Source organism: Mesoplodon densirostris, chromosome 3 (genome assembly GCF_025265405.1).
Source record: "Mesoplodon densirostris isolate mMesDen1 chromosome 3, mMesDen1 primary haplotype, whole genome shotgun sequence".
NCBI classification, from domain to species: Eukaryota; Metazoa; Chordata; class Mammalia; order Artiodactyla; family Ziphiidae; genus Mesoplodon; species Mesoplodon densirostris.
Genome location: NC_082663.1, coordinates 36,986,903 through 37,275,260, shown reverse-complemented (window position 1 = coordinate 37,275,260; position 288,358 = coordinate 36,986,903). Strand labels below are relative to the sequence as shown.

Here is a 288,358-nt window from a genome sequence, read left to right as displayed (position 1 = left end):
AAAGTAGTTGTTACACTGGTGATGTGTCTAATAACTAATGATATCTTAAAGTTGATGAAAAGCCATATTAAATTCATAAAGATGCAGCAAGTGGTGGTTATCGAAAAACAAGTACGCTGATGTCAAGTAACTAATTTTTTAATGTCCTTCATAAAAACATCCAAGTTACTGCTCAACAATATCATATTTATTTCCACTAATGCAGTACATGATATTCAATTCATTATAATGAATTCTTCAGGAGCAAGAGTGATGCTTTATTAATTGGTATCCATACACTCTAGCACACACCTAGCATATGGTAAGCTCTAAAAAGATCTCTGCTGAATGAATGAGTGAATATAATTATTGTGCATAAATGACATTGGTACCTAAGCTTCCAAGCCATATCTCTAAGGAAGGATTCAACAGAATTGCAAGACTCAGAATCTCACAAAATATTCCTTCAAATTGTTATGAAATTCCCCGCCTGGCATTTAGCCTTGGAGTCAATACTAGGATCAGAGGTCAAGGGAAAAAAAGAGAAATTAGGAAACTTCCCTTTGCTAAGTCCCTGACTTCTGTTGTACAGATCCAGGAACAGGAGAAAGGGCAGTTTGTGTTTTATTTTTATATGTTCTTTTTCCATCAACTTCAATTTAAAAGGAATGGAGAAATGGTCTTATCTAACCAAAAACCTTGAAGAAACTAAACCCCATAATTAATATGATTTGTCTAAATTCATACCATTTCTAAGTGGCAGACCTGGACTCCTGGACCCTGTCTACTGACTCCAAAGCCAGCACTTTCTCCACTATGTCAGTTCTGCCAAAGGAAAGCACCACTTCCTTGTGCCAAGTGTTGCACAGTCCTCCAGCTCAGTAACAGGTTAATTTAAATGTGATGCTCTACACAGAATCTCCATAAAGCTCAAATAAACCCTGGTCTTTATCCTACCCCTAGGTAGAATAACTACTTGTATCCTCAAAGCTAAGAGGGCAGGTTAAGCTATATTTGCTGTCAATTCAACTTAAAAATTCTTTTCCTATTTTAACAATGTACCTACCACTTCTCTTTCTTTAATGTTTTTTTATTGTGGTAAAAGTCACATAATATAAAATACTATTTTAACCATATTTAACTGTACAGTTCAGTGGCACTAAGTACATTCACATTGTTGTGCAACTCTCACCATCATCCATCCCCCGAATTTTTCACCTTCCTAAACTGAAACTCTGTCCCCATCAAACACTAACTTCCCATTCCTCTGCCACTCCCCAGGCCCTGGCATCTACCAATGTACTTTCTGACTCTATGAATTTGACTATTCTAAGTACCTCATATAAGTTGTAGCTACCTCTTCTACCCATGGCTTTTCCTTACAATTTTTCTAGGGCTAGTTGAAATTATCTCTGAAATTTTATATGTTAGAATCCTGAAAAAAAGTTTTACTTTATTTATGTTAGCTTCGTGTGCAATGATATTTACTTTTGCTGGTGTAGCTTTTATTATCATTTTATACTGTTTTAGCCTCATTCTGTAATCTTTCTTAGTCCTCATCTGCATTTTATATTTTATTACTCACACGTTTTCCTTTTCTTTCCCTGGATTATAATATGTGGCTTAGTCACTTTAAAATTTGAAAAACAAAAGTAACGAATATTTTTGGTGGCCATTTCTTTTTGTACTTTCAATTTTGTCCTCCCGAGCCTTCTTCCTTGACTTTATATCTAAGTATTGCATTTCTTTGTCCTGTTTTCTCTGCTTTAATTTGGTAATCATCATCTGAAGTTTTACTTTTCTGGGTCTCACTTGATTCCCAATTACAATCTAACTGAATTATGATGGCTATCACTCCACTAAGTAGTCCCTTATGTCTACATCGCCAATCATTTCCTCTGTGTTACTCAAAAGACAGACATAAATCGTTTCCTTTCTTGTTTGTTCCTTTAAAGTCCATATTGGATAACCAACCAGTTCCCTACCACGTACACAAACTTGGAGTTAAACTGATTTCTTTTAACATCCTGTGGGCCAGTTTATGTCCAAAGAGGTGAACACTTCCATAGCCCCTTATTTATCCTTTACATAAACCCTTTTCTTGTTTTTCCATTTCCTCAGACAGCACTAGACACATTCCTCATATCAGTTTACCCCATGACTAAATTTAATTTTGAGTTGCTTAACAATGATACTACAGTTCTTTAAAGGTCTTCTCACTCTCTCAATTACTCCCAAACTTCATTTAGTTAGAAATTTGTATCTCCAAATTGGGTGAGATAGTCACATCTTGTTATATGGGAATGGGTGGAGAGAGCATGCACACACAGTAAAGTGCAGATGAATCTGAAAAACTGTAAGATTTCTTCAAGTTCAATATACAAGTGGAATTTCTAAACTGCCTGAAAAGAGTTTCTTCTCATAAGTTGCCTCTGGATGGGAATTAGGAGTCCTGAGTTGTAGTCCTGTCTCTACCATTAATTACTACATGACTTTGAGACAGTTTCTTAACTTCCCTGTCCAATCCTGGAAATATGACTCTCTTTGCAATGCCATTAAGGCTAACAATTTACTCAGCAACCATTTTCTCAGGATCTGTGCAAAGTAAACTCAAGTCTGTCTTCAACTACATCATCACAAATTCTGAATAAATTAGATCTGAATGAATTTGAACTATATTTCTTAATTTTGAGACCTAGTGACACAGGACTTGCTTATTTAAACCAATTAAGAAGACCAAAAAAATGGAAAAAGAGATCATGCATGTCTCCAATAGCCAAATGAACAGGAAGAGCAGGGACATGGATGATTCCAAACAGTAGGCAAAGCTAAAACTTAGTTTGGAAGTTTTTTTTTTTAATTTGAATAGACACAGTTGTAGTATTTCAAATAAACTTAAAATAAACCACCTTCTAAAAATGTAACTAGTCTGTTCTTCCTCTAGTCCCCACTTTATATTCAAAACTGGGCTTAAGCATTCTTCATACTGATACAAAGAATTTAGTTCTTGGCACTATGCAAATTTGTTAGTACACTTCTTTCCTAAGGTAAGAAAATAATTGCTTTTGTCTTAATGCTATTATTAATATTTAATAAACATATTATATCAACTCAATACTTAAATATACAAGGTGACAGTACTTGAAAAAGTTCAAAGTATTTGGGCATTATATACTGATAGATAAGTAAGTGTTAAATATGTTTGTTTTTTCTATAGATTGAATTATAAGATCCAAAAACAGAATATGAGTAGCAAAATAAAAATAAAAGAGGCTTTTTTCCAATTTTATTGAGGCATAATCGACAAATAAAATTGTGTGTATTTAAGGTGTACAATGTGCTGATTTTGACATACATATACATTGTGAAGTGATTCCCACAATCAAGTTAATTAACATATCCATCACCTCACATATTTGGGGTAGTCTGTGTGTGTGTGTGTGTGTGTGTGTGTGTGTGTGTGTGTGTGACAACACTTAAGAACCACTCTCTTAGCAAATTTCAAGTGTACAGAACAGTGTTATTAACTATAGTGTTCTTAACTATGCTGTGCATTAGATCCCCAGAACTTATTCATCTTATAAGCTGAAAATTTGTACCCTTTGACCAACATCTCCCCATTTCCTTCACACCCCAGCCCCTGGTAACCAGAATTCTACTCTCTGTTCCTATGGGTTCAACTTTTTTAAAGTTCATATATAAGTGAGATCATGCAGTATTAATTATTCTGCCCTCAACACATCTTTACACACAAATCTAAGTACATCACAAAAATTCTGTTATGTAGTTCTGAAATAGAATGAATTCTGATTGTGAAACATACAATTGAAGTGGTATGGATGGTAGGATAATTTCACATTTTATTATACCTCCAGGGGAACCTAGACAATCTCATATACAAAGGACGGGATCTTACCAAACAGAGGATTTCATTGTGTCAATCATTAGAATCTCACCAATATCAGGCCCTGAATTATATATCAGATTCCAAAGCTGAATTGTATAAGTTTGACTATTTTAAGTTTTCTCTATCCTTTTTTTCCTAAAATTTTATAAAAATTGTAGTCCACTTCATCTGGGCTACAGGAGAAGGCAGGAGAAGGGTTTTAGTCTAGGCTTGAGTCAGAGCTTTAGGGGAGAAAATAGCACGGAAAAGGGATCAAAACAGGATTGGCACCACAGCTCAGAGAAAGAGAACCTTGAGGAGATATGTGTGTGTGTGTGTGTGTGTGTGTGTGCACGCGCATGCATCTCCTTCCTTATGGAAAAAGTAAAATACATTATTAAAGATCCATCTGATATATACAGATTGCCAACAAACACATGAAAGAATGCTCAACATCATTAATCATTAGAGAAATGCAAATCAAAACTACAATGAGATATCATCTCACACCAGTCAGAATGGCCATCATCAAAAAACTTACAAACATAAATGCTGGAGAGGGTCTGGAGAAAAGGGAACCCTCTTGCACTGTTGGTGGGAATGTAAATTGATACAGCCACTATGGAGAACAGTATGGAGGTTCCTTAAAAAACTAAAAATAGAACTATCGTATGACCCAGCAATCCCACTACTGGGCATATACCCTGAGAAAACCATAATTCAAAGAGTCATGTACCACAGTGTTCATTGCAGCTCTATTTACAATAGCCAGGACATGGAAGCAACCTAAGTGTCCATCAACAGATGAATGGATAAAGAAGATGTGGCACATATATACAATGGAATATTACTCAGCCACAAAAGGAAACGAAACTGAGTTATTTGTAGTGAGGTGGATGGACCTAGAGTCTGTCATACAGAGTGAAGTAAGTCAGAGAAAAACAAATACCATATGCTAACATATATGGAATCTAAGAAAAAAAAAAAAAGGTCATGAAGAACCTAGGGGCAAGACGGGAATAAAGACGCAGACCTACTAGAGAATGGACTTGAGGATATAGGGAGGCGGAAGGGTAAGCTGGGACAAAGTGAGAGAGTGGCATGGACATATATACACTACCAAACGTAAAACAGATAGCTAGTGGGAAGCAGCCACATAGCACAAGGAGATCAGCTCAGTGCTTTGTCACCACCTAGAGCGGTGGGATAAGGAGAGTAGAAGGGAGGGAGACACAAGAGGGAAGAGATATGGGGATATATGTATATGTATAACTGATTCACTTTGTTATAAAGCAGAAACTAACACAACATTGTAAAGCAATTATACTCCAATAACGATGTTAAAAAAAATCCATCTGATAGAGTTTACAGATTACATTATGCTTTAGTAAGACTCCTTTGGAATTCCAAATCGGTACATGTATATTGAGAACATTTTGAAGAGCTTTTCTTTTCAAAGGAATACCAATACATTACTAAAAATTCCAAGTTCATTGATTGCAGAAAGGTTCATCTCTTAATATACAGATTACAAGTCTTTTTTTTCCATCTTTTGCTCTGAGAATGAATACATTTTTCTTAGAAAGCAAATGGTAAATGATATAACTATTTTACAGACTATTTTATAACTATTTATTCTTTCAGATTTTCTTCATTTTTAAAATGTGTGCTATTTTGAAACATATGTTTTCACTGACCTAAATTCACTTTTTAGCTACGTTTAGCTAGCATTGTTGGCATAAAAGTTGGTTTTAATTCTCCTTAGTCTTTAAGGCATCAGGTAATTCCTTCATTTTTTATGTTCTCTCTTAAGGCAGATTATTAGAAGATTCAAAGCTAATTTTACCATCACCATGACTCCCAATGTTATGGATTTGTGTTTTCATTTAGCTTCACATTATAACATAAACTCTTCTGGGAGTAAGTTTCAATCTCAGAGAGAACCTAAAATATTGATAAGCTGCTTTACCCATTCAGTACCTAATGACCATTTAATGCACTCAAGAGCCCCATATTAAGAGATTCTTCATCAAATAATACTGTCCCGAAGTCCCTAAATGAATTTCAGGCCTTGACCATTTCAGACTAATTAAATGGAAAGAAAGGAGCTAGCAATCTGGGAAACTGAGCTTGTTAGACAGTCAAATAGACATAAAACAATGTAACTATAAAATTCCAACCATCAGCCTATAGACTCTAGAGATTTCAAAACAATTTGAAGCACACTATTCTGAATCTGCTTTTGTAATAAGAAAATTGAGTTTGGTTGTTTTTTTCTGTTTTGGTTTTTTTTGGGGGGTTTTTTTGGTTCACCGTTCACCTTACCCTATAAATCATGGAAATTTTGTTTTTTAGGGAATGCTATCCACCTAGTTGGTTACCAAAGCAGCATTCAAGAAACAATTACACAATTGGGAATAAGAAATTGGTCCTTTATACCCATCTGACCTTCTCTAAGAGTTTCTGGCAGATAGCCAGTAAGAATTAAGTGGCTAACCCACAATTTCTATCTGCAAATTTCTGTGTTCATTTAGCTTACTCTTATGTTCTCCCTTGAATAAAATTTTTAAAAAGCATAAAATGCTAAAGAAAAGGAAAATTAAGTCCAAGTCCCTAAAGGCCAAATAGAGTATAAAAATGATTTTTCAGTATATTTAGATATGTCATTTGTTTATTCATTCATTCATGCATTCTTCAAATGTTTACTGAACACCTATTATAATGCCCAAGGTACTATTCTAAGTACTGACAATAAAAGGAAAATAAGGCAATAATGTAATCCCTACCGTAACGGAGCTTATATTCTAGTAGAGGAGGTAGATAACCAAAAGTAAACAAATAAATGAACAAGGTAACTCCAGATAAAACAGTTCTCATTGTTTAACATACCAGTGCAAATAAACATATGCACATAAACATAGAAACACATATAAACATATATAAAGATGAACATGTTCAAAATCTTGACATCTATCATTCTAAACGACTAGGATGGCATTTCCATCAAGCATTTGTAACCAAGGAAATGATGCTGGTTCTCAGAACAAAGATGTTTAGGGGAGGTAACTAAGCAAAACATTTTTTTTAAAGTAAAAATGAGACTTTTTCTTAAAAGCCATTCAGTTCTTTGGATGATGCTTTAAATATATATGCCCATTTATAATACCAATCAATGAGGCAATGGCATAGCCAATGACAGAATTATAACATCTACCTGAAATCCAGCTAAACAGACTCATTTTACTTCACTCCTTCAAAAGCCAGAATAACTGCTGTTGAAAGTTCAACCCTACGCCTTTTCTGTCAAATCATCATTGGCAAAGCACTAGTGCAACTGTCACCTTCTGGGCAATGAAGTGGTGGATATGGGCCAACTTCACCTCTCCTAGTTATTTCTATGATTACCAAGATAGGAAAGCAAGTGCAAAGAGAAGGTCAGAACGAATAGACTGATTATTAACCTTCTCCTTACTTGCTAACAATTAGAGGAACAACCTTAGTGCAACTGAAACTTTTGAGTAAATAACTGGCCAGATGCCATTTTCAAGGACAGTCTTCTATTAGGTAATACATTGGAGCTAGCCCACAAAAGCCAATAGTTAAATTTTCAGGAATTTGGTCACCTGCTGACATCATGTTGGTAGCTTGAATCAGCCACAGTGGGAGTGTTTATACCACAGAAATTGGCAAACACTAAAAATCAGGACTTTTTAGAGTTATCATATGATCTAGCAATCACACTCCTGGGCATATAACCAGAGAAAACTCTAATTCGAAAAGACACATGCACCCCAGTGTTCACAGCAGCATTATTTACAATAGCCAAGACATGGAAGCAACCTAAACATTCATCAACAGATAAATGGATATAGAAGTTGTGAGAGATATATAGATATATATACCCACAATGGAATATTAGTCATATTTGATTGTGTGTGGGTTTTTTTTAATATGGCAACATATGACATTGGCCAAACAGTTGATGTAGGGAAAGATCAGAGAATGTTGCAAAGGTCTCTAATGTACAAAATTTACATAGTTAAAAGCAATAATCCTTGGGCTTCCCTGATGACGCAGTGGTTGAGAGTCCACCTGCCGATGCAGGGGACACGGGTTCGTGCCCCGGTCCGGGAGGATCCCACATGCTGCGGAGCGGCTGGGCCCGTGAGCCATGGCCACTGAGCCTGCACGTCCAGAGTCTGTGCTCCGCAACAGGAGAGGCCACAACAGTGAGAGGCCCATGTACCGAAGGAAAAAAAAAAAAGTAATAATCCCATTATTTAAGAGATCAGTGTTGGGAATTGTTCATTTTGCTTTCAGCAAATCTGTAAGAAGAAAAATAAACCCACAAGGTCTAAAAGGGAGAAAAACAGGTCAAGAAATAAGAAGAGATGACTGAAACCTGGTCCTATTGCCTTAGTACTCAATCCAATAGACAGATTTCCTAAAGAGGAAAATCTTTATTTATAATATTAATAATTGTCACATATCCCCTTGACCCATTACTACCTTAAACTCCTTCTTATCCTATCCTCTCTGTATGCTTGTTTTCCTCAGGTATTATTATTATTAATCATCTGTATATCATCGTAGCAACATTTAACTGTGTTTGAAGTGTATAGTTTAACCTTAAAATCCTTGAATGTTTTGAAAGCAACATTATAAATTACTTCATCTTGATATTTCTATTTTAAAAAATTGGAAACTATGACCCAAAGAAGCAGCTTGCTAATTTAATCTCTCTCTCTCTCTCTCTCTCTCTCTCTCTCTCTCTCTCTCTATATATATATATATATATATATATATATATATATTAAAATAATGCTTGTTATCAAGTCATTTGATATGTGGCCCTATTTAAAAATTACTATTTTTTAAAGTTATTTATTTTATTTATTTATTTTTGGCTGCGTTGGGTCTTCATTGCTGTGTGTGGGCTTTCTCCAGCTGCAGCGAGCAGGGTATACACTTCGTTGCAGTGCGTGGGCTCCTCACTGCGGTGGCTTCTCTTGTTGTGGAACACGGGCTCTAGACGCACGGGCTCAGTAGTTGTGGCTCGTGGGCTCTAGAACACAGGCTCAGTAGTTGTGGCGCACAGGCTTAGTTGCTCTGTGGCATGTGCGATCTTTTACATTAACTATCTGGTATATCAAAGAAATCTTTCAAAAAGAGATGCCTAGAACATCTCCTCAAGAACCTTATTTTAAAATATTAATACTTGTCTCTGGGTGATTTTTCTTCCCTCCACCTACTATTCTATATTTTTTCAAACTTTCCATAACTTCCAAATTAAATGAAAAAATAACCTTTAAAACAACTTACGGGGGAAATAATGTTGCATTGGCATTTATTTCTATGCTCGTTTGTGTGGATACAGAAGAGTGCTGAAGGATTTGAAAATTATAGATTCACTAGTATAATCAAATTTGCAAAGCACTCCACTGAGACAAATAGACAGTTTTCAATCTGTAAACCTAATTTGGTTTCTTTAGAAAGTAAATTAAATGTGCCTTAGTTATCCCTTAGAATATATTTATTTTCCATCTTCAATTCTAAAACATGGTTTTAAGCAATATTTTATTAATTTCTTTCCAACATTCATTTACCTTTAATCATGTGGAGCTTAACTTCAGAAAGAAAATCAAAACTCCACTTTTCTGATGTCCTGATAGGTTATAGCTGTCCCCTGGATAGCTTTTTTTTTTTTTGCGGTACGTGGGCCTCTCACTGTTGTGGCCTCTCCCGTTGCGGAGCACAGGCTTCGGACGCGCAGGCTCAGCGGACATGGCTCACGGGCCCAGCCGCTCCGTGGCATGTGGGATCTTCCCGGACCGGGGCGCGAACCCGTGTCTCCTGCATCGGCAGGCGGACTGTCAACCACTGCGCCACCAGGGAAGCCCCCCTGGATAGCTTTTGACTCCATATACCCCAACACACATAAATGGTATACATTTTATTCAAATTTTCACTCTCTTAAAACTTGAAGAAGATTAATTACTCTTTCACACTGGTGACACTGGGACTTTTCTGCCAGGAAATAAGAATAATCCATGTCCTTTATTTTCATATAAAGAGAATTTTCAACTTGATTATTTAATTTGTGGTCAGTTCAAATCCTGTTTTTTTTTCTTTCACAAAGAAAAATTTAGCAGCAGCCATTGGGAAGTACAATAGCATATCAATTCAAAACACCCATTCTTTTCATTCTTAGATTTATTAATTTTTCTTCCCAGAGGTCTTGAAACTAATAGGAATATTTAACATTCAGCTATAAAGTACCAATTTTAATTCAAAGCTCTGAAAACGTGCAACACATTGTTTACCAGACATTAACAGCTAGTTGAAAATGAACTTTTGCAATGAGTCTACTTTACATTTTCAGCTGCCACCAAAACTGTACACTGAGGGCCTCCCTGGTGGCGCAGTGGTTAAGAGTCCGCCTGCCGATGCAGGGGATACGGGTTCGTGCCCCGGTCTGGGAGGATCCCACATGCCGCGGAGCGGCTGGGCCCGTGAGCCATGGCCGCTGGGCCTGCGCGTCCGGAGCCTGTGCTCCGCAACGGGAGAGGCCACAACAGTGAGAGGCCCGCATACCGCAAAAAGAAAAAAAAAAAAAAAAAAACTGTACACTGAAAGCCAGACTCATTGATGGGCAGCATAGCAGGACTCATTTGACAGTCATCTTTAATTAAGAACTGTTTTCATTGCTAGGATATTTATATGAATATCTTTTGTATGTCATCAATAGACAACCACTAATTAAAGCTGTCCATAATAAAAGGTAATATACTGATAAACAGATAGAGATATAAATTTTCTTTGTCTTAGGCTTAAATCTCTAAATAACTCTTCAAATAAAATGATGTTTTAATTTTTTTCTGCCTACAAAGACTGAACAAGTCCACCTCTGCACTTTTGTATCTCCTAGTGTCTAAGCATCAAATTTCAAACTATTTTATTTAAAGATACATGTTACGGAATACCACTAGCAAGTAATCAAAAGCATTTAGATGTGATATAAGGCCAGTGAAATCAATAGACTTCACTGATAGCTGATAGATAGCTCTGATAGCTATTTATGTAATATGACATTTAAAATATTACTAAAAATTTTACTAATCAAATATTTGGCATATACAGCTAGTTCCCTACCCAAAATCCAAACTTTCCTTCCTCCTTTCCAAGATAGCCCCTATATGAGGGGCTGGAAGGGGAAGATAGCAAGATTCCCAAGTTTTTTTTAAAATACATTACATATCATCCCTTGCAGCTAGAAGTAACTTGTGTCATTTCTGACCAGTGAAAGTTGGCCAGGGTTTCTGGGAAACCTACATTGAGGGTATCTGGGAAAACTTTGCTTCTCTGATATAGATACCACCACTTTTTTATACTTCCTTCTTATTCCTTCCTAGAACATGGATTTCATGACTGAGCAGCCAGTTTGCACCTATGAAGGTAAAGCCAAGAAAATCACAGAGACCTCAGCACTGACTTCCTTGACCTGCTACAAAACCAACCCCACTAACTGCTTATATCTTACCTACTCATTACATAATAAAAATAACTGGTTAAGTTACCATACTTGGCTCTCAAAAACCTAAAGCAAATCTTCACCATTAAAGAATACAAATTTTAAGGACTTCATTTCTCTTTAGTTGATAAGATTATAAAAATAAACACTTTTTTAAACTTTATGGAATTTTCATCAGCTGAAAACTGTTCATTTCCCAAAGGCAATATCTACTTAGCCCAACAAACTATGTGTGGCTTTGTGCATTGGTTAATCAGGTCAAAGAAGTTTCCAAACTACAAATTTCCCCCAAAATTTTGTGCCATGAAAAAGCAGGTCTTCCCAGACAAATATCTAGGCTCTCACTTCATTTTATTACTAGACAATGAAAATTTTGTGTAACCTATCTTCTTTCCCTTTTAGTCAACTGACAGGGAGCCAAATTTTGTACTCAATTTCAGTAAATATCTCAAATCAGGTACCTGAAGAAATTTTTCAACTGCTTCTAAAACTGAGGTCTTGAGCAAGACTGTGCTTCATGTAGCCTTGAACAACCAGAAATTTTACACAAAATATTTCTAGAATAAAGGCCCATCTCTTTCATCAAAATCTCAAGGGAGTTTATGATAACTCTCCCCAAATGTTATAAATCACTGCCGTAAATGGTTTTTAATCTCTTGGTTTTCACTTTTCCTCTCAAACTCTCTTTGTATTCTAGCCACTATTGATGTATAACAAGTTACTCCAAAATTTAGTGACTTAAAACATTTTAATACATCTCACCGTTTCCTCGAGGCGAGAATTCAGGAAGGGCTTGGTTGGGCAGTTCTGGCTCAGGGTCTCTTAAGTGGTTGCAGTGAGACGGTAACTCAAGTGCAAACTTCAGAACTGAGGGCTTACCAGGCATCTCTGTCTCTTCATGAAGTGTCAGGGTCTTGCCCTGTGGTTTTCCACATGGGTTAGTTTGAGCTTCTTCACAGCATGGCGGCCTCAAGGCAGTCAGACTGCTTACCTGGCTGCTGCAGGCTTTGAGAGTAAATACAGTAGTCCTTCCTCATCTGCGGTTTCTGTTGCCCACAGTCAACCACAGTCCGAAAATATTACGTGGAAAATTTCAGAAATAATTCATGGTTATTTTGGGGTTTTTTGCGGTACGCGGGCCTCTCACTGTTGTGGCCTCTCCCCCCGCGGAGCACAGGCTCCGGACGCGCAGGCTCAGCGGCCATGGCTCACGGGCCCAGCCGCTCCGCGGCATGTGGGATCCTCCCAGACAGGGCACGAAGCCGTGTCCCCTGCATCGGCAGGCAGACTCTCAACCACTGCGCCACCAGGGAAGCCTAATTCATAGGTTTTAAATTGCGCGCGGTTGTGAGTAGCTTGATGAAATCTCGCGCTGTCTTGCTTCGTCCAGAGAGACGTGAATCATCCGCTCCGCCCCCTCCCGCCCCCCAGTCAAGGGTATATCGCGCGCCTTGTTTATCTGATCAGCTATCAGGGCATCTCAGTGCCTGTGTTCAAGTAACCCTTATTTTACTTAATAATGACCCCAAAGCACAAAAGTAGTTATGCTGGTAATTCGGATATGCCAAAGAGAAGCAGTAAAGTGCTTCCTTTAAATGAAAAGGTGAAAGTTCTCAACTTAAGGAAAGAAAAAAAAATCATATGCAGAGGTTGCTAAGATCTACGGTAAGAACAAATCTTGTATCCCTGAAATTGTGAAGAAGGAAAAAGAAATTTGTGCTAGTTTTGATGTCACACCTCAAACTGCAGAAGTTACAGCCACAGTGTATAAGTGCTTAGTTAAGATGGAAAAGCTGTTAAATTTGTACAAGATGTTTTCAGAGAGAGAGAGAGACCACATTCACATAACTTTTATTACAGTATACTGTTATCATTATTCTATTTTATCATTTTTTTAATCTTTTACTGTGCCTAATTTATAAATTAAACTTTATCATAAGTATGTATGTAAAGGAAAAAACATAGTATATATATAATTCCGTACTATCCAGTTTCAGCCATTCACTGGTGGGTCTTAGAATCTATCCCCCATGACTCTGCTGGTTGAAGTAGTCACAAAAGCCCACCCAGTTCTAAGATTCTCCCTCTCATTGGGAAGAGTGACAAAGAATCTGTGGACATATTTTGAAGCCATCACAATTTGGATATGTGTGCATTATAAATTATTAATGTTAGGTAACATTAATAACTGGCAACTTTCTCCGTAATTCAGGACCAAATTAAAAATCTCTTTGGATCCCACAGTATGCCAAACAATATGGCTTTTAATGGCTTTTAATAAATATTATCTTTTAATAAATGGCTTTTAATAAATATTGTCTGCAATAGCTGTGACTAATTTTGATTTTTGGTTTATAAATCTCTGTCTATATATATATTTTTTAATATACATATATAATAATTCTATGATTTTCATAAAAATGGAAGTTACTACCCTAATCAAGAATAATCACACCCTGATTTATCTTGTGTATCCATATTTTAACTATAAAATTTGCTCAAAGTTGGATGCTTCTATATCATAACCTAGAGAGTGGCACACTTCTGGCAAATCTTCTAGGTGAATGATTATGCTAATGTAATTTAAAACTTTTTAGTCATGAGTTATTAATTTGTTTATTGATAAAATTTTAAATTTAGCATATGATTAACAGTTCTGACATCCTCAGCCAAATTTCTGAGCTACATTTGAACCCATGAAAAAATTCTATAACCAAGTATTTGGAAAATTCAGTCATTTATTCTTCAGACACTTAACCTCAGCTCACTACGCCCAGCATTTAAATGCATCCTTAGACAAATAACATATCACACAACACAATATATACTATGTATTAAAATATAAAATATTGTAAACCTGACAATGAAAGCCTGTTCAAGAAGACATAAGAATTTGAACCAGGCCTGTGGCCCATACAGCTTACCTGCAACAAAAACCTTCAGTCCTAAAACAAAATCATCTTCTCTAGAACACATTTCAATGTTTCTAACTTTCCTCAATAACCCACTTTTTACTTACTATACATTAATTCATTTAAAACTGTCGTTTAGCATATTTTCATTCTATAATTTATTCCCTAAATCCTTACTGCTATATTCATGGCGATATTCCTTTTTTCCCCTAAAGTTTAATCTCTTTTACTCTTCCAGGAGTTTCCCCACTTTTAATACTCTGAAATGCAGAAATGCAGTAAACCTGTCACTTTCTACTAACCCACATCCACCTCAACTTCACTCACTTCAAGCGTGACCCCCAAAGAGACTGGTCCTAATCTTCCTAGCCCATCTTCATCAATTTGTTTCCTCCCCATGCTCATTCCTTTTAACTGATATAACTGCTCCCTCCTCCTCCCTCCACCATCTCCAGCAACACAGCAGACTCCTAAGGCTCAGAATTGAACACAGAACTATCTGGGACAGTGAGATAACATCTTCTGTCTATTTCCAAAGCACTTTCGGCAAGTTATAAACTAAATTTTCCATGTGCACTTAAATTTCAGTGGAATGGTATGAATCCATAGCCAGGAAAGGACAAAAACAAGAGATTCATCAAGATACAGGTAATGTTCTGGTGCTTACTTTAGTATCCTGAAGGCTAAGAAAACCTACGTCCCCATAGTTGGCATTCCATTAAAACATTCTATCACTAATCATTATCCTACTAATGCTCTGTTGCATGAGTCCAGAAACACCTCCAATAACATATTCCATGTGGCTCTTGGGATATGAATGAAAAAAACAAGGTAATTCTAAACAAGTGCTTTAGAACATGTGCAGGTAAAGAGGAGACAGATCTGTAGGCCCGCTGGACAGGATTATTGCCTTATTTATCTCTGTGTCCACAGCACCCAGGGTAACTCTGGGATCATCATAGCCTTAAATACATATTGGGTGTTGAATTCATTAATTATTAGACAATCATACAACCATATAACAAAAACAGACCTTAAAAGACATCTAAACTAACCTCTTGTTTTACAAAGAAACTGAGATCTAGAGATTTCATCTTGGCAAAGCCTTGGGAACTTGCCCAAAATTTAATAGCTAGTTAGCTGACATTGCAATTAATCACTTTTCTATAACAGTGTGCTTTATTTTACAAATTTTCTAAAAACCTTTTTGTTTTTACAACACTTTAAAGAGGTAATTTACCAAGAAATAAATATTCACACTTTACAACCTAAAAAGTAAGCTCAATTGATGTAACGTATTAATTCAGTTGACCATTTCCTCAGTCTCACACATTTTGTAATGGCTGGTATTAAAGTTGCTTGGTGTCCTCACCACACCCCCAACTCCTTCCCCATACAGTGTCCTGAACCAACTGCTCTGCTTAATCTGGCTTTGTTTATTGAGTCTAATGTTATGCCCTGCTACTTTATGCATTGCTAATTTTGTAATATGTTAAGATTGACGAGGCCACTGCAATATCATGATGGCAACTACAATAGAAATTCATAAACAGAATTTATCTCCAAACCCACTGAACAAAAACCATGTATCTCTGTTTTGTGCAAAGACTCACACTCATTGCTATTGCACAGGGTTCGTTGCAGATAATTCTCTGCCTTGAAAGGAAATAATTTGGGGAGCAAGTAATTCAAATCACTTGAAAAAATGAGATTCCATGGAGACTCAATTCAATGCCTGACCTGAGTCTCTGAGTACCCCTTATCTACTCCCACTAGCCTCTCTGCCATTTGCTCCCAACCCAGCTTGTCTCTCTTCAATGTGTTTCAACAAGAGGTGCATGAGGGTGAAGGAGATGTGGAAATACAGGCCTAGAAAGGGAATTTGAATCCCTTGTCCTTTGCACACTGCTCCTGATTACAGTATCTGCAAGCCACAATACCAACATCTGGGAAATAGAGTTAACAGCATTGAAAGAAGCCTCCAGATGTCATATAGCCCCATCTTTTGTACCCAAGTCAGACGGTCCCTAATGATAACAAACAGTTAAACATCTCCAAGGAAAGAGCTGCAATAACCTCCTTTGGTATCCATCATGCTAACTATGATAAACTGATGGAGTGAGTGTGCTATAGGCCACGTTCTCATGATCCAGATGGCTCTCTCTTATACAGTGGAATTCTCCGTTAGATGTCAACAGAACAAGAGTGTGGATGTCTTTTCAGTCATGTGCAAGAAGATACACAATCTGACTTCTGCACGAATTGTTAAGGGAAATGAGAAGAACAGGGAGGAAGGGCTCTATGGGGAAGAGAGGCTCTGCTTGCTTAAACATTCATTCTTCCATGACATTAATGTTTAAAGACTACAAGGTGCCCTTGCCTTGCTCAGCAAACACCATTAGAAGGCATCTGTGCAAAATGACGACAAAAGTTGAAATTTTAGCATAGATGTTGCAGCTGAGAGATGATAAATCACAACCAAACTCCTCACCTTCTGGCCATTTATTGGTAAAACACCAGATGTAAAATGAATCAGAAGTCTCACTCCTCATAACAATGGATTCTATCTACTTAAAGTTTTGAGGGTTTAGTCAATATATTCTTAATAATAAAGAATAATGACTGGGAGACACAAACTATTGGGTATAAGATAGGCTCAAGGATGTATTGTACAACATGGGGAATATAGCCAATATTTTGTAATAACTGTAAATGGAAAGTAACCTTTAAAACTTGTATGAAAAATAAAAAGGAAAAATAAAAGAAAAATTGTAAACTATTAGAAATCACCAGCCTCAAAGGGATAAAAAAGGGTTGGTAGGAGCTTCGCTGGTGGCACAGTGGTTGAGAGTCCGCCTGCCGATGCCAGAGACACAGGTTCGTGCCCCGGTCCGGGAAGATCCCACATGCCGTGGAGCGGCTGGGCCCGTGAGCCATGACCGCTGAGCCTGCGTGTCTGGAGCCTGTGCTCTGCAATGGGAGAGGCCACAACAGTGAGAGGCCCGCGTACCGCAAAAAAAAAGGGGGGGGGGGTTGGTAATTCCGGGAATAAATGAAGTTTATTTTACATTAAAGAAGAAAAGGAAGAAAGAGAGAGAAAGAGAAGGAGGGAGGAAGGAAGGGAGGGAGGGAGGGGGGAAAGAAGGAGGAAAAGAATAACTGTCTACATTTTAGTCAATATGGCAGTGAGGGAAGCTTCCTCAATGGAAAGTAGATAACCATACTTACAAATCAGGTAAATAGATAAATATATTATTGTTCATATCCTTGACTATGAAAAGAAAAAACAAACATTTATGGAATATCATTTATTTTTAAACTGTGCAATTCTATGAGGCAATTACTATTACCTCTGATTTTACATAAAGGGAAATTGCACAACTGGTAAGCAAGAAAGTGTCCAGATTCAAAATCTGTGTGTTTTGTTTTGGTTTTTGTTTTGGGGTTTTGTTTGTTTGTTTGTTGTTTTTGTTTTGCTGCACCTCATGCCAGCAGTGAGACCACAAAGTCCTAACCACTGGACCGCCAGGGAATTCCCCAGATTCAAATCTGGAGTTTCTGGCTATAAAACTACATTGGGCCACACAAAAAAAGAAAAACATTCTCATCTTCTTATTTCTCCTGCAAACAAGATCAGACTTATTTTCTAGTGAGAAATGATTCTTACAATTTGTGATTACTGGAAACTTACTTTTTTAGATGATTCATTAAAGGAACTAGGGCTTAGATTTACCCTTTGTGATACTGAAGTATGTTATCTACCTAATTCACTATGTTATGCCTATTTTACTGCCTTGATCAGGGCTTTATTCTTAAGAGGATCTCTGCATTCTCACTCACCACCCTACCTCTCTCATGGACTTTGGAAAGACAATCAGCCTGAAAGGAGAAGAAAAAGGAGGGAGAAATTACCCTAGGTAAACTCCTACTGTATGAGAAGCAGGCAGTTAGTAGCACTTAACACTGTATCATATATTATGGTCATTCAAATAAATGTCTTAGATCTCCTATACTTCTATAAGCCTTTATATAAGCAGAAACCATACCTCACTCATTCATAGATTCCCATAGTATGCATAAGTAATCTTTTGAATAAATTTATTTCAGCCAGATACCTCTACAAAGACTGGTTGAATATTGAAGTAAGATTTTTAAGCAAAATATATATTTGTTGAACATAATCAAGCGTCTTATTTGATAATACATCATTATAGAGCTGCTGGAACCCTGGCATACAAAATTAAAAGTACATATTTCTGGAATCAGCTACCTTAAAGCCTTTCCCAGGAAAAGGAAGGCAATAATCAACAGTTGCAGAACGTCAGGTCATTACCGCAGCAACATATTTACTAATGAGGAACCTTGGTCTAAAGAGGTTAAATAATTTGCCTAACATCACATAAGATCATAGCAAACCAGTACTAAAACCCAGGCCTCGCATTTAGTAATGAAATGCCTTTTGTCTCGTGTGACTTGGATCATCCTTCTTCTCATATTTCTGAATGAATAAATAAACTGACAAGTCTCACCAAATATGGAAGGGGACTGGACTAATACCATGCTCTGGGCTTACAATATCAGAGGCAGCCTTTATGGGATATGATTCTTGTTTCCCCAAAAGACATAATTAGACAGATACTATGTAAATGGATATTTGTAGTACATGATAACAAAATTATACTGTATTCCCAAGTTACCTTCATCTGTTTCAATTACCCTCTGAGGTTCACTGGGGCAGTCTCCTTTTTCTTGTTCTGATTTGTTGTGCTCTTGGTTATATTTTTGAAGATGCTATGATGGTAAGCCAAATTTCAGTGAAGTCCCTGGAATAACTCAGAACCCAAGCCTCAAAATTACAAACCCCAAAATGTGTTTTCCCTGCCTGCTGCTTCTTTCTTTCTCCCATTCTGCAGGTTAGTTTACAATACAGGGGATTCATGAATCATGATTTTGGATGGAAAACATGCTATCTCAAGGCATCCTCAGTATTTTGTGGCTGCTGGGGACAGCATGCAACGAACCCTGGGAGAGGGAAAGACTGAGGAAAATGAGGCTCCACTGATATGCTGTGGCTCCATTTATGTCCTAGCTAGAAAAAAGAAGAGAACCACAAAAGCCGTAACTTGCAGGTCTTTGCCAGGGACACTCCTGAAGGTGGCACATTCCACTGTGGTCTTAATCTTGTGACTCTTGACTCAATTCTCTTGAAAGAATGGTACTTCAGAGCACCATTATGAGTGTCCCCGCTCCACTCAGATATTCCATTCTCATCTTTTTTAAACATTTCTTTGTTGCTTTTTTAAAAATATCGGTTCTTCCTTTAGTTCTTCTTCCTCATGATTCTCTCAGGATCATGTTCAGGAAAAAACTAGTTTCATTCCTGCATGAGGTCATAGTCTCTCTTAATTTCAATCCCAGTAACCGATATAAGAAGCTTCAAGAGAAGCAGTGGCTATAAACATAAATTACAGAGCTGACGGAAAGGGGATTTACAGAAAAGAGTTATTAAAGTATGACAAAATGGGGCCACTGACAACCTGGAAAAAATAAGGAAATTTCCCTAAAGATAAATTTGTTCTTGTATATGTCACACCCATTCTAAAGCAAAAATTGCTAATGGTTCACTAAAATCCATGTGCTTCTCTTTTTCCTGGGCACACAACTATACTATATTTCATAGCTTTCCTTGCATTTATGAGGGGCAATATAATGAGTTCTAGGAAATGGAATATGAACAGAAGTGATATGTGCCACTTCCATACCTACCCTATATAAACCTTAAATATGTTCCTCTATGTTCTTTCTGCCACTGGCTGTCAGAGATGGAGATAAAAATGATCTTGCGAGACATGTGTTGAAAATGCCAGAGCCTCCATCAATCTGAGTCCTGAGCAAAGCAGAGCCACCCTGAAACAAACTGCTAGTATTTTGAGTGATTGTATATTTTGCACATATTTGTTATAGGAGCCAGTGTCACCCTAACTAGTACACATTTTTTTTCTAGGGACTATAGTATAGTCAGGGAACAGATATCAAGAGACCTGTATATGACTCCAACTCTGCACTAAATACAATTTTTACCTTAGATGCTTAGCCTCACTTTTTCGTGTCTTCTAATATTTGATAGGGATAAAAACATTAGAGGTTAATCAGAGTCATTGAACCTTAGTGTTAAAAGACCACCTAGCCCAGTTCCATTACTACACAGATGAGGAAACTGCAGTCCAAACAATTAGTCTGTTTGAACCAGTTAGAGGCAAAGTTGGCGTCAGAATCTAGGACTATTATTCCTGGTCCAGTGTTCTTTTTTCTAAAAGCTTAAAGTGGAATGATTCCCAAAAGGAATATTTCAATTAGTAGGGGAAAAGAATTCGCATGTATATTAACTGGTATTCTTTTTGTAGTACTGGCATAAAAAAAGCATCATCCGATCTTGCAAGACTCTATACCTTGATTATATTGTACATATTTTGAATGCACATAATAACTAAAAGGAGAACTTCTACTGCCTAGGGAAAGAAAACACATTACTAATCATTGATTAACATTATTGACTCAAAGGAAGATTTTTTAAAGTTATGTATATTGGACAATAATCACAGCTATATCAAATGGCCAGAGCTTTTTTGCTGTACCACTCCTTGCTAATTAAATTCAAAATACTGGAGAACAAATAGGTGAGTCTTAGGACTATTCACAATCAGCAATCTGTTTTGTTGATGACTTGTTTCCAAAATATAAAACTTTGATAAATGTTTGATACATCTGTGAGTAAACATTTACCCCATAGCACTTCTATGCTTAAACCTTTACATCACCTTCCTTAGCTACAGTAAACTATCCATTAATTGTCCTTTGATATGAAATAACCTGCATTGTAAGCTTTTTTTGCAGAAAGCCCAACACATGCTTAAACCATAAGGCACAAGAGTGTAGTAACTAAAGGCCTGGACATTAGCCAGACTGCATAGGTTTTAATCCCAATTCTAACAATTACCTTGGGCCCTTTATTTTACTTCCCTGTGCCTTATAAGTCAAATATGCTGATGATACCTTGTTTCGTATGGGTGTTAGCAAGAAAAACGGCACACTCCAAAACAGTGTTTGAGGAGAGATTAATGAAGGGACTCTTTGCAGGGGGTCAGAGCACCCCTGAGCTAGCAACAGCAGAGAGACTTTACCACCCCTACGCCTAGTAGGTAGGAGGAAGACACTGTCACCAAAACCCAGAGAGAGAAACTGTTGGAGAAAACCAAATAAACAGGAGCTGTAGTCTTTGAGTAAGGGATGCAACCAACCCACAGTGACCCAAAAGGGAGGAAACTAAAGTAATATGTACCATGACCTCACTTTGCTTCCACCTCCTGATCTCATGCTGGGAACTCTATTGAGCAAACACAACCAGAAACCACAAAGCAAAATGTTCGGTACCAGAGGTCAGCCTCTCAAGGTACACCACAGGGTATGGAAGGATGGAACGTGCTTGAAGGAGTAAATAGAAAATGAGCACACCTCATAGAGTTTCTGTGAAGACTAAAAGTGCTAAAATACATAAAGTACTCACAGTAGTGTCTAGCAGTGTGAAAGCGCTTGCTATTTTAATTCTTTTTGAGTAGAGCGGCTGTATAGCATAATAACCTGAAGCCACTGCCTAGATTCAAATTCCAACGTTGCTGCTTAGTAGGACTCTGACCTTGAGCAAGTTTCTTAATTTCTCTGTCCCTGTTTCTTCTTCTGTAAAATTGAGATAAAAACAAAACCGCTATAGGTTATGTGATAATTAAGTGAATAACACATGTAAAACACTTAGAACAGTGCTCTGTATATATAAGCATGCAAATTTTTTATTTATTTATTTTTATCCTGTTTACTCAAGAACTGTTGGCTTAAACAAGATTTCGGTTAATTCTGGTGCAATAAGACCAAGAAAACAATCCTTTTTCAGCTGAAGTAATTCCCTACTTATCCCAAGGAAATGTGTACAGGGTTTACCAGCATACCTAGTGCTACAATATTCAATAGGCCAACTAAACACATGCTTAGGGCACCGTCAAGGCAAATAAGAGAGGCAAAGGGGTTAAGAGAAGATGATGGATTTATCAGAAAATATAGAATGAAGCCATCTTATCTGCAGCATCCCTCTAAGGTTTACTTTGAATATAATAATACTAAGGGTAGGAGAGATGAAGGAAATAATCTTCCCAATACTTGAGGTCTCTTCAGGTCTTAATCTAGTGCTAGGAAAACACCATTTGCTTTTATCCGTTTGTGGGTGTGTCCATTTTAAAGACGATGCAATCTCTTTTCAGGATGCAGTGAGGAACAAAAGGGAGCCTAGATGGAAAATGGAATCTAATAATCAAGACACTTAATATATAAAAGACATTTTGTTGGGATCTGCCCAATATGTAAACCTTTATCAGAATTACTTTTGTTTTTCACTTAGTAAAGCCTCTAAATAACAGTGACCCTCATATTCAAATGCAACTTCAGAAGCAGCTTCCCCAGAAAAATATCTCAAACACTTTCATCTTTCAGAACAATTCTACACACACAAAAAAAAATTTGAAACACTTTGAACCTGCGACAGCTAAACAAACTAAGCACTTCAAAACCAAACATTTCATGGGGTTTTCTATTGAAAGTGGAAGTGTACACTTTCTACACTGGGCTTTGGCATTCCCAGGTGTCACAGAATTTTATGGTGAGAGTAAGAGAGTACACCTTTTAATAGTGTGAGTATGCCTCTGCTGCCACTCTGATCAATTATGTTCCTGTTTATTGGCTAAGATAGAGGATGGTGAGACCTGCGGAGAAGGGATGAATATCTAGAGGTGGCATATAATTGAAGACTGGACCAGCCAAACCAAGCCCATGCTGCAGGTTACTAACCCAGTTTGCCTGGGCCCTGTCTTCAGCCCAGCCTAACACAGAACCCAGAAGATTCCTATTTCCTCTTTCTTATTCTTTGATACCACCAAGGAAGACTCTCTGACCGACCACTTAAAACTCAACAGCCACATACCATTTCCAAAGGAGGAAAAGAAAACAGTCAGGTCCCCACATCTCCTGGAGTTGAAAATTTTTGAAATACATATTTTTAGTTCTTAAAAAAAAGTTTAGTTCTCAAGAACACTGTTTATAATAAATCATATGTCTCTGTTTTTAAATTGTAATCAACTATATGGTGAAAGTAGCTCTTTTATAAAAACTCTGCAATTAAAACAACCACTTAACACTCCAGCCTAATGCCTGCAGTAAATCAAATGTCTTTGCTGTTTAGATTTCAGCTGAACAGGTCCATATAAAAAAGGAGTTTTAGCACTATTTATAAGAAGAATTGTCTCTCCAAACCCATCCAACAATTTTTTTCATTCTTGAGGTAAAAACTTCAGCAGGAACTTAAGTGGGGTACAGGCAGGCTACCAATGTCTGTTTTGTGCCAGACATTATATAACAAGGTCAAATTTTAAGGTACACACAAATGTACAGCAGCTTAAAAGAAGCGGTTGTTCAAAAACATGTCTGATAAATCATTGCCAAGGAGCTGGGAGGGCTGCAAGGGCATCTGTGTTAAACCACAGCTCTGTCACTTGTATACTGTGTGACCTTGGACATATCACTTAACCCCTCTGCTTCTCAGCTTCCTCTTATATGATCTCTCTACCACTAACTCTGCATCTTTCCAGGTCCTACGCTCTATAGAACAGTCCATGTGGTAGAATATTCCTTTGCATTCTCCCAAAGGCATTTGCCCATGACTCTTTCTACAAATCCATTCTAAGAAGAGTATAATTCCATGGCTATTCTTTTCTGGACAAAGCAGGCTCTTCCTTGTAACTAAATTGTACACTCTCACCAAAGACAGTGGAGGAGAGAGATGAGAGCAGCACAGCTCAGAAGGAAAAGAATCATGTTTTAAGTCAAGAAAACCAGTTTCCAGCCCTGGCTCTGCCACTACCTGGTTTGGGAAGAGACACTCTGTTTCCTCATCTGTAAAAGATGAGGTTAGAATATGATCTATCTGTATGTAAAACCATGTAGTACTGGCACATAAGTAAAAAAATGGACCAAGGGAATACAGGAGACAGCCCCAAAACAGACCCAATTATGTGTGGAAATCTAGTATATGGCAAAGGGAATATCTCAGATGACTAGGACAAAATGGTACTTTTATTAAATTATATTGGGACAACTGGGTAGCCATTTGGAATAAAGATGAACTTAGATCAATTCCTAACAACATATATAAGAACAAACTACAAACCGATCTGGAATCGATATGTAAAAAAGTAAAGCCACGCAAGTGCTTAAAGAAAATATGGATGAATTCCTCTATAACCTATGATTCAAAACCCATATTGTAATACTGTATTATGATTTATAATAAGAAATTTATATTTGGTCTTCAGCCCTGTTTCTGACACAGATCTCCTAAAACACCTGGAATTTCCTAAGTGTTGAGAACCACAGAGGTGTCTTTTGTTATGCTAATAAGGTTACTTTGAGACCTAAAGATGGGAGCTGGTTGCCAGGAGAACCAACCTTGCGATTAAAGGATTAGAACTAAGACGCGGAGATCACCTTCCTCCCCACAGATACACCAGAAATACAGCTACACGTGGAACAACTCCTACAGAACACCTACTGAACGCTGGCAGAAGACCCCAGACCTCCCAAAAGGCAAGAAACTCCCCACATACCTGGGTAGGGCAAAGCAGAGAGATTCCCGCACAGAGGAGCGGTGCCGAGCGGCACTCACCAGCCCGAGAGGCTTGTCTGCTCCCCCGCCGGGGCAGGCGGCGCTGGAGCTGAGGCTCGGGCTTCGGTCAGAGCGCAGGGAGAGGACTGGGGCTGGCGGCGAGAACTCAGCCTGAAGGGGGCTAATGTGCCACAGCTAGCCGGGAGGGAGTCCGGGAAAACTCTGGAGCTGCCGAAGAGGCAGGAGACTTTTTCTTCCCTCTTGGTTTCCTGGTGCGCGAGGAGAGGGGATTAAGAGTGCCGCGTAAAGCAGCTCCAGAGATGGGCGTGAGTCGCGGCTGAAAGCGCGGAGCCCAGAGACGGGCGTGGGACGCTGGGGCTGCTGCTGCCGCCGCCAAGAAGCCTGTGTGTGAGCGCAGGTCACTGTCCACACCGCCCTTCCGGGAGCCTGTGCAGCCTGCCACTGCCGGGGTCCCGGGATCCAGGGGCGGCTTCCCTGGGAGAACGCACGGCGCGCCTCGGGCTGGTGCAACGTCACGCCGACCTCTGCCGCTGCAGGCTCGCCCCGCACTCCGTGCCCCTCCCTCCCGCCCGGCCTGAGTGAGCCAGAGTCCCCGAAGAGGCTGCTCCTTTAACCCTGTCCTGTCTGAGCGAAGAACAGACGCCCTCCGGCGACCTACACGCAGAGGTGGGGCCAAATCCAAAGCTGAGACCCAGGAGCTGTGAGAACAAAGAAGAGAAAGGGAAACCTCTCCCAGCAGCCTCAGAAGCAGCGGATTAAAGCTCCACAATCAACTTCATGTACCCTGCATCTGTGGAATACATGAATAGACAACAAATCATCCCAAATTGAGGAGCCAGGAGTCAGTGCTGTGCCTCTGAGGTGGGAGAGCGAACTTCAGGACACTGGTCCACAAGAGACCTCCCAGCTCCACATAATATCAAACAGCGAAAATCTTCCAGAGATCTCCATCTCAACACCAGCACCCAGCTTCACTCAACGACCAGCAAGCTACAGTGCTGGACACCCTATGCCAAACAACTAGCAAGACAGGAACACAACGCCACCCATTAGCTGAGAGGCTGCCTCAAATCATAAAAAGTCCGCAGACACCCCAAAACACACCACCAGACGTGGACCTGCCCACCAGAAAGACAAGATCCAGCCTCATCCACCAGAACACAGGCAGTAGTCCCCTCCACCAAGAAGCCTACACAACCCACTAAACCAACCTTAGCCACTGGGGACAGACACCAAAAACAACGGGAACTACGAACCTGCAGCCTGCAAAAAGGAGACCCCAAACACAGTAACATAAGCAAAATGAGAAGACAGAAAAACACACAGCAGGAGAAGGAGCAAGATAAAAACCCACCAGACCTAACAAATGAAGAGGTAATAGGCAGTCTATCTGAAAAAGAATTCAGAATAATGATGGTAAAGATGATCCAAAATCTTGGAAATAGAATAGACAAAATGCAAGAAACAGTTAACAAGGACCTAGAAGAACTAAAGACGAATCAAGCATCGATTAAAAACACAATACATGAAATAAAAAATACTCTAGATGGGATCAATAGCAGAATAACTGAGGCAGAAGAACGGATAAGTGAGGTGGAAGATAAAATAGTGGAAATAACTGCTGCACAGCAAAATAAAGAAAAAAGAATGAAAAGAACAGAGGACAGTCTCAGAGACCTCTGGGACAACATTAAACGCACCAACATTCGAATTATAGGGGTTCCAGAAGAAGAAGAGAAAAAGAAAGGGACTGAGAAAATATTTCAAGAGATTATAGTTGAAAACTTCCCTAATATGGGAAAGGAAATAGTTAACCAAGTCCAGGAGGCACAGAGAGTCCCATACAGAATAAATCCAAGGAGAAATACACCAAGACACATATTAATCAAACTGTCAAAAATTAAACACAAAGAAATCATATTAAAAGCAGCAAGGCAAAAACAACAAATAACACACAAGGGAATCCCCATCAGGATAACAGCTGATCTCTCAGCAGAAACTCTACAAGCCAGAAGGGAGTGGCAGGACATACTTAAAGTGATGAAGGAGAAAAACCTGCAACCAAGATTACTCTACCCAGCAAGGATCTCATTCAGATTTGATGGAGAAATTAAAACCTTTACAGACAAGCAAAAGCTGAGAGAGTTCAGCACCACCAAACCAGCTTTACAACAAATGCTAAAGGAACTTCTCTAGGCAAGAAACACAACAGAAGGAAAAGAACTACAATAACGAACCCAAAACAATTAAGAAAATGGGAATAGGAACATACATATCAATAATTACCTTAAATGTAAATGGACTAAATGCTCCCACCAAAAGACACAGACTGGCTGAATGGATACAAAAACAAGACCCATATATATGCTGTCTACAAGAGACCCACTTCAGACCTAGAGACACATACAGACTGAAAGTAAGGGGATGGAAAAAGATATTCCATGCAAATGGAAACCAAAAGAAAGCTGGAGTAGCAATTCTCATATCAGACAAAATAGACTTTAAAATAAAGACTACTAGAAGAGACAAAGAAGGACACTACATAATGATCAAGGGATCAATCCAAGAAGAAGATATAACAATTGTAAATATTTATGCACCAAACATAGGAGCACCTCAATACATAAGAGAAATATTAACAACCATAAAAGGAGAAATCGACAGTAACACAATCATAGTAGGGGACTTTAACACCCCACTTTCACCAATGGACAGGTCATCCAAAATGAAAATAAATAAGGAAACACAAGCTTTAAATGATACATTAAACAAGATGGACTTAATTGATATTTATAGGACATTCCATCCAAAAACAACAGAATACACATTTTTCTCAAGTGCTCATGGAACATTCTCCAGGATAGATCATATCTTGGGTCACAAATCAAGCCTTGGTAAATTTAAGAAAATTGAAATTGTATCAAGTATCTTTTCCGACCACAGTGCTATGAGACTAGACATCAATTACAGGAAAAGAGCTGTAAAACATACAAACACATGGAGGCTAAACAATACACTACTTAATAACGAAGTGATCACTGAAGAAATCAAAGAGGAAATTAAAAAATACCTAGAAACAAATGACAATGGAGACACGACGACCCAAAACCTATGGGATGCAGCAAAAGCAGTTCTAAGAGGGAAGTTTATGGCAATACAATCCCACCTTAAGAAACAGGAAATATCTCGAATAAACAACCTAACCTTGCACCTAAAGCAATTAGAGAAAGAAGAACAAAAACATCCCAAAGTTAGCAGAAGGAAAGAAATCATAAAAATCAGATCAGAAATAAATGAAAAAGAAATGAAGGAAACGATAGCAAAGATCAATAAAACTAAAAGCTGGTTCTTTGAGAAGATAAACAAAATTGATAAACCATTAGCCAGATTCATCAAGAAAAAAAGGGAGAAGACTCAAATCAATAGAATTAGAAATGAAAAAGGAGAAATAACAACTGACACTGCAGAAATACAAAAGATCATGAGAGATTACTATAAGCAACTCTATGCCAATAAAATGGACAACCTGGAAGAAATGGACAAATTCTTAGAAATGCACAACCTGCCAAGACTGAATCAGGAAGAAATAGAAAATATGAACAGACCAATCACAAGCACTGAAATTGAAACTGTGATTAAAAATCTTCCAACAAACAAAAGCCCAGGACCAGATGGCTTCACAGGCGAATTCTATCAAGCATTTAGAGAAGAGCTAACACCTATCCTTCTCAAACTCTTCCAAAATATAGCAGAGGGAGGAACACTCCCAAACTCATTCTACGAGGCCACCATCACCTTGATACCAAAACCAGACAAGGATGTCACAAAGAAAGAAAACTACAGGCCAATATCACTGATGAACATAGATGCAAAAATCCTCACCAAAATACTAGCAAACAGAATTCAACAGCACATTAAAAGGATCATACACCATGATCAAGTGGGGTTTATTCCAGGAATGCAAGGATTCTTCAATATACGCAAATCAATCAATGTGATACACCATATTAACAAACTGAAGGAGAAAAACCATATGATCATCTCAATAGATGCAGAGAAAGCTTTCGACAAAATTCAACACCCATTTATGATAAAAACCCTGCAGAAAGTAGGCATAGAGGGAACTTTCCTCAACATAATAAAGGCCATATATGACAAACCCACAGCCAGCATCGTCCTCAATGGTGAAAAACTGAAACCATTTCCACTAAGATCAGGAACAAGACAAGGTTGCCCACTCTCACCACTCTTATTCAACATAGTTTTGGAAGTTTTAGCCACAGCAATCAGAGAAGAAAAGGAAATAAAAGGAATCCAAATGGGAAAAGAAGAAGTAAAGCTGTCACTGTTTGCAGATGACATGATACTATACATAGAGAATCCTAAAGATGCTACCAGAAAACTACTAGAGCTAATCAATGAATTTGGTAAAGTTGCAGGATACAAAATTAATGCACAGAAATCTCTGGCATTCCTATATACTAATGATGAAAAATATGAAAGTGAAATCAAGGAAACACTCCCATTTACCATTGCAACAAAAAGAATAAAATATCTAGGAATAAACCTACCTAAGGAGACAAAAGACCTGTATGCAGAAAATTATAAGACACTGATGAAAGAAATTAAAGATGATACAAATAGATGGAGAGATGTACCATGTTCTTGGATTGGAAGAATCAACATTGTGAAAATGACTCTACTACCCAAAGCAATCTACAGATTCAATGCAATACCTATCAAACTACCAATGGCATTTTTCACAGAACTAGAACAAAAAATTTCACAATTTGTATGGAAACACAAAAGACCCCGAATAGCCAAAGCAATCTTGAGAACGAAAAACGGAGCTGGAGGAATCAGGCTCCCTGACTTCAGACTATACTACAAAGCTACAGTAATCAAGACAGTGTGGTACTGGCACAAGAACAGAAAGATAGATCAATGGAACAGGATAGAAAGCCCAGAGATAAACCCACGGACATATGGTCACCTTATCTTTGATAAAGGAGGCAGGAATGTACAGTGGAGAAAGGACAGTCTCTTCAATAAGTGGTGCTGGGAAAACTGGACAGGGACATGTAAAAGTATGAGATTAGATCACTCCCTAACACCATACACAAAAATTAGCTCAAAATGGATTAAAGACCTAAATGTAAGGCCAGACACTATCAAACTCCTAGAGGAAAACATAGGCAGAACACTCTATGACATAAATCACAGCAAGATCCTTTTCGACCCACCTCCTAGAGAAATGGAAATAAAGACAAAAATAAACACATGGGACCTAATGAAACTTCAAAGCTTTTGCACAGCAAAGGAAACCATAAACAAGACGAAAAGACAACCCTCAGAATGGGAGAAAATATTTGCAAATGAAGCAACTGACAAAGGATTAATCTCCAAAATTTATAAGCAGCTCATGCAGCTCAATAGCAAAAAAACAAAGAACCCAATCCAAAAATGGGCAGAAGACCTAAATAGACATTTCTCCACAGAAGATATACAGACAGCCAACAAACACATGAAAGGATGCTCAACATCTTTACTCATTAGAGAAATGCAAATCAAAACTACAATGAGATATCATCTCACACCAGTCAGAATGGCCATCATCAAAAAATCTAGAAACAATAAATGCTGGAGAGGGTGTGGAAAAAAGGGAACACTCTTGCACTGCTGGTGGGAATGTGAATTGGTACAGCCACTATGGAGAACGGTATGGAGGTTCCTTAAAAAACTACAAATAGAACTACCATATGACCCAGCAATCCCACTACTGGGCATATACCCTGAGAAAACCATAATTCAAAAAGAGACATGTACCAAAATGTTCATAGCAGCCCTATTTACAATAGCCCAGAGATGGAAACAACCTAAGTGTCCATCATCGGATGAATGGATAAAGAAGATGTGGCACATATATACAATGGAATATTACTCAGCCATAAAAAGAAATGAAATTGAGCTATTTGTAATGAGGTGGATGGACCTAGAGTCTGTCATACACAGTGAAGTAAGTCAGAAAGAGAAAGACAAATACTGTATGATGACACATATATATGGAATTTAAGAAAAAAATGTCATCAAGAACATAGGGGTAAGACAGGAATAAAGACACAGACCTACTAGAGCATGGACTTGAGGATATGGGGAGGGGGAAGGGTAAGCTGTGACAAAGTGAAAGAGCGGCATGGACATATATACACTACCAAACGTAAGGTAGATAGCTAGTGGGAAGCAGCCGCATAGCACAGGGAGATCAGCTTGGTTCTTTGTGACCGCCTGGAGGGGTGGAATAGGGAGGGTGGGAGGGAGACGCAAAAGGGAGGGGATATGGGAACATATGTATATGTATAACTGATTAAATTTGTAAAATAAAAAAATAATAATAACAACAACAACAAAAAAAAAAAAGGATTAGAACTATCAGTCCCACTCCCTAACCTCTGGGGAGGGGAGAGGGCCTGGAGACTGAGATCAATCACCAATGGTCAATCATTTAATTCATCATACCTATGTAATAAAGCCTCCATTTAAAAAAAGGAGGGGGGGAGTGGTGTGCCCCAAGAGCACGGAAGCTCTGCACCCCTTTCCCCATACCTGCTCTATGCTTCTTTTCCATCTGACTGTTCCTGAGTTATATTCTTTTATAATACCCCAGTAATCTAGTAGTAAATGTTTCTCTGAGTTCCTGAACCTCTCTAGTAAATTAATCAAACCCAAGGAGAGGGTCATTAGAACCTCCAATCTATAGCCCGTCAGAAAGCCCAGGAGGCAACGTGGATTAGCAATTGGCATCAGAAGGGGAGGCAGGAATGGGGTGAGGATCTTATAGGACAGAATCCTTAACCTGTGGGGTATGATGTTATCTCCAGGCAGATAGTGTCAGAATTGAGTTGAAATGTAGGGCACCCAGCTGGTGTCAAATAATTACTTGGTGGTGTGGGGAATCATCCCCTGCCACACACACACACACACACACGTGCATAGGAATTGTGTGTCAGAATTATAATATGCAATAAAGGAACAATTAGTAAATTTGAAACTTTTGCATAGCATAACGGAAGACAAAAAACAAATGGCAAATTACAATATAGAATGTAGATAAAGAACTAATTGTTCCTATTTTTTTTTAACTTTTAAAATTTGAGAAACAAATTTAATAGAAAAATGGGCAAATGAACAGAAAATTTAGCAAAAATAGATATAAAAGTCCTTAAGTATATGAAAAGGTGTTCAAGTTCATTATAATGAGACATGCAAGTTAAAACTGCACTGAGATACTATTTTTCTCTCATCAGATTAACACATATTCAAAATATTGACAACTCATTTTGTTGGCCAGGCTGTGAGGGAAAAGAGCTTAGAAGAAGTAAACCCAAGTAGCAATGTGCAGCACAGCTTAGTGCCCCATCTTGTTTTCTAGATTCCATTTCTTACTTAAAGGAAAGAAATGGCACCTAGAGCCCCTAGAAGAAATGACTGATTGCAGGGCTATTGGGGAAATTATAATCTGAGCCTGAAATGTCTTGTCGAGTAAAAAAATAAATGCTTCCAAAAAATGATGAGAACATATCAGGAGGACACAGGAGCCATTTTGAAGGGGCTCCAACTAGTCAAATCTATGATCATTTGAGCATGAAAAGAAATAAAGCTAAATAATAAATTACAACCTTCTGAATAAAATAGGATTCATGAGTCAATACTAATAATAAATGGATAAGTGAATAGGAACGTACAGAGGGTTCTTCCTTACAGTAAAATTCCAACTGACAAATGTGAAGGAAGTGGAGGAGTTTGAAAATCAATATTTGACTGTCATAATTTATTGTATGACAATTGTATGATATAACAAATTGTCGATACTACTATTATGGATACCAGTGAATGTCTACTTATTGTTTTTTTGTTGCTGTTTGTTTGGTTTTTTTCTACTTATTGTTTTACAATCCTTGACAAAGAGTTTTTTTAAAGCATAAATGAATACATTTCTGAGAAGAAAACAGTAGGTTAGGGAACTTGTTAGCGGTTTGGTGTTCAATTCTTTACCATTTCCTCCTTAAGGCTGTCAATCAAAGGCAATAACTGCTATTCAAGGAAATAACGACCAAATGGTAACTGGGTGCTGATTTACAAATTGCTGGGAGAGAGTCCAGTAATCTACAATTCCAGAAACTGTGCTGGGGATTAGAGATATAAAGCTAGCTAGTAATGTAGCTAAGAACTAAAGAGAGAGGGGGGATTAGGAACAAAAGGACTTTTCATTTCTTCCCTGATTTTGGAGGAAGTTGATAGTAAAATTCTAAGAATGGGAAAAATGACCACTCAGATAAGTCATGGAAAATGAAGGGCCACCCAAATGACTTGTGAGAGAGAACTCTCTCGAAATATTGAGAGTGGGACCTCTGAAGAAGAGTCAGACATCGCCAAGGGCTTCAGGATTTCAAGGACTGGAAAATTCCTTGGACCCCCTTAACGACGTGAGTGACCCCATATACTATTTCAAGATAGAATTTCAGTTTTCATATGTAGTCCATAGATTCACTTTTAGGAGTGGTAAACAAGAGGGAAGGACTTTCTTTTAAAGCACTATTTATAGAGCTAAAGCACTGGGCTTTCCTCTTGGGTGGATTTTTCCCAGATGTGCTATGTGGACAGTCAGCCAATAATGTGTGATTTCCCATCCACTAGTCTATTATCACTCCTTGGTCTGAGGATAAAAGTGATTAAGAAAGTTTACAAAGTAGAAGTTCCAGATTGAGTTACATGGAACATTGAAATCCCATGAGCAAATATGGCAAAACCACCAACCATGTAATTATAGGTTCAAAACAACTAAAGAAATCAAGTGATTGAAATTGGACCCCAGAATCTTTAAAAGATCACATCTGGAGATGTCACTTATATTGTGCAGACCATAGCATCATAAAGAAACAAGTCAAATGTGAAATGGAACCCAACATTGAAATTTTGAAAGTACATTCACTTTCTAAGTCAGTGTAAACATCGAGGATATTGTTGAGTCCCTATTTAAGTTCACACTTAAAATAGGCCCAACCCACTAGACTTTTTTGCACTGCTCCAATCTCAGCCAGTCCAGAGAAGACTCCAGGAGAATAGACTTTTGCCTTTTCCTACACTATGGTTTCTTTCAGACAGTGATGCCAATTAGAAGAACAGGTGAGGCAATATGTATAATACCTTCCGTTAATGACATATTACCTACCAAAATTAGGTCAGTCAGCAGGAAAAGCAACAAGTCTGTAGTAGAATTTCCCGATCATGTGGGCTTGGTTTTATATATTTCTGTGAAATCACCTCACTTCTTCCTCCTTTACAACTGTTTTGACTTGATGCAGATTCTTTCCTCGTACCTCCTTTAGGAAGGTTATACAGGCTCACTCTCCTTGGACATAACTAGGTCAGTTCTTCCAATTACTTCTCTATGTTAAAATTTTAACATGGGAGTGGTTTAGAGTCCCATTTAGTTAGGCACATACATAGGCCTTCCTTTGTGGCAATTAAATTAAAGCCAATTTTTTAGTCCATATATTATACTTCTCTGGGTAAATCTTTGTTAGAGCTAGATAGTACTTGCACTATTTCTTGAGATGCCAATTGGTATTGAGCTCTTTCTTGCCATCCTTTACTTTTGTTTTGGTTTCTTGGCAAAGGTCTCTTTTCTTAGATTATCCTTATTCTTATTCACTTGTTTCTAACACACTATGAGACCTGCTTTTATATTTGATCTTATCCTTTTCCATGTCTTTGGTCTGTTAACATTGGGTCCTGCATACACCAGATACTTTGTCCATGTTAGACCAGTTAGAGAAATGAAAGAAGTTTGAAATCAGAAGCAAGTTTCCAGAAGAGATTCAAAAAGGTAGAAATGGGGCTTCCCTGGTGGCGCAGTGGTTGAGAGTCCGCCTGCCGATGCAGGGGACACGGGTTCGTGCCCTGGTCCGGGAGGATCCCACATGCCACGGAGCGGCTAGGCCCATGAGCCATGGCCGCTGAGCCTGCGCGTCTGGAGCCTGTGCTCCGCAATGGGAGAGGCCACAGCAGTGAGAGGCCCACGTACCGCAAAAAAAAAAAAAAAAAAAAAAAGGTAGAAATGGGACACAATGACAAAGCATTGCTGATCAGGACCCTGAATTATATGCCTACGGCTTCACATACTTGATTAGGCCTCAAATAATCCATGATCATCTTTGCTTCCTACCAAGGCAACTGTATTATAAGAAACCCTAAAAATACAAATTCCATCTTGGCTTTCTGGACCAAGAGATCATCATGCAAATAATACTAAAAAAAAAAAAAAAGAAAGAAAAAAGAAATGTAATAGTCGTAAAATTCAGAGCCAAGAGAAAAAACTTCACATTAGTGAGAAACAGTGGAACCACGTGAGGAAAGATATAAAGAAGATACCTTTTAAGAAGCTCAGTATAGCTGCTGAACCATGAAAAATACCACATCCATAAGAAGCACATAGAAGAAAATGAAAGGTACTTCAGAGGCCTCCAGTTTCCAGCCAAGATCAGTAAGATAATACATGAAATAAAATTACTGTGGAATTTCAACTCTTTAACTCTTCAACTGAAATATCTTGTGCTAGAAAGTGAATGATTCTGGAATAGAAAACCTCAGACCTCCAGGTCATGTGTTTGTTCACACCAATGAGCAAGGTATCCTCAGTTCCCTATGAAACCATTTATTCTAAATTGTCAAATCTTTCCCCATAGTTCTTTGAGAAGGTCATCACTAGCCACGTCTTCAAGCATATTTTCCTAAAAATAAAATGATTCCGAATTCATTTTTGGTTAAACATACTGCTTTCTAATAGAGATTGTTTCCAACTTCACCTTATACTCCTAGTCTGCAAGATTTCCTTATCCTTCTAGAAGTTACTATCTACCATTCCAAAGCCTATAGTGAAAAAAATGAACATGAGAAAAGTGAAAAGCATAGACTACATTAGTACCTATGATTCTTCTTAGAATGCCAACTATCAAAACAACTGCTAGCCTTCTTACTACAACTTTATTCCACACAAATCTATCCCTGGGATTCCTTGTTCTTAAACCAGTTTTCTCCACCAAACCTATGCTTCCATACCCAGGCCCTTTTGTGATCCTTCCATCACTCATTATATAACAAACAGTACAAAGATCCATTTTATATTGGCTCATAAACTGAAGAAAATAAAACAAGTTTCTGTTGACCAGGCCAAGTATTACTTTTGAGTAGAACATGGTTTTCTGTGGGGTAAAAGATGTAACTGTCTCTAAAAACCTATTTCTCATCTATCAAACTCTATACCTATATCACAGATCTTTCATTATTATTCAACAAACACACATGGCAGCCAAGCTTACCGAGGTTGCTCAGGATTCAACCCATCTTCCATGCCTCCTTGTTTGAGTTCTACCTTTTCAAGCAGGGTCATGTTCTGCCAACAGGGGACCAAGCAAAAGAAAGCAGGAGTTTAGCTCTGAGGTAATCCAGGAGGAACATCTCTTCTCCTAGGCAAATTTAGGTATCAACACCAGAAGATGAATCTTGGGTCTGGTGTAACAAGTCCAGTCGTCTCCCAGAACCCCCCAACCTTGATTAGGTGCAAGTTTTTCATGGACAAATTGCAGCAACCTTTACATATCCTTTATTCCTCTTTTCCCTTGTACAGAAAAAAAAAAGGAATTACTAAAACAAGAGGTCCCAACAAAGGATTTAGTTAGTCTCACTCCAATAAAAAACTCTTTTTAAACAATAAAAGAGAGATTATCCCTGTCCTGAGATGAATGTGTTATTGTATGAACCCACTTAACTGTTCAGGGTTTGAGAAAATTTCCTTCATCTCCTGGGTCCTGTCTTTTTCCTTATGCCTGGCTAATGCCCCAGCTTAAAATCCTACTCTTGCCTATGCCCAGCTACTGCACCTAAACCTCTGTACTGAACCTTGTCTGGGATCCCTGAATACAAATCTGCATTCCCTGTTCCACCAGGCTGCTGCAGACACAGATTTCTGCATCCTCTAACCATGGACTTGCCTATAACTTCTGCTCAGTTTGAACCTCTGAATGTCCACCCCAAACTGTCTTCTCAAAATCCAAAAAAGTCCAGCTTGGGCTAAACTTTGAGGTTCTAACCTCCAGTTTATCCCTAAAATTCTCATTAATCAACCTTTCCCTCAGCTCTGCTTTCCCTGTCCCTCCTCCTTCCTGACCTAACATTTGTTCATGCTTACCACCAAGTCCAGATACTAACTTAGAAGACATCATGGAACGCTTCAGGAATTTCTTCAATGTAATGAAGAAATGAGAGGCCTAGGCATATTCTCTATCAGTTCCCACGTCAAGCAGAAAAAAGAAAAGGACCTCAACTGATCATTTCAAAAAAGAGTTATAGTTAAAGTGATGTGAGGAGAGAATTGACTGAAAACTATATTTTTTTTTGGCAAACAATTCTACCAGTTTGTAAAGTTAGGTTTTTTTTTTTAATGATTCAAGGAAGGTACCCTAGCCACACGTGTAAGGACTTGCTAGAGTCAGTCAGGTTTTAATTGTTCTGCATCCTAAAGTGTCACTCTTACAAGAAAGAAAAAGTTAATTCTTTGGGGGAATTGACATTATATAACCATCAAATATTTCACCCTCATAGATTTAAGACAGTTTTGAAATCTTGCTACATTCTTCCACAGTTCATTCCAATCTTAACATCAAAGGTGAAATTCCTGAATGTGTAAGACTTAGGTCTTTACATTAAGTTTTAGTAATACCTCTACACAACATCTCTAAATCATTTCTGCCTCAGGGTTCACCACTGGTCATTCACTGTGTGAATAGTGAAATATGCGGTGTTTTTGCAAATGGTACAATATTCCAGTGAAAGACATAATGCCGGGGCCCCTCATTCCATCTGCCTCTGGTTTGTGTCAAGCTGACACTCTGTAGGTCAGTTCACTTATCCTTAATACATTGTTTAAATATTCAGTAAAAGCAATATTCATAGGGTGGTATAAATATCATACCCCCAAATTACAACAGTTTTATTTAAATACTTCCATCTTCTACAGAACTCATGGAGATTTCAATGTTTCCACAACTTGGGATTTAAACAGACCAAAAGAAATATTCTGAGATGGATGATACAAAAACAAAATACAAGAAACATAAGTGCATTTTTTAAAGTCTTTTTTTCAAACATCATTGCTTTGCAACTTTGGGGGGGAATGCTAGTGAACATATGGATCATTCTAATGGTTAAAGATCTATAAAACGCTTCTATTTATAAAACCCTTTCTCCATCTCCACTGAGGAAGTCAGAGTGATGAAAAGTAAAGATGCTGGTGTCAGCAACACCAGACCATATTCATCATTAAGGCAACAAGACTAAGAATCAAACTTCTCCATGTAGAATGAAACTACTGAGACTGTTAGATTGCTATACTCACACAGGTGAGTTAGTCTAACACACGATCAGAAAGTGATATATATCATTAATCACCAGTCTTTCTGATGAAAAGGACTCGCTGTTTTGATTTCCCAGAAGCCTGACTATGCTGGTATTTAAACAGTATGCAGTTCACATTGGGTCTAGGGAATGCTCTGAAAAGGGGGAAAAGAATCTTTATTTTTATCCCAAATAATTGCTAAATAAATGTGTGACTTAGCTCAGAAATTAGAGAATAATTTGACTCTTCTTTTAAATATTTATCAAGAATAACCCCCCAAATCCAGAAAGAATAAAATATTTCCTTAAACATGAGAATTTCTAAAGCCAATACCTGTACTTCTGTTTCAAAAATTGTTATAAGTATTTATCCTTATTCATAAACAAAGTAGATTTCATTTGGAAAGAAATATAAGAAAAATCAAAATAAATGTATATCTCGATATTTCGCTTAGTTTAATTGTTTGTATTACATATATTACTCCCCTCTTATGGTGATTCAAAGAAGAATGCTAAAAGGAATACAAACAAGCCTAGTTGAAACAAAGCATATTAAAATAATTTTTCTTTTGAGAGGAATGCATGGCATATCTAAACAAATAGTTTCAGTAGATGAAGAGCTTCCTGACATGAGAGATGGCAACAGATAGTTGGTAACATAAGGTAACATTAAGTCATAAACCAAAACTTTAGCTGAAAGCTTCAAAGACCCAAAGAATTACTAGTGAATAACATTTAAATCCATTGATATGAGAAGAATTTTAAGTATTTTTCAAATGCAGATGTCTGTAGAATAATGAATTCAGTGAATACTTGACCTTTATTGAGAACTTTTTTAAAGAAAACCCATCTCCTGATGTTGGTTCAACAACAAAATTTATTGGAATTCAATGGTTGTTAAGTGGGGCCCCCTTCCTCTGCTTTTTTGTAATTGTGGGCGATCACTAGACACAACATTTTCCTGACGTGTGAGCCAAAGCCCCAGATGCCTGCCCAGATTCTATCCTTTCCAATTTACTTTGACATCCTCAGTTCCTTTCATAGGAAATGAACATTAACCTCTTGTGCATCTTGCCTCCTTGGTGATGGCCCATCCGAAAAGCTATTGTCAGAAACCAGTCAGTTCCTACCTGACCCAGACACATCATTGAAATTTAATTCTACAGGTGTTTGGCAGATGAACTAAGAGAGAAGCCTCTGCAATTTCTATTTTCATTCTATAATCCCGCTGTCTGGTACTTAAATCATTTTTCCCCTTCTTCTCCTTGAATGTAACTGAATGTTAAAATAGTTAATAAAGTAAGACCACATTGTAATTTCTGCTATTTGCTGAAATCTGCCAAGCTGGTGTATTGTTTTCATCATTTTGTGACCCATTCCACTTTCTGACATGGGCCTTCTCCTCATTTGACATAATGAGCTGTGGCATCATTCACGGAAGGATGAAGAGCTTGCCCAACAGCTAATTCCTTGATCATAGTAGTACCTTGTAAGATTTGGCCAAGGCCTCAGCCTGTAGACTTCAGGAAAGCCAGAAAATTTGGGGGAGGGGGCAAATGTTGCATTTTTGGTTTTTTTATACAAGTTACCTCTGATACAATTTCCTTATGAGCTTGCTGGAAATTCTAGAAGAAAATGGACTATTTGTTCCTCCATGGGAATTTTCAAAGCCACAGGATAATGGTTTCAAAGAAAGTAAGAGGGAATGATGAAATTAAAAACAATGCTATTACCCTTTCAAGAATAAAAATTACCAGCATACTTCAACTGGGTGGTCCAGTTATTACAAATGAATATTTATGTTTTATTTGTTTGTTGGTAGTGTGACTTATTCCAGAAAAGATTTAAAGCAGCTTCAAAAGAAACATAAAATACAGCAAGTTAAAATAATTCTAAAATACATATGGAAAAAAATCAAAGGAAAATTCAGGAGATGGAAAGTGAGAGGGAAAAAGGAATTCAGTAAATAAAATTTATGGTATGGCCTTTGCTCTGCTAAAGGTACATCACAGATTACTATTATTAATTACTAATTAAATAATAAATCCACAAGTAACAAAAGTACTGCTTGTAGAAGGAGAATATAGAATTCAAGAGCTGTAAAAGTTGTACTTGAAATGAAGATTGTAGAGTTCTTTGTAGGACAAACGTCGGTGTCACTAACAGATTACCTCATTTTACTTTGAAAGCAAACATGGCCTATGCCATGACTGACATGCTCTGCTGCAGTTTTAGTCCCCAAGTTCCTAAGTATTAAAGCTAACCTGAAATAGAGCTTTACTGTGAGTTTATATTTATCTGTTAGGGACCATGGCGTGAAATTTTCCACATACAGAAGTATTCATGATTTGCATCCTGAAAGCTGATATCCTAGTATTTCATGGCAATGATAGATGAACTGTGGCACCACCTAATCACCCGTGCAATTTGGATCCAGCTCTCTGTCGACTCAAGAACAGTTTCTTGCACACCTGTGGAAGAAAATTCACCACCAGATTAAGCAGGGGGAAATTACTCCCTTTCCCAAAAGAGCAGTCCTCCATGGTTTTGGATGAATTATTGCCCTGCACTGTGAAGTTGGCACCTAGAAAACCAAATCACTGTTCACAGAATTATTCTATTCAAGAATCCTGTGCATGACAGGTGTTCTGATGTGGCAGGGTCATTTTTCAAAATCACTAGTGACTGTCTGTAGCTTTCCCCCCCAAGAAGCAAAGACTTGAGAACTGCACTGGCTCCTCCTCCATTTCTGCTTTCTCTATTGCCAACTGGACATGTGAAAACTGGACATAAAGAGAAATTCAACTGGTTTTAAATGCCTCTTGAGTCTCTTATGCTACTTTATCCTTCAATGACATCATAGACTTTCCTGTACTGGCCAAAACACTGGCAACATTTTAAGCTAATGTTAAAATTTTCATCGTAAGGTACAGGTGGCTTGTATGAGCCTTTTCCTTGGCACCAGTGTGGTGAGGTGTGGTGAAGCTCCAATGAACATCAACATGCTGAGAAGTGTCCTTGGAAGCATAATGCTTCACTTCACAGTACAGAATTGAGATTTTCAAAACTTCTTCAAGATTGGTTCCAGCCCAAAGTTAAAATATGTCACAGAAGATGGCCAAATTCTCCTTGCTACAAATGAAACACTAGTTATTGGGAGGTTAAGAAGTGTTGAAGCATGCCTCCAGAACCTCCACTTTCATCTCCAGAGGCCTCTTTCATGTATCAGGGGCAGAATAACAACCTACCTATGTGCTCTCTCACTCTTACTCAGATTCACTCATCTATCCCTGTATCCATGGAAGGAGAAATAACCTACATCATCCTACCATCATCAAAACACCAATAATATTAGCAACAGTTCCCCTTTACAGAAGGCCTACTGATATACCTGGCACCATACTAGATGTTTTATTATGTCCTTTCATTTGGCCTTCACAATGGGTTTATGAAATTGCTTTTATTACCCTCGGTTTGCAGAGGAGGAACTCAAAAGTTAGAGAAATGAAGTAATTTGTCCAAGATCACCCAACTAACAAGTGCTAAGATTTTAAAAGTGTGAGGCTAATGAAAATTTCTTTCAACTTCTCAGAGAAATATACCATATAAATTACAAATTATCTGAAAAGTATGAAAATTTTTCCACACTACTTATAGACCAACAATGAAATTATTAGGAAATATAATTAATGAAGCATAGAAGGCCACATGGACAACACAAGATCTGCCTCCAGGCCAGACAAGCTGAATAGCTTGCTGGTACTATGTTTATGAGTCTGTTGCAAGTTGCTATTTGTTAACCTACACAAATTAAATAATGGCCAACTAAGTGTAGTAACCTTCAGGTCTTCCTGGGAAGGTGGGGCCCATGGGGCATAGTCCACAGTCATTCCTTCGTTCATGATCCACCCAGATACTCAAACTAGCGCAAGCTCCCTGAAAACACCCTATTTGTTTCAAGAATCCCAGCAAAACTCTATCCAACTGAGGGCTTAGTAAAATGCCTACAACTAATCCATGGCCTGTGGGTTCATTGGGAGCTAGTTCGGGAGGTCAAAGCTTAACACACAAGGGAAAACAGAACATGTGTGAATGTAGATGAATCTTTCATCCCAAAGCAGTGCTGGAAAACTCATGTAAATATACAAATATTCTGAGCTGTACTGTGAAAGGAGCCATTTGTTTTACTAAAACAAGTTGGTATAGTGCAAGATTTTTCTTGGCAAATAAACAGAACACAATGGAAAAATTTGTAAACAATGAGGTTTTCTGGCAATTTTTAAAAAACTGAATGAACAATCTTTCCAAAAGGTAAAAAACTTCCTTTTCCTCAATCCCCCATGAGATACTACTCACATATTATCACTTTGAGACTCAAAGCAGATGAAGAAATATGGCTCAGTGACCAGCAGAATTTGTTAAAAGGACCTTTTGGTCACTAGTGAGCTAACCTGCCAAATTTCCAACTTGGAACTATATAGGCCAAGCCATCCTAGCCAGAATGAGAAGTCACTCCATGATGGTCACGTACTAGAGTTCAGGAGGTGAAGAAATCACTCCTCTTCCCAGAATTCTTCTTATGTGTAGTCTTCCTCACACTGACAAAGGTTCAAATACAGGAATTGCTTTACTTCCCAAATGTTACTACAGAAACCAAATGTTCTTGCTTAAACACAGGTTTCATTGGGAATGTATTGGCTAAAGTTTAAAAATACAGAGGAGAAAAGTTCTCCAAAGTTAAGGTATATGATGTTGGCTTAAGAAATCTCAGCCTAGTACACACAGGTTGTTAACAGATTGTTAACATTAGTTACTTGGCTGAGGGCAGATAGGACTTTAAGCACTTAAGTAGCATCTATGAACTTTGATGGGGGGAACACTGAAGTAACGATACATCCCAGTGCAAACCAGGTGGAATAAGCCTAGTGTGGGATACAGAAAAGAGGATCTAGAATGGTACCAGAATTATTCTCTTAGCCACAGTAATTAAGGGTTATTACCAGTTCCAGAGGGAGAAGGAATTGGATAGCAAAACCTAATGTGTATCTTTTATGTGTAGTTTTATACAGTTATGTATGGTAAAGTGTACAAAGTTCTCACTTAAAAATGTTTTGGACATAAAGTAATCTAAGAAAAGATTTAATTCACAGTCCTTTGCAGTTTTAAGACACAAATGATGTAAATGTCTTTTCGAGCATGTTAAAGAACGAAATGAGTCAGACGATGACTCCAAAATGGTGTGTGTGTGTTCAACACTTTTGAATGACCAAGTAGAAAAAAAAGATGTATAGTTTGCTATGGACAGACTTACAGACTTCATCCATTTGGTTTGGCACCGCTCAGGAGAGCAGTAGTTCCCAGCTGGTCTCTCTACTTCCACTCTTGCCCTTCTACAGTCCATTCTTCACACAGCAGCAGGTGAACTGTGAAAATAATGAATCATTGCTTTGCTCAGGACCTTCCAAAATCTTCCATTCACACAAAAAATGGAGTCCACAGCCAACCAAGTCCTCCGTGGTCTGGTCCTTGGCCGTCTCCCCAACCTCATCAGCTGACACCCTCCCCACACTCACTCTGCTAACCAAATTTCCTTTCTGTTGTTCCTCAGCTGCACCAAGAACCCTCCAAGTACCCACCTTTGCACCTCCTGTTCAAGATACCTGAAACCTCTTCCTCAGAAGTCCTTCACTTTATTCATCCTCTGCTTAAATATCCTCTTATCAGAGAAGCCTTCCCTAATTATCATATTTTTTTTTTACCATATGCGGGCCTCTCACTGTTGTGGCCTCTCCCATTGCGGAGCACAGGCTCCGGACGCGCAGGCTCAGCGGCCATGGCTCACAGGCCTAGCCGCTCCGCGGCATGTGGGATCTTCCCGGACCGGGGCACAAACCCGTGTCCCCTGAATCGGCAGGCGGACGGACTCTCAACCACTGCGCCACCAGGGAAGCCCTAATTATCATATTTTAAATAGCCTCTTACCTTGCTATTTTTGTCTTTGACTCCCTGATCACTTCCTAACATTATGTCACGTAATTCTTTTTTTTTTTTTTTTTTTTTTTTTGGCTGCGTTGGGTCTTCACTGCTGTGCGGGGGCTTTCCCTAGTTGCAGCGAGACATGGCTACTCTTCGTTGTGGTGCTCAGGCTTCTCATTGTGGTGGCTTCTCTTTTTGCAGAACACGGGCTCTAGGTGCGCAGGCTTCCATAGTTGTGGCATGCGGGCTCCAGTAGTTGTGGCTCATGGGCTCTAGAGTGCAGGCTCAGTAGTTGTGGCACATGGGCTTAGTTGCTCCGCAGCACGTGGGATCTTCCCAGACTAGGGCTGGAACCCGTGTCCCCTGCGTTGGCAGGTGGATTCTTAACCACTGTGCCACCAGGAAAGCCCATGTCATGTAATTCTATAATTATTGCTTTTCCTCCATTAGAATGTAAGCCCCGTGCCTTGTCCTCCACAGTATCCCCAACCCCTAGAACAGTGCATAGCATGTAGTAGGTGCTAAGTAATTTCTGTTGCATAAATGAATGAACAAATCAATGAATCAAAAGAGTTAGAAAGGTAACAGTATGAGATAGATACCATACATGTAGACTTTGAGTCTTTTAGGAGAGTCGTACTTGGAGGAATTTTGCCTGAATTGGCTCCAGCATATGCTTCATCTTGTATTAATACTTTATGTCACTAAATCTTCTCTACAAGCCTAGACAGTTAAAATTTTCTATGAAAGTAGGCAATTACGTATGGCCCTAAGGATTCATTATGTCATTTGTACTATTGCACACAGTTGCCTGTGTTTCCATTTAATTTCATTCTTTGTGATCTCCCCGAGCATGAATGCAGAGTTATTAGTGGAGACCAATGACAACACTGGAGAGAAAAATATCCCTACATGTGAGAGCTGTTCTGTTTCACTTTGGAGAGTTATATGAAAAGGAATAACGGGAAATGTTGAGTTGTATTGTTTCTTATTTTCCTTTGAGTCCAATACAATTCAAAAGACAGACATTCCCATTATCTCCTATTTCAAATATTCATAGTTTGTATATGGATTTGAGTTTCAGTAAAAAGAGCTAGTTAACTAGTATGGGACGAGCATTCTATGAAATGGGAAGTGGTTGAGGATTCTTTTAAGCAGAATATGAGTAGACAGGGTTAGCTCTAACTAGTTTTAATAGAACAGTCTATCTGCTGACTTGTCATGATTTTACTGTTGTTTCTGCTCCCAGGGCTTTCCTTCAGAGGCAGCAAATTTAGCTGATTGCCTCCACCACAAGCTTTGTGGGATCCTATTTCTTATACTGGGCAGACTCAGAGAAATTTCCCAGTGGATGGAAGGAGGTAGGTTTACCAGATGGTGGAGAGACACAGGTCATATGAAAACAATCAGCCTGTGAATCCCTCTGCCATTATTACCACAACAAGTGAAGCAGAGTCATGCCTTTCCTGGCTTGAGCTTTCTCCCTTTGTCCCTACCCCTACCTAAAGGCATCTTTGATGTTGATTTTTTTTTTTTTTTTTTTTTTTTTTTTTTTTTTGCGGTACGCGGGCCTCTCACTGTTGTGGCCTCCCCCGTTGCGGAGCACAGGCTCCGGACGCGCAGGCTCAGCGGCCATGGCTCACGGGCCCAGCCGCTCCGCGGCATATGGGATCCTCCCAGACTGGGGCACGAACCCGTATCCCCTGCATCGGCAGGCGGACTCTCAACCACTTGCGCCACCAGGGAGGCCCTTTGATGTTGATTTTGACTTAACTTCATCTGAAACAAGATGCTGACAAAGACAGTAAAGTGAAGTATGTTCTTTTTGTTTTTAATTTATCAAAGAGTTACATAGCTTACTATTTGTCAGACATTGCTCTAAGCGTTTAAAATGTTATCGGGGGCTTCCCTAGTGGCACAGTGGTTGAGAGTCTGCCTGCTAATGCAGGGGACACGGGTTCGAGCCCTGGTCTGGGAAGATCCCACATGCCGCGGAGCAACTAGACCCGTGAGCCACAACTACTGAGCTTGCACGTCTGGAGCCTGTGCTCCGCAACAAGAGAGGCCACGACAGTGAGAGGCCCGCGCACCGCGATGAAGAGTGGCCCCCGCTTGCCACAACTAGAGAAAGCCCTCGCACAGAAACGAAGACCCAACACAGCCAAAAATAAAAATAAATTAATTAAAAGAAGGCTCAACATTTAAAATTTAAAAAAAATGGAATAGCAACAAAATGGAACGACTATTTCTGTTTTAAAGCGTATCTACCATTTTAGCAAAACCTAGCTTGAGAAAGAAAAATTTTATTTGAAGAAAAGAACAAGTAAAATATTAATGCTTAATGTCCTGGATTTAGGTTACACCACAACTATTTGCCAATGGTAATTGCACTTTCATTGATAATTTAACAACCTGTTCCAGAAAGTGGTTCTCTTTCACAGGAACATCCATTTATAAGCCTTGTAATCTGTGGTTAATTCCTATAGGATTTCATTTACCCCAAGTTGTACAAACAAAATTAGGCTAGGTTTGTGTTGTATATACATTTGATTGTATGTAATTAAGAATATATGAGCTCAGTATATCTATTATCTAATATTATTTTATAGCAAATTTTCAGAATGTTCTGTACTGTGGGGAATTTGTCTCATGCAATATAATATGAGGCAGGAATTGAAAAAGAGATTATGTGCTTTGAGAGAGGAAAATGTTAAGGAGAACTGTTTATAAAATACATAAACTAACAATGATGAGTTGAAGAATACCTTACCACTAGCTTACATTTTATAGCTCCTCTCATCCCACAATCTGAGCTCTCAAACAAGCCCTGTTCCCTTTATTCCAAAAAAGAAAATTAGGTTACAGATTAATCGGTGGATAGTCTAGAGTGTTGTAGCCAATTTGCAGTAGAGTAAGGACTCAGATTTTCCACTGATTTAAAAAATCAGTAGGGAGTATTTCCTACCTTATCAAAACAGCAATGATCCAAAGCATACTTTTAAAGCAGATTAAAAGAAATATCCAAAACCTATTTGAGAAAGTTTATAAAATTCTCTGAAACTCACAAAAGCAGAACAAATGGAAATACCTACCATGTTCTTAAAGAGAACTCTACATCATATAGATGTCATCTCTCCCTACATTTATTTATAAATTAATTAAATCCAAATAAAAATAGCTCTCATAATTTTTTTTCAAAAACTAGACAAGTTGGTTATAAAGTCTGGAAAAAGAGATAAGCAATAACAGTAAGCAAAAGTCTTAAAACAAGAGCAATGCGAAGCGGTGGTCTTACAGACATTTAATATATTTTAAAGTCCCTGTACTTAAAATTGTATGATACTGACAGACCAATGAAGTAGAAAATCTAGAAATAGACCGAAGTACATACAGAAATTTAATACATAATAAACAAAGCATCACAAATAATTGGGGGAAATGAGTTCTTAATAAGTGGTTTGGAGACAACTAAAGAGTCATATGAAAGTCAGCTTTCATACCAAGTAAATTAGGGATCTAAATGTATAAAACCACGAAAGTACTAGACACAAGCATAACCAAATTTCTGAATGATCTGAGAGTAAGAAAAACCTTCCCAACCAGAACTCAAAACCCAGAAGCAATAAGCGCAAAGACTGATATATTTGACTACATTTATACAAATTTAAAAATAAAAATTTTATAAGGCAAAAAATTTCACAAGCTAGGTAAAAACACAAATGACAAAATGGGAAGATTATTTGAAATTTACATCACAGACAAAAGGTTAACACCCTTAATATAAAAGGATTATAGCGGGCTTCCCTGGTGGTGCAGTGGTTGAGAGTCCGCCTGTCGATGCAGGGGACACAGGTTCGTGCCCCGGTCCGGGAAGATCCCACATGCCGCGGAGCGGCTGGGCCCGTGAGCCATGGCCACTGAGCCTGCGCGTCCAGAGCCTGTGCTCTGCAACGGGAGAGGCCACAGCAGTGAGAGGCCCGCGTACCGCAAAAAAAAAAAAAAAAGAAAGAAAGAAATACAACTGTATATGAGAAATGATCAATAGGCACATTTCCAGTAGGGTTTGTCAAACTTGGCACTATTGACATTTTCAGCCAGATAAACTTTTGTTGTGGGAGTGCTGCCTCGTAAATTATAAGATGTTTAACAGCACCTCTGGCATCTATCCATGAGATGCCAGTAGTACCACCCTCCAGTTGTGACAAACTAAAATGTTTCCAGATATTGCCAAATGTCCCCTGGGGGGCAAAATCACCTGCAGTTGAGAAACAATGGTTTACAGAAAATGAAATGCAAATGACCCTTAAACATATGAATATCTGATCAACCTCACCCATAATAAGAGAAATATAAATCAAAACTACAGCATATTCAAGCCCTGGGCCGGGAAGATCCCACATGCCGTGGAGCAACTAAGCCCATGTGCCACAACTACTGAGCCTGTGCTCTAGAGCCTGCGTGCCACAACTACTGAGCCCACATGCCACAACTACTGAAGCCTGCGCGCTTAGAGCCTGTGCTCTGCAACAAGAGAAGCCACCACAATGAGAAGCCTGCACATTGCAACGAAGAGTAGTCCCTGCTCGCTACCACTAAAAAGAAAGCCCGCATGCAGCAACAAAGACCCAAGGCAGCCAAAAATAAATAAATAGATAAATAAATTTATAAAAAAAGAAATAGTTGCTCACTTCAACTGCCAACTTGTACTTTTTTAAGTGTCTGGTTTGGTAATACTCTTATTTCTTGATAAACAGATCCCTTAAAAAAAAAAAAACTACAGCATACCATTTACCACTCATAAGGCTGGATAAAATCTAATAGTTGATCAACATAATCTCTTCCCAAAGATACAGGGGATAACTTCAAACTATATTAAATGGAAAATACAAGGTATTTTCCCGACCAGGGATCAAACCCTGCAGGGGAAGCACAGAGTCCTTTTTTTGTTTGTTTGTTTGTCTGTTTACTTGTTGAATAGTTTTCATTTCATTTCATTTTATTTATTTTTTTAACATCTTTATTGGAGTATAATTGCTTTACAATGGTGTGTTAGTTTCTGCTGTATATCAAAGTGAATCAGCTATATATGTACACATATCCCCATATCCCCTCCCTCTTGCGTCTACCTCCCACCCTCCCTATCCCAGCCCTCTAGGGGGACACAAAGCACCGAGGTGATCTCCCTGTGCTATGCAGCTGATGAAGCACAGAGTATTAACTACTGGACCGCCAGGGAAGGTCCCCAGTTATGCTATTTTAAATGATAAAAAACTTCTGAAAAAAGTACTTCTGAGTCATAGGAAGCACACAAGTTTTGGAGTCAGTCAAAGCTACATTCAAATCCTACTTCCCCATCACTTACCCAGGTGTGTATCCCTGTGCAGGCTGTTTAACTTCTATAAGCCTCACTTTATTTGTCAAGTGGATATGAAAATGCCTATTTAACAAGGCTGTTGTAAGCTTTAAAGAAGATCTTAAACACACACAAACACACACACACACACACACACACATACAAAGTGCTTAGTAAAACAAATAATGAGAACTAAATAAATAGTAGCTATTACAGTTACATAAGATGGACTGATGAAATTTTCTAGCCGTTTAAGATGGAGGCTCTAAAACTATTTTGCTACAAAACTGGAAAAAAGGATTTCAACAAACCATTTTAAAGACTATTTCAGTTGCATAACAAAACATGAACACTTTTTGGATCATTTATCAATGTTGAATACAAGTTTTCACTGATGTGGTGGGAACGGATATCTAACTCTACATTCAAGAGCTAAAATTACATTGCTGAAAATGCCTTGGGTGAAAACAACTGTTGGTCAGTGGAAATTTCAGTTCAGCTTCATACTACCACACATGAACTTCCATCGCTCCATTTATCACATCACTTTGTTTCTCACTGATTCCTGCCCAGTCTGATATGCAGTTCCCATGTCTATGCCCACATTGTGTGCTCATCCATTATCTCACCTCTAAAACACATTTACATTTTTCTTTGTCATGTAAATACAGACTCTCTTCAATGCCCAAGGGATATTGGGTCAGGACCCCTCCCCATGCATACCAAAAATCCAAGGATGCTCAAGTCCCTTATATAAAATGGCATAGTATTTGCATACAACCTTTGCTCATCCTCCCATACACTTTAAATCATATCTGGATTACTTATAATACCTAATACAATGTAAATACTATGTAAATAGTTGCCAGCATGAGGTTCAAGTTTTGCTTTTGGGGACATTCTGGAATTTTTTATCCAAATATTTTCCATCCACAGACCCAGAGATATGGAGGCCCAACTGTACTTGGTTGTCCATTTTTTATAGTATAACTTCATAAATTATTAGGAAGGTCATTTCTAGTGTATGATAATTTGGGTAGGCTAACTCTCACCTATTGCTTTGCAAACACCATTTATGGAACAAACTAATAGTGTAAACATGCCTCAGTCAGTTGCTCATTCTTTGGCATTTGCAAAACACTTTGTATATGTTTGTCTTAATAATAACAATAATAGCTAATATTTATTGAGAACTCCTCATGAGCTAATAACTCTATGAAGTGTCTAAAATGCATTAAATAGCATAATCCTAATAACAACCCAACAAAAAAGGTACTATTGTTATCTCCATTGTATAACATGGAAACTGAGGCTTAGAAAAGTTCAATTAGTTTCTGAAATTCACATAGCAAGTACATGGAGGAATTGGAATAAGAGCTCAGTTAGTCAGATTCTAGAACCCTTCCTATTATTCCTATCATCTATTAGTATTTAGGATTCTATCTTGTAATTACTGTATAAGCTCTTAATTTTATTTATCAAATTATAAAAATACAAGCTCGGGCTTCCCTAGTGGCGCAGTGGTTGGGAGTCCGCCTGCCGATGCAGGGGACATGGGTTCGTGCCCCGGTCCGGGAAGATCCCATATGCCATGGAGCAGCTGGGCCCGTGAGCCATGGCCGGTGAGCCTGCGTGTCCGGAGCCTGTACTCTGCAACGGGAGAGGCCACAACAGTGAGAGGCCCGTGTACCGAAAAAATAAATAAATAAATAAATAAATAAATAAATAAAAATAAATTAAAATACAAGCTCCAAGCCAGTAAAGATCATGTCTCATTCTTCTGTGTGTCCCCAATGCTTTAAACTAGACCCTGGCACATATATAAGCAACCAATCTTTGATGAATGAATAAATCAACTGATATCAAACAAAAATGTAAAAATTTCAGTAAAGTTGTTAGATTTTGCTTTGTTTTGTTTAACCAACTGGAGAATTTAGTATTTCCCATTTACCAACGGACTAACATATTGGCTTTTTTAAACATTCTGATTTATTAATTTAATACAAACCCCCTGAGAACTTTACATGACCAATATTTCAGTAGCCTAGCTTTTTTTTTTTTTTTTTTTGTGGTACGCGGGCCTCTCACTGTTATGGCCTCTCCCGCTGCGGAGCACAGGCTCCGGACGCGCAGGCTTAGTGGCCATGGCTCATGGGCCCAGCCGCTCTGCGGCATGTGGGATCTTCCCGGACCGGGGCACAAACCTGTGTCCCCTGCATTGGCAGGCGGACTCTCAACCACTGCACCACCAGGGAAGCCCATAGCCTAGCATTTTTTACGTACTTCAGCGTCAACTCCCTTGCCCCTCTCATAAGTTCCTAGTTGTACTAAAATCCAACTTTCTGCCTACTCTGTGCATAGCCTGAGAAACTCAATGTGGCTAGAGAAAAGCAAACCACCGTACAATGGGTGTCACTTTACACTTATTTCCAGCTACGTAAAAAGGGCTCTTCTTACTGCCTGGCAATCCTCATTTCCCTGGTCCATTCACTGTCCTACTTGCCCAGAAATCTATTTCACACTTCTCTATTCAAACTGCAAATACCTCCTCTGCCTCCTCCCCCTCAGCTCTGGGCTTTAGTTCCTGTTTTACTGAGAAAATAGAAGCCATCAGAAGAGTAACTTCCATGTGTTCCCCCCACCGCACCTACTACTCTGCATACCCTGCCTCCCTGCCTGTTAGAATTGGTGAACTGCCCATGCTCCTAGCAAGGACCAACTCTTCCATGTTTCCATGGTTCTCGTCTGCTCTCACTTAATCAAGGTCATGGCTTCTGCAGTTGCTTCTACTCACCCTTGCATCACCAGTTTTCCTCTCCGCTGGATCCGCAATCTTATTTCATTCTTTTGAAATACTTCCTTCTCTTGGCTTGAGACGTCACTCCCTCTTGGTTCTTTTTCTACTTCAACAACCACTCTTACTCAGTCTCCTTTGCTGATTGTTCCTTATCTTCCAAAACTTCAAATGTTAGAGTACTAAGACCTCTTCTGTTCTCTATACTCACTCGAAGATGAGTTCAAGTCTATAAATTCCATCTATACCCTTATGACCCTCAACCCCAATTTCTCCCTAAACTCCTGCCTCTTATATACAGCATTTCCATCTACATGATTAAAGGTATCTCAAATTTAATATGTCCAAAACTGAACTTTTGATTTCCGACCCCAAAACTTACTCCTCTCCAAATTGTTTTCATTCCAATAAATGGCAACACCATCTTTCTTCTTGTTCAGATCAAAAACTTTAAAGTCGTCCTTAACTCTTTTCACTCTATCAGCAAATCTTATTGGCACTATCTTAACAATAAGTATAGAATGTGACCACTGTTCACGGCCACTGTTAACATACTAACTGGAATCACCGACATTTTTGTTTGTTTCTTTGTTTTTGCGGTACACGGGCCTCTCACTGTTGTGGCCTTTCCCGTTGTGGAGCACAGGCTCCGGATGCACAGGCTCAGCAGCCATGGTTCACGGGCCTAGCCGCTCCACGGCATGTGGGATCTTCCCAGACCTGGGCACGAACCCATGTCCCCTTCATTGACAGGCGGACTCTCAACCACTGAGCCACCAGGGAAGCCCGGAATCACCGACATTTTACTGAGAGATGACTAGCCTCCCAGCTGGGATCCCTGCTTCTGTCTCGGGTCCTCTTCAGTCTGCTCTCAACAGAATAGCAGAGAGATCTTTTTAAAAATATGTCAGCTCTTCCTATTTCCCTTCCCTTTTCTTTCCTTCCTTATCTTCCCATCCCTAGAAATTGGGTCCTAAAGCCATTAGGAAAAGCAAAGCAAGGTAGGCTCCCCCTAGTTGGGGGAGCTATGGTAGCTCAGAATAGGGTATCATAGCCTTGAGTGCAGTAAGTAGTATCCACATAGGAGGGCTTCCTGTGGTGGGGAGTCAGAGCCTTACTGAGGGGAGGACTGAGGGGAGGAGGGCATCCATAGACAGGGGTGGCCCGGGGTAGGGAATCACGGGCCAAGCAGTGTAAAGAGAGGACCAATGTGGGAGAGCAGTCTTAGCTCAAACAGGTGAGAAGGACATCTATGCAATAGGGTGGTCTGATATGGGGTGTCCAACAGAAAGATGTCCTATGCAAGATGAGGAAGGGGTCCACATAGGTGTGGAGGGGATGGCCAGGATAAGGAATTAGGTTCAAGAGATGGAACAGGGGGAGGAGGACCTTCACAAGGGAAAGTGGCCAGGGAGTATCAGAGCCCAAGTGAGGCAAGGATATCCAAACTACTACTTCTGTCTGGACACTAGAGTGTGTCCATACAGGTGAGTGACCAAGTGAAGAGGTCAAAACCTAAGCAGGATGAAGAGGATGTCCACACACAGAGGTAGCCCAGCAGGGGGAAATAAGGATCTGAACAGAAGAGGGTTCCATACAGGCAGGCAGCTAGTTGTGGGTGTCAAAGCCCAAGCAGGGTGAGGAGAGCATTCACATAAGTGGAGCAGGTGTGTATGACATATTGGAGAACCAGTGTGGTAAAAAGAGCATCCCCTGGGTTGGTGCCCCAGCAGCATTAGGAACCTGGATACCTACATCGGGATTGGTCACGTTAGTAAATATATTTAGGGTAATGTGAGCAAGTTTTCTCATTGTTGAGTTACAAATATGGAAAGAGAGAAAAATAGAACCCCACTAGAATGGGGATGGAATATTGGTGTGGATTTATGGTTTTCAATATACAGAGAAAGAGAAATAAATATAATTATAAATATGTATGTGATTGTGTGTATATACATGCGTGTATGTAGATGGCTGGATTTTTAACAATGAAATCAAGCAACTAACTATTTCCAAGCAACATATCAAAAACAGAAGGGCATAGAAAAGTTGAAAGTAAAATTATCCCAAAAAGGTACACCATGCAAAAACTAAAGAGGAAATCAAGAGCCAAATTTTGAAGAACTTTATGTGACACACTAAAGACTCTGGATTTAACCACCATGATGGGTTAGGTATAAGAGGTACAGTCTAGTTCTTGAACAAGGTACATTCATGGGTGAGAAATTCACTCCCTGTGGCAACTGGATAACTCAAAGAGTGTTGAAGTTGAGATAATAACTGTAAAACTTTAATCAAAGAAGTACAGCTCATTCAACTGTGAAGAGGTTGGAGTATTTCTTTTCTGCCTGAGGGAGGCCCGGTGACTGCTCACAGAGTCTAGCACAAGGCAGCATTATGGTGAATTCTCCAAGCCCAGAATCTTTTTGTTTCTCCAGAGCACTAACCCAACAGTTTCCCAGAGTTCATCAGACTCGGGGAAATTTACTCTGACAACACTTACAGAATCCCGGTTTATAAAATCAACATGCTGATTCATCAATATTTAATGAGGAAAAACACTCATGGGTCAGGCCGACCAGCGTATTCTCTCCGTGTACCTCCATCAGAAGCCGTACCAGAAGATGTTCTAATGAACTTGGAATTTATGTGGTTTTTCTCTTCTCCCTTCCCTTACTCCAGATCCATTTTCCTGCCCTTCTTTGCTTTGCACTATATCCAGAGAGGCTGGCCCCCATGGCCTGTACACACGCCCCTACTCTCCTGGCCAGAGGCTTCTGTTTGGATTCAGCTACTGAAAGGCACCAGCATGAAATTAGAGAGTGGGAAGAGGAAGAGTTGGGATGTTTCTTCCTTGCTCCCTCCTTGCTTGGTTCCATTTATCTGGCAGGAGCCTCATCCCTCAAGATCACAACTGCCACTGGGAATCTCAGCATCTGTGCTCCAGCTCCACTCTCTCTGGGCTCTGAGCCTGGAAACGCCACTTCCTCCTCCAGGTAGGTAATAATTTCCAGTTGTTCTAGTCTCTGTGGACCACCTCAGTATACACTGTCTGATCTCTCAACCTGTTCACACCTCTGTAAGTCTCTTCATTAGAATTATCTGAGCTGAATTGCATTTCCTGTCATTTGAATGAGTGACAGAGCATTTCTGAAACACCAAGCATTCTCATATTCTACTTAGGGTGACCTAGGGTCTCAATTTAAGCAGAACTTAAAGTACTGGGTTTCAGTACTTTCAGTTTTCCAGTCAGGATGAGTTGGTCACCCTAATCCTACCTGACTTCACCATATCTGCTTACCACACCTACATGATTATTTATTTAATGTTTTCTTAAAATGGGTTCATTTTGTTTTCTTATTAGTTTTAAAAGAAACTTTAAATCACTGCCTGAAATAGAAAACTAACATCATTTGCCTTTGATCAATTCAAGAAAATATATTATAGAAATAAAAGTAAATGGAAACTAAGCAATAATATTAAATTTAACTAGAAACTATTACTACCTGTGAAGGGATCTAAGCCTGAGGCCTGCTCTCTCTATACTTAAAAGATTAGTATCAGGCATTAAAGACATACTAGCCCCAAAATTAAACTTTCTGCTTGTTGTATCAGAACATCTGGTAGAAATTTTAAATGGATAACATTCTCACCACACAAGTCTACATTATTTATGAACGTACATACATTACCTACATCATCTTGACTATGCCCAGTAGTATGTGCTCCATCCTTCGGGAGACAATAGTTTAAAGGATGATCAAACACCTAACAAAGTCAGGCTGTACTACTCTGGTGGCCCAATCTCCACAGTAGATATAACCAGCAGACTAACTGGGTGCTACATTGGCCTGACAAGACCTACTTTACCCATCAATGGTTGCTTCTGACTTTATTTCTATGAATATAAGCCCTATTCTAATGGACAAGGCTTTTTCTTTGAATACAGTAATTCTTTTACAGTAAATAGTCAAATCTTTTAAGCCACAGAACAATTTGGTCTCTTTAAGGTAACTTTGTAAGTCTATGTTATAGTATGCATTTATTACACATTTTAACTCAGAACACAATCTTATTTCTTTCCTTTTCATATTTTTAGAAGGTCACTTACTGTTACATTCATGTTCTACCTATAAATACAAAATGCTCTGGCACCTTGTTGGAGTGGGAGTGGTAGGTGTATGAGCTGTGGCCAGCCCTAACGTCATAGAAGAGAGGACATTAGAGCTCAGGCTATCAAGATTAAGATGTTTCTCTAGATGGAGAGTGGAAGCAAAGTTAATCTAGGTAGAAGGAAAAGCATGGGAAATAATAAGTAATTCTACCCATTTCATAGGGTTGTTATGAGGATTAAATTAGATAATATCCTTAGACCAGTGGTTCTCAACTGGTAATTTTGCCCCCCACCCAGGGACATTTAGTAATGTGTCTGGAGATATTTTTATTGTTATGACTAGGGGAGGAGGGGAGGCTGTGACTGGCATCTAGTGGGTAAAGGTCAGGGATGCTGCTTAATATCGTACAATGCACTGGACAGCCCCCCACCACAAAGGCTTTTTTGGACCAAAATATGAAAGGTGCGGAAGTTGAGTATCCCTGACTTAGCCTAATGCCTGGCTTACAGTATGCATTCAGTAAATGTTTCCCAAAAGAGGAGGAGGAGGAAGATCTGGAGGAGGGATGGTGCTGTACAAAGGAGATGAGTTCACTGCAGCTGTTTTCTGTTATGGTGAATGCCAAGCCATCGTGACCTGCTGTCATCAAGTGCATTCCCTAATCTCAGCCACCAGCTGTCTATCTACATGGACAATTGGTCATAGCGTGACTAGATAAGAAGTACAAACTGGTGGGCCCTGGAAGTGCAGTCAAGCACCAGACCACAGTGAAGTTTTATAAAAACAGAGAGAGTAATCAAACCTCCCTTTAACTCTAACACACAGCCACCATCCCCTATCCTGTGAACACGTGTCTCAGGCCTGAGAACAATAAATAGCAAGACCCAGTAACCAAGGTTGGCAGTTCACTTGGTCCACCAGCCTTGAAATAATGAATCATTACAACTCAGATCTGGTGGACCAGACATGTTTTTAAAAGGGACCATAGCACACTATTTAAACAGGTCTTGCATATAAAATCTGGGAGGCTTAAAGACTTCTGATGAAGTTTCAATCCAAAGGATGGTGTGGCAAAGCTAAAAATGGCTGAGGACAAAAACAGAGAATGTCCTGATGAGTATATAGCATCCGTGATAGTGCAGTCTTGTTCAAACTAAGCTTCAGCTAACCACACTTTGGCATAACGAAATACAGAAGTGAGGCTCTGCCAACAGAGCTTGAGCCACAAACCAAAGAGCAACCTGCATGTATACATGATGTGGAAAGAACTGCTTGTCAGATGTTGGTTTTTCTCAGCCACAGCCTCACATGCAGTGGTATCATCTTCAAATTATGAAGGACAATTTGATTCTTTAACTGTCCAGGCATGCGGAGAACTAACGAAGCATAATGCCCTGTGTCGACAAGTTAATGTCTCAGCAGGGAAGACCAATTAGGAAATGTGTCATTTAGGGTGCTGTCTATACCTCCAGAATCAATTCAAACAATGTCTTTGTTTGAACTGACATCTCAGTAAGTGCTGAGGCTCTGGAGTCAGACAGAATTGGGTTTGAATACTAGCACCACTGTTCACTGACTATGTAATCTAGGAAAAGCTATTTAACTTCTCCAAACACCAATTTCATCAACTCTAGAATGAGGATAATAACTACTTAGCAGAGTTGCAGTGAGAATTCAATGTAATACTTCAGGTAGAATTCCTACCACCACACCCAGTACAGAGTAACTCTTTGGTAAACACCAGATGCCTGTGGCCATCATCTTATGTTCATATATCATCTCCTACATTTGAGAGCAAAGGACACAGGTCCTATCAAACATATCACATGTTAATAACTGTGAATTGGGGCACCGGGGTCCATACACACTAAAAATAGAACTGTAAACAAAAACTCTGACTCATGAATTTGTTCATGATTCTTCCTAAAAGTGGACATAGCCTTTCTTCAGTTTTAATATATCTATTCGAATGTTTGTCCTTCCATGGTTTTTCTCACATCTGTATTGCCACTATTTTGACAATATATATATATTTATTTTCAATAATTTCTTCCTCATATATTTGTCTATCTTTGCCATGATATTGGCCAACCACTGTGGCAACCTTCAGATACCTGTCAGCAACAGATGCTCCACTAGGAAAAGTTTGCTATCAGTCACTGCAATTGTTCAGTCTCAGAAACTATAATGAGGAAATAAAACCATCTTTTCCTGAAATTCAGAAGTTAAGCTATCCCGAACACCACACATTAGAATATAAATGCCTCTATTGAACTTTAAGCGACAGTCTGCTCCCTAAATAAGTAATGTGGTAAAATGTAAGTCAGTTTCATAGATAGAGACAGAGGAGGAATAGGTTGGAATACCAGAATGAGAGAAAGGAAGGAAAGGGTGTTAATGTAATTAAATTGGTATTTCCCCGAATTGTTTTGTGACTGGGAACTTATCAGTCTTCATCAGTAAGTGAAAAATGATCAGAAATGTCATGAAAGTTGACATTTTCTGAGGGTTTACTATGTCCCAGGCACTGTTCTAAGTCTTTTACATATATTAAGTCACAGTAATCTTATGAAATGGAAACCATGGCACCCTCGTTTTGCAAGATGAGGAAAAGGAAGGTTAGAGAAGTAAAGTACCAAGATCACACAGCTAGTAAGTGGCAGATCTGGGGTTTAAACTCAAGCAGTATGAATCCAGAGCCTTCCCTTTTAACTTCTACACTTTTAACTTCTAATACCTCTAAATGGAAGTAAAGGAATATTGCCTATCAGACACCATTTAAAATCTAGTCAACATCCCATTTCACAAAATAACATTATGAAATGAAATGATACTGTCATCATATAACAATTTAAATGGTTTTACTTCCAGCCAAAGATTAATGTTCTATTTTAAGGAGAGTAAGGAGAATTTTTTAGTTCCCTAGACTTGGACAATTAGCCCACAGAACATTCAGAATTTGGTGATTTAATGATCTTAATGCACAATTTTTTTTCTCCCTAGAGCTTAACATTTTTACCAGAAGGAAGATGAGATTTTTCTCCGAGTAGTCTAACAACTGTAAAGAGCTGTCTTAAATTTTTCTAATTTTTTATTGCCTTATTCTATTTAATTCACAAGTTTGTGTTTCCTCTTAAATGAATAAGCCATGAACTCAATCTTTTTTCTCATTAGCTCATAAGCACCATCTAGTGAAGAAATAGAATAACTACAGAATGATTCTTCCTGGCGAACAGGATTTAATCTGTACTAATAAAGCCTAAGTCAGCACCATTTTATATCACAGTTCTCAAACAGAAGATTTGTTCAATGCAAACATTACAGCTAAGGTTTAAAATATGTATTTCAAGTTTTCTTATTGTTTTAAATTTTTAGAAATTAGAATTAGCTTGCTTTGTATTTCCAACTCCATTGGCCTTTCTGCTATTGTTGACTATATGTCCTTAGACAGCATTTTAAATGGCACATTTTACAGTACCAATAACCCTGGATGGTTTTTGAAATATGTTTTTCCATATCAGCCTATGTTCTGCTTTTTTCCTCCTTCTTTTCATGTATCACATTATGAGTTCTTAAATACATTCATTATTATATTATTATACATTATTATACATTATTATTTATCAAGGACAATCTCTGCCCTCCATGAGCTCATAGTCCAGTAAGTACAGACTTTAGGGAAAAAAAGTATTGCAGATGTTATGATAGAGTATAATGTAGTGTAGAATCACTACACTATAATTAATCAATTCTAATCAGAAGGGTCAGAAAGAATTGGCCTCCATTTTGCAATTTCCTCAGAAGGCAAGGAACATATCTTATTCTACAGTAGATGCTCTCTTAATCAACCTCCATTTAACCAACTCACCACATTAACCAAAGCTCTCCATTACGTCTATAAAATATATTGACTCATACTCACTGCACAGTGAATGCTTAGGGCTAGAAGGTTTTCTAAACACTCATGAACATCTGTTCCTACCAGCTGAGTTGGATGCTTAACAAGAGGCAGTTGGATTTTGTTCCAAAATATGTTTATGCCAGTTTTAATTGTAGTTACACAATATTAACTACACAGCTTAAATAATTACTACATCAATCAATCAAATATAAGTTTGAAAACTGGTGTCAAATTAGGTAGGAGTTAGACAAGTGTAGACAATTGTGAGGAAACAGAACATTCTGGAAGAATTCTGCGTTCAAATTGGTTTGAAGATGTTTTTAGATTCTTGCCCTAATTTTTTAAAAAACCTGGAAATCTTAGCTGATACTTATGGGTATATTTTATGCAAGAAAGACAATGCTAGGATCTCAAACTTTAAAAGGAAGTAAACATCATAAAAGGATTCATAATCAAGAATAGTATTTTAAAAGTGGCACAGAGGTATAAGAAAGTTGTCAAAGAAGGTAAAATGTAACATGAGCTCAAGATTGTGGAACAATAGAACAATAAACTAGGCTCTTTAAATTATATTTAGATAAAAATGAGAGCATGAGAGGTGAAAGTCTTCGAACCATGGTAGCTGATGCCATAATAACAAGGAGCAGAGGCAAAGTTGATCTCCTCAAATCCTATTTTCCATTCTTCTGTGTAAAGTATATTGAACTTTAGCTGGAAAAGGTAGAAGAGAGACTTTATAAAGAACCTCCTAACTTCTCTACAATGTGCCCAAATGGGACTTGTACATACTATATCCAAGTATAAATTCAGAACGCACCTTGAGATTGATGACTCTGTCGTCAGCCATCTTTGAGGAATCAAGACAAGCAGGAAAAATGCTACAAGACTGATCATGGGCAAATATATTCCTTACCTTCCAGAAATGGTAAGAAGTTGAAATTGAAAATGATGGACTGGAAATATACTAATTGTCCTCAACAACATTCTAGAACAAATTATTAAAATCTCAGACTATAAGCATCTAAAAAGGGAACAGTGTTGAGTATGAATCATGATTAGTTCATAGGAAACAAACCCTACCAAAACTAACCCATTACTGTTTTTGTATGTTTATTAGGTTAGTCAGTTTCCTATTTCTCTGTATTTTTGGAAAACATTTGACAAAGCTTTTAAAGATACCCTTCTGGACAAAAAGTGAAGAAAAGTGAGTTCAATAGATTTATTGTTGTTTGTACTTAAAATGTCCTGGTTAACAAGTCAAAGTCAGCCTTGGAGAAGAGTGTGTAGCATGTGTTGTCCTGTTTTGTCCTAAGCCCTACGGAATAAGGAAAATATTTTTCTTCTCAATGAATTCGATGAGAAAATTGATGCCACACTTGCAGGTGACACAAAGTTAGAATGAACAGCCAATGCTTTGAATGGCAGACTCAAGTTCCTGATCCCCAAGGATAGAAAATAGGCTCAGGGACTTCCCTGGTGGGGCAGTGGTTAATAATCCGCCTGCCAATGCAGGGGACATGGGTTCGAGCCCTGGTCCGGGAAGATCCCACGTGCCATGGAGCAACTGATCCCATGAGCCACAACTACTGAGCCCGAGTGCCACAGCTACTGAAGCCCTCATGCCTAGAGCCCATGCTCTGCGACAAAGAGAAGCCACTGTAATGAGAAGCCCACACACCGCAACAAAGAGTAGTCCCCGCTCGCTGCAACTAGAGAAAGCCCACACACAGCAACAAAGACCCAACGCAGCCAAAAATAAATAATTAATTTTTTAAAAAAAGAAAATAGGCTCAAATAAGTCAAGTTAAAAAAAAAAGAAAGAAAAGAAGTGTAAATGGGAGAGAAATTAATTATCAGCAGCCTGTGTAAGGAAAGAGTTATGGATTTAGTTAAGTTCAATATAATAAAAATAAGTGTCAAAGAGGTAATGTGCTCACAGGCTAAATTAATTACAGTAGTTACAGTAGTAGGACCCTAAAAAAGGAGACATTTTCCATACTGGCTGGTCAATGGTGTCAAATGTTAGAGATGTCCAAGAAAATGAGTTCTGAGGTTTACATTTGGTGATAAGGGCATCATTGTTGACTTTCAAGAGAGTAATTTCTGTTAAATAATTAGGGTAGGAACCAACAACAAAGGTTTTTGAGGCCTAAAAAGAGTATAAGCAAAAGTAAACTACCCACTTGAGAGCCTGATTGGTAAAGGAAAGAAAATAGCATTTAAGTAGAGAAGATAAACTAGTATTGGATTAATGTTAAGTTCTCTTGCTTTAGAGAACTTTGCTAATTTTACACAATTGCGAGCAAAAACCAAAACTATAATTAAAACTAAGAAACAATATTAGTTTCCTTAGATTATTATACAGCTTCAGCTATGCTCTACCTCTAATAATCCATATGGTTTTGTATTTTATTTTAATTTTACATGTATTATATAAATAAGCATATCAGAAAGACTAGTTCTAAGGTAATATAGAGGAACTAGAAAATAGTTTAGCAGAATTATTGGGCTAGTATAAAGAAAGGAGGAGTCTAAATTGTGGATGGAAAGGCAATTTTCTGCAAAAATTTGATCAATTCTACTGTAAAGCATCAACCTCTACAGGAAACATGGACTAGCATGAAATAAAGAAGTTCAAAAGATAAAGGAGAGGGCTTCCCTGGTGGCGCAGTGGTTGAGAGTCCGCCTGCCGATGCAGGGGATGCGGGTTCGTGCCCCGGTCCGGGAAGATCCCACATGTCATGGAGCAGCTGGGCCCGTGAGCCATGGCCGCTGAGCTTGCGCATCCAGAGCCTGTGCTCTGCAATGGGAGAGGCCACAGCAGTGAGAAGCCCACGTACTGCAAAAAAAAAAAAAAAAAAAAAAAAAAGATAAAGGAGAACTCAGATAATAACAAAAAGGAGAGCCAGAAATAGAGGCAGGATAGAGAATCTGCCCAAACCAGACTAGACAACAGCCTTCATAAATTTCCAGTAAAGAAGGAGAAGTAGTTAACACCAGAACCATGATGTGCTTTTGTAGTCGAATTATTTGTAGCCTGTTGTATGGATATGTATGCATAAGTACATAACAAGATCTACAGCTACAGTATTAGAAAGAGACAGAGAGAGAGAGAGAGAGAGAGAGAGAGAGAGAGAGAGAGAAAGAAAGAGAGAAAGAAAGAGAGAAAGAAAGAGGAAGGAAGGAAGGAAGAGAGGGAGGGAGGGAAGAAGGAAGGGACGAAGGAACGAAGAGGGAGGGAGGAAGGAAGAAAGAAAGAAGAAAGAAGAAAGAATCAAGAGCAGCCTGCACTTAAAAACAAGTAGTTCATATTCTAGGAGTGATCCTTCTCATGGCACCATGTCAAAATGACAGATTCTGTACTTCTAAAAGGTGAAGAAATCTTTCGGAAAAATTGACTCTGCCAAACACATGCATGATGTTAAGCGAATGTCAAACTGATACATTAAACTGTACTTCTTTGCTTCTTTGTTTAGAATCCCAAAGAGTTCACAAATTACAAATAGTTCCCAACTTACCAAGAAGTTGTTTTCTAAAAGTTAGTTGGCAAATGGGCTTCCCTGGTGGTGCAGTGGTTAAGAATCTGCCTGCCAATGCAGGGGACACAGGTTCGAGCCCTGATCTGGGAAGATCCCACAGGCCGCGGAGTAACTAAGCCTGTGCACCACAACTACTGAGCCTGCGCTCTAGATCCCGGGAGCCATGACTACTGAGCCCACGTGCCACAACTACTGAAGGCTGCACGCCTAGAGCCTGTGCTCCACAACCAGAGAAACCACCACAATGAGAAGCCTGCGCACCGCAACAAAGAGTAGCTCCTGCTCACTACAACTAGAGAAAGCCCGTGCGGCAACAAAGACCCAACACAGCCAAAAATAAATAAATAAATAAATAAAATTTATAAGAAAAAAAAGTTAGTTGGCAAATCAGTTCTATGACAGCATAGTACTGTGGTTCAGAGTGGAGCCAGACAGCCCAGGTTCAAATCCTGACTCCACCATCTACGTAATTAATTGAACTCTGAGCTTCCATCTGTAAAATGGGATACCTACTGAAAGGATTGTTCTGTTGTGATTAATGAGTTATTACATTGAAAATCTTTAGAATCATGCCGGGCACATAGGGAGTATTCAATGAGTGTTAGCTGTTATTATAATTAGCACAGTTGTAGGAACAGAAACACAGTTAAGTAGTTCCTAGAACAGGAGGCTCATAGGGCTGTGGTTAAGGGAAAGGACAGGAGAGAAATATGTCACCAGGGGTTTGGTAAATTTCTATACCTTCTCATATGTGTAAGAGGAGACTTCTCTCTGGGTTACATGTCCCAAAATGTTTAGCAGAATACATTTAAATTCCAAAGAATATGTTAAGCAAAAAATAAATAAATAAAAATGCTTAATTAAGTTAAAAAATTCAGTGATCAGATGACAATGGGAAATGCTGTATATTATATCCTTTCTTCTTGGAGATTTACAGCACATATTATCAGTCCTGTGATTAAAAAGAGAAAAATACCATTGAATTTTGTTTAATTCAGCATTTCTAAACTTCTATAACCATAGAACCTATTTTTCTCTTACCTGCCATTCCCATCACGTTTTGGGAAATGCTTCTCCTGATCAATTACTTCCCAAATATTCTAAATTGAAGAACAAACAGCAGTTATCCCTAAAGAAATAAAAGTGGAGGCTTTTGACTCACAACCCTCAGAGAATTATAAAAATGCTATTCATAAGTGGAATATTGGTTAAATCATGATTGCTCTTCTTGCTCAACCCATTCAAAGTCAGAATAGCAATGTTAAAATAAAACATAAAGCTCCAATACTTCCTTTTTCTGCTCATATCAGTAAGCCCACTCTAAGCATTTTTTCTGTTCACTTAATTATTAGACTTTAATGAAGATAAATCTGAGAACTGCAAAGTGTATTAAAGCATTACAGTTCTGACTTATTGTGGTGATCATTTCAGTGTATACAAATATAGAATCATTATGTGGTACACCTGAAACTAATGTTATATGGCAATTATATCTCAATAAAAAAAAGCATTATAGTTCTTCCTTCATAAATCCAAAATTGTTTAATTATAAAAGAAAAGGAAGCTTTTAACTATTATTGCATGGAAAAACAGAAATAATTTTTATGGCAGCCCAGTGATGTTTTTACAATGCATGCTAGTACTCATGTCAGCTCTTATTAGTTTTCTTGCCTCTGGGAGTGTTTTTATCCATGGGTTAGAATGTAAATGAAGAGGCATTATAAGGGAGTCCACATTGCTCTAATAAGTCTTAGTTTCAGCATAGTGCTCTTAGCTTTTATTTCCCCTCTTGAAATATCTCATAGAGCTTTTAGAATGCCATGTGCCTGCTTTCTTGCCCACAGTAATAACGAAACACCCAGGCCAGGCACAAAAATTTCTAAAGTACAAAGGTAAGAGAAGATTTAATTGTTCAGAACCTCAGTTCATTCATTCAACAAATATGTATTGAATATGTTCCAGATGTCAGAATATATGCTAAGTATTGATACCACAGTGGGCAAAAATAGACAAGATCTCTATCCCTTTGGAGCTTATAGTTCCAGGAGGTACAAATATAATTACATATTTTAAAAAGTTGAATTAAAATTTCTCTGAAGAGAGATATTTGGTTCTATGCGTACATATAACATGAGAACTGATTTAATTGGGGGTTCTGGGACACTTCCCTAAGAAAGTATCAATGGAGTCAAGAGCTGAAGGAAGAGTCATAGTTAACTGGATGGCAAAATCAGGGGAGAGCCTGGCAGGCAGGAGTAAACATGTGGGCAAGGCCCTCTGGCAAGCAAGGGCCTGGTAGCAGTCGCTTTCCTTTAGCCCTTTCTTGGGAAAGCAAACTAACAAACTAATCCTGGCTCAGTAGTGAATGACAAAGAATAACGTTATGTGTCCAGATAGTTGCATGTTCATCAATGGAGATGTAAATTCTTAGCTTAGTGGGAAAATCATTATTTAAATAATGTTGAAGATTCAAGCACCAGGACAGACTGATAAGGAAGATATTCTGGGGTAAGCAGGGTTTCCAAGTGTCTCCCAACTCATGCTGCTAGAAGAATGACCATCCATGCTTCCACAGGAAAGGGGCAAGTGGAGACAATGGAAAGAAATAAGAAGGAATCCAAGGAAGGGGTAGAAAAAGGAATAGTCAGAACTAAGTTAATGCATAGTTTAAAAAAAAAAAAAAAAAGGAACCAAGTTTGCTATTCATGCTTTGTCATAGCTTGTTTCAGTATTCCACTGCAGTGTAACCAAACACACCCAAACAATAATTTATTATTTCACAGAATTCTGTTTGTTAGATATTCTGGCAAGGTTCAGCTGGTGGTTCTCCTGCTCCATGGATGTAGCTCATGCAACTGCCTTCAGCTGGTAAGTCCAAGACAACCCCAATCCTCCAAGACTCTAAGTTGCCTCTCGTGATTCAGCCCAGCTTCTTTATAGCAAGGCAACAGGCTCCCAGGAGGGAACTTTCCAAAAGGCCAAGCCCCAAGGCACAGGCACTTACCAAGACTTTGTCTGCATGTCACTCGTTAATGCCCCACTGCCCAAAGCAGAGTCAAAGAAGGATTGATCCCCACATGCAAGAATGAGTGCTCTGGCTTTTTTGTTTGTTTTTTTTTTTCTTTGCGGTACGCGGGCCTCTCACTGCTGTGGCCTCTCCCGTTGCGGAGCATAGGCTCCGGACGCGCAGGCTCAGCGGCCATGGCTCATGGGCCCAGCCGCTCCGCGGCATGTGGGATCCTCCCAGACCGGGGAACGAACCCAAGTCCCCTGCGTCGGCAGGCAGACTCCCAACCACTGCGCCACCAGGGAAGCCCCAAGAATGGGTGCTCTTTGAATTCCTAAAAATGTTGTATTTCTCTGTATGGGAGTATATACTACACCAAAGCATCACTAAAAATATTTAGCCTTCTCTTTTTATCAAATGTTCAAACATTCTCCCCACACACCCCCCACTCTCTGCCACAAAGAAGACAGATTTTACAAGTGTTTTAAATCCCCCATGGTAGTAAATGATGTCCTCTGGAAAAAGGAATCATTTATTAGGAGAATCACTAACTGAATCTACCATTCAATCTGTTTGTAAAAGGTGGTGAAATGTGATTCACCTAATTTTTTTTTTTTTTTTTTTTTTTTTTTTTTTTTGCTGTACGCGGGCCTCTCACTGCTGTGGCCTCTCCCGTTGCGGAGCACAGGCTCCGGACACACAGGCCCCGCGGCCATGGCTCGCGGGCCCAGCCGCTCCGCGGCATGTGGGATCCTCCGGGATCGGGGCACGAACCCGTGTCCCCTGCATCGGCAGGCGGACTCTCAACCACTGCGCCACCAGGGAGGCCCAGATTCACCTAATTTTAATATTTGTTAGGAGAAATGGTTGAAGTCATTAAATGAGATGTTTTGATCATCATAACTTCAGTGACTTATGTAAGGAACATACTGTGAAAAATCCTAGGAATGTTATTTTTATTTTACTTTTGCTTGAAAGCAGCATAAGGAAAGCAAAATTGACAAATGGCTATTTGTCAAAAAGCTTATGCATAAGTAGGAACCATAACATTATTGAAACAACCAAGCACCCATAATTTAAGAAAAAAAAAAAAACGTGACTATTTCAACAGTCATGACCCCCAGCCTCCTCCTCACAATAACCTAGAAAATATTAGTCCTCTAGCACGTTTTATTTAAAACATTAATAGCACTTACTAAAAAAAACTATATTGTGATCCACATTGGAAGAGAATTACTACCTTTGAATTTTCTTGATTCAGTTAATTTTTACATGCTTTCTCCTCCATTTAAATATTTACGTGTTCCTTCCCTGTGTGCCTAATCATCTCTCATTTATCTTCCAGAACACTTCTCTGCAAATGCTCACCAGAATTTCCTACTCTTCCCCAAGCAATGATTCTCTTCTATAAGCTACCTCCATAACTTATACTTACACAGAAGAGGCCAAACCAAGTCAATGGTGGAGGGGACAGAATTCAGAACATTTGAAGTGTAAGCAATTTCTCACATCATCTTCTAATCTAGAAAATGTCATTACTGCTACCATTAGCTCTTTTTATGGCTTCTTTTACTTTTTTTTTTTTTTTTTTTGTGGTACGCAGGCCTCTCGCTGTTGTGGCCTCTCCTGTTGCGGAGCACAGGCTCCGGACGTGCAGGCTCAGCGGCCGTGGCTCATGGGCCCAGCCGCTCCGCGGCATGTGGGATCTTCCCGGACTGGGGCACGAACACGTGTCCCCTGCATCAGCAAGCGGACTCCCAACCACTGCACCACCAGGGAAGCCCGTCTTCTTTTACTTTGAATTGCAACTCCTTACTCCACATCCCCTCCAAAAATATCACGCCAATGATTGATTCTTCTCTCCTTTGAATTCCTTACCTCCATATTTGGAATCTACAGTAGTTTGGCTTTCACCCATCTCATGAAATGCTCCTTTGGTCTCTCTCTTCCCAGGGGTTTTTCCTCCCCGTATCACAGAAGTAAATGGTCCCCCATGCTCAGTGACTTCACTCTTCTCACGCTCTGTTCCACCTGGACAAGCCCCTCTCATCCTCAGGCTCAGGTACTTTGGGAGCACCTATTATGCTAAGCTCTTCCTTATTGCCCCATGTTCTCCCTTGTAGTCTACTGCAAGTGATAGCATGAAAATACTAAATCATGGCAGCTTTAAACAGCCGTGATTTAATATCTTCTTTGTTTTGCTCAATTTCCTGCAGTTCCGTGGGGGGAAAATACTATTCCAGAGGCGCAAAAGCTTATGCATAAAATAGGAACCATAACATTATTGAAACAACCAAGCACCCATAATTTAAGGAAAAAATAGTTAATTGAAAGAAGATATGGTTCTTGTTGTTCCATCTGCCACAGGGTAATTACGGGAAGATTGCGATGCTCTGTTTTCCAATTTCACCAGTTGAAACTTACAATTAATAACAAACACAGAAATCACTGTTTTTTAAAAAAATATTTCATCAGGACAAAAAAATTAGTTGGGATAGAAACGCTAACCTGTGTCCTTAAAAAGACACTAATTATCAAAAGAGCTGTGTTTTGACCTTGTTTTGTTTCAGATGTGCTCCGACTAAGAATGAATGTTTCAACTTTTGGCTATAGATTTAACACCAAAGCACTGCTGATAAACTAACAGAAATTGGATGATAGAGCACTTTACATTCCTCACAGGGCAGGGAGGAAAAAACCAAAAAAACAAAAAACCCTTCCCTAAAACAACACAATGTCTCACTAAATTTTTAAAAATACATATTTCTGAAGCAATGCAGGTTTTCTCAGGAGAATAATTAAATGACTCCTCCTTAAAACTTCTTTGCTGAAATCATCTGGATCAATTCCATTCCAAATTATTTAAACAATAGAGCACCTACTCCTTTCTTTGTGGAAATAACATTAATATTCCATTTTCACACAAAGGAGAAAAAGTTTATCCCCAAATATAAATTGTATTTTATTTTTAAAGTTTCACCCCAAATATAAATAGTAATAGGAGAAATTTGCCAAAATATGTTGAGATTATCATATCCTTCACCTTATGTATTTCTTCCTCCCCATTCCACATTGCTTTAAACAATCTTGTAACTTCTTTGATTTCATTTAGTAGAGGATGTCAATATACAAATATATTAGTAACCAGGACTAGGCAAGACAATGTATATTTCAGAAGATGCCAGACTTCCACCCCCCTTTGCCTCTGAATGAAGATGTGCCCCCAGGAGTAGGAGGACGAAACACCCTGAATTAAGGTCAAGTTTCTACCACCAGCAAACATGGGAGGTCTGAGGAATTAACTTCATTTATAGAAAAATAAAGCCAGTTTGTGAAAATTCCCAGCAAAAAACTGTGGCCTGACTAGCTGTCAGGTGGGAAGGTGTCAGAGGTCAAAGCAGGCAAGGAAATATAGCAGGTATGGTCCTGGAAAGCAAAACCCTGAAAAGTGGAGCACCTACTCCAAAGTCTCCTTTATTCTGCTCCTGAATAGGAAGCATCCTCAGGATTTAGGCTTTTGTGTATGAGGTGAAAAGAGAGAATGAGTGGAAGGACAAATCCTGACTGGATAACCAGCAACTTCTGTAATGCTATATAAAGAGAGAAGGCACTTGTTTCACATTTCTTCCTATAAGTGGTTGGCATCTTCTGGCTGAAATTTTAACTGGGTTTTTAAAAAACGTATTTAAATAGTTTCTAATGATGTGGATCTTCCCTTTCATGAGTGTTATCCTTTCCTTCAGCTATTTTTGTTTAACAACATCAACAGGGTGGGTAGTGGACCTGCTGGCTGTCAGCCAGATCTGGGTTTAAGTCCCACTCTACCACATGGCAGAGTGCACTGAAAACCCTCAGGATGTTGATAGGAGGTTGTCTAGCACAAAATGAGCATCATTAACTAATAGCTACTGTTACTATTACCCACTCACTGAGCTACTAAAGTGAACTGTAAGGCAGAGTCTTGCTATCTAGAATTTTTTTTGTAAAAGCTAAGATAGACTTCAAGATAGGGGCTTCCCTGGTGGCACAGTGGTTGACAGTCCGCCTGCCAATGCAGGGGACACAGGTTTGTGCCCCGGTCCGGGAGGATCCCACATGCCGCGGAGCGGCTGGGCCCATGAGCCATGGCCGCTGAGCCTGCGTGTCCGGAGCCTGTGCTCCACAACGGGAGAGGCCACAACAGTGAGAGGCCCGCGTACCGCAAAAAAAAACAAAAACAAAAACAGAAACCTTCAAGATAATGAGTCCTGAATACTGAATAGAAGTCAATTGTAATACACAAAAAAATGCAACCCCCTCCCCCCTTCTGCCCTGCATGGTAATATATTTATTAAAATGGCTTAATTTACCAAAAGATGATACACTCCAGAAGTGTAATAAGCATGACCAGAAGTGATTCATTATGTAGAAAACAGTAACATCTTTCATAGTGACACTACTATCCAACTATTCAACCTGGGTTCATCACTAAAATCCACCTTTGTTGCTACTTTCACGGACAGTATTCTGGGTGAGACGCATTACAGCAAGGACCAAAGCCAGTATAGGTACTCTGAAATTCTTATGTATACAGTATCCTCATAAGATTTTTTGCCATAATCTTTAAATGTTCTATTAGTCTCATTTACAATGATCATTCTAATCTTTATGAGACCAAGTTTCCAAGTTACTATAATTCTATCCAACACTAATGAAGCAGTTATCCCCAGACACAAGGGTGTGGACCTGAAGTATGCCTAAGCTTCCATGCCCATATATATCCCAATGGGACAAAACCACAGAGCTAACTATAATTTGCAAGAATAAAATTTTCCATGAATCAGTAAAGCCCTGAAAGCTTTCAAAGGCCTTTTCTAGAAGGCGTGATTTCTGAAGCATAGCATTCCAGTAAACTTGGAGAATAGTGACGAAACATTCTAAAGATAAAGCCATGACATTCTGTTTCATCCCTCTGGGGAAAGAATCATCACCCTGCTGACATAATTCAAAGGAGTTATGTATTTAGTCACACTTTCTCCCATTTCTCTGGAGAAGTTTAGATGTGACCTTTCAGTTCTAACCCTGTGTGTGCAGTAGAGGACTAGAATCACAAGGTCTGAATAGAATTAACCAGCACAAGACTCTGCTGTACTGGTTTAGCCACCGTATTAAACTCCAGAAAGCACACTCCCTAACTGGGAGAGGGAAGCAAGAAAAAAAACAAGGCTGGTGAATAGCAACTCACTGGCATTTGGAAAATCAGTTCCATGAAAGGACTGGTTTAAATCAAAGTTCACAGGCTAAATGTAGTCCTATACCTTACTGTAGAAGTTTCCAAGTTCTGCTTTTCCTACTGTAAACCAAAAACAAAGTAGGAGGATGGGGGGGGGGGGAATGGCCTTATTTCAATTCCTAAATGATTCATTCTATGGGTTTTTACTACCCCGTACATCAGATCACATTGCTGTTGTGTTTTTCATCTTCCCAAATGCAACAGGAAGGAGAATGAGAAAAAGTTTATTAGATATTCCTCTTCCATCTTTATAGTAGAGGAAACAGGAGCACTCTTGGCCCCCTGCTGAGTTCTCACTTCCCTTTTCACTTCTCTCCATTGCGAGGGGAAGGAACTGGCCACCATCACCTCAGGTGTCACCTGCATACTCCAAATCTACATCCCCTCCTCAATTCTTCTCAAAGTCCGTGACAACCACTTCTGGTCCCTGCCAGTCCACTGCTGCCACATGGACCTCCCCGCTGAACTCACCAGCGCCCTCTCCATTCCAGTGCCTTCATGTCTTTGTTATTCACAGTGACCCAGACAATGCAGCCCAAGCACCCAGTTCTCTGAAGAAGTTGGTCTATGAGTGAAATTTGAAATATCCAGGGGCAAACTGGACTCCATATCATTTAAGCAATCTTTCCATTAGTATTATTCTTCACAAATGGCTTTTGGAAAGAAATGATAAGCAGAGTTCAAGGTTGTAATCTTTGGCAAGAATATGAAGTACAAATATATCATATAGAACAAGGCAGTCATATGCTTTGGCAATCAACATGACCGAGATCCAATATGGTTTTCCACTCTTCCCCCAAATGAATTATCTACTATGATCCAACTGTTTTTTCCTACCACTATCTTAATCATTATATGTAACAGTTTCAAATATTGGTCATTCGAATTACTGTCTCATCATCTATATCACTATTTTACCAGCATCCAAAAGATCTCCATCCAGACTTACAGTACATACCATGTTAAACGTCTATAATTACTTAAATAGTGAAGAAAATAGTTCAACTCCTCAGCCCAATACATAAATCTAAGAAATAAGAATTTAAGAACAGCAATCTTGAGTGCTTTGAAATTCAAATGTTACTATTTTTGCTGCCTTAGTAAATGAACACTTCAAAAATTTCACTTAAAAAAGTTTTTTTTTCTCCTTGTTAATTAACCTAATTCTTCTTTCCCTTGAGAATCTAAAGAGCAGCTGGATTATGAAAGTTGCTGCCACTGGAGTGAAGTTTTGGGTTTGGGTTTGTTTTTGTTTTTTAACCATTCTGCCCCAGTAATATTTGTTGGCAAAGACTCTCAAAAACTGGCAAGAGCTATAAATTAGATATCTGAACTATTATCCCCTATCTATACAAAAGAGCTGTCCAACTTACCAGTACTAAAATGCTTTAATTAGAAAGACTTATGCCTTAGGGGACTAGAAAATTTGCCTCTAGGTCAGATGAACATATGGGTTATAAGTTATAATTATACAAACTAAGGCTTTGGGATCAGATAAATTGAATTAAACCCTAAAGCTAAATGATACATAATATATCCCATATTTGTGTTGGATAGGAAAACAGTAAAATCTGAAAGTTAGGGTAATGACTTAAATGGAATCAGAAAGGCCAAGGCCCATCTTCCAGATTCATTACCAAATACTTAACTCATATTCACTGGCTCAGGAAAAACGGAAAGTCTACTGCATGAACAGATTAGTCCTCTCTATTAGTCTCTCTATTACAGCCCTATAAAGAAGAGTATATAGAATGATAAAGAGATTTATGTAACAGAAAACTGTCCAAAGTTAGATAGATAAATCAATAGATAGATAGATAGAATGCATAAAGACTTATACATTTACTATATACTATTCCTTAGTTGGATGCGTAACTTAAACACAAACTCCCAAATTAAGACAAACATGAGAAAATAAAGGATGGTTAATAAGGCCAAAAAGATAAATCAATGTTAGCACTTTACTGCCTAATTCTTTTTTTTTTTTTTTTTTTTTTTTTTTTTTGGTAACAGACTGTAGGGTATAATGGATTTTTAAAAAAATTATTTCGGGCCTCCCTGGTGGCGCAAGTGGTTGGGAGTCCGCCTGCCGATGCAGGGGATACGGGTTCATGCCCCGGTCTGGGAGGATCCCATATGCCGCGGGGCGGCTGGGCCCGTGGGCCATGGCCGCTGAGCCTGCGCGTCCGGAGCCTGCGCGTCCGGAGCCTGTGCTCCGCGGCGGGGGAGGCCACAACAGTGAGAGGCCCGCATACTGCAAAAAAAAAAAAAAAAAAAAAAATTATTTCTAGGGCTTCCCTGGTGGTGCAGTGGTTGAGAGTCCGCCTGCCAATGCAGGGTACACGGGTTCGTGCCCCGGTCCAGGAGGATCCCACATGCCGCAGAGCGGCTGGGCCCGTGAGCCATGGCCGCTGAGCCTGCACATCCAGAGCCTGTGCTCCGCAACGGGAGAGGCCACAACAGTGAGAGGCCCGCGTACCACAAAAAAAAAAAAAAATTATTTCTAGTTGAATTTCAAAAAGACATAGTGAACAAAAGATCAATACAGAAAAATAAGTCATATTTACCAGTTATATGACTTATCAGAAAGGGAGGAATAATAAAATAAGATGAACGAAAATTATTTTTGTTGCTTTTAGACCTCACCATAATTAATAACCCAAGATCAACAATCTTTTGGAGTATTACTTTAAGAAATTAAATATCCAAAAATCCCTTAAATCACTTAAACAATAAAGTAAAATAAAACCAACCAGAGCATGAATTTTCAATTCAATTAACACAACTGAATGACAGGATTAGCAAGTATCAAAGAAATGAGATCATCCTAAATTTTTAAAATATAGAAAAATATTTACTATAAATGATGGAAATAAATCCAAGTATAATTATTTTAATTTAAATTGAATGCAGGAATTATCTCAAAAAAAAAATCCAAGTTGCTGCTTCCCAGATATACCTACAACTACTTTGAGAAAAGGAAAAGGGCATGACTCAAGATACTATTTACTTTCTTCTAATAGAACTTTCATGATATAATTCAGTCTTGAGGTTACAAATGACCTGAGATCCATTAACAAATTGCATTTACCACTTAAAAATTAAAAAGGAGTCTTTCCTGATTTAAAACACATGCACACACAAACAGATCTTAATCTCAGGCACAGCAAAAAAGAAAATGATTACCAAACCAACAAATACTATGAGTTTTAAACTCAATAAACATGAGTATTATAGTAAAAAATTTCACACCAGTTATTTCTTTTTCTGATTTAGAGATACTTTTTACATGTTAATAATTGTTTCAAGAAACTTAATGCCAAATTAATTATATATAGAGATAGATATTCCAAATATTCTTCACACATTCAACCGATACAGAGCTTTTGGCATAATGGCAAAGTCAGGAAGAAAATCTACACTTTTACTGCAAAAGACAATCTTTACTGGTGCTGAAAAAACATAATCTTTACTGGTGCTTAAATAAAGAGGTAGCTAAAAAGTGCCACCATTTCTCTCAAATGTTATCATTTACATAACACCTTAAAACACACTCTGATTTGGGAAAAAAATTATTCTTCCAAGCAGTTAAGACAGATTAATCTCATCTATTTCATGGTAGCAAAATCTTCCTCAGATATTAATAACAGGCATAATTACTTGATTTTAGCCTTTCATCACCAGAGACAATTGCTACATCACTATGAAAACATGATGAACTCATTTTATTAGTCAAATAGTTGAATTCCATTCAAGTGCACTTAATACAGTACTACACATTATAAATTGATTGAAATTAGAGAGATCTCCAATTGGAAATGGGGTTTAAAAAATACAACTAATACTGATTTCAAATTATATGTTTCATTGGTGTTCTAATGAAACATACACAGCAAATGATTTGTTTCCAGCATCTCTGAAAGATTATCTAGTACTTTACTGTATTAAAATAGAAGTGAGAAAATACACCCCTGAAATACAGAATCAGAAGTACAGTTTGAAAAATTGAAACTAATTTGATATGTTTAATTCAGATTATGGTTAAATGGTAAGAGGACAACAGCTCAAGAGCTGATGAAAGTTTTAATTTAGTCACATTTGTTGAAAAAACATAAATGCAGGTGGCTGTAATGTTTACACTGAGTCAGACTTTTTCAAATCTATGTATAATGTAAGTCCTAAAAAATCATAAAGACTTAATTTCTTAAAACACTGCTAACTATTGAGGAAAGTCCAAATGGATTACATCTAAAATGAGGCTGTTCCTTCTCCTTGTGTAAAATACTTTTGGAATTCATAACACAAAAAATATGCACAGGAAGACATTTAGACTTGTCAATCCTTTTTTAAAATTGAGGGATTGCTGCTCTTGAAAATTTTCCCTGTATTTGCTTTGCTTTCTTCAGAGTCTTCCTTTTCTTTCAGGAGCTCTGATACAGATGTGTATCAGCTGTATATGTTAATAATTTATTTGCCTGTTGCCACAAGAGGTGGCTTTGTTAGACAACAGCTTAATCTTTATGTTTTACTTCTGGTAGGATTCTCTAACTTTCGCCTGAAGGGCATCACACGTCTTCTTGGCATCGCCTAGAAGCATGGCTGTGTTAGGTTTGTAGAAGATTGGATTGTCCACTGCAGCGTAGCCAACACCTAAGGTCCTCTTCATAACAATGACCTAAGAACCGAAGATTAAGTGAGACGGTGTATTTAACAGACCTGGCCAGGACTTGTTCGACAAACAAACATTGCTCTGCCCTGACTTTGAACAAAGCAGGTACCACTACTAATTCTTTACTACGAAGACTTAATATACACAAGGAGTAGTTTTAAATGCATGTTTACTCTATATTAACTTTAATTCTTTAAATGTGCCCATACTCTTATATCCATTAGAGAAAAGGTCATGTTAACAATAGTATATCTCCAAGTGATAAGTGACTTTTTTTCTCAGTGCTTTTCTCTATAAAGACTATGTATAACACTTTCTAGTCAGAAAAATAAGCATCTTTCTCTGAATGGGCTAAAGAGAACAAATTTAGTGCATAAGCTTCTACTACCCATCCTAAGACAAATGTAGTTGAGTGGGAAAATGGTATGATTCTTAGTCCATTGCTTTAAAGTAAAGGATATCAGACAGAAAGGATATAAGACAAGAGCCCAAAGAGCAATCTAGTGTGTCACAGAACAGAGCTAATGACTAATAGAATGCTTCCACGAAGGAAAATGAAGGGGTAAGTCCATCCATCTCTAATACTGATGTGTTCTAGACATTTACAATTACATGGATTGTGGATGTTGCTGTCCTGTTGAATATCAAGTCAATTCTTCATGAAATGAAAAGCCTTTCTATGGTCTTTTAGGACTCGCAGTCTATTCAAAAATGGAAGCAGAGCAAATTTATTCATGTTCCATATACCATTAATACAGTAATGTACGCTACAAACTCAAATATTGGTGATCAATGCAACTGTCCATACACACATGAACAAGTGCATGTCATATCTACTCACTCACCACAAATACTATGTTTAAAATTCACACATTTACAATAAAGAGAGACAAATTAAAGGGAAAATATACGTTACGTTATAATGATTCTTAAAATGCAGATATGACTTGAGAGTGGTAAAGAGACTTGCCCACAGTTGGGTTGCCCACAGTCGGGGCAGAGGAAAATTTATGAATGTTTGCATTCTCTACAATCTAGCAATTAGCTTTTTCAAAAGTAATGTGCTGTGAGCAGGGCTTGCTTCCTTCCATGTTATTGTTTGGTTTTCTAAATCACCTTTCTTCTGTACACTCCATAACATACAAATTCCCTTTCAAAAAAATTAAATGAAAATATGTGCTCATCTTCATATGTGAAGGCGATGATACTGACTGACTGTCCTGGAGGGAAGCCATTTGCTTCACTGAACGCGGCCTGGAATTCAGCCAGACTCATCCCAAAAGCTCACAGGTCCTTTTTCATCTGTAGTTACAGATTGTGTTAATCCATCCAGATAATCTCTTTTAGTTCTAATCGAGATCAGGGCATTCACTCAGTTTCTCTGGTGACCACAGAACAGACAGAAGCTGGATATAGAGAGCTGGACCCTAAATCTACTCTAACTCCTGAGCCTCCTAAAAGGCATCATCATTTCTCATCAAGTGACCAAGGAAAGTTCTGTGTATGTGTTTTAAGAGACCTTTAATTATTAGAATGAAACACAAGTCTGAAACTTTACCTGCTTTGATTTCCAGACCTCGAGGACTGGCATGCCTGCAATAATAGAGTTGGGGTCTTCTTGAGCCGCTGAATTAACAGTGTCATTAGCTCCAATTACAAGGACCAAATCCGTGTCTACATAATAAAAGAAAATATAAAAATTAAAAGGGTCACTTTTACTTTCAGGCAAATTATGGTGACCTGACTTTATAACAACAACAACAGAAGCTAGTATTTATAGGACAAACACTTGTGCTAGGCACTGTACAAAGAGCTTTATCAGAGAGGTTCAGTAACTTAGCCAATGTCACACAGCTTAAAAGCAATAGGTCCAGCATCTGAACCTGAGCACCCTGACTGGAGCTTGCATTATTATGCTTTCCCTTCCTTCAATGGATCTACCTAATCTGACTTTAGTAGCTCTTTTATGATCCCAAAATGATCTTGCCAGTAACATTAAAGATCTACATTCCCATAAATGGGTGTTGAATATTGTCAAAAGCTTTTTCTGCATCTATTGAGATGATCATATGGTTTTTCTCCTTTAATTTGTTAATATGGTGTATCACGTTGATTGATTTGTGTATATTGAAGAATCTTTGCCTTCCTGGAATAAATCCCACTTGATCATGGTGTATGATCCTTTTAATGTGTTACTGGATTCTGTTTGCTAGTATTCTGTTGAGGATTTTTGCATCTATGTTCATCAGTGATATTGGTCTGTAGTTTTCTTTCTTTGTGACATGGATAAAGAAGATGTGGCACATATATACAATGGAATATTACTCAGCCATAAAAAGAAATGAAACTGAGTTATTTGTAGTGAGGTGGATGGACCCAGAGTCTGTCATACAGAGTGAAGTAAGTCAGAAAGGGAAAAACAAATACCATACACTAACACGTATATATGAAATCCAAAAAAAAAAAAAAATGGTTCTGAAGAACCTAGGGGCAGGACAGGAATAAAGACGCAGACATAGGGAATGGACTTGAGGACACAGGGAGTGGGAAGGGTAAGCTGGGATGAGGTGAAAGAGTGGCATGGGCATATATACACTACCAAATGTAAAATAGATAGCTAGTGGGAAGCAGCTACATAGCAAAGGGAGATCAGCTCTGTGCTTTGTGACCAACTCGAGGGGTGGGATAGGGAAGGTGGGAGGGAGACGCAAGAGGGAGGAGATATGGGGATATATGTATACGTATAGCTGATCCATTTTGTTATACAGCAGAAACTAACACAACATTGTAAAGCAATTATACTCCAATAAAGATGTTTAAAAAAAGATCTGCATTCCATTTTCAACTTTTAAAATGACTACTTAATATGCAATTTGATGTCTAAAAGAAAATGGTCTAAGAGTCTGTACTATATTAAAGCTGTGTCCATAATTCCTGGAACTGGCAGGTTTCACACATAATTTAGCAACAGTGAAATCTGAAAGGGGACATAAAATTAAAATGGTCTAAATTCCCTCTTTAAGGATCATAATATAAGGTACCTTAGAACTCTGCCAAAAATGCCATGTGAATCTAGACATACACACAATTTCATTATTTTTCTCTAATAAACAGTACTTTTTAAGTTTACAGTGGATACATGCCAGAGGGAGCTGGTTTAATTTTAACAAACATGATCTTGGGCCAAATGTCATTAGCATTTAACATCTACCCAGTGACAGCCACAAAGTCCAACACCTTATCTAGTGAAGTCCTAGTACTTTAAAGAAAACAGAAAACTACTTACCATGAGTTGGTACAACTGAAAACCAGTAAAATCTCAGACACTGGCAAGAATCAGACACTAAATCATCAGCAGAAGCAATTTTATAAATGAGGAACCTGAGGTTGAGTACCTAGTTCAAGACCACAAGCAAATGAGACTCAGGACCTGGATTCCAAAGCCAGGTCTGTTCCAAATCCCTCTGCAATGCAGTCCACTGCACTGCCTCCCAAGATTTTCACCATCCTTCAGATCTCCTCAGAGGGAGAAAAGTACCCATGCTGCTTACAAATCTGTTGCACCTTTTTCAGTATTGTCTTTCGCTTATTTAATTTCAACTGCATACTTACTAGGAGCAGGTTACTCTTCATCTGACTAGTAGGTCTTCAGTAATCCCACAATTTATGCCCTAAGACTGGCATCGCTCTATTCATGCTAAGAACACCTAAACTTTACCATTATCCCCATCACTTACCTGGGAAATCATGGTTGATCTCATCCATCTCCAACACAATATCATATGGCACCCCAGCCTCAGCCAGCAGCACATTAAGCTGACCAGGCATCCGGCCTGCAACTGGGTGAATTCCAAACCTAGACACGAAATAAATGAACAGCTGGCCTTACTTGATGGGCCGAAACGTACAGAGACCCCAGTATCACCTCCAAATCTGCACGCTTTGTTCTTGGCACCTCTGCTTCTCCTGGTACTATGTGATCTCTACAAGCAGGAATAGAATCCGTCTAGATATGTGGTCAATCTACAAATAGTAAGGTTTGGAGATTCAAGATCTCAGTATATACAAACTGTAACTTCTCTCAAAAAAGTAAGTGTGACTTTAGAACCTGACTCTTCCATATATATATATATATTGTGTGTGTGTGTGTGGTACACGGGCATCTCACTGTTGTGGCCTCTTGCATTGCAGAACACAGGCTCTGGACACGCAGGCTCAGCGGCCATGGCTCATGGGCCCAGCCGCTCCGCGGCACATGGGATCTTCCCAGACCGGGGCACGAACCCGTGTCCCCTGCATCAGCAGGCGGACTCTCAATCACTGTGCCACCAGGGAAGCCCCTTCCATATATGTTTTAAGTTCAATGAACTCCCAACAACATTAATAATATCACCTTACATTTAATAAACATTATGTTCTCTCATGATACTTGATAATTTTTGAATCTTTTTGAAGTCAGCCTGGAATTAAACGTTTGCCATGAAAAACACTGTCATGCACATAAGTTAAAGGCCTACTTTCAGCGAGTAATATGCAGCATTACTCCACATCACAGAAGAAATGTGATAGTAACATGCTGGAGTGTTTAAAAGGCAGAGTCATACACAAATCACATATCTGCTCTTTAATTAAGGCAAAAGAAACTGAAGCATCAAGCAATTTCGTTCAACCACAGCCATAATGGGATCTCTGAAGTCATGTAATCCAACCTCTTGCCCACAGTACTGATCTCTGTCTCCTCAGCACTGGGCATAGTCCCTGGCACACAGGAACGACCAAATAAAAAGTGAGTGAGTGAGTGAATGAATGGATGAATCCAGTGAAGAAATGCATTTTATACTACCTCTAGGCAGGGATCCATCCATCCTCAGCTTAAATACCTTCAGTGACCAGAAACTAACTCCATTCTAGCTCTATTCCATTACTAGAAAATCCCAATAACTATATATATATCATATCACACACACACACGCTCATTATATTAAACCAAAAAGAACCTCCAACGCATTGCTTTCCAAGGTCTGCAGTTTGAGGGTCTACTCCCTCTTTCACATGTGGATTCCTCTGAGCTAACCTAGGATGCCTATTAAGCAAAACATCTTCAATTCTTTCAACTGTTGTTCAATGACTGACAGGACTTCTAGACTCACTGCTGTCCTAGTCACCTGTTCCTATATTGTCACTGTCCAGCTCAAACCTCAGTCCCCCACCGTAAATACAATACACTGGATGTGATCTAGATGCACAAGGCACAGCAAGGAAGTCATACCCTCAGGCCCCTTTCAGAAGCCTAAGTGTGTAACAGCTCCCACACCACACTGCTGGTTTTTATCACTGACAGTTATTTAAGATGCCCTATTGGAACTCTACTCAGTGCTCTGTGGTGACCTAATTGGGAAAGAAATCCAAGGAAGAGGGGATATATGTATACGTGTGGCTGACTCACTTTGCGGTACAGCAGAAACTAACACACCACTGTAAAGCAGTTGTACTCCAAAAAAAAAAAAAGATGCCCTGTTACTTTTCACAGGAGCTGCTGCCAAGCCAGGCGTCCCCACTCGTAACACAGTCCCTGTTAGGAACAGATTAAAAAAGCATAGGAATTGACCCCTCCCCAAAGCAGACCTGAAAAGAGCTATAAAATGGCTATTTGTGTTGTCCAAATAACTGATATATGGTTTGCTACATCTTTAAATGAAGATAACAAAGATAATCTGATAATGAAGAGCCTGAATTACTGGGGAGCTCGTAATTGGAAAACAAGATATCAACTGATAGGTTCTCTTTAATCAATTTTATTTTTTTAATTTATTTTTGGCCGCATTGGGTCTTCATCGCTACGTGTGGGCTTTCTCTAGTTGTGGCAAGCTGGGGCTACTACTCTTCATTGCAGTGCACGGGCTTCTCATTGCAGTGGCTACTTGTTGCGGAGCACGGGCTCTAGGCACAAGGGCTTCAGTAAATGCAGCACATGGGCTCAGTAGTTGCGGCACACAGGCCCTAGAGAGCGCAGGCTTCAGTAGCTGTGGTGCCTGGGCTCAGTAGTTGCGGCTCGCAGGCTCTAGAGTGCAGGCTCAGTAGTTGTGGTGCACAGGCTTAGTTGCTCCACGGCATGTGGGATCTTCCTGGACCAGGGATCAAACCCGTGTCCCTTGCACTGGTAGGCGGATTCTTAACCACTGCACCATCAGGGAAGTCCCTCAAATTCTCTTTTATATAATCTTCATTCTGGGACCACTGAAAGTTCCTAAATAATCAACTTATGTTTAAAAAAACAGAAACTCAGGGCTAAAAGGAAACAAAACAGTTATCTCTAGGTGGTTGTACAACAGATTACCATTTTACTTCTCCTCTATTTAAAAATGTTTTCCAAATTTTCTATGAGAATGAACAATTTTATGGTGGGAAAAAATTAACTTCATTTAAAATAAATTAATACTTCATGCTTTTATATTGTGATATAATTTACAAATTTCTTATATATTATTTCATTCTATCCCTAATCATCTTTAATAATCTCCATCAAGAATTAGAATTTAGAGCACCTGATTCAAACCCAGGACTTAGTTAAATAAACTGGGCTTTAGAGCTACATTCCTGTACCTTAAAAAAAGAAGAGAGCAAGAATATATATCAGAGGCGCTGCCGGCATATATTTTGGCATAATGACTAATACTGACTCTTTGAGATGTGCTATACAATTTGCACAACTTTTTTTTTTTTTTTTTTTTTAATGGTACGCGGGCCTCCCACTGCCGTGGCCCCTCCCGTTGCGGAGCACAGGCTCCGGACGTGCAGGCTCAGCAGCCATGGCTCACGGGCCCAGCCGCTCTGCGGCACGTGGGATCCTCCCAGACCGGGGCACGAACCCGTATCCCCTGCATCGGCAGGCGCAGGCGGACTCTCAACCACTGCGCCACCAGGGAAGCCCCTGCACAACTTTTTTAGTATAGCTAACCTGTAAGTTGAACTCGGGTCTTTCTGCCTCAAGAGTCTTTTCACAACTATACAATATAGGCAGTATAGTCAAGCATTTAAGAGGTATTTTTGTTTAGTTAGTAGCTCAAGTTAACTAGTTACATGACATTCAGTAAGTTACTTAATAGCCCCCTCTCTCTCAATTTTCCCATAGAGTACTAACCAGCTGTTATTACAAGCCCACATCATGCCAAGGGCTATATTAAACTCTGTAGAAGAGGTTTGAGAAATACCTATTTATCTCTGCTTGAATGGGTGAAATAAGGAGTTCTAAGAATCCAATTTACAGTGTTGAGAAAAACTGAGCACCCAGAAAGTTTCAAACAATACTATAAGCTATAAATTTTTTTAATTTAATTAAGTATTTGCATGGACATAGGAGGAAAAAATGTCTCTTAGTACACAAAGTACCTGCAACAATGCAAAACATTTACCAGCACCTCTTAAATGCTGGGGAAGTAGGTTCTGAAAAATTACTAGGGGTAGGAGGTAGAATGAACTGTATAGAATGGACTATTAATAATCTAAGACTTTTTAAAATTTTTTATTGGAGCATAGTTGATTTACAATAGGGGTAGGAGGTAGAATGAACTGTATAGAATGGACTATTAATAATCTAAGACTTTTTAAAATTTTTTATTGGAGCATAGTTGATTTACAATGTTGCGTTAGTTTCTGCTGTACAGCAAAGTGAATCAGCTATACATATATATCTCCACTCTTTTATTTTTTTATTTATTTATATTTATTTTTGGCTGTGTTGGGTCTTCGTTGCTGCGTGCAGGCTTTCTCTAGTTGCGGTGCACGGGCTTCTCATTGCGGTAGTTTCTCTTGTTGTGGAGCACGGGCTCTAGGTGTGTGTGCTTCAGTAATTGTGGCACACAGGCTCAGCAGTTGTGGTTCAGGGGCTCTAGAGCACAGGCTCACTAGTTCTGGCGCACGGGCTTAGCTGCTCCACGGCATGTGGGATCTTCCTGGACCAGGGCTCGAACCTGTGTCCCCTGCACTGGCAGGCAGATTCTTAACCACTGCACCACCAGGGAAGTCCCTCCACTCTTTTTTAGATTCTTTCCCCAAACAGGCCATTACAGAGTACTGAATAGAGTTCCCTGTGCTATACAGTAGGTCCTTATTAGTTACCTATTTTCTATATAGTGGTGTGTATATGTAAGACTCTTTTAAAGGGCATTTATCATCTCTTCCCTCAGTGGGCTACCTACAGTTTTTTTTTTTATTGAAGTATAGTTGATTTACTACTTTATTTTGGTGAGAATAAAATTAATAAATAAATAAAATTAATCATTTTTTGGAAATGTAACAGTTCAACAGTTGAGTAAAAATTTTTAAATGTTCTCTAAAAACAAGATTGTTTTTTTTTTAGCTAGACATTGCTATCCTAATGTCATTGTCTGTTCCAAACCAGGGTTTTTAATCACTCCTGAAAACAAAAGAAAAGAGGCAAAATACTGACAATTCATGTTCCTACTCTTCATGTAGTAACACAAACTATATTCAGCACTACTGCAGCTATTTTCAAACTGCCTCAGAGAAAGCATTTCCAAAATGTTACACAGACTCTTGGGTTGAGATGTCTACTTTAAAATTTTAATACCTTTACAATGGCAATAAGATAAAACATTTGAAAAAAAAAATTCTCCAGGCACCAAACTATATGCTCATTAAATGGGAGTTATTAATACTAACCCTCAATCCTGAACATGAATGTCATTTTAATATTATAACAATAATATAGAATTTTAAGCATGAATATAAAAAATAGAGAGAAAAATGCAGTATATCGAAATAACCAAAATATACTCCTAAGCCTGCTGATTGAATGAATGTAGAAAAAGAAAATGCATGATGAACGAAGTTTCAGAGGTGCTTGATTTTGTAAACAAGCATCACAGTCTCCAGTTCAGGACTTTTAAACCTTTCTTCAATGATTGGGAGGGATGAACAATCCCTTAGGTTCACAGGAAATAACAGAAGCAGTAAGAAAAAGACAATAACAGACTCAGAGAAGGTAAAGGTCACTTATATGTAATAAACAATTGAATTTTAAAAAAGAGGAAAGACTGAATTTGTGTAATCCTTACAAAAAGTGAGAAAGAAGGCAGAGCACAAAGCAAAATAAATGTGCATGAAAGAATGACACGGACATGTGTCTTTAAAGGCATGTATGACACTAAGGTGTATAAAGAAAGTAATTTGGACATCAAAATAAATAAGGATAGTCATGGATTATAACCCACTGTGGAAAGTGGGAATTCATGAGTCAAGACCGATAACAGATTCATAAGTCAATAAGGAAAGGAAGAAAGGAAGGAAGGGTGGGAACACTCTCCCCTATAGTGGTAGGCCATCAACTGATAAATGTAGTGGGGTTATAAAACCACCATTTTGCCACCATCATAATAAAGTCTGGTTCAGATAAAAATCATCAGCAGCACATGCTCAATCTAAGGAGTAAAGCTTGAATGAGGAGCAGGATTTTGCAAGGTCTTTAAGAGAGCTCAACAGAGAAAGAAAAAAAAATCAGTAAAGACTTTCAGTGCTTTCTCTGACAGCTACTTTATTGAAATTGATCAATAATAAGTAGTTGTCAGAACATCTGGATACTTTGCTCAATGGGCATTTGGTTAAGTGGGAAGAGCCTGTATTTCTTTTTCTCCCCAGCTAATAGTTCCTTATAATACCTAATAAAATAAATTACCAAGATTAACAAACCAAATCTCAGCCAAGAAGAACTTAAATTGAAATTAATTTATTATGTGTTTTAAGGCACTGTTTGGTATACACAAAATATTTTGTGTACAGAATATTTTAACTTTATGTTCTTTAAATATCAAGTGGGAGCAACAGCCAGCTCTACCCACCACGAGTCCCTCCCATCAGGAAACTGGCACAAGCCTCTTAGAGAGCCTCATACACCAGAGGGCAGAGAGCAGAAGCAAGAAGAACTACAATCCTGCAGCCTGCGGAACAAAAACCACATTCACAGAAAGATAGACAAGATGAAAAGGCAGAGGGCTATGTACCAGATGAAGGAATAAGATAAAACCCCAGAAAAACAACTAAATGAAGCAGAGAGAGGCAACCTTCCAGAAAAAGAATTCAGAATAATGATAGTGAAGATGATCCAGGCCCTTGGAAAAAGAATGGAGGCAAAGATCAAGAAGATGCAAGAAATGTTTAACAAAGACCTAGAAGAATTAAAGAACAAGCAAACAGAGATGAACAATACAATAGCTGAAATGCAAACTACACTAGAAGGAGTCAATGGCAGAATAACTGAGGCAGAAGAACGGATAAGTGACCTGGAAGGCAGAATGGTGGAATTCACTGCTGTGGAACAGAATAAAGAAAAAAGAAAGAAAAGAAATGAAGACAGCCTAAGAAACCTCTGGGACAACATTAAACACAACAACATTTGCATTATGGGGGTCCCAGAAGGAGAAGAGAGACAGAAAGGACCTGAGAAAATATTTGAAGAGATTATAATCGAAAACTTTCCTAACACGGGAAAGGAACTAGCCACCCAAGTCCAGGAAGTGCAGAGAGTCCCATACAGGATAAACCCAAGGAGAAACATGCCGAGACACATGGTCATCAAATTGGCAAAAATTAAAGACAAAGAAAAATTATTGAAAGCAGCAAGGGAAAAATGACAAATAACATACAAGGGAACTCCCATAAGGTTAACAGCTGATTTCTCAGCAGAAACTCTACAAGCCAGAAGGGAGTGGCAGGACGTATTTAAAGTGATGAAAGGGAAGAAGCTACAACCAAGATTACTCTACCCAGCAAGGATCTCATTCAGATTCGAGGGAGAAATCAAAAGCTTTACAGACAAGCAAAAGCTAAGAGAATTCAACACCACCAAACCAGCTCTACAACAAATGCTAAAGGAACTTCTCTAAGTGGGAAACACAAGAGAAGAAAAGGACCTACAAAAACAAACACAAAACAATTAAATATCAAGTGGAAGAACTAAAGGCACAAAGAATGTGCCCCATCAAAGGCAGAGATTCTATAATTAAATTCAGGGACCCTCATGTGTCATTATTTTTTAATAATGATGAAACAAAATAATTTCCAAAAGAACACATCTTAAAGTCAAAAATTTTAGTTTGAAAAGGTCATTTCATTTTATGGAGGTTCTTAGTAATATAGTTAACATATCAAATTGCATTAATCAGCTGATTTGTCTTCAAAGTTAATGCCAATCTGTATTTCAACTGTCAATTTCAAGTCAACATTCAAAATTAATGCAGGGTTGTTTTCGCACATCAGGAAAAGGTACTCTATCTTCTACCACTGACTAGATCCAATGATAAAACTAAATAACTAGATTTAGTTCAGGGAGTTGCAGCTTAAAAGGATCAGAGGGCACTTGGATAAGGTTCAAGAGAAACACAAAATACCTAACAACTTAGAAAATAACATGCTCTAAGTGAAAAAAGATAAACTGGCTACAAAAAAAAGGCAAAACTGATTTTCAAGCAGACCAAATAAAACAGAAGTTGACCAAATATTCCTCATTTTCATTAAACAGAAGAAAAGAAAATAGTCTTCAAATGCAAAAGAAAGAGTTGCAATTAACTTAAAAAAATACTTTCTGTCAACAATTAGAACAAATTTCCTAGTTAGGGAAAGTTTCAGGCTTCTTTTCTGTGGATCAGGCAGAGACAGAGGTTCATTAATCTGAGCTGACATACAAACCACCAATTCAGTACAAAATGGATTCAAGGGGATTTCACAAATACATGTAAAGGATGGTTGGCTGGCAGTGGACATAGTCACGGCAGTTAGGATAGCTGAGACAGCTCTTCATTCATGGGAGGAGGAGGAGGGATAAAAACTACTAGTAAGAGAGAGCAGCAGCTTTGGTGGAACTGAGGATTCCCAGAACAACTGCAAGACATTGTTCTACCTCAGTCCTATACTAACTGCAATGAATGTGCTCTTTTGAGATCTTCATAGTAAATCTTGGACACCAAAAATTTCCCCTAGGGCTTCCCTGGTGGCGCAGTGGTTGGGAGTCCACCTGCCGTTGCAGGGGACACGGGTTCGTGCCCCGGTCCGGGAAGATCCCACATGCCGCGGAGCGGCTGGGCCCGTAAGCCATGGCCGCTGAGCCTGTGCGTTCGGAGCCTGTGCTCCGCAACAGGAGAGGCCACAACAGTGAGAGGCCCGCATACCGCAAAAAATAAATAAATAAATAAAATTTAAAAAAATTTTTTTCTCTTAATCTCCCAATCCTTCTGAGCATCAACAAGTGCTTCCTGTTTCCCCCAGGTCCCTTCCTCTCCCCAAAACCTGATGGGTGAGGCTTAAGAAAGACTAAGAGTCACTGTGCTACATGACATTTAAGGTCTGTACTAGCTTCCTATTGCTGATATAGCAAATCACCACAATTTTAGTAGCTTAAAACAACACAAATGGATTATAGAGGTCTGACATCCAAAATCAGTTTCTCTGTGCTAAAAATCAAGGTGTTGGCAGGGCTGCATTTCTCTTAGAGGCTCTAGGCTCAAGGGCTCCGTCCCTTGCCTTTTCCAGCTTCTGGAGGCCCCCATTCCATGGCTTGAGGCTACATCACTCTGACTTCTGCTTCCATTGTCACACATCCTTCTCTGATTCTGACCCTCCTTCCTCACTCTTGTAAGAACCCTAGTGATTATGTGGGCCCACCCAAATAATTCAGAATCCTCTCTCCAGCTCAGAATCTTCACTGAATCTACAAAGTTTCTTTTGCCATATAAGGTAATATATTCACAGGTTTGGGGGCTTCGGAGGTGGGTATCTTAGGGGCCATTATTCAGCCTACCACAAACTCCCTTTCCAGTCCTAAAATTCCATGAACTAGAGATTCTAATTTAGCTGAGTAAACCAATACACACTTTGTGATTTACTTTTGTATTTCAATTCTGTATCCCTCCTTGATTCCAGTAATTTTTAAAAACTTTTAATTTATTTATTTGTTTTTAATACTGCCTTTGCTTATCTTTAAATTGATCCATCTGGCAATCATCTTTATGCTTTAACTGAGGTGTCTTGGTCCAAATTAGAAATTAAAGACCTCCAAATGTATTTGTTATTATTGTAATATTTGATTAGCTGCAGATGGCATAAAGACAATGTTTCTGTTGAGCTGGTTGTGAAGGGTAAACAATCATAAAGCTAACTAACATGTTATGCTGAATATCCCAAAGGACAGATCACTTTATATCTGTTTGCATAATAATTTGTTATAGTAAACTTTAAGAATCTAAAGTTGGAAAGAAACACATGCCAGGCTATTACAAGAGAATGCCAATGTTTTGAGAGAAATGACAGAACACACTAAATTTGTAGAAATATATATGTGCAGGCTGATGAGTCAATGTGAATTTACAACAATTCTGGCCCATGCAACTGGCTAATCTTCAAAGTATGGATTAAAGTTAATTATATCAGACATTGGTTGCCCATGACCAGCAATTTCCAGGAACTAAGGGCCAAAGCTCATCACATTCCATCATCACATGAAGAATATCCAGAATTCCAAAATGCAAAGCATACCAGCCTTTTGGTTCTTCCCTATGAACCATGAAAATTATCTTTATTGTACACATGCTTAACAAAACAGGATCAGCTGTCCTTGTCCATAACGTAATTCTACAGAAGGGGAATAACTACTAAAACGCGATCACGGAAAAATCTTCCATGCTCCCAGAACTCTTTCTTTATGCTCCTCCTCCTTATGATGCACGGCAGCATAGTAACTGGCTGAAGACTGTGCTCTCCAAACTGGGAGAAACTTGAGAATAGGAACTGTGTCTTATTTATCAGTTCCCACAGTACCTGGCACTCTTTTAGAGTGACTCAAATAAAGGGAGGGAAGGAAAGGTTTTTTGGGGGTTTTTTTTATTATTATTTTATTTTATTTTATTTTATTTTTGCGGTACGTGGCCCTCTCACTGTTGCGGCCTCTCCCGTTGCGGAGCACAGGCTCCAGACACGCAGGCTCAGTGGCCATGTCTCAGGGGCCCAGCCGCTCCACGGCATGTGGGATCCTCCCGGACCGGGGCACGAACCCGTGTCCCCTGCATCGGCAGGCGGACTCTCAACGACTGTGCCACCAGGGAAGCCCGGAAAGGGTTTTAAGGAACATAGTGTGCCCAATAAAGTACACTGACTCACACTTTCTATTATCTCTTTTTAGAGAAAGATTTCAGGGAAGTAGTAAAGAGTAGCAGTTAAAAGTTCTCAAGTGCCACTGCCTGCATTCAAAACATTTGGACAATTTGCCTGTGTGCCTCACTTTCCTCATGTGTACAATGGGATTCATAAGAAAGCCTCTTCAGAGGATTATTGTGAGATTTAAGGGAGACAGTTCATGTAAAGAGCTTTTTATACTTTAGACCAATGCCTGACATACATAAGCCCTTAATAAATGTAACCTGAAACTATAATAGTCTATTGAAATACATTTTGTGATATAGATGCTCATCTGTATTGTTCAAATAAATGCACATTTTTAATGATCATTTACATTAAAAAAACACAAATTTTTACACTAAAACAAATGTGGTTTGTTATCAACATTTCTGAATTAATTTTCTAATATTTACCTTGAAATCCCAGTAAGTATCAATATGGTCCAATGAAAGCCAGAAATTCTTTGTACTTGCAACTACACAAAAAACTAGAGAAATTATACAGTCAATATAGACTGAGGCCAATAATTGCCACAGTGCACACACTGGCAACTTGGTCGTAGTTAATATTCAAGTGTTGAACAGTGTCAAATTTCAAAAGGCCACATTTAACCCTTCTATAGATACTATTAAGGCAAAAAAGTACTGTTTCTTAGATTGGTTCAAGAAGGCGGAGTAGAAGAACGTGCACTCACTCCCTCTTGTGAGAGCACAAGAATCACAACTAACTGCTGAACACTCATCAACAGGAAGACACTGGAACTCACCAAAAAAGACACCCCACATCCAAAGACAAAGGAGAAGCTGCAATGAGATAGTAGGAAGGGCACAATTACAATAAAATCATACCCCATAACTGCTGGGTGGGTGACTCACAAACTGGAGAACACTTATAACACAGAAGTCCACCACTGAAGGTTCTGAGCCCCACATCAGGCTTCTCAACCTGGGAGTCCAGCAACAGGAGGAGGAATTTCCAGAGAATCAGCCTTTGAAGGCTAGCAGTCTTTGACTGCAGGACTTCGACAGGACTGGGGGAAAAAGAGACTCCACTCTTGGAGGGCACACACAAAGTAGTGTGCACATCAGGACCCAGGGCAAGGAGCAGTGACCCCAGGGGAGACTGAACCAGACCTACCTGCTAGTGTTGGAGGGTCTCCTGCAGAGGCAGAGGGTGGCTGTGGCTCACTGCGGGACAAGGACACTGACAACAGAGTTCTGGGAAGTACTCAGCATGGGCCCTCCCAGAGTCTGCCATTAGCCCCACCAGAGAGATGGTAGGCACCAGCGCTGGGTTGCCTCAGGCCAAACAACCAATAGGGAGGGAACCCAGCCCCACCCATCAGCAGTCAATCGGATTAAAGTTTTACTGAGCTCTGCCCACCAGAGCAACACCCAGCTCTACCCACCACCAGTCCCTCCCATCAAGAGGCTTGCACAAGCCTCTAAGATAGCCTCATCCACCAGAGGGCAGACAGCAGAAGCAAGAACTACCATCCTGCAGCCTGTGAAACGAAAACCACATTCACAGGAAGACAGACAAGATGAAAAGGCAGAGGACTATGTACCAAATGAAGGAATAAGATAAAACCGCAGAAAAACAACTAAATGAAGTGGAGATAGGTAACCTTCCAGAAAAAGAATTCAGAATAATGATAGTGAAGATGATCCAGGCCCTTGGAAAAAGAATGGAGGCAAAGATCGAGAAGATGCAAGAAATGTTTAACAAAGACTTAGAAGAATTAAAGAACAAGCAAACAGAGATGAACAATACAATAACTGAAATGAAAAATACACTAGAAAGAATCAATAGCAGAATAACTGAGGCAGAAGCACAGATAAATGACCTGGAAGACAGAACGGTGGAATTCACTGCCATGGAACAGAATAAAGAAAAAAGAATGAAAAGAAATGAAGACAGCCTAAGAGACCTCTGGGACAACATTAAATGCACCAACATTCACATTATGGGGGTCCCAGAAGGAGAAGAGAGGAAGAAAGGACGCAAGAAAATGTTTGAAGAGATTATAGTCGAAAACTTCCCTAACATGGGAAAGGAACTAGCCACCCAAGTCCAGGAAGTGCAGAGTCCCAGGCAGGATAAATCCAAGGAGAAAGACACCAAGACACATAGAAATGAAATTGACAAAAATTAAAGACAAAGATAAATTATTAAAAGCAACAAGGGAAAAACGACGAATAACATACAAGGGAACTCCCATAAGGTTAACAGCTGATTTCTCAGCAGAAACTCTACAAGCCAGAGGGGAGTGGCATGATATATATAAAGTGATGAAAGAGAAGAAACTAAAACCAAGATTACTCTACCTGGCAAAGATCTCATTCAGAGTCAGTGGAGAAAATGAAAGGTTTACAGACAAGCAAAAGCTAAGAGGATTCAGCACCACTAAACCAGCTCTACAACAAATGCTAAAGGAACTTCTCTAAGTGGGAAACACAAGAGAAGAAAACAAACACAAAACAATTAAGAAAATGGTCATAGGAACATACATATCAATAATTACCTTAAATGGAATGGATTAAATGCTCCAACCAAAAGACACAGGCTCGCTAAATGGAAACAAAAACAAGACCCATCTATATGCTGTCTACAAGAGACCCACTTCAGACCCTAGAGACACATACAGACTGAAAGTGAGGAGATGGAAAAAGATATTCCATGCAAATGGAAATCAAAAGAAAGCTGGAGTAGCAATACTCATATCAGATAAAATAGACTTTAAAATAATGTTACAAGAGACAAGGAAGTATATGACATAATGATCAAGGGATCAATCCAAGAAGAAGATACAACAATTATAAATATATATGCACCCAACATAAGAGGACCTCAATACATAAGGCAAATGCTAACAGCTGTAAAAGAGGAAATCGACAGTAACACAGTAATAGTGTGGGATTTTAACACCTCACTTACACCAATGGACCGATCATCCAGACATAAAATTAATAAGAAAACACAAGCTTTAAATGACAAAGTAGACCAGATAGATTTAGTTGATATTTATAGGACATCCCATCCAAAAACAGCAGATTACACTTTCCTCTTGAGTGCACGTGGAACACTCTCCAGTATAGATTACACCTTGGGTCACAAATCAAGCCTTGGTAAATTTAAGAAAATTGAAATCATATCAAGCATCTTTTCCAACCACAACACTATGAGATTAGAAATCAATTACAGGGGGAAAAAACGTGAAAAACACAAACACATGGAGGCTACACAATACATTACTAAAGAACCAAGAGATCACTGAAGAAACCAAAGAGGAAATCAAAAAGTACCTAGAGACAAATAACAACCAAAACACGATGATCCAAAACCTGTGGGATGCAGCAAAAGGAGTTCTAAGAGAGACGTACACAGCAATACAATCCTACCTCAAGAAACAAGAAAAATCTCAAATAAACAATCTAACTTTACACATAAAGGAACTAGAGAGAGAAAAACAAACAAAACCCAAGGTTAGTAGAAGGAAAGAAATCATAAAGATCAGAGAAGAAATAAATGAAATAGAAAGAAAGAAAACAAAGATCAATTGAAAAGAAAGCAAAGAAATTGGAAGAAAGCAAAGATCAATAGAACTAAAAGCTGGTTCTCTGAGAATATAAACGAAATTGATAAACCTTTAGCCAGACTCATCAAGAAAAAGAGAGAGAGGACTCAAATCAATAAAATTAGATCAAAAAGAAAAAAAAATGGTTCTGAAGAACCTAGGGGCAAGACAGGAATAAAGACGCAGACATAGAGAATGGACTTGAGGACACAGGGAGGAGGAAGAGTAAGCTGGGACGAAGTGAGAGAGTGGCATGGACATATATACACTACCAAATGTAAAATAGATAGCTAGTGGGAAGCAGCCGCATAGCACAGGGAGATCAACTCGGTGCTTTGTGGCCACCTAGAGGGGTGCGATAGGGAGGGTGGGAGGGAGATGCAAGAGGGAGGGGATATGGGGATGTATGTATATGTATAGCTGATTCACTTTGTTATATAGCAGAAACTAACACACCATTGTAAAGCAATTATACTCCAATAAAGATGTTAAAATACATATTTTGATCTGAGGGATTACTGGCAATTTTATACCATAGACTAAATATAGAGATGTAAGTGAATACACCTGTACTCTTTAGCTTTCCTCTCTTCTACCAAAAGTTTCACTCATTTGACTAATTACACAAATAACTCCCATCACACCCACCCACCTGTCACCATGTTTTACAAGAAGGCAGGCTCAGTGCAAAGAAACACACCATATTCTTTCAGAAAACCAGAAGCACTGGCTAATTCATCACCAAATAGTGCCAGCTGTAACTCTGAAACTCGGATATAATGACCTATGCTCTTGCTGTTCTTCCTCATTTCAACTAGCATCTGGATTGGGAACACAATGAGGTTATAAGCGTCTTCAATTCAGAATATCTTAACACCTATTATCTAAGTTCCCAGCAAATGTAAAACTCCACAGGGTTAGGAATTTTGACCTTTGTATTCACTGATGTATTCTCAGGACCTAAAACAGTGCCTGGCACAAAGTAGTATATAATTATTCATACAGTGAATTGTCATTAACATGAATAGTCATGGCTGATAAGAAAGTATTGCAAAGCTGGTAAGAAACTCATAAATAATATCTATTTCTTTATTTAACTACTATACTGGATCTTTTATCTGGCCTAACTTCTACTCTCAGATGCATGTACCTTTATTACTTAATAAATTTGCATGTCCTAGCTCTTCCTGTACCCCAAAACATAACAAAACCCAAGATGGCTGAACTCTTATTTAGATTACATTTAATCCATGAATAACAGGAAAACCAGTTAGATCAACAAAATATTTCATCTTCAACTACCTCCAAAGAATGGGTTTCCTAGCAAAAATAACATGTATTTAAACTTATAGCCAGGTCACACAAGGCTGTAAAACACTATTAAACTGCAAATACCATTGGCAGCTAGATGTGTTTAGACAGAGGATGAAAAAATAAATATTTATTTTTTAAAACCTGCAAAAAAAAGTGTCATGTTATGAGTAGTATAAAAAGTTTAAAATATCCCCCAGACACTTATCTACTCTTCTCTTTTGCCTTCCTACCTTCCTTCTACTCTACTCTTCTTAGCATACTATCACATTAAATGGAATTCATTCACTGATTCATTTGTTGATCAATTTGTTCTCTTTATATCTATAAACTTTTGAGAGTGGGAACTGGGCTTACACATGCTTGTATTCTCAGTACCTAGTAATACGTTTCTATCAATAAATTATTAATAGAAACATAGAGTTGAACATTAACATGAAAGCAATATATAACATCAGTTAGTCAAAGAAGTTGAAAGGTGGTTTCATAAATTTAAAAGCAATAATGCCTTTATACAAGGAAAATCAAGCAGTGATTAATTGCAAAAAGAAAAAAAAATATACCTCTCTCTAAGACTTATTCCTTGGAAAGATTATCTCAGCTTTATAATGAAAAGCCTATCACATCAATCCAAAGATTGGGAAATAAAGAGAAAAAAATGTGCGCTTGTATCATAAGATTTTTGTAATAAAATGCTTTCAGAGATCAAGCATAAATTAGGTGTTCTGGGTGCCTGGGAAGCAACAATATCCTGGCCACTAAAGAACATCTAAGTCAGTGAACTTCCATGACATTCTGAAATGAGCTCTTGTCATGAAATGTCATGTGCTTCATTAGATAATCTCAACTCTCTGTGAGCATGTTATGACTATGGCCAGAGTAAAGGAAAACAGGAGTGTCTCTAAATCAACCATGGGCCATGAAGCCAGACAGACTGTATGACAGATGCAATTTTTCTTGGCACCACTTGGGCATAACTAATTGATGACAATCGTATGTCCACACTGGCACATTTCCATGGGGAATGTGTGCTAATATGTCACCACATCTGGATGCTAGGCATGCTGGGGTCTGGAGGCACAAAGATCTACTAACAGCAGAGGCCCAGCAGCTGTGCTCAATGAACACCGTGGGAGCTCCACAGAGTGATGAAAGGACTAAATTACCACAAACTGTAAATACAGATTTATTTCATTAAAATACGAGGTAACCGCTGCAGCCATCTCTTGTTCAAACAGACATTTGCCTCTTAAGAAAAAGCTAGCATCCATGTATATACACAGTCCTAACTTCATAAAGAAAATCTGCATCTCTCCTACGGAAAGATGACACAAATAAAGCAAAATCAACAAAGTTGCTATATTCCCTTTAAAAAAAAAAAATCGGGCCTCCCTGGTGGCGCAAGTGGTTGAGAGTCCGCCTGCCGATGCAGGGGATACGGGTTCGTGCCCCGGTCTGGGAGGATCCCATATGCCGCGGAGCGGCTGGGCCCGTGAGCCATGGCCGCTGGGCCTGCGCATCCGGAGCCTGTGCTCCGCAACGGGAGAGGCCACAACAGTGAGAGGCCCACATACCGCAAAAAGAAAAAAAAAAAAATAAATAAATTAAAAAAAAAAAAAAAAAAAATCCCCACACGGACGCTAGGAAGGAAAAATATGATAGTATACTCTCATCATGTTAGCAAAAATAGTTCTCTTCCATTTAATTCAAATGTGAGATTTACATAACTTATTACAAAGCCCATGTTGAAAATTCAACATATTATAGTAAAAAAAAACCCTTGGACATATTAATATATATTTCATCTTTAACATGAAATAGAGAGATCAGTATAAATGGCTTACTCTTCCTAACTCACAAGTAGAGATTAGGCTGACCAATAATTTTATTCTGATCCTACATAATAAATTATTAACAAATTTATTATTCATAACTTATTTGCAAAATTGATGACGACTATATGAAACAAAAGCTCTCATGAAGCCTGATGCTCTGGCCACGAAATTACTTCACTAAAAAACAAATTATAACTGAGAAACTCTTCATATATGTTTAATTAAATATCTGCTATAAATCTTAAGTCAAATAATTACTTTTCCAATGCAGTGTGACAGAAATCCTCCTCCTAAAATAGCAGTTTATATTATGTCCTCATGGATAAAATTCAAATTTTAATCAGGTCAGAAACTAAAATTTCATTTGTCTTATCCCTTTTCTTTTCAGATGATTTTTTTCCTTCCCTCTTAATTCCTTTCCTTTCACATCCTGCCTTCCATCAAGCTGCTCAACCTGCACCCCAACCTAGACTGACCAGTGGGTAATAAGAGAGGTATGTCAAATTAATCATTCCCTTCCCTAAGGATAACTAAGACATGAAAGCCATCTCTCTCTGTTTTATTATGATTGCCACTCATCTCCTAAACAGTTATGTGGTGACAGAAGGCATTACTAATACATTAGAATTTTTCACATGTGGATTGAATAAAGAGAAACAATTTCTTTTTAGGAAAATCATGAAAGATTCTGTAACACACCCTTTCCACTTGCAGGTCTGCAAATGCTTTAAGTGGCAAGACTACGACTAAAAGGGAAGCACTGTTTAACACCCTCTATGAAAACAGGAATAAGTTACTAAAATGAGACCTCTTATGTGAAAATTAGAAAACGAAGAGGATGGCTTTTCTCCTTTCCTATCTTCAATTCATCTAAGATTTTACCAAACGTGGAAATCGTCTACATCACAGAAACGATGGTCCTATCATGAAACAGTATTTTGATTCTGTGTATTTGAAAAGCACAGACTCACTACAGATCACAGAAGGTCAAGAGCAAGAAAAGGACTGAAGAAGGAAAAAAAAGGGTGAGAAAAAAGGAAGAAATAAAATGTAGCTGACACTAAAATATTTTAGATAATCCTCTGATTTCATCATCTAAGTCTCTTTTACCACTATTAAGAGTTGGGACATTCAAGCTGAAGATTAGGACTCTGCATCCAGTCTGGCACAGATAGTCTGACTAGTTCTAGGCACACTGTGGCTTATTTTCTTATCATCTGCCACCAGACAAAAGTGTAAGATTGACAGCTCAAAGGAATTTTTATTGACAGATATTAACTGTTTTGTCAACATACATTAACATCCTGGTGAACAAACTAATTGTATTTAACAAGAGTTAACTTGTCGCTCTGACTTACGGTACCATGTCAGTGAAACTGCTAGGGAACCCGTCTCCCCATGCAACACGAAGCAGCTATATGCTCCAGGGACAACTCCAGACGGTCCCTTCTCCGCTGCTTCCTAACAGCGGAGTCCCAGAACATGGATCCAAAGGTGCGCAGAACAGACGCAAAGTACTGCAAGGGTTCACCACCCCCCGCCCCATTTTTACACCCCACAAAACCCTTTATCCAAGGTCATGGGGAATAATCTAGAAATGCAGAGTCCTTGACTTTGCCATTCTGCTTAATATCCGCCCAAGAGCAGAGTCCAGTGCCCAAGTGGCAAGTAGCAGGAACAGCTGCCATTCTAATTCACAATTCAAAAAGTGTACGGCTTTATTGATTACCTATTTGATATATAGGAAAAGAAATTTTTCTGCAGTCTTTTCCAGCCTGAGTGTGAGAGCTTTATCAGTCAACTATTAACCAGCCACAGTTTCACCACCGGGTCTCACCCTTCAGAGACCACTCGTTTGAGATGTTTTTCTTCAGTGTAAACTACAGACACCAAAAAGACACAACTTGACATGATTCAGATGCCTTGCTTGACCTCCTTCCCCAGATCAAACCACAGAGGAACCAGGTTTCTATTTTTCCCTACTGATAACTATCCTAGAATTTAGTACAATAAAATTTCCTTTTCTAAAATGAGGCTATATTTAGGTTCGAGGCTATCAGAGATAGCGGCAACTAACAGGTAAGACTAAGGCTAGAACAGAGTCTTTTACAACTTATAACAGTTTCTCTACCTAGTATTCACAGGTAAAACCCCACTTGAAGAAACAGTCACCTAAAGGAAGTCATCTATTTTCCTTTCCTTTCACACACGAACTGCAAGCACTTACCTGACTTTTTTGCCCTGTTCGGAGAGCATCTTTACCAAATCAGCAATGGGGTACTGAGCTTTGGCTGCACAGAGACCGTAGCCTACAAGGAACATTAAGAACACAGAAGAATGTGGTTTTATTTCAGATTTTATGAACTACAATTTCTCTCTTGATTGAAACATATTTTTATGCCAAAAAGGGCAATCAGTTAACAGGACTAGAAGTGAAAACAAAAAACTTACAATATGGACTTTTAAAAATATTGGCCTAGGGCCTCCCTGGTGGCGCAGTGGTTGAGAGTCCGCCTGCCGATGCAGGGGATACGGGTTCGTGCCCAGTTCTGGGAGGATCCCATATGCCGCGGAGCGGCTGGGCCCGTGAGCCATGGCCGCTGGGCCTGCGCGTCCGGAGCCTGTGCTCCGCAACGGGAGAGGCCACAACAGTGAGAGGCCCGCATACCGCAAAAAAGAAAAAAAAAAAAAAAAAATATTGGCCTAAATTTCAAATTCAAATTCTCATAGTCCCTTCTCAGTCTCCTACAGTGTCTGACACTGCTAGGCACCCCCTCCCTACATCACGTATCGCACATCTCACATACACACTCACTCACTCACACACACACACACACACACACACACACACGTGCACAGGCTCTCACTCACTCTCACATAAACATTTTCAAACTGTCTCCCTACTTGGCTTTGATAACATGACAGTCCCCTGGTACCCCTCCTGACTTTGTCACTACTCTTCCTCGATTTCCTTGAACGGATCTTCTCCTTCGGTGCCCCTGCCCTTAAACGATGAAGCTCCCCAGGGCTTTAACTTTGCACCTCATTGTCTCTTTGGAAAATCTCAGCCCAACCCACGACTTCAACAACCACCTGACGGCTCCCAACCTGTCTCCAGGCTCAGTCCATCACTGAGCTCGAGTTCAGCCTGTCCGCTGTCCCAGCTCCGCCACAAACTTAACGTCTCCAAATAAGAACTTTAAACCTTCCCCCATGGGCTTCCCCCATGGGCTTCCCCCATGGGCTTCCCCCATGGGCTTCCCTGGTGGCGCAGCGGTTGGGAGTCCACCTGCCGATGCAGGGGACACGGGTTCGTGCTCCGGTCCGGGAAGATCCCACATGCCGCGGAGCGGCTGGGCCCGTGAGCCATGGCCGCTGAGCCTGCGCGTCCGGAGCCTGTGCTCCGCAATGGGAGGGGCCACAACGGTGAGAAGTCCGCGTACCGAAAAAGGCAAAACAAAACAAAACAAAAAAACTTTCCGCCTCTGCCAAAGAATAAATAAATGAATAAAGTGCTCCGTATGTCTGATGGTCCTACAGGTATGACCGAAAATGTCAGTCATCTCCCTTCCCCTTGAACCCCTGTGTTTTGTCCTCCTCCCTGTGCAATGAATCTCACATCTGTCCCCACTTTCCTACCCTCATTCTTCCAAAGACCAAGTCTCTGCTCAAGGTACTCCCTCTGCCTCCCCGCCAGTGCCATCCATCCTCTAGGGCCCCATACAAATCCTCACTTCCCAACAGTCCTTCTTAGGTTTCCCATGGTAGAAAAAGTGTCTACATCATCCAATTCAGCCCTTATCATAACCCACCGTGCATTATCTATCTATCTGACTTCTCCACTAGATGGAAAATGCCTAAAGGGAAAAGAGCGCTGTCTCTCACTCTCCCCCTTCACACTCCAGCACAGCGTTTCTCAACAGGTAACGCCAAAGCGCTCTGGCTGGAACAAGCCATGCTGCAGGAATGTCCCAGGCTTTACAGAATATTTAATTTACCTGCTCACACACACCAGCTGACAGTAGCAGCCCCGTCTTGGAGACAAACCAAAACCCCAAACCTACGTGTCTGAAACGCCCCTAGAAAATGATATTGCCCCCACTTGAGAAGGCTTGCACCTGAATATTCAATCCTGCTAAGGTTTGTTATTTATTTACATCTTAGTATATAACCAACCAGCAAACTACCCACGTCAAATCAATTGATTTTCTTTATAGAAAACTTCTATGATAGCATGATAGAGTTAAAAATCCTAATCTGGAATCAATGTATTGCCTGTAATAAATACAACGGCATTCTGCGATGAGTAAAGAAGTACTGGGCTAAACCTCAGAAAATTGGGAAATTGAGGCCTGGAGAGATTAACTGACTTGGTCCACATATGTCAATTGTCAGAGGCAAAATTAAAAACAGAAGTAAGGTGTTATGACTCCTAGATGAAGTCCTTTCTACTGGGCCTTGTTACCTCATCTTGTTGGAAACCACATGATTCTCAATGATTTTTTAAATATTTACTTTTGAAAAGAAAGATATTAACATTAACCAACTTTTACTGAGCGAGTCTAACAAGTTAGACACTTTCATATACTAATTTAATGCTGACATAGGCCCAAAATTTACCAATGAGAAAAAAAATAACCAAGATTCAAAGATGATTTAAACATTTGTACAGAACCACAAGAAGACACAGGTAGAATCCACTACCTCAATTTATAGAATCTCTGTGATTCCCAAAGTATTAACCTAAGCCAAGAATTCTCAGTACTTTTCACTTAGTAATCACAGGGCTGCTTCTAAATTTCCATTAAGTTTTCAAAAGTGAAGACGTTCCACTTTGATTTTTTTCCCTATTACAAGAAATTATTTTAATGTAATCAATTACAACAGCTATTACAGGTTGTTTGTTTGCTTTGGAGTTTTGGTTTTTTTACCTGGAGTAATAATAATGCTATTAGCTTCTCGGATCATGTCAATTGCACTGTCAAGGTTGATTTCTGTATGTGTGCCAGAAATTTCCATGGGTTTTCCACCAGCTGTTGAAGTGGTACCGTAGCCTCCAAGAATCACATTAGCCAGGGAGCGATTCATTGCCTGGAGAGTAAAATTGTAGCTGTGAGAGCTTAATCCACATAACTTTTGAAAATGGTATGAATCCTGTGTATATGGTATTCAGAATCATTTAAAGAGGCATATTTGATCACCTAAAACATTTTAACCAAATCAATTTGATCTAGCTTCTGAAAATTATTTCAAAAATTTAAATGATAAGAAGACATCTGGGAAATCACATCATTTTTTTCTGTAAAATCAAGTGTACACTGATATCTTTTCAGTCAAAATAAATTTTTAAAAATTTAATGGAAAATTACCAGTGATATTGACATATATGTGAAAAACTCAGATCTAGTCATTATTATCTGTGTACTGATTGAGCAAGTTCTACCTCCATACTGACATGTATTTCACCAGAGTAAAAGAGAATGATAGCTATAAGAAATTTTACAAGGTGACTCTACAGATCTCAGGTGAATTGTGATACCAGCTGTAAGCTGTCAAGAGGCAACAGGGAGGAATCAAAGGACAGGGATCCCTATCATTTAGAAGTCTGCTGCCCTCTGTCATCAGGAAAAAAGGAAATGTGGGAGTTGATACTGTCTTACTTTCCAAATCAACTACAGCTCCATGAAGCAATAACAGAAGTGAATGGATTCATCATTAGCCTTCTAAAATATTTCACTTCCAAAAAAGGTAAATGAGTTAGTTTATACACTGCTTCGCTAAAATTTACACCCACCTTTTAACTAGAAAAATAATGTCAGGAAAAAGTAAGAGGAAGGCATTTATTGCATGCTCATTTACAATCATCCAACAAAGTACCATACAAACACCACGGCTGGAATATGTGACAATAACGGATCTGGTTTTGGAAACTGTTTGTAGACCTCTAGAAGTGTGGTGGTTAAAAAAAAGACAGGAAGCTAGATGTTTTGAGTAATCAAAAACATTTTAAGAATTCAAATCACTATGTGATCAAAGTAGTCATTCTAAATGATCATAACTGAATGTATCACTTCATAAAGAATTCCAGAAAATTAAATCCTATTTTAAGGGTTGTAATAAACATATCATTGATCCATCAGTTATATTATTTTAAAGCTATATAAGGGTCAACCTATACTTTTAAAAAAAGACAACACTTTATTATTAAAGAGGAAAAAGCACCTGGAGATTTTCAGTGATAAGGAACACATCAGAGAAAAAAAACCATGACCACTCATCCAAAGATAGGCAAGCCTGCTACCACCTTAGGAGAGAGATTTACATATACTGCTGAAGTGGGAACAGAGGCAAAGGCAGGGAAGAAAAGAGCAGAGAAGATGAGCAAAGAGCCACACTTGACTTATGATAAGTTTCAAAGATGTGGATCAAAATGTTGTCAGAATTTTTTAAATTGTTCTTTTGACCTAACCCCATTTATCAGATATAACATTCACATTTCACAAAGCCCAGAGTCTGGTGGATTTGTCTAAGTTTCTTACATATAAAATAAAGTTCAGAATATCTTTATGCATATTACTAACAGATAAGAGGGTCAGAGAAAAATTAAAGTGATGCTTTTAATTAACTTCTTCATCTCAATCCAACGTGGAGTTTTAAATTCTTAACACAACCTCCTATATTTAAATTCAAGGTTGAATGAAAATCCAAAGAGCCATACCTGACACTTCCCAAACATTCAACATTTGCTGATTTTGATAAATCCTTTCTAGTTTTAAATCACAGGATTCTGAAACAAAATTACCAGAAATACATTCCACCAAATTCTTGCTCTTAAAAACTGATTCAAAGGCCAATTTCAGACATTGAGATATTTCTGCCATAGATAACTTAAAAAAAAAAAAGTGAAATGTACAAAGAGGCTCCATCACCTGCATCACACAGTCCTGTATAAAGGGAGGGATGACAGAGGCACAGGATGTAGAAGAATATGACCACTAAGCAACCCTCCTTTTCTTCCAATAAAACTGAATGGAGTTGAAGGAAAGAATTTCTGAGGACATTTAATTACTGTGTACCCACTTCTGATGGTATCTTACAAAGAGAAATTAGGGAACCACACAGTAGTTTAACAATCAAAGTCAACTTGTTAAATACATATCAACAATCATATCACCATTAAGCTAATTCCATGTGGTCTCTTAAAAACTAAACTAAATTAATTTTCATCTCTGAATTTACCATTGCAATATCACAGTTCCAACAAATGTTTAGGGTTCAGGGCTTTGTTTTGCTTCCTTTTTTTTTTTTTTGCTTGCTTAAATGACTAATGAGACTATCCTGTGACCACTGAATAGACTGAAGAGTTGCCAGCTTCCAAGACAAAGTATTTGCAACACTGTCCAAGACTGTTCCTTTCAAGTTATTAAGTCCTGTAATGAAAATTGTATGCTACATTAAAGAGATCCTTAATTCACATAATTCCAAGCAAACTAAGAAATAAATATGAAAACAAAGGAAAGGTCATAAAATAGACAAGGCAATAACAACATGTATACCACTGACTAGCATCTCTCATTTCAATGCTTTGTAGGTGCTAATTAGTTGATTGCAAGGCAAAAAAAAAGTTATTTTGGGGGCTTCCCTGGTGGCACAGTGGTTGAGTCCGCCTGCCGATGCAGGGGACACAGGTTCGTGCCCCGGTCTGGGAAGATCCCACATGCTGTGGAGCAGCTAGGCCCGTGAGCCATGGCCGCTGAGCCTGCACGTCCGGAGCCTGTGCTCCGCAATGGGAGAGGCCACAACAGTGAGAGGCCCGCGTACCGCCAATAAAAAAAAAAAAAAGTTATTTTTGGTTTGGCTTTGATTTACTTCATTCTGTTTTCTTTTCATTTGGAAACAAGCAGCAAAGTGCAAAAATCAGAAAATTTGCTCTGAGAATGCTGTTGCATTTTTGTAAGCCTTCTATATCCCAGGCAATCTGGACACTATCTCAAGTAAATGGACTGCAAAATCATAAAGAGTTTAATGTCTATATGACATCTGGATATAAAGCAAATCATTCATTTGAGCTGGCTGTTTGACACTGTGAACATTTTTCAGCTTTTATAATATTGGGTGTTGTGTAACCAAGCATTAGGCTCAGAGGATACCCAAAAGAATTCTTTGTCAGAACAAAAATTCAATTTTCGGGATGCTGATTACACTTAGGGTGCATTCCATTCCCTCTCACATAATAAAACCACTCTGTGCTGGTTTGGACTTGCAAGTTTCCTTCAATAAATAATAAAATAATGAAGGTAAACATACTAGTAGTAATATAAGTAGATGTTTGATATGTGGTAGTATTTCTGCTACCATAACCTATCTGGAGAGGATTCCAAAATGTGAAATGAGCTAACAAATAGAATATTCATCTAATGTTCATTTAACAATTATTATATTCATTTGAATGTGCCAGGTGCTAGAGCAGGCTCCATAAACACAAAGGCGAATAATAAATGGTGTCTTAGGGCTTCTCTGGTGGCGCAGTGGTTGAGAATCGCCTGCCAATGCAGGGGACATGGGTTCGAGCCCTGGTCCAGGAAGAGCCCACATGCCGTGGAGCAACTAAGCCCGTGCGCCACAGCTACTGAGCCTGCGCTCTAGAGCCCGCGAGACACAACTACTGAGCCCACGTGCTGCAACTACTGAAGCCCACGCGCCTAAAGCCTGTGCTCTGCAACAAGAGAAGCCACTGCAATGAGAAGTCCATGCACCACAATGAAGAGTAGCCCCCCGATCGCCACAACTAGAGAAAGCCCACGTGCAGCAACGAAGACCCAACGCAGCCAAAAAATAAAGTAAAATAACAAATAAATTTTTAAAAATAAAAACTAAATAAATAAATGGTGTCTTAAAATATCTTGTAAAGTGAAAGTAATATTTCCTACCTCCAGAATTAGTTTGGGGATCAAAAGAGTTAATATTTGTAAAGCACCCAGCATATTCTACTATGCCCAATTACAAGCAGCTATTTCACTTATATTATTATTATGAACCACTCTGAGCTGCTAAGCACAAGCCATGGAGAAACAGTTTCTTATAATAAACAGTTTATTATAAGAAATAAACAATTTCTTATAATAAAGATAAGAGTCAGTGAGTATTAATGTGAAAAGTCAGAGAGCAGGAAAACTTAGAAGAAAAGGAAATTTCTATCTTTGAAATTGAAAACCATGCAGGTGCGTTTTTGTTGTTGTCTTGTCTGTTTTGTAATAAGTCATAGGAGTAGAACATGAGCAGTAAAACAAGCACTTTGCACATACTGGTGGGAGCTTTCACTGCAGAGTCCTTTGGAGATCAATTTATCAGTATCTACAGCCAACGAAAAGATCTTACTCCGTTTAATCAAGTAATTGTACTTATAGAAATTTGACCTAAGAAAATAATAAACAACACACAAGGAAGAATACTGCAGAAAAAAAAAGTTAAGAACAACTGATATCATGGACTTGGATAAATAAATTATGGTATATGTTTGTGATATAATAACATGTAGACACTAAAAGTTATTGGTTAGAAAATTAAACGTTAACATAGAATGTATTTAAATATATACATATGAAAAAAGACAAGAATTAGAATATTAAGTGTTAACAGTTAAGTGGTAATGGGATTATAGATTATTTTATATCCTTATTTATCTTTTTCTATTTCCTTAATGAAAGATGTTTCATTAACCATCTTTTATTTTGGCAACTGAGTAATATTTTTTTTAAATGAAAGCTTCAACTGCTCTCAAATCCAAATTACTACAATTTACTATTACAAAAAAAATACCTGACCCAGCATGATACTTATGGTCACAGACAGCTATGAGACCTTGTTAGCCTTACATACAATATAGGAATAAAAAATATCTGAGGTACGCTGACAGGGAAATGGCATGCCTGAGGCAGTGGAAACAGAAAGAAAAGAAACAGAAGAACTAGAAAAAACAGATCAAGAAATATGAAAGAATGGATAAAAATTAAGAGAAAGATGGTATAATTACAGAAGCACATGTAGAAAAGAGTACTTTCAGTAAGTGCCTTTTATACCTTAGTCTAGTTAATGCTACTGCAAAGCTTACTATAGTTACTATAACCAACAATAAAATAAACTAAATAAAGAAGGGAAAGGAGAGGAAATAAAAGACACAGACAGAAATTTGGGAAATACTGTTGATAAATTTAAGAACCTAAAGAAAACCATTTAAGAGAAAAAGAATAAAGATAAGAAGGTACCCATGCTTACACTCCAAGAACTATATACAAGCCCCGACTTCCTCTCCCCATTAAGTATGCCACTGGCCTTGTAAAAATACAAATACTCCCATTTAATTTTAAAATCAGTATTTGACAAACCGTTAAGTATTAATGACAATCTGCTGCCCCCTGCTGGTCATTGAAATTCACCAAATGAAGCAAAGTCAACCTAAGGGTTAAAAGTTCATTTTTAGAGAAAACTATTTCTAATACAACTGAATAAATTTTTCTCCTTCATAAACATTTGTTTTTAAAAACTCCACATCCTCGGGCTTACCTGGTGGTGCTGTGGTTGAGAGTCCACCTGCCAATGCAGGGGACATGGGTATGAGCCCTGGTCCAGGAAGATCCCACATGCCACAGAGCAACTAAGCCCCTGCGCCACAGCTGCTGAGCCTGTGCTCTAGAGCCCGCGAGCCACAACTACTGAAGCCCGTGCACCTAGAGCCCGTGCTCTGCAACGAGAAGCCACCGCAATGAGAAGCCCGCGCACCGCAACGAGAAGCCCGCGCACAGCAATGAAGACCCAAAGCAACCAAAAATACAAAATAAATTAAAAAATAAATAAATGTATTTTTTAATAAATGAAAACTCCAAATCCTGACACTTTTCCAGTAGGAAACACCTGTCCAAACTCCTTGAACTTGGGGGATTTAATTTAAAACCTCTCAGCTTGTTTTGAACTTAGGCTTTCAAATTTTTGTTCTTTACAATATAGCCAAAGCAAACTAATTTTTTATTATGAAAAGATAACTTCAGCATTCAATTTACAATGAGATTTTTCAATTAAAGACATAAGAGGAACTCTGTGTTGTAAAATAGGGTATTTTTTAAATTGTAATAAAAGAATGAAGGTGAAGTTATTTTTCTGCCTGAGTCATTAATCAGCATAAAGTCACATCTTAACTTCACCCAGTTTCATGCTTGTCCTTTCACAGCCATTCAAAACTATTATTTAGAGAATAATATCTATAATTTGAAAAAGTTTTTTAGTCAAACCTTTAATTATTTGCAGGATATCTTCTTGCCATTAAGAAGAGAATTAGAAACAAAAAGGAAGCTAGGAAGTATGTGTCTTGTTAATTTTTTTTTTTAAATCATGCTGACCACAAAACTTCAAGATAGCCACTCTCACAGATGACGAGTGGGAGTGTAAATTGGAGCAAGCTTTCTGGAAACCACACAGCAATAAGTAGGCAAAGCCCAAAAAATGAGCACACCCTTTCACTTCTAGGAATCACCCTAAGACAAAAATCAGAAGTGCCAAAATGTATTTAGGTACAAAGAGAAAGAAAAATCAAACAACCTTAAAGTACAGCATTAGGGAAAATTAAATAAATCTTGAATATCCATATTCTAGATTAGTATGAAGACCCTTAAAATCATATTTAAGGGGCTTCCCTGGTGGCGCAGTGGTTGAGAGTCCGCCTGCCGATGCAGGGGACACGGGTTCGTGCCCCGGTCCGGGAAGATCCCACATGCCGTGGAGCGGCTGGGCCCGTGAGCCATGGCCGCTGAGCCTGCGTGTCCGGAGCCTGTGCTCCGCAACGGGAGAGGCCACAACAGTGAGAGGCCCGCATACCGCAAAAAAAAAAAAAAAAAAAAAAAAAAAAAAAAATCATATTTAAAAAGCATTTTTAATGATAAGAAAGTGGCAAGACTATAATTTGGAAAATTAAAAAAATTCAAGGTAAAACAGTGTACAATATGATCAGATAAGTAAACACACAGATAAGTAATACACAAAGAAAAAGAATAGAAGGAAATAAAATCTTAAGTGTTTATCACCAGATGGAGGGAGTTAGAAGATTTTTCTCTTATATTTGATTTTCCAAATTATCTACACTTGTGTACTTTAAAAGCAGTATGGCAAATTTATTCAAACGAAACACTCTGATATTTCTGCTGGAGAGAAAAAGAACCAACACAGTCATTTTTACTGCAAATAAAAGAAATGACACACAGGTCCTCATTTGCAGAACAGCATTTCCTTTTCCTCCACTGGCTGTTTCCTTACCACGCACATGATGTAGGACAGTATCGCACCAGAGGAGCCGATGAGCGCACCCACGATGGTCAGCAGACTGTTGTTGAGCAGGAAGCCCTCTGCACACAGGGCCCAGCCTGAATAGCTGTTCAGCACAGTGATGACCACGGGCATGTCAGCACCCCCAATGGCAGCCGTCAAAGTCACACCCTAGCACAGAAACCAGAGAGGAATTCAAAATTCACGCAATGAAAAGAAACCTCCGACACTGAGCATCATGGTTCGTAATCATTCCGGTTTTCCAATTAATACATTGACATGTAAGTTCCACACCTGGTAATGACCGAGTGACCCCTATCGGAACAATTCTCCTACAGATATAACAAGTGCACATGCTGAACCACAACCCCTGTGCAAAAAAATCCCTAAAAGGTAGTGATGAAGAGCAGGCAAAAATTGGAGAGGGGTCTACACTTGGAAAAAAGTAACAGCACTGAGTAAATGTCACAGTTTTTATGACTTTAGCTGATGAGGAGGGTCCTGTTGGTGCCAAGTGAAGCAACTAAAACTAAAATATAAGCCCAGTCTTACTAGCTTGAAAATCTGAGAATAGGGTTTAGGGTAACTAAGCAATTACTGTATGTCTAACTTTGTGCTAAGCACTGTAGATGATTTAAAAATTTTTAAACATAAACCTTGTCTATAAAGTATATACTAAGAGTATACTAGGGCTCCCCTGGTGGTGCAGTGGTTGAGAGTCCGCCTGCCGATGCAGGGGACACGAGTTCGTGCCCCAGTCCGGGAAGATCCCACATGCCACAGAGCGGCTGGGCCCGTGAGCCATGGCCGCTGAGCCTGTGCGTCCGGAGCCTGTGCTCCGCAATGGGAGAGGCCACAACAGTGAGAGGCCCACGTACCGCAAAAAAAAAAAAAAAAAAAAAAAGAGTATACTAGACAAACATGAAGTAATCAGTGAATGGCACAGAGCTATATACAGCAGCACCATACACTGCTATAAATAGAATGCTAAACTGTGACATACAGACACCTAAAGAATACTGTATGTATCCACATACTAAAGCAGTAACTAGAGAGGAAGAGGGGGGGCCAACCTATCCTGAAAGGTTTCACTGAACTCCCTCACTGAACACACAGGGTTTATTAAAAGCATTTCATTTCATATGATTATTTGGTTTGGTATCAGAGCTTCCAACAAATGTGAGAGCAACTAACAGGCAGGGACTCTCTGACACTTATTTTCTAGGGCTTGTAACACAGCAGGCACCTAATGAACAGAAATGAAACCCTTGGCTTTTTAAATTCCTATTCACCAACACATTGATCCAGTGAAAAGACCCCAGAGCAAAAAAAGATGTCACATGTGACAACTTTGACAGGAATTAGTAAGTGAAGAGAAAGAGTAATTTTCTCCTTACACTTTTCTATATTTTCTAGACTCTCCAAAGAGGAATACATAACAGCATTTTGAAACATTTTTATTCCATCGGGGTCTTGAAGAGATAGAAATAAGATTAGACTGTAACCTAACAAAATACTTAGCTCCTCATTAAGAATGTGCTTCCCATCTCTGACCTCTTACCATGACAGCAGAGAGAGCTGACACAGAGCCCAGACAGGTAATGCCAGTGGTGAAGCTGGGGTCCATCATGAACGGGATGATTCCACCCACGCTAGCAGCCAGAAGGCCAGCATTGAGTAGGTGCCTTCCAGGGAGCAGGAGAGGGGCGGATTTCAGGATACCTAGGGCCAAGAATGCGGGAATCAGAACCTAGAACGTATCACAAGAAACTCCCTCACAGGCACACACTCTTAAGTGTGTGTCATTTAATCCTAAACCACCAACATTTAACATTAGGATAAAAACATGCTAATTAAAATATCACTTTATATCACCAGCTACTGAAACATAAAAGTAAATTAGAGTTCTTACACATAAATATTAATGGAAGTAGGAAAAGTAGGGCTTGACTTAATTGTCCTTTACCCTGATCACACAACAATTTCCTTACTCTTTGTCAAGGAATCATGAAAAGTGATTTTTCTTTCCCCCGTATGACCAATACAGAAGTTAAGTGTGGTTTTATTTATTGAAAATGTCAAAACAGAGTCCTAGAACATTAGCCTTTCTGATTCTATCAACTGAGCCCAAGGGAGAAGGGTCCTTGTTTGCTAGTTGGTTCTAAAGAGAAAGCATGAACTAACATCTTACTTATGGTACATCTTCTCCTTTTCTTAGCCCCTTTTTGTTTCTTTTGTAAAAGTTGCCGCTGCTGTTTTATTTATTTTTTGGGTTTACCTTCCTTTTTGACTGTCTCCTCCCCAAGAATATAAGCTCCATAAAAAAATAAAATAATAAAGACAAAGTGTGAGACAAGAATATCGTAGGCTTTAAGTTCTTTTGTGATTTTTAAGTTTCATGAAAGTTCCCCACTTAATTCTAATGACTTGATTACTGAGAGACAAGACCAGGTTTTTAAATCACAAACTAGTTTCTCTAGAGACTTGCTTTTTCATGAAAACACTGAAAGCAGCTATGTGAGGTTTTCCCCTCCACTTCTATTTTCATGATTGGCTTTAGCGGTAGCAAAAGCTTCCAGGTTAGCCCCCCAAAATGTGTATTTGTTTTAAAAGTAAGTACTGTATACTAATCACACAAATTTATTCAGTAAGCCTCTCTATATTCTGGAAAATGTATAAATCATTTCTGTGAACGCTACACCAGCATCTCTAACCAAGGATTATAAAGACGTTATTTTGTTCACACATATTATCAAATGTCAACTAGTCCCTCTATGTGAATTTCTGTACATTAGTTTCCTTCACTAGCTGTCTGCAGAAGACATGGCTTCAAAGCTTTGTGAGATGTGTAAGGATCAATAAAGGGAAGCCATCTTTATGGAGAAAAAAAAGACTTTCAGAGTGTCATACAAATACTCTTCACCTAACAGGTTCTACTACTAAGCTTTGTTTCTGAAATTGAAATGGACCCCTAAACACCCTAAATAATAGATATTTACCTCTATGTTATACTGAATCACTTACCCTGCAATTTTCCATAGGCAACAAGAGACCCACTGAACGTGACACCACCGATGTAAGTACCGAGGTAGGCCACGGTCTTGGTAAGATTAGCTGCTGCATCCGTAGCGAGATGTGGATATTCTACAATGTACTCGGCTATGCATGTAAGCACAGCTGCCAAGCCCACTAAACTGTGGAAAGCAGCAACTAACTGAGGTAAATCAGAAATCTGGATGCGTTTCGCAATTGTCAATCCTGTTGGAAAGTGAAAGTCAGAGAGAAATTAAAACTTGACAGACCTTTGAGAAACAACCTAATAAAGACCACACTTGAATATTACTCAGCCATTAAAAAAAAGGAAATCTTGACATGGATGGACCTTGAGGGCATTATGCTAAGTGAAGTAAGTCAGACAGAGAAAGACAAATACCATAGGATCTCACTTATATGTGGAATCTGAAAAAAACAAACAAACAAAAAAACAAGCTCATAGATACAGAGAACAGATTGGTGGTTGCCAGAGGCGGGAGGTGGGACGGGGTTGGGGGGCAAAATGGGTGAAGGGGGTCAGAAGGTACAAAATTCCAATTATAAAATAAATAGTCCTGGAGATGGAATGTACAGCATGGTGACTATAGTTAATAAAGCTGTATTGCATATTTGAAAGTTGCTAAGAGACTAGATCTTAAAAGTTCTCATCACAAGAAAAAAAATTTTAACTATGTGTGGTGACGAATGTTAACTAGACTTACTGTGGTGATCACTTTGCAATCTATATATATAAATATCAAATTATTATGTACTTCTAAAACTAGTATAATATTATACGTCAATTATACCTCAATTTTAAAAAAAAGGCCTCTTAAGGTTATTCATCGTTGTCATTAATAAGTATTTATCTGCTTCCTGGCAAAATATTCTCTTACAGGGACTACTCAGGCAAAAACACTGGCTTAAATACCCTTTCAAATAGCAGGCTCTTCCAACATACCTCACCAATGCCCAACTCCAAAGAACCCAAACACAGAGCATCAACGTTCCTTACAACCTTTGAACACTCTCCTGGACTAAAGCACTTCTTCAGATTACTTAAAGCTCCAACTAAACCCCTTAAATTCCCCCCACTGCATGAATAACCCAGGCTCTCTTCCCTATCAGCCAACGTTTGCCCCTGAGCACATAAGGAACAGCTGGAATATGAAGAAGGTCTAGGTTTTCAGGTGAGTGGATGGGAGCCAAGTCCAAAGGTAATGAAATGCAAATATCTGAGTAGTAAACAACCAAATCAGGAGACTCTGGAGGAGTTGCCTGGCTACAGGCAGGGGGAATAGAAGGACTGGGGCTCACAACATTTGCAGAGATCATGCCTAAAGGTTGTCCTGCCATGAACCTACAGCACAAGCATTTTCCTTCAAGTGCTTTTCCAGGGACTGTCCAGAAAGGCTGCACAGCTTTCCCAGGTAAGTATAAAAGGAGAAGTAAAGCTAATGCTGTGCTTGGTAAGTATTTAACCACCAGCCCCTCAGAATAAAAACGTGCGTGTGTGAATACATACATGAGTTTTTACTCATAAAAATGTATGTAGCACACAATTGTTAAACAATAAAAATATATACAATACTCTTTACTGTAAGTTTCATATAGCCAATTGACTCACAGAATGTTACCAAACTCTGGTATATGTAGCTAACCTAGTGTTTGCAACTGATGAATGAGTGTGGTTCCCACATGAATGCTGGTTGAGATTTTTGTTTACTCTAACGAGTAAGACGAGCGTGAAACAACGAGATGGATATAAGAACTTCACTCACTGTCAACCATGTGAGTGGCAATTTTGCTGAATCTGATCATAGTTTCCAAGTACTGGAAGAATATTTGCTCAATTTTTCTGTGCAATTCACAGTGTAATGACAAAACACACTTTTAAGTTTAAGCTTGCGTTATTAATATTTTCTCCATCACTTTATTAGGTCTGGACAATGAACAAAACAATAAATGAAACATAGATTCGTAGCATTTGTTGATTTCCATGGTGTAAATACAACTGCCATGGCTGCTCTCAAGCTACCAACATGATGTCATTAAATATGGGTTCAGGAAGAGATGTACAGAAGCCCATTATTACATAGTATTTCTACCACACAGACACAAGACACATGGATAATCTCAAAAGCAGAGATAATAAAAGCTAGTGAATTCATTAGAAAGTCATGAGTGTTTAGGATTATTACCTTTGTTTCTAATTTATTTAATTTTAAGTTTATAAAATTTAATTTTTGATAATAGCTGTTTAATAACCAGCTCGAAAGATTGTTGAAAATTTAACAACCAACCCCAGCACACCACTGAATAAGACTAAAAGAGTGTTTTTTCTGCTGGCACATGTTTTCCACGTTTTTAACAAGTCTCTGAAGCAGAATCTTCTGCTGTTATTTATACCCAGCAGAATAAAAGATGAGCCTATATATAGTACACATAAAAGTATTCCAATTCCCTGTTCTATTATCAGCTAACTGGACAGAGTCAATAAAGGAAAACAAGAACTGAGCACAAGGCATTTCTCAGCCCACTCTTTTGACACAGTTGATATTACTCAGTGCTTTAAAATGTTTACTTCTGAATGAGAATTACACCAACTGTGATGACTTTTTGCCAAAAGAATATTTACTGAAGCAACTTCCATTAAGGCAATTTAATTCCTTCATCAATATGGGCCTCAAACAGAAATATGTATATTAAGAAACTGAAGTGCAATTAAAAAGTTCTTACTCCTAAAAAAGTATTCTTAAATCTCTGAGCCTAACTGCCGTCAGGTGTTCAAAGGGCATGCACTTACATAAAGGCAGAAACCCACAAGTGCTTACCAATGGTACCGCCCAAAGCCATTGCTCCAGACATCTGAGCCAACAATTCTGGGCACGGTTTTAGGCCTCCAAGGGTGGCTGCCAGGCCTCCAGCCACCCCAATCATGCCCAATGCATTGCCAAGACGCGCAGTTCCCTGTGTGGAAAGCCCGGCCAGGGCACCAACACAGCACAGGCCGGAGCCCAGGTACACAATCTTTTCAAAGGAAAGGGAAGAGAAAGAGAGAGATTATCAAAACCTTCAGTCTGGGCTTCCCTGGTGGCGCAGTGGTTGAGAGTCCGCCTGCCGATGCAGGGGACACGGGTTCGTGCCCCGATCCCGGAAGATCCCACATGCCGCGGAGCGGCTGGGCCCGCGAGCCATGGCCGCGGAGCCTGTGTGTCCGGAGCCTGTGCTCCGCAACGGGAGAGGCCACAGCAGTGAGAGGCCCGCGTACAGCAAAAAAAAAAAAAAAAAAAAAACCTTCAGTCTACTAGCTTAAGGAGAACTCCTCTTGAGGAAACATGATTCTCTAAGGACAATTTTAAATTCAGACAGTAGAAGGACCAATATGAGCTCTTTTTAAAAATATTCGATATATTTTCCTATCCATTAAGGATATTACCATATTAAATACTTTAAATTGTACTTGCAATTATACCCTTTATGTACATTGGCTTCTTCTGGACTTGATAGCATACAGATGCATATAAAAGTACCTAAATTTAAATGGAGTTATTATGGGATCTAGACCTGACCTAATGCTGTAAGTGAGCCAACCCCTGAGGTTGTAAGTGCCAGAGACCGTGCTGTATACTTTACTTATGCTGTAACTCAGTCTCGTGAGAGTCACAGGAGGAAAGAATCATCATCCTCATTTTATGAAAGAGGAAACCAATGCTTAAGGAGGCTACATAATTTTTCTAAGGGCAAACGATCAGTGAATGGCAAATGTGGGATGCAGACATAAGTCTCCCTGACTCACTGATCTAACTCTTCTCAAAAAGATTCTGTTCATTCAACAAATAGTACATGTTAGCAACAGCAGAAACCAAAGGAGACATGATTTTTCAGCTGTCAGAGAGGCTGAAATAGTCATTGAAAAGAAAGGTATGACTGAGTTTGGAACAAAGTTGAGTCTCTATTATAAATCATATTTAGACATGGAACTTTCAAAGTTTAACTTGATTATTTCTGTTTCTCTATACAGCATGCATTTTTAAATTAGCTTTTTTAAATGCACTGGCATAACATCTCCTGGATCCACAGGGGAAGAAAGTAAGTAAGAAAAGGACTAATAATATCTAATAATAAAAATTTTTTCAAATTTTTTACTAATTATTTCATTGTATCCCTACAACAATCCAGCCAGATACATAAAAAGGGTACTAATAAACTTCTTGCCTCTTTTTACATGTGGAAAAACTTAGGGACAAACAGGTAAACCCATCCTTGCAGACTTAGCAGGCAAATCTGTCTCTAGAATCCAAGGTCCTGATTCTTAGAGGATGAGAATGCTCTATTTGACAAAGATGTTTCCAAAGTTATTGTCGTATTTGCTTGATAGAATTTGAATTTGGGTAATAATAATGTTAAGTCTACTTGGGATGAAGATACAGTACAAAAATAAAAGCTTTCAAAAGAGACTCTTACTTGTTCAATGTTATAACCACTGTAGAGGGCAGCTAAATATCCTCCAACAAAGGTACCAGCAGGGAGCAGATACAGGTAATTGTATTCTGGGGGGTCAGTGGGACGCTTGAACATGTCCAGCATTCTCTGAGTCACCAGAAAGCCACCTTATCAAAGTAAATATAAAACAGAAAGAGGTATCTCATTGAGCAGCATAATTGTTAAAGGGCTACAATTTTTCTATTTTAAGTACATCTTTATCATCTAGGAATAAATATCATTTTAAGTAACATTTTAGAACCTCGAAATTAGAAGTTATTCTATTATTCAAGCCAGTTACATTGAAGGGAGGAACCCTTAATACATTTAGGAAAAAAATTTGCTATCAGAGTATAAAACCAACTATTTCTGCATGACTAACAATAAACAGCCATTCAAACAGCTCGGGAATGCAAAAGATCAAAGGCCAGTGTTTTTCTTCTAATAGGTTATTCTGTTTGTTAAACCCTATAATAAGTGATAAAAGAAAAAATACCATATCAGCTGGCACCAGGTCTGTTTGGACACATTAAAGAATTTATAGCTACAAAATACCATCGAATGAGTTTCATATACAAGTGATGTGCTAGGCTTTCAGTTTTCAGGAACATAGGCCAGGATAAGGCAAACGGCTAAAGTTTTATCTAAAATTATACCCATTTAAAGATGTTATGGTGATAGCTCTAAGTCAGCTTAATTCAAAACTATGCATTAAATAACTTTCCAGTTAACCTGTAGGCATTGTAGTTAACCTTTGGGGCATTCAGGGGGAGGGGTGTTCTCTTATCAAATAGTTTCTAAAACTTACCAATGGGCAAAATAACTAATTTTCCTTCACACAGAGCATTTATAATCTGAGTGAAACATTTTTTAAAGGCATGATTAAATTCTTAAAATCAGAATGTTTGTTTTATATTGATTTATATTTGCTTCTCGTGTCTCCACTAAAAATCGCACTCTGGGTTCTTTCACTGTCCTCATACCTGCAATGTTGACTGAGGATATGAATGCAGCAAGAGCAGCAAGGCCCTGAGAAGTTGTGGAAGGATACAAATGTCCTCCCATCAGCACCAACCCACCAACTGCAGTCAACCCTGGGAAGAAAGCATGGATATATTATAGAGTAGCTAATAGTCATGCTGCCAAATCAAATGTCATCGCTGAAAGACCTCACAAGCACATGCATCATGAAGGAGAAAGTTCTCACACACATTCTCACTGAAGTACTTCTGTGGGCAAAGAGTTACCAAAACATTTTCTCCTTTTGCGTATGAATTTTAACCTTTACTTTCTAGCTCTGTTCCCCTGATAAAGATATAAATCAATAATGTTATTAGACAACGTTGTTCATGGTACAAAGGGACCTCTGGTGGTTACACAACTGGAAAATACTATGCATGAACTATAAATATATGATGGTGAAAGCCCATAGCTTTGGGCTTTCCTGAGCATAGTACTTCTTGGAATTGGACCTGTTCCCGGTGGAGATCCTAAAAGCCATGCCTGTGCAAGAGATGCTCACTGGGGCCATGGTTTCCAAGCCAGAGCAGCTCCCACATCTGTCCACATAGCTGTGTGGACTCTGCATGGACCATGCTGCTGCTGTGAAACACTGTTCCCAAATTTTATCAGAGGAATCCCTTCTTTAAAGGAAATCATGACTGAAAGAAGGAACAGTAGCTCTGCACTGCTTGCAATGGGAGCAGCCCAAAGGTATGACACACTCCATTGGCCTCTCACTTCCAACCCCACCTCTGCACCCTCTGGGAGCCCGAGTCACCGCAACCACCAAGATGCCAAGCCCTACAATTTGGAAAACACAGACTTTATAAACCTCATGGAAAGCACTCCTAGAGTTGAATAAGCCCTTGAAAACCTAAATTGAGGGAAAACAAGAGGCAAACAAACCTGAGATTGCATTAGTCACAGACATCAGTGGTGAGTGGAGGGCGGGGGTCACTCCCCAGACAGTGTGGTAGCCCACAATGCCAGCCAAGCCAAAAGTGGTCACCATCTGGGAAAAGGCTAAATTGGGAGCCGCAATGCCCAAACCCAGTATCCCAGTGAGACCTAGAGAAAGAGAGGAAAGAGTGTGAGTTCACATCCAATTACCTCGGGAGGATTAAAAGCACACACACACCCACACACAAACAAACATGTGGGACAGTCAGTGCTTTAAAATTCCACACCCTTGCCAATAATGAGAATTTTTGAGATGTTCCATGACTGGGAAGGGGGGTGGTGAAAGGGAGTTAAAGGTATTGCGAACAAAATTCAACTGCCTGACCACCACTCCCCAAAATAAAATAAATTTTAAACATCTAGTAAAATTTATGAGTCACCTTAAAAATAATTTGCACATTTTCCTCTGTATAACTTGTCCTCTTCCCTGTTTTAACTTTCACTGACAGTGCCACATGTGTTTATACAAGTGTTTTTATTCCAGAATTATAGGCCTATAAAGGATCTACCAAAGCATTTTCTACTTGGGCAACACACAACCTTTATAAGACAGACTTCTGTGAGGCCAAGTTCATGTCACTCTCAGATTTGGCTGAGGAAGAAGGATTTTAAGAGAGTAGGAAGGATTTCATTCACTCCAGCACCTCCCCAAAACATATGGCTTCCACCCACCCGGGACAGAAGTTTTGCAATTGCTCCTGAATCTGGACTGGACTGCTGGCCAGGGCAGTCAGCTCCAGCCTCAACACTAAGTCAGCAAACAGGATTTTACAAAGAAAAGGAAAAAAAAAAAAACGAATTAAATTAAGAATGTGCAGAATACAAACAGTCAGCTCTCAACATACATCTTTAATTTTCGCCTTTCCTAATAGCAAACATGTGGATGGCTGTTCTGAAACAGAGAAAAGGGTTACCTAGTGGTCAGTGAAAACCAAATGATAATGGGTGACCAGGAAGCTAGAATTTAACTTTTTTGAATAAGGTACTTTTATCCCTTGATATAAACTATTTCTTTATAAGTGGCATAGCTGGAACATTAGCAGTTGACATTCATTTTACTTCACATCAGTCAATAAGACTGTAGTTTTAAAGTTTTTTTAAATTTTTTTATTTTTTTCACTGCCCCACACAGCATGTGAGATCTTAGTTTCCCAACCAGGGACTGAACCAGTGCCCCCTGCAGTGGAGGCACGCAGTCTTAACCACTGGACCACCAGGGAAGTCTCTGTAGTTTTAATTTTTATTTTCCTACCCACATACAAGATTTCCAGGGTTCCAATGGATGGCCTGTTAACCATCTGGAGGGAGAGTTAGACAGAATATTGTTTTGTGTTTCAGTTAAACATCAGAGAAGAGCTGTGCAGGGTTATATTTAAGGACATGTTTTCTTAAGCCAGACTGCCTGGTTCAAATCCTGGCTCTACTGCTTGTCAGCTGTGTGATCTCAGGCAAGTTACTTAACCTTTCTGTACTCCAGTACCCTCATCTGTAAAATTATTAACCCTCTCTGTCTTCAGCTGGAAAAAGAAAATAATAATATGCCCACTTTACTGAGTACTTATAAGGAATAAATGAGCTAAGGCACGTGAAGTGTTTTAGCACAATGCCTAGCACTCATTAAATGCCCACATTAGTTCAGAAGCACTAAATTACCATAACCTGCAGTCAATTGTGTTGGGCATCTAAGATGGAAATCCCACATCTGAAGGTTTTCTTTTCTTTTTTTTTTTTTTTAATAAACTTATTTATTTTATTTATTTATTTTTGGCTGCATTGCGTCTTCGTTGCTGCGTGAGGGCTTTCTCTAGTTGCGGTGAACAGGGCCTACTCTTTGTTGTGGTGAACAGGTCCTACTCTTTGTTGCGGTGCATGGGCTTCTCATTGCAGTGGCTTCTCTTGCTGCGGAGCACAGGCTCTAGGTGCACGGGCTTCAGTAGTTGTGGCACATGGGCTCAGTAGTTGCAGCTTGTGGGCTCTAGAAAGCAGGCTCAGTAGTTGTGGTGCATGGGTTTAGTTGCTCCACAGCATGTGGGATCTTCCCGGACACGGATCGAACCTGTGTCCCCTGCAGTGGCAGGCGGATTCTTAACCACCGTACCACCAGGGAAGCCCCAGGTTTTCTTATTAACTATTTAATAAACTAAAGTCTTTTCTATAATACATTCACTAATGCTAAATGTGCTATATTTAGTTTGTATAACAGAGGAAAAAGAAAAGAAAAACAGAGAAAAAAAGAAAAGGGAAAAAAAGCAAATCACATTCTTTGAAGAATGCTAGTCAAATAGATTTCTAACATATATACAAGAAAAACACTCGGTTTTATTATAAAGGAGGAAGTTTTAGGGTACAGAAAAATAAATATAAGGCCATCCTTTTAGTCACTGGAATATGCCAATGTCACATCTATTAAAATGCAATAAACCTTGACTCAATAAACATAAGAGAAACCTAGAAAAATAAATCATCATTCATGCCTCACTACATTTCCTTATGAATTGTAAAGAGAAATGGAAATGTACAACCCTGCGGATAATACTCTCCATGCACAATACAGTAATATGGTTTCTTTTTTTTTTTAACAAGTAAGAGCAAATAGGGACACTGCTCCATCTATTCACAATGTTCGCAACTAAAGGCTTTTTCAGTCATTTTGCTGAGACTTGCTCTTTATTCAAGAAGAGTTACATATTTAGCTTTAAAACATCTGGACTCACATGGGAATTTGGAGAATGCTGAGGCTACAAGAATTCTGTGTGCTTTGTACTGGTCCTTATTCTTTATAGTTTGATTTGGTTTTGTTTTTATTTTGGCTCTAAGCAAATCCAAACATTTTTAATTCATTCTATGAGACAGAAACCAATTTAAAATCAAATATCCATATTTCAGACTCTAACAGTTCATAGCCAGAATGAATATTTATCATTATTTTATGATAATTCTTTACTGCCTTCATGAAGGTGAATTAGAAAACAAAGAATCTATGTTAAATTGTAAAGAAAGAGATAAAAATTTTAAAATTGAATTTTTTTTTACTAGGTGAATAACTTACTGTTTATTCTTCAATGCAAATATTTGGTTCCCCAGTCTTATCCAGAGGTGCAGATAATCACAAGTGATTTTTTTTTTTTTTTTTTTTTTTGCGGTACGTGGGCCTCTCACTGTTGTGGCCTCTCCTGTTGCAGAGCACAGGCTCCGGACACACAGGCTCAGCAGCCATGGCTCATGGGCCCAGCCACTCCGCGGCATGTGGGATCTTCCCGGACCAGGTCACGAACCCGTGTCCCCTGCATTGGCAGGCAGACTCTCAACCACTGCGCCACCAAGGAAGCCCACAAGTGATGTTTTATAAACCACAAAAAATAAACCAATAACCACATTTACATGCACTTAACACCAACACAATCTAACATACATCAATACTCATTATATTTGATATACATAAAAATATTAACAATTATATTTTAAATGTTTTCTATAAAAGAAAAGTATTAACAGCCTATGTATTATTTCACACTCATTCAATCCAGCATTTATCCCAGTGCCTGCATCTCTGAGGGTACACAATGCAGTCTCCACATCCACAGAGGTGGGACAGATGACATGTATGTGAAAATTGCTTCTAACAGGCCCAAGTCCTGATGGAATCCAACAAAGGACAACAGCATTTCATTTACTAATTTTGACAATTAATACATTACTCCCAAAACTCAAAGACTTTGGACTAAATCTTCATAGATGGGACCCTCACCTGCTGTATATACAGAAGCTGATGTCACCGTCTTCCTGAAGGGTGTGATAGTAGCTGCTTTTTCAGCCTCCAGCTCAGCCACTGTCCTCCGTTTTACTGGGGCACCTTGAGGAATATTTTTCGGTGTGGGAGCAGGGAAGATCACTTCGCCATCCTAACAGAAATTAGAAAAATAGCACTTTTGAAGGTCAATCCAGCATTCAGTCAATCCAGTGTTGGGGAAAAACTCTTCTTTGAAAAAGAATTTTAAATAAATATAGAAATTCACATAATTTATAATATCACTTTATATAAATATATAACACACATGTATATAAATATATAATGTCTGTGTCATGCATACACACATAGATGTACAATTAGTATGTGTATAGAACATATAAGGAAGAATAAAGAACAAACTTAAAAGCAGATAGGTGGAGGGGAATATTTACTTTTTACTTTATTCAATTCTGGGTTTTTTGTCTGTTTTTTTGTTTCTGTTTTTCAAAAGCAATGCATATTTTAGGTGAGTCACACATGTATATAAATCTTGCAATATTTTTCTTTAAACTGTTCTACATTTTTAAACAATTTTTATTGGCATAAACCCAACACATCGATACTTTATTAGAATATATCCCAATTCCAAAATAGGATCGTTCCGTAAACAAAAATCCTAAAACAAATGTATAATGAAAACACAGGAGAAACAGATCTCTTTACTTACCTTCATCACTACAGTTCCTCTAATGACGTGACCCATTGTACCAAAGTCAAAGTCATCTTTCACTTCAAAATAAAAATTGTCTTTGTCAGAGCTGATGGCCTTCAGGAGCTTGGTGACGTTGTTGGAATACAGGGTGCTGGCCTGAGTGGCCATTCGGCTGGGAAGGTCTGTGTAGCCTATGTGAGTAATCCCCTAAACAAACAAAAATACAGTCAGAAAGGTCTGTTACTAAATGCCCATATTCTTTCTAGGACAGTTCTCAGTCAAGGTTAAGTTCTGAAATTACAAATCTTTATAAATATACACACACACTCACAAATACATGTTTCAAAAGGAGCTTTAAATGTGACTATTTTTAAGTTTAGAAAATTTCAGGCCTCAGTTTCTCTAAATATTTAAAGCAATAAACACCCTCTCACAAATCACTAAAGATATAGGAACAGGTTCATAGATAGAGGAAGCTTTGTGCTGTACCTTATGAACATAAAGTTCTCCTGGCTTGGTGGTTTCAAAGTTTCCGCCAGCCTCAGCAGCTAAATCCACAACAACTGAACCTTCCTTCATGGACTCGATCATTTCTTTATTAAACAAAACGGGAGCTTTTTTGCCTAATAAAACCAAAGAAAACAGTACAAATTACATGGTAATTTCTTAAAACTTTATATTCTAATGATTACAGTAGTCTCTGAGTACCCAGGAATTTAACATCTGAAAATTTAACTCTTTCAAAGAGACCCCCTAAAGTTCATAACACAGGTGAGACTGGTCAGTCTCCTAAGGAAGAGATAGGATGAGTGTGAGCTGCAAAGCCAGTGCGTGGGAGGGAGCCGCTTAGCCAGAGAGCAAGCCTTGTCATTTGCTAAGCATGGAAATTTCAGCTAGCACTGCTCTTCCCAACTGGTTTACACCCTGTACCACTCATGAAGAGATCAACGTTTTGTCTGTTTTTTCTTAAATGCATAATAAATAAGCTAGTAAGGAAACTATGTGCACCCAAATTGGATGATTCATAAAGATCACAAATGTCAAGGGAACATTCAATAGTAATCTATGAATTACAAAATAGAGTATTTCCAATCATCTTAACCAATGTCACCAGATTTTCCCACATGTTGTATTAATCTACCTTAACTTAACACAGGATAACTTCAAGGAGAGACAGGGAAGTGCCATGAAATGAAAACAGTAGGATACGATAACTCCAAAAAATCTTAGGAACCACTCATACATTTTTATTCCCACTCAACAACTATTTATTCAGCACCTCTGGTGAGTCGAGCTCCATGCCTGGTTGATAAACAGAAAAGATCCCTGTTCTCATGGAGCCTGCCTCTCATGAGATATTTCACATTTTATAATAAATCGTTTACTAACTCTTACATAGAGGATAAAGCACTAAACATAAGGATTTTTCAAGCTAACATAAATTAATATGTTCAACAGGGGTCCACACTGTGGGTATAATACCTTGTTCAAGTTTCATAAAACAGTGTAAATATCTAAGCCAAAAGAAAAAGGAAATAAGCTTGCGAGATTGGCCACAGGAAAGCAGAGAATTAATAGCCTAATTATCTTTTTTTCTTCTTTTGAAAGTTTTCAACTCTGTGTCTACAGAATTTTAGTAAAAGCACTGTCAGTTTTATAAATGGAAATCAATTCAAAGTAAAATTTGCATGATAATAATCTGCTTTTCAATCTACTTGACTGGAATATATGTGATTCAAAAAAGAAAAATAACCTTATTTTGTAACACATGTGAAAAACAAAGTTGTAAAGATACGTGTGGGTGTACCTCCTTTCTCAATGTAAACCTTATACTTCCAAGATCAAGTCCAACTCCTAAGCCTCCTATTACCAAAGGCCTTTCTCCCCGGGCTGAAGCACTCTTCTTAGCATTTCTTCTCACTACTGCCCCACTGGACCTTCTGCTCCAGCCACAATGGTTTGTTAGAGAAGCTCTGGTTCTATCTTCTGAGTCTCCATGAAAAAGAGCAAGGATGAGGAGATCTTTTCCCAAAGACAACACCCTTTAGTCCTGGTAGTTTCGCCACTTCTCAAAATTCTCTGGAATTACGTATTCCTTTCCTCTACCCTCCCGCACTGTAGTCCACCAAATATATCTTGAATATTTAAACTTTACTCGAGCATGAGAATTTGGGGATGCAAACAACATACATCTGAGGACTCGTCCCAAAATAAAGGTCATGCTGACCAGCACTGCAGTGATTCAAAGCTCTGGATGATGTGGCTGCATCCACATAAAGTGGCAAATTTAAAGGGCTAACCTGTACTTTGCAGGTATTTACTGTCATCACCACCCACCCCCAGCCCTTGTCCAGAGCCTCTTCGTTATTAACCAGACTCTCGTTTGTCACAGCCTTTCCTCCCACCTTACTTGTACCCTCCAGTCTTAGGTCGACGTGCCTTAAGCTACTCTTTTGGCTATAACCAATTTGGATCCAGGTGCAACCCCTTTGAATTCTAACCACACCAACTTTACGACCATCAACCTCACAAATTTGATTTGGCATCTAACTAATTTCTCCTGCCCTAGAAATTCTGGATTCCTTCTTCCTTCTGAGATATCTATAGCTATAGATCAGACCCTGCATCTGTAATGCTGCCCACTGTATAAGACGTCAAGTGGCCAAAACCATTTAGGCTCCCTAGAAAACATCTGATGTACCACCTATTTCTCTTCTTTGGTTTTACTTATTCAACCTTCACAAAACAATTCTGCAGTGGCTGACACAACACACACACACACACACACACACGTGTGTCATAACAGAGATAACAGGTGTTCCGTCCATATTATCACTCTGAAATTCAACCACTTTTGAAAGGATAGCATTTTCTTTCACATAACAGTATTTTACTTAGTACATAGCCAAATAACTGGAGGGTAAGTTAAAAAAATATACTTAAGTTACAGAGGAATGTTTAAAAGACATGGAATTATTACAAGTAAAAGCACACAACGAAACAGTATGTATAGGATGTTCCCATTCAGTAAAAAAAATTTACATATACATATGCATGAATGTTTCAAGTACGTGTGTGTATAGATACACACACACACAAAATATTACATATACAATATAGTTCCTAGCAAATTCTATAGAGTATAATGTTTAACAATATCAGGACGTCTTTGAGTAGTAAGACTAAGAATAATTTATTTCCTTCTTTGTGCTTTTTCTTATCTCCCAAGTGTTCTAGCAGAGCTTGTTTTAATGTTATACTTTTAAAAATTCAATAAGGGCTACAGGGAATACAATGATGAATATAACAGTGCAGCTGCCTTTAAGAACTCACATGTGGATTAATTTTTTGAAAATTCTGAAAAGTGCAGAAATACAAATTAAAAACAGAAGAGGGGAAGAAAGGGAGCCAAAAGAGGAGCAGAGTAGCATATAAAAGTTCCAAATGAGCAAATTCTCAAAAGATTAGGTCAAGGGAGGGAAAGACTGAGAAGGAAATTTCAAAATACTATCTTACCCTGATGGCCTACTATGATAAAAATGTAAGGTAAGTGTGGCGTCACAAAATGAAAGGAACAAAAGGAACAAGATGAAACAACAAAAGGACAATAAGCTAGGAAGGAACAAAAGGAATAAGCTAGGTTTGGGGGGAAAAAACTACCCAAACCTAATATCTTACTTCAAACTAAACTCTTAACTCTGTAGGTCAGAATTAATTATAAAAGAAAAAAATCAACCCATAAAGAAAAGAAAAAAAGGAAAAACTTGGTGACTATCTCTCCTGTCTTCGGATTAAAAAGTACTTCCTAAATTTACAGCAATGGGAAAAATTACAAAGGAAAATGTCAATAGGCTTAAATATGAAAAAGGTATGTATTACTATCCTCAAAAAAAATAAACATGACAAAAAATTAATATAATAAAAATCTCACAGAAATTTAAATAAAAACAAAACACTAAGATCCTAATTGATAAGTGAACAGCAAATACAAATGGCCAATTCGAAGAGAATGGTAACAACCAAGTGAAAAAAGTTCACCCTCAGTAAGACTAAAAGAAATGTGAGTACAAAGAGTGAGATACATTTTTGCCCTCAAACTGAAAGAGTCAACAAAATCCAAATACTTCTGAAATAAAACAATTAGATGGAAAATCTACTAATGAGATTATGAACTGTATAATCTTTCAACAAAGCATAGTAGATCAAGTGTGTATCAACAGGCCAAAAATATTGATATTCATTCATCCAGTAATTCTACTTCTAAGGTTTGATTAATCCTGGGGAAATAAATGAAAATACAGATACAAGAATAAAGCAGAAAAAAAATGTTAGAACATTATTTTTAATTGACAAAAACTGGAAATAAATGAAAAGGCTAACTTTGGGAGAACAGTTAAATAAAATACAGCACATTCAAACAAGAAAATTCCACAAACCATTAAAATATATTTGCGAAGAGTTCTTAATGACTTATTATGTTAAGGGAGAAAACTTATGATATAATAATATTAAGTGGAGAAAGTAAGAAAGGTATTTTATCTTCATCTGACATGATAAAAATGCATGGAAAAAAGGCTGAAAGAAAATGGTAAAATGTTAAAAGAGTATTTTTCACTGAGTAGAAGGATCACAAATGATCTTTATTTTCTACTTTGTACTTTACTGCATTTCCAACAAAAGTCACATACTATTTTTATAAAAATAGATAAACAGATAAAGCATAAAGTTTTAAAATTTCCCCCTTTAAGCTGAGGACAGAGATTAAAGAGTTGCACTAGAAAAATTAAAATAACTTAGAAATGCCCTTAACCAGTCTGTTAACTTACCAATTGAAAACACTGCACTCAAATTCCTCTGCCCTCCCTGCTACAGCAAAGGAAGCTACACAGTTAGGACAGCCTTTCAAAGAGTGAATCCAAACACTTATACAGGCAGACAGAAACATAACTAAGGATGGATAACAGACAGGAAGATGTGCACAGATTTTTTTATAATATATAACATAGAAAAGAATATATCCCATGTTTAGAGATGTCCCATATAGAGATGTCCCATAATTACCCCAGTGACAGCCCTGTGCAGATCCTTGACACAAGGATAAAAGATCAAATGAGCATATCAGGTGTTTCAAGACAGGACTGTAGAAGGCAGAAGAGTTAATAAAAGAAGGCAGATAAGAGGTATTTTTTTAGAGACACAATTGGGCTTTCCCCTTTTGACTGCTCATGTCTGTTAATTTTATCATTTATCTGCAAAAGGTGAGATATACAAAAAGACCAAGACTGTTACATCTCTTCAAACCACCCTCCCCCAAAAACCACTGATTGAAAAAATTAACAAGGAGAAAAAAAAATTTTAATATATTTCCTGGCACAATACAAACTGTGGGTGAAAGATATTCAACTTCATGAAATATTTCTTGGTTCCTTATGGTTCATGGACATTAAGTTCCTGGTAAGATTACTCAGTTCCCTCCCAGTTGGGAGTTTATTTCCATACTTTTGCCAAGACAGTGGTAGGACATCATGCACTCACAGTCATCATTCAAGGATTCATCCATTCATTGACTCAAGTAATAACTTAGTGCCTACCATGTGCAGGCTAGATGGGGAAGGAAAGCTTTACTTACAGCTCTAAGGTCTAATAGTTTAGGACTGAAAGAGGTTGCATTCAAAGATTAGTGAACATTTTTATTAGGAGAATAGCTAAGATACTTATAGCACTCATCTAAAAGATTTAATTATAGTTTCCCAATTGGATGGCCATTATTTGGGGTGAGTAGAGGTGCCATAGATTAGTGTAAGGCATCCTTGAATCTCTGTGTGCACCCAGAACTGAAAATAGACAGAAAAAAAATGCCTCACACATGTGCACTGTTTCTAGACGTATGTATGTATGGCTGTGATTCACACAAAGTTATTCTGAAATGTGACTGAATTCATAGTATCTTTTCATACTCATATGTTTTCTCATTAAATGAATACTAAGATGCAGTTTTTAAAGTAGTAAATTCAAAAATTTCTAGAAAACAATTACTTCTTTCTAAAAATAGCTTTAACAACTTAACACTATGCAGCAAAAGAATATACCACTGGACTCTCTACAACAGTAAATTAAAAAAAGAGAGATTTGGCTTAAACTAAATCTCAACAGCTAAAGATTGCCTGGAAAGTTTTGCAATATATTATACCTCTCTGAATAAATCAGGCCTAACCTGATCATCTGAAATCAATAAATTCTCAGATTCTATCTTACTGGAAAAAGAATCAAGCCCTCACAAACAACTTTAATCACACACACAAAAAAAAAAAGAAAGAAAAGAAAGAAAGAAAGAAGGAAGGAAGAAGGAAAGAAAGAAAAATTAATAGGAGAACACTAAAAATATTAAGAACAACAAGACACCAAGATGAAAAAGGCTTACCACAAAATTTTACAATGATTCCAAAGAGCATTTAGCATTATTTACTGGAATTATTCAATGGCATTTAATCAGACGGGGAAATTCCTAACTTCCTGGTCTGTAAGGCATCAAATTAAGCAGGCTCAAGAAAAATTTTCTGGGCTTCCCTGGTGGCTCAATTGCTAAGAATCCACCTGCCAATTCAGGGAACACGGGTTCGAGCCCTGGTCTGGAAAGATCCCACGTGCCATGGAGCAACTAAGCCCATGCGCTACAACTACTGAGCCTGTGCTCTAGAGCCCACGAGCCACAACTACTGAAGCCCGTGCACCTAGAGCCCGTGCTCCACAACAAGAGAAGCCACCGCAATGAGAAGCCTGCGCACTGCAACGCAGAGCAGCCCCTGCTCGCCGCAACTAGAGAAAGCCCGCAAGCAGCAACGAAGACCCAACGCAGCCAAAAATAAATAAATAAATAAATAAATTTATAAAAACAAATAGAAAAACCTTCTGCTTTAACAAGAACATGGTATATTTAACAGTATAGTAATAAGGAGATTAATAATATAAATTATAGAATATGTCTCCAAACCAAAATAGATTTCTCATGAACAAGTACTATAAATAAAAGGATAATTTTTAATGTAACACAATACTATATATTGACTACATGAAAAACAGAACATGCAAAAATGTTCTGAACTTTAGTATTTATACAGAAAGAAATGTCATTCTAAGCATACAATTTTATACTGAGCACTAGTGTTTATCCAGCATCCTCTTGTCACTACTCTGATTTCCATTTTCTCCACACAGTCCATGAGCTTCAGGAGAAATGACCTGAAACTACTCCAGAGGCAGGCCTGGCTGGCCTAAGGGTAATCTCAGCACCTACTGAAGACCAGTTCAGAAATCCAGGTGTAAGCTGAGGGGCATCTCATTGCCCTGCCTACATGGATTGGTTCAGAGTGGGGATGTAACCCAGTCAAGGCCAATAAGAATGGGGGAAAGGGTGCTAAGGGATTGCGAAAAAGAAGTTCCCTTGCTCTTCAAGAGGGAGCCATCAGAATGGCTTGCCTTGCCCTCTGGATGTGTGCTGCGCACAGTGGAGGCCTGCCTCTGCTCCTGACCATGAAACCAACTCAGAGAGCGCAGAGCTAAAAGAGGACAAAGCGGCACAGCAGGGCCCCGACGCACACCTACCCAGCTATAACTGGCTTCCTTCACCTACGCAACCCAGCAAATCTCCTTTCTTGTTTAAGGCAGACTGTGTTGGAATTTCTGCTTCTGACAGCCAAAGGCACCCTAATTGATACACACCAAAGGCTCTTTTGGAATAACAAAATCATAGATGGGGTTAAAATATTCAGTCTTTTTTTTTTAACACATTCCTATTCTTTATGATAGTCTACTTCTTTCTTTCCTTCCTTTCTTTCTTTCTTTCTTTCTTTCTTTATGGTTGCGTTGGGTCTTGTTTGCTGCACGCGGGCTTCCTCTAGTTGCGGTAAGCGGGGGCTACTCTTCGTTGTGATGCGCGGGCTTCTCATTGCGGTGGCTTCTCCTGTTGTGGAGCATGGGCTCTAGGCACGCGGGCTTCAGTAGTTGTGGCTCATGGGCTCTAGAGCGCAGGCTCAGTAGTTGTAGCACACGGTCTTAGCTGCTCCGTGGCATGTGGCATCTTCCCGGACCAGGGCTCGAACCTGTGTCCCCTGCATTGGCAGGCGGATTCTTAGCAATTGTGCCACCAGGGAAGTCCACAATATTGAGTCTTAAACTATAAAAATGTTACAGATAAGGACAAAAGGCTTTTTATACATATATGTACACATATGAAAAAACGTGATAATTGGTTATGTAATAGATTGGATGTGGCAAAAAACTGCTGAACATTTGACCCACTGATCTAATAAGTCTCTGATTCTGCCAGCACCGTGGTGCACAGAGCAACACACGGATACAATCCCTCCATCTCTGTTATCACTAGAGAGGCTACAGATAGCTTTGTTCATGAACATAAAGGGATTCTGACCCAAGCTTAACCAGTCAAGCTTTATATGTGAGCACTATTCCTGGAACTAGATAAAAATTTTCTCTGCCTAATTAATTATTTGTATAAGGAACCAGAGAGAAAGCCAGGTGGCAAAAACTTGACTGTTACAAATTGGATGCCTTGAGATATTTCTAAATGTAATACGTAGGAAATATGATTAGTCAACAGCATGTTTTAGCAGATAAGAGAAATCCTTAAAGATCTATTTAAAGAAGAAACCTAAACACAAGCCTTTACCTAATAATTAAAGAATATATTTATAAAAATTTTTTGAGGATTACCTCAATAATTTACCTGCCATAGCTGCAAAATTCTGTATAGATAAAAATCAAAATCAGTCAAGGCTTTACCATGGCTTCATAAGCTATAGGAATTCTCAAAAAATGGAAAACAACCTACCAAACCTAAATGGTAACATTAAAAGGAAACATATATTATATAATATACATTTTATATATATATATATAATACATTAACTAATATTCTTATATAAATTATAACATTCTTTGTTTTCCCTCCAATACATGTTTAGATGTATATTAGCTACCAATCCTTAAAAAATTAATGAATATTTATTATACATTTGTTTGTAAAATAATTAGGAGGTTATTTTTAAAAGAGAAATAATGCTGTTTATTTCATTTTCCATGTCAGAAAACTTAGGTCAGGGGACTTCCCTGGTGGTGCAGAGGTTAAGAATCCACCTGCCAATGCAGGAGACACGGGTTCGATCCCTGGTCCAGGAAGATCCCACATGCCAAGAAGCAACAAAGCCCGTGCGCCACAATGACTGAGCCTGCACTTTAGAGCCCGCGAGCCACAACTACTGAGCCCGCGTGCCACAACTACTGAATTCCACATGCCTAGAGCCTGTGCTCTGCAACAAGAGAAGCCACCGCAACTAGAACACATGCACTGCAGCGAAGAGTAGCCCCTGCTCACCACAACTAGAGAAAGCCCGCGCGCAGCAACAAAGACCCAATGCAGCCAAAAATAAATAAAATTAAAAAAAAAAACTTAGGTCAGAATGAGATTGACAGAAAAGCCTTGATGAAACGAATATCTTCAGAAAAGTCAGATAAAAAGCAAGTTAAGCCATGGTTTTCCACAGTGAAATCCATGCTAGATTGCCATCTAATGGCAATGCTTTTGTAACTTCATGAGTACGTACGTAAGCCTGATGATTTCAGAGAACGTCTTTGACATGCCACATAATGCTCAAGAATGTCTGGACTTTCTATTGCAACAGTCAATAAGCTTTTCAGTTTGGATACCATTTGCAAGACCAAGCATCACCAATGGAAGACAGGTGATTATGCTAATGCTCTATGTGCCAGGCCCTACACTGGGCTTTTTGCTTCATGTAGTCCTCAAAACAACTCTGCAAGATAAAAAGGTTTACTTCCTTTTCAGAAATGAGGAATCTGAGGTTCAGAGAGCCACAGCTGTTAAGCAGTTGAACTGGAATTTGAATCTACTCTATCTGGTTCTAAATCCATGATCTGATTGCCAATGAATGGATTAAACATAAGCAGATAAAATTAAAAACTGGGGAAGAGGAAAAAAGCTTTTAGCTCTTCATCAAAATCCACATTTGTTATGGGCTGAATTGTGTCCCCAGAAAAATTCACATGTTGAAACCCTAACCCCCAGTAACTCAGAATACGACTATATTTAGAGACAGTCTTTAAAGAGATGATTACATTACATGAGGCCATCAGGGTGGGCCCTAATCCAATCTGACTGGTATCCTTAAAACAAGAGAAAATGTGGACACCAAAAAAGACACCAAGACCATGTGAGGACACAGCAAGAAGAGGCCCTCTACAAGCCCAGGAGAGAAGGCTCAAAAGAAACCAAACCTGCCAACACCTTGATCTTGTACTTCCAGGCTCCAGACTGTGAGAAAATACATTTCTGTCATTTAAGCTCCCCAGTCTGTGAGATTTTGTTATGGCACCCTTAGCAAACTCATACAATGTTCTCTTATTCCTGGGGGCCCAGTTAGACAACAATTCCCAGCCTCCTTCATAGTCAGGTTTGGCCATGTGACTAGGTCTTTAGCAGAAGAAATGTGAGCAGGGGTGGTGTATGCTACTTCTGGGCATCCCATGCACACTCCTCCATGGCCCTTTACCTCTAGCTGGCTGGAACAGAGACAGTGCCCTGAGTGACCTTCACAGCCTCATAATGATGAGGACAACATTTTTGTACCTGAATCCCCAGAGGACCACCTGAAGGAAAGCTGCCCTCCAAGGTGTCAACCACCTATTACTGTTAACTGAGCAAGAAGTGAATTTCTATAATGTCTGAGCTTTTGGGTGAATTTGTTTTAGCAGCTAGACCATCCTAACTAATACTGAGACATAAGAAAGTATAGAGAAAGTGGAAATAAGGAAGAACAGACATGCCCATGGTGGAAAGTGCTGGTTGTAGCTGTAACTCTATTGGGTGCTGTTTCACCAGAGACAGGACAGCCTCGGCCTCCACATCCTTTTCAACTCAGGGACTGCCAGAGAGGGAAGCACAGTGCTTTCCAATCTTGCAACATACTTTGGGAGAAATAACAGACCAAACCAGAAGATAATTCTGTGCCATAAATCTTCCTACCAGGGTATTTGTTAAATTTGGCCCAGTCACTCACTAAATGTGCTCAAACACACTCTAAATAGTCAAGATTGATAAATGACGATGGAAAACTCCACAGTTTTGGCATCTTCCTCTTGATGACAAGTTGCCCTGTCCCTGTTGAAAGCTACCAAGAGGTGTATAGACAGCCTGTGGTTACCAACCCTTGATGTTGCAACATTTAAGTATTTTTCTCTGTCCTTCAAAATTCTCAAAACAAATGAAACTCTGTACAAGAAATATTATAAAATTCCATACAATCATACAATGCATTTAAAGGAGGAGAGGGATGGTAGATGAATCAGATTAGTCAGTAAAAGAAAGTTAAATCACTCAAAAAAAGTTGAAAATCCCTGATCTATCACTGTCCTGTAAGACCACAATGTTTACAGAATGAAAAGAACAATCTGAAAAATAAAGCTTTACTTTAGGGAAAGACCTTGTGTAGTCATCAAAACAACATTATCTTTGTGGAATTTCACAAACGAAGAGTATATACTGCTGTATCAATTATTCTCTTGCCTAAAAGAACAAGTGTGAAAATTACTATGGAAAGTTACTCTTTGGTACTATATTTCTACTCCATATGAAAGATGGCTTCAAAGAGACGGGCAGCATCCAATGTTGATTTTCCAGGAGCCTGTGAGATCCCTCAGGTTTGGTCTCATATGTGTAAGGCCCTTGAATATCAAGGGAAAACACCCCCTTCCCAGTTCTCCAGAGTCATGCAAAATTGCCACAAAGCTCCTTTGATGGGTGTATACTACAGACCCTATCTGATATAGATAAAAATAAAAAGGACTGTTACCCTAATCTGGATCATACCTAAAAAGAGGCCCAAGGATATATGGCCTAAGGGATCATAATTTATAATCAAGCAATGAATATCTTCCCTCCTGGCTGATAGGACACTTTCTAACTCCTGAACAGACCTTCCCACTACTTCCTAATTCTATCTCCTGAGAAGCCTAGCTCAACACCTCAAACTGCAAACGTGGCAAGTGTCCTACTTTTGAAAATTTAAGAAAGCTAGCTTCCCAGTCTTAAATTAGCCTCTGCAGTATTCCTATCCAAGAGTGTTCTTTCTTTCCTTGGATAGCACCAGAAAAATAAAAGGGATTGTACCAACTGAGAACTAAGGAAGGAACCCACATTAGCTCAGGAACCTCTGCTGAGCCACAGCTGTATACAAGGCTCCCTGGTAAGCACCCTCGTGGCAGAGATGAGAAAGGGCAACTAAAGGGCAGTGAGACTGAGAACTACTGGAATCTGAGGCACAGGCAAATGCTATGAATGCAGAAGAAAGAGTGTTTACTACGGAGCAGGAGACGGCAGGAACTCTGGAGAAACTACTGAGCTCAGTAGGACTTCAAAAGGCAGGGAATGAAGACAGAGACCTACTAGAGAATGGACTTGAGGACACGGGGAGGGGGAAGGGTAAGCTGGGACGAGTGGGAGAGTGGCATGGGCTTATATATATTATAAGTAAATGTAAAATAGATAGCTAGTGGGAAGCAGGCAAATAGCACAGGGAGATCAGCTCTGTGCTTTGTGACCACCTAGAGGGGTGGGATAGGGAGGGTGGGAGGGAGGGAGATGCAAGAGGGAAGAGATATGGGAACATATGTATAACTGATTCACGTTGTTATAAGGCAGAAACTAACACACCATTGTAAATCAATTATACTCCAATAAAGATGTTTAAAAAAAACAAACAAAAAAAAAGGCAGGGAAGGGCAAGGACAGCATTCCAAAGAGAAGGAACGATATGTGCAAGGCCTGGAAGTCCTTGGCCTCCTTGTGGAGATAATAGCAGCGAGCGTGACTGAAATCGGGCCCTGAGAGCAAGACATGAGTTTCACATGAGATCAATCAGGACTAGAAACTGAAAGGCAAGAAATACCTTACCAAAGGGTGCAAAATTTAGAACACAGGTAAGGGTGGGGCGGGGAGGGAGGGGAGGTGATCCAATCCTGAGGACTTTAGATGCCTTTACCTAATGATGCTAGGAACTTGAGTGGTCCAACTTACTGTCATTACTAAACAGAACCCCAGGCTTTCCAGTAGCTATGGTTCAATTACAAAATGAGGGCAGGACCTGAGGTGGGGAAGGGGAGAGCAGGAAAGCCAGATGACTCTATGATGCTTATGATTTTTAATTAGGCGTCATCAGGAAAGGTTCTAAATGGAGAAAGTTGTCTCCGTCAGGGTAGATTGAGCGTGTGCCCCACAGTACTCCTAATTCTCACAGGAATTTAGGCAAAATTTGCCTAACACACAGTCACTGTTAAACCACTGTGATTCCTCCTCACACACCCCCGCCATAATCCCTAATTTATGAATCAGATTTTTAACCTGATTCAGTTTCTTCCTGATTAAACCTTCCAAGTCTATGAAAAGTCTCTCTAAAAGGGTTTCACAACAATAAGAATGCTGAAAAAAATCTCCTGTGTCTCAAAAGGTTTACTGGAGGTTAAGAAGCTGCCTGCCAATGTAGGGGACACGGGTTGAATCCCTGGTCCGGGAAGATCCCACATGCCGCGGAGCAACTAAGCCTGTGCGCCACAACTACAGAGCCTGCGCCCTAGAGCCCGTGAGTCACAACTACTGAGCCTGCGAGCCACGGCTACTGAAGCCTGTGTGCCTAGAGCCAGTGCTCTGCAACAAGAGAAGCCACCACAATGAGAAGCCTGCGCACCGCAACAAAGAGTGGCCCCCGCTCGCTGCAAATGGAGAAAGTCTGCGCACAGAAACGAAGACCCAACACAGCCAAAAATAAATAAATAAATAAATAGATAAACAAATAAAAGAATATACTCCATCCAAAAAAAAAAAAGGTTTACTGGAAAAGATTATGAGCACAGCCTAAACGTTATCAGAGAGGGGTGCTGCCGAACTTTTTAGTGGTAACCCTAAAGGTCACAGAGCTGGACAGGAAGGTTGGGAGCTTTCCCTCATGGGCACAGCAGCACAAAATGAGACTGTCCGCTAGGCCCTCTCTTGAAGTTACCTGCACTAAGTGAAATGCTAGCCCTGCATCCATCACCCAACCCAATTGAGGGGGTCTAGACAGTGGTACAAGATACCAGGCAGCATAATAAGTAGCTAGCTACAGCAACGTTTCATTTTACCTAGGATCCTCATAAGTACAACGTTACTGTGTGTCCAAGCCCACTGACTGACGTGTGCCTAGGAGGGATGAACATTTACCAACTCCACAGGATGGCTACCTGAAGCAAGCTCATTGCCCATGTTTCTCTCTCAATGTTCTTATCCACGCCAGGTCTTCAGTACAGCCGTGAGGATCTCGGTCTAAGGAATCGCAACTTGGAGAACTTCTGACATTTAACTTAATCCCTTTTGGATCCACTCAAGGAAAACTTTAGAACAACTTCTGCTCCAGGAGTCTTTCAGGGGCAAGACACACCATCAGGTGACTTATGCAAAGGCTCAGGACAAACACTAGTAAGGGTACAATGCCAAGGACACTGTTTTTCAAAGGGCACGTGTACCTTTATATAATATTTGCAATCTATTTTTTTTTTTTAATGCTCAGAGGTTTTCAGGTTTCAGTCCCCTAGGGATATGAAAGATATTTAGAAAGATCATCTTCTTCCTTATTATATTCAAATTACCTTTTCTCTTTTGGGGGGCTTACCAAAAAAGTAACAGAAAGGTGCTTTTCAGACCAGCCTTGTGAGTGTGAACTCTGGGTCAATCCACTGGTCAGGGACTTTATGCAAGTTTAAAGTGCTTTGACCAGATGGCTTCAGAAAAGACTGAAAACAGGAAAGGCTCAGCAGAACAGCCTCGTAAAACTTCTTCAACAAGTCCTCTTTAACACTTTCATATAATTTGAACTGCTGCTAAGGTACACTTACTGTAAACTACTTATAAAAAATAAGAGGTTGGGGCTTCCCTGGTGGCGCAGTGGTTGAGAGTCCGCCTGCCGATGCAGGGGACACGGGTTCGTGCCCCGATCCCGGAAGATCCCACATGCCGCGGAGCGGCTGGGCCCGCGAGCCATGGCCGCGGAGCCTGTGTGTCCGGAGCCTGTGCTCCGCAACGGGAGAGGCCACAGCAGTGAGAGGCCCGCGTACAGCAAAAAAAAAAAAAAAAAAAAAAAAAGAGGTTAAAGTTTAGTCAACTGTTCACATGCCCTTTTTTTTGTTCAAAAAAAACCAAAACAAAACAAGATACTATGGGGGGTAGGTCCTAAAAGTCCATATGTGTTTTATACAAGAAGTCTTGATTTCTATAACTTACTTTAAGATTTACCATCAATAATAATTCTATATACTATATCCAAAGTATACTCAGTTCTTTTTTTTAACCTAGTGACATATACTTTCTTTTTTCTTTTTTTTATTATTTTATTTTTTTATTGAAGTTTAGTTGATTTACAATCTTGTGTTAGTTTCAGGTGTAGAGCAAAGTGATTCAGTTTTTATATATAGATATATAGATACAGATATTCTTTTTCAGACTTTTTCCCTCATAGGTTATTACAAAATACTGACTAGAGTTCCCTGTGCTATACAGTAAGTCCTTGTTGGTTATCTATTTTATATACAGTAGTGTGTATATGTTAATCCTAAACTCCTAATTTATCCCTCTACCCTTTTCCCCTTTGGTAACCATAAGTTTGTTTTCTATGTCTGTGGATCTACTCAGTTCTTTATAAGGAGAATGATTTAAAACTACTAGCTTCAGGGCTTCATCATTTACTGCATGAGTAAATGCTTTATCACCCTCTACTGGCCACTTGTTACATCCAGTCAGTTACCAGCTCATCTCCCCAACAGGCAGCTACCTTTCAAAGGTCAAATGGTGGCTACAGCAAAAGCCACCCCATCCTTTCTTCAAAGCCACCTGCAACAGCTGAGCCAGAAGCCACCGCCACAAAAGGAAAGGATGAATCCTGAAGTGCTCTCCTGCCACCACCTGTCCGTGAGTCCTACTGTCGCTGGCAGATTTCACAAACACCACTTGTGGCCCCTGCCTTGTCTGATCTGCACCCACCTCCAGTAAGCAACCCCAGCCTCATTTCCACACACACACAGATTCTTCTAGGGGCTGAGCCCATGTCACTCTCCCACTGTCTGCTTCATCTAGCCAGCTCCGGTGGGATGGGGATGTCTGGAGAGAAGAGCTCACCCATCGGGTATCACGTGGGTAAACAGGACAAAAAGAAGAGCCTGAAAGGCACGTTTTCCCCCACAAGCTCACAGATATGCTGCCAATCAGCTTCCTGTCCCTGGGTGTATATTAGCCAGGGGAAGAGGGTGCCAGAAGAGAACTTCTCCTTTCCCAGAACCTCATGACAAAGCTGCTTCTCCTAATTTTCCATGGTCCCCTAGAGAAAGCAAGTATCCTTTAGGAGAATCGAACACAAGTAACCTGAACCCTGTAAGTTCTCATTATCTGGTCCACTTTCTTTTAGAAAGGGGAAAAAAATTAGAGTCAGCATGGTATTCATTATTCAATAACAGAAGCAAAGGACAGGAGATAGGAATATAAAAGGTAGAGAGTTTCTTCACTCCCAAATCTTGCTAGATCAAGCTACTGTTTACTGTTTATTACTGATTAATAAATGCTGGCTGGTTTGACATCAAGCATCTATTCTTTAGAAGAGGATGTTGTAAAGGATTAAAAAGTAAGTCCTGCCATCAAAGAGCTCACGATTTGATTGCAAAGACCAAACAAGTCAAAGGAAGTAATTACAAAGTAACAAAGCATCATAACCTTTAGTAAAAAATATATACGGGAAATTCCATAAATATATATACACACACACAAAGTCCCCCTCTCCTTCTCATGTATAAAAAAATGATCATCAAAATATTAATAATGGGACTTCCCTGGTGGTGCAGTGGTTAAGAATCTGCCTGCCAATGCAGGGGACACGGGTTCGAGCCCTGGTCCGGGAAGATCCCACATGCTGCGGAGTAACTAAGCCTGTGCACCACAACTACTGAGCCTGTGCTCTGGAGCCCACAAGTCACAACTACTGAAGCCTGCGTGCCTAGAGCCCGTATTCCGCAATAAGAGAAGCCACCACAATGAGAAGCCCGCGTACCACAACGAATAGTAGCCCCGGCTCGCGGCAGCTAGAGAAAGCCCACGCGCAGCAAGGAAGACCTAACACAGCCAAAGATAAATAAATAAATAAATAAAATTTAAAAAATAATAAATAAAATTTTAAATATATATATTAATAATGGTCACTCTGATAGAACTTCCAATCTGTACTTTTTTCCTTCATATTTTTCAGTGCTGTTTGGATTTCCTACAATAGAAATGTAGTATCTTAACAAAGAGAACAGAAATAAATTAAAAAATAATTATCAAGGGTGTAAACAAAGCAAACTGCTCACAAATATAATACTGTACACAGAATATGATCTATGAACATAGATAAAAATACACAGAAGAAAGACTGGAAGAAAATATACAAATTATTAATGACCGTGTTTGTCCAGGGGCCACAGTGATTTTGTCTTTTCTGCCTTTCATGTGCTTTCTCGTTCTCTAGAAAGTAAATCAATCTTTACTTAAAGAAATGCAAACGTTAAACAATTATTCACCCTCATTTTAAAGTATCATTAGTAAAAGTGCTTTATCGATAACTTTATCGTCATAACTGACGTAATGACACACCTGGAATAAGTGCTGTGCTGATAAGGATATCCACCTCCTTGCACTGCTGAGCAAACAGCTTCATTTCGGCCTCAATGAACTCTTTGGACATCTCCTTTGCATATCCTCCTTGTCCCTCACCAGATTCCTTCAAGTCCACCTCTAAGGGCTCAGCACCCAGAGACTTGAACTGCTCCAAAGCTGCGGCCCTGGTGATTATTGAAGGGAAAGCAGTAGTTATTTCAGGTCCTTAATACAGAAATCAAGATCATCATTTACATACACATTTTTAAGAAAACTCTATGTATTCAAAAGTAGAAACTTTCTTTTGAGGTCTCTGACCAGACCGTTTGAATTTTTTTCTAAGGGCAGGTAACACCCTTATGATAATATTTTTTTCTGGAAAAAAAAAAAAAAACTATAGGAAATTCCAACTCTTACTTAGTTAAGTTACAAAAGGAATTTCACTACTGCCAACTCCAGTCATCAGTTAGTAGAGTTTCTTGACAGTGGTCCCACTGTTGATGATGTGAGATCTGACCTACATTCAGATTTGACATCATTCAAATCACTCAAGTTGAGGTTTTCACTTGTAAATGTTCTGACTTAACGGGGACTTTTCCCACATAAACGACTCCTTTATTTAGAAATATTGTTACAAAGTGATTTTTGCCCCAGTCCTCATTAAATTGTGTTTGAGAAAAGGGTTCTATAAATGGCATAAATGGCAAAATGTGAAGAGCCAACACATTTAACTTATGTCAAAATACATTCAGTTTAAAAATAAATAAATAAATGCTAGCCAAGTTCTGTGTACTAGTTGGGAAACCAGAGCCAACAAAGCTCTCAGCTCTGTGGCGGACAGTGTTTAACTCACCAACATCCATCCCACTACAGTGAATCCCAAACTTCCCTAACGACAACAATCGCTCCAGGCACTTGTTAAAAATTCAAATTCCCAGGCCCCTTCCGAGACCCACTGAATTACAACCTCCAGCAGAGGGGCCAGGAGCTCTATTTTTAGCAAGAGCTGTCGGTAATTCTTGCCGTAACGGAAGTTTGGGAAACAGTGGACTGAGCCCAACAGTTCCCTGGCAACTGTCATGGTCGGGGAGCAGACACAAAGGTAGGATAATGAAGGCAGGGCAGAAAAGGTAAGGCATGGATGAACAAGAGCTTCTCTCCATTTCTGCTGACTTGAAGGAGGAAGCTTGTAACCCAGATTGCCTGCGGAGGTCAACTTGTGACCACAGGGGGAATCAGCAAGAGCTGAGGACAGCATAGAGGAGAGACAGAAAGAACCTGGTCCTGGATGGCACCGACCAGCAGCTGCCTCTAGTGTGAAAACGGAGTCCTTTCCATGGATTTTCACTTCGGAGAGATAACACATTTTCTTATAGTTTAGGCCAATTTGAGTTGGTGTTATCCAAAGGGATACAGGTTTAAAAAGTTTTAGAAATGTCTACTATTTTTTAAATTTATTTATTTATTTATTTTTGGCTGCATTGGGTCTTCATTGCCGCATGCGGCCTTTCCCTAGTTGTAGCGAGCGGGGGCTACTCTTCATTGCAGTGCGCAGGCTTCCCATTGCAGTGGCTTCTCTTGTTATGGAGCATGGGCTCTAGGCGTGCGGGCTTCAGTAGTTGCAGCACGCAGGCTCACTAGTTGCGGCATGCAGGCCCTAGAGCGTGCTGGCTTCAGTAGTTGTGGCACGTGGGCTCAGTAGTTGTGGCTCACGGGCTCTAGAGAGCAGGCTCAGTAGTTGTGGCGCACGGGCTTAGTTGCTCTGCGGCATGTGGGATCTTCCCGGACACGGATCAAGCCCGTGTCCCCTGCATTGGCAGGCGGACTCTTAACCGCTTTGCCACCAGGGAAGCCCCAAGTCACTGTATTTCTATACAGTGAATCTTGTGCAGCCATTAAATATATTTGCAGATAAGTAAAGAGCTTCATGACCTACTGCTAAGTTAAAAAAAAAAAAAAAGTAAAAAAGTAAGTTAAATAGTACTATTAGTAAAATTACATTTTTAATTAATGTATAGAAAAGGGAACATATATAGTAAAATGTTAATAGTTATCTCTAGCAGGGTTGTAGGGTATTTTATTTTCACTTTTTGTATTTTTTTATATTTTTCTGAATTGGGAGAATAAGCATTTTTACAATCAGAAAGAAAGTAAACTGGATAAATTATTAAACTGATTTATATCTCTTTTAACATTATGGAAAATAGGGTTATTTATTCCTATTTCATATACTTATAATAAAGAACAAATAAAATAAAGCATAGAGCACAATGCCTGGAAGAGAGTAAGCATTTAGTACAGGTATCTGAAAACTAAAGCTCTTGACCGGCCAATTGTTTTTGCAAATAAAGCTTTTTGGAATACACACCAAAAAAGGAAAGTAAAGACTTTATAAACTTTGTAACAGAGACAATAGGCAATGAGTGGAATTTCCTAGTTATTGTCTGCAAGAATTTAGAAAATCACACCCATATAATATCGCTAGGCAATGAGTTGTCCTTAAGTTTTTAGGATATTTAACTGAAAATAATACCATTCAGTTTTCCAACAAGAATTTATAATCAAGTGTGTTTTCCAATATATTTAGATTTCACATTTATAACATGATACTAACCCCCAGTCTCAAAAGAGTGATTAGATTAACTAATGAGCTATAATTGTAAGAAAAGCATTACAACCGACCAGCCACATCTTTCTTCACTGTATACTTATCTTAATAAACTGCAAATAAAAACGAAGTTAAGCAACAGCTATATTCTAGCTGTCTACTCTCTACATAATCTAAACCAAAGACATCAACATAACTTTTATAAATTCTCAGTGGTTAACCCAACACTGAGTTTCACATCATGTCCAAGTCAAATATAGACACTTCCACTTTAATAGCATTGTCCACTACAATGAAAACTTGAACAACCTACTTTTGCCAGATTTGGGGGGTCTTCAATAACTTCACATCTGCAAACATTAAAAATTAAAAGCTAGGACTAATGACATGCTTAACTGTAGCTATCCCTGGCTTGTGTCCTGGTTACTTCAGAAATGCCTTTTCTCATTTCAGCAAGACAGCATTTTATCAGCACATCACCCCTCTAAACTCCCGGTAAGCACTGTAAACCATATTCTATTGGAACAGTCTTTACTCTGAAATGTCATATTCTTTTTAACTTTGAATGGTTGCATTTCTTTTTCATCATTCTATATTCAAGATTAGCAATGGTATTTTTCCTCTACTGACTTCAACTGATAATAACTAACTACATGTTTCAACCTTAAAAAAGTAATGGAACACATAAATGATAACAATACTCAATAAGCACATAATAAAAGCTAGTATCTAGTGTCTTCTGAAATGAAGAACAATTTTAATTGAACTTCTCTTTAAAGAAATTCCAGGAAAATGTTGATACGTCTGCGTTAAAGAAATATGCAATGAACATAATCAAGTACTTTCACCTGGCGGCTCTACCGCTGCCCAATCAGCTTTATCTGCTTCCATCTGTTGGATGCCGAGCACATCCCTCACCCCCCACCCCAGTCTGCTCTCCAAGATGTCTCCCATACTACTCCCCTTCTTCACACTCACAAACATCTTTGTTCATGCCCTACCTAGTGACTAAACACATTCTGAGCAGAAATAAAACACAGTAGAGCAACATGTTAGAAAGTCAGGATACAGAGAACTCTGGTCCCATTGCTAATCTACATGAAAATACAAGACTGAGTGTGAGCGGTTCATTTGCAATTTTTAAAAATTATTTCTGCTGTACTGGGCCCGAGTCCTTAAATTGTTTTTTCCACTAAGTAATACATTTTCACTTTGAGTTAACTTTGAGCAAATGGATACACTTTTAAATGAAAAGAGCTTACAGAGCAGTTTCAGCGTGCTACTTCAATCTGCAAAAGGAAAGCATAACATCCACCTAAAACAAAACGTTTTTACCTTAACAGCAATCGCTAGTAAAGCCCTCACCTTGTGTCAAATCCCCGAACAATCGCACCCATCGACTTTGCTGCACCTGCAGAGGCCAGCCCTGCCACACCGCCACCGACTATCAGAATCTAGGAGAGAAGGCAGAACCCGTATGTTTTAAATAAAGTTCATGATCAACTGATTATGTAAAATCATCCGCTAGTAACTCTCAGGGCCGGGTACACAGTCAGCACGCAGTAATACACCAGGTGGTGCTGGTGGTGATGATCAGCCCTGAATAAAGGTACTGTGTGGATAGGCTACTCTGTACCTGGACCACCACTGTTTTTCGGGGGTTTTCTTTCTTAGTTGCAACACACGGGATCTTCCTTGCGGCATGTGGAACATTTTGTTGCGGCGCACGGGCTCTTTGTTGCAGCGCAGGGGCTTCTCTCTAGTTGTGGTGGGCAGGCTCCGTATTTGCAGCACGCGGGTTCTCTAGATGTGGCTCGCCAGCTCAGTAGTTGCCGCACGGGGTCTTGGCTGCCCCGTGGCATGTGGGATCTTAGTTCCCCAACCAGGGATCGAACACCCAAGTCCCTTGCATTGGAAGGTGGATTTTTTTTGGAAGGCGGATTCTTAACCACTGGACCACCAGGGAATTCCCCCGGACCACCACTGTTTTAAAAAGTTTTTTAAAGCTGATGGCAAAGGCCAAAAACTTCACTAAAACTAGTGTGACGCTCAGCATCTCAGTGTAAAAGCTGCATATAGCACCATCAGTGTTACATATGTTAAAGACTGACAGGTTCTTTCCCACACTATCAAAGCTCTTTGTACTAATACTATATATTATAGTATTGTAGCTCCCTCTCCCCTCTCATATTGTAAGGTTTTCTATGTTCATAAAATATCAAAATACGTTTCAAAGACGGGTACAACTTTGATGAAACACCTACTCCTATTTTGAGCTTCTAAAAGGAACAGCAGGTGACCAACCACCTAATTTTGATCCACTTTCAATGAACTGCACCTGAAATCTGAAGCAATGTAACTAATCTCCCTAACCAAGGAAGGATCAGAGCCAAGAAAATCATAGAATTCCTCAGAAACAAGAATCTCCCCGCCTTCTAAGAAACAAACTTAAGAACAATGTAATCTGGAATGGGCCTTCCAGAGAAAAGACCTATTATACTTCGCAGTCAAAAAAAAAAAAAAGCCACCCACAGAAACAGTGAAGCTTATAAATTCCCACCCACCCATCAGGCCCACTTCTTCTGCCTCTTTAAGAAGACTAGGCTATGGAGGGGTGGATAGGGAGGGTGGGAGGGAGGGAGACGCAAGAGGGAAGGGATGTGGGAACAGATGTATATGTATGACTGATTCACTTTGTTATAAAGCAGAAACTAATAAAAAAAATAAAAATAAAAATAAAAAAAGAAGAAGACTAGGCTAGTGGAACTGTGCTCTGGTGACCCCTGGGCAGTGTCTCAGAGATTACGTGAATTGATCTTAATGGGAATGCTTTCTCTGGGGGGTCTACAAGAAAGGGGACAAAGAGGGACCAGAGGAAACAAGATGCTGCTGGGCTCCAAGGCACCAATCCCCACTCCACACACCGAAGCCCCACCACCACTAAAAAAAAAAAAAAAAATGAAATTAAAATAAGTAAAAGTCATAGGACTGGGCCAAGTTATCCTGAATCAAGAAATAACAAAACACCCCATGATTTAAGACACAGAATCCATTCTTCAAAAAGGGAAGAGGGGCTGGAAATGGAGTTAATGATCCATCATGCCTAGGTTATGAAGCTCCATAAAAATCACAAAAGTACAGGGTTCCAGGAGGTTCTGGAAGCTTCCAGGAATGGTGTCCAAAGAGGGCATGGAAGCCCCACACCCCATCCCACATACCTTTCCATAGTCATCTCTCTCAACAGGATGTTCATCTGCATCCTTTATCATAGTCCTTCATAATAAACTGGTAAATAGGAAGTAAATTGTTTTCCTGAGTTCTGTGAGCACCTCTAGCAAATGAACTGAACCCAAGGCGGGTTGTGGGAACCTCTGACTTATAGCCAAGTCAGAAGCACAGGTGACAACCTAGACTTGTGACTGGCATCTGAAGGGGGGTGGGGACAGTCCTGTGAGCCTGAGTCCTTAACCTGTGAGATCTGATGCTATCTCCACGCAGATAGTTTCACAATTAAGTGAAATTGTAGGGCACCCAGCTGGTGTCACAGAATTGCTTGGTGTGTGGAAAATCCCCACACATTTGGTGACTGGAAGTATCAGAAGTGAAGTGTTCCATATGAAAGTTAAGGAGAGACACAGAAGCAAGAGTGAAGTTTTTCCTAAACTCCTAAATCAGACATTCCCTCATCTGCAAGAGGATCTGGGACTTCCCTGGTGGTGCAGTGGTTAAGAATCCGCCTGCCAGTGCAGGGGACACGGGTTCGAGCCCTGGTCCGGGAAGATCCTATGTGCCGCAGAGCAACTAAGCCCATGTGCCACAACTACTGAGCCTGTGCTCTAGAGCCCGCGAGCCACAACTACGGAGCTCACGTGCCACAACTACTGAAGCCCACGCGCCTAGAGCCGGTGCTCTGCAACAAGAGAAGCCACCACAATGAGAAGCCTGCGCACCACAATGAAGAGTAGCCCCCGCTCGCCACAACTAGAGAAAAGCCCGTGCACAGCAATGAAGACCCAACACAGCCATAAATAAATAAATAAAGATAGACAGATAGATAGATAGATAGATAAAAAGAAAAAGAGGATCTGAACTCTGTAACATGACCTATAAGAAAGGCTCCACATCATCCAGCCCCGACCTACCTTTCCAGCATCATCTCAGATCACTCCCTACCTTGCTCACCACACTCAAAGACCAATGGCCTTCTTTACTCTCCTAGAAACACTGAATTCTTTCCCATCATGGCACTTTTACGTGTGCTATTCCCTTGGCCTAGAATCATGAACCCCGCTTTCTTTCTTCTCATCCTTTAGGTCCCAATCAAATGTCAGAGGCACCTTCCCCATCACCCTAACTACAGTAGCTTGCTCCTATGACTCACCACCATATCATGCTGCTCCTTTCTTTTATATCTAAAATGATATCCCATATGTGTTTGATGGTTTATGTATCTCCTCGCTGTGGTCCCTACTATGTGTAAATTTCTGTGGCAGGGATTTTTTGCCTTGTTCATGCCATATCCCCAGCTACTAGAACAGTGCCTGGCACATCAAAAGCCATCAACCGATTGATTTCGGCTCATTCTAGACATGTAAGAACACTCCATGTTTAAAGGAAACCCAAATAAAATATTATGCAAGCTACCTTTTTTTTTTTTTTTTTTTTGGCCATGCTGCACAGCATGCAGGATCTTAGTTCCCCAACCAGGGATCGAACCCACACCCCCTGCAGTGGAAGCACGGAGTCTTAACCATTGGACTGCCAGGGAAGTCCCTAAGCAATCTACCTTGATAAGTCCATCTATTGTCCAATTCTTCAATATCAGGAAAGTGTTTCTGACATGTAACTAAAATCCCTTAAGCTGCAATTTAAATTTTCAGTAAAGAGAGTCACTTTTCCACCTTTTAAAAGCTGACTGCTTCTCCTTCCTTTACACCTCTTGTCTTCTGTTTCACTTTTTAATCCCTTATATTAACAGCTTTCCTCTCACCTTCCAGACAGATTCTAACCAAAACTGAGTAGTGGATTTGTGCATCAAAGCATTCAGCCAGTCTAAGAACAGCAGCCAACTTCTGGCCACCATGAGGGTCAGACCTTTTCTTACGATCCTGAGAAAGAAGTCAGATGTAATCACTTTACCTATCACACCTCTGTGCTGTTTACTCATACTCTCGTTAAGTATTCTGGCCTCCACTTGAACCACGTGCCACCATCTTCACCTGGTCTGTTTTTAAAGCCATGTATAACTAGATTTCTCAAAGCTGCTATTGTCTTTTTTTTCACTTTTTCTAGGAGATTTATTTTGTGTGAGAGCTCTGAGTTGATATAACAAAGTAATTAAGAGCAGGAAGCACCAAGTAAACCTGTACCCTACAGAGTATACTCTGCAGATAGATGACAACGTTTAAGGTCCTGTTTCCTATACTTTGCTGAAAGGCTTACACTATTATTTAGAGTCCGTGGCCTCAAAGGGTCACAGCATAATCGATTCTTTCACCTAGCCACCACCACCTCTCATCAACTGCTCTTCTCTGCTCTCAATATAGATTAAAGAAACTGCACCCTTTCCCCCTGCCAAACACCCTGATTATACCGCCTACTATTTCCTGTCCTCTTGACCCCAAATTTGGCAAAAAGTGGGAAAACCAAGTCTTTCCTGAGCCAATGTGTCACAATCATTGGGAAGTTGAGAATTTGCTGAATGTATCACGAGGCTTTTTAAACAACTACTAATAAACAAGTCATCCAAAATCCCTTTAAGAATTCAAGTTAGAAGGTGAAAAACAGAAAAAAAAAAATTGAACTTCCAGAAATGTCAAAATTCATTGTTTTCAAGTAACCTTAAGTAGCTTTGAGGCTCTGCCATATATTTGTATATGACACGAACGTCATAATTTGCAAACAAAAAAATTTTAAATAACTATTTAAAAACTATAACACCCTTGCCTAATTCATAGTATGAAGAAATATTAAAGTTTTACCTACCTTAGCTGGAGGAACTTTTCCAGCAGCTGTTATCTGACCAGTAAAAAAACGTCCAAAATGATTTGCTGCTAGTACAACAGCCTTGTAACTTAAGAAAATAGAAAAATAAATGGATAAATAATTCTATAAAATTAAAGAACTTAAGTTTATATAGGAGAAATTATTAAAGAATAAGAATAATAGCTAACATTTTTATAGTGACTACTATCTGTCAAAAACAGTTCTAAGTGCTGTAAATATGTTTTTAGCTAAAGAAATGCTCTACGTATCAAAAACTAGTAATTTATACCACCTTTTCTTTAATAGGATATTTTTATTACACTAATTTCATTTCCTATTACATTAATTTCATTCTATTATTTTATACTTAAAAGGCACTTTTGCACACTCTCAGTAACACACACTCTACCTTAACATTATGATACAAAGATTAATATCATAATGCAAATATTATAATGATAAGATCCACCTGCCAATTGACAAAAAAAAACCTTTCCCTGGTCATATTTTTGTAAAATAATACTTGATATAATAATTAATGCAAAAGCATGGAACAGTTACCACTATTACTTTAAGTTAAATCATATTAGAGCAGAAAAATATTTTAATGATTACATTATTTGTTAGTTTTGAATCCAAGTGATAGAAATTTTCAGAGAGCAAACTTGATAAAGATTCAAAGGCCACTATAAGGAATTAATTTTGGAATTAACGTTTTAAAAGATTCAGTTGTTATACTGGAAAAAAAACAAAAACGAGACTGATTACACAGGAAATGTACAAGAAAACGTTGGTAGTGGGAAAAGGTGATAAAAATGGGCCTGTTTTTGACGAAAGCAAAAAGGCTCAGAATGAATATCAGTGAACTAGAAGGAGGGTGTCTTCACGCTGATACAGCTGTGTGTGTGAGTTAGATAATGATTTATCCCACCCTGTATGGGTAAGTATACTAGGTGATTCATCTCAAACTATGCCTTTTGCATATACCAGCTCAGGACGTAAGACAGTGATTCTTTAAACTGTGTCCCTGGATCCCCAAAAGTTCAAATTTCAGTCAACTCTGGGGCCACTGTGGCTGGGATGGAGAACAGAGAGAGAATGTTTCCACTCTGTTCTTCTTGGATTTGTTTATACTGCTTCATATTTCATTTGCTCAAAAGATTCTGCAGCAGAAAACCACTGATCTAGAGCTACTGGTGGGGATAGCCTTTCACACATGTGCATTTCACATGACAAAAATCAACAGCACCCTTAAAACTTTACGTTGTACATTTCCTATATAAAATTTTAAGTCCCACATTGCATAACTCTTCCAGAAACTAAATAAATATGACAAAAGTTTATTTTGTCCCTTAGTATTAATTCACATCACAAAAAATATCTTCAAACCAACCATTTGTCATATTACATAAGGACAAAATGTGTTGTTAACTTGTCATTTTTGTTTACTGCATCTCATTTATATCAAATGTGAACAAGGTGAAACCCAAAGTAGAATCTGTGGCACATCCGATATGCTACATCTAAGATATGAAACCTAAGAAAACTTTCAGTTCATGTGTTAGCTTTAAGAGTCTATTCAGGTTAGTCTTTTTTCATGCACTGTTTTATTTTTTAAACATTTTCATTTGTCGGTGCCTCATTCATATTAGCAAGTTGTCACTACTAAGAGTTTTCATGCTTAAAATCTAATTCAACAGGCTTCTTAGATGAGCTGATTTCATAAGCATCATCTGACTTCCAGATTTTTCCCACTCTCCAGGCAGAGTCAGCAATACACTGTACTCACGTAGTTATTCCCATCCCTGCCCTGTGGCAGGCATGGTTACTCAGTCAGAGCCACATTCCTCTGAGCTGATTGGGCCTTGGAATTCTTTTATACACAGTGGTCCAGGCAATCAATGGGGAATGAATTAGTGCTGGTGGGCGAATGAAGTTTATTGCCATCTTGGCCATAGTTAGCCCTCAGTTATCAATATGGGTTTTGACACCAGATGAAACTTCCTCAAGTGCATGCATTTTCCCTATTCATTAAATATTTTATAAATTTACCTATGTAAAACCTAATTAAAATGGTAAATCTACCAATATGTATATGTTAGATTGAACCATATGAAACTGCTAATATCCAACCATTTTTGACCCTATGACAACAGCAATTTATGCTAACTAAACTTACTGTGGTAATAATTTCACTATATATATATATATATATATATATATATATATATATAGCAAATCATTGTTTACACCTTAAACTTATACAGTGTTCTATGTCAGTCATACTGTAATAAAACTGAGGAAAAAAACAGTGATTTCAACCTAATATACACAAAAATATACACATATACACATACACACATGAAATACAGTGTATCCCTGTGAAAGTACAGATAAATTCCACAGAACAAAATTTGGGACATTATGTATTCAGAAGTCAGAAGTACTTTCCTAGCATAGACTCAGAAGCCTTATAATTAGTAAACTAAAAATAAGACTTTCTACATTGCACCCTTTCCCCTTCTCATCCTTTATGACTAACAGTCTAAAAAACAGTACTAGATCTATGTGAATTTTAAATCATTTGTTCTAAATTGTTATCACTACCCTTGCTATCGACTTCAGTAAAATATGAGTTTACTCTATTAAGGTTTTTGGATAATTAGAAATTACTAACACTATGGTTTACTTACCATACAGTTTTTCATGAAAACAGATATTAAGATATTGCATTTCATTAAAAAAAAAAAGTCATTCCTTTGGTGGAAGGAAATACTACTTCCCTTCTCCCCATGAAGATTAAGAAGTACTGTACAATAGCATGCAAAGTGAAGAGCCATTTCCCACTGATGACTGGGAAACAATACAAGTCTTAAAAATAATTTAAGTGCACTCTCAGAAGGCTGCAATCTCCAACAATCATTACAAGTAAAATCATTGTAAGAGAGAAGAGCCACAGTGAGAGTGTTTCTATAGTACCATTGTGCTTTTGTTCAGCTGGAATGGAAAAGAATCAACCTACCCAGCAATGTTGGCCATGGAGCTTAGCGCGTCGTATCCCTGAGCAATTGTGACTCTTGGAACCTGGTCCATTGCCAGAACTGTAGTTTTCCTTTTGGAGAGTTTATTTAGCAAGTCTGGATTTTGGGCTGGGTAAATAAAACTAATCAGTGTTCCCGATGTTTTTAAAAGGTCAGCTTCATGAACACCTAACGTTGGGTTAAGCATAGGGGCTCGCACCTAAGAAAAAAGTCATCACCAATTAAAAATGTAAATGCCTTTATAATATTTTTAAGTAAACAAAACAATTAAAATAATATGCCATGACTGAAATAACACTCCAGAAGTAATCTCTCAGCAATAAATTTCTGACTCACTTCCTAAACAAAATAAAGCACACAAAGATCTATGCCACCTATCACCTCACTGACCTATGACCTGGTCTGAGTAAGGAGCACACATACCTGGAAAGTGTTGGGACAGGTTTGATAATGACAGGTAGAGCAGTAAAAAAATATGTAGGTTCTACAACAAACCTGTTCTCCCAAAATCTATTACTCTGGTAAAATTAAGACATATTAGAATAAACAGGCAGGAAGTTTTTGTTGTGTGTTCAAAGATTCAACTCTTGTTAATTTTGGCAAGCACAAACATTTGGAGTGGTGAGAAGTTAAGAACAACATAAACTAAAATATCCATGGTAATATGTATCAATTTATGTCACCTTAAAATTCCAGAAGAATATTTATAGATGAACACAACTCAAACTAGGAGCCTTACTGAATTGGGTTTAAGCAAAAAGCTACAATATATTCTGTTAAGTATCGGTCAATGAACACACACTGCACATGCCTGAAAGTTTCAAACATCCACTTTTTCAAGCCAAATTTTTTAAAATTCCACTTAAAAAGGTGTTTTAAAATGTGTTTCACATCCCTGTTTAAAATCAATCTTAAAGTATATCATTTCATTAGCTCCCAATTTGCAGCAATAGTGCTTTTAGGCTAGTAAGCACAGAAAGAAAAAAAAAAAAAACAGCTCCGAGACTTATGTTTTAAAAGGAAACAGAAACACAAACACTGGGTCAATACTGTCATTTCACAGCATTTCATCTCAATTTACCTATGAGACACCTTTATCTGTTATTCCCATTTCAGTTGTTGATCTGGTGATGCATGTGATTTTAGGTTCTGGACTTTAATTAAGACTCTCTGACAAGGTCTATTTTTCCTCAGTGAGAATCTATAATATAGATTTAATAAAAATTAGAGGACAACTTTGAATTAATTCTCCTGGCCCCTATCAAATGCTCAGCTGAGACTGTTGACATCTGAGTGAGTTAAGCCACTAAAACGTTTCCCTGAAGGTGCTTTTTGGGTCTCTAGTTCCTCAGGATATTAACAGACTTGACTCAAAAAAGAGACCCTAAGATCAAGTAGTTTATTAGTACAAGTATAAGGTTACTTAAGTTTTTATATTATAGGATTTCTCAGTGCATTTAACATGCTCAAACACATTGTGAATCCCTAAAAGGAACACAGAGCATTTGAAAACTTACGTGCACCCTACTAATCCTTTTTTATGGGACATCTCAAAAGGTTTTGGTCCCTATAACATACATTACAATGGATTATACTCATTTTTCTATTTTCTCTAAGCTCTTTTATTATACCAAGTTACATTACTGAGTATACCTAAACACTTAAAAACTTAAACTGAATTACTATTTATCTCCATATCATATTGTTATTAATTTTCTATAGAAGAAAAGTTTTGTGTCTCTGCAAAAAACATGATTTAAGACCCTATGAAGTTATTCAGTGGACTGTATGTAAAAAAACAACGATGTGATTGATTTCCCCTTAGAAATTAATGTAGGAAAAAAGCAGGTCTATCCTGAAAAAGTAAGAAGCTTATTTTAACCAGATAATCATGCTTATTTAATCCATACTTCCTTACTTGCCTTGGTTACAGAAGGCTTAGGATTTAAGTTAATGTTCAGATACAGTCTCTCTTTTCTCTACATGATATTTTACTTAAGATTTTATTTGTAAAGCTCCTTAGCATGTAGACCTCTATTACACATTCCCTTAGGACCTTTTATTAAAGCAGGTAAGGCTGCTCTAAGCCCAACATTGCTTTTTCCAGAATAGTCCTCCCTCTCTAGAAATAGTACCTACGTCAGTTAAATCACTGTTCCTTCAAGGTATCAGAAGATCATTCTACATTCGGTCCCAGGAGGAGTTCCATGCCTCCTTTCCATTCTAGAAGCAGTTAAACACTCACCTGAGGGTATTGTGGACATATAGGAACCATGTACTGCAAATTTTCCCTAGGCAATAAGAAGGGAATTTCCACATAGCAAATGTAAAAAGGAAGATCACTTCTTCTTTTCTCATGGTTAAATATAGGTCACAATGCCTGATAAAAGTTCTACTGGAACATGAAGAATATTCACAACATGCAACCATTTCTTTGAGAAAAAAAGCATCATTTGAAAGTATGAAAAACTATAAGCATACAAGAGGTATTTTAATCTTTCTACAAGAAGATTTAGAAAAGTCAGCATGCCATAAATGGAAGGGGAAAAGGAATAATTACTTTGACCACCAAATCAGAAGCCAGCACTTCCTTCGCTCCTTGGATCTGGGCACCTGCTGCTCTGTAGTGATCGTCTGAGAACTTGGAAGCTTCGCCAGCACCCAATTCCACAACAATATTAAAACCCTGCTTGACCAAGGCCTGAACACCAGCAGGAGACAAGGCCACTCGCTTCTCATTTTGGAAAATCTCTTTGGGGACCCCAATAGTCAGTTGCTTATATGGAATTCCTACAACAAAAACAAAGACAAAAAAATTTGGTAAATAACAACACCAAAAGTCAGTGTTTTAATAATACAGTTCAGAAAACAGGAATGGGCAGTCTGTTCAAAATATACTGCACATACAGGTTGCTGTTCAAAATGATGTTCCTGATTCATACTCATAATTTTTTGACTTTTTTTGATAAGATGACTGGAAATTTTTATATCCACTCTCCTGAAAATCCTAAATATTTTATTTAACCAAATGGCTCTCTTCAAGGCCTATAACTAGCTTAGTTTATTCTTAGGGAAAAATACGTTGAAAGGCCACTCAACAGGCTAACCCCACTCATCTAACTAACCCTCTCAGGTTTATGGTCTCCTGGTCTTTACCTTTAAGGAAGACAGAAGTAATTAACTATTTTGAAAAACAATCCTACACTAGACACTTTGATGGCCTGCCACACCCAAAGTCCTTTTCTTGGCAATTTGGCCACAGGCGATTCCTCATAGATTTCCAAGTGTTGTATCTTAAGACCTTCCATTCTTGGCCACAACTGATTAGACCAGGGGTGGGCAGCTGGGTCAGAGATAACAGTCTACAGGCCAGACCTAAGGAAAACCAGCAGCCCATGAGATGACTTATACAGGAACTCTGCCCGAGGACACTCCATGTTGGCCAATGACTATCCAACCCAGTCAGGTTCTCTCAAAGGGAGTTTGGATGCACAACCCACCGAAAAGGATAAAGAGAGTAGAATGGTGCAGCAGCTATTCATAAACACAGCCATGAGATAATCAAAGGGAGGTGAGCAGCCACAATAGTAGAAACATCAGTAGTGGACGTGCAGAGGAGTCATGGCTATGAAATCCAGAATAACCTCCCACTTTTCCAAGAAGTAGATGAAGGGTTTCCTGGGCTCCCATACTTCCCAAGAATCCATAAAATAAAAATAAACCCTCATCACAAAATATAACATGATGTGATTGTGTTGCCTGCAACACAAAAGAACCTGTATAACACAAGAGTTATATTATTTATATATGGTTCAGACCAGACTTAGCTAAAGTAGACTAGTTTCTTCTGTTGTTTTACTCAATATATGGACACAAACAGATTTTTTTTTAATGAAGAGCGTCTGCTTCTATATAAGTTTTACTAAAGTTTAGAAAAGCCACTCTAGCAATCTAAACTCTGAATATATATAATAAAAAAATAAATCAAATTATCTCTACAGAGTAATTTATTGAGACCTTAGAGAGACTAAATGAACCTAAAATAGCTGCATTTGGACATACAGTCTTAGATCCCACACTGCTTAAGCAGTAATAATTGACAGTAAGCCAAAGGCAAACATATGCTGAATCTTGCTCTCTACTTAAAAGAGAGGGAGGAAAATAATTGAAAGCTGGCAAATATCTTGAATTAATGTGCAAAATTAAATCACATAAACTTATCTGGAGTTCACTTATCTGACAACCTCAAATTATCTAGGTCCTACATATAAGCCAAGGAAGCTACCAAAGACAAATGAAGTCGTATCAAAAGGATTTAGGATCCAACCTCAAAGGGCTTCCGCTGGCCAAATATGAGCCAATTTGAGCATCAAAAAGATAATTAATTGCAAAGTAGTAAAATACATCTAAAGATGTTAAAATCCATGAGTTCAGGGTAATAATAAATATTTCAAAATTCAAAAAAATAAATATTTTCTAAAAGCTTCATTGGTCAACTCTGGAGAAAGTAAGGTGTGGTAGACAGAATCATGGTCTCCCAAATATATCCATGTCCTAATCCTCAGAATCCAATACATGGCAAAGGAGAATTAAGGTAGCAGATGGAATTAAGGGTGTTAATCAGCTGACCTTGAAACAGGGAGAATATCCTGGATTATTTGGGCAGGCCCAATGTAATCACATGGGTCCTTAAATGTGGAAGAAGGGAGCAGAAGAGTCAGAGTCAAAGAATAATTTGAAGATGCTACCCTGCTGGATTGCAAGGCAGAGGAAGAGGCCATGAGCCAAGGAATGCAGGAAGTCCCCAGAAGTTGGGAAAGGCAAGGGAACAGATTCTCCCCTAGAGCCTCTGGAAGTGAGGACCATTTCAGACTTTGGCCTCCATAAGTGTAAAATAATACATTTGTGTTATACGAAGCCAGTAAGTTTGTGATCATCTGTTAGAGCAGAAGTAGAAAATGTATACATAAGAAAACCAACTGATTAGCAAAACTAGTAAATAATGGAAAATAATCAAACATCTACCCACCCTTCCAGTACAATCTCAGAGTAACTAAATACAGTTGGCCCTCCGTATCCATGGATTCAACCAACCACAGATCAAAAATATTAAACGGAAAAAAAAATTCCAGAAAGTTCTGAAAAGCAAAACTTGACTGTATTAGGCATTATGAGTAACCTAAGATGACTTAAAGTGTACAGGAGGATGTGTGTAGGTTATGTGCAAATACTACACCATTTTATATAAGGGACTTGAGCATCCACAGATTTTGGTATGCACGGGAAGTCCTGGAACCAATTCCCCATGGATACCAAGGGATGACGTAATAAAGGGAAAGATTTTTTAATAGAAAAATTTCTAGCTAATAAATGAAGATAAAATGATAGAATGTCACCATTTTAAAGCCCCTGATAAAATCACGGATTTACTTAATGATCATCAATCAAATGACTGCTACAGCCTTTGAGTGAAAAACTTTTAGGGAGGGCTTCCCTGGTGGTGCAGTGGTTGAGAGTCCGCCTGCCGATGCAGGGGACACGGGTTCGTGCCCCGGGCCGGGAAGATCCCACATGTCACGGAGCGGCTGGGTCCATGAGCCATGGCCACTGAGCCTGCGCATCCAGAGCCTGTGCTCCGCAACGGGAGAGGCCACAACAGTGAGAGGCCTGCATACCGCAAAAAAAAAAAAAGAAACTGATGGGAACTTCACAATAGATGGATCACACTGACAGCATCTAAACTTACTGATTAATCTTCTTGATGTGCTGCAACAAATAGTACACAGCATCACCTATGAAGTACACTTGCCAAAAAAAGCAAACCTGAGTCTGATCAAGCCTCTAGCTCTAGCTAAATGTTACAGAAAATACAAGAGACAGAGAAACTGGTTAAATAATACTAAGGGAATTCAATAAGCTAAACCTAGATAGAATGTGAGAAATTCTACAGGACAACTAAATTCTTCAAAAAATAAATTAAAAAGAAAACAGAGGAGAGGAACATACAGACCAAAAGAGACCTAAGAGACAAGCAAGCAAATACAACACATGGACCCTGTTTGGATCACCATTTGAACAAAGAAACTGTTTAAAAAAAAAAAAAAGAAAAGAAAAAATTGAGAAAATATGAATACTGACTGAAATTACTTTTCATGCTTTTCAATGTGGTAATGAAAGTGTGGTTATATTAAGGAATAAATAGGACCCTCATCTTTTAGAGGTAAAAAATAATTATCTAGGAAACAGTCAAGAACCAGAAATGAAACACACTAAAAAAGTCTTAGGCATAGTTGATATAGAGATCTTGAAGTCCGCGCTTTCACTCACAAGGACAATTCCCATGTGCTCAATGTAGTTATTGGCTTTTACTTTATACACAGTTTTATCACACTGGATAATATGGCTTTTCAGAACACTTAAAAAAAATCTGAAGATAAGGCTGAGGGCTCTCAGAGGCAGGCACCCTGCCAATAGTGACTTGTCATGAGAGAACAAGAAAAGAGCTGTGAATTCTACAAAAGTCAGACATAAGAACTCAAAAAACCTTGGGGCTTCCCTGGTGGCGCAGTGGTTGAGAGTCTGCCTGCCAATGCAGGGGACATGGGTTCGTGCCCCGGTCTGGGAAGATCCCACATGCCACGGAGCGGCTGGGCCCGTGAGCCATGGCTGCTGAGCCTGTGTGTCCGGAGCCTGTGCTCTGCAACAGGAGAGCCCACAGTGGTGAGAGGCCTGCGTACTGGGGAAAAAAAAAAAAAAAAAAAAAAAAAGAACTCAAAAAACCTAGCAGTTTAGTCATCCTTAATGCACAAATAGTCCTACAAACAAAAAGGTAATTATTCTATATGGCAAAGACTTCTGGTTTCTCTCAAATAACCACGCTGTTCCTCCCTAAAAATAACAGAATGCTACTTTTATTTGAGTATGTTGCCATGTAGAATAAAAAACTAAATGGCCAAGTCTCCCTTAGAGCTACATATTGCCACCTGTCTGAGTTCTGGCCAATGAGGTGTAGACAGAGTGCTAGGAGGGTCTCTGGGCAAGATGCTTAAAGGGATCTGACTCAGCTTAGAAGATTCCCCTTTGACACTCTCCTCCTTCTGGCTTGCACCCCAGAACACAAGCAAGTGGGGGTCCTAGCAAGGAAGGCCTTGTAGGCCACTAGAAGACTTCAGCTCTTACTCTGTGTGACCTAGGAAGCTAGTTGCAAATTTTGAATAGAAGAGTGACATGATCTTTCATTTTTAAAAAATTATGCTCATTGTCATGTACAGAACAGACTGTTGTCGGGGACAGAAGTAGAAAGCAGAGACCACTTAGAAGACTAATGCAATAATCCAGGTGACAGATGATAGTGGCTTGGACCAGGATGATAACAGTGGTGATGGTGAAAAGAGGAGAGATTTTAGATAAAAGGTAGAGCTGACCTATACCTATTATGCGGATCTGGAATGTCTCCAAGGTTTCTGACCTTAGCAACTGAGATGAAGTTGCCATTTACTAAATCAAGAAACATTAATGCAGATCAATTAATACACCTAGTTCCTAATTCCTGAGCATAGGTGAGCCATATATGTACAATTCCCCAACACCGACCAGGAAAGAGGAAGAGCTGCTAGGAGAAATGGATACTATGAGCAATAGTTTCCTGGGTACAACTCAACTGCTTTGACATTTTTTTCTATTATATTTTCTTTTCTGTTAGCACTGACAGTCAGGAACTTCCATACATGGAAAATATAAGAAAGCACTCATTTCATTTTTTACTCAAAATGATCACTGGCAAACACAGGGCTGTAAAACTGCATGCCTTATTTTATCTATCATCAGGAGATCTATTGGCTCCTATGATGTGAAGTGAGACTTTTTACCTGGTTTTACAGGGGCTTTACACCACAGCGCCTGATGAGTATGAAATGTTCGTAAAAAATCCTTCTTCCTAGGTAGAACCTTACAGGACCCCAAATTGCTAAGGAAAGGGCAGGAACAGCCAGTCACCACTGTTTTCAGTAGGTTCGCCATGTTCACAGGAGCTCCCAACTTTCTGAATCCCCAATTTCCTTGAAGGTAAATCACTAAAGGAAAGAAAATGAAACATTTCTGTGCTGAGAAAAACATACTTTGCCTTTTGTACATCAAAAACATTTAAAAAAAAACTAATTCAAAGAGGTTGGAAAAAAACAGTTAAATGTGGGCATCTACAATGAATTTATTTGCCAAGTCCTTTACTTACAAAAGATGCTTCAAAAGCTTGTTTCCAATTCAGGTATTTAAAACTTGGAATCCGTTTTCCCACTTAAATTGTAGTTATAAACTCACTATTCAATTCCAAGCCTAGGTCACATAAGTCTAATTGATCCTTAATGTAGCTGGAAAGTTTTTTAAAAATGTTATAAAGACCAGTCACATCTTACATGAAAGTTACTGTCTAAGTCAGCCTGTCCAGCAAAAATTGCATAAAGTCAAAATTACCAATAGTTTCCCTTAGATTGTCTAAAATACTGTACAATACAGTAGTACTTGTTTAGCCACCACGCTATACAGAAAACACCCACATACTTTTCAGTGCATCAGGATATTCATCCTGTGAGATACTCCCCCAAACCCAGATTGACTGAGTGAATGAGAGATTCATGTCTGTTAGGTGTACATCGCAAGAAAATTAAACATGCATGGAATATGACTCCAATTTTAAAAAAGGAAGAAAAATTCCATGGTTAACCTTATCACATAGGTTTGTGCTTGCAGATATGGGCATAACTAGGAATTCTCTCAGTGGTTCCCACAAGTGGCCAGTTTTTGCCAGCTCTAACTGAGCTAGGTGAAGGGTCATTGACCTTTGCTGTTTCTGAGGCTTCAGTGGCTACCTCCACCACCCTCCGTAGCAGATCCCCAGGGGTACACAGAAGGCACTCCCACCATCCCCCTGACCCCCAATGCTCTCTTTCCTTCAAAAATGGGAAGAGGTAGAGGCCCTGGAACTCCATCGATCAACCTCAGCTAACTCCACTAACTATGCCTTTAGGTTCTGCCCCATCAGGCGGGCCCTCCTGGGGTCCAGCACCCAAACCCAGCAGACTCCATAAACATACTTCCAGCCTCCAGAGGAAGAAGGGTCTAACTCATTTTTTATGTCATAACTACTGCCACAACTCCCTGAAGCAACTTCCTACAACACCAGAAAGCAACAATGGGAACAGAAGTGCTCGATCCATGTAGGGCTTATTCTTAAGATGTCCTTTAATTCAACAAACATGTATTGAGGACTGAGTCTCAGAGGCACAGCCATTAGGAGCATCTGTAGAATTAAACTGGAATAGGTCACAGATTTGGAGATAAGAAAAGTCAACAAGTAATAACATGGCAAGCAGAGTAACACAAATCCAAAGTTCCAGGCAACAAAGGAGATCATGTCCTCCTACAAGGTTAAGAAAAGGAAGGGAAAGGCATTTGAGAAGGAGAGAATACTATGAAAAAAGCCAAGGAAGAGGGAGCATGCAAGATGTGTTCAGGCATGCAATCAAAAATGTGAATAATTCTTTGCATTCAAATAGAAGCTTTTATATTTTCATAGCATTTCCATATATGTCATTTCATCACAGTCCTAAAGCATTCTTGAGTCAATAAATACCTTCCTCATTCATTCATAGGTCACTTCTAGGGTTATTCATGGCTGAGAATGGAGAGCAAATAACTTCAGAATTCAGCCACCCATTGGAAACATACACTGAATCTATGCCAAGAACTGAGGGAGATACAAATAAATATAAAATATAATTCTTGGATTTTGGAACCAAGATGGTGGAGTAGAAGGACGTGCTCTCACTCCCTCTTGCGAGAACAGCAGAATCACAACTAGCTCCTGGACAATCATCGACAGGAAGACACTGGAACTCACCAAAAAAGATACCAGACATCCAAAGACAAAAGAAAAGCCACAATGAGATGGTAGGACGGGCACAATCACAGTAAAATCAAATCCCATAACTGCTAGGTGGGTGACTCACAGACTGGAGAACACTTATACCACAGAAGTCCACCCACTGCAATGAAGGTTCTGAGCCCCACATCAGGTGGCCCAACCTCAGGGTCTGGCAATGGGAGGAGGAATTCCTAGAGAATCAGACTTTGAAGGCCAGCAGGATGTGATTGCAGGACTTCGACAGGACTGGGGGAAACAGAGACTCCACTCTTGGAGGGCACACACAAAGTAGTGTGCTCATAGGGACCCAGGGGAAGGAGCAGTGACCCCATGGGAGACTGAACCAGACCTATCTGCTAGTGTTGCAGGGTCTCCTGCAGAGGCAGGGGGTGGCTGTGGCTCACCGTGGTAACAAGGACACTGGCAGCAGAAGTTCTGGGAAGTACTCCTTGGCATGAGCCCTCCCAGCGTCCCCCATTACCCCACAAAAGAGCCAAGGTAGGCTCCAGTGTTGGGTTGCCTCAGGCCAAAGAAGCAACAGGAAGGGAACCCAGCCCCACCCATCAGCAGTCAAGTGGATTAAACTTTTACTGAGCTCCACCTACCAAAGCAACAGTCAGCTCTACCCATCACCAGTCCCTCCCATCAGGAAACTTGCATAAGCCTTTAGATAGCCTCATCCACCAGAGGGCAGACAGCAGAAACAAGAAGAACTACAATCCTGCAGCCTGTGGAACAAAAACCACATTCACAGAAAGATAGACAAGATGAAAAGGTAGAAGACTATGTACCAGATGAAGGAACAAGATAAAACCCCAGAAAAACAACTAAATGAAGTGGAGATAGGCAACCTTCCAGAAAAAAAATTCAGAATAATGATAGTGAAGATGATCCAGGACCTCGGAAAAAGAATGGAGGCAAAGATCGAGAAGATGCAAGAAATGTTTAACAAAGACCTAGAAGAATTAAAGAATAAACTAACAGAGATGAACAATACAATAACTAAAATGAAAACTACACTAGGAGGAGTCAATAGCAGAATAACTGAGGGAGAAGAACGGATAAATGACGTGGAAGACAGAATGGTGGAATTCACTGCTGTGGAACAGAATAAAGAAATGAAGACATCCTAAGAGAACTCTGGGACAACATTAAACACAACAACATTCCCATTACAGGGATCCCAGAAGGAGAAGAGAGAGAGAGAGGACCAGAGAAAATATTTGAAGAGATTATAGTCAAAAACTTCCGTAACATGGGAAAGGTAATAGCCACCCAAGTCCAGGAAGCACAGAGAGTCTCACACAGGATAAACCCAAGGAGAAACACACTGAGACACATAGTAATCGAACTGGCAAAAATTAAAGACAAAGAAAAATTATTAAAAGCAGCAAGGGAAAACTGAAAAATAACATACAAGGGAACTCCCATAAGGTTAACAGCTGATTTCTCAGCAGAAACTCTACAAGCCAGAAGGGAATGGCATGATATACTTCAAGTGATAAAAGGGAAGAACCTACAACTAAGATTACTCTACCCAGTAAGGATCTCATTCAGATTGGATGGAGAAATCAAAAGCTTTACCGGCAAGCAAAAGCTAAGAGAATTCAGCACCACCAAATCAGCTCTACAACAAATGCTAAAGGAACTTCTCTAAGTGTGAAACACAAGAGAAGAAAAGGACCTACAAAAACAAACACAAAACAATTAAGAAAATGGTCATAGGAACACACATATCGATAACTACCTTAAACGTGAATGGATTAAATGCTCCAACCAAAAGACACAGGCTTGCTAAATGGATACAAAAACAAGACCCAAATATATGCTGTCTACAAGAGACCCACTTCAGACCTAGGGACACATTCAGACTGAAAGTGAGGGAATGGAAAAAGATATTCCATGCAAATGGAAATCAAAAGAAAACTGGAGTAGCTCTACTCATATCAGATAAAATCGACTTTAAAATAAAGAATGTTACAAGAGACAAGGAAGGACACTACATAATGATCAAGGGATCAATCCAAGAAGAAGATATAACAATTATAAATATACATGCAACCAACATAGAAGCACCTCAATACATAAGGCAACTGCTAACAGCTATAAAAGAGGAAATCGACAGTAACACAATAATAGTGGGGGACTTTAACACCTCACTTACACCAATGGACAGATCATCCAAAATGAAAATAAATAAGGAAACAGAAGCATTAAATGACACAATAGACCAGATTGATTTAATTGATATTTATAGGACATTCCATCCAAAAACAGCAGGTTACACTTTCTTCTCAAGTGCACATGGAACATTCTCCAGGATAGATCACATCTTGGGTCACAAATCAAGCCTCAGTAAATTTAAGAAAACGGATATCATATCAAGCATCTTTTCTGACCACAACGCTATGAGATTAGAAATCAATTACAGGGGAAAAAAACGTAAAAAACACAAACACATGGAGGCTAAACAATACATTACTAACTAACCAAGAGATCACTGAAGAAATCAAAGAGGAAATAAAAAAATACCTAGAGACAAATGACGATGAAAACACGACGATCCGAAACCTATGGGGTGCAGCAAAAGCAGTTCTAAGAGGGGAGCTTATAGCTATACAAGACTACCTCAAGAAACAAGAAAAATCTCAAACAATCTAACCTTACACCTGAAGGAACTACAGAAAGAAGAACAAACAAACCCCAAAGTTAGCAGAAGGAAAGAAATCATAAAGATAAGAGCAGAAATAAATGAAATAGCAACAAAGAAAACAATAGCAAAGATCAATAAAACTAAAAGTAGGTTCTTTGAGAAGATAAACAAAATTGATAAGCCATTAGTCAGACTCATCAAGAAAAAGAGGGAGAGGACTCAAATCAATAAAATTAGAAATGAAAAAGGAGAAGTTACAACAGACACCACAGAAATACAAAGCATCCTAAGAGACTAATACAAGCAACTCTATGCCAATAAAATGGACAACCTGGAAGAAAGGGACAACTTCTTAGAAAGTTATAACCTGCCAAGATTGAACCAGGAAAAAACAGAAAATATGAGCAGACCAATCACAAGTAATGAAATTGAAACTGTGATTAAAAATCTTCCAACATACCAAAGTCCAGGACCAGATGGCCTCACAGGTGAATTCCATCAAACATTTAGAGAAAGCTAACACCCATCCTTCTCAAAGTCTTGCAAAAAATTGCAGAGGAAGGAACACTCCCAAACTCATTCTATGAGGCCACCATCACCCTGATACCAAAACCAGACCAAGATACTACAAAAAAAGAAAATTACAGACCAATATCACTGATGAATATAGATGCAAAAATCCTCAACAAAATACTAGCAAACAGAATCCGACAACACATTAAAAGGATCAAACACCATGATCAAGTGGGATTTATCCCAGGGATGCAAGGATTCTTCAATATATGCAAATCAATCAATGTGATACACCATATTAACAAATTGAAGAATAAAAACCATATGATCATCTCAATAGATACAGAAAAAGTCTTTGACAAAATTCAGCACGCATTTAAGATAAAAACCCTCCAGAAAGTGGGCACAGAGGGAACCTACCTCAACATAATAAAGGCCATATACGACAAACCCACAGCAAACATCATTCTCAATGGTGAAAAACTGAAAGCATTTCCTCTAAGATCAGAAATGAAACAAGGATGTCCACTCTCACCACTATTAGTCAACATAGTTTTGGAAGTCCCAGCCACGGCAATCAGAGAAGAAAAAGAAATAAAAGGAATCCAAACTGGAAAAGAAGAAGTAAAACTGTCACTGTTTGCAGATGACATGATACTGTACATAGAAAATCCTAAAGATGCCACCAGAAAACTACTAGAGCTAATCAATGAATGTGGTAAAGTTGCAGGATACAAAATTAATGCACAGAAATCTCTTGCATTCCTATACACTAATGATGAAAAATCTGAAAGAGAAATTAAGGAAACACTCCCATTCACCACTGCAACAAAACAAATAAAATACCTAGGAATAAACCTACCGAGGGAGACAAAAGACCTGTATGCAGAAAACTATAAGACACTGATGAAAGAAATTAAAGATGATACCAACAGATGGAGAGATATACCATGCTCTTGGACTGAAAGAATCAATATTATGAAAATGACTATACTACCCAAAGCAATCTACAGATTCAATGCAATCCCTATCCAATTACCAATGGCATTTTTTACAGAACTAGAACAAAAAACTTAAAATTTGTATGGAGGCTCAAAAGACCCCGAATAGCCAAAGCAGTCTTGAGGGAAAAAAACAGAGCTGGAGGAATCAGACTCCCTGACTTCAGACTATACTACAAAGCTACAGTAATGAAGACAATATGGTACTAGCACAAAAACAGAAATGTATATCAATGGAACAGGATAGAAGCCCAGAGATAAACGCACACACATATGGTCAACTAATCTATGACAAAGGAGGCAAGGATATACAATGGAGAAAAGACAGTCTCTTCAATAAGTGGTGCTGGGAAAACTGGACAGCTACATGTAAAAGAATGAAATTAGAACACTCCCTAACACCATACACAAAAATAAACTCAGAATGGATTCGAGACCTAAATGTAAGACCGGACACTATAAAACTCTTAGAGGAAAACATAGGCAGGGCACTATTTGACATAAATCACAGCATGATCTTTTTTGATCCACCTCCTAGAGTAATGGAGATAAAAACAAAAATAAACAAATGGGACCTAATGAAACTTAAAAGCTTTTGCACAGCAAAGGAAAACATAAACAAGACGAAAAGACACCCTCAGAATGGGAGGAAAATATTTGCAAACAAATCAACGGACAAAGGATTAATCTCCAAAATATATAAACAACTCATGCAGCTCAATATTAGAAAAACAAACAACCCAGTCCAAAAATGGGCAGAAGACCTAAATAGACATTTCTCCAAAGAAGACATACAGATGGCCAAGAAGCACATGAAAAGCTGCTCAACATCACTAATTATTAGAGAAATGCAAATCAAAACTACAATGAGGTATTACCTCACACCAGTTAGAATGGGCATCATCAGAAAATCTACAAACAAATGTTGGAGAGGGTATGGAAAAAAGGGAACCCTCTTGTATTGTTGGTGGGAATGTAAATTGATACAGCCACTATGGAGAACTGTATGGAGGTTCCTTAAAAAACTAAAAATAGAATTACCATATGACCCAGCAATCCCACTACTGGGCATATACCCAGAGAAAACCATAATTCAAAAAGACACATGCACCCCAATCTTCACTGCAGCACTATTTACAATAGCCAGGTCATGGAATCAACCTAAATGCCCATCGACAGATGCATGGACAAAGAAGATGTGGTATATATATATAGAATGGAATATTACTCAGCCATAAAAAGGAACGAAATCGGGTCATTTGTTGAGACGTGGATGGATCTAGAGTCTGTCATACAGTGAAGTAAGTCAAAAAGAGAAAAACAAATATCATCTAGTAACACATATATGTGGAACCTAGAAATATGGTACAGATGAACCTGTTTGCAGGGCAGAAATTGAGACACAGATGTAGAGAACAAATGTATGGACACCAAGGCGGGTAAGCGGAAGGGGGGTGGGGGTGGTGGTGTGATGAATTGGGAGATTGGGATTGACATGTATACACTGATGTGTATAAAATGATGACTAATAGGACCTGCTGTATAAAAAAATAAATAAAATTAAATTAAAAAAAAATTTTTTTAAGATAATTCTTGTCTTGTGGGAGATTTTGAACTACCATTACTAAGGACCTAGTCCTATCCCAACTTTCCCACTTACCCTAATTTCTCTTCTTGGATCATCCCAGCTCCCCAACAACCACTATTCTCACTGGTCAGGCTTAGCCAGACCTCATCAGCAAAAGAACAAAGCTGGCTAGAATACAGGCCGGGTATAGTCTAAGCCTGCCACTCACTCACTGTTTGACCTGAATCTCTCAGCACCTCAGCCTGCTCATCTATAAAAGGAGCACAGGAAAGCTCCTTTGTAGGACCCCATTAGGCTCTAGAAGCTTTATGATTAGATAAGATTTTGCAGTGCTTTAAAGCTGGAGTCCTATTTCATGGCCTGGAGCCTGGAAAATTAGCCCTGCCTGCTTGAAAATGTCACTAAACCTAAATCAATTAAAAATGACCCTGAAAGATATTCAGAGAATATTTGAACCATGCTACCACAGCCTAGTACTTGTTTACATCAAAGATAGTACAGTTGACCCTTGAACAACAGGGGTTTGAACTGCATGGGTCCACTCCTAGGCGGCTATTTTTCAAGAGTAAATATTAACAATACTACAATATACACAGTCCGTGGTTGGCTGAATCCTCGGATGGGGAGCAACTGCAGACACAGAGGGCCCTTATTCAAGAGCCAAGTGTATTCCATCTTAATTGTCACATTTTCCCCTATCTTCACTTTAAAGCTCTCTGCTGTTTTATTATCCATATCTTCTATGGCTTTTAAGAAATGGAGAAAAACTTTACAACTCAAAATTGAAAAAAAAAACTGGTGTTTTTAGTATGGCATTCATACAGCCGTTTAATGTAAGTTATTTTGGTAAATATCTCCCCTAATAGATTAAAATCCTTAGAGGCAAGCACCTGAGAGAGGATAGTATTGAGGCTAAGAGGGTGAACTCCTGGTTGGAAGGCCCCACTCTGCAACGCATTAGCTGTGTCACCCTGGCAAGTCACTTCTTTGTGTCTGATTTCACCACCTTTAAAATGGGGGAAATAATAATGGCACCTATCATACAGGGTTACTGTGAGGACTAAAAGGACACAGTATCTTCATTGCTATCAGTGTTCACTTTGGTATTACCTCTGGCCCAGTGCCTTGCACAAAACAGAGGAAATCAACAAGTATTGTTTGACTGAGTGAATGAATAACTAGGGCTAGGTAACCTGAAGCCTGGGGATCCATGAACACAATTCTCCAAGGACCTTCAGGAAATTTCCTTTAAAAATTAAATGCTGGGACTTCCCTGGTGGCGCAGTGGTTGAGAGTCCGCCTGCCGATGCAGGGGACACGGGTTCGTGCCCCGGTCCGGGAAGATCCCACATGCTGCGGAGCGGCTGGGCCCGTGAGCCATGGCCACTGAGCCTGCACGTCCGGAGCCTGTGCTCCGCAACGGGAGAAGCCACAGCAGTGAGAGGCCCGCGTACCGCAAAAAAAAAAAAAAAAAAAAAAAAAATTAAATGCTATGTAGTTTTGTGGAAAAGTGATTCCATCAGCAAAGCTAAGCAGCCTGAGCACACTTGCTGATAAGAAAGCAATCCTAAACTGTCCATTCAATTAAAATAAAATAAAAAAAACAGCCAAAGTTTGCAAGTAAAAGGGGTGCCCTGGAGAAGACAGAAATAGTTTAAATTAAAGCACACAAGCCTCACCGTTCCTAACAGAGCCTGTCCTACAAGACTCCTTACAAACAGATTCCTTAAGGACTTCCCTGCACCAGAGGGCGAATAAAGGACGCCTGCAACTTTAATAAACAAGTTACACTTCTAAAACGAGACATACCAACCAAGGACACAATACCCTACAAACGCTTAGACTGGCAGGCAGCGTGACTTCGCCCAAAGCCACGGGTTCAGCTCCTCCTTCTGCAACTAAACTGCCACCCTGCTGGCATCTGCCCCGGACCGCTATTTATAACCTTCCCGGGAAGCCGATTGGCCGAGGCGGCTTAATAGTCATTCCGCCTCCGGAGTTCGAATCAGATCTGCCCCCTCCGCTGTCTCTCCCGTATTGCCCGCCCCGGCCCCACTCACGGCCCAGTAGAGGCATGCCCCGACCACCAGCCCGCCTCAGACCTACACTCACAACTTTCGACACCAGTTGTGTCTTCAGCCAGTCACCCACCCACCCTAAATTCCCTCCGGTTTCAAGCACAATTTCGGGGCGTCCAGGTGCCACCTCTCTGAGTGCACCGCGTACCAAGAGTCCTCTATGACCTCCTTCCCTTCTTCCATCCTGTAACCTGAAACAACCCCGTACAAGTCCCGCCGCCCCACAAAGCTCCAAAATCTGCACCTGCACAGCTGACACCTCGTTCCCTGCCCTCAGCGAAGACGCGGTTTTCGAATCCACCATCCCCCACTTGCTTCCACGTCGCCCCCGCTCGAGACAAGAAAGGGGGCCCTCGAGGCACAGTTCTCCTTCCCGGCCCAAGGCTCCCGAGGGTCCACCACGAGCCGTGGTCACTGCCGACCCCGCCCCCTTCGGCTCCTTGACAGGTCTCCTTCTCCGCGGGCGCCGAGATCTTCTGGACCAGCCCCGCGCCCCTTCCCCAGCTGCGCCCCAGGAGCGCGCCCGGGCTGCCCGCGCCTTGACGCTCACCTTGGCAGGGAGGCCGAGCGGCCGCGGGTTGCGAGGGGACGCCGCGCTGGCAGTCCCGGGCTTCAGCCCCGCGGCGCGGCGCCTCCAACCCGGAAGAACAGCCCCAAGTCGGTGGTGGCTGAGGCCACGTGACGACGGCACAGCCCCCACCCCGGCCCAGCGCCCTCTCCTCGCCTGGCCCTTCTTCCCGCCCAGCCGCCTCCACCAGCCCGCCCGCGCGCCCGCCAGCCCTCTCTCCGAATGAAAAAACGACCTCACGAAATGCCCCTTAGCGCACAAAGGCCAGTTACCCCCAAGGAGCCCTTCCCTCTCCTTGGTGGCAGCCAAAAACCTCTTTGTCCCGGGCTCGACCTGCGGCCCCCCCGCCTCCCCCCCGGCCCGTCCTTGTCAATCAAACCTGGAGCCCAACGCAGGCGCTGAAGTTTCCAGGGCTACATTGGTCCTCTCCTGGAGAGCCAGTTACAAAGTGTGATAGCCTCTCCAGTGTCCCACCAGAACAAATGAAATAACAGAACTCCACTTTTGGTACCTGACTTTCCTCTAGCTGTCTAGGAAAAATCAGAACTTCTAAAACAAGACCAAAAGGCCAGTGGGAGGAGGCCAGGAGGTGGTGAAGGGCGGGAATGGGGGCGTTGTTTTTCCATTCCGGACGGAGGGTGGAGTTAAATTCCTCTGAAAAGTCAAGGCCCCAAAATTAACACGTATCTGCTGACTGGTCTTCCTAGGCACGCCCACAGAAAGTCGTGTGCTTCTGTTAGTAGAAGAGCCCTTGGTGGACGTTAAGTGTCCTGACCAGGCCTAGACTGATTTCGGCAAAACAACTAAAGGACGCTGAAACGTAATGACTTGTGTTACTTAGTCTGCAGGTGTCTTCTGATTAAAAGTGGGAATAATTAGGTAGAGAGTATAAATTGGTTCACTTACCCGAAGCTGAGTCATCACGAGGAGTCAGTATGGTCACTGCATTTTTACTTTAATTGAAATATCTAAGATGAGTGAAAAATTATGAATCTCAAAGGCATGAGGCAAACGTATTCCATATCCTTAAAAAGAAATAAACTACAGGGAAACCCTCATTTTGAGAACTTTTCTTGTCTTTAACCAACACAAAAGGTCATACAACTTGAGGACTTCCACTGCATCCAGACGAGGTAAAAACACTGTTCCTGTCCTGGAAGAATTCACAGACAGGAAAGGACACAGCCTCATGTTTTAAAATAATAACGGTGATAAGTGCAACCCTAGAAACAGTTTCAAGATACTGCAAGTACAGTAAGGCAGGAGTAGTTGATAAGGATTAAAACTAAGCTCCTTTCACAATATATGTAAGTCACATCATTATGGTGTACGCCTTAAACATATGCATTGCTGTGTGTCAACTGTATCTCCATAAAACTGGGAAAAAAACTAAGGTAGGTTGAAAACACGTGTTGGAGGGTGGAGCAGGGGGTTGCTTCTTTCCTCTCCCAAGGCTTAAACAGTGGTCCCCCGCTGGGGACAATTTTATCCCACAGTGTCAGGAGACATTTTGGTCATCACAGCTGGAAAGGGGAGGCATCTAATGGGTAGAGGCCAGGGATGCTGCTAAACACCCTATATTACACAGGATAGCCCCTTACAACAAAGAATTATCTGGCCCCAAACATCAACAGTGCTAAGACTGAGAAACCCTGGCTTAAATAAATGCTCAATGGCTTATTTAATTTGATTTAATTTGTGATTATATGACTGGAGAGCAAATCCAAAGATGATATATCGATTTTCACTTTTTCTGTTAAATAGTAAGTATATGGTAATTTTATTTTTTTTCATAAATTTATTTATTTTAATTTTGGCTGCATTGGGTCTTTGTTGCTGCGCGCGGGTTTTCTCTAGTTGAGGCGAGCGGGGGCTACTCTTCGTTGCGGTGCGTGGGCTTCTCATTGCAGTGGCTTCTCTAGTTGCGGAGCACAGGCTCTAGGCACGCGGGCTTCAGTAGTTGTGGCTCGCGGGCTCAGTTGCTCCACGGCATGGAGGATCTTCCAGGACCAGGGCTCAAACCCATGTGCCCTGCATTGGCAGGCGGATTCTTAACCACTGTGCCACCAGGGAAGCCCAGTATATGGTAATTTAAAAAATCCATTCTGCTCATTTGTCCAACGTAATTTGAGTGCATTGCTCCAGATGAAAACATTTGTCATTTGGAGGATTCTGTTTTAGGCTTTAAGCTCCTACATAATAATTACAATATAGTCATAGGAATTACCAAAGAAAATAGGAATATTTCCAAAAGTTTGTTTTAAGTTAGTTGCTTCTGAATCTTAGACACTGTCTTGTATAAAATTTTTGCAAAGATTTTGTATCCCCTATTAGGTGGTGAGGACTTTGTCCATTTTGATATCTGCTCCTTCCTCCTTGGCCTTCTCAGCCTTCAACCCCACTTAGAACAGTACTTCTCACATATATGCACGTTTTCATTACAGATTGTTCTGTGATTGGAGATTTTAATTTTAAATATATTTTTAAATCAAGATACACATCAAAACTTAAACCCTCTAAAATTTAGGAGACTTTGTACCCACAAATGCTTAAAGGTATTATTTAATATTTAGTCCTTATCTATCCAAAGCAAAAAAGATTTAAATCTTTAGAAGAGTGTAACACACCATTAGAGTCAGCTTTGAAGCTTCAAACCACAGAGGTGCCCAATAGCCAAAAATCAAAATGTAGGCTAAGCCTGAGAAAATGTGTGATCAGAAACCGAACTCTAAAGATAACACGTTACCAAAACCCTGCCTCTAGTTAAAGCCAGGCCAGAGAACAGGTCAATTTAATGTGTTTTCATTGTGGTTATTTAAACAGTTATCAGCAGTTTGTTTTTTTCAAATTTCCCTTTTATAAGTAATTATTAGCAAAGTAAACAACTCCAATGAGATAATATGCTTAGACTCCAGGGATTTTTAATTATACAGACACTTGACAGGTTTTGAAGCAACCATCACTAACCTCAGTCTCAGCCATCTTCTCTCAGGCAAACCAATCGAAAGTGTTTGATTGTAGGAAGCAAATATTAACTGACTGAATGAACTTACACTAATCAACATTAATTGGAAGAGGATAGAGGAGAACTGACAATAAGCAGCCAGCACAAAGTTAAATAATTGGCAATTTAAGTTAAGTAAAACAAGTTTGCATTTAGAACTGTAAGCATCTAAAACACCAGCTCTAAGCACACCTTTGTTCTCTCCATGTAGTAAGTGCCAGTGATAAAAATCTATGTTTTTTTAATGAATACAAAAAATTATTTATTTAATGATATCTTTGGGGGCCTGGGAAAATGGTGAGGGATAGGAGCTATATTAATATCCTAGGGCTGCCGTAACAAATTACCACAACCTGGGTGTCTTAAAAATGACAGAAATATACTCTCTCACAGTTCTGGAGGCCAGAAGTGTGAAGTCAAAGTGTCAGCACGGTTGATTCCCCTGGAGGCTCTGAGGGAGAAAATATCCCATACCTCTCTCCTAGCTTGTGGAGAAAGCTTCTGGTTGTCAGCAATCCCTGGTGTTCCTTGGCTTCTAGACACATCACTCCAATCTCTGCCTCCTCTTCACATTGCTGCCTTCTCTGTGTGTCTCTCTGTGCCCAAATCTCCCTCTTCTTCCTCTTACGAAAACATCAGTCAGCGGATTTAAGGTCCACCCTAAATCCAGGATGAGATACTTAACTAATTACGTCTGCAAAGACTGTATTTTCAAATAAGCGTAGTCACAAATTTTGTGGAGACACTGTTCAACCCACTACAGGGGCAGTCTGTGTGTTTAAGGGTACAAAATGTAAAGACGGGTTTTTGTTGTTTTTTTAACATGGGTAGATTTACTAGCTGTTGAGTTTAAAGTGAAAGTTCAAATTATTTGGGGGAAATCCAGGTGAAAGTTGTTTTGTATTAATAATTGGAAGAATTTTCCTATAAACGTGTTTGCTTTTTTAATAAAGACTCAGCCTACTTGAATTTTTCCTTCAATTTTTAAAAAAATATAACTATATATTACATAATTACCATTGTCAAACTACTTGATCATAAACTCCATAATAGCAGTTAACATATTTATACTTAACTTTTTATTTATTTTATTTTTTTAATATCTTTATTGGAGTATAATTACTTTACAATGGTGTGTTAGTTTCTGCTTTATAACAAAGTGAGTCAGCTATACATATACATACATCCCCATATCTCCTCCCTTTTGCGTCTCCCTCCCACTCTCCCTATCCCATCCCTCTAGGTGGTCACAAAGCACCGAGCTGATCTCCCTGTGCTATGCTGCTGCTTCCCACTACCTATCTATTTTACATTTGGTAGTGTATATAAGTACATGCCACTCGCTCACTTCGCCCCAGCTTACCCTTCCCCCCACCCCGTGTCCTCAAGTCCATTCTCTACGTCTGTGTCTTTATTCCTGTCCTGCCCCTAGGTTCTTCAGAACCTTTTTTTTTCAGATTCCATATATATGTGTTAGCATACGGTATTTGTTTTTCTCTTTCTGACTTACTTCACTCTGTATGACAGACTCTAGGTCCATCTATCTCACTACAAATAACTCAATTTCATGTCTTTTTATGGGTGAGTAATATTCCATTGTATATATGTGCCACATCTTCCTTATCCATTCATCTGTCGATGGACACTTAGGTTGCTTCCATGTCCTGGCTATTGTAAATAGAGCTGCAATGAACATTGTGGTACATGACTCTTTTTGAATTATGGTTTTCTCAGGGTATATGCCCAGTAGTGGGATTGCTGGGTCGTATGGTAGTTGTAATTTTAGTTTTTTAGGGAACCTCCATACTGTTCTCCATAGTGGTTGTATCAATTTACATTCCCACCAACAGTGCAAGAGGATTCCATTTTCTTCACACCCTCTCCAGCATTTATTGTTTGTAGATTTTTTGATGATGGCCATTCTGACTGGTGTGAGGTGATACCTCATTGTAGTTTTGATTTGCATTTCTCTAATGATTAGTAATGCTGAGCATCCTTTAATGTGTTTGTTGGCAATCTGTATATCTTCATGGAGAAAAGTCTACTTAGGTCTTCTGCCCATTTTTGGATTGGGTTGTTTGTTTTTTTGATATTGAACTGCATGAGCTGCTTGTATATTTTGGAGATTAATCCTCTGTCAGATGCTTCATTTGCAAATATTTTCTCCCATTCTGAGGGTTATCTTTTCATGTTGTTTATGTTTTCCTTTGCTGTGCAAAAGCTTTTAAGTTTCATTAGGTCCCATTTGTTTATTTTTGTTTTTATTTCCATTACTCTAGGAGGTGGGTCAAAAAGGATCTTGCTGTGATTTATGTCATAGAGTGTCCTGCTTGTGTTTTCCTCCAAGAGTTTTGTAGTGTCTGGCCTTACATTTAAGTCTTTAATCCATTTTGACTTTATTTTTGTGTATGGTGTTAGGGAGTGTTCTAATTTCATTCTTTTACATGTAGTTGTCCAGTTTTCCCAAAGCCACTTATTGAAGAGCTTGTCTTTTCTCCATTGTATATTCTTGCCTCCTTTATCAAAAATAAGGTGACCATATGTGTGTGGGTTTATCTCTGGGCTTTCTATGCTGTTGCATTGATCTATATTTCTGTTTATGTGCCAGTACCATACTGTCTTGATTACTGTAGTTTTGTAGTATAGTCTGAAGACAGGGAGCCTGATTCCTCCTGCTCCATTTTTCTTTCTCAAGATTGCTTTGGCTATTCGGGGTCTTTTGTGTTTCCATACAAAGTGTGAAATTTTTTGTTCTAGTTCTGTGAAAAATGCCAGTGGTAGTTTGATAGGGATTGCATTGAATCTGTAGATTGCTTTGAGTAGTATAGTCATTTTCACTGATTCTTCCAATCCAGGAACATCATATATCTCTCCATCTGTTTGTATCATTTTTAATTTCTTTCATCAGTGTCTTATAGTTTTCTGCATACAAGTCTTTTGTCTCCTTAGGTAGATTTATTCCTAGGTATTTTATTCTTTTTGTTGCAATGGCAAATGGGAGTGTTTTCTTAATTTCTCTTTCAGATTTTTCATCATCAGTGTATAGGAATGCAAGAGATTTCTGTGCATTAATTTTGTATCCTGCTACTTTACCAATTTCATTGATTAGCTCTAGTAGTTTTCTTTTAACATCTTTAGGATTCCCTATGTATAGTATCATGTCATCTGTAAACAGTGACAGTTTTACTTCTTCTTTTCCAATTTGGATTCCTTTTATTTCTTTTTCTTCTCTGATTGCTGTGGCTAAAACTTCCAAAACTGTGTTGAATAATAGTGGTGAGAGTGGACAACCTTGTCTTGTTCCTGATCTTAGAGGAAATGGTTTCAGTTTTTCACCATTGAGCACTATGTTGGCTGTGGGTTTTTCATATATGGCCCTTATTATGTTGAGGTAAGTTCCCTCTATGCCTACTTTCTGGAGGGATTTTATTACTTAACTTTTAAAATGTTGCATTAGATGAAAACTCTAGTTCAAATACTTTTTAAGCAGTTTTGTGAACGTCATCTCTTTGTAGATCTCTTTTTAATGCTAGATGTTACCCGTAACAAAAAAGCAAAAACCAGATTCTGGTTTTCATCTTACCACTTTCCTATCTGCTCCTACTTCTTTAACCATTCTTTCTCAGTTCTTTCACTGCTTAAACCTGCAAATGTTCTCTTGGCCCTCTTTCCTTTTAACTTTAATATTGTCTTCCTTCAAGTTTAATGTTAACTGTGCTATCACAACTCCCAGAGCTTAATGTCCAGCCCCAGTCTCTCTCCTAACCTCCAGACTCATGCAGCCAACTGCCTGCTGGTCATTTCCACTGAGATATCCACATATATCTTAAACTCAATATGAGAAAATTCCCTCCTGATCTACAGAGGACTTGTATTTAGAATATATAAAGAACTCTCAAAACTCGACAGTTAAAAAAAATCCAAATAGAAAATGAGCAAAAGGCATAAAAAAAATTTCACCAAATTGGGATATAAGCACATGAAAAGATGTTTAACATCATTAGCCATTAAGGAAATGAAAATTAAAGCCACAATGAGACATCACTACACATCTATATGAATGTCTAAAAAAAAAAAACCAAAAAGATAGTGACAATACCAAATGCTGGCGATGATGGGGAGGAGCTGGATCACTCACACATCACTAATGACAATGTAAAATGGTACTCATCACTGGAAAACAGTTCAGTGGTTTCTTAAAAAACTAAACTTGCAACTAGCATATGACCCAGAAATTATACTCCTGGGCATTTATCCCAGAGAAATGAAAATTTATGTTCACACAAAAACCTGTACATCAGTGTTCATAGTAGCTTTATTCATAATAGTCCCAAACTGGAAACAACCCAAATGTCCTTCAACAGGTTGAACAGACTGTTGTATATCCTTACAATGGAATGCTTTTCAGCAATGAAAAGGAATGAAGTATTGATACACACAACAGCTTAGATGATGAATCTCCAGAGAATTATGTTGAGAGAAAAAAAGTCAGTCTCGAAAGGTTGCATACCTATATGATGCCATTTATAAAACATTCTTGAAATAACAAAATTATGGAAATAGAGAACAGATTAGAAGTCTCTAGAGTTAAGAAGGAGGGTGGATGTGACTATAAAAGGGCAACAGGAGAGATCCTATGATGATGAAGATGTTCTGTATCTTGACTGTATCAATGTCAATATCCTGGTATAGTTTTGCAAAATGCTACCATTGGGGAGAAGTAGGTAAAGAGTACAAATATTCTCTTTGTATTATTTTTTACAACTGCAGGTGAATCAACAATTATCTTAAAATAAAATATTTAATTTAAAAAATAAGCCTGGCAGGTGTAGTAAAATATTAATGATAGAATCTAGGTGCCAACAGAAAGGGCAATGAATACACTGTGCCAGAGATAGGGAAGCAGAACATGCCTCATACTTGACGTTTATACATTAAACATTGACATTCCTAATTGTTTTTTGAATGCCAAATTTCAAAGCTGAAAATAGTATTTCCAGCTATTACATTACCTTCCTGCTGGCCAGCAAGCACTTCAGTTCAATTAATTGAATTGTACAATTAGTAGAATATTGTACGTTGTAACTATTCACCAGAACTTCCTCTAAAATTTTTAACTCTCATATCTCATGCTCGGACCACCACTTTCTTTCCAACCCCTTTATTTCTTTCTTTTGATCCCCCTTTGCTTTCCAATCTCTCACCCTCATCTTCAACCCTTCCTCTAGCTAGCTGAAACCATGAACAGCCTGTCGGCCTCTTCTGCCTTAACTGCACCATGAAATTACACTCCCACTAACAGGCTTCTCAGTTTCCACATCAGGTTGGGAAGAGTTGCCAGAGAAAAGTCACGCAATTGTTCAGAGTGTTACCCCTACAAGTCCCTGGTCTCCAACCTCAGGGGGACTTTCGGTACCACGCAGCTGTCTTCCTGTGAGCACTCCCCCTTCCTCATCAGCTGCCTCTCCCAGAGCAGCTTTTGCAACTGTTGCCACTCTCCTCAAGTCCCTTCTTTTATGTCTCTCACCCTCAAAGTAAAGACAGTTCCTTCTTTTTTGCTGAGAACATGGAGACCGTCTGAAGTTTCCAGCACCTTCCCTCTCCTGCAGTTTATCTGCATTTGCTTCCATTTCTTAGTGACATAGCTTTTCTCCCATCTCAAATTATTCCTGCTGCCTGTACTTTGAGTTTATGAACTGCTATCTCCTCTGGTCCTTTGATCTCTCAATTTCCCTCCCTTTTCCCTGATGTGTTCCCTTACCTCATTGTCTTTGGCTAACAAACTAATCTTTCTCCCATTAAAACAAAACAAAACAAAACAAACCCATAATAGCAACAAAAACAGCCTTAATACACTTGTCTTGCAAACTTCTCATATCTCTCCCGTTTATTTCACAGTCAAGCTTAGAGCTGTCTATACTTCCTAATACTGGCAATTGCTTGCACCCAAATCACTCACAAATCTATATTATTCCAATTGCTAATATCACTGGAATGCCTATTTATTAATTTATAGTGAGAAATATAACCCAAACAGAATAGAATGTTTGTATCAGTGTCATCCACTTATTCCGGAGATAAAGTATAGCATATTGTCTCAGTTTGTGGACTCTTGACTTAATAAAACTGAGTTGCTCATTAACTATGTGATCTTAGGCAAGTTAATTAACGTCTCTGAATCTCAGTGTTTTTATCTATAAAATGGGGTAAGTAATAGAACCTACCTCATAGGGTTGTTTTGAAGATTAAATGAGATAATCCATGTAAAGTGTACTTGGAACAGAGTTGGTACTAAATATTAGCTATTGTTGTTGTTATTTTTCCTCTCCAAATGCAAATTTATCCAGATAGTCAAATTATAGTCAGAAGATGGCTTGGTGAAGGAGGGTGTGGTTCCCAGAGGCGGTTGTTCATTCAGCTCTGTAATGACCTCGAACAGCACACAGCTGCCTAAGTGACTTCGGGGCTCAAACTCAGGGAATGGGTGTGCTTTCCTGGATTCTTTAGAATCCTACTTTTATTTGACATCTCCACACAGTTTGACACTCTTGGGCTTTCCCTCTTTAATCTTCTATTCCTCACTGTCTTCTCTCAGTTTTTGTCCTATGTAAACAGAGTAAACAGATTCCTCTTCTTCAACCTAGCCATTCAGTTTGATGCTTCTCTTTCCTCTTCTGCCTCTATATACTTTTTCCTAAGTTATCTCATTTCTTCCTGTGTCTTCAGCTATCAAATCTCTAACTCTAGGCAACATCCCTCTGAACTCCAAGTCCATGACTTAACTGTTGACTGAACAATTCCACTTGGACACTCTGGGTGCCAAGTGAAATGTACAAAATGGAATTAGTACGAGGCCCCTGTTTGGTGAGAGTGTGCTTTCCTCTGGTTTTCTCACTCTTTGGGACTGAGGCACCAAAGCCAGAAACCTGGGAGTCATCCTTATCTCTGGCCTCTCATTAATGCTTTATACACATCTGTCAGCTTCTTTAACATCTCTTGCATTTGGTCCTTCTCTCCAACCCCACAACCATTACCTTAGTAGCCATTATCACTTCTCACCAGAATTTCTGCTACAGCCATCAAACAGGCCTTCCTGCTTCTAGTTTCATACACTTCACAGCTACTAATCTCACACCTCTGAGGATCCTCACACCTAGAACAGTGTCTGGCATTTAGTAGACATGCAATAAATATTTCCTGAAGGAACAAATAAATGAATTCCTATCCTCATGGAGTTATAGTCCAGCTAAGAGATCAACATTAAACCAATGTCTGCACTAGATGTTGGGGAAATCCCAGGCAGTTTCCTGGCTCTTGAAGATGGATTGGAGCCCTGATCCAGATGGGAGTCAAGTGCTGACTGGCTGGGGCTACATTTCATAGCAGGCCCAAGAGACTAGGAGAGGAAAATAATTCACACAAATGAGACCCAAGAGAACAAACACATCAGCTAATTCTTCTCTCTGTTAATGAGGCCCCCATTAATTTAAAATGATATATAAGTTGCCATGGTGATTTGGGCAGGGAAAAGTGAACAGAATTAGCTAGGAAAGAGTTGGGAGTGATGGAATAAAATGAAATAAGGCTTATTTTTTAAACTTTTTACTTGGAGACAATTGTACATTTACAACAGTTGTAAGAAACAATACAGAGAGATTTCATTTCCCCTTTACCCAGTTCCCTCTGATGGTAATATCTTACATAACTGTGCATTACTATAATACAATATCACATCCAGGAAACTGACAACATACAATACACCCACCTTAGTTTTACATGCACTCATTTGTGTATGTGTGTGTGCACACATGTAGTTAGTTCTATGCAGTTTAATCACATGTGTAGATTCGTGTGATCACCACCAGTTAAGACCGGAATAGTTCCATCGCAAGGATTCTTCATAGTACCTACTTTTAATAGCTGCACCTACTTCTCTCCAAACTCCACCCCCTCCTTAATCCCTGGTAACCACTAAATTGTTCTCCATCTTTATAATTTTGTCACCTTTATAATTTTGTCATGTATAAATGGAATCATACAATAACCTTTCGAGATTACTTTCTTTTAACTCAGCATAATTCCCTTGAGAGCCATCAAAGCTGCATTTATCAGTGGTTTTCTTGCTGAGTAGTATTTTATGGTATGAATACTACAGTTAAACCATTCACCCGTTAAAGAATTTATGTTGTTCCCCATTTGGGCTATTATGAACAAACCTGTTATAAAAATTTGGGTACAGATTTTTGTGTGAACATAAATCTTCATTTCTCTAAAATAAATGCCTAATTTGGGCTGCTTTAACAAAAATACCACAGACTGGGTGGAAGCACATCACTTAGCTGGTTTCACAGGTTCACAGCTGGAGAGGATCTTCGCCACTTTATAATAAGGATTGCCTTTTCTCCGTGGTCCAAAAACATCTTCATTTCTGTCTGATACCTCATCAGAATCAGCTTTAGTGTCCATATTTCTAACAACATTCTGTACATGATTATTTGTATACTCTAAGAAGATGGAAGCTTTCTCTACAGCTCTCCTCTTTCCCTTTCTCAGCCCTGACCAGCATTACCATTAACAATCCCTTCATGGCAATGTCGACTTTTTCTAGCACGCCTCAAAAACCACTACCAGCCTATACCCATTAACCAGTTCAAAAGCCTCTTCCACATTTTTAAGGTATTTGTTACAGCTGCACCCCACTTCTGAGTATCAGATTCTTTCTTAGGGTTCTTCAGAGAAAGAGAACTAATATATATAATATATATATATTACATATATATATTATATATATTATATATATATATATGATTTACTATGAGGAATTGGCTTATGTGCTCAAGGAGGCTGCGAAGTTCCATGATTTAATGTCTGCAAGCTGGAAACCCAGGAAAGCTAGTAGTGTAGTTCTAGTCTAAATCTGAAGGCCTGAGAATCAGAGCAACAGTGTAAAAAAATCCATCCATGTTGTCCGCAAGTCCACTTTTCATATGTCATGAGAATAGGGCTAAAGTTATATAACAGTTAATAGGGAGAGGCAAAGGACAAGATCTCAATTATCTAACTTATCTAACAAAAGGGACTGTAAGGATACCCTGATGTCACCATGGATGCAGAATAGCTTCATCCTCAGATAAGAAAGTCTTAGGTAAGGAAAAGGAGTTAGCCATCATAAAAGTTCTAAGGGGAAATAAAGGGTGGTGAATGCAAACAAAAGCCTGGGACAGGACTGGAGCATCTGCTTTAGTGGCACATATAGGATAACTGCTGTTGAGCGTACAGTTTGTGGGGCTTTCCTATGCAACAGAAAAGACTGGGCAAGAAGTGACTGACGACTACCTAAAAAAATGGATTTTTATGTTATTGGCATTACCTCATCTAATTTTTAAATTGTCATCTTGTCTTGTCTTTGTAATATATGCTCAGTGCTACAACATACTTGCTTTATACATGAGGAAACTGAGGCCCAGAGAAGCTAAATCCCTTACTTACCCAAGACCGCACAGGCATTAAGGGTCTAGGCCAGGATCCAAACCAAAGCTCTGGCCTACTTTGAACCCTACATTCTTTCTCAACACCAAGGAACCACACTTTTTGCTGGCTTCCTTCCCTGACTTCATTATTTTTGCCAACAATCAACAGCATGAATCATTTATTCACGATTGCCTTCATTAGAGCCATTTTCCTCTTTCATTTGGGTGAAGATGTCAGTGTTTTCTTCATTAGCAAGAAGAAAAAATGGTTAAAAAGAGTTTTCTTAACTGAAATGATTCTCAAGATGACAATGGTGAAAAACTTTAAGGCTTGCTTAAAATACAGGGTTACCATTAATTTGTGGAGATGTTTCAATCTAACAGTAAAGAAATCATTTCCCCCCCTCCTTTTCATTACTTATATTCATCCTTCATTTGGCTTTAGCACCGTCAGGACTGATTAAAACAATAATTTACACGTAAATAATGTCTAGAACTTTGTTGTGCAATGCGGTAGCCACTAGCCACAGGGGGCTACTGAGCACCTGAAATGTGCCTAATCCCAAGTGAGATATGCAGAAAATGTAAAATACACTTTGGATTTTGATTAGTATGAAAAAAGAGAAACTCTCATTAGTATCTTTATATTAATTACATGTTGGAATGATACCATTTGGGATCTACTGGGTTAAGTAAACTATATTATTAAAATTAATTTCACCTGTTTCTTTTCACTCGCGTAATGTGCCTTCTAGAAAATTTATAATTACATAAGTGGCTTGCATTTGTGGTTCGCATTATATTTTGATTGGACAGCACTGGTAGAAGATGAAAAGGAGGAGAGTTTCATTGAAAGGTAGGGTATTTTCTTAAAATTTCTGGAGGGGAAGAGAAAAGGGAAGAGAGTAAAGCTTGGTCACAGTGTGACCTGCTGTGATAAATATCTACAGTGAATTGAGATGGGCCGGGGTGGGGGGCATTTTTGATTCTGTTCCTACTCCCCTCCCTGCGGCTAACGTAGCAGGTGGCAGAGCAGCTTCCAGAGCCCCCTTCCCGACCAGTCCTCCGGTCTCGCCAGCGCCGGGTCATTGAACACACCTGCGCGCCCACGGAGGTGCGCGTCCGCGAACTCTGGCTCTGGCTCCACGCCCCCTCCTCTCGTATTTTTATTTTCCTGGCATCAACCATCACTGTCTGACTTCTCTCCATAGAACCTCGTGTAGGCCGGGCCCGCCAGGGGTAAGCGCCCCGCTCTGCCCCGAGCCCGGCCCCGGGAACCGACATGCTCTCGCTCGACCCGAGGCGAGCAGGGCTGTCCAGCGTTCTAGCTACCCCTCTCCCGGCGGCCGGCAGGACCGCGGCTGCCGGCCCGCCGCGAACGGGGCCTCCGGGCCGCGGGGGGCCGCTGTGACCCGCCTTCGCCCCCGACGCGCCGAAGGCGGGGGAGCTGGGTTTTGGGGGAGAATCAGAAAGCGGAGGGTAGCCGTGGGGGCCGGGCGCTCCGGTGCGGCGGCTTTGGCGGGTGCTCCAGCTGCCGTCCGCTCCGCCGAAGCGCGGAGGAGCCGAGCAGGGGCCCGCCGCCCTCCTCCTCCATGAGGCCCCAGTGAGCTCGGCGGCGAGAGCCGGCCTGCGACGCCTCTCCCGGCGTCCTCTTCCGAGCGCAGCGGCGGTGGCCCCCGCAGGAGGAGGAGGAGGAGCATGTCGGACGGTTTCGATCGGGCCCCAGGTGCTGGTCGGGGCCGGAGCCGGGGCCTGGGCCTGGGCCGCGGAGGGGGCGGGCCTGAGGGCGGCGGTTTCCCAAGCGGAGCTGGGCCTGCTGAGCGGCCGCGGCACCCGCCGCCGCCGCAGCCCAAAGCCCCGGGCTTCCTGCAGCCGCCGCCGCTGCGCCAGCCCAGGACGGCCCCGCCGCCAGGGGCCCAGTGCGAGGTCCCCGCCGGCCCCCAGAGGCCTCCCCGGCCCGGGGCGCTCCCAGGTACGGAGCCGCTCTAGGGGACCCCGTCCTCCTGGGCCAAACGCTTCCCCACGGCCCTCCGCGCGCGCGCGCGGGCGGCGCTCTGTCTCCTCTTTCCTCCCGGTTCCCCGAAAGCATTCCCCGAGGGGCCCGGTTGTTACGGGGTGGGGACGCGCCCGGAACGGGGTTTGGAAGGTGGCCGCTGGAATCCTTTGTGCGCCCGGGCTGGGGGAGGGGTCCGGTGCGCGGTCTCCCGAGTTCTGTTGTCCCGGGAGGAAGTAAAAATCGCCTCCCTCTCCCCAGTCCCCGAGAGGGAGGCCTTAGGCGGGCAACCATCTCTTTTTAACCGACTTTAAAAAATAAAATTAAATTAAAAAGTGTTTGTTCAGGAAACAGGTCTGTTCATAAATGAGCTAAAGCAAGTCTATTGTTCCTTTTTGTAGGCTCTCTGCGCATATCCTGGCGATAACCTTAAATTTCGTGAGGGTTCTTGTTTGACTTAAAAACCATCCCTGCTCAGACGGCTTCTCAGTGTACAGTAAGTTGTTATACAAGGGAATGAATGCATCTAACACCGATATTTTTTTCCTTTCTCAGAACAAACGAGGCCCCTGAGAGCTCCACCTAGTTCGCAGGATAATAGCCCACAGCAGAATTCGGAGTCAACAATGGCTAAACCCCAGGTGGTTGCAGCTCCTGTGTTAATGTCTAAACTGTCTGTGAACGCCCCTGAATTTTACCCATCAAGTTATTCTTCTAATTATACAGTAAGTACACTTTTATTGCAACCCTAGGTTAATATTATTGGAATAATATGGTTATTGCATCATTTATCAGTATACTGGTGTGCTTTCTGTACCACACATAAAACATTTTATGAATTTATTGAAATCATGAAACAAAATTGATTCAAGAATGTATTTCGTAGTTATTAAATTCAAGATATCATAATGTAAGCTTGAGAGCAGACAGTCTTGTCTATTTTGTTCACTGCTGTATTTCCAGCATCTATAGACTGTCTCTAGGCTAATAAATTTAAGGTGGTCAAGGACATCTTCAGTCTATAAAACTAAAGTCCGTGTCCTGACTTTATGGACAACCTATAGAACAGTGGCCTGGCAAAGTTAATTTTTGATTTTAGCAGGACAGCTGAATACTCATTGGTAGCTTTAGGGTAAATTATCAGTGGTTTTGCTGCAGACTAATTCAGGTAGGTTTTTGAATGTTGAGAAATACACATCTGGGCTCTGTTATGTTAAAATAGAAGTGTTTCTGGGTCCAATGAACAGTTATGTAAAAATGTAGGGAGTTCCGATGAAGTGTTTTAAACTTTCAGAGTCATCTTTGTCAATAATGTAAGAATTGTAGAAATCGATCACACTTAAATGGCAGGAAAAAATGCCAAGCACGATTGGGATATATAGAAAGGAATTTGTTGTGATATGTAAATGCATAGTAATTAAGTGTAGATCAGTAGGGCAGGGACCATTCTGGATTGAAGAAATGATAATACTTCAGCATACGTCCTATTTTTCCTGGCTTCATTTTTTGACATGTAATATACAGGATAGTGTACATTAAGTTATCAACATCCCCAAAGCCCGCTCTGTCCCCTTCTAATCATTACTGCTCTCCAAAGGTAACCGCTATTTTGCTTGAACAATAGTTTTGCCTCTGTTCAAAGTTCATATAAATGGAGTCATATAAAATATATTTTTCTTTCATTCAATATCAAAATTAATCCATATTGTAGCATGTAATTGGAGGTGACTAATTCTCATAACATTCCATTGTGAATATTTGTCTGTTGATGGGCACTTGGGTAGCTTTCACGTTTGGGCTTTTACGATTAGGGCTGCTATTCTTGTCCATGCCTTGGTGAACATTTGCCCTTGTTTCTGTTTGGTACATACCTAGGAGTGGAGTTGTTGGGACTTAAGTTAGCCAGCTTTAGTAGAGACTGCCAAATATTTTTCCAAAGAGACTGTTCCAATGTATGAGTTGAGTACTGTTTGGTTTCCAGTTGCTTTAATTCCTGGTCAGCACTAGGTATTTGCTATTTAAGTTTAACCGTTCTGGTGGATGGGTGTTAGTTTTTTAATTTGAATGTACCTGATCAACTAATGGTGGCACACCTTTTTTTGTTACTTTTGGGGCGAGAATGGGGCGACTTGACTTTCATATTTGATAGAAAGCATGGGAAAGCTTTATTCCATATTTTAGAAACTTCATGCATCTTAGACTGCATTAAGAAGAACTTTGGGGCTGGAGAGGGGAAAATATAGGCATGGTAGGAAGAGCAATTGATTTGGGGTGGAATGGGCCATCAATCAGGTAAAGTAGAAATGAGAGCAGCTGGATTCTTGCCCCAAAACTGTATTTGGCTTAGAGAAGACAGGAACCATTGGAGAGCTGTGAGTAGTTGACTAACTCTTAAGGATACTTACCTTAAGAACCACAAATGGTTCCTCATTTGTTTGTCTTCCTATTGATTTGGGCTATCTTATGGTGGGAGGGATGCAATTTTTTTTTTTTTTTTGCAGTTCTTTACCAGCTAGTTTTATACATAGTTCAAGTGATTCCTGAGAGCAGTGTGTTGAGCCATGTTAGTACACCTCCTTTGAGCCACGGCAGTCTTTTAGGCGCTCCTTGGTCTCCTCAGCTCCTGCTGCACTCATTTTGCCAGAAAAGATTGCAAACTGGAAGCCTGTGGCTCGCGTGTACCCTGCAGGTGTGTCTTTTCTGGCCCTGAGTTTTTTTAAAAGGGGCTTTATAATTTACCAGTACTTAAATTAGATATTGCAAGTCTGAATTTTTTGGTTTCTCTTGAAATCCATAAGATCTGGCCATACTGGACTGCTGTTTTGATAGAGCAGAGTTGGCTAGAGCTGAATAGAGGCAGCCCCTTTACATGGAATGTGTAAGCTCTAATTTGCTCACTGGCGTACTTCATTTGCCTGTAATCCACCTGGATTCTAGGCATTCAAGCTTGCTACCCCTGCCCTGATATATTTTCGGGCCTTACCCTTTTACCCTCTGTCAAAGCTAGGAGTTTTTCTCAATCCAGTTAGTCACAGAACAGCAAAATCCTTGTTTTTCCCGAGTCTTGGGATAAAATCTGGTTTTGAGAGAAACTTTTCCTTGTAGTAACCATAATCCAAAGTCACTCACTCATTAAGAAATAGTTGAGGGCCTCCCTGTGGCGCAGTGGTTAAGAATCTGCCTGCCAATGCAGGGGATGCGGGTTTGAGCCCTGGTCCGGGAAGATGCGCGGAGCAACTAAGCCCATGCTCCACAACTACTGAGCCTGCGCTCCAGAGCCCGTGAGCCACAGCTACTGAGCCCGCGTGCCTAGAGCCCGTGCTGGTAAACAAAGAGAAGCCCCCACAATGAGAAGCCCACGCACTGCAACGAAGAGTAATCCCCTCTCGCCGCAACTAGAGAAAGCCTGCGTGCAGCAATGAAGACCCAACGCAGCCAAAAATAAAATAAAATAAAATAAAAAAAAGTCGAATGCTTGCCACGAGTCAAGGGCTGGGGATACAGCCGTGGATAAAATGGACAAAAATTCTTGTCTTTGTAGAGCCTCTATTCTAGTGGTCTTCTAGCTGGGTTTCCAGAAATTCTTTGAGTCTGCTTTTGTTATACACATGAGAAGCTATTGCCTGGTATCATTGAGCTGGATCTGCTCTCAAGAATGCATGCTTTTTAAATTTTTTCTGATAGTCTTTTGCTGTGTTTTCATAACCCTTTTAAAACTCCAAGCCCTTTTATCTTCAATCCTTCCTCTAATCCCACTGCTAGGATTTTACTGCTTAACATGCCTTCTTACCAATGAGTTGTTGTATCCATCTATTCCTGGCCATTGCATCTTCTCAGGTAAGCCATTACATCTTGAATATTTAATCACGGTTCACTTATGAGAACCAAAAATTCCACATAGGAGTTGATAAAGCATTTATTAAGAGACAACCCCCCCCACCCCACCCCCATGTGCACAAAAAAATCCCAGCTTTTGCTAAGAACATCCTCCTTCAACTTACTGCCCAGTTTTTCTTCTGCCTTTCAATAGTGATGTTCTCCAAAATGAAAAATTATTCACTGTTGGCACTACTTTACTTCTCACTGACCGTTCAGACCTCTGCAGACTGATCCTCTTAATTGTACTGATACTATTTTTGTGACAGATGCTGATGTTGTTTGGGTTTTAAAATCTATCGTCCTCTTAAACCTCATCTAAATAGACTTTGTTGACCACAGTATGATCTGTAAGGTTTGATTCCCAGTGTGGGTCCTGTTCTAGGTACCAAGGGTACCTTTTCAGTCTTTCAGGATTTCCTCCTTTTTATAAAAACTGAATATTTAAGATACTAATTTTCTCAGTTGTTTTCTCTGTGTGCACAGTTCTGATTCTTAAGACTCTGCAACCACCATTCTCTCAGATTTTAACCAATGAAATTATTCTGTAGCATTTGCTATTATGAGCACCTCTCCTCATTTACCTTTTCCTTTGGCTTCTGTGGCAGTACTTCATCCTCCCAACTCTGAGACCATTCCTCCTTCCCTCAGACTGCAGGCTCTGAGGTTCTGTCCTCTGTCTGTTTTATTACCTCCCTTAGTGATAATAGAATCCCCTAGAATCTGACCATCACCAACCTGCCTGTTGATAACTCTGGAATCTAATTCTTCAGGCTTGTGTCTCCATTTGTCTTGACCTCTTCTGAGGATCTCACATTCAAACTCAAGAACGAAAAAGAATTTATCTTTTGCAAACCTCTTCTTATACTTTTATATTCTAACTAGCTGCTCAGGCTAAAAGCTTGTGGTGTATTGACTCACTTTCCTCTTTCACACTCTTGCCCGCTTTCAATCAAGTTAACTAAAATAGTCTCGACTGTTCCACCTAAGTGTTCATTTCCTTTTATCCCCACTGCTTTGGATTAGGTTCTCATCTCTTGACAGTGTATTCAAAGTACCTACTGGGGGGCTTCCCTGGTGGCGCAGTGGCTGAGAGTCTGCCTGCCAATGCAGGGGACACGGGTTCGTGCCCCGGTCCTGGAAGATCCCACATGCCGCGGAGCCCCTGGGCCGTGAGCCATGGCCGCTGAGCCTGTGCGTCCGGAGCCTGTGCTCCGCAAAGGGAGAGGCCACAACAGTGAGAGGCCCATGTACCGCAAAAAAAAAAAAAGGTACCTACTGGGAAGTGAGTTTTCTTTTTTGTTGTTGTTTTGTTTTTTGGGTTTTTTTTTAAATTAATAGACTATTTTTTAGAGCAGCTTTAGATTCACAGCGCAGCTGATTGGAGAGTACAGAGAGTTCCCATATACCCCTATCCCCCCATATGTACCACCTCCCCACAAAGTGAGTTTTCTAGTTGCTGTCCCTCCTAACCTCTTGTCACAGAACTCTTTCTAAGAAAAATAAAACTTAAATATTCCTCTGCTTGGAAGCCATTTGACTTCACATTGAAGACTGAAGAAATGTATACTTTAAAGAATCTGCTACTAGAGAACTAATACAAGCTTAAATTCAAACACATTGGAGTGCTCATCTGTTCAGAATACTCTGTCTCCCTTTTTGCTTGAAACAACAGGCCCTGAATCCCCTTTTTAGCTTTTTTCAGAACAGCTCTACTTTCCTCTTTTACTTTCACACTTCAGATTCTCTTAAAAGAGTTATGCTTATTTGGGGAAAAAAAAGACTGAAATCAGTGTTCTAAACTGCATTTTGCCACAATGAATGACGTTTGATAGGAACAGTTAGGAAATCAGTGCCATCAACTGGGACCTGTAGACTTCCTGCTTTTCATTGTCATTAATAGTAGGATACTACAAATCTGTAAAACTCTAAACTGTATATCAGAAACTTAAACTAGTTTTTAATTGTAAAACTCACACATGTTTGTGGTTAACATTAAGTAATTATTTAATATACACACATTTATAATGCTTAGCTGCTTTCACAATTTCATAATAAAGGGTCCGTATTTATAACATAAATGTTTCCTCACTCCAGATGTAACTACTATTATCCCTTGTCTATCTTCCCAGAAATTTTTATTGGCTGTAAGTCTCTCTAAAAATTAAATAATACTAAAATATGGTTCTGTGTTCTTTTAATTAAAAGGTTGGGAACTACTTAAAGGTGATAGTGGTATATTTTTTAAAAAATTTTATTGGAGTATAGTTAATTTACAATGTTGTGTTAGTTTCAGCAAAGTGAATCAGTTATACATATATCCACTCTTTTTTAGATTCTTTTCCCATATAGGTCATTACAGAGTATTGAGTAGAGTTCCTTTTGCTATACAGTAGGTCCTTATTAGTTATCTTTTTTATATACAGTAGTGTGTATATGTCAGTCCCATTCTCCCAGTTTATCCCTTCTCCCTCCTTTCCCCCCTGGTAGCCATAAGTTTGTTTTCTACATCTGTGACTCCATTTCTGTTTTGTAAATAAGTTCATTTGTGTCATTTTTTTAGATTCCACATGTAAGTGATATCATATGATCTTTGTCTTTCTCTGTCTGACTGACTTCACTTAGTATGATAATCTCTAGGTCCATCCATGTTGCTGCAAATAGCATTATTTCATTCTTTTTTATGACTGAGTAATATTCCATTGTATATAAGTACCACATCTTCTTTATCCATTCATCTGTCGATGGACATTTAGGTTGCTTCCGTAACTTGGCTATTGTAAATAATGTTGCTATGAACATTGGGGTGATAGTGATAGATATTAATTGGAAACTGTTGCTACTATCAAGATTGGCTGGAAACTTGGACATAGGAAGTCTCCTACCACTGTACACTATGATATTTTATAGTCACTTAACTGTATATTTATTTCCATGTCCTTGGGGATTGACAGATGACAAACTTCTTTTTTCAATATAGAAATTGTCAAATGTCTACAAGGATAGAGAATGGTGAAATGAATGCCCATGGCCTCAATAGTTAGCTACAGGTGGCCATTCTTGTTTCTATATCTCTGGTCCCTCTCCCTCTCCCATTTTGAAACAAATCCTGGATATTATTGTATCTATAAATATTAATTTTGATCTTGGTATTATAATGAAATATTGGTTTAAACTTTATTTCTCAGCCATCTTGTAAATCTACCAGAGGTGAGAAGACAATTCTCTACCCAGCTAGATGAAGCCCTTCTATTATAACATTTTGGCTATTGGGCAAGGAAGAAGTGGACTTAACTTTTTGAAGAAAATAACACATTTTATCAGGTTAAGGATTCTTAAAAATATAATTTGAGCTAGAGACATCCCAACTCAAAGCTGCTTCATGTTTTTTTTAGCCCGTTTCATGGATTAATTTTTTTTTAACCTTTTGATCTATAGGAATCCTATGAGGATGGTTGTGAGGATTATCCCACTTTGTCAGAATATGTTCAGGATTTTTTGAATCATCTTACAGAGCAGCCTGGCAGTTTTGAAACTGAAATTGAACAGTTTGCAGAGACGCTGAATGGCTGGGTTACAACAGATGATGCTTTGCAAGAACTTGTGGAACTCATCTATCAACAGGTAGGTTGGCTAATAGCATGGGGCAATCACTGGATAGCTTCCTTGCTGCCCGAAGGTGGTGGCTGCTCCTTGAGGGGGGCCAGGTACGTGTTCACCAGCCTCCACACTCCTTGACTCTTTATGGTTCATGAGAGCTTTTAAGTCTCTGTTGTACAGAATTTCTGTAGTTAGGGATCCAGGACTAGAGCCAGACTGCAAATTTTCCTGTGTAGCCAAGGCTCTGTACAGGCAGTTGGAAGGAGCTTTGGACATTTCTGAGGACACTACGTGAGTATTATGCCTTTTATCCAAACCCCTGTTTTATAAGGATCTGCCATTATTGGAGTAGGGGAGAAAAAAAGTCATGGGAGAACTTTTTTGCCTCATAAATGATTCTTTATTTTTTTTTTTAAAAAAAAAAAGGACCACAAAACACCTTGATTTGAGTCTTAACATTTCTGCTTGTCTTTAAAAATTTCAAGGATTTACATCTCAATTCCTTTAAAAAATCTAATGTCAATCTAGGTTGTTCACACAAAGTTTAGTTTTAATTCTAGCATATTGGTCATTGACACATTAATGCTATTTTAAGGGGGAAAAAATAGACAACACTCAATTCTGAAGACAAATTTGAGGTCAGTGAGGAGACTGGCCAAAAACAGAGTAGGAGATAAATGCCACCAAAGGTTGTATTTCTGTTTCAGTCATTGCTGAAAGAGCAGTTCAAACTTGAAATATATGTAAGGGTGACTTATGATAGCAGGTTGTTTTTTTTGTGTGTTTTCTTAATCCTACCTAGTGTTTCATTTGACTACTTTTCCAGTTTGTTCTGGATTGTTACTGGACCCCAGTATTACCTGGCCAACTCTTAGACTTCTGAAAATGCCTGAGGTTTTAAGAAGATAGATCTGCTCTATTTGTCCTGATTCCTACTTTTGCCATCTAAATGGATTAAAAAGGAATGTTAGATAAGAAAATGGAAGAATTTTACTTTTTTCTTTTTGCTTTTCTGGCTCTATTTAGTTTCAGCTCTTCAATAGGCTGCTTGATTATAGTTCTTATATCAGAATTATATTATTATAGTTCTTATTATGCTCGTATTATATCAGGGTTGGTTAGAAGGGCTCTAACCTAACAAACTACAATTTCTGTGATTGTCTCAAAGCCAATGCTTCAAATATGTACTTAGTATTATTTTAAGTTCTAACATTCTATGGTCAGTGATATAGATTTACCAACAGTTCTTAAGTTTCATTGAGGGAGTTTAATCATAGCAACTAACGAGAGGAGACCTATTGTTTAAAAAAAAAAAAGGCAGATTAAACGTACATATTCAGTTTTGATTCCTCACCAAATACTACTAAAATGACAGTGTGGGGATTTTAGAACACCAAAAGCCCATAAGGACTTATACGGTGAAAGGAGATAGAAGTACCCATTTTGGAGACTAGAACGCAGATGGGTGAGTGGTAACTGACCTGGCAGATTTTTTAAAAAGTTGAATTCCAAGCCAGTGGGGAAAGTCGAGAATCGCCCTGATTTATGATGCAGCATCTCCAAAAAGGTTCTAGGATAAGGATGGAATGAGGCTAAAAAGACTGCTTGAAAATCTAAAAAAATTAGACTGTCTAGATCTTTTTGCACTGAGTAACCAGATTGAAGTTTTATCATAATCCTTCTTGAAGTTATTGAAGGAGGTACTCCACCAAAAGGACGATTTAAGGATGAAGACATGGGAACTAGGAAACAGGGAGTTTTACAGGAGAGGCTAAGTGAATCATCCAGATGGTGGTGAAGGGAGATCCCAAGATAGTAGCCATGCACATAGTAGGCCTAGACGTACAAGGCTTCACTGGAATCGGGCAGAATGCTCCAGGAAAGACTTCCCTGGAGCACACTCCCTTATGTTTGAAGATATTAAGAAGAACAAACTAATGAGAAGTCAGTGAGAAATATATTTAAAAAGTAGAAAATTTAAGTCTAGGGAAAACAAGGTTGTGCAAGAGAGGAGAAATCAGCATAATACATGGTACAGCTGTAAAGGGAACACAAAACTAATTTTAAAAATCACGGTGTATCTACAGTTATACCACAGTGGAATGAAGTAAGGTTAAACAGGGTGAAAAGTAAATGCTCATCTTCCTTCGTGGGGAGCTAGTAAGAAATGGCTAAACTCAAATCATGGAGCATGGAGATACGGAGGTTAAAACCTTTTCAGCTGGAAGAATTGAAAGTGGTTGTCTATGGAAGTAAAATTGTGGTATAGCAGGGAAGCAGGAAACTTTAATGACCAGCCTTGTTGTCTTTAAATTTACTTTAAATTTTAAAAGTAAAGGAAAACAGGCAATGCCAATAATGGGAAAAGTATAAATTTTGAATTTCAAGTCTTTTGGGGTACCAGATACACATACATGAATGTCAGGAGAAATCAGTCTTTCTTCCTTGCTGAGAAATGTACAGGGTCCTGTGTAAGCAAGGAAATAATTAGAAATAAAAAGTTCTAACTCTAAAGTACTTACGCCATGCCAGGCAATGCTAAACACTTGACCTGTAGTTAACTCATTTAATCCTCAGTGGTTGCAAGGTATTGCTCTTATCCCCATTTTATACGTAGCTTAACAGAGGTTAAATGACTTGTCTAAGGTTGCACATGACTAACTAGACCCAACATAGGATTGGAGGGGCATCAGGCCATTTGTTAGATCTAGACTCTGGTTAACTACTACCTTTGTGAGATTGGCCAAGTCCCTTAACCTCGTAATGTGTGTGTTCTATTGTTCTTTAAAAACTGCAGTGAAAGTTAAACTTCCTGAGTACTTCTTTGGCTGTGTCACACAGTCTTTGATACTCAGTGTTTTTCCACTATCTTCTTATTAAAAATAGCTTATTTCTTTTGATTTCCTCTTTTATTACCCCAAGTGTTTGGAGTGTTGTTGAAGTGTTAGTCTTTTGCATCAGGTACCATTAATTATCCCTTTAGGAATCAAGAAACTGAAGCTCAGGGAGGTTTAGAGATACCAGGGTCACAGAACAGGCCTGGGATTCTTGTTCTGGACTGCTAGATGCCAAAGTTGGTGCCATCCTATTCCTGAGAAATGCCACAGATCATTAGTTTGGCAAATATACTTCATAATTGGCACTATGCAGCTGGGTACATGTACATATTTTGTGCAAAAATTAGTTGGTGTAAAGAGAGATTTATCTCTTTGCTTTCTGCTAACCTCGGGTAAATGGTGGGGAGAGCTTACCTTAATGTTTTTCTTTGTACTTATTCTGGTTCTTGGTGTAAGGTTGGGAGGGAGAGTTAATATCCTTATGCTTAACAATTACAAATGACTTGTACATTTTTCTGTACAGTTTTGGGGGCAGGAATGTTTTTCCTCTTTAGAATATTGCTGTTAAGTGTTTGCATTAATAACTTGATGTGTCTGTGTCATATAAAACTTTTTTCTTTTTGAAAGGCCACATCTATCCCAAATTTCTCTTACATGGGAGCTCGCCTCTGTAATTACCTGTCCCATCATCTGACAATTAGCCCACAGAGTGGCAACTTCCGCCAATTGCTACTTCAAAGGTTAGTGTGTATATGAAATTAAAGGAGAACTACTTCTAAATGTACTAGAATTTGACCATTCTTCTTTGCTTTCTTTATAGAAAGTTGCAGGGGAGAATAGAGCAAACCATTCTCTTTTTTTTCTGTCTTTTTTTAATTAATTAATTAATTGTTTTTGGCTGCATTGGGTCTTCGTTGCTGTGCAGGGGCTTTCTCTAGTTGCAGTGAGCAGGGGCTACTCTTTGTTGTGGTGCACAGGCTTCTCATTGCGGTGGCTTCTCTTGTTGTGGAGCACAGGCTCTAGGCACCCAGGCTTCAGTAGTTGTGGCTCGCGGGCTCTAGAGCACAGGCTCAGTAGTTGTGGTGCACAGGCTTAGTTGCTCCGTGACGTGGGATCTTCCTGGACCAGGGCTCGAACCCGTGTCCCTTGCATTGGCAGGTGGATTCTTAAACACTGTGCCACCAGGGAAGCCCGGCAGGTGGATTCTTAACTGCTGCGCCACCGGGGAAGTCCAGGGCAGACCATTCTTATTTGTATAGTATTAAGTTTATAGTCATATATATGCCTTTTTCTTGTGATGGTGTCTGCCTTCGGTTTTGTGCCTAGAAAGGCCTTTTCCTTTTCCAAGATCTTAAAAATGGTTACTTTACATATTTTTTAGTACTTTTGTACTTTTGGCTTGAGTAAGGATCTAATTTCATTTATTGCCACGTGTTTAACCAACTTTTCCCATACCACTTTTTTGAATGATCCATTCCTTATTAGAACTGGTGCCTTTATCACACTACATCCTTATATTTGCGTTGATTCTGGACTTTCATTCTATTCCATTCATTACTTGTTCTCTTCCTGTTTTATTACCAGGCTATTAAAAAACTCTCTCATTTTTTCACAACTAGTCTAGTTAGTTCCCCATTTGTGTGTGTGTGTGTGTAGTCTTCTTTGCTATTCTTGCATGCTTATTTTCTCTGAACTTTAGAATCAGCATGTGAAATTACACAAATGTTGTTGTTATTTATTTATGTTTTGGGATGACATTGAATTAATGAGCTAATGTAGGGAAGTGAATTTTCTTATAATCTGAGTTCTTTTATTCAATAACAAGCTTGTCTTTGAGTTTATTAGAGTTTTCCTGTTAGTTCTTTAAAGATACTTTTAATGGTTGCAAAGTATTCCATCGTGTGGTTAAACTGCACTGGAACAGAATAAAGACTCCAAAAGTACACTCCAGAGACACTTGAAAATTAAGCTTTTAACAAAGGTGACACTTCAGATACATAAATAAAAGATAAATTGTGCTGCTGACATAACTGGCTAGTTGTTTGGGGGGAAGAAAACAAAGATGGGTTCCTGTCTCATTCTTTACACCAAAATATATTTCAAATATAAAATTGAAACAGTAAATACTAGGGGAAAAAATGACAAACAAAAATATTAGGTTGGTAAAGCCTTTTTAAGCAAGACATGATACCTACAGGCCCTAAAACAAGAGATTAAACTTAATTTCATATAGATTATAATATTGGAGGGGTCATAAATTTATAAGAAGTGAAGTAAAAATAGGGACATTTGTAACACATGGCAGTGAGCTCATTTATTTAATAAGAAAAGAGGGGCCTCTTAGGAATGAGTAAGAACAAGGCCAGAAATATTTCTATTTTTAATAGAAGTATTTGGAATGACTCTGGATAGGTGCAGTTTGGAAAAATATAAATGACAAAGTTACAGAAATATCTAACCTTACCTAATAATTAAAGTACAAATTACAGCTTTTGGAAAGACGTGAAAGTTGGCACTTTGAGGAGGTAGGATGGTAGAAAGGCTTGCTTATCCTCCCTTGTGCTGCTCACCCCTGGCTCTGCCTTACAGTTACCTGGAGACTTAAAATGGGGCTAAGCCCCGAGTCTTGGAAATTCTGATATAATTAGACTGAAGGAGAGCGTGGGCATGGTTTATAAATCTCCCCAAGTGATTCTACTGTGTAGTCATGGTTGAGACTCACTCTTCTGGCTCTTTTGACTCTGTATCCCCTGTGTGTGCTTCTCTAGTACTAGGATACTGTCAAAGCTATCAACATGGAAAAACACTAATCATATAACAAGTGAAAAGGTCATAATTCTGTTAACTTAAAAATGTAGAATACTTTGAAACAGATAGAAGTTACCTTCACAGCAGTTATTTCTGGGCTGCAGTGTCTTTATTCTTTATATTTTTCTGTTTTAACCTTTTTGAAATAGCCATGTATTGCTTTTATAAGTGAAAATCTTTAACTTAAAGTTTTAGTCTTTCCTCTCACCTAGATAATCAACCCTGTACAAGGGTAGGGATTTGCATTTGTACATACATTAATATATATTAATATATAATCTAATAGTAATGGCGTTGATAAAACAAAAAGGTCATTTCATCGAAACTCTTACCTGAAAAGTCATAAAAGGAAAGACAGAAAGGAAAGCAGCCAACAAGGTGCCTGGATAACTGCATTGGCATTAATTAACTGATCCTTTCCATTATTAACTAGTGTTCTATTTATAGATATCCCAACTTTTTTTCTGATGAGGAATTAACTTAATATGTATGAGAAGGTAACCAGTATATTTCCATGTCTGACTCAAACAGCAGATGTTGCTCATTTAATATAGCTTGTAAGCATTGGCACATTAATCTAAGCTGGGTTTACATACATAAACTGAACCAAGGTAAATTCTTGGACAAGAAATGACTTTTTTCTTTAGGTTCTTTTTTTTTTTTTTTTTTTCTTTTTTTTTTTTTCTTTTTGCGGTATGCGGGCCTCTCACTGTTGTGGCCTCCCCCGTTGCGGAGCACAGGCTCCGGACGCGCAGGCTCCGGACGCGCAGGCTCAGCGGCCATGGCTCACGGGCCCAGCCGCTCCGCGGCATATGGGATCCTCCCAGACCGGGGCACGAACCCGTATCCCCTGCATCGGCAGGCGGACTCTTAACCACTGCGCCACCAGGGAGGCCCTTCTTTAGGTTCTTTTTGAAAATTTTTTTAAATTGGTACCTCAGGTATGAAAGCCATTAAGCCTTCATAAGCTGCTCCCTTGGTCTTTAATAGGAGAACTATCAAAATCATTTTTATAAAACACATGACTTTTCTAGAATGTTCTTACACCTTATCAATAAAAATTTTAAAATCTTCAACACCAAAATGGTGAACATTAAAAGTACATTTTAAAAATCCATTTTAGTAACAGTAGCTGACACCATAATTCATTGGTATAGACAATGACAGGCTTATTGTGATTATTTTAGATAATAAGAACTATGTAAGCTCTAAGGTGAATGCACCAAGTCAGGGAGAAATCAAACAAGGGAAAATAAATTGACTCCTTTAGTCTCTATTAGAAACAAAGACCCAAACAAAGACCAGATTAATTGCCTTCTATGTTTCTGTGTGGTTTCATTTGGGGACTTCTCTTACTTCACTTCCCTGATTTGTATAATAGAAGTTCTAAGAATAATGGGCTTAATAAGAATTCATTTTCAGCTTAGTTGGATGTCGTCTGTATTTATATATATATATTTTAAAGCTCTGTTCAAAGTTTGTATTTCAGCAGGAGCAGAATATTTTAGAGATACTTCGCATAAAAACAGTGCTCTCTTAAAAAGCCTATGAGACAATAAATAAGGTGAGGCAGTGAGGTTTTTTGTTTTGTTTTTAGTGCCAATATACCACGAACCTCATGAAATCTATGTAGCTGTAACTTGTTACAATTTGTTCTAGTAATAGGTTTATTTTCAACTATTCTTATCAGTTTCTTAAAACTAGGAATCTTTGTATGAAAAGATAATACATATTCTGATCGCTACAATAGACAGGAACACTTTTTATTACAGAAAATCAGAGTGTTGGTGCATTGTACTTGCCTCTGTACTGCTTGTGAACAACCAAACTGACAAATGGTCGTCTTGTTTGACTATTTAAAAAACAAAGCAATGTGAGATTACAAAAGGTATGTCTTTATTAGATGTCGGACTGAATATGAAGTTAAAGATCAAGCTGCAAAAGGGGATGAAGTGACTCGAAAACGATTCCATGCATTTGTACTCTTTCTGGGAGAACTTTATCTTAACCTGGAGGTGAGGAGAAATTTTTCTTCTTAGTACTGACAATGCCTGAGAATATAAATTGATCTCAATAAGGGATTTGTGTTTACTCTTTTATAACATTAAGAGTGAAATGGGAGATAAAGAAAATAGTCTCAGTACCTACTCATGGTAGTATCTGTCCTCAAATGGAACATATGTACCATTTTGTCTTTCTGTTCATGGGCAGTGTTGGGAGATAGTTACTAAGCATTTTAAAGTCTTATGTACTTTTGGAAAGCCATGATTTACATGTGATTTCAAGCTTTTGGAGTACAGACAGTCACACCTTTTTGAATCCTTGTATCATAAATATTAGCACATTTAGTATGTTGACTTTCAGATGGTGACCCAAAAGCAACTTGCCTACAGAGCATAAAACTTTGAAGAGGGGAGAGACTAGAGTTTCTGTGTTTTTTGTTTGTTTGTTTTTCACCTAATTCACCTACAGTAGTTCTTTTTGGTCCTATTTTATATATTAATCTTCTATATAGAATGTATTTATGCAAAGTCTACAGCTAAATTGGTGGTATACTTGAGTATATGCTTGTTGGTAGGCAACATAAGTGCTGAATATTACTTTGTAATGGATTTACTTGATTTTTTTTTTGACTAGTTAGTCCCAGATATCGGTATACCTTCTTAAACTCTGATTTGAGGACTTAGTATTGTAAATACCACTGAAAAGACACATGAATCCACCGTCAAATGTACATCTCAGTCAGTGCATCTAAAAGGTCTTTGTCCAGTCTCGTGCCTAATTTACTATCCCTTTTTACCACAGATGGCCTTAATTTTTTAAAAAAATCTCATGCCTTAATCTTTCTCAGTTTATTTTTGTATAAGCCAAATAAGAGCACCAATATAAAATGTACCTTAAGTGAATTGTCACTTTAAGAACGCTGTTGAACTTCCTATGTAGAAGTCATGATGATATGTGTGGTGGGAGTTATAAAGATAAGGCATGGCTCCTGAACCTACAGTTCTTCAAGCCAGAGAGCTGAGATACATATTCTATTCTGATGCAAGTTAGAGTATTTTTAAATAGTATAAAAAGCAGAAAAAAGCTCTGTGTTCCCAAAAAGATGTTAATAGGCTAGAGACTGCTTTATGAGGCAGTAATATTAAAGGAGGCTTAAATTATCCTGACCATATGTTTTTTTATATATATAAATTTATTTATTTATTTTGGGCTGTGTTGGGTCTTTGTTGCTGTGCGTGGGCTTTCTCTAGTTGCGGCGAGCGGGGGCTAGTCTTCGTTGTGGTGCGTGGGCTTCTCATTGTCGTGGCTTCTCTTGTTGCAGAGCACAGGCTCTAGGCATGCGGGCTTCAGTAGCTGTGGTACGTGGGCTCAGTGGTTGTGGCTTGCGGGCTCTAGAGCACAGGCTCAGTAGTTGTGGAGCACGAGCTTAGTTGCTCCACGGCATGTGGGATCTTCCCCAGCCAGGGCTCGAACCTGTGTCCCTTGCATTGGCAGGCAGATTCTTAACCACTGCGCCACCAGGGAAGACCCTGACCATATGTTTTGTATTGTTTAACTTAAAACACTTATTTTGCCAGTACTTTGTTAGACCACTTGTATATCTGTGTTATATTTTGGCATAGTTGCTTTTCATTTTCTTTTCCCCAAAAGATCAAAGGAACAAATGGACAGGTTACAAGGGCAGACATTCTTCAGGTCGGTCTTCGGGAGTTGCTGAATGCCCTCTTTTCTAATCCTATGGATGACAACTTAATTTGTGCAGTAAAATTACTGAAGGTAGGTTTTAATTATTTTTTTCTTAAAATGTAACTGTTTCATCCCTTTAGTGTATAATTTAAAGGAAGGAAAGTACATATAATACACAAATAGATCCAAGAGTAAGTTATTTAAGTTAAATATTGACATTTTGCTTTACTCTCGAATTTAATATTGGAAAGGCAATATATACTTATTGTTTAATATAAGAAGCAAAATTTAAAAGTGAAAAATGGAAGTCCTTCACTCTACCCCATACGTCAAGTCCCTTTCCTTCCCTTCCTCTGTCTGCATGTGTGCTCTCTTAAGATCTTACTCGTTGTGGCTTGCTTTTTTACCACCAAATGAAGATCTTGGATTTTTGCATGGCGCTTTCTTCAGTAGCTTCCCAGTGTTCCATTGTTTATCCATTCCATCCTTGAACAGTTATTTTCAGTTTAGCCACTGTGGCACTGTCAGTAATCTTTCACTGTATCTTTATATATGCAGTTGTTTATGTAACTTAAATTCTTACCTATAGATTTGGTGGCTGAGTGAGCATGTATACCTTAATTTGATAACTAATGCCAAATTTCCCTTCCAAATGCTGAACCAGAGTGTGTTCCCACCAACAGTGAATGAGTATACCTCTTTTCCCATATCCTTATCAGTGATGGATAGAATCAATCCTAGGTTTTATTTTGTCATCGTGATGAGTAAAAACAAAAAGCTCATTTTAATTTGCATTTCTGTGACTAAAATCACTAGTGAATTAAAGCCTTTTTTTGTTTGTAAGCCATTTTTTTAGTTTCTGTGAATTACCTGCTTATATCTTTAACTCATTTTTTCCTGATTGTGTTTTTTAAATTCTGAGTTTCTATACTTGTTGGATGTTGCATATTTCAAAAAGTGATATGTTGATTAAAATTTTATAGCCTTGGTCATATAGCAAACATGCCATACAGTCATTGGTGTATAAAGCCTATGATTAAACTTCTGCTATAGTTCATTCCTTTTCCCTGTCAAGAAAAAGTATAGCGATTCCTGAATATTAGATGGTAGAAAATAATTAGGAATATTTAACTTGCTAAATTCGTCTTGTTTAAAGAATGCTTGAATTGCTACTAATATCTTTTTAGAATTTCTGTACTTTATTGAATTCTTTATTTTACTGATACTTGCTTTTTTAGTTGACAGGGTCAGTTTTAGAAGATGCCTGGAAGGAAAAAGGAAAGACTGATATGGAAGAAGTTATTCAGAGAATTGAAAATGTTGTCCTAGACGCACATTGCAGCAGGTAAGAAAAGAAGTAATATAGATAACCAGTAGATCTCAATTCCTTGCTTTTTCTTTGGGGTTGTTTTTAATCTGTTGTGCTTCATCAGAATACTCTTTATAGATCTACAGAAATTTTTTTTTTTACCTATGGCTTCTGCTCACCTAGACACTTTTCTTCAATTATGCTTATGAATGGAAGAAGTTAAGATATTCCTGTGGGAATATGAACCCATTAAAAAATAAAATGATTAATACTTTTAAGCTCAATAAATATTTGGGTAAAGTACTACTATAAGTCCAGTTGGAGGTATAAAAGTGTTATTAGCAGGATCGCACTGCCTTTAAGAACCATATATAGCCACAGTCAGTTACATGGAATAAATTTCAAGCCTGTCTTAAAAAAAAAAAAAAAAAGAGCAGGAGCCAGGCAGTGGGGCGCGAGCATGTAGACTTCACCTCAGTGCGTAAGAGAGCACTTCAGACCCTCTGGACAGTGCTGGGTGCCGTTGACCAAGTGTGGCTCTCAGAGGTGAGGACTGGCTCCTCAGTGGGTGGCAGTGAGGGGTCTGGCCTCAGCAGTGAGGGGTCTGGCCTCAGTAAAGCAGAAACCACTGCCAAGCACAGCGAGGCCCAGTGCAGATCTGAAGGCGCTCCTCTGAAGTCCCACTGCCTCCAGTGAAGCCCAGCCGTCCCTTCCACAGCAACATCAGTGAGAATCGAAGGCATGGAGACCTCACTGGAGATTGGCTACCCTCCTGTGAGAGTCTGAAGGATACTATTACCAGAGCTCTGCCCTTTTGGAAGGAAGAAATAGTTTTCCAGATCAAGGAGGGGAAAGGGCCATTAGCTGTAGCCCATGGCACCAGCCTCCAGGGGCATTGTCAGGCAAAGGGGGTCTCTGAAGAGGTTGTCATGGAGCTGAGCCTGCTGACTATGAATTGGACGAGAACATGAAGCCCATCAAGCCTGTGCAGTTCCTGGGGGACTGAGGAGACTGTGTGTAAAGCCATGGACGCTGTGGCTGCCCAGGGCAAGGCCAAGAGGGAGGGCGAGCAGCAGACAAACTACTCCCAAGGACACCCTCCCTGCCCATCCCATTCCTCTGCACTTCTCCCCTACACGTATCAAACTGACCACATCTGTAAGTTGTAGCTCCAGATGGGGACCAGTGGCTCCCAATTTCCTATTAGCCATTTTTTTCTCTTGCACCCACTCCCTTCATGCAGTCTAGTCAGAATGGCACCTCTGGGGCAGGGTTGTCGGTCCAAGCAAGGGAAGACTTGTCCAAGAGGGTGGACAGGAAGTAATTCAGGGGGGTTTGCTAATGCTTTGTCTATTACTAAGGACCTGCTTGAGTAAGGGATGGGGGGGAACCATGTTAAGGCATGACCAATGAGGGAAAACAAGAGGCCTATTTATGTTCCCAGGGGCCGGTCCTGTATTATTCTATGGTCAGGTGACTGGGTGGCTGTAGTCATTCCAGTGGAGAATGAGTGTAATATGCGTGGCAGTTCAAACAAATATTTCCTCCCTGGCTCCAGAAGATTGGGATCAATCCTGGATGTTTATGTGTTGTATTTACTTTTACAAAAAAGTATATAATTTTTTTAGCATCTTTATTGGAGTATAATTGCTTTACAATGGTGTGTTAGTTTCTGCTGTATTACAAAGTGAGTCAGCTATATGTATACATATACCCCCATAACCCCTCCCTCTTGCATCTCCCTCCCACCCTCCCTATCCCACCCCTCTAGGTGGTCACAAAGCACCGAGCTGATCTCCCTGTGCTATGCAGCTGCTTCCCACTAGCTATCTATTATGTTACATTTAGTAGTGTGTATATGTCAGTGTTACTTCTCACTTCATCCCAGCTTACCCTCCCCCCTCCCCATGTCCTCAAGTCCATTCTCTACGTCTGCGTCTTTATTCCTGCCCTGCCCCTGGGTTCATCAGAACTTTTTTTTTTCTTTTTTTTTTTTTTAGGTTCCACATATATGTGTTAGCATATGGTATTTGTTTTTCTCTTTCTGACTTACTTCACTCTGTATGACAGACTCTAGGTCCATCCACCCCACTACAAATAACTCAGTTTCGTTTCTTTTTATGTCCGAGTAATATTCCATTGTATATATGTGCCACATCTTCTTTATCCATTCATCTGTCGACGGACACTTAGATTGCTTCCATGTCCTGGCTATTGTAAATAGTGCTGCAGTGAACATTGTGGTACGTGTCTTTTTTTGAATTATGGTTTTCTCAGGGTATATGCCCAGTAGTGGGATTGCTGGGTCATATGGTAGTTCTATTTTTAGTTTTTTAAGGAACCTCCATACTGTTTTCCATAGTGGCTGTATCAATTTACATTCCCACCAGCAGTGCAGGAGGGTTCCTTTTTCTCCACACTTCTCCAGCATTTATTGTTTGTAGATTAAAAAATTATATAATTAAAAAAAAACCTTCTGGGGTTTCTGATGACTGTTGAAATATTCCCACGTGTGGTCATCAGAAAATAAGCCATTCCTTACACCAACATGGGATAAGCTCCTTGACTTCTAAGGTGTAGGAGTTCATCCTCTCATGTGTGTTAGAATCCCTCCGCTGCCTTATTATTTTATGGCAGTGAAATGCCTCTTGATCACGTCCAAGTGTGTCTTTCACTGTGCCAGATTTCTGAATCATGTTCCAGTTGCTTGGCCTGCCACTTGGGCCCAGTACGCATTTGAGCATAACTGTACTAAATCCTTTTTTCCAGATCAGTATAGTAAAGGAGTGATGTACATTTTTTAAAAAAGATAAATTTGTGTTATTATAGGAAATATCTAGAATATCAAAGCATGTTAAATTTTTGAAACAACGTTTTAGGCATCTGTGATATATTAGAGCACAGTAACACTTGCTCATTTTAACTCATTTTCAACTTTTGTCTGCAGAGATGTAAAACAGATGCTCTTGAAGCTTGTAGAACTCCGGTCAAGTAACTGGGGTAGAGTCCATGCAACTTCAACATACAGGGAAGCAACACCTGAAAATGATCCTAATTATTTTATGGTATGCCAGGGTTTGCATTTTAAATTTGGTTATTGCTTGAATTCAATTTTGGCAATTTGTAGATAAGTTATATAAACTTATCTCAGAATGTAATACCTAATAACTCTTTTCACTGGCTTAGAGTCACATGGCAGCCATGGAAGGAATCCTCAGTGAAAGGGTAGACTAGACAAAGAGCCATTCAATGGCAAGGGAAATGAATAAGGCTTGACTTGGACTTGGGTTAGTGTAGGGATTCCTCAAAGCAGTTTTTCCAGAGAATTCATGATCAAAGGCCTGCATTTCAAACTTTTACTTGGCATTTTGTAGTAAAGTAAATTAAGAAAATGAAAATGGTTACCAGGCCAGTGATGCCCTGAACCGCTCGACAGGATCAAACAGAAAGAAACTATGGAGGAATGCTCTTACAATCCAGTCTTGGAAATACTTAAAGAAAAAAATGGTTGCAGGGGGTGGGAACCACAACTAAAAATCAGCTGACACTAAATCACAGTGCACGACGCACCAAGTCACCAAGGGTGTGACAGGCGGCAGACAGTGGGGTTAGACCCACAAGAACTTGAGATAATAGAATAGTTATCTGAAGACCATAGACTTTCCCAGTGAAATGAAAGTGGCTGCTAGGAATTTAGTTTTTTGTTTGTTTTTGTATTATCAGGTACAGATGAATGAAATCAGCCATGCTCAATTAATGTGCTTTAAAAAATCAATTCTGAAATGATAACATGTTTTAATCGCTCTGATTCCTCCTAGAATGAGCCAACATTTTATACATCTGATGGTGTTCCTTTCACTGCAGCTGATCCAGGTATGTTGTCTCAGTCATTTTCCGACCATTTTTTGGTAAGATAGTAAATTACAGAAAACCATACCCTCACTGGCACAAAGTTGTAGCTTTTTTGTGTGTGTGCTTTTTTTTTTTTTTTTTTTTTTTTTTTTTTGCGGTATGTGGGCCTTTCACTGTTGTGGCCTCTCCTGTTGCGGAGCACAGGCTCCAGACGTGCAGGCCCAGTGGCCATGGCTCACGGGCCCAACCGCTCCGCGGCATGTAGGATCTTCCCGGACCGGGGCACGAACCCATGTCCCCTGCATCGGCAGACGGACTCTCAACCACGGCGCCACCAGGGAAGCCCAAGTTGTAGCTTTTTGAAGAGTTCACATCATTCTAAAATATAGGGTAAAGGTTTGTCTCACTAGAATATTCTTCTAGTTACCACTTGGAACCATTTCACGTCGAACATTTGATTCAGTATATAGTGTCTTGTCACCCTAACAATGAAGGATTGGAAGAATCCCTCAGTTAAATGCAAGCGTTTTTATTTTATATTTCCTCTAATATTTTGTTTTTATACTCTAAACTTTCAGGTAGTTAAAGCGGAAGGGAAAGATGGTTGTAGTTCACTATATAGTCAGCAGCTTTCATTGGTACAGGTTAATACTTGCAGATACTAAGAGTTGTGGACCTTATTAATATTTGGTGGGTCAGTTAATTAAAATCTAAATCTCTGCACACTTCCCTTCCCAGAAAAGAGCCGTTTATAGAATGAGTGCTTTAATTGTGATAAACAGAACTGCACTGTGAGCAAGAGAACATTTCCCCACTTTGAACAAACTTACAACCAGTTTATCAGAATTTTCCCATTTGTTTCCTCTGGATAGCAGGCACTGACTGTCCTATGCCTCTAGCACAAAGAGGTAGGAAGAAGAACTGCTTAACTTTTCAATTTTAAATTATGAAATATTCAAAAATATAAAAACACACACAGAAAAGGGCATATTGATTCACTGTCAAGATTGAACCAATTTCACTTATCAATGTATACTTTGGGTCTTTTCAAAGAAATAAAACCCTTTGTAGATAGTAATAACCATTCTCTGTTTCTATAATTGATACCTCACCTTCAAGTCCAGTCCTTCCATAACTTACCCCCCCAGAGGTAATTACTGTCCTGACATTGGTGTCCTTGTGCTGTCTTTTTACTTCATATATGGCTGTAAATGATAGGTATTACCATGCACAGCAGTATTAACCTAAATGGTGCCTTATTGTGCACATCTTTTTGCAACTTATTTTTTATTCAGTATTTTTCGTATTCATGTTGATTGATATATATGTAGCTTTAGTTCATTCATTTTAAATGCCAAATAATAACCTACTCAGAGTAGACCACAGTTTATAGATCCCCTCCCACTTGTGGATGGTTGGTTGGTTCACACTTGTTACTACCCACAGTGCTGTGCAAACATCTTTAAGAATCTTTGTGCACATGCAGGAATTTCTTTAGGGTAACCAAGTAGAATTGTTACATTATAGGCTATATGCATCTTCAGCTTCACTAAATGTTGCTAAACTGCTTTCCATCATGATTATACCACTTAATATTCCCACCAGCAACATGTGAAAGTTCCTATTTCCCATTGTTGGCAACACTTATTGTTACCAGACCTATTTTTCTGTCAGTCTGATTGTATGAAATTGTAAACTTTTATTTCCCTACTAGTGGTAGTGAATTTCTTTTCATGTTTCTGTTGACCTCTTGATTTCTTTGTTTGAGAATCACCTGTTTGTGTCCTTTGCCTGTATTTCTGTTGGATCATTTGTCTTTCTTACTGATTTGTTAATTACTTAACATGACCTGGAAAGTGATCCTTAGTTTCTCCCAGTATGTGCTGTCTTTCCATTTCATGTGTTGTCACATAGAAGCTTTGAGTGTTAAAGTCTTGGTTGTGCTCTCTGTGACTTAAGTTTCCTTACTATGATCAAATTCCATTGTCTTCTAAACCTTGTTGCTTTTTATATTTAGGTGTTTAATCCATCTGGCTAGTTTTTATATGTGGTAAATGGTAGGACTTAAATATTCTGTAGTTACTCATCTCAGCAACAGGTCATCCTTCCTCTCTTGGACAAAACATCCCTCTGTGTACCATGTAACTCCCTATAGATTTGTGTCTTATTCCTGTGTCCATGAATGTGGATCTTTCTTCTTGTTTGTCTTGACACCAATACTGCATTCTTAATTATTCTTACCTACTGTAAATCTTGCTATGTCTGGTGAGACAAATTTTCCTTCTTCCCTTATTCTTTGACGCTACCTTGACTCATTTTGGTTCTTCGATCTTCATCTTTGTTCAATCTGTTTTTCCTACTTATTTCTAGTGACTATTTTATTTACAGAAATTCAGTTTGGTTTTCAAACTGAATTTTGTTTCTGCATTTTGTTCAAAGTATCTTGATCTTAAAGTTTTGAGTCCTTTTCTTCTCATCATTCTAAACATGCTTATTTTTGCTTCATATTTTTGTTTTCTTTTAATTCTAACCCTACTGTTATTTCTAATTGTCATACACAAAATGATTTATGTTGTGATCTTTTTTTTCAATCTCATATTTAACTGTCTTTCTTAAACTTTTTTTGTGGAAGTGATTTCAAACTTACAGTAAGGTTATAAAAGTAAAAACGGTGCAAAGAACATCCATCTACCTTTTACTCAGATGTACCTTCAACAGTTTACTCCATTTATCGTTTGTTCTCTCCACACTCACTTTTTTTCTAAATCGTTTGAAGTTAAGTTGCATATTCTATGGCCCTTCACGACTGCTCCAGCGTTTTAACTGCCTGTTTGTTTTTGTTTTTGAAAACTTGTGGCTTGGATTGTAGGAACATCTCTCCAAATGGGGGGTTTATATTTGCTTGTGCCAGGAGCCACAGGGGTAATACTGGCTTGGAACAAGTTTCTATTTTCTTGTCGTAGGGATTCTTTACGTGGATAATAGAATTTGAAGTGCAGGCCCATTGTTAAAAATTCTCTGGGGAACCAGTTTCTTCAGAGTACTTCGGTCCTCACTCCAGACCCAGGCAGACAACCAAGCTTCTTTGCCATCTCCCTATGCCACCGAGGTGTTTTTCATTTTTCCTTGGTTCGCCTTTTGCTTGCAATACCAGTTCTTTGAATGTTCAGCCTTTGTGTTGGTGAGATGGACTTGGGGCATGAATTCCATCTCTCTGTTTCACATGGACTCAAGGCCTTGCTTTCTGACCTTCTGTGGGTTTTAAAATTGAAGCCCTTTGTTCATAAGACCACCTGGTCTGTCAGCCTCCCAGCTGCAGTAGTTATGTATGGCTTTCAGTTCCCTGCTCGTTTCTGTCATCTGGTGACTTGATTTTGTGTGTGTGTGTGTGTGAACTCATTCGTACATTTAAAAGAATGTTTTATCTGTTGCCTTAAGTATTTGTTGCAGGAAGGTTTTATAGTTCAAATTGTCTCCAAATTGCCAAGATTGGGTATCAAAATATCACTAGCCCTTTAAGCTAGAATTAGAGTTTTATGGAGACTGACAATCTTGGAAAAACATGGTCTCTATCGAGTTAAATGTAATTACATCATCCTCTCGAAATTTGAGGTAGCTGTTGTTCACAAGAAACTAATTATAAGATAACTAGTTTTAATATACACTGACCCATTTTATTATTCAGAGGTAAGGACTTCATACACACATGCTAATCTTAAAAGATACTCGGTAACTCTGCTTAAGACAGTTGGCCGATGGAGAGCTATAATATCACCTGTTATTGCCTTAGAAGAGCCCAACCAAGGGAAAGCTAGTATAGCTGAAACATTTATCAGGTATCTACGTTCCAGCTGTCTCTAAGGAGAGAGAAGAAAAGAAAATCTCCTGTGCTCAGAACATTTGCTAGGTTAGCCTCCTCTGATTGAGAAACTTCAAGCAATGATGGCTCTTACCTACTAGCCAGGTAGCTCACTTTAGCTCCTTGGGAAGGCTTAATGGGGGAGCCAGAAACTAGGAGGTTTGATTGAAATCCCTCCTTGTGGAAGGAAAAACAGTAGTATGGAAGAAACATGTTCTTCCCCAACAAGTTAGGACAATATCTTGTCTGATGGAAAGAAGCAGCAGAGAATGTAAACAGCATGCACACTGGGTGTGAAATGTACTCTGTTATGTTCATAGTGGCTTTGATTTCCATCTTACATTTAGAGGAATATTAAATATACAGTTGACCCCTGAACAACACAGGTTTGAACTGCACAGGTCTGTTTATATGTGGATTTTTTCACTAAATATGTGCTACAGTACTTACACAGGGTTGGTTGAATCGCAAATACAAAGGAAACGTGTGTAAGGAGGGCGGACTAAGTTATATGTGGATTTTCGATTGTGTGGAGGGTCAGTGACCCTCAAGGGCCAACTGTATAATTTATGAGCATATTTTGGGGGTGGGGAGAGATAAAGCAAGCCAATTAGAATATAAGTTTTGTAAAAGATATTCTTAAATATGTAATTGGAACCTTACTGTTATTTAAATGTATCTGCTTAAATGAAAAGCCATAATATTAAAAAAATTTTTAGGGATAACTGGCCATTTCATATGAATATTTTTCAGCATTAAAATTTTTTATTTTTTGTAGATTACCAAGAGAAATATCAAGAGTTACTTGAAAGAGAAGACTTTTTTCCAGATTATGAAGAAAATGGAACAGATTTATCAGGGGGTGGTGATCCGTAAGTTCTGTTTAGCTGCTTTCTTTTTTGGGTTTTTTTGGTTTTGGGGGGAGGGGGTTGTTTTGCTTTGTTTGGCCATGCCACGTGGCTTGCCAGCATGATCTTAGTTCCCCAACCAGGGATTGAACCCGGCCCCCCTGCAGTGGAAGTGTGGAGTCCTAACCACTGGACTGCCAGGGAATTCTCATCTTAGCTGTTTTCTTTGTGAAATTTCTGTGGCCACAGTTTGTAGATGGAGTTTAGACTAGAAAAGATGATGAAAGAATGTGCATTTTGATTTAATGGTGTTACAGTGGTATGTATGTAGTAGTTATTTACCAAAATTTTTCAGAAAATCATATTAGAGAAAACACTATGGTTCTGAAAATTAAATATAGTTAAGGTGGAAAAACTATTAATGTAGCATATTCAAACAATTAGTTTTTATAAAATAAAAACTATTGTTATACCTAAGACTTTAAATAAGTAACTCTAATGGTGTAAGATCTTAGGTAAGTTCTGTGCCTGTTTCTCCATCTATTAAATAGGAATAGTAGACCCCTCCTTGAGTTTTTTTTGAGAACTAAATGAGATACATAAATACTTGAAACAGCCCCCTGGCACGTAGTAAAAAAGGCTCAAAGCTTAGCTGTTAAACGATTAAAATTAAAACCAGATAATTATATAAAAATGTTTGGACTGATATATATAAATTATAAATTATAGTCCTGTTCTCATCTCTCAATCTTCATCTGCCATTCTTTGTAATAAAATAAACTTTTACTGTATTACTCATTTATCGTTAGATTGTACTGCATTTTGTATATGGAAGGACCAAGAACTTGTGAGGTTTAGTTCCAGTTCTGTTCACAATTCATGTGAATTTGGACAGGCTTCTTGGATTCTCCTCTTCATAAGTGGAGGGTGGAAATAAATTAAGTCTGTGATTTCAGTTTTTCTTATCCCATCTCATGTGTTGTAGGTTTAAAAAAAAAATGAACCACCTTTATTCTGTCTCTAAGTAGTAACATTTTAATTATAAGTCAGTGTAAGATTTTCTAATGTTAACATACTTTTATGTACTAGTTTAATAGAAAAAAATTACAGGAATGTGCTTCCAAGCACAGTTAGGAGGATTCAGCCCTGCCGAGAGTATACTACTGGAAATTAAAGTTGTCCTTGGCATTGAATTTCAGGTTATCCTCTAAAGTTTTGTTTGGTAAGCATTATATTCTCTTTGCCTTAATGAACTTGTGGCATTTCAACGTATGGCCTTGTACTAGAAATGGGGGAAGAAGGAGAAAGACCCATCAGCAATTGGTAGGATTGGCAAGAGAGTTTTGTCACATGTTGGTAGAAAGGGTCATGGGGGGTGGGGAGACACATACTTACTTTCATGGCGTAGTATCTTAGACATTTTCTGAATTAAAAAACATTAAACTTGTCATATATGCTTCTTTCACAGATACTTGGATGATATTGATGATGAGATGGACCCAGAGATAGAAGAAGCTTATGAAAAGTTTTGTTTGGAATCAGAGCGTAAGCGAAAACAGTAAAATTAAATTTCAGCATATCAGTTTTATAAAGCAGTTTAGGTTATGGTGATTTAGCAGAACACAGGAAAGCAAGAAAATGTGTCACACTTATACCAAATTAAGGATGTTGAGTTATGTTACTAATGTATGCAACTTTAATTTTGTTTAACACTCTCTGCCAAAATAAACTTTATTCCCTATAACTTAAAATGTGTATATATATATAATAGTTTATTATGTACAGTTAATTCCACTGTTTTGGCTGCAATAAAATCGATTTTGAAAAAAATGAAAAATGTCGAAAGTAAATTTTGCTAGCTGGTTAGAAGCTTATCCTTTAAATTCTACTTTTCTTGAGGGAAAAATTCTTAGTCTGGAAATACATATTACTGCAAAATGTAGCATCCTTTTTTAGATATGAGTATTATAGCTTTCACTTAGTTTTACATTTAGTGTCTCAATGAATTGAGTTTCAAATATGAATCAGACTCATGAATATCTTTAGCACTGAAGTCTTAGGATATATCATTAACAACTGATTTACATATCCAGATGCTATTTGAGACCAAGGGCTTTTAAAATGGCATAAAACAAAAAGACTAAGAACTCCCAAGTAAACAACCAAGATTCTTCACTGAGGATTTATTGCAATTCTAGAATTGGTTTTTTCCACCTAACCTCACTACCCTAAAGCCTGGAACATTATTCTGCTTTATTTATATGACTTTCTCATTTTTGTTTTGTAGCATGAGTTGCATTGACTTTTTTACTAGAGAATTTTACTAGGTCTTTGTCACTCAAGTTTTCATCTGCTTTATAATTGCTATACCTTGAGAATCACTTTTCTAATACTTTTATTACTATAATGTGGTACCACCTCAGCCCTACCTAATTAATATTTTTACCAATGTCAAAAATCTTTTTCCAACTAACTAAAAGTAAAACTTAATGTACAAAAGGATTGCTTGTAAATATGCATGTAAATAGTTCTGTTAATAACCCACTGTTTTACATTTGGTACATCTGTGTCTGCCTATACAATCAGCTTTCTCACTTTTCTGCCTGTTAGTTTGGTCTGGATTAAAATTAGACTTTAAAAATAAAATTTAAATAGTTTTGTTTCCTCTAAGTTTTTGGAGTGGTATCCTGGTATTTTAAAGAGTTTCTGTTGAGTTTTTTAACATGACATCATAAAGTTCAGATTTGAAATCAGAGAAACTATACTAGGATAGAAGATATTCTTTGAACAAGAGTTTCAATAACATATACATCTACTCGGAAAAAAACAGCAATTATAAAACATTAAAACTCTTTAGCGTCCTTTTTGTAAAAGGGAAATATATATGTAATTGGGGTTTTTGGAACTTGTAATAGTCAGAATTCTTTTTTTCAGAATGGCTCCTAACATGGTGGCTAGTACTTTAATCTGCAGTTCTCTAAAGATTGTGCTCACTGTAAGTCCGAGGGATAGGGGGGAGGGGTGTAGGGAAGGGGCCCGACATTAGACTGGGGCCAAGAATATGCTAACTGAATATACTTTAAACTTTGTCCAGTTGCTCTGTGCATAACCACCCAGTTTTATCTGCTAGCTCATTGTCACCAACTACTGCTGTACTCAAAACAGCTACCAACAGGATCAATATGTTCCAATTACTAGTGCTACTTAAGTAACCACCCAAACTTAGTGTCTTCAAACAATAAGCGTTTTATTATGCTCATGCTTCTGTGACTCAGGAATTTGGACAGGGTACAATAGGGGTGGCTTTTCTCTATCCTGCAGTGTTTCGAGGCCTCAGCTGGGGAAACTAAGGACGAGGGGTGGCCCCAACAGCTGGTGGCTCTAATCATCTGGAGTCGTCTTCACTCACGTGGCTGATGACCGGGCTGAGATGACTTGAAGCCATCCCTTGACCAGACCCACCTACACAAGGCCTGTCCACATGGCTTGGGCTTCTTGCAACATGGCAGCTGGGTGTTGAGGGGGCATTGCAAAAGACCTGGAAGAAGCTGCCTTGGGAGCTGCATGCAGCATTACTTCTGCTACAGTGTCTTCGTTCTAAGTGAGACGCTTGCTATAAAGCTGTATCAGATAGGAGGCCTTCAAAGAATGTGTGGACATGCTTTAAAACTGCAACGGTACATACTGAAAGGAAGAGTTGGCCGTGTGCCACGATCGTTGGCCTTTAGGATTGCCGTATCTTCAACAGCAATATGGATCAGTAAGTCTTTTGTAACAGGGACTATTAGTACAAATCCTTAATGAGCAAGGACACAAGGGTGCCAGTGAATGTTAGTCTTGTGTCTGGTAACAAAGTGCAAATACTAGTCTGAACCTGGCAGTTGTGTCATCAACTCAGACCCTCTGTATTGTCAGTGCTCTTCAGCCAAAGACTACCAGGACCACACCTGTACCTGAATGTGCCGGGTTTAGTATACTTGTTGTCCTGAGGCAGAATAGACCATGGGGAACTGTGGGGTATGTCAGTAAGAGGGTGTTCAACAGAACGTAGCATTTGGGCTTTGGTCGGATAATTTGGGAGAGGGCCTAAGAAACTGGAGGTACACTCTAGCTTGGATGCTGTCAGAAAGCAGGGGCAATTCTATGATTAGGTTATTTCATTCAATCTTACCTATAGGGAGGACAGTAGAGTACGGATTAAGTTGTAATTTGTTTAATAAAAAAATCGTCACATTTATTGAGAGAGGATGCTTGGTGTAAAAGAGTAAAAACTGTCCAGGACTGAAGGACTGAAAATTAGCTCATACTGAAAAAGAAGGAAGTAGCCCTGCCTATTAATCAGTCTGGGAGGACAGACACAGGTCAAGCCAGCTGCAAATTTAACAGGAAACATTTTTCCCCAAGTCATGACCACCTCTTTGTGTGACCACTGCTCTGTTAACAATGATGCCTCCAGACCTGCTTTGCTATCCTCACCCATCTTCTACTGGGGATACCCAGTTGCTAAACTGCACTCACCTCATGATAACAGCCAGTCCCTCAGTTAAACCCTGCTTCGAATCCTGTGCAGAAACAGCATCCAACCAGGAAGTGGTCTCTCTTCCCTTTGAGCTTCCTCAGAAGTCTTCAGCAGGAACCCAAACCTTACAACGATGTCGCCCTCCTCCCCCTGTGGAGAGCACCATTTGTGTTTCCTCTGAAGTGTGCTTCTTTGCTTACATGTCAAATGTTTTGTCAGACTACAGGCTTGAGCCTGGTGGTCTTTGGCTGACCAGACTTTAGCAGATGTAAATAATTTAAGGTCATGTATGCTACTGCTGTATTGTGTAAGCCTAGCAAAATGCCAGCCCTGGATGAACTGGACACTGCTGCTGCATCCAAGCGTCTGGAGGTCATGTTTCTGGTAGGTTTGTACTGCTATAAATTCATAGTCACCACCTTCATTTAGGCTGTCAGTGCTGCCTGTAATCATACTATTTCTTCATTCTCTTGTTTAATTCAAACCCTCTACTCTGCCTGCCCCTTTATTCCCTAAAGACTTGCTTCACTGGAAGAAAAAAAAAAAAGCCACCAGACAAATGTACACAAATGCATCTGCATGTACATCATTCCTCCTCTTCCTGTATAAGAAGTATCCCTCCACCTATTAAAAACCAGTTATTCAACATGTGCTTGGATCCCACACCCTCTCACTCTCATGAACTCTATTGTTACTTGGTCTGTAATTTTTTAAAAAATCTTTCTCCATCGGCCCTTTGCATGAGCTGTTGAACATGCCATTCCTCTCATCAAAAGAAATCTGGCCCTTACATTTCTCTCCAATTACAGTCCTATCTTTGCTTCCTAGTCAGACTTCTCAAGTGTTTTCCCATTTTTTTTCCATTTCCTTACCCATTTGCTCTTCAAACCCACTATAGCTTCTGCCACCACTATATACAACAGACCTCGTTAGTCAATAATGACGTCCATGTCATTAAGTTGAATAAACACTTCATTCTTTAGCTTGTTCTCTAGGCAAGACACCAAAATTCAATACACCCAGGCATCTAGAATACAATAGCTTGCTTTCTAGCTTTTGTGCTGTTTCTCAGTGTTTGGGGGGATTCTTTTCCCTTACCTAATCTGTAAGAACTGGTGTTCCTCAAAGCTCAGTCCTAAGCATTCTTTTCTCATGTCACAATATCCTTGGATTATTTCATCTTTTCCTGAAGCTTCAGTTAGCATCTATCAATCACCATTGACCTCCATATTTATTTCTAATCTCCTGATTCTAGACCTTTACTAACTTGTTTCCACTGGGACGTCTCACAAAATTTGTCATACTATTCCCTAAATTTACTCTTCTTACATTCCCCTCTCATTGATGGCACTGACACCTACTCACTTTCCCCAATCAGAAACCCCTGGAATTGTTTTTAACTCCTACTCTTAAATCATCCCCAAGACCAAAGAGTTGATCTCCTAAATATTTCTTGGAGCTATGCTCTCCATTCTCACTGTCCAGTCTTGAGTCTGAACTGCCGTCATCTCTCCTGTTGCTCTTTCAAAAGCCTTTTACTGGACTCCACACGTCTGTTCTCATATCCTACAGTCTACTCTATTCAGCAGTTCCAGAAATGTTTCTAAAGTACAAAAAGCACCACAAAACCCCTCTGTAGTAGACAGAATTTATATATAGGAGGTTCTTATACACTGGAGGGGGAAAAGGTGGGAGCTGGATAGGACCTAAGTTAGCACTGTGTAATAAAACTGATGTTACAGATCAGTGAAAACATGGCTGTCTGAGGATGCCCTTATTACACTTTACATAAGATTGAGGTCAATTTGCATATCAGACTTTTAAAAATGGAGATGAGTTTAAGGAGCTATATTTCAATCCCTTAGTGCTGCCACCTTTTGCTTAAAGCCCTTGTAATAGTTTACCACTGCTATTAAGATAAAGTCCATAATTCATAAATCTGTATACCTCTATAGCCCAATTTCAGGCTTCTCTCCCCTAAGAAGAGCCTCTCTCTTCTCTTGAATCATTCTTAAACCAAACTGGCTTTTTTTTTCAGCCCTTTTAAGGGGCCAGATCTTTCCTTTGGGCCTCAGAGCCTGAACACAAGGCTGTTACCTCTGCTTGAAACACTTTTCCCCTCTACTTGGCTAACACCTACCTAGCCTTTGGATTTCAGTGAAAATATTTCTTCAGTCTAGGTTAGGTCTGCCCACTATATACTCCCACAGACCTCTGTATTTTATCTTAGGAACACTTATCACAACTGTGATCAAATTATTGTCCAGTCGTTTCTTTCCAGTTAATCTCTAGACCCCATCCTCAACCCTGGGTCTCATTCACTGCTTTATCCTGAGCACGCCCAGCACATAAAAGCCTCTCCATAAATACTTGTTTTAATGGAAATAAATAAATATAGCAGACGCATCCACTTGCCATTGTAGAAAAAGATTTAAAAGGTGCAGAGAACTGTTGAAAGACATTTTCTGATACCAAACTAGGAAAAGAAGGTCTCTATCTTTGCCCAATTTTTTTTAACGGCTTTATTGACGTATAATTGCTTAGATTATTTAAATAAGCATTACTCCACTAAATTACACCTCTGTAGCTATCTCGGATAGACCATCAGAATGCGAGTCCCAACCACGTTTGAAACAACCAGGTCAGACCAGTTCCTTGTGGGGTACCGGAAGTAAAAACCGGAGAGGAGCGGACCAGCTTCCGGACTGGGAGCCCCCGCCTCCCCTACTTCCGGTCCCGCCCCCCATGCGAGCGGAGGGCGAGGTCAGGTCGGGACTTCCGGTCTTCATTTGTAAAGTGGGGCGGCTTTTCTAGGGTGCGGGAAAGTTTGAATCGCAGCTGTTTGCCTTCGCTTTCTCTCCGGGCTCAGAGCTGTCGCTGCTGCTGCCGCTGCTCCTCCGCTCCTCGGACTCGACGAAAGACCGCCAAATACTCTCCCTGTGGCCTTACTCTTCTCGGTTATGATTGTTTTCTTTCATCGCGAAACATAACTTGCTGGTAATTTGTTAAACTCAAGACAAATTCCTCGAGAAGCAGTCGTGGGCAGGCGCAGACGTTTCTACTCCGACCATTTTGGCAAATTAAAAGCACAAGGGCCGTTGATTGTCCTCATTAACACGACTTTTCAGCTCAGAACTGCTTGCTGTGTGAGTTTAAGACGTTGGTTGTTGTTTTGATGAGGCTTTTTCTGTAACTAGATAGCGTATTTTGAAAAATGAGGTTCCCGTTTATGTCAAGAACAAACTTGTGGCTTTTTGATCGTTAAATATACTCGGACGTAATGTGCTGGGTAGTGAAAACACAAACAGGAATAAGACAGTAGAGATGAGGCTGGAAATTTAGGTTGGAGCTGGATTATTTTTTTTATGATGCCAGGAACTTTAGACACTTCTACTGTTTCTTGTGTGTGCTCGATTGTTTAAATAATTTAAACAACAATTATACCCCAATAAGCTGTTAAAAAAAAAAAAAAGAAAACTTGGCTAAAGATAAAGACCTTTTTCCAATTGTTATCAGAAAATATGTTTTCCAACTGTGTATCTGCACTTGATTTTTTCAGAAATAGCAAGTTGATATCATACATATATATGATACGTATAGCTGCAATATAAATATATTTATTGCTATGAATATTTATTGCCGTTTAACAAGTATGTAGACAAGTGATGTAAAGCGGTTGGTATGGTCGGGTTGTGTAAAGTTACTTGTGAGGGCAGTACTGGAAATGGATTGGAGAGGGGAAAAATTGGAAAAAGTTCCCAGACAGTTTACAGGAATGGAGGGGAAAGTTGAGGCCTGAAATAGGAAAAGGAGGAGCCAGATTTATGGGAGAGACTGACAAAATCAACAGGACTTGTTACTTGGATGTAAAGGGAAACACTGAGAAATCAAATATTGCTAACATTGAGATGCCATTAACTCAAATTGCAAATTCAGGAGGAGCAAGAATTTTAAAATTCACTTATATATTCTTTTTTTTTTTTTTTTTTTTTTTTTGCGGTATGCGGGCCTCTCACTGTTGTGGCCTCCCCCGTTGCGGAGCACAGGCTCCGGACGCGCAGGCTCCGGACGCGCAGGCTCAGCGGCCATGGCTCACGGGCCCAGCCGCTCCGCGGCATATGGGATCCTCCCAGACCGGGGCACGAACCCGTATCCCCTGCATCGGCAGGCGGACTCTCAACCACTTGCGCCACCAGGGAGGCCCTATATATTCTTATATATTACTTATATATTTATCATTTCAAAAAATTTATTGCATCCTTATTATTGGCCAAGTATTGTTTTAGATGCTAGGGATAGAACTGTGAATAAGACAGATGAGGGCCCTGCTCTGATTGAGTTTATGTCCTAGTGGGAAAAGACTAAAAGCAAGTAAATAAATAGAATAGTTTTGATAGTAATAGATATTATGAAGAAAAACGATGAAATGGATAAAAAGTGATTGGGAGATGGTTGGGAACAACTTTAACTGGTCAAGTTAGGCCTTTGAGGAAGTTAGATATTTGTGCTGAGATATTAATGGTGCCAAAGAACCAGCCATGTGATGAGCCAGGGAAAGGACATGCTAGGCGGAAGGAACAGTGCAAAGGTTCTGACATGCAATACAGCTTCCTTAAAAAAACATTAAAAAGGCCAATGTAGCTAAGTTGTCCTGAACAAGGAGGAGAGGGTTAGGAGATGACAATGGAGAGGTAGAAGATGACATTGGAGAGATAGATGGGGGCAGGTTGTATGGCTTTTATAGGCTGTGGTTAAGAATTTGAGTTTTGGGCTTCCCTGGTGGTGCAGTGGTTAAGAATCCACCTGCCAATGCAGGGGACATGGGTTCGAGCCCTGGTTCGGGAAGATCCCACATGCCAAGGAGCAACTAAGCCCATGCACTGCAACTACTGAGCCTGTGCTCTAGAGCCCGTGAGCCGCAATTACTGAGCCGGTGTGCCACAACTGCTGAAGCCCGTGCTCCTAGAGCCTGTGCTCTGCAACAAGAGAAGCCACCGCAATGAGAAGCCTGCGCACCACAACGAAGAGTAACCCCCGCTCGCTGCAACTAGAGAAAGCCCGTGCACACCAAAGAAGACCCAGTGCAGCCAAAAATAAATAAATAAAATAAATTAATTTTTTAAAAAAAGAATTCGGGTTTTATCTAAGTGCAAATGTTGGGTTGTAAGTCAAGAAGGGTAAGATCTCATTTATTTTAAAAGGTCCCTCTAGCTACTGTTTGTAGACTGGCCTCCAGGGAGTTAAGAGTGAAAGTGAATTAGGGGGTATTACAGAAGTCTGCTTTTGGTGGGAGTGATTAAGTTCCATTTTAGTCATGTGGAGTTTGATGTATCTGTGGAACAGGGACATGAAGAGAGGTCCTGCAGGCAACTGGAAGCTCTGGAGAGAGGTCAGGTAGATTTGGAAGTTCTCTAGAGGAAGAAAATGATTAAAGTTGTGTGAATCTCCTCAGGAGAGATCATTTAATATTGGTTTAATATTTACTTATATGCTGACATATTCTGCAAAAGATTATAGGCTATATCATATGTAGCTAATTATATACATTGAAAAGGGGTACGATTTTTTTTAAAAAGCAAGGGCATAAAAGCAACATGAGTGTATCTAGTAAGAGGAGATGAAATGGGGACTAAATAAGGTCAGGTGCTGATGAATCCTTGATTTGAGAGAATGGTGAAGAAAAGGAATGATTAAACTAAAAAAAGCAATAGATATAGAGGGGGTGGTGGAGGAGGGACCATGGCGCACCCCCCACCCTTTTTTTTTTTTAAATAAAAGGCAGAGGAAAAGGAAGTTTGGTGCAAGGGAAGATAGACAACATTGTCACACGTTGACCAGTTTAGTAGAGTGAAGACTGAAGTCATTGGGTATAGGAAGATACTGGTGACCGTTGTGAAACAATTTCAGTAGAAAGGTGGAGGAGAAAGCTGGATTGCAATTCATTGAAGATTGTTGGGAGAGAAAGCTGACACTGAGTGGATACTATACCTGAGAAGTTTATTGGTAGGAAATAGAGGTAAACTGGGGAAAGTGGTATCTATGGAAAGTTTTTTTTTCTGACAGGTGAAACTTTATCACCTGAGTAACAGAAGGAGATGATGTCCTAGAAGGGGATGGAGTTAGTTTTAGAAAGAATCATAAAATTTACTGAGCTCCTACAAGGCAACATTCACACTACTGGCACTGTCATACATGTTGTCTCATTTAATCCCCACAACGATCCTGTTTCCCCCATTTTACAAATAAGGAAACAACCAACCCAGCCAACCTGTGGTTTATAGCTATGAGCTAGTGGACTTGGAACCCAGCCCTCCATTCCCCTTGCGTCATACCTATATGGAAAGCGTAAGTGAAAATACAGAGACATTTCAGAGGTAAAGAAGAGGAAATTGAATTCAATGAAATAAGGATGAATCTAAGACACTAGGTGGTTAATTAGCTTTCTGAGTCGTGACATGGATCTACTTCCTTAATGCCAGGCTAGGGGCAAGAATCCAGGTGTTCTTTTCCCTTAGGCCTAATAGTTACTTTTGGCCTGCCTTTTACATGTCCTACAAATGATTTGCTGTATTCTTTTTGAAAAGATGGAATTTGCTTGTTGTTTGAAATGAGATACTGAACATACAGTTTTCAGAAGTTAAACTTCAGAAATAAAGCTACTAAAATGATAAGAGCATTTATAACTTGGTGGGCCATCTCCCTCTCAGTTATCTTCCACAATGAAGTAGAGCCCTTGGGGTTAATGAAGGCATTCAGATCACATAAGCGTGTATAGCAAGATAATCACTTTTCATTCAACAAAAGTAAATGCAATGGCAATTTTGTGTTTTGCTTATGTTCATCCACTTATTTTGATAGAACTTTTGTACATGAAGAGAACTATTTGCTGCTACTGTATTTCTTATTTCCTCAGCCCTTGCCTTGGAAGGACATTTTAGCCATAGTCACAATAATGGCGGCTGAAGTGCAAATAGTACTTTATGAAGATGACTCAGTGCAAGTACAATATGTTGATGGTTCCAGATTGCAGCTTTCTCCCTGTGGCTCTGAATTTTTATTTGAAAAAGCACCTCCTATTTCAGCACATCCTTTACAACAACCAGAAAGAATTCGCCAAAGGACACACTTTGTTATTAGCACGTACCGAGTAAGTAAAGATGACACAAAAACTACTCTTTTTAATACTAAAATATTGTTCAGGTGGCCAGAATATGGAAAGTAGTTAGTATTCCAGATTACTGTCATTCTAAGTTGATTTTCAAATCATTTTTTAAAACTACTTTGTATTTCTTTTTGTAGGAGCAGCTACAGCGAGCCCTGGATTTCCGTAACTCCTTTGCTACTTGCCCTTTTTTATCTGAAAGCATCATACCTTCTGAAAGGAAAAAGGTAATATTTTTTAAACTTCATTTTTAAAACAAATATTTGAGGACAAGTAATTACAAACAGGTAGTTTAATATTTAGTCTTTTTCTTCATGACACTTTGAGCATAGACATGTTGCTATAGAACACATAGGCCTATATATTTCCACAGACTAGGGTGTTTTGATATTTTGTACATTGAGACACAGAAGTTATATAGTTTATCTCTCTGCCTTTTTTTTTCCCTTTAACATCTTTATTGGAGTATAATTGCTTTACAATGTTGTGTTAGTTTCTGCCGTATAACAAAGTGAATCAGCTATACATATACATATATCCCCATATCCCCTCCCTCTTGCGTCTCCCTACCACCCTCCCTATCCCACCCCTCTAGGTGGTCGTAAAGCACTGAGCTGATCTCCCTGTGCTATGCGGCTGCTTCCCAGTAGCTATCTGTTTTACGTTTGGTAGCGTATATATGTCCATGCCGCTCTCTCACTTCGTCCCAGCTTACCGTTCCCCCTCCCTGCATCCTCAAGTCCATTCTCTATGTCTGCGTCTTTATTCCTGTCCTGCCCTAGGTTCTTCAGAACCATTTATATGTGTTAGCATATATATGTGTTAGATTCTATATATATTCCATATATATGTGTTAGCATATGGTATTTATTTTTCTCTTTCTGACTTCACTCTATATGACCGACTCTAGGTCCATCCACCCCACTACAGACAACTCAATTTTGTTTCTTTTTATGGCTGAGTAATATTCCATTGTATATATGTACCACATCTTCTTTATCCATTCGTCTGTCAATGGACACTTAGGTTGCTTCCATGTCCTGGCTATTGTAAATAGTGCTGCCATGAACCTTGGGGTACATGACTCTTTTTTTAAATTAATTAATTTATTTAATTTATTTTATTTTTGGCTGCATTGGGTCTTCGTTGCTGCGTGTGGACTTTCTCTAGTTGTGGCAAGTGGGGGCTACTCGTTGTTGCGGTGTGCAGGCTTCTCATTGCAGTGGCTTCTCTTGTTGTGGAGCACGGGCTCTAGGTGCATGGGCTTCAGTAGTTGTGGCATGCAGGCTCAGTAGTTGTGGCTCACGGGCTCTAGAGCACAGGCTCAGTAGTTATGGCACACGGGCTTAGTTGCTCCACGGCATGTGGGATCTTCCTGGACCAGGGCTTGAACCCGTGTCCCCTGTGTTGGCAGGCGGATTCTTAACCACTGCGCCACCAGGGAAGCCCACATGACTCTTTTTGAATTATGGTTTTCTCAGGGTATATGCCCAGTAGTGGGATTGCTGGGTCATATGGTAGTTGTATTTTTAGTTTTTTAAGGAACCTCCATACTGTTCTCCATAGTGGCTGTATCAATTTACATTCCCACCAACGGTGCAAGAGGGTTCCCTTTTCTCCACACCGTCTCCAGCATTTATTGTTTGTAGATTTTTTGATGACTCTCTGCCTTTTTTTTTGTAGAAGAGGATTATACTCAGAACTTTACAGATTGGTGACTTTTTGATTCTCAGAGGTGTCAAAATTAACAAATTTGTGGCCGTTTTAAGTAGCTTATGTGTAGTTATTTGTTAATGTGTAGTAAAGATGTGTAATTACTTACGGGTATACACATTTTATTCTTTCATTCTATTTTGAACTTTTAGAAGTAATAATAACCATCATTTCTTGAGGGTTTACTATGTGCCAAGAACTAGGAATAGTATTAAAAATATTTAATAACACCAGTATGGCATGGGTACCTGTTGATCAAAGTGGATGTCCAAACAATCAAAACCAGGTGTATTGGCTACCTGCCAAACCCCTTTTTACAGGTGAGGGAACTAAATCTCAGAGAGTTTACCTAATATGTCCATGAAAATTTTCTAAGTGGAAAAGTCAGGATCTGAACCCAGTCTATCTGACTCTGAAGACTGTGTCTCTTAAGTACTTTCTGCTACAGTCATGATGCTTGCCTGCTTACTGAGTAATTTTCTGTTGTATTGTCTCATGGCAAAGGAGTCAAGAAAAATTGTAAGCTAATAACTTAGTTTACAAGGCCGTTTTTTTCCATTGTATCTTTTTTTTTTTTTTTTCCCGTCTGCATTGGGTCTTTGTTGCTGCACGCGGGCTTTCTCTAGTTGCGGTGAGCGGGGGCTACTGTTTGTTGCGGTGCACAGGCTTCTCATTGCGGTGGCTTCTCTTGTTGGGGAGCACGGGCTCTAGGCGCATGGGCTTCAGTAGTTGCGGCATGTGGCCTCAGTATTTGCAGTGCATGGGCTCTAGGGCATGCGGGCTTCAGTAGTTGTGGCGCGCAGTAGTTGTGGCGCACGGGCTTCAGTAGTTGTTGCACACAGGCTCTACAGCGCAGGCTCAATAGTTGTGGCGCACAGGCTTAGTTGCTCCACGGCATTTGGGATATTCCCGGACCAGGGATCAAACCTGTGTCCCCTGTATTGGCAGGTGGATTCTTAACCACTGAGCCACCAAGGAAGTCCATCCACTGTATCTTTTGAGTGGTTACGTAGTATTCATTGAAACTACGTAACTCACTGCTGATGCTGCAGTAGGATCATTAGGTTGTCTAATTCTAGAAAAAAGAATTGTCTGAACCATCCTTATAAAGCAGCTTTGCCATCAATGAATACTGCCCTTAACTTTTTTATAATTTTTTTAATTGAAGTATAGTTGATTTACAATGTCATGCCAATCTGCTGTACAGCAAAGTGACTCAGTTATACACATATAGACATTCTTTTTTTTTTTTTTTTTTTTTTTTTGCGGTACGTGGGCCTCTCGCTGTTGTGGCCTCTCCCATTGCAGAGCACAGGCTCCGAACGTGCAGGCTCAGCGGCCATGACTCACGGGCCCAGCCACTCCGCGGCATGTGGGATCTTCCCGGACTGGGGCACGAACCCTTGTCCCCTGCATTGGCAGGCGGACTCTGAACCACTGCGCCACCAGGGAAGCCCGACATTCTTTTTTTTTAATATTCTTTTCCATTACGGTTTATCCCAGGAGATTGGATATAGTTCCCTGTGCTATACAGTAGACCTTGTTTATCCATTCTAAATGCAATAGTTTGCATCTACCAACCCCAAATTCCCAGTCCATCCCTCTCCCTTCCCCCGCCACCCCCTTGGCAACCACAAGTCTGATCTCTATGTCTGTGAGTCTGTTTCTGTTTTGTAGATAGGTTCATTTGTGCCACATTTTGTTTACTTATATTTATTTATTTATTTGTTTTATTTTTGGCTGCGTTGGGTCTTCATTGCTGCATACGGGCTTTCTCTAGTTGCAGTTAGCAGGGGCTACTCTTCGTTGTGGTGCGTGGGCGTCTCATTGTGGTGGCTTCTCTTGTTGCGGAGCACGGGCCCTAGGCATGCGGGCTTCAGTAGTTGTGGCATACGGGCTTAGTTGCTCCGTGGCATGTGGGATCTTTCCAGACCAGGGCTCGAACCCGTGTCCCCTGCGTTGGCAGGTGGATTCTTAACCACTGCGCCACCTGGGAAGCCCTGTGCCACATTTTAGATTCCACATATATGTGATATCATATGGTATTTGTCTTGCCCTTTCTGACTTACTTCACTTAGTACAGTAATCTCTAGTTGTATCCATGTTGCTGCAAATGGTATGAATACTTCCCTTAATTTTAGCACACTAATATCTGTACACATAGATAGCACTGTAAATTTACGAGGCTTTCTTGACAGTAGTTTTCGTAAATCTAAGGTTTTATATAAATGGAAGGTGAAATGTGTAGTTTGGCAAGCTTAACTGATTAAAAGACTGTTATGTGACACTTGCCGTTTTTATCTTATGTGAAAAGATGCAACAGGCACTGTTACCTATTATGAATCTGTTTGCTGTTGGTCCAGATGAGTTTACCTTTGAGTAATTCGATTTTTTTTTTTTTTTATGGCTGTGTTGGGTCTTCGTTTCTGTGCGAGGGCTTTCTCTAGTTGTGGCAAGTGGGGGCCACTCCTCATCGCGGTGCGCGGGCCTCTCACTATCGCGGCCTCTCTTGTTGTGGAGCACAGGCTCCAGAGGCGCAGGCTCAGTAAATGTTGCTCACGGGGCCAGCTGCTCCGTGGCATGTGGGATCTTCCCAGACCAGGGCTCGAACCCGTGTGTCCTGCATTGGCAGGCGGACTCTCAACCACTGCGCCACCAGGGAAGCTCCAGTAATTCGATTTTTAAAAAAATATTACCCTTTAAGGGCTTCCCTGGTGGTGCAGTGGTTGGGAGTCCGCCTACCGATGCAGGGGATGCGGGTTCATGCCCAGGTCTGGGAAGATCCCAAATGCCGCGGAGCGGCTGGGCCCGTGAGCCATGGCCGCTGAGCCTGCGCGTCCGGAGCCTGTGCTCCGCAACGGGAGAGGCCACAGCAGTGAGAGGCCCGCGTACCGCAAAAACAAACAAACAAAAACAAACAAACAAACAAAAATTACCCTTTAAGGCACCCGGAATTTATTTTAGTGTGTGCTGTACCTGGTGCTATGTAGGAAGAGTACCTTATACATGTTATCCTATTTAGTCCATGTGATAATCCTTTGAGATAGTATTTCCCAAATGCTGTTCAATAATTTCTGTACCATTTATTAAATATGTAATTCTCCCTTTCCCCCCTTGTTTTGAAAAACTTATGTTATCATATGTAACATTTTGAGATACGGTTGAGTCTGTTTCTATGTTCTCTAAATTGTTCTGTCAGTGATTTTTATGCTGGTTCCATACCATTTAGGTTATGATTGCTTTTCATACAGTAGTGCTGGTGTTCCCTCATTTATATTTTTCAGAATAGACTTCTGGGGAGGGGCTGCAAATCTATTTATCTCTGATTCATTGTACACTTTAAATCAAAATACGTTTAACATTAAATATAACCAAGATGATTTTCCTTTTTCTTCTTTTCTGTCCTTTTTGTCAGAGAGTGTGTGTGTGTGTTTTATGTCTACTTTTCTAAGAAATAATCTTAACAGTATCAAGTGTTCTCTGGAAAACCATATATAGGCTGACATTTTTCATTCTTTCTAGGTAGTAGAACACACAACTTTAAGAGCTTTCTTAAGTAATATGTAAGTATCAAATGTATGGAAAAATTGGACTGTTAACAGAAAATACCATCCCTTTTTCTCCCCTCAACTCAGCATATATTCACTGACATCTCAGAAGTCAGATGGCCCGGTCTTGATACTGATGATGGCATGATATGTATGCAGAGTGGCACCGTGAAGATATCATCTTTAGATGGTCACGCATACCTTTGCCTGCCCAAATCTCAGCATGAATTTACAGTACATTTTTTGTGTAAAGTAAGCCAGAAGCCAGACTCATCTATAGTACTGTCAGAAAAAATTAATAAAGCCAAAAAGGACAAACTAGTTGAAAAAGCTGGCAAAATCTGTACATATGGAAGTTTATCAGGACAGAGACTGAAGAATAAAGAAAATGACCTTTATTATCAGATCACGAAACCCAAAGAACCTTTAGAGAAGAGTTATGTAAATGGAACTGAAGTGAGGGAGGCGCTGTCTTCACCTGGGACAAAAGACACATGTGTATACACGTGGGTAAAGCAGTGCTGGTCTGTGGCCTCCTGTCCAGAGCAATGGGAATATCCTTTGTCTTTAGCACTTCGTTTTCATAATAAAATCAGCAATATATCTGGAACTGATGCAGATATCACCCAGAAGAGAATTTTAACTTCTGACGTTTCTGAGGAAAGAGGAAAAGAAGTTTCTGTTCTTCCCAGGGCCCTGTTACTAAGCTGTCCTGTCCCACACCTGCACAGGTAATGGAAGAATGACTTATTTGTCCTAATGCTTTTGTCAGAACCAGACCTTACCTAAGGATCATTTTTCTTTCTGAATCATCTGATACCATGCATAAGGAAAGTTCAGTTGATCTAAAACTTTGCTTGTAACGGATAGTAAATAATGTCCCCAGCTAATGTGTTGCTTATATTTCTTACTTTACATCCATGCATTGGATGTTGGTGGAAGGCTGACTACACTAGGTACTTTGTTAAGCATGGAGACTGTAGAGATGATTAAGAGTCCCTGCTTTCTAGGAGCTTAGAGTCTAGTAAGGGTCACTATCACTGAAAAGATTGTTAAAGTGTGGTAAGTGACGGCACAGAGCTCTGTGGGAGCGAGCCCTGGGAAGCATCCGCTGCTGCTTAGTGGAACCTGTTAGCTCTTTTGCTGGAGCATGGACCTGACAAGTGTGTGATCATGGGTTCTTTCTTTCATACATAGCCTCAGAGGACACCCTTGTCTTTGGTTAACTGACTTTAAATATGTCCATCTTCAACAGGGATAGACATGGAGAGGCTTCTGGATGGCTAGGTACAAACCTTTTACCTTCACTAAGAAATGAATAGCCTAATGGTTATAGATTTGTAACATGAACTCTGTATAAGTAGTGTAGTAATAATGATAATAGCTAACACAGAGCACTTACTTTGTGCCAGGCATGGTTATACTTTACCTATTTTGTCCTCATAGTAACCCCATGAGGCAAGTACTATTATCAGCCCCATTTTGTAGAGGAACTTGAGACACAGAAATGTTAAGTAACCCAAGCACAGTCTCACACCTAGTGCTTGTAGAATTGGGATATGATCCCAGGTAGTCTGAGTACATATTTGTTATTGGAAACAAAAAATGGGAATGATTTTTAGCCTTGTCATGATTATGTAGTTAGAATTGGGAATTCCAGTATTATAAAGTACACATCAAAAGAGATTTATGCTTCTAAATTAACAGTTTTTCAATAACTGGCCACTGGCCTTGATTGAAATCCATTATCCTCAGGCATGGCTTAACAGGCCTTCCGTTACATGATCTCTTCGTGGGTCTGTAATCCTCACCACTCTTGCCCTTGCTTTCTCTACTCTTGCTAAACTGGACTTCTTGCGGTCCATAGAATTCTCGCCCAAGCTTTCTTTTACCACGGCACCTACTCTTTCCATGCCAGGAACACTCCCTTTATCTCTCTCAGCTCGCTAACTTATGCTCATTTCCAGGTCTTAGCATAAATAAGCCTTTCTTCCTTAGGGTCATTATTCTGAAGTCCCTAGATTAGATTAGGCTCTATACAATCCCATAGCATACAGTAATTCTCTTTCCTTTATGTTCAGTATCTACTACTTTATGTCCCTGCTAGATAGAATCACCATTGAGGGCAGGGACCATGTCTGCTTTCTTGGGTGTCATATCCATAGTGTGTATTGCACAGTGCCTGGCTCACCATAGATATTTCAGTAAATATTTATTGTTTGAATCCTAAATTTTAAAGGTTAGTGAAACTTAATTTATGTATTTATGCTGAGATTCAATAATGAGATTATTAGAAATACTAAGAAAAATACATGGAAAAATAAGATTACAGTTGACTCTTGTACAACACGGATTTGAACTGTGTGGGTCCACTTATACGCAGGGTTTTTTCAATAAATATAGTGCTTGTATTTTTATTTTTCAGATGTTTAAATGAACTAAGTATGGGGGGAAAGTTTGTGTTCGATTAGAGATCACAATTTGGGGAATCAACAGAACTAGGGTTTGAGTCCTGATTTTATCCAAACTGTTTCAGCTTCCTGCCCTTGGGTGAGTCATTTATAAACTCCTTTGTTTTTGAGGCAGAGATAACAGTACTCGGTTTTCTACTGCACTGGGGTTAGTGCCCCCAACCCCCATGTTGTTCAAGGGTCAACTGTAGTTTTAAATTTCATTAATGCACTTGCATATTAATTTTTACTTTTCTTTGATCTAATGACTTCGAGAAATAAATCTTACTACAGTAGCACTGTTCTGTTCACTTCTAAAGGTAATTATGTTAGGCAACCAGAATTAATAGCTTGTATTTTGTCCTTCACAGGTGGAATTTTTGTGATTCACTTTCACAGAGACAGTTTGGTGAAGAAGAATATTCCTATCCTGAACTAGTGAAAGTGGTTTGGTACAAGGGTATTACCTATAGGTAAGGCACTTGTGTTGCATTCGGAGCTATTTAGCAATGTCACAGAGGGTATAGGACTAGCCTTGTGGATAGACTCCCCCGTGAGTACAGTTTTGCCTGGGGCCACCATTCTCCTGTGTTTGTCCCTGAGTTTTACAGATCTCTATGTGTACTAATAAAATTTAATTTAAATTAAATTTAATTAAAACTGAATAAAATTTAATTAATAATTTTATTAGTCCACATAGATGTCTTGTGACTAATTCACATTAACCGTATTCACAAGATTTTTGTGACAACTCCAAAGCCAATGAGGGATTAGTTTTGCTTGTGAATGAAGTGTTTTGCCAGTTATTTAGGATACCCCTTCCAAGCAATAGGGGATCTAGTCATCTGAATTAGTCACATCAGAAGGATGCCTGTTGATCATGGAATCAGAGGAGAAGTTAGCTAGCCTAGGAGAGATTTCAGCCACCATTCATGCCACAAATATTCACTGAATGTCTCCTCTGTGTCTGAACTATTCTAGTGAATTATCCCTATTCTACCACAAAGTACACCTCTCTAGTGACTAGTGTTTACTTTTATTTTAAAAAATGTTTTGTTGAAGTATAGTTGATTTACAATGTTGTATTAGGTTCAGGTGTACAGCAAAGTGATTCAGTTATACATATATATGTATGTGTGTGTGTATGTATATACATATATTCTTTTTCAGATTCTTTTCCCTTATAGATTATTACACAATATTGAGTATAGTTCTCTGTGCTACAGTAGGTCCCTGTTGGTTATCTATTTTATATATAGTAGTGTGTATATGTTAATCCCAAACTCCCAATTTATCCCTCCTCCCCTTTCCCCTTTGGTAACCACAAGTTTGTTTTCTATGTCTGTGGGTCTATTTCCGTTTTACAAATAAGTTCATTTGTTTTGTTTTGTTTTGTTTTTTAAGATTCCACATGTAAGTGATATCATACAATACTTGTCTTTCTCTGTCTGGCTTACTTCACTTAGTATGATAATCTCTGGGTCCATCCATGTTGCTGCAAATGGCATTATTTCATTCTTTTTTAAGGCCAAGTGGTATTCCATTGTATATTATACCACATCTTCTTTATCCATTCATCTGTCAATGGACATTTAGGTTGCTTCTGTGTCTTGGCTATTGTAAATAGTGCTGCTATGAACATTGGGGTGCATGTATCTTTTCGAATTAGAGATTTCATCTTTTCTGGATATGTACCCAGGAGTGGGACTGCTGGATCATATGATAACTCTATTTTTAGTTTTTTAAGGAACCTCCATACTCTTCTCCATAGTGGCTACACCAATTTACATTCCCACCAACAATGTGGGAGGGTTCCCTTTTCTCCACATCCTCACCAACATTTGTTATTTGTGATCTTCTTGATGATGGCCATTCTGACTGGTGTGAGGTGATACCTCATTGTAGTTTTGATTTGCATTTCTCTAATAATTAGCAACGTTGAGCAGTTTTTCATGTTCCTGTTGGCCATCTGTATGTCTTCTTTGGAGAAATGTCTATTTAGATCTTCTGCCCAATTTTTAATTGGGTTGTTTGTTTTTTTGATATTGAGCTGTATGAGCTGTTTATATATTTTGGAAATTAATCCCTGGTCAGTAGCATCATTTGCAGATATATTCTACCGGTCCATAGGTTGCCTTTTCGTTTTGTTTATGGTTTCCTTTGCTGTGCAAAAGCTTTTAAGTTTAATTAGGTTTAGAGAAACTTAGAGAAATTAAAGAAACAATTCCACTTACCATCACATCAAAAAGAATGAAATACCTAGGAATAAACCTACCTAAGGAGACAAAAGACCTGTACTCTGAAAACTGTAAGACACTGATGAAAGAAATTGAAGACGACACAAACAGGTGGAAAGATATACCGTGTTCTTAGATTGGAAACATCGACATTGTTAAAATGACTATACTACCCAAGGCAATCTACAGATTCATTGCAATCCCTATCAAATTACCAATGGCATTTTTCATAGAACTTGAACAAAAAAATCTTAAAATTTGTATGGAGACACAAAAGACCCCAAATAGCCAAAGTAATCTTGAGAAAGAAAAATGGAGCTGGAAGAATCAGGCTCCCTGACTTCAGACTATACTACAAAGCTACAGTAATCAGAGTAGTATGGTACTGGCACAAAAACAGACATATAGATCAATGGAATAGGATAGAAAGTGCAGAAATAAATCCACGCACCTCTGGTCAATTAATCTATGACAAAGGAGGCAAGACTATACAATGGAGAAAAAACAGTCTCTTCAATAAGTGGTGCTGGGAAGACTGGAGAGCTACATGTAAAAGAATGAAATTAGAACATTCTCTAACACTATATACAAAAATAAACTCAAAATGGATTAAAGACTTAAATGTAATACTGGGAACCATAAAACTCCTAGAGGAAAATATGGGCAGAACACTCCAAAGAGTGTTCAAAAGATAAGTTGCAGCAATATTTTTTTGGATCTGTCTCCTAGAGTAATGGAAATAAAAACAAAAATAGACAAATGAGACCTAAACCCACCCCCTTCTGACGATATGTTCTTCACATACGTTTCGATAAAATTGACTTGGCTTAAGTTTTTATAAATTATATACCCAATACCTTGACTGTACCTGGCTGCTCCAGGTACAGTCACCTTCTCTTAGGGGTGGCTCCTCTTACAAATGGCTAACCTCATCCATCAGGTATTGATTCTACTAGTTTCATTTTTACAGAATAATATTATTTTTAGGTTCTGGAGTTGTCATATTTAACTCCTATGCAGTGGGCATTGCTTTGATGACTATAATGTACCAGCCACTGTGAGTGGCAGTGGGATACCAGGATGATAAGACAAGATGCCTGACTTCTAGATGTTGAGCTTAGTTGAAATAGATACATTAACCAATTCTGGGTGTTCTGTTTATTTTTTGCAAAAAAATTAATTTAGCTGGTTGATGTGCAGAGTATGAAATTATCCATTTTTTTAGATAGGCAAAAAAAACCCTCATACTACCTTTTTTTTTTTTTTTTTTTTTTCCTTTTTGCGGTATGCGGGCCTCTCACTGTCGTGGCCTCTCCCGTTGCGGAGCACAGGCTCCGGATGCGCAGGCCCAGCGGCCATGGCTCACGGGCCCAGCCGCTCCGCGGCATATGGGATCCTCCCAGATCGGGGCACGAACCCGTATCCCCTGCATCGGCAGGCGGACTCTCAACCACTGCGCCACCAGGGAGGCCCTACCTTTTTTTTTAATATGATTGCCATCATCTATATGTTAATCTCAATGAGAAAAATATTTTTTTAATGATTATTTCTTTTCCTTAGACTTACCCACAAAAATATGAACTCAATAGAGGTTTATCCTGGAGATGGATCTGTTTTCAAATCAGAAGGAGCTTATTTGGGAAACTATTTTACATATTATTCCATTCAAGAAGGATCAGAAGAGGTAAGTTGACAACGAGGTCTCAGCTCAAGAAGATTTTTAGTACATAGCTGTTTCTAAATAATTCTGAATATATATATATATATATATATATATATATATATATATATATATATATATATGGGAAATTTGATCTTTTATAAAATTTCTTGCTACTACTTCTTAGTCTAGAGAATTAATATAATCTTACTGCCAGCATTGGCACAGTAATTACTAACTGCCTTATTTTTGCTGTATTCTCATCCAGTATTCTGTCATCCATTTGCCTAAGCAGTTTGTGTTTAAATCAGAAGTTAAATTTCTTCTGTCATAGAATTTATCAATAGGAAACACTGAAATCAGCAATATTATTTTGAATCAGTATACTTCTTTGAATTAATATTTGCATATTACAAAGCACATTCTTTTCTCTCTACATACAATTGCTTGCATATTTAAAACACCTCTTAACTCCTAAATCTTCATATACAATTAGAACACTGAACAGGATCGTTCTGTTGTTGAAAACAGTGAAACATAACATGATCTATTTAATATATCAGACCAAAATGTAATCATGTGGAAATTTTGTTAATAGTCTAAATTTGCTTGTTCCCAGTCTGATACTTGAAATCCACCCTTTTATAGGGATTACTATAGTATCACACAGCTTTGCTTTGCAGGATGGAACATAATACGTTTTTTTTCTCTATTACAGAGTATTTGAGTGATAAGATTATCAGGGTTGCTAGGAAGGAGACTTAAAACTAGAGCAGTTTTTTTTTAACTAGGGAAAATTTCAAACATATGCAAAAGCAGAAAGACTAGCGTAACAGACCTTCATGTACCCATTACCCAGCTTGTTCCATCTATACTTCCCACTGCCCCCTCCACTCCCTATTTATTTTTAAGTAAGTCCCAAGTATCATTTTATTCATAAATATTTTAGTATATATTAGAGCAGATTCCCTGCTGAAGTCTATTTGTAGGAAAGTATTTATTCAATAAATATTAATTGAACATTCGTAGGCAGGCACTCTGCTAAGCACTGGGTAAAGATGAAGCGTTCTTGCAGTCAAGAGTTCACAGTCTAGTAGTCAGTCAGGCAGGCAAACAGGCAAATGAGATGAAAGCATGACCAGTAGTGTGTGTGTGTGTGTGTGTGTGTGTGTGTGCGTGCACACACATGTGTAGTGCATGAGATGATTCAGTAAACAGGCAAATAGAGTGGGTATGCATATACATCCACACTACTGACTGCTATGTATCGAGAGTTCAAAAAACTATAAGGCAAATACAGAACATCTTCCTGGAGCTTCAGTTTTACTCAAAGGTGTCATCGGGAGGGGGTGATAATTTTTATACTGAAGCAAACATATCACATGTGCTTTGGAGATAAAACAAAACTTCCAGACAAGTTAGTTGTGCCTTTGTGGTGGACTGCTTTGGGCCTTACACACTCAGACCCCAGTGAGCAACACATTCATTCTCCTCTGTCTACTTGAGTGAAAAGATTTAGAAACAATTGGCTTTCTTTTGGGAGTAAAATTGTTTGCTCCTTACTTTAACCCATATTCCAAAATAAATTCCAGGTGGATTAAAGGGCTAAATGTAAGAAACCAAACTTTATATGTATTAAAAGAAAATAGAAGGACAGTGTTTATAGTGTTGTGATAGGGAAGGCCTTCTTAAGTACAATACAAAAAACCAGAAGGCATAAAGAAAAGTTTGATCAGCTTGAAATTTTTAAATGTATGTTAAAGTTTAAATATTTAACTTCTGTTAAATTAGATAAAGTAAAAAAGACAAAGGCCTGGAAGAAAATATTGTACACTATAAATCATTAATAAAAAGACCAAAAAAAAAAAACCTAATAGAAAAATGAGCAAAAGATAAGAATGATTATGCCATGTAACCCATAGTATTTGAAAACATGTTCAACTTTACTACTTGCATCAAAGAAATGCAGATTAAAATAACAATGATATAATATTTTTCACTCATCAAATTGTCAAAAGGTTGATAATATCTACTGCCAGCAAGTGTATGGGGAAAAGGGGTGCTTTCATAGTGTTGATTGGAGTGTAAATTGATTCATGAAGGCCAACTTGATAATATCAAGTAAAATTGGCTAGAAATTCTGCTTCTAAGGTATCTATCCTAGAAAAATATGAGCACACATATACAAAGAAGCATGGCCAAGGATGTGGACTGTGGTCTTGTTTGTAGTAGCGAAAAACTGGAAGCAATCTAAATGTTCATCAGTAGAAAATGGTGAAATAAGCTGTGGTGATCGGGTCGTGGGAATGTTAGAAGCAGTTTAAAAGAATGAGGAAGATGTAGACGCATAGAAAGACAGATACTGAAAGATCTCCAAAATGCTGTTGAGTGAAAAAAAAGTTGCATGAGAAGATGTACAGTGATATCTTCTGTGTAAAGAACAAAAAACAAACCCCAAACCCAATTATATCACTGTATATAATACATGTGTAAATGCACAGGGAACGATCTGGGCAGATAAAAACTAAACTGAAGTGGTTACTTTTGGGGAGGAATCTGGGATTTTGTGAGGGAGGAAGAGTTGGGAGGGACTGAAATCTTATATTTTTGAACTCTTACCCCCCCAAAAAAAGTAGTAATGTATCATTGCTTGTATAATTAAAAATTTAAAGAGGAAAGATTGACAGGGACTGACAGTGTAAGTGCTTCCATAGAGATAAACACTTGGTGCTTTGGGTCCACATAAGGAAGGGTACCTGACCCTGTTTGGGAGGCTCCAGGAAAGCCTTCTGGAGAAAGACATGGCAGGAGGAGTTATGCAAGAGAGGGTTGGATGTTAGAGGAGCATATAGCTAAGGGAACACTGTTCTTGCTCAACTCTTTGCATGGCTGGCCTTTTGTCATTAGCATTTCTATTTAAATGTCACCTCCTCAAGGAAGCTTTTCCTGACTATCCAGATTAAAGAAGCTACCCATGACACTCCCTATCAAGGTACCCTCCTCTTTTTTTCTTCTTGGCATTTAGTACTTTGTGACATTTTCATATTGATCAATGTTTGTTTACTAACTAACCCACCTAGAGGTAAGCCTTGTCTTGTTCAACACACTATTTTGCTAGTGCATAGAACAGTAGATAAATGTCATCTAACTGGAGGCAAGAGTCTGGGGCCAGTATGGAATGTTGAAGGAAATGAAAATGCTGTGGTAGGCTGTAGTAGACTAAAACAGAGGTAGAATGGTGGGGGAAATGTCCACAGAAGAGATTAGACCAAGTTGAGCCAGTTCATTAATGGAGCATGAGAAACCCTATTGCTTTTGGAGAGCCACTGCAGGATTTAAGTAGGGAAGTGACATCATATTTTTGTTAGGTCGTTTCAGAGGAAGATGAACTGAGATGGGGAAGCAGTGGCACTTCAAGCTGTAGAACCAGTTAGAAGACATGGATAGTAGTGCAGAGAAGGAAGTATGAGGGCCAGGCAGTGGTAATGAGAATGGAAAGATAAGAATGGACCCAAGAAATATTAAGGAGACAGAGCTAATGACTGAACGGGATAGTGGGGATGAGGAAGGAGTTGAAAATGATGCCAAGTTATGGAATTCATCAGTGAGTGGTGGTACCAGGCACTGGATTAAACCAAAAATTTTTTAAACCTAAACTGTATTGATGATGGCATTTTTTTAACTTACCAAGAGATTTCCAGAAAAGATTTAAATTCTATTATAGTTCAGTCCCATCTGCCTGATAGTAATTGAAAGAAACTCTTAATTGTAAGATGCATCTTTATTTCAGAGAGGTTAAATTGTGAAAAATAAGCATTTTAGAATTGATGAAATTAGGCAGTGGAAAAAGACAAGAACCTTCGAGGGACTCAGTATCCAATAGAGGAAGACATAAATAATTAAGGTGCGATATTTTGAGTGCCTACCATGTGACTTAGCCCACTGTGCTAATAAATGCTGAGGATACAGAGGTCAGCAAAACAGATTCAGCCCCTACCTTCACGAAGCTCCATTCTAGCAGAGAAGACCAACATTAAGTATAAAACATTAAATTGAAATTGTAATGGAAACCAAGAAGCAGGAATAGAGGTTTTCTGTGCTTGTAGACATAACTAGGGGATTTCACCTAGCGTATGGGACCTCCTTAATGACTTCCCTGATGCTGAAGGAAAAGTAGGAGTTAGTCAGACAAAGGGAGGTGATGGAGGGAGGGAGCTGAGTTCTAGGAAGAGGGAATAACATGTAATGATTGACATACCAGAGGTAAATATGAAGTAGGAGAGAGGGGAAAAAAATGCAGATTTTGAAGGGAAGGTAATTTCATTTTGACATGTTGAAGTTGAAATGTCTTTGTGATATCCGGTAGAGATTTAGATATTCAAGTCTACAGTCCAGGATAAAAGAGGAGAGACTATTTTTTCAGTACCATACTATAGACTAAATTCTGTCCCAACTGCTTTATATATGTATTATTTCATTAATCCTCGGGACAATCTGGATGGTAGGTAGTATCCCCATTTCATAGGTTGTAGGCACTGAAACTTAACACAAGTTTGTATAACCTGCCCATCATTATAGTAGTGAAAGGCACACCTGTGATTTGAATCCAGCTCCGACTTTGAAGCTTATTTTCTCTCACTGATGGTAGAGTATGGGCAACACTCTCTTGTGGTTCAATTCAGACCTCTACTACTACTTAGCCCTCAAGCTTCAGCTTCCTTATCTAAAAAATAGACATTAATAGCTCATATCTCTCAGGATTATTTTGAGGAGTAAATGAGATAATCCTTTGTAAACTACATAGCATAGCACCTAGCACATAGTATCATCTGTTTAATAAATGTTAGTTGTTGCTGTTTTGATATTTATTATGAACACAGTTTTGGACCCTCCTGGGATTACCCAGGAAGAAACCAGGAAATAAGAAGAGAAGGCTGGAGACAGAGTCCTGGTAAACACTAGCATGAAAGAGTCTGAGAAAGAGGAAATTCAGAGGGAATAACAAAACAACATTTTTTTCTAATTCAAGAAGTTGAGCTTGTAAATAATAATATTGTCTTACACAAACTAGCAATTGTTCTTCCATTAATAAAATATAACAAAATGATATAGTCATTCAATTAAAATAGTAATTAAAACAGTTTTTTAAGCCTATTTAACTGCCTTCTTCTTTTTTTTTTTTTCTGTCTAAAGGGAAAAAGGGGCTTATGGTAGGTTTCCTGTTAATGCACAGGGAAATTAGTTTGTTAATTTGAGTACAGCCAAGATTTAAATTGAGCAGTAAGTTATAGGCTATTAGAATGTAATTTTTGAGTAGGATAACTTTTGATAGGAGGAATTCTAGACTTTTAAAAAAAAAGGGAAAATGGAAAAGCATCATAAAATACCTTTTAAAGTTACCTTTTATGAGCTGTTGATTAACTTAAGATAACTGCTTGCCTTTTTACTGTATAAATACATATTTTAAGGAAAAAAATAGCTAAGTAATAATGGCCAAAATTTATTATTGAATCTTTAAAAAATTTTTAAACTAATTTTCAGAGAGAAGAGAAAACTTATTCAGTAAATAACCTTCCTCCAGATAGACCAGGAAGTCCATTTTCTGTTTGTTCTCTAATTAAACAGGCAACCAGGTAAGTGCTTCACGTTCAACTGAATCAAGTGTTACGTGTCTGAGAAACTTGATACATTTTCTAGTGGTTAGGATAAGATTAAGAATTGGTGAGTACAGTGGAAATGTCTTTAGTAAAATCTGTCAACTTTTCTGGTCTCATCATTTATAAAATAAAGTGATCACAATGTCATTATAAGAGTACTTCTTGGCACTTCCCTGGTGGTCCAGTGGCTACCACACTCCCAATGCAGGGGGGCCCAGGTTCGATCCCTGGTCAGGGAACTAGATCCCACGTGTTGCAACTAAGAGTTCGCATGCCACAACTAAAAGGTCCTGCATGCCGCAGCTAAAGATCCCACATACCACAACGAAAATCCCTTGTGCCACAACTAAGACCCGGCACAGCCAAATAAATAAATAAAGATTAAAACAACAACAACAGCAACAACAAAATCCCAATTATTTAAAAAAAAAAAAAGTACTTCTGGCTTTGAAATTTGAAGTTAAATATGGAGAAACATCCGCATATAGCAAGCAACTGCTGGAAGGAAGGAAGTGCCCTTTCTCTAGGTACGTGTGGCATCATTATTGTTCCTTGTAATCAAGTTGAAGATTTGATGATACATTTGAATTTTCATACTTCTTTATTATCCTAGGAGTAATAACGATTTCTGAGAATGAACAGAAGGTGAACTGTTCTTTGGTTCATATGTTTTTTAATTCATTAATCAGTCTGTGGCACCGAGAGGAATGAAAGTGGATTGTTGAATTAAATTATTTGTTTTATAAACTTATGTTTAAGCAACTTCTTTTTTTTTAATATATTTTGCGTGTATTTGTTTATATTTCACCTCCAGAAATTGATTGGTTTTAGGTGCTTCTTTTTGGTTTTTTTTTAAGATGTTGGGGGTAGGAGTTTTATTAATTAATTTATTTATTTTTGCTGTGTTGGGTCTTCATTTCTGTGCGGGGGCTATCTCCAGTTGTGGCAAGCGGGGGCCACTCTTCATCACGGTGCGCGGGCCTCTCACTATCGCGGCCTCTCTTGTTGCGGAGCACAGGCTCCAGACGCGCAGGATCAGTAGTTGTGGCTCACGGGCCTAGTTGCTCCACGGCATGTGGGATCCTCCCAGACCAGGGCTCGAACCCGTGTCCCCTGCATTAGTAGGCAGATTCTCAACCACTGTGCCACCAGGGAAGCCCTAAGCAACTTCTAAAGTAGATTTGAAGGAGCAGAACTGGTCATTTGATTTTCTAGGGACAGTTGATTCACATCCCCACCACTCTTAGACTATGCTAAACCTTTCAGGTGCTGTGAATCTGTCACTTCTTAAAAAGGAGCAAATTCTGAAAATCCTCTCCATTTGGAGTCATTTCATTGCTAAAAATTAGAGGAATAACCTTAACTATGTAAGATTAGCACAAAGGGAAGCAACAGTAGTAGTTCCCTTCTAGGGGCTTAAGGAAGAAAGAGGTCCAAACGTATTTTTGTGGAAATGAGTTACTTGCCTAAAATGTTGTATAGCAGTGAGAATGGGTTGCTAGAATTGGAAAATGACATTATTTGCAAATGTTTAAGTAGTATTTTTCTTGTTCACAGAATTCTTCAGCATTGTGCCAAGATGAAGCTTTCTTTAAGCCATAACTATCATATATGCTGCTGGAAAATGGTATCTTGAATTATTTTAAAGCAAAATATTTTTAATTGCTTTATTATTTGTATACATACATATAAGTTCAAATTACTTTCATCTAAGTCATGTGAGAAAGTCTTTGTAATATTAATACTGGTTTATTTAAAAAATCCATTTAATAGATAAACACTGAAAAATTGGGCTTTTATGTTATACTTTTACTGTATATAGTTTGTTTTTTCTTTTTTCTTAGAGGGGGAGGGCAGGGGAATTGATTGGATTCGAAGTATGTGAAAAATAGTTATTTTGAAACATATTACAGTATTCATTCTATTTCCATAACTGTAAAAGTAAATCTTTTTTAATGCTGACTTGGAGGAAGTGATTCTCAGACATTGATTTCTGTATCTATACTGCTTTGATTATAAACCTATATGTTGCTGTAGTTCCTAATCTTTGTCTATTTTCTATGTAAAGTTCAGCAGAATGGTGACTTTCCAAAGGTATTAGTACTTAATCTGCTTACAATAGACTCTTTTGGGTAGCCACTTCTGGAAAAGTCAAAACATCTATAAGGGTTCTACAATATTCGACGTCTGAATGAGAATCTGAAGTTGCCTCAGTGTTCATTAATCATTTCAGTCTTATTAGTGGATAACTCTCTTTCCTGCTATTTATATTTTCTGGTTTTAGGTACCTGGGATAAATGATAGCAATATACTGCCTTTGCTTTTGAGAGAATCATTCATACCCAACGTGGGAAGATTTCTTGCATACTCTGATGACAAAGTACATGCTGTCTTTTTAGATGGCATTACTCTAACCCTGAATTGGAATTTCAGCTCTCTTATTGAAAAGAGACAGGTAATTATACTTCAGACTGAAATCTATTATTTACTTATTTATTTTTAATCTGTGGAAATAGTACAAAGAAAATGAAGTACCACAGTATCTCTATTTTTTGAAGTATAAAATCCGTCAAGAGGCTTTACTGATCTCATTGGATTTCCTAGCAGAAATCAGAAAGGTGTGACAAATCATCATTTTTATAAAGGTAACTCATTATAGAGAGAGGGACTAGTATTTTTGTTCTTTTGATAACTATCTATATAAGGGTGGTGGTTGAATAATACCCATATCCCATGTAAAATAAAACTTTTAAGTTAGTCAAAATAAAGTTTTAATGATTCATCTACTTCTTTTTTTTTTTTTTTTACTGAAAATTAATTAAAAAGAAGGTGTTGTTTTTCAGTTCTAGAATACTAAAACTTACCTTTCCTCCTTGCTTCTTAAGGTAAATCGAGGTCTCAATTTAGGTTGGTGTAAGTTAACTTTTCCTGATGGGCGAAATCAGTTAATTCAGATTCAACACCCTGGACCATATGAAAGGTACTGGAAAGCAATTAAAAAAATAATTTCATGTTAGTAAACAACTTCCTTTTAGACAGAGAGGAAGAATAAAAACATTATTTAAATGTTGTATATATTTTTAGTTTTTCCATGTGGAAAATGTGCATAAAGTCATTTCAGTGGGTTTTAGTAGCTGCAGTGTTTTTGTTTTTGTTTTTGTTTTTTTGGCCACACCGCGTGGCTTTGTGGGATCTTAGTTCCCCGACTGGGGATCGAACTCGCGCCCCCTGTAGTGGAAGCGCAGAGTCTTAACCACTGGACCTCCAGGGAATTCCTCAGCAGTTTTCAGGGTTTACAGTTATATTGGTCTCTAGCATAACTAAATAGATCAGGTCAGCTTTAATCATTTCCATTTGTATTCTAGTGATTTTTCAAAAGAAATGTGTTATAGATATAACTGGCTTGCTGTGGAGGTTGGACTGTGGTCAGCTGTGTTAACCAGTTAACTAATTAATCCCCTAACCAATTTAAACTAAGGCTTACAGCCACAAATAACTAAATTTATGTATATTTCTGTAAAGTGAAATAAAACAAACTAGCTAATGATTTTTCTTAAAATGGAGAAGATTCTTGAAATCAGCTTTTTATGAATATGCTTTTTATCTTTTGGCTTATGTAATTTGTTATAATAATCATTCTCCTTGTGATGTTCTTGACATGTTAGTGATTTTACTTGAGGATGTTCACAAAACAGTTGCTTTTCTTACCTCTTGAATTTATTTTTCTGTTGGGATTTATTGCATTTTGGTTTAAATGCTCCAACATTCATTGCTAGTTTGAATAATTTGCCTCAAAAGATAGTGTCTATTTAGCAAACATTAACTATTTATTTCAGCCAGTCACTCCAAATCATTCATTTTACTGAACTTGATACTTGTTTTGTGTGTTTGATGAGTTATATGTAATTCTGCATGTGTGTGTGTGCATTAATAGGTGTGTTCTGGTTTAAATTTTAGAAAGCAAATGCTCACTTAGTCTTGTGTGTAAAGACATTTTCATGATAAAATTTAATGAAATTCATTTTACTTTGAAAAACTAAAAGGAGAATTTAGACATTAGAACTTTGAATGAAATCCAAGTGTTAACCTGTGTTCTGATTCTTAAATCTCATCTTTATTAATCATATATGTGAGTAAATCATTTTATTCCTGATGAATGAGAAAAACTTGCTTTTTCTTTTTCCAATGAAAATGATTTAAAAACTTGCCCTACTTTAGAATTTTTTCTTCATTCTTTTTTCCCAAACCGTCTTAATGATTTTTCCAATTTTTAAATGCTTTTATAAATATTCTACAAGTTTGTTTTTCAAATATCTGTCTTAATGTATTCAATCTAGATATGTGACAACAGTAATATCATGGTGCAGAAGACTGACCCAGACTAGTCAGAAAGAAATGCCTACACAGCCTTCATCTTCTGTTCCGGAAGAAAACTGGTATTTGTATTTATTTTAAACTTAATCTGTGTAGAAGAGCCAAGTAATCCTCAAAAATTAAAATGTTAAAAGGTAAACTGACTCTTTTTCCCAAAAAAACTTTCTCTTAGTTAAATATATTTAACTCCTATGATCTTTTGATAGCTTAAATCTTGAAAGTAATTTATCTTTAATTGGATATCTCATTTATTACATTTCATCATAGTATATTTCATCTGAAGATTTGAAAACTTCATATCAAAATGGGTGACTCTTTTAGTGTAATAAATTCATCCTGAAAACTTTATGGAAAAATTTAGAGTATATATATATATTTTTATCTTAGTAATATTAAAGGAAATAAAATGTTGACTAACATAACAAGCTTTCAGAAAAAGTTGATTTTTAAATCATTTCTGTTATATTAATTGCCTCCCCCAAATTAATTGATAATCAACAAATAAAGCAAGATTTCAGTCCCTCCTGTGTTCCTTTCAGTGTGTAGGGGACTAGAACTGGGCTCCGAAGGAATATTTAGGGAAATTAAGACATTTTAGGGAGGAAGCAAGGGCAGAGGTAAAAAAGGGTATTTTGGCTTGTGGAGATAGTAAGAAGTTAATTTTTATGCAGCAGACACTTACCTGCTTGGGTGTAGTGTAACTTTGATGGATAGGAATAGACCTTGTAATCAATAGAGGAATTCAGACTTCATAGAATTACAAGTTCCTATATGGAAAAATGACAGGAAGAAAGAGCCTTAGGAAGGTTAGTGTCACTGCAAGAGTATAATCTGATTATATTGGAAAAGAAGGATATCAGGAACAATTTAGGAAGTTTTAAATTAAAGTAAGTTGTAAGAGGACTTACCTGGTGGTCCAGCTGTTAAGACTCCGAACTCTCAATGCAGGGGGCCCAGATTGGATCCCTGGTCAGGGAACTAGATCCCACATGCCGTAACTAAGAGCCCACATGCTGCAACTAAAGATCCTGCGTGCCGCAACTAAGACCTGGCACAGCCAAATAAATAAATAAAAAGAATAAAGTAAGCTGTAAGGTGTCTTAGTGCATGGTGCATGATGAAAAATATATATAAACAGTAAGCTTGATTCTTATCACCTTTTCCTAAGTTACTTAGAGAAAGAGGTACAATCAAATCAGTAGATGTTATTTGAATATCCAGATATCTTAAGGATTCAGCTTTCCAGGTCCCTCTCTTCAGCTACAGTTTGGGAGCAGAAAAGTTGCCTTAATAGCTAGCAAAAAACATAGTTGGGAAGAAAGGGAAATGGTACATGGCTATAAAACTGGTTACTTCATCATTGCTCAGCTGGCAAAGTTTGTAAAATGCTAGCCTTTTTATATGAAAGCTTAGAGGAGGATAACTGTCAAGACAAACTGAGAAGTGAGGGGGTAAGAGAAGTACAGATTGGTGAAAGCAACTATGGGTGGAAGCAATGCGGAGCGGAGGGGAGACAAAGGAATTGAGTGGGGAGGAGAGATACAGCACTTGAACAGCTCCATTCCCCTCTCAAAGCCTAAGACATCTCCACAAGAGTCAGATGATTCTTGTTTTCTTGTCAAAGTGGATAGGTTGAAGGGAGAGAAGAGATCGCATACTAAACAGCTACCTAAATTGTATTTCAGCTATAAACATAATATACAGCTACCTAAATTGTATTTCAATATTTTATTTCCAACTCACCTTATATTATTAGCTTACTCGTTCAACTTTTTAATAGGAATGCTTGTCAAAAAATAGTACAGGAGATATTTCATAAGACGTTGGTTTATCATATGAGTGACAGCATTAAAGGTAGTTTGTATGGTTCTGGGTGTACCCAGAAAATGTGTCTCATGTTTAAAAAAGGCAGGGGGAGTGTGTTTTGCAATGATGAAGAGTCGGCGGGTTTTGGAGTAAGTCACATCCAGGTTTTTAGTACAGATGCTTAAAATGATGAAAGATCTCTTTTATTCTCCGTTCATAGGCTAGAGTACAAGGAAAGAGTGCAGGCTGATGAGGTGCATGTGGTCCATTGCGTATGGTCCATTGTCTGCCAGTAAAGCAGACAAGTCTTCTACCTTATTGTGAGCTGTGAAAAGACTTTTCTAGTGACTTGACTAAAGAGATGTTCTAGCATGAATGTCCTCATTATTTTTGCAGAGCTAGTCCAGTTACACTATTTTCTAGTTGTGTGCCACTGCTCATATTTCATCTAGTGATGAGGGAAAACACAAAGAACACACACACATAAGAGGTTCTGCTGGATTTGTGTACATTTAGCCTTCTATCCCACACCAGTTGCCCCAATATCTGTTTCTGTGGAACATGGTAAGGGCTAATGTTCATATATTAACCCTTCAAGTCAAAAAGAGAATGTTTAGTATACTGTGCTTAAGCAAACAATGAAATGATTAGGTAGTCTATTCCAGAGAAATTTAATAGAAAGTAGTTATTATGTTTTGACACCTAATTCAGTCATATAAAAAGTTGGCCCTGGAGACCATCCATTCCCTAAGAGTTCCATATAAATGAGGTCTTACTATATGTGTAAGATCCCTTCTCCTCCAAAGAAACTATCTAGGTATGAAGATCAGAAAATTAAATAGTTCAAGAGAAAGCATTACAAAGAAGTTTATGATTAATTAACATACTGCTGTAGGAATTCAAAGAAGAGAGTATTTCTTTCATAGAAGTGATGAGATTTTAGTAGGTTTTTAAAGTTTTAGTAAACCTTGAGGAGGAAAGTAGAAGATATGCCACATCAGTACTGAGTTGTAGCAGGAAGGCCCATTACCTTCAAACCTCAATACTTAATTCAAAAGTCCTGGAGGTGGAGGACTTTTATTACTTGCCTTACTCATGAAAGGCACAGTAAGCATCAGTTGAGTCAAGGTGATTTGTTGCTCAATAAAGCCAATATAAAGAGAATTCTTAACCTCTAGGTTCTTATGTCAAAAATTCTAATCTTTATGAAAAAAAATTAAGTATGCTCATTTGAAATATTGTGGATATAAAAGAATCAGACAACTAGCATGAGTTTTTTTTTTTTGCACAGGTCTGTGGCTTCTGAACTTGAAAAGATACAGAAGTTTAACTGTATCCTTTAAACAGAATCTATTGTCCTGCGTAATTTCTCCCTTTCCATTGTAGGCTTAATTCATGACTCTGTACTTTATATTAATCCATTACTTATATATTACAGAGCTTTATTGAATAATATTTAAGATTGTAATTTAAGATGTATCTTGTTTATAGGAGGTACATCATGTTAGCATTTGTACTTTTCATTGGGTTTAACTCAGCAAAGGACAGTGAACTAAGGTTAAGATATCCTATGGAGACTTTCACACTTATATAATTATATTCTAAATTATAACTGAGAACTATCTCTGACTTCTTTCTTTTGTAAAATTTGTAGGATTTTTATATACTATTATTTGTAAAAAATTTCAGCTTTATTGAGATATAATTGAAAAAATTATAAGATACTTAAATAGTATATCATAGTGACCTGACACACATACACATTGTGAAAGGATCACCCTATCTTGTTAATTAACACATATATCACTTTACATATCTATCTTCCTCCTCTCCTCTATCTCACCACCCCTCCCGGGGGAGGTCTGATTTCCACCCTCCCAACAAACCTCAGTCATACAACACAGTGTTATCAACTACAGTCACCATGTTATACATTAGATCCTCAGACCTTATTCATCTTATAGCTGAAAGTTCATATGCTTTTACCAACCTCTCCCTCTTTCCCCACCCCCAGCCCCTGGCAACTACCAGTCTACATTCTGTTTCCATGAGTTTGACTTTTTAAAAAATTCCACATATGAGTGACACCATGTAGTATTTGTCTTTCTCTGTCTAGCTTAGTTCACTTAGCAAAATGCCCTCAAGGTCCATCTGTGTTGTTGCAAATGGCAGAATTTCCTTCTTTCTCATGGCTGAGTAGTATTCCATTGTGTGTATGTATATGTACCACATCTTCTTTATCCATTCATCCAACAGTGGACACTTAGGTTGTCTCCATATCTTGGCTATTGTGAAAAATGCTGCAGTGAACGTAAGAGTACAGCTATCTCTTCAACAGACTGTTTTCATTTCTTTTGTTTTGTTTTGTTTTGGGTTTTTTTGCGGTATGTTGGCCTCTCACTGTTGTGGCCTCTCCCGTTGCGGAGCACAGGCTCCAGACACACAGGTTCAGCAGCTATGGCTCACCGGCCCAGCCACTCCGCAGCATGTGGGATCTTCCCGGACTGGGGCATGAACCCATGTCCCCTGCATTGGCAGGCAGAGTCTCAACCACTGTGCCACCAGGGAAGCCCCAACTGTTTTCTTTTCTTTTGGATATATACCCAGAAGTAAGATTGCTGGATCCTATGGTAGTTCTATTTGTAATTTTTTGAGGAAACTTCCATACTGTTTTCCACAGTGGCTGTACTAATTTATATTTCTACCAAGGTACACAAGGGTTCTCTTTTCTCCATATCCTTACCAACACTTGCTGTCTTTTTTTTTTTTTTTTTTTTTTTTGCAGTATGCGGGCCTCTCACTGCTGTGGCCTCTTCCATTGCAGAGCACAGGCTCTGGACGCGCAGGCTCAGCAGGCTCAGTGGCCATGGCTCACGGGTCCAGCCGCTCCGCGGCATGTGGGATCTTCCCAGACCGGGGCACAAACCCATGTCCCCTGCATTGGCAGGCGGACCCTCAACCACTGCGCCACCAGGGAAGCCCTGTCTTTTTTTTTTTTTTTTCTGTACGCGGGCCTCTCACTGTTGTGGCCTCTCCCATTGCGGAGCACAGGCTCCCAACGCGCAGGCTCAGTGGCCATGGCTCACGGGCCCAGCCGCTCCATGGCATGCAGGATCTTCCCAGACCGGGGCACGAACCCGTGTTCCCCTGCATCGGCAGGTGGACTCTCAACCACTGCGCCACCAGGGAAGCCCCAACCTGTCTTATTTTTTTGATGATAGCCATTCTAATAGGTGTGAGGTGATAACTCATTGGTTTTGATTTGCATTTCCCATGATGATTAGTGATGTTGAGCACCTTTTCATGTACCTGTTGGCCATCTGTATGTCTTTGGAAAAGTACATATTCAGTTCCTCTGCTCATTTTTAATTTTTTTTTTTTTTTTTTTTGCTATTGAATTGTAGTAGTTGTTTGAATATCTTGGATATTAACCTCTTATCAGAAGTATAATTTGCAATATTTTCTTCCATTCCATAGGTTGCCTTTTCATTTTGTTGAAGGTGTCCTTGGCTGTGCAAAAGCTTTTTAGTTTGACAAGTACCGCTTGTTTATTTTTGCTTTTGTTTTCTTTGCTTTTGGTGTCAAAAAGTCATTGCCAAGACTGATGTCAAGGAGTTTATTACACCCTATGTTTTCTTCTAGGGGTTTTATGGTCTCAGGTCTTACATTCAAGTCTTTAATCCATTTTGAGTTGATTTTTGTGTATGGTGTAAGGTAGAGGTCCAGTTTTCCTGACATTGTTTATTGAAGAGTCTATCCTTTCTCCATTGTATATTTTTGACTGTTTGTTGTAAATTAATTGACCATTACAGACATATGTGACTTTATTTCTGGACTCTTTATTCTGTTCCATTGATCTATATTTCTGGTTTTTGCCATACTGTTTTGTCATACTGTTTTGATTACTATAGTTTGAAATCAGAAAACTTCCAGCATTGTTCTTCTTTCTCAAGTTTGCTTTGGCTATTTGAGGTCTTTTTTGGTTCCATACAAATTTCAGTAGTTTGTTCTATTTCTGTGAAAAATGCCATTGGAATTTTGTATTGTTCAATACATTGAATATTGTATTGAATCTGTAGATTGCTTTGCATAGTATGGACATTTTAACAATATTAATTCTTCCAGTTCATGAATACAGAATATCTTTCCATTTATTTGTGTCTTATTCTGTTTCATCTAATGTCTTATAGTTTTCAATGTACAGATCTTTCACCTTTTTGCTTAAATTTATTCCTAGGTATTTTATTCTTTTCGATGTAATTGTAAATGGAATTGTTTTCCTAATTTCTTTTTCTGGTAATTCATAATTTATTTATTTTTATAAATTTTATTTATTTATTTATTTATTTTTGGCTGTGTTGGGTCTTCGTTGCTGCGTGCAGGCTTTCTCTAGTTGCATCAAGTGGGGGTTGCTCTTCGTTGTGGTGTGCGGGCTTCTCGCTGCAGTGGCTTCTCTTGTTGCAGAGCATGAGCTCTAGGCGTGCAGGTTTCAGTAGTTGTGGCACTTGCACTCAGTAGTTGTGGTTCATGTTCTCTAGAGCTCAGGCTCAGTAGTTGTGGTACATGGGCTTAGTTGCTCCATGGCATGTGGGATCTTCCCGAACCAGGGCTCAAACCCACATACCCTGCATTGGCAGGCGGATTCTTTTTTTTTTTTTTTTTTTTTTTTTTGCGGTACACGGGCCTCTCACTGTTGTGGCCTCTCCCATTGCGGAGCACAGGCTCCGGACACGCAGGCTTAGCGGCGATGGCTCACGGGCCCAGCTGCTCCGCGGCATGTGGGATCTTCCCAGACCAGGGCACGAACCCGTGTCCCCTGCATCGGCAGGTGGACTCTCAACCACTGCGCCACCAGGGAAGCCCTGGTATTAATTCTTGTTTAAATATTTAGTAGAATTCACCAATGAAACCATTTGTGTTGGGAGGTATTTGATTACTACTGATTCAATTTCCTTACTAGTAATCAGCCTGGATTCAGTATGTTTCTAGGAATCTAACCATTTCTTTTAGGTTGTCCAATATATTGGCCTATAATTGTTCATAGTAGTCTCTTATGATCCTTTGTATTGTGTGGTATTGGTTGTGATTTCTCCTCTTTCATTTCTAATTTTATTTGTTTGAGTTCTCTTTTTTTCTTGATAAGTCTAGCTAAAGGTTTGTCTATTTTATCTTTGCAAAAACACCCCAGCTCTTTGTTTCACTGATATTTTCTTTTGTGTATAAGCTCCTTCCAGGGAGATAGCACCAACCTTGAGTAGGCCAGAGAAAGAATGTGGAGATATCATCTGCCAGCCTCCTGAGTCTCCAGGGAGGATCACATTCAGCCCCGAGGCACATGCTAAATTAGAAGCTTTTAAAACATGCAAATAGGCATACCTCAGGCAGCAGCTTTTAAAGTATGCAAATAGCCCTCTTTGAGGGAAAGACTGGGAGATGGGTGTTTCTGTCTGCTCAGAGCTAGGAGTTTTAGGGGCCTTTTCCACACTTAGAAGTCTTAAAAGTTGGAGCATTAGATCTTGGGTCATTTACTCCTCAGGGAGAAGCTGGGAATTGTGAGTTCCCCCCTATTGTGGTAAGGGTGGGGTTTATAGTGAAAGTGTGTCTCAACCTTTCTTACCCATTTAATTGTGGATATTTTCTTATTCACTCAGTGTATAGGAGTCACTCTGGTAGTTCCTGGATTTCTGACAGCAAGAATTTCTCCGTGTGTAGCTGTAGATTCAGTGTCACATTTGTGGGAGGAGGTGAGTTCAGGAACCTCCTACATCACCAGCTTGGACTGGACTCTTACTTCTTTTTCTTATTAAACCTTTTGTTCTGTACATTCCTATCCCACTCATCTAAATTTCTTTTATCCTGTTATTTTTCCATAATCCTATTCAAATAATAAAGTAGCTCTGCAACAGAGGACAGATTCTTTTCACTCTAGATGTTTTAAGTTAAAAATACCCTACACAGATTGTTTATATTCCTCTCACCCCTACTTTGGTTCCCTTTTATTCCCATATCACTTCTTCATTTAAAGAAATGTTACTGAGGTTTTAATTCTTTTATTTCCTCCCTGTCACCAAACTTCCATCCAAATACGGACATACATACTCTCTTTTCCTTTCCCCCTCTTATAGTCTTAACTTGTTTCTTCATCTATAAGGGATAGACTTGATAAATTCTTAAGTCCCAACTCTATTATGAATCCAAGAGATCTTCCTCCCAATGGAGAAATAATATTTTAATATGAAGGCTAGGCTTTCTGAATTAAAAACAATTACAATGAAAAATATGGGGAAAAAGCTCCTTAACTAAGCAACTTAGTATTATTGGAGAACAGTGGTGTCCTAAGCCAGATTTCTAACAAGAAAAATGAACAGTCTTTGGATCATTGTAAACCAGAATCTTCAGAAACCTTGCTAAAGGAAGTTAATGAAAAGAGTGTATCAGTGGCATTGAAAAAAACCTCTGAAATCCTTCAGGATATTGACTGTCTTCTATCAAACTCTAAAAGGTGAAATATGGAATTATTACAATATATTATTAAACCTTGAGGATGTTATTTCAAGTGACTGGTAGAAAATTACTAGAAATTATATATATGACTTCTGTACAATGATTATATGAGAAATGACATTTAACTTTGGAGGTATTTTACCTAACTTGTAAATTTTAAAATATGTATTTTATTAATAAAGAACTATTTTAAAAATTTGAACAATTTCTTATCTCAGATTTGAGAAAAAAATTTATAAAACTGTAGTTGCTGTTTTGTCTAGTGGAGCATTCACTATTAATCAAGTTTTTTTCATTTTACTTATGCAGAATTGTATACATTGATCATTTGCTATTTAGTCTCTCCAAGTATTTTTCAGTAGAACCATGAAAAGAGAATTAGATCTTAAAAAAACAAAATGAAAAACCTTAATGTGTGCAATATTGCTTCAAGCTAAGAATCGAGCACTTTAGCTAAGACTAAATTTTATCTGGACTATCTCATGTACCAGATATTTTCATTTGTTTTGAACATCTCCAAACATTTATGCTACAAAGTGTATGAAACCAAAAGAGAAATGAGCTCACTAAAAGTGCTATATGTTACACCTGTCTCTTGGGAAAGAACAAAACCATACTTCTAAAAAGACTTCAAGGTTATACCAGACATAATCAGAAATGTTCAAATTAACTTATGATTTCTTGAAAAGACCAGTCTCTTCACATAAAAGAGAAGAAGCAACAGAGGAAACAACGGGAAAAATAGAGCAAAGCCAGCAGAGTGTAGTAGGTTAGGAGAGATAATGTAAGCAGTTTGAATGGGCACAATGCTCTCTTTAGCTCCTCTCACAATGGGCTCCCTGCCACCTTCAGGTCTCAGCACAAATATCCCTGCCTCAGAGGGGCCTCCCCCAGTTACTATTACACCACCATGTTTACTTCCTTTAGAGCACATATTTCAATCATCCAACTTCTTTGTGGTCTATATCCTCCACTAGAACTTGAGCTCCATAAAGTTATAGTCTTATTACCAAGCATAATGCCTGGCATATTGAGAGCACTCAGTATGTATTGTGTAATGAACAGTCCCTTTGGGCAGCAGACTGCCCACAGAGAAAATAACTAAGTTCTGTTTTGGTTGCAGGAAACCACCTATGTTGTCCCTAAATAACTCTAGAAAGCCTAGACTATAAGAAATGCACCCATGCTGCCATAAGGGTAATGCCAAACTGTTACTGCATTCAGACAGAAAAAATTTGTTCTTAACATGACTAAAAGCACCCAATATTGTGGTTAATGTGTTCAGTAATATTTTTAATAAGCTTTTAAGCTTTTTAAGATGTGCAGGTAAAATATGTATAATTTCCTCCCTCAGTTGAGTCTTTCCCGTTGGCTAAGAACCAAGAGTGTGACAAACAATGAAAAGTTCTGTAACAGAAACTCAGCCACACTTTAAGGTTCCGTGAAAGACCTAGAAGTTTGCTTGGGATTGAAGATTCGGATTCTCTATGGTCTCCTTCAACTATGTACTTAATATAATCCCATTGCCGCCCCTGCATTACATCCAACACTTGTTTTGAGAAACCAGGTAGGAAGGAGAAAGAAATTTTCCTCTTTGAGCCCCCGCTTTTCGCCCAGTGCTTACTAGAGCCACATGTCAAGCTCGATGTCTCCTTGGTGCTCACAGAGCAGCCACCACTAGGTTGTCTCTTTTTTCGACTCTTGGGCATTCAGTAGTCATGATTAAGCGTTCTAGCCTTCTCACCGCTGTCCACAAGAAAAAGCTGCCCCCAACGTATACCGCACAGCGCCAAAGAGTAATTATCAAGAGCTCCCCAAGGGGGCGGTGGAGCGCCACAGAGGAGCGTCAGGTCCGCAAAGTCGCCCGGGCTTGCAGAGTGAAAAACTCTCTCCTACGCCCACCCTAAAGGATCCTGTGCAGGAAGTCGGAAACATCTCTACATCTCCGGGACAGCAGGCGGCACCTCTGGGCAGAAACCCGCGCGTCCCATATTTGGTGAGGTTAATTCGCGTCCCTGGCTTCCCGCCGCCGCGTGGGTGCGCTGTGGACGGCGCCGGCTAAGCAGAGAATGAATCCTCAGGGTCAAGAGGGGAACCAACAAGGCACTTTTCACTTCCCACCCGTCGTCCCAAATGTGTCCTTTTGGAGAGCACGACGGTACGGGAACTCGAGGTACCCAACCCCTCGGCTTAAGAGCCCTCAAGCCGCGTTCCTGGCCGCTCAGAGTGGAACCAGTATCCCGGCGTCCTCTCGGCCGGCGTGGCGGGCTGCAGCCGCTCAGGCCCGCGGCCGGCGTCTCTATGGTACCGACGGAAGAGGGTGCAGGGGCGGGGCCGCCGTTCGCGCGGCCGGCTTGTTTCAGCCGGGGGAGCAGACGGTGGGTGCGGCTGATCCTCAGCGAGGGACCGGGCGGGAGGGGACTGTATGGACGCCGCGAAACTGCGTCCTGAGGTGGCAAGCCGGAGGCGGGGACCACCTGAACCTGAAGTCTAGAAGATCCAGGTTCCCGATGGGGAAGGCGTGGAGGGGCGGCAGTCGCGTGGGACCCGAGAGCAGGCGGGGTGTGCTCGACAGACACTGGCCGGTGTCTCCGGGATCTGCGCGATCCCTGCACGGCCCTCCTGCTTCGTCGCGCCTTATAGATCCCATGGGCATCAAGCCCTCGCCTCGGCTTCGCGCCCCTGGCGTTTCCCTGGCTCTGGGAGGGTTGCCGGGGATCTTGCCAGAGTTGCCCATTGCCACCTTACCAGCCACGAGGGCCCTTAAGGCGCCCAGGCTCCCGGGAGGCGTGATTGTGGAGACTAACTTGTTCCCTTCCCTGCAGACGCCAGGGCTTTCCACCTATTTTCTTAATCGACATTTTAAAAATTATTGAATCATGCCAACCTTAGGAAAGAATGACTTCGGGAATTTGCTAAGACTTGAAACATGTTGAAATTCAGAATCGTATGTATTTGTAATGGTCATAGGAAAGAAACATTTTATATGCAGGTTACGAAAAGTATCCGTGAAAGTGAGCAAGATTTGTGTTTCCTTTCTTTGCAAATTAGCTGAATTAGATTTGGCATCTGCTTTGAGTACTATAGCATTAAAGAAAGTAAATATATATTAAGTTTCACAGCAACTACAGTTCATTGAAGAGGACTTATTTGTAAAGCATAATAAAGGCAGTTTTCGGATTTTAGACGGTGCTTTTTCCTCAGGTGTTTGTAAATATTTGTGATGGGGTTTGTGGGGGGGAGAAGGGGGTGAAGCAGAAAAGGACATTTCTGTTGGGAATTTGCTACCTCTTATTTTTTTGGTAGAAATAACGTCAGAGATTATTAACAAACAGTGCACAACAGTGTGTAAAGTAACTGGCTAAGTATGTGTTTGTCGGGTTAAGGAAAGGGAGGATTACTACTAGGTATACTTTGAAGACCCCATAGTTGATGGCATAGTACTCTTATGGGAATGGTGCGTGGCAGAGTTTGGCCATTGCCGAAAATGGCTCCCGCAAGTCATAGAGAGACATTTATGATCTGGGTAACTGGCTGTTATGGCAGAAATCATTCCAAATAATATCTTCAGTTCACAGGCTGAGGATTGCTAACCTGCTCACCCCCTGTATTAGTATAATGAAATACTAAACACCTTGAGCACATTAACTTCATGCGTGACAAGTTTAAGAAAATTATAATTACTGCTCTTAATGAACTTGCCAACAAAAGTGAATATGTAAAATAAAGGTATTTTACAGTTTAAGATGTTCTGGAGTCCATTCTATTTATGAGGGAGGAGCAGGAAGTGGAAAAAGGAAGCAGAGAGAAGAAAAATGGGACACTTAGGTGTTCTAGTCAGAGACAATAAATAAGAGGAAGTACACCTATTAAATTACTTTCTCATACTCAGAATCTACTCTAAATATCTGCACCAGTAGTTGGAGTGGAATAGATGTCGGAACTGTGTGTTTCTGGGACAATAATTATACCTTTCTTGAAAAGAGAAACTACTGTTTTAGCTATCCATGCTGCATAACAAATTACTGTACCCCAAAACTTAGAGGCTTAAAACAGTAAACAGTTATTATCTCACTGTACCTTTGGGCCAGAACTTTTGGAAGAGACTTAGCTGGAAGGTTCTGCTCAGGGTCTCATGAAGTTGTAGTCCAGATGTTGGCAGTGCTGCAGGCATCTGCAGGCTTGACTAGGGCTGAAAGGATCTGCTTCTGAGTTCGCTCAGGTGAGCTTTTTGTTCCTCTCTCATCAAGCAAGCTGTTTAAGCTTTCCATTTAAAATGCATTTTGTGCTGCCCCATTATGTGTATCTGTTCCTATTCATAAAGTACTACAGTATATAGACATTTGGAAAACAGTAAGTTTTTCTTTTTCACGTTGCTTTAAATTTGGATCATCATTTAAATACTTTAAGTGATCTTCTCATGTTTCACTTTGCTCATGACACTTCATTAGCTACTCGATCCTTTTTGTATCTGAACTCATCGAGTAAAACATTAGGTGAGTACATTTAAATATATTTAGTGATGACAAAAATTGTTTAGTGAGTAAAAGAAGATGGATGTAATGAAATGGCTTTATAGAGACATCATGCAATTTGCAATTAGGTGTATAATGACCTTTTGTCTGCTTTCTAGGATGAGACTTGACAATAAATTTGCAATTAAATGCATATAGAAGCATAGTTTGAGCGGCAGAAGAGCTTTTCTGTTAGGCCTCTGTGTATACTGTGCCCAGCCTACGTTCTCCTCACAACTCATCCACCTGACTGGCCTTCTTTCTTCTTAGGGCTAATTTACAGGCCACGGCTCACCGAAGGAGGGGGATATTGCTCTGCGGCTATACCTCTCTGGCTTGGTCATTAATTCCAGCTTTCTGTGTCCCAGTTCCCATCCAGCTAAGTGGATAATGATATTATCTTTGGTTCAAAGGAATATTTTATAAACTTTAAAATTATATGCACTGAGCCTTTAAACACATTGACTTCTTTATCCATTCAGGTGTCAGATGTTTACTTTGCAAAGCAGAGACCTGATTCATGATGTGTGGAACTATAAATCCTAAGGTATATGGAAAGGATTCATAACCTTGGAGGTTTCTTTTGCATTTTGGTCATATCTCTTGGTTGAAAGTATCTTGAAATCATTATTTCCTAATCCTGGAAGAATCTGTGGACTATAACTCAATCTTAGTGCTTTAGAGAATAATTTTCATTTTTCCAAATGACTAAGAATTTGAGGATGGTTTTAGATTCCATTGTCATTAACAAAATAGTTGTTCTCTGCAAAGCAAGTATTCTTCACACTAATAAAAAAACTTAAAGGAACCTGCATAAGTTTATTTCATCTGGAGATACAGAAATCTTTCATACAGGCTTTTCATGTACCAACCAATACATAAATTTAAATACATTATTTTTATATTATACTATAAATTTGACTTGTGAGATTTGCATACAATTTTATTAATGTTTATTAATGTTATATATTCTAATATTTTATTAATATTTATAATGTTATAAATATGTTTCTACATTTTTAAAAATTATACTTTTAAGAAGCTGAGTTTAGCATCATGGTCTGAGTTATTAATTATTTCTAACTTTTCAAAGGAGCTTTACTGGTTTTGTTTTCATGATAGTAATACATTAAAAATTTTTATGAAATCAAAGAAAAGGGAAAAAAAGTAATGATCACATGTAAGCCCACCAGTGAGAGACAAGCCAAATGAACAGCCTTCCAGATTTTTTATGCATATGCACATATTTTTAACAAAAATGTAATATTTTACATATTATTTTTAGGCTACCTTTTATTTTTTATTTTTTTCTTTTTTTTGCGGTATGTGGGCCTCTCACTGTTGTGGCCTCTCCCGTTGCGGAGCACAGGCTCCGGATGCGCAGGCCCAGCGGCCATGGCTCACGGGCCCAGCCGCTCCGCGGCATATGGGATCCTCCCAGACCGGGGCACGAACCCGTATCCCCTGCATCAGCAGGCGGACTCTTAACCACTTGCGCCACCAGGGAGGCCCTAGGCTACCTTTTAAATTTTAATATCTATTGAGCATTTCCTATGTCAACAAATATGGGAATAAGTATTTTTTTAATGACTGCATAATTGTATGGAATTTATTTCACTAGTCCTGTATTTTGGACACATAGTTTCTAATTTTTCCTTATTATAAACAATGCTGTGCTGAACATCCATGTGTAACTCTTTGTATTTATCTAATTAGTTTCTTAGGATAATTTCCTAGAATTGGAAATCCTGAGTCAAGTGTTTGCTCATTTATTAATCATTTTTGATACATATTGTCAAATTGTCTGCTAGAAGAGTTATACCAATTTATACAACTGCTAACACTCTGATCGTTTCCCCACCACAAACAAATCATTAGCAATCTTTCGTCGATCTTATGTTGAAATCTCATTGTTTTAAATTCAATTGATTACCAATAAAGTTGAAATCTTTTAATAGTTTTCTTTGACCGTTTGTATTTATTCCTTTTCCAAATTCCCTTTTCATAGACATTGCCATGTTATTATTGGGATACATATTTTTTCTTCTTGTTAGTTTTAAAAGCCCTTAGTAAAGTAGGGCTTCTAATCTTTCTCCGTCATAAATGTTCAAAATTTCCTCCATTTATTAGTCTTTAATTTTGACAGGCAGAAGTCTACATTTTTATATAGTCATGTCTATCAGTATTTATTTTTTTATTTTTTTATTTTTTTGCGGTACGCGGGCCTCTCACTGCTGCGGCCTCTCCCGTTGCGGAGCACAGGCTCCGGACGCGCAGGCTTAGCGGCCATGGCTCACGGGCCCAGCCGCTCCGCAGCATGTGGGATCTTCCCGGACCGGGGCACGAACCCGTGTCCCCTGCATCGGCAGGTGGACTCTCAACCACTGCGCCGCCAGGGAAGCCCCACAGCCACATTTTTTAACTCTAAAGTTTGGTGCCGGACGCACCATGGAGCTCGCACGTCTTGCTGCTGATCTGTCAGCTCACCTTGCTGGCATGAGCAAGCACCTAGGCCTGCAGCTCCTTCAGCCTTCACCATATCTTCCTTCAGCTTCTCCAAATCCTGGGCCTGCAAGTGCAGCCCCAAGGTCAAAGAGTGCCAGCCTCTCCTGCAGATCACCCACAGCATCAAAACTGGATTTGGTGGGCTTCCCTGGTGGCGCAGTGGTTGGGAGTCCGCCTGTCGATGCAGGGTAAATGGGTTCGTGCCCCTGTCCGGGAAGATCCCACGTGCCGCGGGGCCGCTGGGCCCGTGAGCCATGGCCGCTGAGCCTGTGCATCCGGAGCCTGTGCTCCACAACGGGAGAGGCCGCAACAGTGACAGGCCCGCGTACCACAAATCAAAACAAAACAAAACAAAAAACTGCCACAACAATATTATAATAGCTGTACTATTTTTGACTTTAAAGGTAATGTTTCTTGGTTTTCATTCATTTTGGTTTCTTATAACCTAGCAGTTCTTAATGTTTAGTGAACATAAGAATTACCTGGTATTTGCACTTGCTAAAAATGGAGATTTCCAGGAACACATGCTACATTTTACTAAATGCCATTTAATCATTTAATAGGCAATACCTGGTGGATAACAGATACAGTGTATGATGATTTTTATTTAATTCATTCAATAAATACTTGTTGAGCATCCACTGTGTGCTAAAAGATAGTGGTGAACAGATAGACAAAGTCTGCTCTCTGAGCTTTTGTTTCCTTTCTTGAAATGTTTACAGAGCATAAACACTTGAAAAGTAAGCAAGTCTTTTGGCTCTAACAGAATTATTTGCACCACCATTTAAGCTTAGTTTCTTCGAGCTAATTAGGTCACTATTTTTCTTTTAAGCAGTTTAAAAGTGATGAATTATATATTGCATTGAGGTCAGAGAATTTGGCCTGAACATTTCCACTTTTTAGATTTTGTTGAAGTTTTTCTAGTGGATGAGTAAATGTGTAATTAAATTTTATAAATGAGCCAGAGACATTTGGAAATAGTGTGTATTCTATGTAATATACAGTTTTAGACCTGTATATGAAATAAAATTTATAATTAAATTATTCAGACTATCTATATCTTTTTTTTTTGCTACTTGACCTAATTCATGTAAGCACGATTTGACATGTAAGCATCTTCTTATATAACTTTACTATGACTTGAATATTTTATCCCTTTTAGTCCCACTAAGTCTTTTGCCATAAATTGTGTTTGATGGTAGTATTACCACAGCTGCTTAATTTTGTTTGTGTTTTCTAGGTATGTATTTTCTCATCTCTTTATTTTCTATATTGCTGAGACTTTTTGTTTGAGATATCTTCTTATGAACAGTAACTTGGGAGATGTTTACTTCTGTTCCAATCTGTCTCTTTATAGAGAAATTTAATACATTCACATGTATTATAGTATTTGTGTTTAATGTGTTTGTTTCCTTTTTTATTTTTTTGGTGGGTGGGGGTGGGAGTAAAATTTTCTTCTTCATTTTTTTCCTTTTCTGTTTTGCTATATTGAGCAAGTTTTCTGTATTCCTCTCCTTCCCCTAGAAATTTAGAAGTGCTGCTCCTTATTTTTTCCCCAGAAATCATATATAAAAGTGTTATAATTTCTAAGGCAAAAATCTTAAAATTTGCAGTTGTCACATAGGGGCCACAAATTAGTTGTTTAGAACCCTATTGTCATAGTCCTGTTCTCCCAGAGCTCTCTGTAATTGTTGTCCCACAATATTTGGTGCTGGTGCTAATCACATTCTCTTTCTTTTGCAGATAACCATTGTTGTTGATGATGATGTTTATTTTTGGACGTGGAAACTCTTAAGGATTTTCTCTTTATTTTTATTTTTTAACGGTTTTTATATACTATTTATACATTAATTATAAACAATAGCAGTAAAAGCTTTCTGAACATTGGCAAGAAAAGCCGAAAAATTATTGGTCTTCCTTACATTTTCTTGAAATTCTGCTAGGCACTCAAGATGAGGAGCACTATCTGACACTTCATAGTCCCTTGCTTCATTTAGGCTCAGGGAAAACATAAATGGGCTCTCAGGATGCTTAGGGTCAATATTAGTGAATATAAACTGCAACTTATCACCATAAATTTTTCGAATTTCTAGTCCAAGTCGATCTGTATACAGGTCTGCAGATTTCTGTAGCCTTTTCAACCTCTCTTCATTAGCTTTGTTAGTAGTGGAAATAGTTTCCCTCTTCCTAGCATATTCTTCCTTAAGATCCTGGATATTTGCAGTCAGTGTGTCCAATTCCTGCTTTTTGTCTTTTACTTTAGCAATCAACTTCAACAAATTCTCTTTCTTTTCTTGAATGAGCTTATTCTGCCTGCAGATCTGATTTTGATATTCCAGAAACATCTCAACCATTCGTTCTTCTTCCTTTAATTTCACAGACAGCTTTTCTGCAAATGCTTTAATGGAATCCTTGTAGGTATCTCTTAGGCCCACCATCTGACAGGAGGTGTCACTGACAGTGCTTTTGAATTTTTTCCAAAATTCATTTATGCTTTTATCAAATAGTGCCAGTTCATCCTCTACCATTTTGTAAGACAATGTGATACCAGCCAACAGTGGGTCTCCAGAATCGGATCCTGCAGCTGCGCCAACTTTCCTATTTCAAAACTCTCTTTATTTTTTGAATTTGTTTTTTCTTTCAATGCCCAAATCTTTGTCTTTTCTCCCTCAAGCTTTGGGAAAACTCTTTGAAAGTATTTTTACTCACTAATTGTGTTTTTTGAAGCATTCATTTTACTATACATTGCTTCTATTGACTTTTATTTGGGCCATCAGGTTTTTTATCCTCATGATCTCTTTCTTGTTTTCAGATGCTCCTTTTACATGAAAGGCTGCTACTGTTACTGACAATAAAATATTTTCCCTAACTTTTTAACATCTTTATTGGAGTATAATTGACATGTAATAAACTGTACATATTTAAAATGTGTGATTTGATATGTTTTGATGTGGGTATGAGACTGAACCGTGAAACTGTTACCACAATCAAGATAATGAATGTATCTGTCCCTCCAGTTTCCTTATGCTCCTTTTTAATCCTTCCTGCCCCTCCGGTCTCCATGCAATCACTGATCTGCTTTCTGTCACTTAGATTAGTTTGTATTTTCTAGAATTGTATATAAATAGAATCATACTATGTATTCTTTTAAAAAAATATTTCTAAATGAAAATTTCAAACATAAAAGGAGTATAATGAACTAAAGTATATCCATTACCTAAATTTAACAATTATAACATGTTCACATACTTGCTTCAATTATTTACTTTTTAAAAGTAGACTTTTTTTTTTTAATATAGCAGTTTTAGGTTTACGGAAAAATGGAGCAGAGTAGAGAGTGTTCCCGTATATTCCTTCTACCTCTGCACACATTTCTCCCTATTAACTTTTTGCATGAGTGTGGCACATTTGTTACAATTAATGAACCAATATTGGTACATTATTATTGACTAAAGTCCATAGTTTACATTAGGGTTCATTCTTTGTGTTATACAGTTCTATGGGTTTTGACTATGTAATCTTTTTTGTTTTTTGGTCTGGTTTAGTGTTATTTTAAGGTTCATTCATGTTTTTGTATGATTCACGTTTTGGTTTCTTTTTATTTCTTTTTTCCACATTTTGTTTATCCAGTTGGTTTCTTTCCAGTTTGGAGCTAATGTAAAGAAAGCTGCTATGAGCATTGATGTGCATGTCTTTGATGTGCAAGTCTCTGTGCAGATGTTTGCTCTCATTTCTCATAGGTAAATACCTAGGAATGGAATGACTGAGTCATATGGTAGGAGTATGTTCAACTTTTTCAGAAACTGGAAAGTTGTTGTATCATTTTACATTTCCACCAGCAGTGTATGAGAGTTCTGGTTGCTCCACATCTTGCCAACATTTGGAATGGTCAGTCTTAAATTTTAGCAGTTCTAATACTTATGTTTGGAGTCTCATTGTGGTTTTAGTTTCCATTTCCCTAATCATGAATGATGTTGAACATATTTCATGTGCTTCTTGACCACCTGTATATCATCTTTGTAAAGTACCTTTTCAGATCTTTCACCCAACTTTGTATCAGTCTGTTTTTCTGTTATCATGTTTTGAGAATTCTTTGTTCTGTGTACAAATCCTTTATCAAATATGAGATATGCAAATATTTTCTCCCAGTCTGTGTCTTGTCTTTTCACTCTCTTAACATTGTCTTTCAAAGAGCAGAAGTTCTTAACTTTGATGAAGTTCAGTATATCAACTTTTTAAAACAGATGGAGCTTTTGATACTGACACTAAGAACTCTTGGTATAACCCAAGGACAAAAATATTCTCCTGTGTTTTCTTCCAGAAGTTTTACAGTTTTGTTTTACTTTTAGGTCTGTGATCCATTTTGAGTTAATTTTTGTATAGGGAGGAAGGTATGGATTGAGGTTCATTATTTTTGCATATGGCTATCCAGTATTTCCAGCACCATTTGTTGAAAGGAATATCTTTTCTCCATTGACTTTCCTTTTCATGTTTGTCAAATAATCAATTGACCATTATGTGTGGATCTATTTGTGATCCCACTCTCTATTCTGTTGCATTGATATATTTGTCCATCTTCATAACGATACCACATTCTTCATTACTGTAGCTTTATAATAAGACTTGAAATCAGATGGTGTAAGTCCTTCAACTTAGTTCTTTTTTAAAGATGTTTTCCTATTCTAGGTCTTTTGCATTTCCCTATAAATTTTAGAATATATACAATGAGCTATGTATAGTTTTTATTACAGAATGGAGGTTGAATCATTCTCAATAAATCATTTAGTTATTCTTTAAGTCTCAGAACTAAAACAAAACAATACAAAAACTTCAGGTATCACACAATGTTGATAACTTTAACTAGATAAGTGATTTCAATATTCTATGCCAGGCAAGCACTCAGAATTATGATTGCCTTTTTATGTCAGTTAAGGTTCTTTGGTTAGAGGTAACAGAAAGGAAAAGGGGACTTATTGGGAAAATCCTGAGGTAGCTCATGGAAGGTGAAAGGTGAGCTGCAGGAACCAGGGCAGCTCTGAGAACCTTAGAGATTGGACCTGAGGACTTGATGTCCTTATGATTCTTTTTTCCTAGGCTGTTCCATGTAGTGGAGTCCATGGTCTGTAAGAAGAAAAAGAACTTTCCCCATCAGCTCCACTAGGAAAAATTCTGGAAAGGAGTCTGATTGGCCCAGCTGGGGTCACCTTCATAAGCAGAGTAATCATTACTAATCACTACTATAAAATTATTACTAATTAGTAATTGCTTGTTAATCACTACTATTAATAAGGGATACAGGGAATTCTAATTGGTCAGCTCCAGAGTTTGGGTATTTTGATGAGCAGTTTTCCCAAAGGAAGTGGATGCTGTTATCAGAAAAAGTATGGAAAGCCGTTGCTGGGTACACAGACACAATGGATCCCCACTACTGTGTAGTACACATTGCTCAAAGAAAGAACTATTTGATGACCTCAAAGTAGTAGATTAGTCAGTGGGCTTTCTTAAATTTCCCTTGACACATGCTACCATCTAAACTGTTGTTCCTACAAAGCTAATCTGTTCTCTTTGGGCCACATGGCATGTTATATATAAATGTAAGAAATACCATTTCTTTTAATACAAAAGTTGCTAAGAGAGTATATCGTAAATGTTCTCATCACACTCACACAAAGGTAACCAGGTAAAGTCATGACTGTGTTAACTAACCTTATTGTGGTGATCATTTCACAATACATATGTATATCAAATCATCATGTTGTGTTAGATAAACTTACACAGTGCTATGTACCAGTTATATCTCAATAAAGCTGGAAAAAATAAAAGGAAATTACTGATAACAGTTAAAGAAAAAAAGAAATACCAGTTTTTACAACTTGGTTTTATACTTGTAAAATTATTCTCGATATTGTTTTGTTTATATATTATATGGCAGCCCATCATCTTCATTTTCTCTGCTTTCTATTTTAGGGTGACTGGGAATGTAAACAAGAATAAGCTGTTTGTTTCCTGATGGCTTTTAGCGTATACTGACATACCATTTGTGATGGCATCTGAGACTGAGAAGACCGATGCTTTACTCCAGTCTTGTAGCACTGAATCTCTTATTTCCAGCCTTGGTCTGGGCATTTTCTGCCTAGTAGCTGACAGACTTCTTCAGTTTTCCATAATTCAACAAAATGACTGGCTTCGTGCACTCTCAGATAATTCAGTACATTGTGTGATTGGCATGTGGTCATGGGCAATAGTCATTGGAATCAAGAAGAAGATTGACATTGGAGAAATCATTTTAGCTGGATTTTTAGCCTCTGTTATTGATATAGACCACTTTTTTCTAGCTGGATCCCTATCTTTAAAGGTAAGAAACCTATATGTTTAATTTTTCTGGTCTTTCATTTTTTTAACATCATTTTATTTTTCTTCACAGCATTATTCTACTTAGAGCTAGAGAAGATTAGCCTTATTTTAAAACAGGAAAGCCCATTCTTCCAACTTTTTTGAGCACTGAGTACTTCCCTGAGGGCACAGACATGTTGCTGACCACATTATATGGCATCACAAAGTGCCGTGGATGCACCCAGAGCAAGGGCTCACTAATTGTACCTAAGGAGTTCCATTCTGGCTTTACAGAGGATGTGTTTAGCCAAGTCTTTTTTTTTTTTTAATTGAAGTATAGTTAATTTACAGTGTTGTGTTAATTTCTGCTGTACAGCAAAGTGGTTCAGTTACATGTATATATACATTCTTTTTTCTAATATTATTTTCCATTATGGTTTATCATAGGATATTGAATAGAGTTCCCTGTGCTATATAGTAGGATATTGTTGTTTATCCATTACCTACGTCTTGAAGGAAAGATTAGCTAACTGCTCTAAAGTAATGGGAGTCATTCTCAAGGCCATCCTAGTCCTTTTTGTATCAAGGTTCTTTCTTTAGGACCACACTTAAAATTTTCCCCTATTCTTCATGTTTTACAGTTAATATGGAGCTCCTATGTGCTCCATAACAGCCGAATAGCTTTAAGATGATTCCTAGGCCTGGGGAATGACTGTAATGGATTCATTCATTCCTCAAGTCCCTCTTGAGGCCAAGGTGTGCATTTCAGCAGGCTGATCAGGACACAGTCCCTGGTGGAAAAATTGAGGAATTTCATTGCAGCTTTAGGGGTATAGCTTATACAGTGACCTATTAGTATTGAAAATGCACTAAGCCTAAAATGGCAGTTCAGATAATATTTTCTAAGTGTCAACAGATTTACCTACTGTTTGTGTAGTTATGATCTATAAACACTTCAGGAAAGAAATACAAACTTGTAGAGCAAGGACTTAGCTTTGTTCACCACTGGCTAGAACACTGTCTGGCTTACCTAGTAGGTGTTCAGTAAACATGTGTTGAATGAATAAGAAATGATCTTTTGTTCTTCCTAGTATGTGTCAAGTCCCACACCAGGTACTTCTCAGAGGTTGTCTCACTTATTTAGAAATTTAATCAGTAAGGAATCAGTAATTCCTGATTAAAGACAAATTTTAACTTTTTTTTTTTTTTTTGCTATAAGTGGAGATAGCATCACATTGCTGTTTAAGATTGGAATCAGAAGACCAGAGTTTAAATCCTAGTATACGGTCTCAGCAGAGCACTTTTCTTCCTTAAGTCTCAATTTTGTCATCTCTAAAATGTGGATTGTAATGTTACTTCCTTCATAGGGTTGTGAGGATTAAATGAGTATGTTAAGTGACACACCCTGGCAAATAGTTGGTAAAAAGTGTGATTTAGGAGAGCTGCCAAGATGGTGGAGTAGAAAGACCCCGAGCTCACCTCCTCTCACAAGCACACCAAAATCACAACTATCTGCAGAACAACCATCAGCGAAAAAGACTGGAACTTACCAGAAAAGATCTTCTACGGCTAAAGACATACAGAAGGAACCACAACGAGGTGGGCAGGAGGGGCAGACTCGTGATACAATCAAATCCCACACCCACTGGGTGGGTGACCCACAAACTGGAGAATAGTTATACTGCAGAGGTTCTCCCACAGGAGTAAGAGTTCTGAACCCCATGGCAGGCTTCCCAGCCCGGAGGTCTGGCACCAGGAAGACAAGCCCCCGGAGCATTTGGCTTTGACGCCAGCAGGGTTTAATTGCAGAAGCCTCACAAGACTGGGAGAAAGAGACTTCATGCTTAAAGGGTGCACACAAAATCCCATGTACACTGGGACCCAGAGCAAAAACGTTAATTTGATAGGAGCCTGGGCCAGACCTACTTGCTGGTCTTAGAGAGTCTCCTGGAGAGCTGGGACAGCTATGGCTCAACCTGGAGACATAGACATTGGTGGCAGAGATATTGGGAAATATTCAAATGCATAAATACTGCTGCTGGGGGCTGCGATCTTAGCTCATTAGTGCCAAAACCTGGCCCCACCCAACAGCCTGTAGGCGCCAATGATGCCTCAGGCCAAACAACTAACTGGGTGGGGAATAGCCCCACCCATTAGTAGAAAGTCTGCCTAAAGATTTCTGACCCAGACACACCTCTAGACATGGCCCTTCCCACCAGAGAGCCAAGACCCACCTTTAGCCACCAGTGGTCAGGCACCAGCCCTTCCCACCAGGAAGCCTATACTAGTCTCTAGAGTAGCCTCACCCACCAGGGGGCAGACGCCAGTAGCAGAAAAATACAGTCCTTCAGCCTGCAGACCAAGCCTGCCAACAGCAAGCCAGACCTGACCCTGAGACAAGCTGGGCCCTGGCCCTGCCCACTACCATGCCAACACAATCTTTGGGACACTCCACACACTATACCCAACTGTGTCAGGAACTGCCCCCCACACCCCCGCCAGCCAGTGATATGAAACAAGCTTTGGGATCCCTAGGCCCTGCAGTCAGACCAGGAATGAGCTCTGCCTGCCAGTAGTCCAGCACTAACCCCAGGATCTAGCTTCACCTGCCAGTGGGTAGGCAATAGCCCCAGAGTCTTTGGGACCCTGACTCTGCTCAGCAGTAAGCCAACACTAGCTGCGGGGCCCCAGAGTTCTGTAACCAGCTGCCTCATGACCAGGCCCCACTAAACAGCAGCCAGCAGCATCTGCACAAGACAGGGCCTGGCAACCAACTGGACTAAGAGCCAACCAAGCCTACCAGGCCACCCACATAGCCCAACACAAAAGAAGGACACACACAGCCCTCTTAGGGGGATCCCTAGACCATATAGCTTGGGTGATGAGAGGGGAGTGCACTGCTGGGACGCATAGGATGTCTCCTACAAAAGGCTACTTCTCCAAAGTTGAGAAATGTAACTAACCTACCACATACACAAAAATACAAATAGCAACCTATGACAGAATGAAGCAGCAGAGGAATATGTTTCAGATGAAGGAACAAGATAAAAACCCAGAACTAAGTGAAGTGGAGTAGGCTATCTGAGAAAGTTCAGAGTAATGATTGTAAAGATGATTAAAGAACTCAGGAGGACAATGGATGTACAGAGTGAAAAGTTAGAAGTTTTTAACAGAGTTAGAAAATATAAAGAAAACCCAAACAGAAATGAAGAATACAATAACTGAAATGAAAAATGCACTAGAAGGGATCAATAGTAGACTAAATGATACAGAAGAATGGATCAGTGAGCTGAAAGACAGAGTACTGGAAATCACTGCTGCTGAACAGAAAAAAAGAATGAAAAGAAATAAGGACAGTTTAAGAGACCTCTGGGACAACATCAAATGCACTAATATTCACATTGTAGTGGTCCCAGAAGGGGAAGAGAGAGACAAAGGGCCTGAGAAAATATTGAAGAGATAACAGCTGAAAACTTCCCTAACGTGGGAAAAGAAATAGTTACCCAAGTCCAGGAATTGCAGAGTCCCATGCAGGATTAACCCAAAGAGGAAGACACCAAGACACATTGTAATCAAAATGACAAAAATTAAACATAAAGAGAGAATACTAAAAGTAGCAAGGGAAAAGCAACAAATAACATACACAGGAACTCCCGTAAGGCTATCAGCTGATTTTTCAGCAGAAAATTCTGCAGACCAGAAGGGAGTGGCAGGATATATTTAAAGTGATGAAAGGGGAAAACCTATAACCAAGAACACTCCACCCAGCAAGGCTCTTGTTCAGATTTCAGGGAGAAAGCAGAAGCTTTATAGACAAGCAAAAGCTAAAAGAATTCAGCACCACCAACCCAACTTTACAACAAATGTTAAAGGAAATTCTCTAGGCCAAAAAGAAAAGTCTGCAACTAGCAACAAGAAAATTATGAAAGGAAAAACTCATGGTAAAGGCAAACCTACAGTAAAGGTAGGAAATCATCCAAACATAAAGCTAGTAGGGAGGTTAAAAGACAAAAGTAGTAAAAATCATCTGTATCCATAATAAGCGGTTAAGAGATACACAGAACAATTAGATGTAAAATATGACATCAAAAGCAGTAATTGTGAGGGCAGGAGAGTACAAATGCAGGGTATCTAAAATGCATTTGAAATTAAGAGATCAACAACTTAATCATATATATACATACATACATATATATATACATACATATATATATATATATACATATATATATATATATATATAGAGAGAGAGAGAGAGAGAGAGAGAGAGAGAGAGACTCTGTTACAAAAACCTCATGGTAATTGCAAACCAAAAACCTCTATACACACAAAAAGAAAAAGGAATCCAAATATAACACCAAAGATAGTCATCAAATCACAAGAGAACAAAAGAAGAAAGGGGGGAAAACACATACAAAAACAAATCCAAAACAATTAACAAAATGAGAATAAGAACATACATATAGATAATTACCTTAAATGTAAATGGACTAAATGCTCCAAACAAAAGACATAGAGTGGCTGAATGGATACAAAAATAAGACCCATATATATTCTGCCTACAAGTGACTCACTTCAGATCCAGAGACACATACAGACTGAAAGCAAGAGTATAGAAAAGGGTATTCCATGCAAATAGAAATCAAAAGAAAGCCAGAATAGCAATACTTATATCAAACAAAATAGACGTTAAAATAAAGACTGTTACCAGAGACGAAGAAGGACACTACACAATGATCAAGGGATGAATCCAAGAAGAAGATATAACAATTATAAATATATGCACCCAATTTAGAAGCACCTCAATATATAAGGCAAATATTAACAGCTACAAAAGGAGAAATCAACAATAACACAATAATAGTAGGGGACTTTAACACCCCACTTACATCAATGGACAAATCATCCAGACAGAAATCAATAAGGAAAAAAGCCTTAAATAACACGTTAGACCAAATGAACTTAATTGATATATAGAGAGCATTCCATCCTAAAGCAGCAGAATACACATTCTTTTCAAGTTGGAACATTCTCCAGGACAGATCACATGCTAGGCCACAAAACAAGCCTCGGTAAATTTAAGAAAACTGAAATCATATCAAGCATCTTTTCCAACCAAAACACTGTGAGACTAGAAATCAACTACAAGGAAAAAAACTGCAAGAAACACAAACGTGGAGGCTAAACAGTATGCTACTAAACAACAAATGAATCACTGAAGAAATAGAGGAAATTAAACAATACCTAGAAACAAATGATAAAAACATGATGAGCAAAAACTTATAGGATGCAGTAAAAGCTGTTCTAAGAGGGATGTTTATAGCGATATAAGCTTACCTTCGGAAACAAGAAAAATCTCAAATAAATAACCTAACTTTACACCTAAAGGGACTAGAGAAAGAAGAAAAAACAAAACCCAAAGTTAGTAGAAGGGAAAAAATCATAAAGATCAGAGCAGAAATCAATGAAATAGACATGAAGAAAACAATAGAAATGATCAATGAAACTAAAAGCTGGTTCTTTGAAAAGGTAAACAAAATTGATAAACCTTTAGCCAGACTCATCAAGAAAAAAAGAGAGAGGGCCCAAATCAATAAAATTAGAAATGAAAAATGAGAAGTTACAACCGACACCAGAGAAATACAAAGGATCATAAGACACTACTATGAGGAACTATATGCAAATAAAATGGACAACCTCTAAGAGATGGACAAATTCTTGGATAGGTACAGTCTCCCAAGACTGAACCAGGAAGAAATAGAAATTATGAACAGACCAATTACCAGTACTGAAATTTAATCAGTAATTTAAAAACTCCCAACAAGGGACTTCCCTGGTGGTCCAGTGGGTAAGTCTCCATACTCCCAATGCAGGGGGCCCAGGTTCGATCCCTAGTAGGGGAACTAGATCCTGCATGCATGCCACAACTAAAAGTTCGCATGCTGCAACTAAGTCTGCATGCCACAACTAAGAGTCCGTGTGCTGCAACTAAGAAGGCCACATGCTGCAACTAATAAGGCTGCATGCCACAACTAAGAAGCCCGAGCCTGCATGCTGCAACTAAAATATCCCACATGCCGCAACTAAAGATCCCACATGCTGCAGTAAAGATCGCATGTGCTGCAATTATGACCCAGTGCAGCCTAAATAAATTAATTAATTAATTTAAAAAAAACTCCCAACAAACAAAAGTCCAGGATTAGTTGGCTTCACAGGTTAATTCTACCAAACAAATAGAGAAAAGTTAACACCTATCCTGAAACTGTTCCAAAAAATTGGAGAGGAAGGAATACTTCCAAACTCATTCTATGAGGACACCATCACCCTGATACCAAAACCAGACAAAGATATCACAAAAAAAGAAAATTATAGGCCAGTATCACTGATGAACATAGATGCAAAAATCCTCAACAAAATACTAGCAAACTGACTCCAACAACACATTAGAAGGACCATACACCATGATCAAGTGGATTTATCCTAGGGATGCAATGATTTTTCAATATCCACAAATCAATGAGTATGACACACCACATTAACAAACTGAAAAATAAAAACCATATGATCATCTCAATAGATGCAGAATAAGCTTTTGATAAAATTCTATATATATTATAAAAAAATTCTCCAGAAAGTGGGAGGGAACATACCTCAACATAATAAAGGCCATATATGACAAACCCACAGCTAACATCATAGTCAATGCTGAAAAGCTGAAAGCATTTCCTTTAAGATCAGGAACAAGACAAGGATGTCCACTCTTGCTACTTTTATTCAACATAGTTTTGGAAATCCTAACCACAGCAATCAGATAAGAAAAGGAAATAAAATGAATCCAAATTGGAAAGAAGTAAAACTGTCAGTGTTTTCAGATGACATGATACTATATATAGAAATTCCTAAACATGCCACCAGAAAACTACTAAAGCTCGTCAATGAATTCAGTAAAGTTGCAGGATACAAAATTAATATACAGAAATATGTTGCATTTCTATACACTAACAGTGAAATATAAAAAAGAGAAATAAAAGAAAAAATTCCATTTACCATCACATCAAAAAGAATAAAATACCTAGGAATAAACCTACCTAAAGAGGCAAAAGACCTGTACTCAGAAAATTATGAGACCCTGATGAAATAAACTGAAGATGACACAAACAGATGGAAAGATATGCCATGTTCTTGGATTACAAAATCAATATTGTTAAAATGACCATACTATCCAAGGCAATCTACAGATTCAATGCAATCCCTATAAAATACCAATGGCATTTTTCACATAACTAGAACAAATAATTTTAAAATTTGTCTGGAAACACAAAAGACCCCAATTAGCCAAGACAGTCTTGAGAAAGAACAGAGCTGGAGGCATCAGGCTCCATGACTTTGGCCTATACTACAAACTACAGTAATCAAAAGAGTACGGTACTGGCACAAAAACAAACACATAGATCAATGGAACAGGATAGCAAGCCCGGAAATAAACCCATGCACTTATGCTCAATTAATCCACCACAAAGGAGACAAGAATATACAGTGGAGAAAAGGCAGTCTTTTCACTAAGTGGTGCTGGGAAAACTTGGCAGGTACATGTGAAACAATGAAATTAGAACATTTTCTAACACCATATACAAAAATAAACCCAAAATGGATCAAAGACCTAAATATAAGACCAAATACTATAAAACTCCTAGAGGGAAACATAGGCAGAACACTCTTTGAAATTAAATCACACCACTATTTTTTTGGATCTGTCTCCTAGAGTAGTGGAAATAAAAGCAAAGATAAACAAATTGGACCTAATTAAACTTAAAAACTTTCAGACAGCAAAGGAAATTGTAAACAAAATGAAAAAACAACCTATGGAATAAGAGAAAATATTTGCAAAGGATGCAACTGACAAGGGATTAATTTCCAAAATGTACAAATAACTCATATAGCTCAATATCAAAAAAACAAACAACCCAATCAAAACATGAGCAGAAGAACTGAATAGACACTTTTCCAAAGAGGAAATGCAGATGGCCAACAGGCACATGAAAAGATGCTCAACATGGCTAACCATCAGGGAAATGCAAATCAAAACCACAGTGAGATATCACCTCACACCTGTTAGAATGAATATCATGAAAAAGATTACGAATAACAAATGTTGGCGATGATGTGGAGAAAAGGGAACCCTCATACACTGTTGGTGAGAGTGTAAATTGTGTAGCCACTATGGAGAACAGTATGAAGGTTCCATTAAAAACTAAAAATAGAGCTACCACATGATCCTGCAATCCCACTCCTGGGCATATATCCAGAAAAGATGAAAACTCTAATTTGAAAAGATATATGCACCTCAGTGTTCATAGTAGCAGTATTTACAAGAGCCAAGACATGGAAGCAACCTAAATGTCCGTCGACAGAAAAATGGGTAAAGAAGATGCAGTGTATGTATATGTGTGTGTATATATATATACACAATGGAATATGTCATTTGCAGCAGTATGGATGGACCTAGAGATGATCATACTAAGTGAAGTCAGACAGCGAAAGGCAAATATATGACATCACTTATATGTGGAATCATAAAAAAAAGATATGATCGTACTTACAAAACAGAAATAGACTCAGACATAGAAAACCAACTTATGGTTAGCAAAGGGGAAAGGTGGGGGAGGAAGGGGTAAATTAGGAGTTTTGGATTAACAGATACACACTACTATATAGAAAATATTAAATAGACAACAAAGACCTACTGTATAGCACAGGGAACTATATCCAATATCTTGTAATAAGCTATAATGGAAAATAATCTGAAAATGAATAAATATATGTGTATAACTGAATCACTTTCCTGTATACCTGAAGCTAACACAACATTATAAGTCAACTGTACTTCAATTAGAAACAAAAACAAAAAAGAAAAAGTGTAATTTATAAATGCATTCATCTAGAATTTAAGTATTTCTATTGTAATTCTTAAAAAACATTTAGGCTGTGTACTGTATTTATTCCCTGATTCATTGATAAGCAATAGTGTTAAGAATATGAGCCATAGAGTCAGGCAGATCCAGTATTAGATTCCAACTCTGCCACTTGATAACTGCACACTGTGGGGAAGTTATTTAGTCTCTCTAAGTCCCAGTTTCCTCCTCTATAAAATAATCCCTAACTCATAGGGCTATTTCTAGGATTAAATGAGATACTGTACATAAAGTATAGCATAGTGCATGTATTGATCCTTATATTTTCTTTTAACATCTTTATTGGAGTATAATTGCTTTACAATGTTGTGTTAGTTTCTGTTGCATTACAAAATGAATCAGCTATATGTATACACATATCCCCATATCCCCTCCCTCCTGTGTCTCCCTCCCACCCTCCCTATCCCACCCCTCTAGGTGGTCACAAAGCACTGTGCTGATCTCCCTGTGCTATGCAGCTGCTTCCCACTAGGTATCTATTTTACATTTCATAGTGTATATATGTCAATGCCACTCTCTCACTTCGTCCCAGCTTACCCATGTCCTCAAGTCCATTCTCTACATCTGCGTCTTTATTCCTGTCCTGCCCCAGGGTTCTTCAGAACTTTTTTTTTTTTTAGATTCAAAATATATATGTTAGCATACGGTATGTGTTTCTCTCTTTCTGACTTACTTCACTCTGTATGACAGACTCTAGGTCCAACCACCTTACTACAAATAACTCAATTTCGTTTCTTTTCATGGCTGAGTAATATTTCACTGTGTATATGTGCCACATCTTCTTTATCCATTCATTTGTTGATGGACACTTAGCTTGCTTCCATGTCTTGGCTATTGTAAATAGAGCTGCAATGAACATTGTGCTACTGTCTCTTTTTGAATTATGGTTTTCTCAGGGTATATGCCCAGTAGTGGGATTGCTGGGTCGTATGGTAGTTCTATTTTTAGTTTTTAAAGGAACCTCCATACTGTTTTCCATAGAGGCTGTATCACTTTACATTCCTACCAACAGTGCAAGAGGGTTCCCTTTTCTCCACACCCTCTCCAGCATTTATTGTTTGTAGATTTTCTGATGATGGCCATTCTGATCAGTGTGAAGTAATACCTCATTGTAGTTTTGATTTGCATTTCTCTAATAATTAGTGCTGTTGAGCAGATATTCATGTGCTTCTTGGCCATCTGTGTGTCTTCTTTGGAGAAATGTCTATTTAGGTCTTCTGCCCATTTTTTGATTGGTTTTTTTTTTAATATTGAGCTGCATGAGCTGTTTATATATTTTGGAGAATAATCCTTTGTCCGTTGATTCATTTGCAAATACTTTCTCTCATTCTGAGGGTTGTCTTTTTCCCTTGTTTGTAGTTTCCTTTGCTTTGCAAAAGCTTTGAAGTTTCATTAGGTCCCATTTGTTTATTTTTGTTTTTATTTCCATTACTCTAGGAGGTGGATAAAAAAAAAAGATCCTGAGGTGATTTATGTCAAAGAGTGTTCTTCCTATATTTTCCTCTAAGAGTTTCATAGTGTCCACTCTTACATTTAGGTCTCTAATCCATTTTGAGTTTATTTTTGAGTGTGGTGTTAGGGAATGTTCTAATTTCATTTTTTTACATGTAGCTGTCCAGTTTTCCCAGAACCACTTATTGAAGAGACTGTCTTTTCTCCATTTCATATCCTTGCCTCCTTTGTCATAGATTAGTTGACCATAGGTGCGTGGGTTTATCTCTGGGCTTTCTATCCTGTTCCATTGATCTATATTTCTGTTCTTGTGCCAGTACCATACTGTCTTGATTACTGTAGCTTTGTAGTATAGTCTGAAGTCAGGGAGTCTGATTCCTCCAGCTCTGTTTTTTTTCCCTCAAGACTGCTTTGGCTATTCGGGGTCTTTTGTGTCTCCATACAAATTTTAAGATTTTTTGTTCTAGTTCTGTAAAATATGCCATTGGTAACTTGATAGGGATTGCATTGGATCTGTAGATTGCTTCGGGTAGTATAGTCATTTTCACAATATTGATTCTTCCAATCCAAGAATATGGTATAACTCTCCATCTGTTTGTGTCATCTTTAATTTCTTTCATCAGTGTCTTATAGTTTTCTGAGTACAGGTCTTTTACCTCCATAGGTAGGTTTATTCCTAGGTATTTTATTCTTTTTGTTGCAATGGTGAATGGATTGTTTCCTTAATTTCTCTTCCTGATCCTTCATTGTTAGTGTATAGGAATACAACAGATTTCTGTGCATTAATTTTGTATCCTGCAACTTTACCAGATTCATTGATTAGCTCTAGTAGTTTTCTGGTGGCATCTGCAGGATTCTCTAGGTACAGTTTCATGTCATCTGCAAACAGTGAGTTTTACTTCTTCTTTTCCAATTTGGATTCATTTTATTTCTTTTTCTTCTCTGATTGCCGTGGCTAGGACATCCAAAACTATGTTGAATAAGAGTGGCAAGAGTGGACATCCTTGTCTTGTTCCTGATCTTAGAGGAAATGCTTTCAGTTTCTCACCACTGAGAATGATGTTTGCTGTGGGTTTGTCATATATGGCCTTTATTATGTTGAGGTAGTTTCCCTCCATGTCCACTTTCTGGAGGGTTTTTATCATAAATTGGTGTTCCATTTTGTCAAAAGCTTTTTCTGCATCTATTGAGATGATCATATGGTTTTTATCCTTCAGTTTGTTAATATGGTGTATCACACTGATTGATTTGCGTGTATTGAAGAATCCTTGCATTCCTGGGATAAACCCTACTTGATCATGGTGTATGATCCTTTTAATGTGTTGTTGGATTCTGTTTGCTAGTATTCTGTTGAGGATTTTTGCATCTATATTCATCAGTGATATTGGTCTGTAATTTTCTATTTTTGTAGTATCTCTGTCTGGTTTTGCTATCAGGGTGATGGTGGCCTCATAGAATGAGTTTGGGAGTGTTCCTTTCTCTGCAATTTTTTGGAAGGTTTGAGAAGGAAGGGTGTTAGCTCTTCTCTAAGTGTTTGATAGAATTCACCAGTGAAGCCATCTGGTCCTGGAATGTTGTTTGTTGGAAGAATTTTAATCACGGTTTCAATTTCATTACTTGTGATTGATCTGTTCATATTTTCTATTTCTTCCTGGGTCAGTCTTAGAAGGTTTTACCTTTCTAAGGATTTGTCCACTTTTTCCACATTGTCCATTTTATTGGCATAGAGTTGCTTGTAGTAGTCTCTTATGCTGCTTTGTATTTCTGCGGTGTCTGTTGTAAATTCTTTTTCATTTCTCATTTTATTGATTTGAATCCTCTCCCTCTTTTTCTTGATGAGTCTGGCTAAAAGTTTTAAATTTTGTTTATATTCTCAAAGAACCAGCTTTTAGTTTTATTTATCTTTGGTATTGTTTTCTTTATTTTCTTTTATTTATTTATGTATTTGTTTGTTTGTTCTTCCTTCTCTAGTTCCTTTAGGTGTAAGGTTAGATTGTTTAGCTGAGATTTTTCTTGTTTCTTGAGGTAGGCTTGTATTGCTATAAACTTACCTCTTAGAACAGCTTTTGCTGCACCCCATAGGTTTTGGATCCTCGTGTTTTCATTGAGGTATTTTTTGATTTCCTCTTTGATTTCTTCAGTAATCTCTTGGTTATTTAGTAACGTATTGTTTAGCCTCCATATGTGTGTGTTTTTTACGTTTTTTTCCCCTGTAATTGATTTCTAATCTCATAGCGTTGTAGTCAGAAAGATGCGTGATATGATTTCAATTTCCTTAAATATACTGAGGCTTGATTCGTGACCCAAGATGTGATCAATCCTGTAGAATGTTCTGTGTGCACTTGAGAAGAAAGTGTAATCTACTGTTTTTGGATGGAATGTCCTATAAATATCAATTAAATCTATCTGGTCTATTGTGTCATTTAAAGCTTGTGTTTTCTTATTAATTTTCTGTCTGGATGATCTGTCCATTGGTGTAAGTGAGATGTTGAAGTCCCCCACTATTATTGTGTTACTGTCTATTTCCTCTTTTATAGCTGTTAGTAGTTACCTTATGTATTGAGGTGCTTCTATGTTGGGTGCATATATATTTATAATTGTTATATCTTCTTCTTGGATTGATCCCTTGATCATTATGTAGTGTCCTTCCTTGTCTCTTGTAACATCCTTTATTTTAAAGTCTATTTTATCTGATATGAGTATTGTACTCAGCTTTCTTTTGATTTCTATTTGCATGGAATATCTTTTTCCATCCCCTCACTTTCAGTTTGTATGTGTCCCTAGGTCTGAAGTGGGTCTCTTGTAGACAGCATATATATGGGTCTTGTTTTTGTATCCATTCAGCGAGCCTGTGTCTTTTGGTTGGAGCATTTAATCCATTTATGTTTAAGGTAATTATTGATATGTATGTTCCTTTTACCATTTTCTTAATTGTCATGGGTTTGTTTTTGTAGGCCCTTTTCTTCTCTTGTGTTTCCCACTTAGAGAAGTTCCTTTAGCATTTGTTGTAGAGCTGGTTTGGTGGTGTTGAATTCTCTTAGCTCTTGCTTGTCTGTAAAGCTTTTGATTTCTCTGTCAAATCTGAATGAGATCCTTGCCAGTTAGAGTATTGTTGGTTGTAGGTTCTTCCCTTTCATCACTTTAAATATATTGTGCCACTCCCTTCTGGCTTGTAGAGTTTCTGCTGAGAAATCAGCTGTTAACTTTATGGGAGTTCCCTTGTATGTTATTTGTCATTTTTCCCTTTTTGCTTTTAATAATTTTTGTCAATTTGATTACTATGTGTCTCAGCATGTTTTTCCTTGGGTTTATATTGCCTGGGACTCTCTGTGCTTCTTGGACTTGGGTGGCTATTTCCTTTCCCATGTTAGGGAAGTTTTCGACAATAATCTCTTCACATATTTTCTCAAGTCCTTTGTCTCTCTCTTCTCCTCTGGGACCCCTATAATGTGAATGTTGTTGCATTTAATGTTGTCCCAGAGGTCTCTTAGGCTGTCTTCATTTCTTTTCATTCTTATTTTCTTTATTCTGTTCTGCGGCAGTGAATTCTACCATTCTGTCTTCCAGGTCACTTATCCATTCTGCCTCAGTTATGCTGCTATTGATTCCTTCTAGTGTATCTTTCACTTCAGTTATTGTATTGTTCATCTCTGTTTGTTCTTTAATTCTTCTAGGTGTTTATTGTTTAATTCTTCTAGATCTTTGTTAAACATTTCTTGCACCCTCTCAATCTTTGCCTCCATTCTTTTTCTGAGGTCCTGGATCATCTTCAGTGTCATTATTCTGAATTCTTTTACTGGGAGTTTGCCTATCTCCGTATCATTTAGTTGTTTTTCTGCCGTTTCATGTTGTTCCTTCACCTGGTACAAAGTTCTCTGCCTTTTCATTTTGTCTGTCTTTCTGTGAATGTGGCTTTCCTTCCACAGGCTGCAGAATTGTAGTTCTCCTTGCTTCTGCTGTCTGCCCTCTGGTGGATGATGCTATCTAAGAGGCTTGTGCAAGCTTCCTGATGGGAGGGACTGGTGGTGGGTTGCTACTTCTATTTTTAAGATATCTATTTTTACTTGTATAATTTTATGGTATGTCTTTATTATTTATGTATGAATGAAAAATTTGCATGAATATTTTAGAAATTAGGCAAGCAACAGAAACGTCTTGTTTTTTCCTTAGCAACTATTATTATAAATAGACTTCACAAATGAAATTGTGAAGTCAGTATCCCTCCACACATCCAGAGCACAACTACTAATCATGTCAACATGAGGCTATTGCTCTCCTCCAAGTACTGACTACTGTAGCCCATCCCACCCCACATCCCAAGCTGCTATTGAGGAGCATGATATATTGTGGGTATATAACTTAAAAACAAAGATGGAGGCTAAAATGGCATAATACAGAAATGTTATGTGTTCTGACAAAGTAAAAATAAAACAACTAAAAATGTGGAGGAGTACGGAGAGGAAATTAGGAATGTAGAATAAATAAACTCTTTGATGTTCAGGGGATAGGTGGGAATTAAAGAATACTGGTTTAAGGAGTGGCTTTACAAGATACCCAGTTTAAGGTTGGTCTGATTTGACAGTGTTGCAAGGTACAGTCTCTTTAATGGATGATTTTTTTTTAATGTGGTGGGTAGGTTGTGTCCTCTATTTTTAAAAAAATAGGAACCTTTTTGTCTTTACTACTTCTTTTTTCCCTTTACTACTTCTTTTTTCCCTTTAGCACCCCAGTCTCCAAAGGCTATCTCTCCCTTCCTCTGTACCATCTTCTCCTGGAAAACTAATGCCTTTCAGAGCCTTGAATCATGCCCACTTTTAAGTCCTTTCTGTGTAGTTAGTGCTCTTATGTACCAGGACCCCACACTAGGGTTGAACTTTCTCTTTCTAGTGGTAACTTTAGATCAATCTTAGATTTCCCCTCATCTTTCTTCAATGCAGTTTTTTTCTGGCTTGAGGGGGGAGTGTGAGAGAGCGCTCACTGACTTGGGTGTTTAATACTTTAGAGTAACTGAAGTTTAGGCATTCTCTGACTTCTGGCTATGCTAAGTGGGGCTTGGTATAGTTTTATTTGTCCTTGTTCTGTAGTGTTTTTGAAGATGTGTGGGGAGATTCCAAATCAGGCAATCTTCTCTATCTTTAGCTTTATTTTTATTAGAAATTATCTAGTTGGAAATTAGCCTTTAGAATGTGTGAGAATGAAACCTTACTCATGGATCATTCAGGTGTTAAGCCTGAAATTTTCATTTGTTTAGACATTGATTACATTTTTTACAATGGTTTAGAAATGCTATTGGTTTATTTAACTCAACTTTCAAATAATTGTTTAAAATAATATACTGCCTCTAAATGTTGTTATAAATAAATTCTGAAAGTATTCAAGGCTAATATAAATTAAAATAAAATTAAAATAAATTAAAATTGCATTTCCAATAGCCTGCAGGAAAACAGATGGTTACAATATTAGGAAGCAGCTATAAAATTTTGTTTGCCAAGAAGGAAATACTAGCTACCGCTTTCCCTGTGCAGGCTGCTATGACTCTTCCACGAAGACCTTTCCTTCACTGTTCTACTGTGATACCCGCTGTGGTTCTGACCCTGAAGTTTACGATGCACCTTTTCAAGCTCAAAGATTCATGGTGCTTTCTTCCCTGGATGTTATTTATATCCTGGACATCACACCATGTTCGAGATGGAATTCGCCATGGCTTGTGGATATGCCCATTTGGAGAAACTTCTCCTTTGCCATTTTGGCTTTATGTAATAATCACATCATCTTTACCTCACATCTGTTCATTCGTTATGTATTTCACAAGGACCAGCCAAGTGATGTCTTCAAAACATGGAATTCATATTGATGTCTGAGATAACCATATGGCAGTCTTAAAGAACCAATGGTTGAGAAAATGACAGCCGACATTAAAGTGAATTTTAAAAACATGTTAGGTACTTAATTATAAGATATATAATGAATGCTAACATTTATTTATTTCATATATTTTGATCCTGACTGAAGTTTAATTTGCCAAGTGCTTTAGTGAGTTGTGATTACTGGCAGAAACTGCTTTCGTGCACTTATGTTATAATATTCTTAAAAGACAGTAACATTAGACCTAGGTTATTGTTTCAGAAATAACTTTAGGAAATAATTATTATAATATGTTGACTGTAGTAACATTCTATCAAAGTAGTATTTTTTCATTATCTTTGCCCTCAAATCTCATGTGTTGGAGTTTTAACTGTTTTGAAAAACGTAACTAAATTTAACAAAATATTTGTTTAAAATTAACATTAACAAAATATTGAGACTTGACTCATAACCATAAAATTCACAAAAAAGGACCTAACCAATAATGTCATTTCAAATGTAAACTCCTGAATGTGCCATTAAAATTGTTTTAGTTGCTATCCATTTGTTTACATACTATTCTAAAATACTATACCAATTAAATCATTTTTTAAAAATTTGCCTGATACTAAGAGACAAAACAATTTTTTTTCAAAAAAGTAATTTTAGGAAATTGGCTTTTTCCTTTGTTTTTTCAGGTTGATCTTCTGTTAAAAATGATTAACCTTTATTAGAGAAGGAAAATTGAGTTGCTGTAAGTTTTACATTTGCACAGTTTAATATACTTTGATATAACAATCAGTGCCCCAAAGGCACCTGTTTTTTTGTAGCATTTGTACCAGCCGCTGTCTTCAGATTTTCTTACACATTTGTGTTTGTAATGCTGGTGATTGTGTGCCTTAATCTCTGAGAAGTGACGAAACAGTGCCTTATCCAAAGCAGATTTTTCTCATTAAGTTAAACAGAGTTCTGTAAATTGTTATAAAGGGTCGGCCTCTTTACTTTTTGTTGTTAACCAATTGATTGCAATCTGTTATATTTTATAATTTATTAGCTCTTACAATGTGTTATTGTCTTTTGAGAGCAATTATTGTCAATTTAGTTGGTTTAATAGTAAACATTATATAGTGGGGGTAAATTTGATTAAGGTAGAGATTTTTAAAAAGCATATGATTTTAGAAATCCCTGGAAATAAAGCATATATGTTGTGTAACTCTTTCTGACTAAATCACAAAACTCTCCCCTTTTTTCTTTCTCTGTATTAAACAAATGAATATCATAAAAATATAAGGCCTTATTTAAGAATGTCACATTGACATTTTGGGGGTTGTCCTAACTTTATTAGAATGGGAACTCACTTTGACCATGAGTCCTTGCTTAAACAATAACTGCAAATTTTAAGTGTGGGTTTATCTTTATCTTTGTTCCTACCTCATCAGAAATGTTCCTTGTCCTCTAAGTGGTCTCTGAAAGCTGTAGTTGTAACCTCTAGAGATATAGTAACCAACTTCCCATGCTGACATTTTGTCCCTTTTCTTAGAGAAAGTTTGCTTCAATACAACTTATGTTGAAAGTTGGATTGTATCTTCTTTGCACGTGTGTGTTTTCTTCATTCTCCAGACGTCCTCCTTTCACTTAGTGTTCTCTCTTGGCTGTTTCACTGCTCTGACCTCCCGATCTACTGTTTTCTTGAGCCACGTTCATTATGCTGGCTACTCAGGAGAACTTCCACCACTGAACTATTTTCTACTCATCCCAAGCCTACTTTCTTTTAGTGGTGGGCTAAGAACCCCAGTTGTGTATGGGTTAAAACTCCCATTTACCCTCACCTCTTTTCTTTAACTTAGACCTCTCTTCTCCCAGGCAGCCACCCTCTTTCTCCCAATCAGACACATACTTCTTGGCTCCTTTCTCTTTTGGCTGGTGGAACAATTACTTGGTTTTTCCCAACTGAAGGGGAGAGGAATAGGGGCTATTCTGGTACTTGCTCACCACTGTCACAGCTAAACCATTTATCCATCACAATTCTGTCTTCTTCCTTTGATATCTCATTATTCATTCCAAATCCTCCTCACCCTCACTTACTACCCTCTAAGACTCAGTTTCACCTTCTTTGATGATATGAGCAACTGGATCACTTTTTTCCTTTTATTCTAACCCTTGATTTTATCCTCAGTCATCAGATGGCTCACCTGAAATCGGGACTTCAGTATCCCCTCTTCTTCTGTACCACTAACTCTCATCACATCATATCAGCCATCCACCAGCACAGTAGGCCGCTGTACCTCCTTTTTAGATGACACTGCTCATCTGGGAGAGCTCCAACTTTGTTTCCTTTTTCTAAACCAGTAGTTCTCACACTGACATACATCAGAATCACCTATAAGTCTTGTTAAAACAGAGATTGCTTGAGGCCCACCCCAGAATTTTGACTTGGTACGTCCTGAGAATTTGCATTTCCAGCAAGGTCCCAATTGATATTGATGCTGCTGTTCAGGAACCATCCTTCAAGAGCTACTGCTCTAGACCCATCCTGTTTAACTTCATTTTTCTCCCCTCCCTTCTCTTCATTGAGCCAACTCTTTGCCTTACTGACATGTTTAATTTTTCTTAACCTTCCTTTGTCAGCAGGTCCACCAGCCCACTGCTGGGTACATTTAATTCTGTCCTGGCTCCACATATGCAGTGCGTTAAGTTACTATGTCAATACCCTAACACCCCAGACTTCCTTGTGTGCTATCCAATTAGCCAACCCAGAATAATCCCTAGCCTGCTTTCCCCAGTTCTCCTTTAGATCACATGTCTTTTAAGTAGTTATGGATCCATGCTGACTTGGCCTACTACAATTCATACTATCTAACTTTGACTGGGTACTTAATAATACTTTGCTCGCTGCCAAACAATTTTTTCCCAAATATTGTACTAGACAAGCCGAGCCTCAGAATATCTGCCCATGTTAGATCCAGCCACAAGCCAGGAAGCTCATAGCATTCCACTGACCTGAGAAACTCTTGTTAATAATCAATCTCCACAGTTACCTTGCACTTTGCATAAGTCCAAAGCATTGCCACATGCGTCCCTTGGCATTTCTTTACTTCCCAGGGATCACGATAATAATCAAAGGGTTTCTGAAGCATATTACCCTTTTGACTGACCTTGCAAGGAGTTATTTGGCTTATATACCCAGCAGCACTAATTAACGCTGCTTCAAGGTTTGGGCAGCCTTCCAATTCCATCGGCCCCATGATTGCCTGAACAGGAGGGGAATGTCAGATTAGGGCTCTAACACTCTGATATTCCTCAAATACCTGTGTGAGCTCGCAAGGAAAGCACCCATCTGAATTCACACATCCTTACTCATTCAATATTCATTTGACTTAATTTAAGCACTGTCCAGGTTCTCAGATTAGCAATATTGATACCATGCACATAAAGTGGAAGTCAGAGAAAATTTTCCATAAATGTCTGGGTGATGTTAAATAAAGTGTAAAAATGTGGTATAGTGGTTACATAACAGACCGCATACAGGGGTGGCATATGCTACCCTGAGCTATTTCATGCAATCGCAGGGAGTAATTGGAGCTTTTTAAAGTTTCATAAGAGATCCTATCGGGACCACAATGTATGCGGCAGAGGCCCTGCTCTTGGAAAGCCATGTGTAAATACCATACTTCCCTCTTCCTGGAGCTCCGTGGCTGCTTGCCCAGAGTCAATAACAATAGTCTCTCAGTGTTAGGCCTGTTCCATGGCCAGCAAAGACTGTGTCGTTTCTCTAGATTCTAAACTGATTGGCACAAGGCTGCCTTTGGTCAATCTGGACTCACAAAAGGTTGCACGAGCCCCAGGCCAATCTTTCTGGAAAGGGCTCTGCCATTTCTAGGGTGTGAGACCCAGAGCAAATCACTCCGCAAGCCCTCTGCTCTCACCTCGACACATCAACCCAAGTGAGATGGGATTAGATAACCCCCACAAGATCTCTAAAGGGTAAGAACACTACAGAAGAGTGAGAAGAAATTAC

General features: G+C 38.8%; 5 protein-coding genes and 1 pseudogene across 15 annotated transcripts; 4 read left to right on the top strand and 2 right to left on the bottom strand.

The window, feature by feature from the left end:
• Positions 1 to 75,317: 75,317 nt before the first annotated feature.
• On the bottom strand, positions 75,318 to 172,544 carry NNT (nicotinamide nucleotide transhydrogenase). Of its 5 annotated transcripts, none has more exons than XM_060092866.1 (22): positions 172,456 to 172,544; positions 161,493 to 161,696; positions 156,185 to 156,414; positions 153,606 to 153,823; positions 150,584 to 150,671; positions 145,964 to 146,052; positions 141,988 to 142,175; positions 124,740 to 124,873; positions 124,266 to 124,457; positions 123,557 to 123,710; positions 119,755 to 119,916; positions 118,830 to 118,940; positions 117,829 to 117,974; positions 116,196 to 116,391; positions 113,353 to 113,586; positions 111,890 to 112,050; positions 110,320 to 110,499; positions 102,948 to 103,107; positions 100,244 to 100,325; positions 80,847 to 80,965; positions 78,668 to 78,783; positions 75,318 to 77,115 (listed from the first exon to the last, which is right to left on the bottom strand). In XM_060092866.1, the coding sequence occupies exons 2-22, from the start codon at positions 161,641 to 161,643 to the stop codon at positions 76,966 to 76,968; spliced, it is 3,261 nt and encodes a 1,086-aa protein (XP_059948849.1). In that variant the 5' UTR covers positions 161,644 to 161,696; positions 172,456 to 172,544; the 3' UTR covers positions 75,318 to 76,965. The 5 variants fall into 5 exon arrangements, with proteins under 5 accessions (XP_059948849.1, XP_059948847.1, XP_059948850.1 ...); XM_060092864.1 differs by having other exon boundaries at positions 172,324 to 172,515; XM_060092867.1 differs by lacking the exon at positions 172,456 to 172,544 and adding an exon at positions 171,927 to 172,055.
• A 13,317-nt stretch (positions 172,545 to 185,861) lies between these two features.
• PAIP1 (poly(A) binding protein interacting protein 1) lies at positions 185,862 to 214,905 on the top strand. 2 transcript variants are annotated; one of them, XM_060092862.1, is made up of 11 exons: positions 185,862 to 186,390; positions 186,967 to 187,136; positions 193,726 to 193,911; positions 197,352 to 197,464; positions 201,436 to 201,547; positions 203,187 to 203,312; positions 204,461 to 204,567; positions 207,479 to 207,596; positions 208,350 to 208,404; positions 213,021 to 213,114; positions 214,559 to 214,905. In XM_060092862.1, exons 1-11 carry the CDS (start codon positions 186,117 to 186,119, stop codon positions 214,650 to 214,652), a joined length of 1,449 nt encoding a protein of 482 aa, XP_059948845.1. In that variant the 5' UTR covers positions 185,862 to 186,116; the 3' UTR covers positions 214,653 to 214,905. The 2 variants fall into 2 exon arrangements, with proteins under 2 accessions (XP_059948845.1, XP_059948846.1); XM_060092863.1 differs by having other exon boundaries at positions 185,862 to 186,144; positions 214,559 to 214,902.
• Positions 204,741 to 207,472, top strand: LOC132485767 (phosphoglycerate mutase 1-like; annotated as a pseudogene).
• Positions 214,906 to 220,405: 5,500 nt separating the features above from the next.
• On the top strand, positions 220,406 to 254,847 carry C3H5orf34 (chromosome 3 C5orf34 homolog). Of its 2 annotated transcripts, none has more exons than XM_060091677.1 (13): positions 220,406 to 220,606; positions 224,523 to 224,756; positions 224,909 to 224,998; positions 230,120 to 230,763; positions 232,854 to 232,955; positions 236,280 to 236,403; positions 241,921 to 242,012; positions 243,594 to 243,663; positions 244,321 to 244,491; positions 244,922 to 245,016; positions 246,374 to 246,472; positions 249,508 to 249,548; positions 254,529 to 254,847. In XM_060091677.1, the coding sequence occupies exons 2-13, from the start codon at positions 224,562 to 224,564 to the stop codon at positions 254,720 to 254,722; spliced, it is 1,917 nt and encodes a 638-aa protein (XP_059947660.1). In that variant the 5' UTR covers positions 220,406 to 220,606; positions 224,523 to 224,561; the 3' UTR covers positions 254,723 to 254,847. The 2 variants fall into 2 exon arrangements, with proteins under 2 accessions (XP_059947660.1, XP_059947659.1); XM_060091676.1 differs by having other exon boundaries at positions 220,406 to 220,755.
• A 1,750-nt stretch (positions 254,848 to 256,597) lies between these two features.
• On the top strand, positions 256,598 to 284,585 carry TMEM267 (transmembrane protein 267). 5 transcript variants are annotated; one of them, XM_060091672.1, is made up of 3 exons: positions 256,598 to 256,716; positions 267,707 to 268,094; positions 284,022 to 284,585. In XM_060091672.1, the coding sequence occupies exons 2-3, from the start codon at positions 267,783 to 267,785 to the stop codon at positions 284,355 to 284,357; spliced, it is 648 nt and encodes a 215-aa protein (XP_059947655.1). In that variant the 5' UTR covers positions 256,598 to 256,716; positions 267,707 to 267,782; the 3' UTR covers positions 284,358 to 284,585. The 5 variants fall into 5 exon arrangements, with proteins under 5 accessions (XP_059947655.1, XP_059947654.1, XP_059947657.1 ...); XM_060091671.1 differs by lacking the exon at positions 256,598 to 256,716 and adding an exon at positions 257,052 to 257,098; XM_060091674.1 differs by lacking the exon at positions 256,598 to 256,716 and adding an exon at positions 259,208 to 259,781.
• Positions 263,571 to 264,275, bottom strand: LOC132485183 (kinetochore protein Spc25-like). The gene has a single exon (XM_060091670.1). The coding sequence runs from the start codon at positions 264,265 to 264,267 to the stop codon at positions 263,587 to 263,589; it is 681 nt and encodes a 226-aa protein (XP_059947653.1). The 5' UTR covers positions 264,268 to 264,275; the 3' UTR covers positions 263,571 to 263,586.
• Positions 284,586 to 288,358: the final 3,773 nt, after the last annotated feature.

Excerpts from the sequence above, each read along its gene's own strand:
- NNT (XM_060092866.1), bottom strand. The coding sequence starts at position 161,643 with ATGGCGAACCTACTGAAAACAGTGGTGACTGGCTGTTCCTGCCCTTTC. Across the intron at positions 112,051-113,352 it reads TGCCTATGGAAAATTGCAGG|GTATCCTGAAATCCGCCCCT; the intron begins GTAAGTGATTCA and ends TCTTGGCCCTAG. Across the intron at positions 100,326-102,947 it reads TAGCATTATTATTACTCCAG|GCTACGGTCTCTGTGCAGCC; the intron begins GTAAAAAAACCA and ends TGTTCCTTGTAG.
- PAIP1 (XM_060092862.1), top strand. The coding sequence starts at position 186,117 with ATGTCGGACGGTTTCGATCGGGCCCCAGGTGCTGGTCGGGGCCGGAGC. Across the intron at positions 204,568-207,478 it reads CTAGACGCACATTGCAGCAG|AGATGTAAAACAGATGCTCT; the intron begins GTAAGAAAAGAA and ends TTTTGTCTGCAG. Across the intron at positions 208,405-213,020 it reads TTTCACTGCAGCTGATCCAG|ATTACCAAGAGAAATATCAA; the intron begins GTATGTTGTCTC and ends TATTTTTTGTAG.
- C3H5orf34 (XM_060091677.1), top strand. The coding sequence starts at position 224,562 with ATGGCGGCTGAAGTGCAAATAGTACTTTATGAAGATGACTCAGTGCAA. Across the intron at positions 236,404-241,920 it reads TTCAAGAAGGATCAGAAGAG|AGAGAAGAGAAAACTTATTC; the intron begins GTAAGTTGACAA and ends ACTAATTTTCAG. Across the intron at positions 245,017-246,373 it reads CACCCTGGACCATATGAAAG|ATATGTGACAACAGTAATAT; the intron begins GTACTGGAAAGC and ends TATTCAATCTAG.
- LOC132485183 (XM_060091670.1), bottom strand. The coding sequence starts at position 264,267 with ATGGTAGAGGATGAACTGGCACTATTTGATAAAAGCATAAATGAATTT.
- TMEM267 (XM_060091672.1), top strand. The coding sequence starts at position 267,783 with ATGGCATCTGAGACTGAGAAGACCGATGCTTTACTCCAGTCTTGTAGC. Across the intron at positions 268,095-284,021 it reads CTGGATCCCTATCTTTAAAG|GCTGCTATGACTCTTCCACG; the intron begins GTAAGAAACCTA and ends TTCCCTGTGCAG.